This window comes from Thermobia domestica, chromosome 2 (genome assembly GCF_964235325.1).
Source record: "Thermobia domestica chromosome 2, izTheDome1.hap1.1, whole genome shotgun sequence".
Taxonomy (NCBI): domain Eukaryota; kingdom Metazoa; phylum Arthropoda; class Insecta; order Zygentoma; family Lepismatidae; genus Thermobia; species Thermobia domestica.
In genome coordinates this window covers 268,406,205-268,694,562 of record NC_137455.1, presented here as the reverse complement: position 1 = coordinate 268,694,562, position 288,358 = coordinate 268,406,205, and the positions used below count along the sequence as shown (strand labels likewise).

The following is a 288,358-nucleotide window of genomic DNA, read 5'->3' as shown; positions in this document are numbered from 1 at the left end:
ACACTATATTTGCTGTATCATCACTATTTCCCTTCTTCTCCTATCTTTCCATATGTGTATACTCCTTTTTTTTTAAGCCTCGGAGTCACTTCTGTAATAACACTATCCATGGCTTTGGATTGGGTATTGTAACAGAAGAAATACTGACCAAAGCTTCAGCACATACCTACCATATCCAATCCAAAGCCATGGATAGTGTTATTACAGAAGTGACTCCGAGGCTTAAAAAAAAATAATAAAAAAAAAAGTATACACGTATGGAAAGATAAGAGGAGAAGGGAGATATTGAAGATACAGCAAATATAGTGTCTGATGAAGAATGTGGTAGATATCCGAAACTGTAACACATTATAGTTTAAAATACAGTATGTGTTGAAACTTTGGTAAGTATTTCTTTTGTTACAGAAGCCTCTAAATGGGAATTTGGATTCCAAGAAAATAAAACAATGATCAAACTATAATATTCACAATACTTATAACAAAGGACTCTCAGAACTAAATAGTTTTGTTTTAAAGATGGTAAAATATATCACCATCTTTAATTGGTAACACTTGGGCACGAGTATTTTTAATTTCTGAAAATTCGGTATCAGGAAAAATCCTAGCGAAGTTTTGAGAACCACTAAATTTATAATTTTATCCAAACAAGCTACCTAATATTTTCTCTTGAGTATTTCATAGAAATAATGATAAAATGTACAGAATTATAAGAGAAAAACTTTACTTTTAACAATGAAGAAGTGTAGTTTTAATAATATTCTAGAATAATATATTAATTTCAAAATAAATGAATCATAAACCAGTAACAATAATAACAGTAAAAAATACTGAAGAATGTTATTTAAAAAAAAATGTTATATAGATATCTTCTTGCACCGACAAAAGACAGTTATGTTATGTATTTTATTATGGTTGTTTATTAATTCTATTGTCAAAAGATAGTAAAATATATATATTCACTATTTTCATAAATATAATGAGGCAATTCGATTTAGGCTCCATCAAGCACGTTACTATTTATTTATGCACATTATTTTTTGAAATGTATTGTTTTACTTTTTCCTAATTCCTATCCTATGAATCGGTAAATAAATGTAATGATTTCTGAATAGTAGAGAGATCATAATATATTCGATACTAAACTTACTTAATTCAAAATAAATCATCACATTCCGATATAAAATTTAATGTTGATGCCATATTCTCGGAAATATTGTTTTAGTTTTGTTCTCCAATGTTGTCTATTTTATAACGTCACGTGTAAATTCCGATTGACTTTTATTCTAAAATAATAAGCATAGTAGCTTAGTTGTTAATAAGCATAGTATATTGTTTGTGAAAAGCTGACTACTTCCCTGATCTAGAAACAAGATAAATTTTACCATCAGATTTTCTCTTTGTGAAGTAATTTCGAATATATAATACATCTCTGTAAGGCGATGGATGGCACTTTTCAAATGTGCCAAAAACTATTTTTCTGTACGTATTATACTATATGAAGTGAAGGCAATTATTATGTATGGCCAGTTATTAGTATATTCTATTAATCATTCAGTTAGTATAACAGAGTAGGATCTTCAGTTTCCGCTGTAAATCATACATCTGTAATTCCAAATCAACTGTTCAAATCTTTACATACACATCAGCTGTGTTTACCTTTAGCCTCTCAGCAACAATAAATTAATTTAACCTCAACAGTTCTGTAAGCACGTTTAGTAAAATTGCCTTTTAAACATTTTTAGCCTCTTCTATCTTAAAGGTTTATTGAGAAAATCACAAGAAAGTTATTTTTGCTACAGATTGTAATACTTTTCAAAATAGTTTTACAGTTAACTTTAAGCTTTTCTAAATAAAATGATACAGTAAATTGATGCTTTAGTAAATGAATAATGTTAAAAATAACTAAATTATGTTTAATAAATAGGAATAAAAATTTCCTCCCCTCTAAATGAAGAATTTTCATGGTTAATCAGGCATGCAGAAGAGAATGAAGAGCACTTGGACATTTAATTTTCCCTTTAATTGTAATTTTATTTTAATTGTCATTAAGAGATTTGGCCTTGTATGCTTCCCTTACCAGTTCAATTTAGTTTCAATAGTTACATGTGATTTATGCTATCAACGTTACTTCACCAATACATTTGTTACAGCAAAATACATAAATGATTACGCAATTCAATCTTTCCTTTATGTGTATATATTATCTGCTTGAAATCGTAAAGTTGAATCATTAATTCAGTCTATAAATTCCGAAAGTGTAATTAAACTCGAATAATTTCATAATTTCTAAATTTAAGAAAGGACTCTTAAGAAACAGAGTTGTGCAAGCCATTCCTCACCACTACGGAAGGTAAACCATAAAGTATCTGTTTTGGTTTCTAATAATTCTTTCAATCTTTCAATAATTCTTTAATATTTGTGAATTTATATTCCATATTAAGACATTTCAGATGCATTCTACTTTAACTTCAGTAATTATACCTCAATATTTATTTGTTACAGTTATTATTATCATTAAGTATTCTGCCTGGTAGCAGGTCCCGGGACTATTTTTTTTTTTTTTTTTTTTTTTTTTTTTTGTCTTCTTCTTCTTAGGTTTAGGCCTGAAAATGTTTCTTCCACGTTTCTTGATTTTCAGCTTCCTCTTTTAACTCCCAATATTTTCTTCTATTTTTCAAATCATTGATCAGTTGTGTTGTTCTTCTTCCTACACCTTGCTTTCCCTCCATCTTTCCCTCTTTAGTGGCATGAAGAAGACAATTTCTTCCAAGATGTATTCAATCAAATTGGCCTTCGTACGAAAAGCGTCCTATTTTCTCTTATCTGCTATAAAACATCTTCGTTTGTTACTCTCTCCGCCATTGTATATTTTCCATCTTTCCCCAGCACCACATTCCGAAGCTCTCTAAATATGTTTTCTCTAACTTCTGTAATGTTTAAGTCTCCAAACCATACAGTTCAATACTCCATATATAGCACTTGACTAGCTTCTTCCTTAGTTCAATATTGTCTGCTACTTAAGAGAAGTTGATTTTGTTGAATGGGTCTTTGGCAATGACAAGTTTTGACTTGATCTTGTTGGTTTAATAAACGTCTTTCGTCAAAATACTTCCCAGATACTTGAAGTTGTCGACCTCTTCTAGTTCTCTTTGTTCTACTCTGACCCGTAAGATGCGTTTCCACGGGATATTCTCATTACTTTCGACTTTTCAATGTTGATTTCCATTCCATAAAGTTTTCCAGTTTCATATATTTTGTCAATCACTTCTTGTAGTCCTTCTTCGGTTCTAGCTGTAATAACAGCATTATCTGCATACCTAATCTTGTTAATCTTGAAATCTCCGATTCCCATTAATGCTTCTTTCACTACACCTTTACCGTAAATGTTGAATAATTGGTGCAACATACTAGATCTTTGTCTGACTTTTCTTCCAATTTCCACCCTATTGGTTTCTCCTTCATGTAAGCGCAATTTCACTCGTTGCCCTATGTACAGGTTGCAAATGAGTCGTCGGTCTCTCCGATTTCTTTAAGTATTTTCAGAAGTTTGGTCCAATTGACCCGGTCGAAAGCTTTTCGCCAGTCGATGAAACACAAATACAATTCTTCCTTTTAGGGCAAGAACTCGTTTTGGTATAACTCTCATCAGTCCAATAATATCTCTGGTGCATTTTCCATTGCTGAATCCAAATGATATTCCTCCATCTCCTCTATCTTATTTTCCAGCCGGCTATTCAGTATGCGCACGATAATCTTTCCAATGTGAGAAATAAGACTAATGGTTCTGTGATCACTGCACTTCTTTGTTTGCTTTTTCTTCGGTAATGTAACCATTGTAACATCAACAACAAAATCCTTTGGCCGTTCTCCACTTAGGTATATCTTGTTAATAAATGAAGTCAGTACTTTTATTACATTGTCTCCTAATCCCTTAATCAAATCTGATGGTATGTCATTGTCTCCAGTGGCCTTCTTCCTTCACATATTTTTCATGGCGTGTACTATTTCACTTTTCAATATATAGTAGTGGGTCCTTTTCCTTCATCATCCACCTCTTCCTGTGCTTCGATAGTAATATCTTTGGGGAGGTTCTTCTGGTCCACCAACCAACTGACCTTGTTGATCTTTTATTCTAAACGTACATCTATTTTTTCCTTCTAATTCTTATGTTTTCCCTTCTAATTCTTATGCTTTCTGATACATCGGATCATATCTGTGGTGCGTTGAAGTTTTATTATTTCTTCACACATTTGTTCCATGTACTTCTCTTTGGCTTTGTCCATTTGTCTCTTCTCAATTCATTATTCAGCTTTCTGTATTATTTGATGTCCATCGTTTTTGTCCTTCTGCGTTTCTTCATCTTCTTAAGCATTGCTTCAGCTACCCATGGTTTTCTCGGTGCTCTTTCCATACTGCCAGTGTTGTTGTGGAGTGTGTCTAGTAGAATCTGTTTAACTTTTCCTCAGCTATTTTCTACACTGCCGCCAATTGCACAGAAATTTTCTTCAGTCTCTTTAAATCACTGTCCATACTTCTTAGTCCTCTAAGCCTCATTTGCAATTTTTCCTCCCATTTTTCGTAATTGACTAAAATCAGATTTGGACTTCCGCCACTAGGAGATTGTGATCTAAATCAATGTCCGCTCAAGATAGTGTCTTCACGTCTCGCACACTATTTCTGACACGGTGCTTGACAAGAATGTAATCGATTCGGTAGCATTTCTCATCTACTATACTTTTCCACATATAAAACTTGGCTTTCATTTTCTTAAACCACGTATTCGTCACCACCGTATCATGTTAAGTTGATATGCATCTGGCCCTATTCGTTTCTTCTACTTAAAGTCACTCCATCGTATTCACAGCTCCTTCTCCTATTACGCTGTTGAAGTTTCCCATTACTATGACGCTGACCTTACCTATTCTCTCCTGATGCAATATGTCACTTATCTCATCACATACTTTTTTCTATTTCATTGTCATTACGGTTTGTGTTGGCATATACACTTGTGTTGTCAGAATATCAACTTGTTATTCACTTAGTTTTACAAACATCAAGCAATACTCCACTTTGATTACGCTTTTTGCAATTTCGTTTTTCATTGCTATCGCGACACCATTCTTAGCCTTAGCGCCACCTGAATAGAATATTGTGTAATTTCCCGATACTATCTCACATTTTCTGACCATCACGCTTCACTCAAACCTACTATGTTTACTTTCCATTAATCCATTTCCACTTTATATTTTCAAGTTTATTCGCACGTCGAAAAGCTTGTACGTTCCCGGTTCCTATACTAAAATAAAAGTTATTATTACAGTTAATCACTCAAAAGTATCATACTTAGTTATTTTTAACAGTCTAATCAACAGTGATAGGTAACTATAGAAGAACAAAAACGAATAATTTCCTTTAAATTGTAAAGCATGATACTGTAAGTAATTATTATTACTATTTTTTTAGATTCTTAAAGAAATTTATGAGTTCAATAGGAAATAAAATCTAAATTAATCTACGATAATGTAACACTTTACAACATGATCACACAACTGAAAAAAAAAAAAAAAATACTATCTCATTAATCTTTTCTCGAAGTAGAGAAAACTGGAAATCTAGTAAAGGTGTTAATAAAATTAAAAATTTTGAAATTTATATTGTTATAGCTCATTTGTAAATACAAGCGAAGGTAAAGGACCTCCGAGAATAAAGGTAATCCATGTATTAACCTGGCCTATATTTGAAGAAGAAAATAAGATGTTTCTAATTACTGTGAATTTGCTGCGAAATACCCCAGCGATTTTAGGTATATACAAGCAACTTGCTAATATGTTAACATGAAAACAATTTTCCTGAGTTTGTTGTTAAATTAATTTTTGAGATGAATACGCAATTCCAGATTACGAATTTCATATAAATAATTTCTTGTACACAGTAAAAGTTTCATCATAGGGTTTATATTATTAAAATAAATTTCTAAGAATTCTCTTTATTAAACTTAAAAATCATTATTTCAGTTGTTCTTGTATATAAAGTATGAAGCATTAATTTAAAATAATGTGAAATAACTTAAGATGAGATCGTACAATTTCAATTTGAATGGTACTTCTAATATCGTCTAATATAATAATAATAATAATAATAATAATAATAATAATAATAATAATAATAATAATAATAATAATAATAATAATAATAATAATAATACAATGAATAAGTCTACAATAGAAGGATTTTACAAAATTTTCTTAATCTTCACAAATGAGTGATAATCGTTTTCGCATTTCATTTGATGACTGGAAACTTTCTAAGAGGAAACGAATAACAATTGACCTCTTTCGTGAATTATATTAAAGAATGGTGAGAGTACGCCATAGTTATATCAAGAATATAATGATAATAAAATCGGTAATCTTAGAGTAAAAATCTTACTCAATATTTAAGTTATACAGAAATTAATTAACAACAATAGGAAAAATAATAATTTAGACAAGATCCAATACATTTTTAATTTATTCAAATTATTATAGATATGCCATGTTTATAGGTATAACTATAGTACCGAATCATAAAGCAATTATTTTACAATTTGCTTATAAACACAAAATTAGAGGCAGGTTATATATTTATCTACCAGAAACAATAAAAACGTATGAAAAACAGAAACAGTAATTGTCATATCAAATTTACAGCTTTGTTGTCAAAACACTCAAAAACGAAGAGTGAGTTTTTGAAAAAACAAAGAATGAATGAAGTTATTCGGAAAAGTCACGTTTTTACCAACAACCAAAAGAACAGAATATTCCTAAATAAATTCATAGTGCAAACTCAAGTTATGGTAATCATAATAACAAATGTTATCAATTATTACATGACTGTAAAGAACTTTTTATTTTGGAAATGAAGATTGTTTAATTTACTTATGAATAATCTTGTATTGAACTTCATATAATTGTTTTCCTAATCTTTTTTTTTTGTCATGGAAGAATTTTTAATCCTAAGACTAATCGATTATTAAATAAATGAGCTGACTAAAGTGAAAAAGTTACAAGTAGTATAATACGCAGTTATTTCTAATGTTATAATTATTATTCCTTGCATGTATCGAATCCTTGAATACATACAGCGTAATACATACGTGTATGAAACTTTTCTTTAAATTGATGTAAGTTCAAAATGGTGGATTACATTCTTCATGGTGCAAGCAACTAATTCTAGTATTGCAACTATTCACTTGTACGTATTTTTTCATTCTATCGTGAGAGCATATTAAACACATCGGGTCTAAAATCAGCCAAAAGAGTTTTTCAAAACTTAAAACTACCTTTGAATTCTCATTTCTGAACCTTTTTCTCTTTTAGTTTCTTTTTTTTATTTGTGTTCTAATCCTAAAATATTCCTCACTAAATTCTATCTAGTTAGGCACTCTCGAGAAAAGAATTTTATAAATTGACTATGTGGTTTCTTTCATCTAAATTTATATGTGACAATTTCTTATAAAGCTTATTTTTACATTTATTTTAATCATCTCTTTATTGGCAAAAGAGAAGTTTATCTTAGTGTGAATGATTAAATTATTTATTTGAACACGTGCCCAGTAAAGTAATTAATTTCGTACTCATAACTATTATTAAATTACAGTATCTCTTAACATTTTGCTTACATTAATTTTATTACAAAATTCAAACAACACATAAACTACTTTCTTATTTTGTTACCAAACTTTTCACGTGAGCTATCATATTCTATTGCTGAAGAGATTATACAATAAAGAAAATTCTTTATGTCTCCACTACAACCGTAAATATTTGTATCTACGCTGCAACTGTAAAACTGTTTACAAGAGATTCTCTCTTTTTTTTTTAATTGATTGTTCAGATGAAGAGAAGTTCATTGCAGGAATATAGAACTACGTGCTGGAAAAAAATTAATACATGAAAATTATTTTAACAAAAGAGACACTGACCAAAGCTTAAAACTTTACTTTATTTTAAATTATAATTTTAAATTCTTTAACCGTCCTTTAAACTCTGTTATAACAACATTTATATATATGTCTGTATTTTCATTAATTTCGATCGTATCTGAAGAAGGAGAAAATTATGTGCAAAAATCGCTAAAATTTGTAAAATACATGCTATACCTCTTTAATTTGTAACAATATGGAAAATATTATTTGCATTTTTAAGGCTTTGTACAATGATGCGTGTGTCTTAATGCAATACAACTTATTTTTAGCTTAGTAAAACATATTTTTGTTGTTAGTAATTGAAATATTGCATTCAAATCGTTTTAAAATAATTTCAGTAGTGTATTGTCGGCACTATAAAATATATTCAGTATCAGAAATGAAAATTCAAAAGGTTTTAAAATTTTTGAAAAACCCTGTCAATTGATTTTAGACCTAACGTGATTAATACACTCTTACGGTAGAATAAAATAATGTTTACAAATGAATAGTTCTAATAGTAGAATTAGTTGCTTGCTCCATAAAGATTACAATCAACCGTCTTGATCTTATGTCAATTTAAACAAAATTATCATTCACTTACGCTTTGCGCTCTATGTGTTCAATGATTCGATATATGCAATGGGAGTAATAATTAAAACACTGAAAATAACTATGTATTACACTGCTTGTAACTTTTTTTTTAAACTACCCACCTCATTCAAATAATAATCGATTAGAGTCTTTGCAGATAATGTGTGTTGTGATACCCTTTATTTGAATATCTGTGTTTGCGGATGTAAAAAATTGAAAAGATTTTATACTTAACTATCATCATAATCAATTCCACATTTATTAACGTTTGCAGTATTTTTCTTATTACAATAACAGTAGACTAGCAGTTGTCTACCAATGGTCAAATTTTCATATACTTACATGTAATATATGTTTTTAAATCATTATTTTATAAAATTCACTCTGACATCAGCGTAAGTTGTAGCTTCAATTTCCAAAACTTCTAAGCGTACAAAGGACAAAGATAAATTGTTGTCTACCAGCGCTTTTGTTTTCCTATCCTACTTCACATGTACTAGTGATTCATTGTAAGTTAATCAAGTCTTCAGCTGGCGATGAAAGTTGCTATGTGTTTTAATTTCACTGGAAACAAAAGTACAATTTTGTTTCTTCGAATATCATTATTGGATTCATTGGATTAATTATTTACTTATTGGATTCATTCTATGACTGTTACTTTATCACTTATGCTCTTCTTGTCATATCAGTCTTCTATTTATACTTAATCTCAATCGAGTATCTATAGAGTTTGTACTCTTCTGGAAAATTAGTCCTTTATTCTTCGTTTCTCTCGTGTAATGTATTGTTTGTCTTCATTCACGTTGTTTCATATCTCCTTCTTCTGTCTGAGTCATCAAACAATATGCAAAGCAGGCTTCTTTTTTCAACATTGAAATATTTTAGTTCCTGTCATTTTTGTTTTTCTATTAGTTTCTTTTTTCTTTCACTTTTCACTAATTATTTTCGTCCTTATTTTTATCTTTCTTGATTACACTTACTATCACTTCCTGCTTTTAGGTCTTTCTTCAAATATTAGATACTAAATCTCAATAACGTTTTATTCACTTCATCCCATAACTTATATCTGATTAGACAGTATCCAACCATAATCAGTTTCGTACTTTTCATGTTAAATTTGTATCGCAACTTCCTTGATATAGCATGCGAGGAGAGTACAAGCTATATTTCCGAGTACCCTCATATTCATATTAGATATTTTGTTTATTTCCAAAGTTTTATTCTTGCTTGGTGTGGAACATAAACTGTTTCACGCCAGTATATACTTTTCATTTCGACCTCTATAAGAGAAACTACCTTGTCTATATAAATTTTGTATATTTCATCTACTCCTTCAAGTTCTGACTTGTCTGCCAATAAACATATTAAATATTTTTTATTTATTATTTTTCCATCATAAAATTATTTAGATTTCCTTGGAATATAATTTATTGTTCCTATTATTAGTTCTTTATTTAAAGAATATTCTTGTTAAAATATTAGGTTACATAGTTTAAATAATTATTCGTTGTTTATATACAACCTCATGGTTCTTAATTCCAGAATAACAAAATATGAGAACTTATCAATAAAACTGATAAGGTACGATTTCATATGTTGTAAGATTAAAAGATCCATTCCTATCACTGCACTGTGACTCTGATTCTCTATATACTTGTTTGTTCCTGTTTGTTGAGTGATTGTATTGTCTTTTTTCTTCCTATCCATTGCTCATATAAATATCTTGAATCTTACAATTTTTGATGTCATTCATTCTATAAACAAAATCTTTTTTATTCTATTATGTTTACGTTACTTATACTGAATGACTATAGCGCCTATTCTCAAATTTAATCATTATTGTTTCCTCTCTCTCAATAATTGTAATTATTTGGTACCACAACTTTCATGCTTACTGTGCAGTGATCCATTGTTGTTTCCAATCATTATTAATTTTCTTTTTATCATTTTTCTAAAAACTTCTACAGTTTCATCTGAAAAAATAATTCTCATCAATTGTTGTTCAGCTTGACACTCTTAACAGTTTCTTCTGAGCTTGGGGAAATGAAATGAATTTCAAATTCTGCAGTATTCAGTAGTGTCAATAATGTAACTTCTTACCTCTGCATTTCGTACTCTAATAGTCTCAAGCATAATACTATTATTTATTGCTTAAATTTCTTTAGGTTTCTTTAATGACTCAATAGTTCTTATTGTTTGTAAGATGATCGGAACATCTAGAATTGATGTACCGTTCTACGTTGGTCACACAGTTTTTACCTTTGTAAATTTTCATTAATCAATATATATTACTCTCCTTGTGTTCATGTCCTGATGCTTGTCCGTATGCCCTTATCCGTCCATGTTTCCATATACCTGATTGTTATATGACTAATAATGCTATCTATGATAGATGAATGTAATTGTTTGTCTATTTTAAGCTCTGATTCCGTGATGATTAAAACTTGTTCTATTATCGCTGAATTCTCACCACTGATATATGCCCTAGCTTTCCAAACCAACGAATTTTTACAAAATCATATAATAAATTTTCACTAGTTTCAAGCACTGTTACCACATATATTTAGAGTTTCGACATCGACAAAAGTACGGAATTAACCTATTTCTCTTTCATTTTTCAAAATTTCATTTTGTAAAACTGTGAAAACATTTCTCCCAACTGCACGAAATATTCCATCAGTTTATCCCGTTTGTTATACTTTATTTCCTGCTTTTTTTTTTTTTTTTTTTTTTTTTTTTTTTTTTTTTTTTAGAAATTTGCTTCAAAAACAATTCTTTTATTAAAAACTGTTATCTAAAGTTTTCGATATGGAATATTATCAGCGTCTTATTATCGACTATTAACAGCTAGATACCTCATAAAATGTGTATGTAGGCAAACATTTATTTCAGATAACATATGGCTACAATTTCTGTATGATTATTCATACCTATCCTAGTGATTTCTTTCAATAATACCCTCTTTTATGTATCTTCTATCCAGTGGCAACTGTTGAGAAAAGTCACACCTGTAAATATTCAAATATTTTCGGTACAAGCGAAGGGAAGAAAGTTTTATTAGCTTCAGATAGCTCTCCAAAAGAATTGGTATCTTAAGGAAACTTTCTATTCTTAACTTGTAACGATATTTTAATTTTTACCAACGAGACTTCCTTTAAGAACTACCACTGTTTCTGTCATGTATTTATTACTTTTGCTTTTCCATCAAATATGTGGTGTATTTCTTTTAACTTTAACTAGCTTTTTTTAAAAAAAATTATACAGAATAACTTTAATTCGACCAGTTGACTTTTTTCCAGGGTGGAAAAAATCATGATTTTTTTTAAAAAATCATTTTTTATTTTTTAAAAAAAATCATTTTTATTTTTTTTTTTATTTAAATCGATTTTTTTCATTGAAATCAAATCTTTCTCCTCGTATAATACAAGTTGCGAACTGAAGAAAAACATTAGGTAATAGTATTGAATGTTAATTATGCCATTTAAATGAAAATATTGGGGTTTAATTTTGAATTAATTCCCAATCGTTAACCTATTTTAATCCCAATGTTTCTTAAGCATTAAGGAAAAAAGTACACCACCAAGTTTATCAACATGACACTTCTTTTCACGAAAGTTACTGATGTTTCGCAGGGGCATATTTTTAAAAAATCGGAACTAGCTAGCGGCACGAAATACATATAAAGTACATAAATTTCGCCTAAAATTAACTAACTCTGTGGCCAATGGAACCCGGAGATTCAATGCCGCGTTTACAAAAGTTCTCCACTGACTTCTATCCTTAGCCAACTGGATCCAGTTTCTACTTTGTATTCTTATTTCTGCGACATCCATCTTAATATTTTTCTCCCATCTGCCCTAGGTCTTCCTAATGATCGTTTTCCGATTGATCTTTCAGTTAAGACTTTGAAAGCGCTCCTACTTTCTTCCATCCTAGCTGCATGACCTGCCCACCTGAGTCTCCTAGACTTGATGACCCTAACAATGTTTGGTAAACCGTATAAATTATGTAGTTCCTCGTTATGAAATTTCCACTATCCCCCATTTCTGTTCCTCTTGGGTAAGAATATTTGTCTCAGAATCTTGTTCTCAAATACTTTCAGTCTATGCTCTTTCCTCATAGTAAGCGACCATGTTTCGCAATCGTACAGAACAGTCGTGATTATCGTTTTATATATTTTAAGCTTCAAATTCCTCGACAGAATTCGCGACGAATAGAGATTTTGAATTGAATAATAACACGAATTCCCTGCTTTTAGTCGACGTTTGATTCCTTCGTGAATATCGTTTTCGTCTGTTAATAGTGATCGTAGATATTTGAAAGTACCCACTTTATCAAAAGTATTATTTGATATTTTAACGCATCCATAATTTGCCGTATTGGGATCCCGAGGAACTTCTATGTATTTAGTATATAAATTTCGCCTAGTTTTAAAATCTTTTTTTTTCTTTCTTTGTTTCGGAGAGGGGATCGGACCCCTCTAAATAAACCCCTATTATCTGGAAACAAACAAACAGACGTGGACATAAAAGAATTTTCGTCCTAAATGTCCATGGTGATTTCCCCGTTGGAATAGTTAACGATTTAAAAACCCTATGTTACGAAGAGAAAAAGCAGAATTCACCCGTTAGTCGTTCAAAACGGGATTTTCCCTAATCATCCTTTGCATGACACTCGCTTTCATACTGTGCTGTACATACATTTGAGTCTTACTATATTATGATTATTATCTTCCATAATCGAAATAGCAGAACAAAAACAGGATTTTACTTATTTTCACTTTAAATTAATTTATTTCGGAATTTGATTTAAATCAACGATTTTTATTTTAAAAAATCAAGTGATTTAAATCTTGGTTAAAATCGTGATTTAAATCAGACTGATTTAAATCAATCCACCCTGCTTTTTTCACATGATAGCCTTCACTACTGACTTAATATACAGATAAATAAAAGTTAATTAAATAAAAGCATAAAATGATTTCATGTTTGTTTTCTACGCACACAGAACACATTTTAATAATATTTTTTAATGTTTTAAGATGAGTTTAATTGCTTTCACACGTAACATCGTTTTCCTTTTTCTTTCTTTTCATTTTCCGCTATAAGCACAACTACAATACAGATAGATACTTTTTAACATAGTGACTTTAGTGGCTTTTTTATTTTTATAACTTGTCAAACTTTTGTTTTTCTTTCATTATTACCATTTTTACCTTAATATTTTTATATGCAACTTTTTGGCCTTTTTAAAAACGTTTTTTTTTTTTAGAATTCAATCTAATTAGGGCCGAAATCGAACTGCTTTTTTTCGTGAACATATTTTTTCATCAAAGTATAATTAAAGCAACAGTAGTTGCTTAAACAACTAAATATTATATCAATACCATACATATAAATGCACGACAAATTATTTAGATACATTAAACAAAAAGATAAACAAATGCTAAACAATTCAATATAACCATACAAAATCCTTAGTGGCTGTGACCTTTCTGTCAAAATACTTATTTATTTAACATTCCTCAAACATTTATTTTTAATCTTTTTCAGAGTCTTCAATTAAGACGTGGATATCTTTACTTCTACAGGCATTCGCGATCTCAGTTAATGTGTATAAAACTAAACAGGAAATGTGTATAACGGATTCGTATATTTATTTTTCAGCATCCATTATAATAAAATGGACATTTAATTATCATGGCATTTCAAATACTGATTATATTTTCGTTCTTATGATTTTACTTTATATTACATCTTCAAAAATAATAGTGCTTTACTATTTCTTAAAGATAACTGAGATCACGAATAGCAGTTATGGATAACTACTAGAAATGGAAATGTAGTTCTCGAAGTTAAATTACTATATTTGACTGTTTTGTTGGAGGCATTCTTACGTAACTTGCTACTTCTCATTTGTAACTAAGAATACTTATATCAAGCATTACTATTAATTTATTGATAATATTACTACGATAAGTTCTATATTCTTCTAGTAGGTTAAATTTATATTCACTTTAGTGATTTTCGGAGGTTATTGTTCTACAAATAATAGAATGATTGCGACTCAACATTTTAATTCAAGACTCGTGATTATAAATCGAAATCTTAGCAACTTCAATTGAGGTCTGTTTAGTTTATTTTCTCCAGACAAAGAGCACTAAGTTGTTTTAATTTGGTTCTATTTTCCTCATTTTATAAAACGAAAAAGACCTAATCGATTGAACCTAGTTTCTTGCGTGCAATAATCAGTAAGTTTTACTAAATTTCGGTTACATTTTTACAGCCTATTTCGTAATCTGAATATCAACTGTTGATAAAATTTATTGTGTTTATGTAAATTGTACCTGTTTGCTAAATAAACTAAACATGATGTGCTAACCTCAATTCTATGTGCTAAAGCAAAGTTACTTCTTATCATATTATAGTAACTGTTAAAACAAAATGATAAACTACTCTATTTAACAGTCCAAATAGTAAATGTTTCAAATTAGGTCTTGATAGGCCTTAAAATCTTAGGTAATTGTAAGAACTGTTAAACTGATCTTTGTTTTATAAGAATATGTAAAATGTTCTATTCTTTGTCACTACTTCCATTAACATTGACTTCTGCAATTTTCTAAAGTATATGCACGCAAATTCATTTGATTCTTTCCTTAGAATTTAATATCCAAAAAGCGTTTCATTAATTTGAAAGAAAATTTACATAGCAAACACTAGCTTTCCATTTTAGAAAAGATTAGCATTTATTTACTTGATGGACAAAACATTCTCTCTAATATACAATAATAAAGGGACTTAATGTAATTGGAACAATGTTAACTTAAAGCAAACAGCAATTTACTGAATTCAATTTTTTTATTTATTTTTGGAAACTCCTTAGTTTCTTTCCATTATACAACAGAATCATCCATTTTAGAGGCATTTAAAAACTATTCTTGATGAAAAGTCTCTCTTGCTATTACTTTACTCAAAAAACGTTATGTACATCAGCACATCAAATAAATTTGTGTTTGAATGAAAAGCATTACTTAGTGTGACATTGAAATGCATAAAATAAATTCGAAATAGACACACGTACGCACAAATTAAATATTTCTAATAAAGAAATTTTCAGAGCTCATTTCTTAATTCAAAGATCCAAAGGAACTCACAAAATATAGAAAATGTAATACATTTTTTTCTGATTAACGAATCTAGAACAAAAACTTTTGAAAATATTTTCTAAATAATGGTACATATATTATATTTTCCTAACTAAGTCTTGTAACATATTCCAAAATGTATTTCCTGTACGAATATGAGCGTCAGACGTACCGTAGAATACAGAGTAACATATAACAGTGAAGCTAGTAATATTTTAAAACGTACTTGAGATTTATTCCGATATAAAAATATAAATACATTTCTATATTTCAATTATTTTTTCCAACGAAGTTTCTATAAATAATAAGATTTCTCTACGAAGTTACTTTTCCCGTTCACTTGTAAGTAAGTTATTGTTGTTGCAATTGGTGTTCATTACATATTTAAATTATTTGCATAACTGAAAACTGTAATACCATCAATTGTTCATAAAATATTTTAAATTCAAGAATGCCTTAGAGAAGTTACAAAATCGTCTTTTAAAAGAAGAAAATAAAAATAATGTTTAACTTTCTATGGCTATGTTCAGTTTTAAAAGTGTTAATTTATTTTGTTATGATTATTCGCTAGAACGATAATCGCATTCAAATTATAAAATTTTAAAAATTAAAGAATTTTGTTTTTCTCTGTACAGAAAAAAGATAGTGAAGTTGGGAAATTTTAATCGTTCGTTTGCAATGCATCAGTCTCACTTATAAAATGACTTTGTGGTTGTTGTCAGGAGTATTGAAAATCGACAGAAACAAGTACAAATGAATTTGTATTATTATACAGACAAAATTACATCCTACTTTATTTTGTCTTTTTGTCAGTTTAATTGGTATCACACTAGAAGTATGATTTTCAACAACATAAATACAATAAGTTGAAATACATACATCAAATGAACTTGACGTCATCCAATCAGTTTATATGTTTCGGCATTATTGACAAACGAATACACTGTAAGAGGAAGAAAAACAAAAATATAGAGAATAAAAATATCAATACACACACTTCTAAAATATATTTAAAGAAAATTTATTTTGTATGTGACATGAAAACCAACTATCACAAGAGAGAAAAATGTTACTGTTGAATTTATTCATCATTATTTTTAACTGAGAAATTCTGATTTTTCTCATCTATGAAGATTAATAACGGCAGCACAAAAAATAATTTGCCTGTGGTTCAATGCAAAGATCTTATTTTAGATCGTTTTATCAGTTCATTGGGTGAAGAGGTTAAGCAATAATTTCTTCTGAATCATTTTATTACCTTGCTATTAGACTGTCCATAACAGTAATTTCTCTAAGATTTCTAGTTTATTAACGCTAAACATAAAACTAACTCTATGTTGCAGCACATTAATATTTGATATATGCTTAAAATGTTAATGAATAATTTATACAATTCATTTTTGTGAGAAAGTGTTATGTATATAATAATAATCAGAACAAGTAGTGCCTTGACTCGATTAACTTGTTTTTTCTCTTCGGGTGGATGCATATATAAAAGCGTAAACTAAACACATATTACGAACTACTTAAAGAAGAAAATGTTTTTATTAGCACTTTATATATTCATATATATAAAGAGACGTATCTATTTAATGGTGGTAAAATTATTTTCTTCTTCATGTAATTTGTACTATGTTTCTTTAATTCATGTTTAGAAAATAAGCAATAGCAATACAATTTATTATATATTTCCTCGTTTGACATCAACACTTTCTTACTTTCACTTTCCTCCATGTAATTTTCTAGTTTACTTATCGTAGTAAACTCATACTCTTATTAGTTCATGTTCAGAGAAGTGTTTGCAGTAAAATTTATTTTCTTATAATATATAATTGGGTTAATTTTAAGTATTTTAGTACACTTACAATGCAATTGAAGGACTTGAGTAAACCTTAACTTCTGCAGGTTTCATTTTTTTTAAATTTTGGAAATTCAAACTATACAGTTAACAAATATACAAATATTTTATTTTTAAGATCTCATTGAATCTCATTACTGTCTTCTGAGTGAATGCGTATCAGTTCTTGAAAATAAATAATGTGGTTATATATTACTTTACCAAGTCCTTCAATTCCTATTTTAACCTTACATTAATAGGATATGGGATGTCTATTTTATGTAGCATATTTGCTTTCTTTTTATTTTGCTATAACGCGATATGCATATTCTCAAAAGATTCTGATGCATTGACAAAAAAGCAGTGATTTAGAAGCACTGCTTTCTACTGTTTTTCTTTGATTTTATTTATTTATTATTTTATTGTTATAAACATATAATTAATAAACTTGATTTCTAGTATCATAACGCTTCACTTTCTTCTTTCATCAACATTCGTAATATTTTGATTCACGGTTCTCGGACTATATCTTTAATGAATTTATTGAGGAAGGTCAAAGTTAATTCAGGCGTTCTTAAAGAAGTTTATGTCTCTCAAGACATTGAAGATATAATCTGTGAAATGATTGTGTGTTAATCACGAAATGTCGATGAAAAAAGAAAATATACTAGAAACTATAAAGATGGTATTAAAAATCATGTTAGCAAAGAGTAATAAAAATTTAACGAAAACATTATTTCATTTAATTATAAATGAAAAGTACTAAATTTACAAAATTATGTAAAGAGAATGACGTTTCACGAAAGGATGTGCTAGATATCTTGTGACTTTTAATATTGGGTAATTCAGAAGTTAACATTTAAGACTCTAGTTCAAATATATTATTTTGTACAGTATGAAGTCAACTTCAGATTTATAAAGAAGCGTTATAGCAAAACATGGCGTGCTTAATATTTAGAGCATGTTAACTTGTGTTTAGTTGTCATATTGAGTACTATTTAGTTATTAATAAAATTCTATTAGGATAATAATTTCTTAAGAATAGTTTCGTTATCATATGCATTTCATTTCTTCTGTGATATTTTCTTCATTATCTATTCCTTTGTCGTGTTATATCTTCTCTTACCTTACTCTAATAATCAATTTCTTTGATCTCAACAAACAGGGAAGTTCCACTTCAACCCCCTCCCGTTCATATGATAGAACAGTCTCTCAAGTGCCCGTAAGTTCCTTTGAATTTAGCGATGATTCCGCAAGTTCACCCCCTTCAAGTTCAGGGGGCTCGCGTCCAATGCCCCATTTTCAGAGGCTCCTGGCTAAACTGCAGGTGAGACAGAATTCCCACTTGTATCTTTATTTACCTCCAAATTAAACTTCTTTTGCTTTTTACCGACCTTTTAAACCGACCTGAATGCATATCCCGCAATCATTAAGACTGTATTAGCAAACCTTGACAAAAACGGTTCGTATTAATGGCATTCATTCTTTAGTTATCAAATGTTTTGCAGGCTGTGTTTACCCTCAGTATGACAAATGTCTTTTCGGATACCAAATGTAGTTTATAGAAACATTAATGATCAATCGCAACTTGCATGACTGCATGATGTCGGTTGCTTCCCCATCATATCTAATGGATGTATTTATTATGTGGTAACTGTTGTTTTAAAACGTCAGTTTTACTGGTATGTACGTACATGTTACTTAGTGAACATGAAATAATATCTCTCTTTTGTTTCCAATGAATGCTTCTAGTTGTATGCTTTGAGAAAACATAATCCTATTATTTTAAAATATATATTCTTCATTCAAATGAAGCAACAAAATCCGATAGCTTACGTAGCATGCACCCTCCATATTCCCATTGTAATCGTGCAAATAATGCACGGTTAAAAAGTAAAATAAAGATTAATTTCTTGGGGTGGGGTTTGCACAATAATTTAGTACAAAAATAGTAAGTTTTCTGCTGCATCTTTTTTTATTATTTTTTTTCTCATAAGGTATGATTCAAAATCCAAAATCATGGAACAATTAAGATGTTGAAACTAAATTATACTTTCTGACATATGCTGTTATATATATATGCACATGCGGAAAAGAAATCTATCGACAAGAATTCTACAAGAAAGCCATCTACTATGTAAAAAGAATCCTTAGAATCCTTCATTAACGTTTTTATTGTACTAAATTCGTGTGCAACTTCGGCATGAGTATGCCCGCAGAACGAACCTATGCATCTCCCTGAAATAGTTCATAATGTTTCACCCCTTTCACTATGCATGTGATGGTATCACAGTACGTTTCACTGTTAGTAGCACTAATATGAAAATTTTAATGTCTAACGTTGCTTGGTAACAATGCGATCTCAATAACTTATGTAATTTGTAGTTAAAAACTAATATAATAATATACAGTTTTCTCACCGATCAAAATCTATGATAACAATGTTTTGATGTATAACTTTCAGAGAATCCGACGTGTAAATAACGTAGGACAATCGCACAGTGTTGATTAAGCCAAAATTTAATAATAGTTTTAAGTATTGAGTTACGATTTTTTCCTGTACGATATGTATACCTTTCGAAATTTTTATTATATTTAATTGTTAGAATTTATTTTTAATACATTTTAACCCCCATATATACCACTATTAATCTCCAAAACTTTGTAATGTGTACTGCTTGTCCTGTTATGCGTTCTAGTAATTATTAGAGCATATCACTTCTGTAATTTCGGGATGCGCACCAGTGAATACTTGTAATAATTAAGAAAGTTAAAAGATTTTTCTTGTTCAGAATATATCATGATATTTACTAGTTATAAAAGTTTCACCAAAATTTCCTTGTTATTTTTTCCTCACAGTACTTAAACTTTAATCCCTGGATGTGGATACCTTGGTATTCTTCATGGAATTTACGGGTATGTAGTGTTTCCATCTAGCGTCACCACCATTCTCTTACCCCCTGTTCCACCTCCAGTTTAAGTAGCAACTACACTGCGGATATTTGCACCTTTTAGTTCCTGCTATTTCTAAACGTTTAACACAAAACAAACTATTGACGTATGCAAGAAAAAATATAAATAAGATCACTTAGATAAATTTTAGGAATATTTGTGCTATACGATACTCTGCAATGTATTATTTACTGTAATACTGAAAGTCGAATCAGTCTTAAATGTTGAAACAGTGTTCCAAATTGCAATACATTCCTCCTCGTTACTTAATTCAGTGATCACAATCGACTAGTAAGGACATGAAAGTAAACAGAGAAAGCTGTAAATTCTTTAATAACTAATAAAGTCAGCGCAGTATCGGTGTCAAACCACGAGATGAAATAGTTATTGCTTTGGTTATATTCTATTAAATGACTAAACTTTTCTACTAAGTCTTGTAAGTAATGTTGCTTGTTCTTCTAACGGAAGAACTTTACGCTCCTGATAAACTCCCACGTTGTTAGATAATAATTCGCATTTGTTGTTCTGTTTTTGTTGTAGTTGAGAATATGAAAGTATCGCTAGAATGTGTGGCAGTAAAAGGCGTTATCACCGTACCGTCACACTTTCAACAACAAGCAACTAGAACAATAACTTCAGTATTACTATTTAACATTTTGATTATTCAAAAAAAAAAAAAAGAAAAAAAAGAAAAAAGAAAAGAAACATGTGAAACCCTATAATTCAAATTTCCGAATTTATCTTTCAAATTATTCTAGCCAGTTTATTTAACTGGAGATTTTCAATAGCAGAACTATTTTTTTATTCTGAGGATTAGAAACTCATTTACAGTGAGAAAGAAGTTAGATATACCACAGGGACGGCTCTTGAAGAACGTCACATCGGTAAAAATTTAAATGTTATTGCTATAATGTAAGATAAGAAAGCTTACCCAATGTATTACTTCTTGTGTATAGCTTTCTGAAGCTATATGAAACTTTTCTTCCTTAATTTGTAGCAACAAATTTAATTTTTTACTAATGTGACTTCTCTCAAGAACTGATACCAGGTACACGATATTTAAATTGATACTTTCGAAAACAACAATTGTTTCTTAAACTGAAATTAAGCACATAACGTATGAGAAATTATCTGTCATATATCTAGGTTCTCAATAATTTGATAATATTTTTCTACTATAACATCATAAGCTTAATTATAATGTTATTCTCGCTTGGCTTTAAAAATACCTTATTTCGTATTCCAAATTTTGTCTGAGATTTCTTAAAAATAAAACTCGTAAAAGATTTTTAATAATTTTCAAAACTTTTATCAAATATTCTGTTCAAATAGTCAGTTACTTATCATCAACCGCGTGTCTAATAAGAAGACAGAATAAAAAGATGTCAATTTTAATGTGTAGCCTCAATATCTAGTATTTCGTAGCGTCTCCATTTTTTTATGCTTTGACATATTTTTGTCATTAATCGAAGTAAGACTTTGGTATTCAATAGACATATCACCATTTTTTTTAAATATTTTTAGTTCTCTGTAACACGAAGCAATTTATAATTTAAGAAAATAATCTAATGATCCAAGGATATGGGAACATTTTCAGCAAACATTTTTCAACTGTTGTAATACCGATATTATCAGTGGCATATTAGTCAACAAGATATTTTGGAAAGTTAAATATTTTTAAAAATCAAGGAAACATGTAAGACAAATAAAAATTAGTAAAAACAATGTAAACTTTTCTATTTACAAAATGTTTCATCAATATTTCATCTTTCTATTTTAATTTTTCTCTTGTTATTTACAAAAGAAGATCCTTATTGATGAAGCAAAGAAAATATTAATTAAATGATTGATTTGAAATTTGTTATACCTTTTAATTACCGATGCGTAATGAGACGTGAGCCAATAGTTTAATCACACGAACTTCCAATTAGTCGAAAAGTATTTGAGTAGATATAAATTACTTATATTCATTCTTTAACCAGGTACCTAAATCAGTGTATAGTTTTGATTTTCGAAGATTTATACAGTCGTAAAAAACGGCTTTCAGTTGGAGATGTAGACTTTTCATTACTTTAACAAACAATATGAAATACTTGCTCAATCTCAGATGTTTAGATAATCCTAAAGCAAGAAGCATCTATGTCATTTTCTTTGATTCTGGTATGTATAATCTTTTTGCTATACCAACGTCATATCAGATAGTATATTTAATTCTGTTTATTCTAGATGAATTATTATTAGATCTTTTATTAGTAACGACGTTGTTGCGTCACTTTTCTCCGTCATTCTCTAAAGAAATAAAGGTAAGATCTTCCTAAATGAAAATTTGGACAAACTACAATAATAAAGGGAACGGGCAGTAACAAAAAAAGAGACCTTCTTACTATTATTGCTTAAGAGCAACTTTGTATCATAATTCAGATTCTGCTCCCTTATCTAATAAGGATTCTGTACAAATTAATAATGGGAATATTAAATAGTGCTCTAAACCCAAACATATATCCTATAATAGACCGTTTATATATAATGCTATACAATTGGACGAGAATTTCTCAAGACTTACCTATCCTCTTATTTGAAACACATAAACCAGCCTGTCGTTGTAAAACTGAGAAAGATGATTCATCGAACCATATTACTTTCTTCCTGCATTGACAGTCTATGTTTTATGTTTTAGGGATCATTTACCGCGTTAGTAGCGGTAATCGGAGGTTCTGAAATTGAAAGCAATTGCGTATGTTGAGGTTATGCAGCACTCATCGGATTATAATTAAAGAAACAGATCGTCGTTCCAGATACTAATTGAAGTCGTGATATATTCATATTCTCTGAAGGAAAATTCTCCTTTATTCTAAATTTCGTCTCCATATGTTAATGTTAGAAAGCCATACATACTCATAATAAAATTACGCATGAAATAACACGTTCTTTACACAGAGGCGTCATTACTTTAATAGATTGTCTACTAATACACTAGTACAAAACGTGAAAGTCTTACGTCGGTGGTGCTCTTGCCCCCCTCAAGCGAAGTCTGAAATGACGCTCCTGTCTCTACACATTTTGTTCCATATTTTGTGCTATTGATCAATTCCAAAACAAAAGCGCGCCGATAAGTAGCGTATAACTATTCTGAGATTGCAATGAAGATGCTGGTGAAAGTATCATTGCAACTAGTTCAGTACTTTCTGAGCCACTAATGACGGGCATACGTACGTACTACCATTGTGTACCTAGTAGAAGTCACTTAGTAGAGTTTAACATATTAGTATAAATATGAACTTATCAGAAATTAGCTAAGCAATATTAATAGTATTACAGTAAGTAAAAATTAACATTAAAAAAATAAAGACCTGCTGAACATTTCCTTCTCCTCCTAATTTATGGCGATCGAACTATGAATTTATCCCATTACTTTTATTCTACAGGATAGACAAGCAGAGAATTTCATATAGTGTGACTTCTGTATAGAAACAAGTTTTCTTTAGACACCCCGAGGAAGAGATGAGGAGTGCCTCAAAATTGTTCGCAGATTTTGTGTTTACAAGATATGAAAAATGTTATTTGCTGTTAACAGACATGTATTCCATTGTATCAGTTAGTAATTAGTGATAAAGACAATTATGTTGTAAATTCCTTTGCTGACGTGTTATCGGAAATGGAGGATAGAAAGGAGCAGTAACCAGTATTAACGGAAAGAACATTCACATGAAGCATGGCACCATATTGCATGAACTCTCTCGAGATAAGTTGCTAGGAAGAGTAACAGAGAAAAGAAATAATTCATGTAAAGAGTAATATATATGTATAACGCTAGAAATGAATAAAAAACAATAAAAAATGAAGAATAATAAATAAATAATGTTAGTGACGATAATTATATTAATATAAATAAATGGATAACAAAACTGAAATACTATAATAGTTAAAAATGAAAATGAATATAAAGATAAATCTAAAACAATGGTGAAAATCAAAATAAGTATATGAATAGCAGATGGAATAAAACGTAACAGGGTGGTTCTAAACGATTAAGTCAAGGAGTGTGAATTGAGGATTGAATTTTAGACTTAACATCTCTTTCTGAAGGACATAAAAAAGACTAGGAAAAAATTTCAAAAACAGTTACATGGTAAAATTTGAATTATGATGGTTTGTATGTTCTGGGACAGATAAGTGAGGAATCTGAGTACTGCAGGACTATTTTTGTGGATCCAAAGAGGAGTTACAGTTTGGCAACATGGAAGAATAGACAGTGAGGTGCATTTAAGGATGGAATGTAGCATGCGAAATCTAGGGGAATGGGAGAAAAATTTCACCGCCAAGAATATTATCCAGCAGAGTTTGTAAAGCACAGTTACACATTAACTTAGATCGCAGAACTCTCTCCACTACCATTTTCAAACAATTTCTCACCCTGATGGAAGGGGCCCTTAGAGAAAAGCAGATGAAATGTTAGATGCTGTGATGGATTTTTGTGTGTATTGTTGTTACTAGATGGACCAGTAGTATTTCTAGCATAGTTTGAACACAAAGAAAACAAGTCAGTGTTAGGTTATCCTTGACTGATTATGCAGGAGGGTGAGAAGGTTAGGTCATAATTAAGAATAGCAATTGAGTCGGGATTAGAGTAGATGATGAGAGACTGATAACTGTTGGAAGTTGACTGTATTGTGCTTGTAATGGAGTAAAGTTGTCGAGAGCTCCAGGTTGATTTTTTTTGTATTTTCCTGTGATTATTATGTTCAGTTTAAGTCTATTCAAAAGTACTGGAAGAGGAGATAAGGGAGAAGAGAGAATAAACTCGATATTCGTGAGAAGAAGACGTAATGAAAGAGCATAAGGGGTAACAATAGAGGTGAGACAAAGTTGAGAAAATTTAAATAGGCATTTATTCTGTAATTCGGGTAAGAGAGGAGATGCTTCCAAACGTGTAAACTAGTGATAAAAAATGATGAAAAGGATAGAAGTATTTGATAGGAGAACTGTCTTTTGGTGAAAGAGGTTCGGCATGAGATATGTAGAATTGTGTGCTTAATCCGGTAAGTTGAATATCAGTGAAAATCAACTGACTATCAACAAATAGAATATATCACAGAACGGATAGTGTTAGAAAACCAGAAAGAAGGGTAGTAGAGGTAATAATCAGTAACGGAACTAAAAAAATGCAATATGAACAAGGATATTATGGAATTTTAAGGTATTTGTATGATAGCAGGAAAACCAGAATTTTTCCGCGTTGACCATGTGTAAGATTAGTGCAAAAGATAAATGAATAGACAAATAAATAAAAATAAAAACAACAACAAACGAAAATTAAAAAGGAAGCAACTGAAATAGAACATAAAATAGTAAAGTTTAAATTAAGATAAAAAGTCAGAAAGAATAAACAAATTCTAACATCAGTAAAAAATGAAATTGGTAAAGGTGTATTACAGATGCTTTCAACCTGACTCCGCTGCCAATATGTGTCAGATCTGACGTGCCTAAGTTACTGATCTTTTCTTCTTATATCTTTCTATTCTGATGTAGTATTAGCTAAAGAGCTCACAACTTCTTTTTGTATTTTATTTTCCGTGCACTATCTACGGATTAAGAAAACAGGTAAAATAGCTTTCCTAATTTTGGGAGAATAACGAGAGCTAGATGCACTGAGATTTCTGTATGTTTAGTTATTGAATTTAGAAAAACTGAATATTATTTCAAGAGTGGCTTCTTTTCACGAGGTTATATTGAGTAGTTTAACCAATGCTTTCTACTTAATATAACCTCGTGAAAAGAAGCCACTCTTGAAATAATATTCAGTTTTTCTAAATTTAATAACTAAGCATACAGAAATCTCAGTGCGTCTAGCTCTCGTTATTCTCCCAAAATTAGGAAACAAGCTATTTTACCTGTTTTCGACTATATGTATGATCGATTTAAGCTCAACCAGTTAATAAACAGCGATAGATAATATCAAGGATATTATAAAACAGAGGATCTGCCTATATGCATCTTCATCCTATAACTCAATGAAGCCAAAATAGAACCGAGCATCGGCACGTCTACTCTCGTTGATTGGCTCTCTCTTCCGCCATGAACGTTAGCTCAAAACATTGTGATCTTATTGGGCGGAACGAGTGGAGTAGGAGTGGCGAAACTGAGACGTAGGGCTTCACGATTTTGTTGTATGGGCAGGTCCTTTATTTTACATCTTTCATAATATAATAGCTGCAATTGATTTTATAATACAAAACAATATTTGAAATTGCTGTTTGAGTTTTTGAGTTTTACGTTCCACGGTTATGCCGGCTAGGCTCAAAAAGGTTGAAATATCTGTTGTGTTCTCACGCTGTCAGGGATTCTATTGAATTATTCACTCTTTTATTATTCAAGACTTCTGATATTGAATTAGGAAGAATACAGCCGGATCTAAAGAGATTCAAGCAGATGTGTCAGGATACAACATACCCGAAGAGCGCAAAGTACCAGTTTTTCTTTCAGTTATAGACTGCAAGAATATGAGAAAGCGAGCAATTTATGCTCGCCAACATAATCATCTGCGAAGAACTTCGAGGAAACTAAAATGTTAATGTTTGCGTACAAACGAAATAGTTGAATTTCACCTATGAAGACAAACTTCATAGCAGACTGCGATGCAGTGCGTCATGACTCTTTGTACACAAGCCTCTATTGTGGTTACAATAAATTTCTGAACCATTCTTTGCGAGACCAACTGGTCTTCAGCATAAAGATTAAAGTGACCTGCCGTTAACTACTAACTGTTATCAAGCTGTCCTAAGAAATAATTGATATTGCCTTAGCAGTTAAACACCAAACGTTCATTGTATTTTGTCCAAATATGTTGCAACCAGACATGGGATTCAATGTAATGAGTAAGAGCAATCAAAAGAAGTCATTATAGTCATCAGGTGTAACAAGTAAATCTAACGTTTTCTTCTCATCTCATCATGGAAAGATTTCAATATCCAAGCATCATCATCTTCAGTTTGTTTAAGTTATCAATGTAGGTCAAAGATCAATAATTACAAATTTGAGAGATGTAATCAATTTCATATAAAATAGAAGTTGCTCAGCTGTTGGATAACAGTATTTTAGGTCAAAGTAGAAGCCTTTTTGCGATAACTTGTTACCCAAAATGTTATCAATAGAATCCCAGATCAATTTGTTAATCTATTACTTACAGAAGAAGTTGACACGGCAGCATATAATTAGGATGAGGTATTCCAACTAGAATATGTGCGTGATCAAGCATATATTCAGTGGGATCTATTTAACTCAAAAATGAGGTGACGTGATATCCCTCGTCATCTCCTACACAAACAATTTAGAGACTTTGAAGTTACCTTTCACTTTTAACCTAGATTTTAACACGATAAAACGATGCAAAACATATCACAGAATTCAGTGTACAAAACAGATGTTCAAGAGAAACAAATAGATTAGAAAAATAGAGAAAAACAAGTACGAGAGGACTAAACACTATTTTCACGATAAAAAGAGTCACCATGTTGAAGTTAAGGAAATATCAGAAACAAATAAAAGCAAAGGAATAAGGAAAGCTAAGATGTAAGGAGGAAAAAAAAACAAAAAGGAAGCAGAGAAAGCAAAGGGAAAAAAGGAAACTGGGAAGCTTAAATAATTGATTAAGAAGAAAGCAGGGAAGAAGTTAATGTTTTGGAGAAGATAGGCAGAAAATTGATGGATCATTTTTGTAAAATGTCTAAGACGAGACGAATAAGATAATTGAACATTTAGCTTAAAAAAAAACTGAAGAAGCAAAAGAAGTAGATTAAGAGAAAATGTGTTTCTGAGTGAACATAATTCATTTTGGTAAATGAGAAGAATATTGTGTGGTTGCAGAAAGAATTTATAAAGTGTATACATTCCTTACTGATTGTTTTATGGTTTGTCTGTTGCATCTTTCATTGTTTAATGTTTGACAAGATAGGTCAAATAGCTTAATAATTTTGAAATAATAAAGATAGCTAGGTGTTCTGGAAATTCTATAGGTTTAATTATTGATTTAAATGGTTTCATAAGTAGTGAAATAACTCTATGTTGTTTTAGAACGGCTTCTCTTCAATAAGGTTATCTATTAGATAGTTTAATCAGTGCCTTATATCTCTTAGGTAACTCTATTGGACTATTTGCGAGATACATAGTTATTGGGGCAATGAGTAATAACGCTTTTACTTGTATATGCAGATTGAATTAATCTCAATCAGTAAATAAACAGCGATATAGTTAACTTATTTCTTGCCAAAACGATTTGTAGTCTAATGCACAACAAAATACTGTTATGTAACTAATGATAAAAATAGTAACTGGTTCTTTCTCATAAAATACAAAAATTTTTAGTCATGTCAATGTTTAACTAATACTAAGCCTTATGACTATTAAATGGAAAGTATAACCTTCTGTAAAACAGAAAAACAAAAAACAAAATTTAGATGGATTGATTTCTCTTTTAACCAAACATGTTATTAGTAATCTTATGTAACAGTATAGCTTTTACATAATTGTTTAAATCCAAAGGCTGCCACAAAATTTGAGGAAAGTATTTTTCTTTATATTCTTATGCTCTTAAAAATTATTCTTGATTATTATACGAGATGTTTCTAGCTTAATTATAATTAGGATGTAGTTTCAGTTTAATGTAAAAACTATTACCGATACCTTTTATTTTCATACTTTATGTAAATGTTGAACTTGGAAACTATAAGATATTGCTTACTTATTGCCAAAAAATTTACTCTAATTAGTGGGATTTAAATACTTCATTTCTCTTTTACTTTATGATACATTAATAGTAAAAATTATTTTACTAATATTGTAACCAACGTAAAGATTATATAATTATAAATGAATATCTAGCAATATGCAACTTCTATAATTATTGCTAATTATTATACAAGTAATTGTTATTTTCGCGTGCGTAAAGAGATTCTTCGCTGTGCTTATTTAGTAACGTCCATTGCTTTTTTTTCTGATGGTGTACCGTTAGAAAGCGAGGCGGAATGTCATTTCTGGTCAAACATAATTCAAAAATAATGAAGAAAATACTCTGAAATAATAATAATATTCAGAGCACACCTTCGTGCTAAACCTTTTCAGATACCTTCTGAAATCTTTCTTCTATGTTGACTCTTCAATATGGAGTTATATTCTTTTTAGAAAATTCTATTTTAAAGTATTTTTAGTTTATAACATTATGAGAGATAAATATTTTGAGAAGATCTTAATCGCTGTATACCATAAAGATCTATGAATGTATTATCACACTTTCGAAAAAAATGTATCAAAAACTCAGATAATACTAAAATTAACATAATTATTTTTTGAAGAGCAACATCGTTGATCGTAAGCTTAACGAGAAAACGATGTGCCGTTTCAACTAGCCTACAATACTAAGAATCCTTAACAATTAGAATAAGTGGAATACGGAAAAGTAGACTTACAGAAGCATTTGCTCCAACATTCGGTGTGCTTTTAAAGTTAGATCATTCATTATATGCCATTTGCAAAATATATAGAAATCCACAGCAAAGGATTGTTTCCTTGAAGATTAATGTTTCTTTTTCGAATAGAGGAAGATAAAAACGTGTTACTTAAACTATGTACAAAGCCAATTGAAAATAAATTTGATTTATTGTGAATAAAATATTTTTTCCTAAGTACAAGAAAAAAGGCCATTTGTGGAGCAGTGCAATGCCAGTACCACCATACCTAACACAAACTCAGGCAACTGTATGTAGGTTATTGGAAGATAAAGATAGAAGAAATGAAAAATAAAAGAAAAATAAATCTGTTTACAGTTCAAATGAGCTGTTTTTCAAAATATTTCTACTTAAATAAATCAACACACTTCTAAAACTTTAAATTAAATGTTTGCTTTTAACGTTTAGATTTAATCAGAGAAGAATATTTTCCCTGACTTGTCATGAGTATCGCAAATGCAAATTTCATTATTTACCATGTCTGAAACAATTCAATGATATGCATTATGTGGATCAGTCTAAAACATTTTAGTTTAACTGATTATGTGTATTTTTGGTTGTAGTTGGGAATATATTTCTAACATATAAAATATTACTAAACATGTTCCCCAAAATCGGGCACTATTAAATATCAATGATAATTGCAAAAGATTAAACACTAGTTGAAGTAAATAAACATCTGCTAATATCTAAGTTAGCAGTTCAGTTAAATATGATATGGCAAGATATCATGAAATTTTAAAAAATCGAACATGTATCGTGTTCTTTCAATAGTGTTTATACTTTCAGAATCTTCCTGCCGCATTGGTGAAGATGAATGCTCACGGTTCTTCGTTTTTTGTAATCCTAGTCCTATCCGAATACAACGGATCATTTCACATGCTGAATTACTTGATAAATTTTCTTTAAGTTGGTGCAAAATACGGTCGGTTTTCTGTATCCATGAAGTCTTGTTCCTAGAAGCCAGTGTAATGCATATTGAATGCATATTGAGTTGTTTCCTCCAGTTCTTGTTTCTTTGACTCGCCTATTAAGAATATATAAATATTTCACCTAGATGTTTATGTAGCCCGTAACTCTTGAACGTTCTACAATTTATATAACATTTTAGAAGTTTGGGTGACAGAGAGACGCAAGTGATTTTGCATTACATATAGGTCACATACACTGCAAATAAATGCAATCTACTTCGAAGTGGATGTCATTCATACTCTCAAGGCAAAGATATTTCCATGTTTAGCTCCATCCCCTATACATACACATACAGAAATAAAAACCTATTTCCACGTAAATAGACAGTATTGTTAGTATACCATATTGTAGAATAACCCTCGTAGAATGTGTTGTTTCACTTCCTTTCATTTAGCTTAACATATTTCAGATAGATGTAGTCGTCTCTTTCTCATTTCTTCATAGAGGAGTGTGTCAATTAGAATTCATTTTATTTATTTTTGAAGTTTTCCTATTAAGTTTAAATTTAGTTTTTGCAGCAGAAAGTTAGTTTCAAGTGCCTTAATGTTCAACAAGCAAGTCCTAATTTTAAAAGTATGTTCGTCGTAGATTCGCTACTTTTTTCACAGCATCGATATTATATGAGACGTAGACCTGCTTTTTAAGTGGAATTGAACGACCGTAGTGCGTTCAAGAATGTTCTCCCACTGGGAATTGAACCCAAGACCATGTGTGCGAAAGGAGCGTTTGCTAGCTGCTAGACCAGCGGGAAAGAGTTTTAGAAGTGATCACTTATATTCGACATTGCGACGCCTTATACTTGGCAAGCTTTAAGCATGCTGGCATGTGATTCTGAGCAAACTAAAAATATACTAAGTGTTCTATTTGATTATGGAATCATTGTAGGATAAATTCAAGTTCGATATTTTATTCTTTGCATTGTCATTATCAAATTGTAGAGAATAAATTAAACCATCAGCAAAAGTACAATAATAGTGTATCTATGCTGAAAACAACATTATTTAAGTTTTTTCTTTGTCTTCATTAGGATGGCCTAGTTCACCTAATCTATAAAGTGAAAAAGTCATGAATATAAAAGTGACCATCTTTCCTGCGTTAACATACTTGTAATATACTTTCCAATAAATCTTCAAAAAACGAAACAGTTAAGGAATTCAACGTTTTTCTTAATTTCGGTTTTATAATGAAATTAATGGCCATTTATATTCTTGATTATAAACGTTTGCGTATTCTATACTCAGCAATCTTTCGTGGTTAGTTTTGTCCAGTAGAATAATAGTTTCAGAGTAAATAATTAAGATAGAAAATATTCTAGTAAGAACTTGAAAACTTTGGTTAATAGTACAAGTCACATATTTCTATTAACTTTGTAGGAGATTAGTTTGTAGATTTATCACGCATTGAAGCTTTCTTGATATTATTATCACCTCCCTTATACCTTACCACAACATAGGAAGAATATGGTTTATTATGTGCTTCATTCAGTTCTACATTCTTTGTTATGACAATGATATATTTTCACATGTTACTGTCTTCTCATTTGATTTACTATTGCATCAATGTGGAAGATGAAAAGCCTAAATAACACAGAGCACAGGATTTCTGGCCATTTCAGGCTTTTCAGTCAACTTCGCGAGGCCAACGGATGCTGACGACAGCCATGGAGGAAGCCCGAGACGATGTCACTACACAACGTGCTTCAGATCGTATAATATTAGGAAAAGGTAAATTGTATTATAGGGGTAACTATAACTGAATTCTTACTTGAAGATTTCATTGTTCAAAAATGGTTTTGTTATAATTTTAGCCTGAGATGCTAAATACTATCTCAAATAATCTTGCTATTACCTCGAATTCGTTTATTTCTTATTTCATTGTAGAGAAATTTGCACATCAATTTAAAATGAAAACTTTGTTATGATCTATCTACTTGTTTACTTTCGGTGGCTATATATATTACGTATGCATTTTCGTTGTTAATATTTCATCCAAATTGTTGTAATATCGTCTTGTTTATGGTTATGACTACATATTTTGTAGCTTTAATTTTCCGTTAGGAACTGGCTTGTTAAGTATTTTCTCCTGTATGAGTTTGCTCTTATTTTTGATGTACAGTATTATCTTGAGATATAAATTGGATTTTTGAATAATTTTTCTTATCTCATGATTATTTATTTTTAGGGAAAAGAGAAAACATAACATTTGAATGGGTAATTTCTAAGTGGTCCGATTGTACAACCACTTGTGGTGGTGGTGGAATTCAAGTAAGTTAATTTTTTCTCATCCATTTTGTTAATATACTTATTTATAGGAATGAGTTATATATTTGTTTCTCTCTCTTTTAATAATTATAATCGTTTCAGAAATATTGGGGTCCTCGTTTATCGTTTCGAAACCTTGTAAAATTCAATAGTGTTATGTAAGAGTTTAAAAATAATTCTTATAAAATTGTACGTTGCATTTTCATACTCAGAAGTTAATAAGCATTATTGAACGTAACTATTTAAGTATAATACGAACGAACTAGTACGATCTCTGAGTACAAATTCTTATGAGTAGATTCCTTAAAAGTACATGCCTTTTTATAGATGTAAATATTTAAATAATTAGAGTTGTAGTATTACTTTAAAACAATAATTATTATCAATGAACATTTATTTATTTCAAATATATAATATGTTGAATATAGTACAGTATCAGATGAAAGCTATCCTCACAATAGAAGAAGCGATTATTCTCATGCCTTCTATTTATATAAACAATATTGCCCAGGAGTTAAGTGTATACTTTGATTCAAAAATAAAAGTTGCTGCCAATTTTCCTTCAAGAAACATTTTCGTAGGTACCTTTGTGCCGAATAACAGCACTGCTTCAAATCTTTCTTGAAGGACTAAATATCAAATTCTCTTTCATGTGTTATGAGTAGAGAGCTTAAAACTAATATCCTGCGGTATTAGTGTCCAATTATGGATCATGTACAACTGAATAAATGTATTCTTTTTAATTACTGTCTCATAAATTTTAGTGAAAGTCTACCCCGCTGGTCTAGTGGCTAACTCATTTTTCGTTAGTGTACGTGGACCCGGGTTCGATTTCTGGTAGAAGAATACAAAACATTGATTTTACAATCATTAACTTCCATTAATTATCCATCTCCTTTATCCTAAGGGACATAATCGTTTGACTTTATACTTTAAAAAAACAGTGAAACAGTCAAACTTATTTTAAGCTAATAATTTTCAAGTTATAACAAGACCCATTATAATAGTGACTTTAATACGATATTGTTTCTTTCTCTAAAATAAAACAAATTTATTTTTCTTCAAATAACTTAAAGAAATCATAAAATATAATTGTTTTTAATTTCTGGTATATGGTGAAAATGTTTCGTATTTTATTGTGGGAGCAAGCGTACATACATTTTGTATGGAAGTGAAACGCACTAAAGTTTTCTGTCTCAAATTAGAAACATAGAGTCATACTGAATTTTTGAACAATATATATATAACATTTTAATAGTTAAATGTTTCTATTTCATTAATGTATATCTTTCTGATAACCTTGCAATATACAGCACACTTATTGTAATTGGGTAGAACAGGAATAAGTTTATAGAATATTTTTTCTATATGTTTATATTATGTTATTCTATTCTACAATATCTTCATTGTCGCCAACAAAAATGGATATCCAGCTACATAATCTCTTTTCTCAAGGACTTCAGTGTGTGAGAGTTAGTTTGAGTAGTTCGCTATATAATTTGAAGAAAACCATGTTCTCCTCAAATCACGGGCATATATACTCAAAAAGTTGTCTTTACTTGGAAGTTCTCAATAAAAGAAATTATGTAGATATTTTCTGAATTTTGCTAATGACTGTACATAGCATGTACCGCCTAATGCATAAAATAGTAAATTGATCTAAATTTAGACAATTATGAACTTTTTGACAAAAAAATCGACATTCTTTACGATGTAATGAACTATATAAAAGAAAATTAAGAAACCCAAGCTATACTAAAAACACAAGAAATAAAAGTAATTAGAGCAAAAGCGGCTCTTGAGGGAAGTCATCTTGGTAAATATTTAAATTTTATCCTAACAAGCTTAAGGGAAAAATAATTCATACAGCTTTAGAAAGTTGTAATAAAGAATTAGTACGTTAGGAAAAATTTCTTCTCTTAGCTTGTAGGAATAAAGTCTATTGCTTCTTTTCCGATGTGACTTCCTTCAAGAGCTGATACTAATTTAGAGTGATACTGATAATACTTAGATAAATCTCTGAACCTTGTTTTCAGAAATAAAATTTAACTATGCAACTCTATACTCAATATCAATTTAACTCTTGAGGCAGATACTCAAAATTTTTAAGTGGGTATAACTTAAAAGCAGGAGTTACAAATGTTTACGCTGACTCAATTAAGACTCACTGAAAAATAGCACATTAATATATTTCATTTTATTTGTAGATGCGAGGAGTGTATTGTGTCGTCATTGTCAATAATAATACAACCAAAGTAGAGAATCATTTCTGCATAGATAAAGGCATTCCAACACCAACCACCACTCAATCTTGTGGATTAATGCCTTGCCCATATTGGTCTGCAGGTCCATGGCCCAGTTGCGAAGAATCTCGATGTTTTAATTATAATGCAGGTAATATTGTTTTAAATATATAAATTAGTCAATATAGCTATTTTACTCACGGGGGACAATAAAAACAGATTCCCACAAGGAGCCAAACGAGAGATCATTAACATCATAGCTGAACATAGTAACGACTCGACTCCCCGGTAGTTCTAGATAGATCAATTTGCCAATGTTACTTCGAGGCGACACTTTTCTTGTACCTACAGTACAAGTTAATGGAATATGTTAATAGATGTTAATGTTAAATCTTAATAGAATTAATGAAATAGATTTGGAATACATGTTTACCTACAATCATTCTCCTTAAAATGTTGTACGAACTAATTCTTTGAAAGATATAGCATAGTGCTATTAATTTTTTTTTTTTTCAAATTATATTAACATATTTTGTCTCTTGTGTTCCGAGTATTAGTTCCAAAATAATTATTCGAACAATTGTGCGTTATCAGAATAATTATTCATTTATTAACATAATTATTCGAACATTAATTACTTTAGAACAAATTAAATAGAGACATTGAAGTTTGTTATTACTGATACTACTTACGAGAAGAGTTCAAAAACTTTCCGTATTCACCTAGTTCGGATAGTCAGAAAAAGTTGAAACTTGATAGAAATATTGTGTCTTTTCTATATAATCGACATCCGAAGTTATACACTTTTCTCGCAGTTGCAAACCCTTACGAATGCCATTTTTGTAAAGCTGTGTACATTGGAAATTGAGTCACGCCTAATGACATCATTGTCGTCTTAAAAGTCCTTACCTCGCAAAAATGTTTTCAGATTAGGGAAGAGGAAGAAGTTCAAGGGTGCAAACTCCAGGAAATATGAAGTATGCGCAGAATACTGTAGACACACTGACGTGCTGACATGTCATGGAGGATGAGCACACCAGTGGACAACGTTCCTTGTCTTAAATGTTTAATTTTGTCACACAATTTGGCCAAAAGATTTACGTAATATTTTCTAGTAATTATTTATCCTTTTGGTAAAATACCAACCATCCCCTACCATAATGAAAATGACATTTGTAAACATTTAGAATTTTGCCTTTCTAAGAGGCGGGGAGTCCAATTCTTGCATTGTTTTGAGCTTTCTTTGTTTTGTTTTCCGGATCAAAGTGGTAAATTCAAGTCCCGTCTAGTTTCTAGTCGGGGAAAAACAAATTTGTGTTCTGATTAGCAAGGTCCAACAATTGTCTTTAGTACTTCAGTCTTTGTTGTTGTTGTTGTGTCAGTAAACATGGGATCTAACATGGAGATATTTTTGACGCAGGTAATCATGTATGATCGTTTCCACGGAGCTTATTCTTGGATAAACGTTCCGGCATATTTTTATAATGAACATCCGGCAATCTTTATTTGTAAAGGTTTCAACTTTTCGGATCATATCATTCACTACTGTTCATGGTCTTTTATATCTTTCTTCAACCCTTATGTTCGTACGACTACATTTGAAGTATTTGTATACTCAGCACCACAATATACGAAGGAAATTCTTCACCAAATACTGCAAACATTTCCTCATAGATTGGTTTCAAAGCTTTGCCTTACAGAAAGAGGAATCAAATCACTGCTCCACTTTTCCATTCATGCACCCTCGTTCATAGCAATACGTGGAGAGACTAATTATTGCACTGTAGTCATATTTTGCACTTAACATACACAAGGTTATGTCTAATCAACTAACGTAAATTTATTACGTGAACGGTTTCTGCATGAATAAGGAAACATTTTGAACCTCCTAGTATTAGTGTCTAGTGATACTGAAGTCGAAGATGTCAAATAATATAGAAGTTACTTGGGAAATTTTAAAATGAAATTTGGGTATTGACTGAATATTTCGAAAAACTAAACAAGACTTTTCCAAATCCCTCAAATTACCCAATTTAATTCAGAATACACAAAAGTATAACAAAACTTGTATAAAGGGAAAATGTTTATTGATATAATTAAAAATAGTTGAAAATAATAGATTGGGATCACCTACATGAATTATATTTTAAAATGTAAACAAAGTAATTATTTGACGTGATAATTAGATTAATTTGTTGAAAGAGATGTCACAGAGAAATTTTACAAGGCTGCAAAATTATATTATGTGTCTAATTATTAATGTAATTGGCTTTAATTGTAGAAATTTTGGCACTGAACATGAAAGTTGAGTAAAATATGAAGCATTTTGTACAATATATCTTAATAGAACCCCATTCAAGATGGCACAGAACCAAATGTTAAAGTGGTAACGGACCACCATAGACTGAAAAAACAATGTAACAAGGTTTAACTAAATGCGAATAAAATGAACACTTAAATAACAGGGAATGAATGAAATGCAATATTCCACTGTTTGTTACTTTTATTAAAACAAATAAAGAAAAATTTAAACACTTCATCACAATGACGAATTTAAGATAATTGAAACAAATAATTTATTTCAATATACGATACTCATATGAGCATGAAGTTTCGAAAATTCTAGTAATACTGAAATTATAGTTGTTAATGATTTCCAAAAATTTACGTTATATTTACATTTGCAGAGATTAGTTTTTCGGATATCACTCAGTCCGGCAATGGATCTCTGTATTGTGCCGTTACTCTCATGCCTTCGTAAGTGTGGGAATTCTCCGTTCAATGTAGTAATATTTTCATTATTTGTAATTTCTACAATTAGTCCACTTCGCTGGTTCGCTGTGGCCAAATATCTAAAAGAGACAATCCTTCAAATTATTTCTCCATCGCGGAGAACTAAAAAAAAATATATATACCCCATACATTAATCATTTACACAATCTATTTTTAAAAATTCTGTATCTTTAATGATTTGAATTTTTTTTAAAAAAAAAAAGTATGGTTTACTTTCAACGACAAACTAAACATGAGAAAATAACAAGAATAATAAAATAAATTATTGTATTTGAAATTTTGAATCTAGATTTTACTGCAGTATTTGAACAATGTCATGTTTTTCATCTTTCTGTAGCAATACAACGTCGCGAAGTAACCTGCCAGTTACCCAATGGAACACAAGTTAGTCCACATATGTGTAATGAACGAGAAAAGCCGATACAAAGACAAGAGTGTTACAACGATAAGTGCAAAGGAACTTGGAAAGTAGGCGAATGGTCAGAGGTATGTTAAAACATATTTTCAGCTTGAAAATTTTCTGAACTCACTTTTCTCTTCGGTGTTTCTTTTCAGTTATCTTACTAACAATTTCTACCCTATTAAAAGATAAAAAAAAAAAAACACTGGCTTGCTTAACCCCTTCCATATTCCTATTCGCTTTCTGTGTTTTTTCTTCTACAATCAAGCTGCTTCTATAAGAACTACAAAGCATGTATTCTCTCCACTGCACTTTCTCAATATCTCTCAAGATTTTAGTTTATTATTAAAATAATAAATAAATTTAAAAATCTAACAATATCGATATACGTTTGTAAGTCTAATAAATGACCTAAGGTTTTAAAAAATGTAATTAAAGAGTGATTTCTTTTCTGTTTGTAACATAAGAATCTAGTATATTTCATAACATACATTCAAAATACACTCAAAATGTGATAGGGGAGAGAGGGGCATTGGTACACGGGGCACATAGGTACAAGGTAGATATTTTCCCACTGAAAAGGTAAATGGACAACAGTTTGGTGTTGACAACATTGGTGACAAACGAACATCGTGAAGCACAGTTGATGGATGGTCACAGCGTACTTTTCTCTGTGCAGAAGAAAAACTTGATTTCTTAGAGCAAAAGTAAGTTTTCACTTATGTCTTTATAAGCTTATATTTGTAATAAACACTGGATTTTTGAAAACTTATGTATGTTGCATGAAAGTATAATTCTTTACAAATAATTTTATTTATGTTGAATTGCCCTGCGTGAAGTAATATTTCAGTTATAGGAATTAATGATCCTGAAGTTCGGTTGGGGCACATTAGTACACAAGCATGTGAGGTAGATTAGTACGGACAATGTGCCCCCACTACTCTGTACCAATCTACCCCTTCCATTTGTAATTATACGGGTAGACTACTCTTTGTGCATTTCCCATGTATTACAGTTTTCATTGTGATTAATATCAAGTGAAAAAGTGAAAAAGTGATTAATATCAAATGACTAATAATATAAGCTATCTCTTGTGTAATTGCTTGATTTCCGTAATCAAAGCATAAAAACAAATTAACCAAAACAATATGAAAAACTTTTCTATTATTATATTTCCGACCTTCCGGAACTATAGGTAAAGCCGATATACAAAAACTTTCGAATGGAATATTGTTTAACCATTTAGGAGCCATGATAGCAAAAATGTGAAGATTCTTCCTCCCAGGTCATGACATGCGAGTGATTTTAATAAGCACATGTCTAACAAAATCAACCTCAAATATATATTTGTACATGGACGCTAAAAGCAAGCGTATAGTAAGCGTCAGATTTATTCGAATTTCAGTAACCTATTTGAAAGTCATTAAAAGAAGTTATTGAAACTTTAATATTATAAAGGTAACCAAGAAAGTTCTGTCGCTTTTTGTGGAGGTCTGTGTTCAATTGGCTCACACCGTAAGTGGAATGCGAATGGAGATAAGGCGGTCAGTTGTTGGTGTGGATATACCAACATACTACCTGATTGTGGCAGTTCAGTTACACAGTGAACTTGCGTAATGACAGAGTGAAAATGGGACCTCCACAGAGAGCCCTAAGGGCGAATATGGTGTATGAGTTCAAACTGGGGTGAAACGCTGCTGTAGCAAGGGAGAAGATATGCTATGCCTTTGGTGAGGATGTCGTGACTACGCGGATAGTGCAACGGCATTTTAACAAGTTTAAAGACGGTGACGAATCATTGGAAGACGCACCACGTGCCGGAAGACCAACACATGTACAAAATGAAGATCTTCAGGCAGCAATTAAGGCGAACAGTGGCCAGACATGTAAAGAACTGAGACTACAATTCAGTGTGAATGAAGAAACCGTTCGCCAGCACCTCCATCAACTTGGGAAGCCCTACAATTTGGATAGATGGGTTCCACATGATTAGATCCGGGCCAGAAGGCGACGCGAGCAGATACCTGTGTTTCTTTACTGTCTTGTCTGAGGAAGGAGTCATTTCTGGACAGGTTGTTGACATATGATGTGAAGTGGGTCCTGTACGAAGCTCCACGGAGCCGTCATCATTGGTTAGCATCACACGAACCGGTTCCAAAACAGCCGAAACCAGCACTGCACCAAAAGTAGGTCCTCCTTTGTGTTTGGTGCAATATTCGTGGATCCTGCATGGGGAACTGCTACGAGCTTGTCAGAGCATTAATGCAGCTGTCAGCAGTTGAACCGTGTTCAAGAACAACTTAAAACTCTGGAGCCAGCAAATCTGAATCGCAAAGTGGTCCTCCTCTTACAGGACAACGCTAAACTCCACGTGACTAGGATGACCAGGACACCATTCTAGGCCTTGGATGGGAAACACTACTGTATCCGTCATACTCCCGGACATTGCACCATCCGATTATCACCTGCTCTACCGCGATGGAATCCATGGCCTTCGAGAACGTTGGAAGAAGGTCGTCGATGCTGATGGAACTTTCTTTTTATCTTCCAGGTACGTCTTAGGTGATATATCGATGTTCGAAGGTTGTGGATAAAAAAGCGACAGAACTTTCTTGGTTACCTTTATAATAACAAAGCTCCGCCTTCTTTGGAAACAAGGGGTACGCTCAAACCAAAAGTATGACATCTTTTCCAGTTGGTAGTTGAGGTATGAAAGATTTCAAAATTTTGTAAACTGTAGGTAGCCGTTTGATTATTTACCTCTATTTTCCCTTATAGAGACAGAGCCTCATTTTTAGTACGTTTTTTATCTTTGTAAATAGCTTGCGGAATTTTTAAATTTTGATGAGAACACAAGCAAGCATTGGGCTTTATATTTTATTTTTATTTCATTTTTTTGTAACAGGTTGAAATAGATCTGTTGAATTACTAAAGTTTCTTACAAATCTTCACATTCTTTTTATGAAACATGTTTTTATTTTGCATTTTTGCTGCTGTAGGTTCTTAAATCTATTGTTAAAATAGTTGAGTTTGTGGAAGTTTAATAGAATATTATATCTCAAAATATTTCAAGAAAAAATTAAACAAAAAATCACGTTATTTCTATTATCAAAAAGTCTGTGTGATATTTCACTTTGCTCGTACCAATCTGCCCCAGCCAATACCAATCTGCCCCTACATGGGGAAGATTGGTACAGATTGCAGACCTTTCGTAAAATGTAATTTACTCCAGGTAGTACATTAGTAGAAACAATACTCTACACTGTAAATGTAACTAAAGAGTCACAGTTTAAGTAGGAAAAAAAATCATTTTTCTCAAACTGACGATATGCTCTAAAATCTCGGGTAAGTAAAAATCGTACCAATGCCAACCCTCTTCCCTATATGTATATTTCATTATTTACTTTAAAATATATATATATATACATACTCTATACATTCTCTGCACATGCTTACACCCCCATATATATATATATATATGAAAATAAATCATGGATTATACATATACCACATTTGGGAAAAATTGTATACAAGGTGAGCCTGAAAGATGTGTACAAACTCGTGACATCAAAAATAACAAAAAGTCTTCTTGTATGTTGTCGAATTCCGCGCCGTGTACGAGTGACAGGGGGGCCAACTTGGCTCGAATCTTAACAGTTGGAACGTAACAGAAAGATATGAACACCCCCCCATATATATATGCTACTTAGATTTTTCCTGTGGGAAATGATTCATGACATCAAAACTAGTTAAATGGGGCTATGAATATCAGCACAATGTTACACTAGGCAGTTGCGCAGATAAAGATAGTTTGTGCATATCTTTCTGTTCCGTCCCATTTGTCAGGATTAGACTGTCGATTCCAAATTGGCACCCTTGTCACTCGTACATGACACAGAATTCAACAACGTGAAAGAGGACTTTTTGTCTTCTTTTGATGTCAGGAATCGACCCCCAAAGTTTGTGCATGTTACAGGTTCACACTGAAAAAAAAAAAAAAAAAACTTAAATTACACATTGCTTGACTCTGGAATTTCTTTAACTCTCTCCAAACAAATATTGGCTGGTGGCAAGCCAATGTTTTATTTAAAATATAATTGCCCCATTATCATTTAACTGAAAATTAATTTTCAGGCTTAATTTATTGTTAGTTATGTGACGAAGTTTCTGTTTTCTGCTTTTCTTTTTTCATTAATTGAGTGTTAGTTATGTGACGAAGTTTTCGTTTTCTGCATTACTCTTTAGAGAGACAAACATATTCATTCTGTACATGACTTATAACTAGTCATCATTGCCAACAAAATTGATGATGATGGTTTCAGGAATCCATGAAAGAAAATTAAATAATCGAAAGTAGAAGTATGAAGTGAATCAGTATTAATGATTAAAATAACTTAAAATAACAGCAAAATTTGTCACCTGATATTCAAATCGAAAGTGCGTATAGAAATAAACAATTGAACACCTATAGGGCTTACAATTTTAGTATCTTCATTGCAGTTTGTTAAACGTTTCTTCACCTTTGTCTTCCCTAGCTTACAAATGTGTTTCAAGGTCTCTATATGATGATGATGATGATGATGATGATGATTATTATTATTATTATTATTATTATTATTATTATTATTATTATTATTATTATTATTATTATTATTATTATTATTATTATTATTATTATTATTGTAATAATAGAAACAGTAAAAACGTTTGTAAAAAGTTGTCAACCATAAGATTATTTTAAGTGTATGATGGAAATGGTAGAGCTAGATTCTGCTTACGAAAATACGAAACATAAAAATAGTTTAGTTCAGATGAATTAATCCTCAGAATGAAGTAGATCTAACCTCAGTCATTGCTAGCTTATTACTACTTATTACCCATTAAGTTATTATGACTATCCCGAATAGTCCAGGATATTATTCTGGATTGATTCCGTGCAATTGACAAAATATCTACGTTCACAACTCCAAATATAAGAAATAAGAAATAAAAAAAATAAAAATAAATAATAGCACCATGTTCTGACTGATCGTACATACACATATGAAAAGCTTTACAGGTGTTAAGCGTTATTAAAGTTTATGCACAACCATTTCATTCGTGATTTTCCTTGCTTTAGTTGTTATGACGTGGAGATGTTTTCGGAATAATAATTTGCTATCTAAAATAATTCCAATATCATTCACATCTTTAAGAAATTTAAAGGTAAAGAATTCGCCTCATATCAGCGTACAATTGTGTTAATGTTATTCTGAACAGTTAAATGATCATGAAGAGAACTAATAAGATGAAAGATCTTCATGTCATCAGCATACAATAAATATTTAATAGTTATATTCACTGATGTATCATTTACAATCAATAAAAACAATAAAGGAACCTAAATAGGATCCCTGAAGTAGCCCAGAGGTAATACCATAAATGGAGGACAAACTACCTTTATATTTCACCATACATTTCTCGTTAGATATGTATGAAGCAAGCCAATTAATAAAACAATCTGGTAGATCATATTTAACTAATTTATTTAACAATAAATGATGAGTAGCTTATTATAAGCTTTAGCAAAGTCAAAGTAAATTGTATCTGTTTGACCTCCATTATGAACAACAGGCAGTATACTGCGCATAAGACTTGACAAATTTGCTACTATAGATTTGCCATTCATAAAGCCATACTGATTAATTTCAATTTTCAAATGCGTCTGAGTATATAGGCATATATAAATTATTTTTCGAAGATCTTAGGAATAATATCAATGACTGATACCATCGATGCCACAAGTTAATTTGATCCTCAATGTTTTAATTGTTTCTAATATATGTTGAGTCATAATCAAAGATGATTTCATAGTATTTAGTACAAAAATTGTTAGATAATGATAAAACTTCAATATCCATATCAGAAAACACTTGAAAAACTTTTGCAAAGTACTCAACGAATGTGTCAGCTAATAATTTATTGTCAGTTATTACAGAGTTATCCTGGAGACTTACAATTGACACCATTGACATATTTCCAAAATTTGTCTGAAGAATTACTCAAATAATTTTGCACTCTACTGTAATAATTACCTTAGTTTTCTTTCAATTATGACTTAAGATCTCTACAACAACATGAAAAAAATAGTATAATTATCACAAGAAAGAGTAATTTTATATTTTTTTATGAGTAGAATTCTTCGCTTTTAATAACGAAATAAGTTAGAATACCATAAGGTATATTTTGCTTTTCTAGGTCTTGACAAAGGATACTATTTTTCATAGTTGATATTATAACTTCTATTTTACGAGCAACTGCATTAGATCATTACTTAATAAAATATTACGCCAGTCAATTTTAAGGAGACGAAAATACAAAGAATAATAATACCCTTTTGCAGATTTAAAATATTCAGAAACTTCATACAATTTATATCTCTCATAATGAAAAACCTCTACTTCAATAGGGTGATTATATGTATTGGGAGATACCACATATTCACAATTTTGTTAGAAACAGTGTCAGCATTTGATTTTACCTGGTTCAAATTAGAGACCGACGAGTCTATGCTTAAATTTGTATTGTCCAGGAAAGTTGACAGAATGTTGAATTCGACTGTGGAATAGCAATATATTCCAGGGAGTGGCTCATTGTTGGTCCTATCAATTTTGGAGATATTAAAATCTTCAATAATCAGTACATCATAATTGAGAAACTAAGTTTCGAGAAATGTAACGAAGATAGTTCTCAATATCGTGAAGAGAAGCCTGGATGAAGATAAACACCATATATAACACCATTTTCTTCTTATCATTTTAATTTGAAGTCATTTGATTTATGGTAAACATTTTCACAAATAAACTGATGTTAATAATTTTAGAAGAGTGTTTCGAAAGTACCCAAGATTTATCAGTACTTAGATTTTTTCTGTAGATTTACCTATATCTAGTGCATTTCAAATGTGCCTGTATCCTAGTACAAAAATGAAAGTATCTTTTTCAACACTGGAAAATTTCTTATAATCTATATTAAAACTTTTCTTCTTTCTCAAGAATTTTGATTTCTATTGTCTTCCTTTTAAATACGAAAAAATACTCAAAAATAACGCAACTTTTAATTTTACTCATAAACACTATTGTATGGAATCAGGTTGATATGTTGCTAATATATTTCTCTTATTTTATTTTTAACTTCTCTGAAAAGTCGATTGAAATCAGAAGTAAATTAACAACATAGAGCAATCTAGTTTCTAGAAGTATAAGTTATTGTACAGCATTTATTTTTTGTTTTTCATTAACTACTTCTTAGAGTATGTTTTCTAGAGGATTGTGTTTGCGATTAAATTTTCAGTGTTAGTAAGCCGTTTAACTCCAGAATATTGTTCTCATTCTTCAGGGAGATGGGCATATATATTCTGATGTTTCATATACGTATATGTTAAGAAGGTAATGATTTACAGAAGTATTAGTTTTTGTGTCATTCGTAAACCCTGCTAATATATTAACCTACAAACCTGCACTAGATCTCAGTTAGGCATGTGTGGTGGTAAATTAGTTTTCATGTTATTTAATTAAAGTAAAGAATTAAATCTGCAACGAATTATTACATTCACTTGCACAAACCCTCATCTGGCTGATTTGCCAAATATTATTGTTGCTTTGTAACATTCACAATGATCTTTTATATAAATGAACTAGCTGCTAGCCCTCTCAGAATATTATTTAGATACTATGCCTTTTGTATCGCTATTATTCAAGTTGCAAGTGCTATAGATATCTAGAACAGGGATTTCCAGCTCGTAGTTTTGAGGAAAGTAATAATGATAATAATAAAATGGGAGCTACAACATTTATAATTTATCTGCAAAGAGACAGGGAGCCTTAAAAAAGTTGGAAATCTCTGACCTAGTAAAATAGGAAATTTATTTATCCCTTAGTGCTAATGATATGATTTTAAACTAGCATGTGTGCTTTTTTCCCTTGCACTTTCTTCCCTGTAGTGTGTTGCCCCTTGCGACGCACAAGGCATCAAGTACCGCATACTTCAGTGTGTGTGGTACGGCACGAAGAAAGCAGCTGGAAATGCATGCCGGGATCAAACCAGACCAATTGTTATGAAGGATTGTAAAGGACCACCATGCTCCCAAAGTAAGTACTTATTTCTTCTTCAAGTTGCTATATATTTAAGGTAAACGTTAACATTTCACTACTTTTGACTTCTGTATTACATTTGTCTCTATGGTTTTACATATTCGAACTGACATAATAATTATCATGCGCGAAGGGTCCATGTTTGTTGTGTTAGCCCAGCTAACAGTTTCAGAAGTTAAAATAAAACATATACCACGCATTAAATTACTGTACGAAATTATAGACTGATTTTAAAATACACATGGTGTGTATTATTTCGTTTCGGCAGGATAACAGGGCTCTCTCGTACTGCCATATTAACACCTTTTCCTTGCGTCTACACTTGGCGCGAGATTTTGAGAATACAGGCATGCGCATTTCTGCCCATCGATACTGAATTGTCCTACAATTGCACCTCATTTATATCTTTGCCATGTTAGCCGTGGAGAAAGGATAACATGCAGCCCAATACAATAGTCAGAGCAAGTATAAGTTAAATTGAATTAGTTTAGATCCCTGATTGGTGGTGGAAAACTCAAAATCTCTTATGACTTGAAGTTAAGGTTATTTGAAAACGGAATTATTTGTAAACGGAAATTGGGGAAACAAAGAAGTAAACAGTGAGTGTATTTCATTTTTAAGATTCATTCATCATTAGCAGTGTAGTTTAATGAGATACTAACATATTTTGAAGGTAATATTTACTTTCTAGATGTAAAATAATTCTTTATATGTTTAATTATTTGTTAACAAGTGCTTTTGCTAGTACAATTTCACAAAAAGGTTGTGCTTATTCGACACACAATATTCTATTACAAACACACACACACAATATTCTATTACAAACACACATACACACACACACAATGGTTGTATATAAATGTAACAATGTTTGTTCTCTAACTTCTCATGAACCGCTGCACACCAATTTTGATGATTTTTTGGTACATGAGGGGAATCCGACCTAATTTAGGTTTCCAGCTCATTTTTGGCAAGGTGGAAAGAAGAGGGTGAGGGTGATAGCATGTAAAAATAATCGACAACTATCGATATTAGTGTTCAATTCATAATTCGGAGTCATTGAAATGAATACTGATACTATCGATATCGTTTGATTCTAAATTCATCCCCTATTGAAAGATGATGGGAGACATGTAAAGATAATCGAAAGTGACTGATATTACTGTTAATCCACAGTTTTCAGGGTCACTAAATAGTGACACCCCTGATGCCTTCGAAGTCCAAGTTCAGTCTCTACCAGCATGGGGTGGATACGGGTGGTTGGTAAGGAGTGATATGTAAAAATAATCGAAAACGACAGATATTAGTGTCCAATCCTTAGTTTTCGGGGTCGCTGATAAAAACAATGATACTCCTGATGGCAGTCTAGTCAAAATGCATTTCTCATGCGTATCATAAGGGAGGGAAGATGATGTATCCTTTCCATATCCTCTTCCCGGTCGAGGGACTGACATTTCAGCTAATATAAAGTGATCTAACACTTTAGAAAATGTTACACTCCACCACTGATAATTATCAAATTTCAACTGCGTAAATAAATAACTATCGCAAATAATTATTTTTCGCTATCGGATTTACTATTGCGCCAAATGGCTATCTTATTTAAATATAAACTTTTGTGTTTTATAGAAGCCAATAAAGACGGTTTGTAGATATCTAACGAGGAAACCGATTGAAGTGTGACACGAAATTGTGGACGAGTTTATGAGCTAACGAAGTGTTTTTGTGTACAATTAAACCAATTAGAGGGGAAAACCCTTGATCTCAACCGTTCTGGAGATGTAGAGGAATAAGGGGAAGGTTGGTGCTCGTTAGTTCATAGAAAATAAGAAAAAGGTGATATAAAATGTATTAATTACATTTCCAAAGGAACAGAGACGTTATTGTGTGAAAAAAAATCAATGTTATATTCTGTGCAAAAGTGCTATAGAAAAACAAATTAAATAATGTGAATCATAAACACATATTATTGCAAACGTAAGTACGACAGTGTGTAGTTGTGTGACATATATTAAAACGCAATGTATGGATCAATAAGCAAAACTTGTATGTTCAACTTAAAAAACGAAAGCCTGTACGCCTTATATACTGTATATCACATACGGTTCCGATCGGTTAATCATTGTAGAAATTATAAACGTTTAGAAAGTTCGGACGGTCACCATCTTTTACATTTTTCATCCTATTTGACTGATGATACTTTTATTCGATTCAGCGTACCAAGAAACCTGAACATAGATACCTGACACGCTTATTTCAGGCAACAATGGAACAATGAAACTTCGGTATTTTCTCCTTCCCAGTCCAAAACATTCTTCCCCTAGAATTTTTTATGGACTCTTCGGTTATGTAACCCGTACGTCTAAGGCGACGTATTACTACAGTTTCCTGGATGAAGAAATTGTTCATTTTAAAAGACTCTTTTACTTGTACTAATGCTACATATTCAAAAATTCGCAAAATATCGTAGCACCAGCCTTCCCCTTATTCCTCTATATTATCTCCGGAACGGTTGTGATCGAGTTTTTTTTTTTTTTTTTTTCTAATGACTTTAATTGTACACAAAAACACTTCGTTTGCGCATGAACTAGTCCACAATTTCGTGTCACACTTGAATCGGTTTCCTCGTAAGATCATCACTTTGCAAGATTAATGATAAAATATCTCCTCCTAAAACTTTAATGGAAATTATAGGCGTTTATATCCAACTGCGGTGAAACAAAAAGGACGTAAATTTTCTTCGAGTGCTCGTTTGCACATTCGAATTTTATTATTATCACTCGTACTACTATTTCCATGTATACTCTTAACGGCTGAATAGAATGCAATGAATGATGTGTCGATAATTCTCCATACTCTTAGAAGTGATATTGAGAGTGTGATATCACGAAAAAATCAATACGATGGATGTTTACCGCCAAATTTTTAAACCGAAAAATAAAATACCAATGAAACATTTTGAATGAATTATAAAATGAAAGGTGTTTCTGAGACAATTCCAAAAATATACTTTATGGATACCTTACTATGTATAAAAAAATAAATGAATGAGTATATCATTTCATTATTTTTATTTTTATTTATTGTTATTATTATTAGTTATAAAACTTCTTCCTTAATATTCTTCAGGTAATATAAGATGAGCTATAAGTCACTTGACACTAGCAGTTATTAAGTTCTAAATTGACTAGAATAACCGTAACTGATTGACGCAGACAATACTTTATGGTGTGGTTCATACGTGGTTTGTGAATAACACGTTGTAAGAAGTGATTTTATAAAAGCTTAAAATCTATAAACAATTCATTTCAAATGCACTTTTGTCAAGTGACTTATGGTGAACCCTTGTCTATTATTGAAATAAGTTCTTTCTAAACTATGGAACCAAAAGAACGATTTTATAATTAATAAACTCTGCTGAAGACAGCAAAGAGGACCACGCGACTCCATGTAAGAAATATGGGATATTCGCGGAAAAAGCTACATATCTTCTTTTTATTGCAGGCAATCTATTATATTTTTTTAAAGAAAGGAAAAGACTTTCGATTAGGGAGCATTTTTAAACTAATATGTATATACTACGAGCTTTATCAAATTGAAACTTCTAGTTTCTTTTTTATTAAACTCTCCCTACAAAAGTACCCCTCTTTTTCCCTACATTTCTGTCCTACGAGACTAAATCTCTTTAAGCGTCAATCTAGTTCTCACCAATATAACTATAATTAGCTTTTACCTTACTCTTAGGCTTCAACTACACTTGATTAACAATTTCTCTTTTATATGTGGGAATCTGACCTTTTCTTCGTTTAAGCAGAGTATCTCTGTCTACAATCACATCACTGTATGGTATATACAATCTTTCGTGGTACTCTGTCCATCTAATATTCCAACACAACCAACATTTCTTTGCTACTGTATAGGTTGCATAGAACCTAAAGCTAGGGAATGGTATAAATTTTGAGCGCGATATGAGTAACCACAGTTAAAGTCACAGTTATCCTCCATTAACGAATTTGATTCTTGCGCAGTCGAATTGATTATTACTTATTTACTATCTGAATCTTAGTACTGCACAATAATTATGATCATAGTATACTATGTTTTCACATTGCTGCATATTGCCTTAGGTTTGCTTTATACGTATGTTTAAGTTTAACTTCGATTTTTCGAAACAATAGTAATGATTTTGATATAATATACTTTATTCAATTTGAAACGTACTCACACTAAGATAATCAGATTTTTTTCATTTTATTGCTTTCTTTCAGTAATTTGTTTAGTAAAATAATTAGGACCAAGATATTAAATATCACAAAATCCAATTCATAATAATAATTTCTTATAAACATTCAATAAAACTACGGTATACGTAATAAGAACAAAATAATCATATTATATAAATAACACGTTTCTAAGCATGATAGAAATCCTTAATATCATCCTGACGTATATATTCTTGTACTATGTTTTCTTTCAATACTAATATATTATATATTTAAATTATTTAAAAGCAGTGAGACCATGTCCTTAGAGAGTTTATTTTTGAAAAGTTAAATTTCGACATTTATTGCAATTCTGAGATTATAAGGGATGATAGAGTGGTCAATCAAAAATTCCTTAGATTTCATATACTAAAAAAAAAAAAAAAAAAAAAAAAAAAAAAAAAAAAAAAAAAAAAAAAAAAAAAATCAGAATATTTCCGAAAAATTTACAGTTCTTAGAGGTGAATTCTTAGAGGAAAATACTCTCTTTAATTTCATCACCTATTTATGTTGGCCAACTTTTAATGGAATCGATGATGGTCATCATTGATAGATTTCGGTGTGCCAAATTTTGTACTTGTATATTTGTCCCATCCTCTGCTAACATCGTATTATACTCTGTTCTTTCCCATCCTCTTTAGCTGTAGAATTTTCAAAATTCGTTCAATTAGACGTTATGTGTATGAAGAAACACTATCCATATTTCACGCATGTATGTCCAGCGATTCCTCATCTTTCCTTTCCTACATCCTCCATATTGAATTGTTCCACTCCTATCATCCGTTTGAGGTGTAATTTCCAAAGTGCAAGTGAATGAGATACACATATAACAAAAGCCTCCTTACCTAAATTTTGTACCTGTATATCCAGCTGCTCAAAATATAGATAAAATAAAACAAAAAGTCGTATCCTGCCTTTATTGAATTAGGCATTAATACTTTTTTTTAACCTATTCAAAAACATCCTTTTATTTATACAACTGTGTACGTTTCGGCAAATAGTTATTGCCATCCTCAGCACACGTTCGTTTTAGAAAACTACTATTGGTTAACGAACTACACCACTATTGAGTACTATTTTTCTATATCCTATCTTCCAGTAGTTTTTAAATTGTACCTTTATGACTTTTCTTGCTTTGCCCAAAACATACCTTTGAAACTGATGATTTCCTATTTCATTCCACTCCATTAATAAACATAATGGATCGAAGCATACTGACAAAATTTTACTTTTAAAATGCTTGCTTGAATCATATTCCTTAAATAGACACAGAAACCACATGTCGTAACAAAATTGTTCCTTCTTCCCTCCTTTACGCATTTAAAAATCCTGTCTCAGTAAAAACTTTCAGTCCTTGCAATACAACTACTATTTGCTGTTCTGTTTTTTAATAACAACAAAGATAAATATATGCTCTGCTTACGATTATATCAATACTGTACTATTTAAATTTAAGTCGGGCCTCGGTGTCTCAGTGGTAGAGCGTTCATCTCTGGTGCATGGGGTCCCTGATTCGATCCTAGTTCGCGCCAAGGGGACTTTGTGGTAAACAAACACCGCGTGCGTGAATTTTCTCGGAATTGTACCTTTCTTCCCACTTTTTCATTTTACTCGTTCTCATCATCACAATCACCTTTAGCCTAAATGCCATAACCAAGGGACGTAAAACTAAAAGATTGTTAAATCTAAGTTTTCAGTTCTTAGACACACAAATTTAAGTTGCAATTCTTGTTGATCACTTTGTTCCTTGGATAATATGAAAGTAATCAGACGTAATTCAAATTAAAATTTAAATGCCTTTATTAAAGAGGTCGAAATTCAGCCAAGGTTGTTCTAACATTTAACCCTTGTCATCAAGAAAAGAAAAAAAAAAAATAAAATAAAACCAAGAGTAATAAAAAGAAAGTTCGAAGTAACGAGATCAAATAATGACATTAAATATAAGGAGTGAAAAAAAGGCACAAAAGTGAATACACGGTCCAAAAAATTAATTAAAAGTAACCTAAATTTAATATAGATTTCAAGTAAATATTTATTACATAGTACAAAATTCATTACATAGTGAGATGTAAGGAGGAAAATGCAAACACTTTGTAGTGCCACACCAAATTGCAATAAGATAATCAACGAGTATTAGAGGATCATCGCTGATCATTGCACAAGTAAATTTTTAAAGTGTTTCTAAAGTCGTTAAATGACAGCTGATCTTTATTTTAGCCAATGTATTCCACGCCCTTGGCTCTAATATAGAGAAACATTCTTCTACTTGTTTTAGTATATGTCTTGGTATGTATTTACTATTGGGTTTACCATATGGAAAATCACTTTTGGCTAAAGATCCTGCATTTTTCTTTTATTTAAACTCAATATTTTTTTGAGTAGGTAAAAATGTTAATAAGTATATAATATGCTTCCTATTGAATCAAGTAGAAATTTAAAGTGAATAATATATTCACATTCACTGAAATAAGAAGCTCCATGACAACGATATATACCAAATGTCATGCTTTTATGTGGCACATTCAAAAACAAAAGTAATAATACTAAAACTTCTTATGCAATGAACTTTTATATATCTTACTCCACTTTTTACTATATTGGTCGGTTCCATTGAGTCTAAGTGTAATAATAGGCAACCTATAACCATTTAGAAGTGTTGTTTTAAATTAAGAGGTGAAATGAAATGAACTCTTTGAGTTTTACGTCCCATGATTATGCCGGCTAGGCTAAAGGAGACGACGATGATGAGAAATGAATGAAATGGTGAAATGAAGAAAGTGGGAGGAAACGAGAGAACCCCGAGAAAAACCACGCACACGGTGTTTGTCCACCACAAAGTTTACTTGGCACGAGCTGGGATCGAGCCAGGGACCCCGTGTAAAATTAAGAAGTGTATGTAAAGTAAAACAGACTTCTTTATAAGTTTTTATTTAACTAGAGTTTTCGTTTCTATGGTAAACAAATTCACTAAAAGTGCTGATTTTTTCAGATTACCCCTTTTATTAATATACAGTGCCATACATCTGGACAGCTATCATCGAGCCTCTAGAGCCTGTCTGTCTCATCTACGCCAACGGAAAATATGCGAACTATACTTCAGCCACACCCCCGCCACCCTCTGACGGAGGAAATTCTCCCTTTGCTTACGGAAAAGAAGTGAATGACCTCAACTGTGTTGCCAATTTGTCATTCAATCGTTTGGTCTTGACGAGTGAAGATCGTAGGCTACTTAGAATGGCTAACAAGATGGAGGACAGCAAAGTCCGTGAAATAATTCATTTCGGCAAAGCTTCCGCATCTAATAATTGAAAGACCTCGGCCGCAGCAACTTCTCCCTACTCTTTTGAGGGAGGTACGGAAAAGCACACATCGACTGCAGCGCCAGAAGGGGCACAGATCAAATTGAAAGGCTCTAACTCATTACAGACTCATTAGCCCCTCCCTTTTACCACTACCACCAATATAATATAACTGTAATTAATCTCCTAAAATAAGATATCTCTCAATATCAGCTTACTCTATCACCAAATTAATGTAGAACAATGTAATAGGGCAAGCACAAAAAATAAACTTCTTCAGTCGTAGAGAGTTAACAATGCTTAAAGCATTTCTAATCGAACTTAACTATCAACAAGAAGAAATGTGCTTTCTAATGCAGAAAGGATTTTCGAAATCGACCCAGTGGTTCCGGAGATTACCACCAGCAAAACAAACGAATTCACAGGCTTTCTTTCTTTATTATAAGATTGATTATCAGTGCTTAGTATTATATCAAGTTTCGATCAATTGCTGTACTACTACAAACAAAGTCTTATCTGCAGAAAGCTGAGGATCAATATTTCACAGTAACACTAAATTATATTGAGATAGAAATCAGAATAACTACTTTTTTAACTTAACATACAGTAAAAAATGAAAGCAGTGTGTGAACAAATAATATGTATCTACTTCAATATAAAAACGTAAACCTACTGACTTCTCCATTCATCAATTGTTGAGCCTAGATACTTAAAATTGTGCATAAATGTTCTCAAAATTGTTCAAATGTTTGGAAATAAGACGGAGTTTCTTTTAAAACTTATTTATTTTAAATTTGCTTCTTAAGATGAAATAGTATTAAAAGTTTTCATTATTATTATTATTATTATTATTATTATTATTATTATTATTATTATTATTATTATTATTATTATTATTATTATTATTATTATTATTATCTGAACCACTGAGTGTTCAGGCACAAATTTGTTATATGGAAACTTTATATATATATGCAGAACGCAAATATCTCTTATACTTACATGAATATCGAACCTTTCACCCTAACAGGTTTGGAGAAGTGGTATATGTTATGGTTGCCCTTTTAAATAGTTTGATACAAAAGTATTGAGTTGAGATATGAAGCTTTGTTGCTTCAGATAGTATGAAAATATCACTTACTTGCCCAAATTCAATAGGAGTAACCAAAGTAGGACACCAGGAAGACGTTTGCACACTATTGATCGTTGCAGAGGCAAACAGGTGTATTACTAGTTAATGTTTTAAAGACAATTACTTAAATTGCACTTAATTCATTCTGTTAAACAATTCCAAGCACTTTATGGTTATCTTTTAATATGAAATATTAAAAGTGAGTTGAGACTTAATAATATGTCTTTCTATAAAAACCATCTTAAACAAACTAATTCAAAAAGCTTAAAAGTTCAACATAGAACTTTAAAACTGTTACAATTTCAGTATGTGTAGGAAGCCAGTAATCTTATTGTAAGATGTTTTAGAATAGTTTTAGAATATTAACTAAATTATATTATTTTTTGTTCTATTTTTCAGTGGGAGAATGTAAAGATCATTTAAAACGTTGCCAAACCGTCAAAGCCATGAATATGTGTAGATTATTGCACTATCAATACCAGTGCTGCCATTCCTGCCGACGTAAAGGCTAGAAAAAAATATCTACCACTCTCTTAACTTCTGAAACTTTTAGTTATTTATTTTACGGTGCTTTCATCATTTGCTAAATGACGGTCGTCCTCTCTTTCTATCTCGATCTCTGTCTCTGTTGACAATTATAGAACTTGGACGGTAGAGCCAAGAGAAGATAAATTGGTTGAAAGTGCGTTGTTGTTTCCTTGAGAAAAGAACTTCTCGTTTGAAAGAAGTGCTATGAAAATGTGTTCAGAAATACCTCTGTAAGACTCCATTAACAGTTATATTGATATATATATATATAAAAAGAAATATCACTGTGTGCGTACGAAATTGATAATCATTGTTAAACATAAATCATCAGACTCGCATAAGATGAAAAAAGACTAATTTTGCAAATTGAAGTTTTGCATCATTAAAGAACAAGATAAATTGTGTTTCAGATTGAAGTGCATCAAACGAAATGAATAAATAAAGTAATAATATGAAAAAGTGTAATGGGAAAGTGAAGTTTCCAGTATCGAATAGAAGTCGTATGTAAAAAGAAAATCGGAGATTCGTGTGACAGAACGAAGTTCTGCGTCAGAAACAAGAGTTTGACTTTAAGTGAAATAACGAATCGTATGTACATATACATTCTGCAAGAATAAGTTTGTTAAGTAGATTTATAAGTCGTCAGTTAGTGGTGCCATTTGTGTTAGAAAAAAAGTACGTATTGTAATAGTGTTTGAGAACCAATATGAAAACTTTCTTTTTTAATTTAAATTATTATTTGAACGTTGCTGATACGTTGATTTTACCTCAAAACGAACATATAATGTAATTGTTAACACTAAGTCAAGATGAAGCCCATCTCATAACACTCTAGCCCACATTTCTTTTGAAATAAAGGAAGATAAAAAGAAATAATAAATAAAAAAGAGAGAAAAACCTCCTAACATTGTTTGTATGTGTAGGTATATAAATAATATATATATCTCAAATATTCAATATGTAAATATTGTAGTATACATATATATATATATTGTTGCTCTACGTACATAGGAAGTGTCTCATCCCTACATCACATTGCACAACATTTTTGTATGGTAATTTTATTTATTCATGAAACGTAATCTCGAATATTAGAAGGTACATGCAAGAGTATTTTGATTGTGTTTGGTAGCACAAATAATACTTTTCTCTGCAGCCTATTTCATTTTAGGGAAAAACTTAAAGATTATAAATCTATCATGTAAGTTGGGACACTAGTGTGCATCAAGACTGAAGAACTATTTTTTGAATGAAAAGCATTCTTATTTCCTTGTGTGGTCCGAATCCACACACCTTGAAACATTCCTCTTTTTGCCATTATAGTATCGAAACTAATACCGAAATGAGGTTAAGAACGCTCGTTGCATCTCAATGCTAAATAATGGTTATACTTATTGGTAGTTTCACATGTAAAATCATTCGCAAAGGTAAATGATCTTTGAATACTCGTTTCTCTCTTCTCTCTTGTTCCTCTATATTATCTCTCCTTCCTTATTTTCTTTTGTATTTTTTATATCTTTGAGTACTGTTTTCTGAACTATAATAGTAACTAAATATATTTCACGAACGAAGTTCAATGGTCTTTGCTGTACCATGACAAATATTATCACTTGATCGTCGGCACCAATCAGTACCAATTGTGAAGGAAGCATGAAAAGAGGCAGTTGTCTTAATTTATCGGTATTACAGAGATCTTTTTGATCTATGTGAGTAATTATATCATAAAATTTGTATAATTGAGAAACAATCAACAAAATTTGTTAATAATAAAAAGAGGGAAATACTGTATAAACAAGCCAGAATTAGTTTTTCTTCTGTAAATATTTTTTAAAGATGAAGCAGAAAATTGAATTTCTATCGTTGTTCCTTTTCCTATTTTCCCATTTACCAAGTTTCGAGTTCATAGCACCAGGGCGTATGACTATATCAAATTAAATTTATAAAGCTATAATTTTCTGTATACTGTGACGATGTCAAAATATTTGGACTACCATGTAGTAGTTTGAATGTTCGTATTGAACAAGAATTTTGATTTAAGATACCAAAACCATCCTAGATGACTTCAAAGTTTTAATAATACTGGTGTAACGCACACTTACTTAAACCACAACTACTTTTTTCAACATCAGCATATAACGAACTTGAAGAAAGATCTCTGGTCGCATGCTATCGACAATAGATGCTAATCCATGGTGATATTTCAGTGAATGCTGTTGGTAACAATGTAACTACCGCATCCAGTCATCTATCTGTGCGGCCACTGAACTTCGTTTATGGTATGTATTGCAACGTGTACACAGAATTCATGCAATTACGTTTGTGAAAGAATATACAGAAATAATAAAAGCTAATAAAGAAGTCAATGTCATCTAAAGGGATCGATATGTTATAGAGGTTTATTTCGAGTGCTATATCGAATTGTTTTGTTTTCTATAATTAAGTCTTAAGCAAACAATGAAAATGCGTTTCAAGTATAAATAACAAAACTTAATTTTTCTGTCTGATAGAAACATTGAATATCAAATAATAGCTAATAGATGCACCAAACAATAAAATAAAGAGTTAAGACGATGCTTGTTGTTCGGTTCCGAGTAAATTTTTAAGGTTGATCTCCCTTTTAACTGTAATTTTGTATTATTTATTAAGTTTTATATTACATTGTCAATATACTTTGAAATAATTGTGTGTCGTTAGTGCCGCAATGGAAAAGTTTGTTGGTTTCGTTGATTTTATTATCTTGATGTGTGATAAAAATTTCGTGCAGCATTTTTTTTTTACTTGATAATAATATGAGTTTTCATTCGAGTAAATATTCTCAATGTAATTAACTGGATCACAAGTGATAAATTTTGTGAATCACAATAATATTAGTTTGTTAAAATCAATGGATAATCTGTAAACATTCTATGAGTCATTTTGGAGCCTTAAAACTGTAAGAATCTCAGTAAAATAATTGCTTAAACTATCATAGTTAAGGTTACCGTTCAAAACATTCAATTGAGTGAGATTAATACTTTATTACTTTAAATGGTGAAATGTTAATGAAAAAGAAAGAAAAGAAAACATGAATACTATCCCAAAAATACTAACCAGTAATCATGGTTATTTCAATGATGAATGGATAGATATTTTCCTGTTTCGTTTCAATAGTTATGTGCTAATTGTTGCAAAGAGTTTGTTTTACAGGTAATTTACTTGATTATGGCAGTTGACTTGGTCATCAATACAATAGGTTTAACTTCTATTTCTAAATTAAGTTTTAGTTAGACAGAATAGAATCCATGTACTTATCTAATAATTACTTTACTTAAATTGCAAGATCACTCTGTTTAAACACATCAGATTTAACTTTCCTAGATTTCTAGATGTAAAGAAACATCACGGGACTGTGTTTGGTGTTGTACGTGGGAATTGTGTACTCTCAGTAAAGGAAAGCGCAGCTGTCATATGTAATCCATTGGAAATTAGACTCTTGTCTAGGAATCTTGGGCTGCTGCAGTAGACAAGGATCTCGAAGTTTAATAGCAACATACTTTTCTAATGGTGTGGCTGGAACAATTGTTTGACAAGGAATACTTTTGATACTTTTAAACGAAGAATATTTTCACAGATCCTCAACTACCACAATGCTATAAACGATTATCATGTTCTTCCACTTAATACACAAAAATGACTTGTCTGTATTCTCTTTCTAAAAATCTCTAAATATAATAAATCTGTAGGTTACGAAATCTGCCCTCAATGAAAATATATAAATATATTTTTAAAAGTGTTCTTCAATTTTCATGTATAATTCCATCAATGAAACCTGTAAGAAACGAAACCTGTTCAATGCAGAAACTGAGAGCAATTTAAACTCGTATAACAATTTTGTTTGTTTGTTTGTCCATAATGCAATGTAGTGCACAACAAAATGAAAATTATTTTTAAGAAAGAAAGCTTATTTCTTTTTTACATTTGTCAGGTCTTATGAATTATTTTTTTCGGATAATACTGTTCTTCTTTCATGTTTATAATACTATGGATATGATCATTAATGATCTGTAATGTTTCGAGGTCTATTCTACCTTAGAATATACTTTATAAAGTTAACTTTTAAGACTTTAGGTTAGTACAGACGTTGAATAGTGACTAAGTGTATAAGTAATAAATAATTATATTATCTAAATAGTCTATTTGTAGAAACACAGTAGTTATTTTCTTCAAAACAATGTGACTTGTATTGAGTGAAAACAGCTCCAACGGAATTAAAATATCGATTATCGATTATAGGTATCACTAATTATGTATATTTATAGAACATGTCAATATACATTGACAATAGCCTCAACAGGAAGTGTAATTATTACTTCTCCCTGGACTACTTTAGATTAATATAACTTATCGGGTAGAACTGGAGTTGCTACCTCTAAAATACAATTGCGTACTGAAATAACCTAATTTACAAATATACAGCCTGTAACATTCAGATATCGATATGGCTATTCAAATACTGAAAGTGTGCACCAGTATCCACTGTACACTTCATGCGATATTTAATCATATATCACATAGTTATCTGTTCTTTGAAAATGTTCAGGTCTGTCAATTTGCTAACAAACACTCTGTCCTTCGAAATTCTTTACATAACGAAGGGAAAATGTTTCATCTGTTTCATTTTTTTTAGCCCATTGTCATTTCTTTCTTTATCTCACTTTTAACTCTTACTGACATTAACATAGTTTAACGTAGCATAAATTTGGACTGAAAAATTCAAATCTATTCACATCAGCTTCCGATCACTCAGGTTGGTGGTCTTTAATTGAATTGATGATTGCAGAAAGGACCTAAGTCAAATTTTATGTGAAATTTTATTTATGAACTTTTCCGTTTCTCTACGAGTGTACACAACTTTGTGTATAGGAAGGGCAAGTGTAGGTGTTACAATGGTGTAAACGCAACATTGTTGAGTCGTGGTCGAGTGCAAAAAAAAGTCTGCAGTCTTAGATTTAAATAGTTTTTCTTTAATATCTCAAATCTATATAAAATGGACTTAGGCCCTTTCTACAATCACCGATGCAATTGTAATTTCATTGATTTTAAGCGCTTCAACCAAATTTAAAAATTGGTTTTACTTTATAGAAAAGGATATTTTATAAATCTGAGGCTTGGATCTAAAAGAAATAATGTCAAAGTTTGACCAAAATAAGAATTAATTGCGTTTATATTCATGCACTATTTCCTTGAATTTAAAGATGTTAACCTTAAAAATAGAATATTAATTATACTGTTGATGTAATGGTAATGTCAAAGGAATCATGAAATTCAGTTCGAAGTGGAAAACCCAAACAGTATTTGGACCCTTAAAATTGCATTGACCCAAATCAAAGAATTAGATTTCAAACTATTTCTTTAAGTACATAGTATATTTCCAAGCCAATTTGAAATAAATAAGTTTTCCCATTAGCCAATTAGAGAATAAAGCATGCTTTTATGATCACTAGAGGTGCTTTAAGGATTTAGGTAAAATATAAGAAATAGTAGTAGGCTACTGGTAACCAAGTAAAAGTGAAGAAAATTGTTTTACCCATATAAACATCAGTCAACTGTCATAACTCAAGCATTTTAATATATAATTTTTAAACGTTCTATTAATTGTCTGTTATTCTGAGTGTGCAATTTGCACATAATCGTATTGTTTTAAATGAAAGAAAACTTTGATAAGTTTTTATATGAAGCAACACCATACATACAGCTCGAAGCAATTTGATAATATTTATGTGATTCTTGTTCTCGTATGCGAATGGTGTATTATATTTGGCTACTGCCATTATATCAAAGAATATAATTAAATAACCCGATATCACACATGAAAAGCATGTAATACTTAAAAAGGAAAATGAACAAACAAGAAATCGTTTATAGAGATCGATAAGTTTTTACTTATAAGAAATAAGATAAGAGCCATAAGTATTAGAACATGATCTTTATTGCAAAATGTGTAGATAAATATAATCCATCAATTCATAGATATACAACGTTGTTCCAAAATATAATAACTAACTTTTTACGGATATCACCATCTATTCTCATCTTTTAGTGAGACTGTATTATAGGAATGAGTTACTTATTTCTTAAACATTATGTATGTGTAAATACAATTATATAACATGGATACGTAGTGCAGCTCGTAAGAAAATAAGTAATATTAGTAAGTTGTTTATCAAGCACTGTCAGAACGCATCATAAATTTCAACTGTCTTAGACACGAAACATTTATCAGACATGAGTAGATACTCTTTATCTTCACCTATTTATTATTTTATTTTATTTTTATATTTCTGATAAAATAATTAAGAAAAGGTAGTACTAATAACAAAGATAACGAATTTGCTCTCTGTTATAGTAGTAAATCTGATCACCATCCAAAGTATATAGTATTTCAACATAATACTGACTAAAGTTATCTCTAAATAAAAAGAAAGGTCTGAAAGTTGTGGTACATTCTAATTTATTGTATGTATTGTATTTTATACTAACCTTTCAATTCATGACTCTTCAAACTCACTACTTAACTTCGGTTGATTCAATGAATACTATCATGATATAAGTAGTGCATAACTAGATTTAACCGTTGTATTCAAGTAGAGAAAGTTTCGAGAAATGGAAAAAGAAAGAAAAAGAAATTAGGTATTATCCTGTTTATTTACATTACAATACACACTATCGAACATACAAGCTATCCTTTTGTTCCTAAATCGAAACAATATTTGTTCTTTAATTCTTTTTTCCCGAATATTTGAGGAATTAATAATTTTGACCAAAAATAATCATAATCAAGCGAAAGAATTATGAGTACTTCGTTTAAACCAAACCATTTTTTGCACAAGAATTCTGTTTTTTCCTTTAATAATGTTCAACCATATACAATTCAAAAATAAATATTTCTTTTTAATTTCCTTCAAATCTATTACATCCTCTTCCACCTTCATATTTCTCAATAATTCTAAAAACATGTATACTCCACATTTCCACTGTTTTGCAAGAAGATTGACTATTGAAAACTAAGGAAACTACTTCCCGCTTCTCCTTCCTACGTACATGTATAATGAAAATTATTTCCTAGTTTAACTTATCCTTATATCTAGGACAGATGGCGAAGAATTCATTGTATATATATATGCTTTTATTTATTACTAGATATTGATTATTCTCTTTGATACTGCACAGCCATAACCACGAAATAAATAAAAACAAAATAATTGGTTAATGCAGCTTAGTTTTAAATTTATTCATAACCACTATTTAACACTCATTTGAGTTTCACTGCAAATATTTCTTCAGCATTTATTGCAATACATTTTCAGCAGCAACACATCATTCATGTTCTTTTCGTGATTTCTTTTAGTAGTATATTTTACTTTTATTTGAATTATTACAACTCATTACTTTTTAATGCCATGGTATGTATATATATATACACACACAGCACATATATGTTAATAATTAATGTTATAGATAGCTATTCTTGAATGTATGTGTTCAAGCGACAGAAATGATCTCATTTCATGGCAAACACTTTTTACTATATTTTTATTGTTTTTTTATTAAATTTTCTGTGTGTCGCAATGAAAACGAATCTAAATTTGGGAACAATGCAATGTTCAATATCTTGTTAGTGTTAAAATTTGGCATGATAGATAAATAAGGCAAATTTAGATGCATAATATACATGCACATATCATTTGATCTATGTAAAAATAAATAAATAAATAAATAATAATAATAATAATAAAAGCAGAGTAACACACATCCTCAATCTTTAGTATTTGTTTATAGAAATGGAGCACACAGGAAGATAAAACCAAGTACAGAGAAAAAGAATATGGCATGAATCTCAGAGCAGACAGAAAATATATGTTTTGGATGTGAAAGTTTAGTCTCTTCCCTTCAAAATTTAAAGAAATAATTTACGTACGATTTCCACAAAATAAATTCTGATGAAAAGTGGAAAAAGATGTCTGATATTTCTGTAGAAGGTTGTTTGTCAATTGTATTTGCATTTTGATTAACTGTTCTTTTATACATATTTATTTATTGAATAAAAAGAGCGTAGGTTTTTAATAAGAAGAATACATCCTATTTACAATGTATGAGTGAAGATCTAAAGAAAAGTCGATAATATAATTATACTTGTTACAAATAAACAAATTATAATTAATAATAACATAAAGTAGTAAAATTTTAAGAAAAAGAAAATGCACGTAGCGAGTTATAAGTTATATAAAATTTTGTTAAAATTTATAAGACGTGTGGAAGTATGAATGATCTGAGAAAGTGTAATGCAATGATTCACGGTAGACATTGAAATACAACATGTCAAGTGGTTAAATAAACATGTTTTCTCCAACATTTGAATATAAGCATAGACACTTTTAATTATTATTTATTGTCATACTACAGAAAAGTAAGTTGGATTACTGATTACATCTATCCTCGAACACGTTAAGGGTGCAGAATCACTAAACCATCCTTATTTTATAATCCTCTGTAATGTCCACTTGTACCTTTTTTTACTGCTAGGGGATATAAGATTACAAGGTTACCTGTTTTAATATATTATTAATATTGGGACTAATAGATTGGCTTGGATAACCATTTTAATCGTATAACTTAGTACTTATTTATAATGTGAAATAATAACCAGTACGTTTTATTTATCTTGATATGGTGAAAATATATATTTTGCTGAGCAACATTGTTGAGGAACACTTACTGTAAAATTTGAAATACAGTGTTCCTTTGTATAGTGTAACAATTTATTTAACGTCTGTTGATAAGTGATTTGATCTGATTTCTTTTCGTTTGTTACATTTTTGCTGTAATGTCAGGAATGCATAATCCGAATAAGATTATAGACTTATTCAACTACTCTGTTTTTTCGTAAATGAACTAAACATCATTTGTGTATCTTCTATGTTAGTCAATGTTTAATTTCAATTACTAATCACACTTTTTTGAGATTCCAAAATAACTTATTCGTATTTGAATTCATTATGGAACATTTCAAGTCTTACTCTTGTAACAGGGTTATAATTCTGCATATTTTCTCAGAAATATTTCCACCATATCCCACAGTGACCATTGCATAGTTTCATATAGAGAATTATCTATATTATGAAATGCATGATAACATATCTACATTGCAAAATAATCCATCGATATAACAGCTATCCTATATGTAGTATAACGTCGAACATAGATATATTAAATCTAAAAGCAATTACATGAATTGAAAGCGCATATACAGAGAATTGCGGTATATAGGAAGAAGCGCCTCAATAGGTATGGCATGTATTAAATTAGTGTATAGGTGAGGAGTTAAGATTTAGTTACATGATCTCTAAATAATAGGCAAATCAAAGCAGAGGAAACAACTATTATTTTAACTTCTCATACCTAAATGTATGTCCGTCTGTTACATGGGCTCTCTCTTTTGGTAAGATTAGAAATAAGGGAAATTATTGAGGATCCATTAGCAACAAAATTCACTTAAAGAACATATATTTCCGTTGAAATATTGAAAATGATAAAATACCTCCCTTGTTTTAAAATTAATTTAAACTACTACAACACAAAGATATAGAGTCCTTCCCACTGATCTAGTTGCTAGCACGGGCACGTTTGGTGCACCAGGTCCCGGGTGCAATTCCAGGTGAGACTGCCTTGAAATTTCAATGTATCACAATAGTATGCATTCCAACTTAAACTGTAGGTTTACGTCTCCTATAGCATCGATGTTGAAAAGAGACGCTAAACTCCAATCAACCGACAGAGATATAGAGTTATAGATTTAATTTGTAACATTATAAAAATCCACTTTTAAAAATGACGATAATCAAAATGTTTATGAAAAGCAAATAGATCGAATATTTATGACTATATAGAAATATTTATATCCTAAAACTGTTATCTTGGTTTAGTTGTTTGGAATTAATATTTATAATTCTTGCACATTTTTTTGTATTTCTCTTAAATAGCTCATTCTGCTTGACCATTTTGATGATTATTTAGCTTTCTGTTTACTGAATACCTCAGATCAAACTTAAGTATGGTTAATTCACCCTAATTGCATATACAGATCTTGAATATCTCAACATACTTCTTAGATTCATTAGTTTGTAGCGTGAGAGACTTATATGCTGCACAGAGAAGCATATACATAAAATACTATTTTGCCTTTACTTGGTAACAATTGTAAATATTTTTATTTCCTTCACAAATACAAACTTAGTTCAGAAACCTATAATAATGGAAGAAAACAGAAAACTCTAGCTAGGTACACTGGTGGGTATTCGAATCCCGATCTTTAGTTTGCAGGTAGCCCTTCTGTTTAACGGTAATATTTCTTCTGTTTCATTTTGTGCCTATCGGCTTTCCCCTGAAATCTTGTTCACAGAGAATACAAGAAAAAAAAAAAAAACATAAAGAAAATGAAAAGCAACGGACTCACTAGAGTAGAGCAGTGTTAACAATTTACTTAAGTAAGTGAAAATATTGTTGAAGTTCCTGAGCTTGTTACAAGTAATCTATAATCATTATTAATAGTACTGTGTTAGTAAATGCAACTTGCCTCGTTTATCCAGTCTTCCTATCGACTTTAAGATGACATGAACACTTTCACTATTACGCCTACGGTTATGCTATTTAGGCTAAAGGAGACTGTGATGATGAGAACAAATGAAACGATGAAATGAAGAAAGTAGGAGGAAACGGTAGAACACAGACAAAACCCACGCAGTTTCTGTCCACCAGAACAGGGACCCTAGGCACCAGAAGAGAACGCTCTACCTCTAAGTCACTGCGGCTTTAATATAACACTAAAGTTATATTTTCTTTATATCCGAACTCTTTATATAATATGTTTAAACTCTATGAAATGTAACACAAAACTGTGTATTATGTTTTCATCCTGACTTTTGGTCTTACTTTTTATTACCTTACTTCGATCTTCAATCATGTTGATTATTACAATGATTCATACTACTTTCCACAATCTTCTTTCAACAACTTAGTCCCATTTCGTATGTGTTTGGTAAGGCATTTCCATGTCACGCACTTTGGTGCACTAAAACGTTTTTCCTACCCTCAAAAAATTAATAATAAAATAAGGAAGTTCAAGCCAATCTATAAACCCAAATTAAATGCTCCGTATTAAATATTCGTCATAGTTCGTTCCTACAGTTTGAATAGTAAGCTGTTTTGTTACTGTCATTTCGAATTCCATTGATTAGTCTTTATTTGAAACGGATTTCTGATTATAAAGGGAAAAGAAATAAGAATATTTCTTTCAAATGTCTGCCGCTAGTTAAACAGCAAATCCAATCAAAAGCAGTATTAATACCATGTATGTACATAAATATATATATATATATATAAATATATGAAATACCAGAAATGTCTGTTCCTATGTGAATAAATGATATTGTATATCCTTCGGTAATTATATTTATCTCTAATACGTTGACAAGAAATGATGAAAAACTATCTGGATAAACATTCCTGCATTTTTTTCTAGCCAAGACAAGGTGTAATCTGCAATAATATATTTGTACGAGTGATTGTTTTCTAAAAATAATGAAAAAAATTGTTTTGTTTGACCAAACATTAAAGAAAAATGTATACTGAAAACTTGTATAAATGCAAATATGCCTGTATGTATGTCAGATGCTAATCTTGTTGACATGAATGCTATGTTTATTTTACAAATAAACTATAAATATCTATTGTACTTGTATTATTACTAAACTGTAACCCATCACCCGCTCACCTAACTAGGTTAATACTTTCATTCGCTAATACATACTTCAGTGGAAAATATTGAATCAATGTTAGCAAATGGTTGCCTGAAGAAAGAGGACGGCATTTTAGAAATCGAGGGAGCCACCTATGACTTACCAACTAGCTTCCAACGTTAATATAAGAACTATTCCACGTTAAGTTAACGTTAACCCTCATATAGTAAATTCATAGACTTACAGGTTAAGGCAAAATGAAATTTTGTCTATTTCTTTCTTACTTTTCATCAAGTTGTACAGGTCTCCTAACAGATAATGTTAAAGGCTCTACATATAGAAGATTGATCGGGTTATATCCGACAAATTTTTAAGATATATTTACCCTACGAAAAGCTGTGTCCTACCATCAGTTGTATTTTATCGGACTACAAGCATTATGAACTATCGATTGACGTCGCAACTTCCACTTTAACAAATTACACCGAAGCACAGGTATAGAAAATCCATCGTATTCATTCCTGTAGATTTGCCACATTTCAGTAAGGGCGATGTTGTAGACGCCGTTTGAACAATTCAAATGCGTAGATATCCATTGGGTTGGCATCAGAGCTTTCAACACGAATGTTGTGAAAGGGAGTAACATAGATTTCTGTTTTGTGCTTCATGCCATGATAAAACAAGAGAGTATGAGTAGACGCTTTGTCTATATGGTTCTTGTTAGCTACATGCAAACGAAGGATGTCTTTGTGATAGATTGGGGTCAGTCTTGGAATTAGGCAGCATTCACTTTCACGTTTTTGATCACCTTACGTACATCCAACTTATCTGTATCTGACTGCAATCACAATTCCTTGTGAAAAACTTTCTCGGCACTGGTGGTAAAACTTGGCAGGTCCCTACCAAAAGGTGTCACGGTACGTAATTGTCCAAATTTTATTATTATGCGTGAGATAAATCTAAGCATTACTCAATGTGACAACTCTCTCCAACTTTGATCTTGAAATTTGACACACCACACTGATTAAAATGCCGGTTTCATGTTTCTGGTGCTAGCAGTGTAGCCAAATCGATTGGATATATACCGAAAAGCAGTTTGTAGGCAAATGTTTGGTTTTCCAATACAGCTCAATGATTAGGTAATCTCTAATGATTGCCCAACAATCTTTGTTACTGAAGTAGTAAAGCATTTCATCTCGCGTCTCTGCAGTATTTTGAAAATAAGTATTAGGTAAGAACAAATTTGGACATGATGGTTAAGTTGAGAGATCTCATCAGTAAAAGGAAAAAGCCATGACAATAATTTTACGTAAATTGAATAGAGTACAGCTCTTAAAATCTAGATTTTTTTTTGAATATATTATTATATTCTTATGTCTGATAAACACTATATTACTTTATCAGTGTATATAATCTATTTTCCTTTCTTCTTCTTTTTCTTTTAAATTCTACGTCCTACGAGTATCACTTGCAGGGTAAAGGAGACGGATAATCAATACAAATGAATTATTATAAAATAATTAGTGGAATAAGTATGTTGAAGGAAGCTCGATTATTTAAAAAAAACACGTATATATTGCTGTATACCACAAATTCATATGGTTTTGGGTTGAACCAAGATTCTCCATACCAGAGATTAGAATTCCATCACTGAGTCACTGTGCCTCTATAATTAATTTTTAACTAAAAAACTTAGAAAGGTGCTTTCCTATGGGTTTCTCGGAAAAATTCTTGAAAACTGTTTCGACAATTTTATTCATTATTTGTAGGTAAATGTGTGTCAACAACCGTATGAATAATAAAAGAGATAAACTAGGGAACAAATATTTTCTTACTTTTCTAAGCGTTCGAATGACTGCATCAGTTATCAATATTTCAAACATAGGCGATTGTTTTTCCTCAAGTAGGGTGAGATGTTTAAGATGCGGTGTTAAGTGTCCTACTAACTGAAACTTAGCACGCTCTTATTAGAATGAAGAATGAATATAACTTATATATTTACGTTTCACTTTCGTCAATGTTACGTTGCCGACAACAACACTTTTTACATTTTTATAATAACAAAATACTATTCGTTTTTCTTATTTGTTGTACATGATTTGACAAGAATATGACTTTATGTATACAGACAGAAGGCAGATTAGATACTTAATTATAAACTATCAAAAACACGCATATGTAATGTAACATATTGATGCCACTGATTCTGTTCGTTATACAGGCGCTGCTGTGTCAAGTTTATTGAAACACAACCCACTAAACATAATACCGTATTGAAGAAATTCAAGTGTTACACAAAACGTTGTCACAGACTGAGAGAACTGTCCTGTCATTGAATTTTTTAATTAGAGAAAAAAAGAGATTTTTTGGTAACCAACTTTATTATTGAACATATACATACATAATTACAAAAAAAAAAATGAAGAAGTATTTATTCTATAATTCACAAAGAGTGAAAAAGTGCACTACTGGACCGAGACTCAAACCTAGGATCATCGGCGTACCAATGCATTAACTACTACGCTACCTAGTCCACTCCCAGAACAGCCACACATTCTTCCACTTTTCGGTGATCTTTCACGCAGACATGTCCGTCAAGTTGGCAGGGACATTTTAAGATGGCACATATTTAAAGGCATTAATCGTTTATACTTCGTTTGTGCTGAAATGTGCTCTAGTTTTAATGTTTTTGCAATTAAACTAACGACGTTATTTCTATTTCAAAAGTCCCCGCCAACTTGACGTCATGTTGGCTGGGACACTTTCCGAAAACAATGTTTTCAATATGTCAATCGATTCTTCAACGTTTGTGCTCGAAAGTGCTTAAATATTATTGTTTGTGCAGGGACATTGACGGTGTCATTAAATACATAACAAGAATGAAATGTTAACAGTCATAAGCTCACAGTCAGGTACGTAAACTTGGTCCTCCGACTCAAACACAAACATTCAAAGTAGTGTCATTGGTTTCTGAACAAAACCCCATTATTTTTGCTTTGAGAAATGGAAAAATGGAATGACATCTTTAACCTCTTCACGGATATGGCATCAAATGATGCCACATATTTATCGGGAAAATAATCCGAATTTTTTTCACGAAGAAGAGTGCGAACCGAAGGTAAGTAAAAACAAGTGCTTCAGAATATTATTTTTTCTTACGTCCAGTTCGCACTCTTCTTCGTGAAAAAAATTCGGACTATTTTCCCGATAAATATGTGGCATAATTTGATGCAATTTCAGTGAAGAGGTTAAGTTTTACGTAATATGGTTATATCGGTTAGGCTAAAGGAGACGGTGGTGATGAGAAATGAATGAAATGGTGGAATGAAGAAAGTGGGGGGAAACAGGAGAACACCGAGTAAACAAATGCACACGGTGTTTGTCCACCATAAAGTTCACTTGGCGCGAGCTGGGATCGAACCAGGGACCTCATGCACCAGAGATGAATACTCAACCACTGAGCACCGCGGCCCCAGTTTGTGCTTTATTAGTTCTACAGATATAAGGGAAAATCTGGTAAGGGACCAAGTTCACGCTGGCAACCAGATTTCAAGCACAAACGATCAAAGTATTGCCGTTCGTTAGTGCACGGAATACCATCGTTCGTGGTTCAACAGTTCCTGAGTTATAATCCACAAACTGAAAACAGAGTTGGGAACCGGATACGAATTTTAGCAACTTCTTTTGAAATAGAATGCTCACATTTCTCCCACATGTCAAGCACAAACGATGAGATCAGTGGCATTGGTTAGTACGTCTTTTGTGCACATTTATGTACGAAACCTCATCATTTATACTTTAATAGTTTGGGAGATATGAGCGAAAAACTGGTAGGGGGCCATGTTCACGCTAGCCCACCGACTTCAAGTACAAACTATTAAAATAGTGTCATTCTTTAGTGCATCATTTGTGCTCATTTGTGCACGAAACCCTGTCGTTTGTGCTCTATTAATTCCGAAGATATAAGTGAAAAAGTGGTAGGGGCCAGGTTTACGCTGGCCTCCCGACTTCAACAAACAATGGGATTAGTGTCATTAGTTAGTGCATCGTTTGTGATTCCTTGTGCACCAAACCCCATCGTTTGTGCTTGAACAGTTCCTGAGTTATAAGCCAAACTGAAAAGAGAGTTGGAAATCGGATACAAATTTTTGCTATTTCTTTGGAAATATTTTTTCATTTCTCTCACATGTGAAGCAGAAATGATATGATTAGTGTCATTGGTTAATGCATTGTTTGTGCTCATTTCTGCGCGAAACACCATCGTTTGTGCTTTAATTGTTTCTGAGATATGAGCGAAAAACTAGTGGGGTGCCAGCGTGAACTTAGCCCCTACTTCAAGTATAAAAGATTAAGATAGAGTCATTCGTTAGTGCGTTGCTTGTGCTCGTTTGTGAATAAAACCCCTTCATTTGTGCTTCAGTTGTTCCTGAGTTATAAGCCAAAATCTGAAATCAGAGTTGGAAACTGGGTATACATGTTTGGTATTTGTTTTGAAATAAAAAGCTTTTATTTCTCCCACTTGTGAAACACAAACGAAGCGTTTAATGTTATTGGTTATTGCATTGTTTGTGATCGTTTGTGCACGAAACCCCATCGTTAGTGCCTCATTAGTTCCAAAGATATAAGCGAAAAATTGGTAGGGGCTAAGTTCACGCTGACCCCCCGACTTAAAACACAAACGATCAAGTAGTGTCGTTCGTTAGTGATCATTTGTGCTCATTTGTGCACAAAAATCTCGTTTGTACTTCAACAGTTCTTGCTTTATAACCTTAAAGCTGAAAATAGAGTTCGAAACTGGTTAGAAATATTTGCAATTTCTTGTGAAATAAAATGCTTGCATTTCCCCACATGTGAAGCACAAGCGATGGGATTAGGGTCATTGGTTAGTGCATTGTTTTAACTCATTTGTGTTCGTGCTTTAATCGTTTGTGCTTTGGCATCTACTAGATTTTCGCTTATATCTCCGAAAATAAGAAAACACAAACGATGGGATTTCTTGCACAAACGATGTATTAACTGGTGATACTGTTTTCATCATTTATGCTTCACGTGGGTATTAATGTAAGAATTTTTTTTATAAACAAATAGCAAAATTTTGTATCCAGTTTTCAATTCTGTCTTCAGTTTCTGACTTACAACTCAAGTACCATTGATGCACAAACTATGGGATTTCATACACAAACGATGTACTAACGATTGAAATTATTTTCATCTTTTATACTTGAAGTCGGGGGCCAAGTTCACGCTGGCTACCAATATTTCGCTCATATCACCGAAACTAGTAAAACACAAACGATGGGGTTTCGTGCAAAAATGATCACAAACGATGCAGTAAGCAATGGTACTAATCCCATCGTTTGTGCTTTGCATATGCGAGAAATGAAAGCATTTTATTTCAAAAGAAACAGCAAAAATTGTTATCCAGTTTCCAACTCCGTTTTCAGTGTTTGGCTTATAACTTAGAAATTATTGAATCACAAACGATGGTTTCTCGTACATAGACGAGTACAAAAGATACACTAACCAATGACACTATTTTCATTATTTGTGCTTCACGTGGGTAAATAATAAAAGCGTTATTTATTATTCATTATAATAAAAGCATTTTATTTATGAAGAAATAGCAAAAAATTGTATAAAATTTCCAATTATATTTTCAGTTCTTGGCTTAACTCAGGAACTATTGAAGCACAAACAATGCAGTAACGAACAGCATTACTTTAATCACTTGTGCTTGAATTCCCGTTGCCAGCGTAAACTCGGCCCCGTACCGTCTCTCGCTTATATCTTTAGAACTAATACAGCGCAAATGATGGGGTTTTGTACACAAACGAGTGCAGACGATGCACTAACCAATGACAATAATAACATTGTTGGTTCTCCATGTCGTGGGGCCAAGTTTGCGCACTTCATCTTATGAATGTTACCATTTTGTTTCTCGTTATGTATCGAATAAAGCCGTTAGTTTCCCTGCACAAACGATAAAATTCAAGTACTTTCGAGCAAATAAGTTGAAGAATCGATTGACAAATTGAAAGTATTGTTTTTGGAAAGTGTTCCGGCCAACATGATGTCAAGTTGGCCGGAATATTTCAAAGTTTATTAACACCTTCTAATTCACTCCTATAGCAATGAAACGATCAATTTCTACACAAACGTAGTTCAAATGATCACGATATTAACATTTACTTATAAGAAAAATGTAAACAACGTCGTTAATTTCATTGCAAAAACATTACAGCTAGAGTACATTTCAGCACAAACGCTTAATGTCTTTAAATATGTGTCATCTTAAAATTTAGAAATATGTCCCGGCTAACTTGACGTCAAGTTGGCCGAGCTTTTTGAAATGTGAATAACGTCATTAATTTCATTGCACTAACGTTAAAACTAGAGCAGATTTCAGCACAAACGATTAATGTCTTTAAATATGTGCCATCTTAAAATTTAGAAATATGTCCCGGCTAACTTGACGTCAAGTTGGCCAGGATTTTTGAAATATGAATAACATCGTTAATTTCATTGCACAAACGTTAAAACTCGAGCACATTTCAGCACGAACGATTAATGTCTTTAAATATGTGCCATCTTAAAATGTCCCGGCCAACTTGATGGACATCACGCAGACCACGGGGCTGTACAACCTAGTTGTTGTGCTCGGACAAATCCAGTGTTTATGTTCAGAACACTGCTGACGATTGTATTATCATTATACTATAATAAAAGGAAGAAACAGCCGATTTAAACTTATTTTGAGACACCAAATCTTCTGTAGATGCGAATTCAACAATACACAAAGCGTGAAAAAGTACATGACTGGGCAAGACTACAACCCGGGATTTTCAGAATATTGTGCCGATGCATTAACCATTACGCTACCCAGTCCGATTCAAGAATAACGATTCAGTCTTCGACTTTTCGGTGCTCTTCCATGCAGACCACGTGGCTGTACCACATCCTAGCTGTTGTGCTTGGACAAATCTAGTATCTATATTCTGAACACCGATGATAGTTGTATTATCATATTAATGAAACGAAGAAACAATCGATTTAAACTTATTTTTACACACTATCAAATATTATCTAAAATGATCAAGGCAGCTGCTCATCAAGTAAGAAAAAGACCATAAGAATTTGCATCTGTTTCATTAGACGCGATGACTGTTATTTGAATATTTAAAATTTAGTGTTATTTATCGAGTCTCTTGTTTTAGAATGTTGGTACACATTCAGAATCGTACCAATTAAATTACAAGAGATAAATGGACATTATGAAAATTATATTTTATTTTTACACAGTATGTTAGCAGTTAGCAAATGTAAAATACAGAAAATCATAAATTACATTGGATAATAATATCTTCATAGCATTTCCTCATAGCAGTCTCTCTATTCCAGGCGAAGATGTTTGGCGTTCCGGGTATGTCCATGCATGTCTTCTCCCCTTTGCTGCAGCCATGTCCCAAGAAGTACCAAAGATATCTCAAGGATGAGCATTTTAAAATGATTTCAGAGATTCACGTTTAGCACAGTCGTCTAGGAAACAAGAGAGTAGGTCTTCTGGGACAACCATCTTCAAGATTTGATGTAAATCATCTCTCACTATCGCCACAAATAACTGTTCATTATTTTCCATTCCCAGGATAGTTTGTCAGTGGAACAAAGACTACCAGTAAAACCTCAAAATGTGTCTTTACTGATCAAGACTGCTTCAGATCCTTTTGGACCTCTGTAATAGCGTTGTCATAACCATCACATCAGCATCTACTTCATCCTGAAGTATCTTGCTTCCTACAGCTTGCGAATGACTGCTCATAAGGGAGATAAGTGTCATTTTGCTGTTGTTGTTGTTTGAGAGAATCTCAGTATATCTTAAAATGACGTAAATAGAATCTTTAATCCTATTTTCACGTAGTAAACTTTCCTTCATTAACGCAGATGGTTCTTCTTTTGTGCTTGGACCCCACGATACTCATCAAACATTACAAGGAAATGTTCATACTGCTCAAGATCGTATGGATAACATTGCTTACAAATTTTAGAAATGAGCTTCCTCGTGGCTAAGCAGTTAGCGTACGCGCCTTTGGCGTGGGAGACCCGGGTTCGATTCCCGACGGGAGATCATGTGGTTCGGATTCCACGTTAATCAGTAGGTTCACGTCTCATGTAGCCTCGCTGCTGAACGAGATGCTAAGCTAAAATCAACTCAACTCAACTCAAATTTTAGAAATGTCGCTATACGCTACTATATATCACTGTGGAGATGTTGACCATCAGCTATATCAGGCGAACGATGCTTCGACTCGACACACACACACACACACACAAATGCAAATATAGGCGATTTTGTCCTCTTCATTATTAGATGTCCTTCATCAAAATGAGAAAGGATACACTGAAATTCAAATTTCCTGTGTGAGATAAGCAGCTTAGAGAAGAATTACTTTCAACAATGCCAAAGTCAGGTTTTCTATCACTGTTTGGTTCAAAAAGGAACAGAAATTTGGACAACTTATGTTACCCACTTTATGTGAGGACAAGCCCTACACAATTCATAAATGTGCAATTCAAGCTGGCTTACTTCTTCCGATATCAAGAAGCCACTTATTAGCACTAACTACGAATCTTTCATCAGCAGACTTTCTTACAGAAATTTTATCAGGAAGGGCAAAATCACATTGTGAGGATACTGTACTCGGACACTATTTGTTAAATGTAGTGCTCTGTACAAAAGTGACATGTAAATCACAGGCTAATTTATCGTAGCTCCGGGAAGAAGAAGGGAGGAGGGGAGTAAAGTCCCTCCGGATGTATGCTTGCAGAAAACACTTCATCAGTGCACTAATATTGTGGTATTAAGATTGATATACTATGCCGGAATGGAAGATAGTAAATGGTTGTCTACAGCCATTATACACTTACTTGCAGAATCATTGGTCCAGAAGACGAGTTTCGTCTGTTGTTGCACAGACAACATTGTGAGTGTATGAAATCACTCTAAAATGCTCAACCTGCGGGCGTACTAAGCTGGCATGGCTGCAGTATTGGGGATGAAGAGAATGTGGATGGAGGACACGCACAAGAACAGGAAGATTCAAATGAAGAACATACACCCCAAAGCGCCACATATCCTTGCCTGGAATAAAGAGACTGTTATAAAGTATTTATTCTACAATATAATTTATTATTATTATTATTATTTTGTATTTTACACTTGCCAAGTAAAAATAAAATATAATAATCGTAATGTCCATTTGTCATTTAGAATTTTATTGTATACTATTCTCAAGGTACACAAACATACTAAAACAATAAATACGATAAATAACACTAAAGTTTACATGTTTCGAAATGACAGCCAAGGCGTCTAATGAATGAAAATGATGCAAAATCTTTGGGTCTTCTTCTTATTTGATGAACAGGCGACTTGATCATTTTAGAAAATATTTAGATATTAATTTTTGTGTCTAATCGAAACATAATGGTACTCTTTTTAGCAATGTTACATTTCAGTGTTTCTTTCATTTAAAAAATCTAGAGAATAAAGAAAATACACAAGATCGAGAGCAATGGATAGCCTTTAGTTCAAATATGTTTTAAGAAAGCATTAGTAAGGAAGCCATCCAACAAAACATATTTCATTTCAAAAAATTTAACATAATTTCCTTGTATTCAATATTGAAATGATCTTGATATCATTCTAAAGTTCTTTAAATGGCCTACAGTGTTAAAATGTGTAATAGTAGTTAATAATCATAGTAATAATTACACTTAAAGACTAAAACATAACTAAAATTGCCTTTTTCAAATTTTTGTTATCTCAAAAATCAGTATGAATAAAACACTCAATTTTCTATATTATGCAATAAATTCTCTCAAATTTAGTATAAGAATGACGTTTCTACACTTGTACTCTGAAGCTACACTCGTTTAAATATTACTCAACTAATTCTGACATCAGTCATATCTCTTAAATCTGTAACAGGAGTGTTTGGGATGTTTCATCGCATTGGGTCTCACGACAACTCATTGTACAACATCGCTACACGTGTATAGCCTGTTGCCTAGTTTCTTTGACTCAATACCGCAATGAATGGAAAACCTTCTTTGCCGTACTGTGACTCAAGATGAGAGCTTCATTTATCACTACACTCCAGAGTTCAAGAGGACGTCGATGAAATGGAAACGTCCCACATCCCCTGTGGGAAAAATGTTCAAGGTTCAACCATTTGCAGGTAAGGTTAGAGTTGCCAGATGTCCCGGTTTTCCGGGATAGTCCTGGTTTTCAATGAAAGAATTAACTGTTCCGAAAAAGACTTTCGGAACACCTGGTTGTCCCGGTTTTCGTTCTTCAGATTGAAAAAAATTCAACTAGTATGTCTCACATAAAAACGGAAGGGTTTCGAAGTTTCATTTGAAATCCTTCTTCAGCGATTATAGAACTGAGTTGTCTAATATACTTTCTCATGTGTAGATAAATATTTCCAAAGATGTTGTGCACCCATTCAATAATTTTTTATTTATATTTTCTCCTTTATCTGAGAAAATTTTCAGTAATTCTCAGGTTAAAATTCCGCAACAACTTACTCTAGTATAAGAAGTGGCAGTTAAACGCACAAAGGTATGACATGTTTAATTTTGATACCGGATTTCTTTTTTTCTGTCAAACTTTTGGAGAGCCTGCTTAAGTCTTTAAAGGCATTTATTTTATGTGTATCGTTACGAAATTAGCGTTTTTTTTTTTTTTTTTTTTGCTAAATACTAAATTTGTGTTTCTTTTAGGGTACTGTTTCTTACTCAGGTGATGCAACGAAGAAAAAAAAGTATCTCGTCAATCATAAATATGAGGAGGGTGTGTCGTAATTGGAGATATATTTACAATCTGTTAAAACATAAATCGAAATTCGGAATAAGGGCCAGGCAGCTCTTCTTCCGCTGTTACCTTTCACATTCCTTATACATCCATGTAATGCTTCATTTGTGTTAACTGTGTATACAATGAAGTGGAAAATTGTAAATAGTACATTGGAAAAGACAGGTAATTAATTAATTCAGACCAAGTGAGTAGGAACCCTGACCTTATATATAGTGAGAGATTGGTGTCCCAGTTTTTAGTTTACAAAATCTGGCAACCCTAGGTAAGGTTCTTGTGACTGTCTTTTGGGATTCCAAGGGAATACTGTTCACAGAGTTTTTGAAGAAAGGGCATGTCATTCCTATAGCAACGGTCTCCGTAGAAGCCATAGTAAATATACTAACTGAGTGTTAAATAAGGCGGCCACTTCAACGAAGAGAAAAAAAAAAAACATTCCAGAGGACATGAAGATAGAAAGGACATGAGACGGAAGTTAGACTGTGAGAAGAAAGAAAGGAAAGAAAGAAGAAGAGAAGTAAATAGAAAGAGAAGGAAGAGAAGATATCAAACTTATCCACATTAAAAAAAATAACCTAGAAAGAAAACATTCCCAATTCAAATCTATAAAAAGAATTATTTCACTATTCTAACTATTAACGGTTTCAATGATTGCGCTATCTTCCTCTGTGCTATGCAGCACTGAATATAGCTATAGGTCAATTCCGCGGTAAGTGACCCTACGAAGGGAAAATTTGAAGTTTCACCTTGGCCTGGATAAGTATTAAAATTCATTTTTAAGAATGCTGAATTTTTCATACATGAACAAGATGATACCAACGTTGATTTGTAGATGGCTCTGCAGGAGGTAAAATATGACCACTTTCATGTCGCAGAATATCGTACCTAAATTTGGATTTTAACATAAAGTTTTTTAATGCTAATTCCTGTACGTAAGTGAAGATCGCGTATGGAATTTATTAAGATAATGTTTGTGTTTACATCAGTGACATTGTTTTGCACATAACTTAATAATAGCAAGAAAATTATAATAATTGATTTATTCAAGTAGGCTGTCGTGTAAGTCACAAGAAAACATGAATAAGTTTATGTATTTATATGTATAATTAAACAGTAAAGCTGTAATTCTAAATTTTCTTCATTTGGACAGACGGTAATCAAAAGCCGTGCAGAAAGTCCCGAAATAATATGTGTAATTCTTTTAAATACATAATATAATATGTCGTGTAAGTCACATTTCTTTCCCTGTCGTGTAAGTCACATTATGCGTGTCGTATAAGTCACATTTTGTTGCATTGTTACCACATTGCCAATAGTGGCTAACTGCAGTAAAACGTATAAATAGTGAATTGATAACTCAATTAATGTATTAAGTGCCATGTCAAGTGTAAGAGAATGAAAGATAAGGAGGATAAAAGCAATATTATGAAGTATGGGTGTAAAGTGTACTTGACTGGAATATAAATGTAACAAATGAATGATAAGTTAAACAATATGAATCAATGTGATCTAGAAAGAAGTTTTAAAAAACGTGACAGGAAGTATCTATTGTCTCTCGAACAATGCCGGCAAATGTGGTTCCGAAGTTTCCAGCTTCAGCTACTTTTAATACTATTATTGGTTTTCTCGTACTCTTTCGTTGTTTTGGAAACATGCTTGTAAATTGGTATTTATTGCCTTTAGGCATCTAAAGCTCAGTCCGGTATAGGACGGAGGTAGGCATGTGGGAAAGGATTCGTTCAGATCTATTGAAAGAATATCATCTCGACATTTGCCTGGTGGGAATGAGGAACACCTCAGACAGGATTGCCAGCTATATGTTTTAAACCTGCAACCTACCGAGTCAAATCTAGCACGCTACTACCTGTACTTTGTCACGCTTCCTTGGTAGAAACCATGCTTATTCCAACAAAAATATGTCACAACAAAGTTTACTTTAAGATTATGAGATTAGAACATGTCAAATATGTAACACTCGTCTTTTCTATTGCATTTTCAGATATGCCTAGTTCAGAAGCTGAATGAAAGCGAAAATAGATAGAGAAGTTGAAAAGAATGATATTGCATCTAATGGATTTTAGTGGAAATTACTGTTTTACGTACCAAGAAAAGATACAAACCACTCACTGGATATCACACAGTTGTACAATGTAAATTCCGATAATATATTTTCCTGAAGAAAATGAAACCATAGAACATGATTCGTGCGTAATTATATCTGATTGTATGCATCAAGATATGTTTGCAGTTGCTTGTTTCAATTCTACACTTATGGAAGATTTTGAAGGTCGTCATCTGGGTTTTCCGATCAACTGCACAACATTATTCACTTTGCAGAAAGTTGAAATGTCTTGGCATTTTTCAGCTACGAAGTATGGGAAAGGCTCTCAAAGACAAATTCATCCTCAATCTGCTTTAGAATTTAGTGAGAGAACACGCAAGTTATGTCCGAACATTAATGTAATATACTGTAGTAATTTTTTGAGTTGATGCGCCAAAAATGGAAACATCATAAGAAAGAAATATGTAATATTCCAAAAACACGAAACTAGCACTATCATTGTGTTTCAGCGTATACTATTGAATGTTCTCTCTTCTAAGGTATTTCTTCACAACGAAGGAAGTTTGACTTCATTCCAGAACAGTTCATTGGCGCATACGAAGGAAATAAACGCAGAGAAGTGATGAAAATACTCTACTGGAGACAGGGTATTAGTACCCTTCGCCGGAAAAAGAACTATTAAATATTTGTTAGATGTGGAGAAAAGAATCAGAAGAATTGTATGTAACATTTCTTCGCCATTACCATGAAAGTAAAGAATTTTATTGACCGCAACAGAAAGATTAGGCCTATGTTGCATTAATAGACGTCGATCACAGACATAAATTAGAATTTGACAAATTTTGCTCTAATAAAAGAACTGTTAACTTCTTGTTTTGTCTGTTAACTTCTTTTTATCTCTCTAAATCATTAGTGCCACTCTATCCGCCAATAGATTTTGAAAGTGTATTTAAACGAAGACATGATGTTAGACTTGTCGTGTAAGTCACAAATTTAGTCGTGTACGTCACGTTATATTTGTAGCATATATTTTAATATAAATACAGAAAATATAATAATTTTCTTTTGGTCTTGTAGCTTGGTAGCTACTTAATATATGTAAAAAGTTTTAGTTTCCTTGTAGCAATAGAAGAACAGAATTTTCAGATAGTTAACCGTTATTCAAAACACGATGTCTCCTACTGTCGTGTAAGTCACGTATATATTTAGAGACTTGTTTCAGCCATTTTGTTTACATATTTAAATGCTGCAAATAAAAATGAATGAAGGACTTATTGCCCCTTATTTATAACCTAAAACTTGCCCATGAAAATATCTTATAACTTTTCAAATACATAATATTTACTGCCGTCTGGCGTCTGTTGTTGTGTAAGTCACAAATGGGATTAGCCTATATCATATTTAAATGAGATGATAATAATAATCAGATATTACTTCATAAGTTCGATTGACATTGTTTTCAGTGCATGCCTAACCGGGTATTGATTCTACTTTCATATATAAAAGGGAGGGCTGCTAAGCTGTGGGTTTAAATCATTCACTATTGAAATACTCTGTATGAACAAAACATAGAAAATCCACACCACTATATCAACCTGAAATTTTACACATAAATAAATTAAAAATCTTACTAAACTACCATCATTTGCTAAGATGCATTCTTCTACAATTTATAGGAAATAAACATTTTTCCAGCTGGAATTTTATTTACAATTAATAATTCGATATATTCAAATTAAAAAAAAAAATAGAAAACTTTACAAAACAAACACATTAATATTTTTGTGAAACCACTTTCAAAAAATGCGTTTCCGTGAAAGAAGATAAAACACATTTCATAACTGACCATAAGTCAACGAAGTTCTTCCCATTTCCTGAGATTAAGTAAAAAAAAAAAACTCATCAAGTCCAATACCATCTCTGTCATTGGCTATGAATTCATTCGGGTTTTCCTTAAATTCTTCAGTCTGAGCTTTCACTGTGAGCTGGAGATACTATTTATTCCCGTTCTCAGCCACTTGTCCAAATATCCTCTTGGCACCATGCAATTCTTCTAGAACAGCCTTTACCCTTTTGAGCAAATATGGTAGGATGCAGTTAGATGTGTTTCTCGCAGAAAATTAGTTTCAACAACTATATCAGAGAACACTGACTCCTTCAATATCATCATTAAGAACACCCCATTTTACATAGTAACAGTAAAGAAATCAACCCTATTTCATAAATTCAGTAATTGAACAATGGTCCTAAATCGATTTTTCACTGACTTTCCTTGACCAATCTGCCATTTCCCTGACTTTACCTGATACATTTTTACTTACCTGACTTTGACTTATTTTCCAGAATGTGGACACTCTGGTAATGGTTTTGAATGTATTATTGTTTCATAGAAAGCAATGGTGCCATATGATATTTGCCGTTGCGTGAGTACGTATTGGTTATTCTTCTTCCCGTGGAGTTAAGAAAGCTACAGAATTGTGTTTTAATTGCAATTCAAAGCAATTAATATTGTAATTGCATATTTCTTTAAATGTCATAGCATATGCTTGCAGTACATACTATATTTCATTTTCTAAAAGTAAAAACATTCATTTAATGGCATGTGTGGAATTAAAAGTATAAGTTCTTCATTAATTCCCAGTTTCAATATAACTTCTTCAAAATAAGCGTCATTATTCATTACTATGATTAATATTATCCCTTCTATTTATTTGTTTTGTAAATTTATTAAATAATCTGTCACACAATTTTGCAGACAGAATTTTAAGATGTTCATAAGCAAGAACTCAAGTCTCTTATTACACTTTCGTTGTTTAAGAGTATAAAGAGCTAGTACCTACCTGTATTGCTCTTATGAATTTACTTAATAAAACAGAAATACGATATACAATATTTTAAGTGAAAAAAGATAGTATCCTTTTACTTATCCAACCTTTCATCAGTGTTAGAAACAACCAGGAAATCTAACACTGATATACAATTGTTCAGATCATGTCTTGCCCCCCCCCCCCCACTTTTAACTTCTAACCGCCGCCACTGACTCTGTACATATATCAGGTTGTTTGAAAAAATAGTGAATCTTTGGAGATCAAATTTGTGGTTTACTGTAGCTTAAACCATTTTGAGATCACGATGACCTGCTATTTTTCCTGGAACATAATAATCCTGTCGTTATAGAACTTCTCTAGTTTCTAGTTAAAAAAAATGTGACATGTGGTTTTATCAAGCCTCTTTTGAAACTAACTGAATATTATTCAGAGAGTTCTGCAGAAACTGATACAAATGATAGTCTGACGGTGACAGGACTGGACTATACGGTGAGTATAGTAAAGATTCAGAGTATATGAACCATTTGCACACGAGGTGGCGTTAGAGACCCAAATCTCAGGATATGTGGGTAGCAGTGGGTTAGACCTAGGGTCATTTGACACCTGACAGTTAAACCAAGTAGATGTAGAAAATATGCTGATTTTTTTACAATCAGACTTAAGATATTACTTCGGGAAGATGAGCAAACTTACGGCAAAACTACGGTACATTTTGCAATTTTATTTTGATAAAGGCACAAATACTGAACAGGCTTGTGAAGATATTTGTACTGTTTATGGGCAAAATATGTTATCAAAAAAGCAACAGCTAAAAGATAATTCAGTCGCTCTAGTTCTGAAATTGTCGATGTTCAAGGTGCTTCTCACAGTAGGCAACCAATTACAACGAAAGTGAAAGATATTCTAGCAAAAATCAAGCAAAAGAGGCATGTAAACAGTCATAACAACGCCAATGATCTAAACATCCATCACCAAACAGTGTCAAACAGTTTGGAGAAAGCTGGCTACATAAAGAATCTCGACGTTTAGGTGCCATATGATCTGACTCAGAAACAATCACTACTCGATCGAATTTCTGTCTGTGAATCTCTACTGAAGTATAACGAACTCGAGCCATTTCTGAAATGGTTGATCACGAGTGATAAAAACTGGATAAAGTACGACAACAATCTGCAAAGATTGTAAATATATATGCACAAAGAGAAATTTTAAATAGGAAGCAAACGACGGAATCCTCTCATTGACGCTGGCGCCAAGTTTCAAGAGAATTCATGTACTTAGGTTAAGACCACACATATTATTTTACTCGAACAAATTCTTTATTTTATCAACAGGACTTTACATAAAATCTTACATCATGTAAGTCATAATGATCACTAAATATAAAAATACTTACAAAAACAGCCAAAATCACGAATAATTGATTAATTCAACATATCTAGAAGAGATTCATCTACCTTCTTTATTCTTCGAAACTAGCAATATATACTAAATATTTATTTCAAATCCAGCAACTTCAACTGATTTTCTACGCCTACAGGGTATAGTGATTTTGCAATGAAAACTATTAAAGGGTTGAAGGATATAGGGCTCTATTAAAATGTATTTAAAATTAATTTTAAAAATAAGAAATCAGTTTGCTTGAATAATGAAGTTTCAGTTCGATATCGTGATCACTTATTATGATTACGATGATGCGATAAATTTCAGTAGAAATGTTTCGACCATAAATGAACTCTATCATTATCAGTGATTAACTAATAGAAATTAGATTTTCGTCACTCTTTGTAACAACCACTTGGAATGGTAACTTGCTATATAATTAGGTCATATGCTAAAACTTTCAGTTGAAGATATGTTATTAACATTAGCCGTAAACGATGTTTTAACGTACAGTGGCTCTACTCAATCCACTGCCTTACAATTCGGCTTCCTTCTGTGGATTCGTCACTGATACAACATTCATTCAAATACAACAAGCAGCTTATTTCACCCGGTAGAATCAAACACGCTTGCCTGTCAGGATGGAAACAGGTTTAAAATATTGTTTATATGACATAATCCTGGTTACCCAGACAGTGGTGCTATTCTAATTTTTTTTAACAACCAGTTCTATATATATCGGGTGTCCACCGAGAAAGGGTGATATTTTGAGGAATGATAGTATGGGTCATGATCAGTGGCGAAGGGTGGTAAGAGGCTTTGAGGCCCAGCCTACCCACTTACTTTCCGAAATTATAATTTATAATTAATTCATTTTCCTTGCACAGAATGTATGATAATTTTCTAAGTTGAAAAAACAAATTTTATTGTTCGATAAAGAATCGTCGTTAGCACCACTGCGGGGAGGCTCACCCAGCAGTGTCTCAGGCAGCAGTAAAACTACCGCCAAGCTACTCAGAAAATCCCGCGAGAGAACGTGTTGGTAATAACCTACGAAAGAGACCGGCCTCAGCGCTTATCGATTTTCGTTTCTACATAAAGCGTTTCCCTCGAGACCTTCGATTTCGATTCGATATGTGAAACAAATAAAGAGCATGAGAACGTGGGCCTTATTCAGTACCAACTTTGCTTAATTTTACGGACTAACGCAACGCAAAAGCTAGAACAAGCAATTTTAAATGTGCTACGCGTATTATTTCAATAATTCCCATTTATTCCGTTACGTTGACACAAACCCGTACGAAATCAGACTGTTGTGTCCATTAGAATTGAGTAGAGTGTGTATTTGTGAGATACTGTGAGTGACATATTTTTCTTACATTTACAAAAGTGAATGAGAGAAAATGCCAGTAAGTGAAGAATATGAACATAATATATTTCCTATTAAAGAATCCTCCATGTCCCACCCGATCACGCACAATTGAAAGAATTAAATTGCATTACGGCGAATTAAGATCAGCTTTGAGTCACATACGTGAAATTCGTTATGAAAATTGAGATCCGGATCAAATAAGAGCTGTCGATGGTCTACAATTACTGTGAACAGTTTTAGGATTACAATAGTGATTTTCTTAGAAGAAACTAGAGAATCTTCTTAAACTACATCCCACTTTCGACGGTAATCAGCTGCGAAATGTACTGACAGTCATCTTTTACGACGAAAATCAGTATCTTAGATCTATTAATGTACTTCAATACATCTCATCAAACGGCCTGCAAGAATTATACCTAGAATGTCTTCGCTTGTTACATGTATGCTTAAGTATTCCAGTTACTACAACATCATGTGAGACAAGCGCATGGGTGCCCTGAAGAAAATTAAAACATTCCGGAGTAATATAATGAGTAACGACAGACTTAGTGCGTTAGGTTCAATCGCTACAGAAATGAACTTTGAAGGATATTAGCCAAGGATACAGCTTTCAAGAAGAAAGTGATAGACACATTTGATAAGAAGAAAAACTGACGTTTGGAATTAATTTACAAGATAGATAATAATAATAATAATAATAATAATAATAATAATAATAATAATAATAATAATAATAATAATAATTATTATTATTATTATTATTATTATTATTATTATTATTATTACATTGGGCCTACCCTCTTGAAACTATCACCCTTCGCCCCTGATCATGACAAGCAATCGATCGAGATTTCGAGGAAAAATATTATATTTCGCACACATTGCTTTGAAGGTGCATATCTCTGAAACTAATGAAAATATTGGAGTAACTCAAACACAGGTAGCTAACACCCGTGATAGACATTATATAAGCATCACATTCTTACACTCACAGATTCCAGTATCCCGGAATTCATATTCAAATTTCTATCTGCCAACTGAATTGAAACAATTCAAAGTTGTTTGTTTTCACAACAATACACGCGAGCGGGGAAAAGTGCAGAGGTGTTTTCACAAGTTTGTTTGGCTTCTTTCTTTCACTCTTGGCTAGGTTATTTGTGTGTGTGTATTTATGTCTGGTATAACAAACGGTTCTGCAAACTCAAAATATTTTAAGAACCGATTCTAGCGAACCGGTACGAACCGAATGAATAACACCACTGGTTACAGATGATGAAGTGATACGGGCGAATAACACACAAAATAACGTAAACTACATGGCCCTCTACACCAAATTTCTTTCTTACATTTTTTTGTAAGAATGACACAGAACATAAAATTGATACCAATACTCAATTACATTAATTTACAGTAAAATAGTAGAAGACAGAAAACAACAAGAATATTATATGTATCTATATGTAAATTTCTAGTTATTGCTTATTCTTATTGCTGCAGACGAAATTAGCTTATACGTTTATACGTATGATTCCCGTGATAATATATTGCTTTGTTATTGTTGCGAGCGTTTGGATTTAGATACAATGAAGCTTACTAATTAAGAGAACAACTACCATTGTGCTTCATTTCATAGAAAATTATGCCTTTAATTTTTAATGATTCTTTTATTTATTTATTACGTGTATTAAATATCTTTGCATATTCTTTACCCTAAGCTTAATATGATATTAAAGAGATACAAATTTTTGACAGTTAATGCAGGATAACAGTTCAGTAAATCTTCCTGGAAACAATATAGCTATTCATTGTTGTGACTAACGTTATCATAACTGTAGTCACTCTTTATAGTCTAGGCTCTGTCCATAAGAGCTGTAGAAAAGTCGGGGATGACAGCAGATCTCTTCAGAACCTGTTAGAGGGTGATCAATTAATGAAAAAAATCGAAGGTAACACTTCCGCAACCGGGACCTTCATTGTGAAATTCAATATTCAAAATGGCGCCCGCGCGCAAGCACCAAATTATATTTGAACTGAAATATCTTCTCACAGAAACAAGTTAGAAACTTCGTTTTTGTACCAAATTAAAGATAATTGATAGTAGAAGTAAGAAAACTGGATATATTGTTTACATGTTGCCGCCATATTTAAAATAACGATTATTTGAGCCAAAAATTAGTTTTTCTCGTTTCTCTTTTTTTCATTTCATGACAAATAACTATGAAGTTATTAAAAATATGAAAACGCAGTCCAAACTGATTAAAGGAACATATTCTTAGCTTTCTATCGTTACCAATATCTTTAGTAGATCTTAAAAAATGACGGAGCTATTTAAATTTAAGTGGCGCAGGGTGTAGCGTTTTTTGGACTGTTTAATAAATTACCGGAAAAACACTCACTACGCGCAAAACTTTCAAAGCTATTACTTTTCAACAAATTAAAATAGTCCATTCATTTTATCGATAAATTAAAGGTAATAGGTTGCTGTGTCGTAGGAAGTGAAATAATAATGTTATTGCATTTGTCAAATATTATTATTAACATGTTTGTTCATATAATATGTAGCTAATGTTGCAGACTCTAATGTGTGCAGTGGAATAATAAAAATCCATAGTTTTCTCCAATATCCTAGACAATGACTATAGAAAACACGTTTAACATCTACATCTACCTATCACGAAACACCTCTTCCTCTGCATCCGTATTAGACGTAAATGCCTGCATCATTTGTCAGAAATGTGACAAATCTTCAGATAAAACAATGTCGTCTTTCGGAGGGAGAGAAGATGTTATAGCTGCGGCTGAAATTCGCAAGGATCGTGTTCTGAAAAGACTTAAGGTTCTTGAGCGAGGTGCAGAATTTGTGTATCATTGTAATGGCGCATTCTATGTGTTATATTCAAACAAGAATGTGTTGTTACGGAAGAAAAAGAAAAGAGAATGTAGTGAAACTGAGGAGCTTTATCAACGTTCAATGAAATATCAATCTGAGCCAATGACAAAGAGAATGAGAGTAGATATTGCAGTTTGACAATCACCAGCTTCAAACAAGAAAGCAAGAAACGTTTTATGTGTGGTATGTGGGAAAGAGAAACACAACGGAATTAAACAAAAGTACAGAATATGTGAATCAAACCGTGCAACTACATTTTTATCCGCAACCATATTCTTTAAAGATGAAGAATTTACGAGAACTTGTGACTTGGAGGATGAATTACCTGTTTTCGGTGCAAATCTCTATTATCATAAGGCCTGTCTTGAGCACTATCTTCTGAAGTTCAATAAATATTCTCAGAAATCAGATAGCACAACTACCGAGTCTAAGAAAACTAATAAAAGTGCAATGCTTAATAAAGTGTGCCAATTATGGAGAAAGTATTGGATGAGGGTGTGGATTGACATTGTCGGAAATTCGAGACTTCATTAATGGAAACAGTGAACTGACTTTTAATAACAACGAAGTTAAACTTTGGAGAAAAAGGAAGGTTATCGAAGCCTTCGAAAAGAACTAAACCGATTCTAGGTTTCAACTCATTATTTAGTGCCGAAGAAGTAGATGACAAACTGAGATCGATTAACATACATACCAGTGCAGCGAAAGAAGTACGAACGGCTCTCCTTCACACAGATTTCGGTATTGAAGAAGAATTTGGAAACAGTCAGCAACTTCATAAGTCCTGCCAGCAACTAGAATTCCTCAACCTCTTTTGGATTTCTAGCAGAAGTGCTACAAGTGGTCAAGCTGAACATCATATCTGGGACGCAAGCGAAGATCTACATATCACTGACGAAGACAATGAAAATGATCTTGAAGAATTTTAAGACCAACAAAATCTAAATTTTCAGAATCTATTGAAGTCAATCTTCCACACTTTATTCTATAATATAGGAAAGCAACCCCCATGCATTTGATGGTGGCACATTCAATTCATGAAAAATGCAAAATCAGACAACTGATCTCAACTATGAATAAATTAGGTGTGTCAGTTGGCTATAAAGATAATATGCAAGCACGAAGCAACCTTGCACAATATACACTAAAGACCTGTTCCTCCACCTTGTCTATTTCAAGCCACTTTCAGGGTGATAGTTTCACGCTAGGAGCTATGGACAATTTCGACCGTGAAGAGGCTACTCTGTCAGGAATCCATGATAGCCACGATACAGTCATGGTGCTTTTCCAGAAATTGCCAACAGAAGTCTCATCGAAACCGAAATTGTCGAAGTCGGTATTAGCAAGACCTCCAGTCATCTTTGATCCTTGCTTCCATCTAAGTAACTGAAGAAATAAGAAAGGAAGGTACAATCTATATCGATTCAAAACACGCTGACAATTTCTCCGGAACTGTATGATTTGGACATCGATAATCTGCGTTAGAAGGAGTTTACTCAAGACAATGCATGCTGCATGCAAGCTAGAAACTAAAGAATCCACCCTAACGCGGGGTACTGTGAATGTGAAAATAACGGATTCAGATGTTTCCAAGAAACAAGTTGGCTTTCTTCCAGTACTACCTTATCCAGTAACGGAATATACTCAGCAATGAAAAAAAACTTCCAGAGCCTACTTATACACTTAAACGAATCTTCAATGTCTGTAGTATGTGACGAAGGGGTGTATCACATTGCTGCCGAAATTCAACTTAGGAGCAATGAATTTTCAAACATTGTCCTCATGCTAGGATCACTCCACATGACCTTCTTGTCTGTACAGGAAAGTACATTTCTGGTAGTGGTTTGGAGTCTCTTTTCATAGAAAATTTTTGGGTCCAAAGTAACCGAGAGTATTCTAAAGGGAACTGTCTACGTTAGAGCAGTGAGAGGTATGTTTATGATTGCAGATGTGTTTATGCTAAAGGGAAGCCTTTCCTGGAAGAAGAAGGTGAATATTATACGTCTGTCATCCAGCAGTTCGTTGACACTATGACTATTATGAAAGAAAGACAAGCTTAACGTGCTCTTATCAGTTCGTGGAGTTGGTCATTAATTCAGATGAAATATCGAAGCTTTGCAGAACTTTTTAGAGAAACTCAGTTCAATCTCAGAACAGTGCTACTGCCTTGAACAGTTTTTACATTTTTTATTTCTGCTAAAAAGCCTTATAAGAGCTGAGCGAGAAGGATACTGGCTGCTGCATCTGTATATTGTACAGCAGTTGCTTCCGGTATTCGTGGCACTCAATCGAATCAATTTCGTGTGGTGCACATCCCTCTATCTTAAACAAATTAGAAATTTGGATACTCAACACCCGGAAATTAATGCTCAGTTCATGAATGGTCACTTCGTAGTCGGAAGAACGAACAATGTATTTAGCGCAGTTGGTGTTGATATAATACTTGAACAGATTATAAATAGATCTAAGAAATCATCGGAAGGAATTATGTGTCAGACGCGCAGAAAGAATTATATAACGGAGTGGGTACTGTCGTACCACGAAGTTCTTTCGACATGCCAAATCTTCAGTCAGATTCTTGGTATATCACAAACAGACCATGAGTTCTCTGGCAATGTACTTGATGAAGTTCGTAACTCTTAGCAGAATGGTAGAATTTTATGGAGCGCAGGGAAATCCGTACAAAGTTCACAGTCCTGAGAAGTTGTACCATTTCATGTCGCATTAAGTTGTACCAGATTCTAAAGCAGAAAAAATCCTGAATTACCTGACACGTAGCCATGAAGCTTATGTGGCATTCCGAAACGAGCGATTTTTCTACAAAACAACTTCGTTGTCGAAGACCATTCACAGACGAGAACTTACACAGTTTTGTCAAGCAAATAAAGTAGTCTTCTTAGTCTACTTGCGAAAGTTGTTGGGACCGTCTGAGTACGTTTTCGAAGGACATTCATCAATGAATACAGCAATTATTGCTGATGTTATGAACTAACTTCGTAAAACTCGAGTGAAAGGTTCACAAACATTTGCTGATCTGTTTGATGTATTCATCAGGAGCTGCAGCAATGTTTAAACTCGCACCCGCAGGGATTAAACTCGCACCCGCACTATCTAATCAAATTGGTCATAAAATGTGGAAAGAGAGCAAAGGGTAACCGCCTCACCTATAATACTAACTAATCTGTATGTACACATTCCGGCCGGTGCAAATGGGGAGATTTTTGGCTTTCTCGGAAAACAAAATTGAAATTCAAGATGTCTTAAGACTACCTCTGCACAAAAGCAAAATTTATAAGTCTTTGAAATCTGTCTGAGTGAATTACTGCTTGAGAATGGTGCAACTCCTGTTATATCTATCAGTACCTCTTCAAATGTTCCAAAAATTACATGAGTGTTTCATGTTGGGTGTCAGTAATTTTACATTATGCTCTGAAAAGAAATATGTAAATATTCTCTAAAGCACATCTAAATTCATATATTCGTTTGTCATATATAAAGTCATATATAAAGCAAATTTTGAAACTATAGAAAACCTTAGTTAAACATTACTAGCTCTCACAAGTACACATGATATTACCATCAAATTGAAGTAAATTCTCATGACATCAAAGTCTGCAAAATAAAACAATATAATAATTACATTAGCTACATATTATATGAACAAACATGTTAATAATAATATTTGACAAATGTAATAACATTATTGTTTCACTTCCTACGACACAGCAACCTATTACCTTTAATTTATCGATAAAATGAATGGACTATTTTAATTTGTTGAAAAGTAATAGCTTTGAAAGTTTTGCGCGTAGTGAGTGTTTTTCCGGTAATTTATTAAACAGTCCAAAAAACGCTACACCCTGCGCCACTTAAATTTAAATAGCTCCGTCATTTTTTAAGATCTACTAAAGATATTGGTAACGATAGAAAGCTAAGAATATGTTCCTTTAATCAGTTTGGACTGCGTTTTCATATTTTTAATAACTTCATAGTTATTTGTCATGAAATGAAAAAAAGAGAAACGAGAAAAACTAATTTTTGGCTCAAATAATCGTTATTTTAAATATGGCGGCAACATGTAAACAATATATCCAGTTTTCTTACTTCTACTATCAATTATCTTTAATTTGGTACAAAAACGAAGTTTCTAACTTGTTTCTGTGAGAAGATATTTCAGTTCAAATATAATTTGGTGCTTGCGCGCGGGCGCCATTTTGAATATTGAATTTCACAATGAAGGCCCCGGTTGCGGAAGTGTTACCTTCGATTTTTTTCATTAATTGATCACCCTCTAACAGGTTCTGAAGAGATCTGCTGTCATCCCCGACTTTTCTACAGCTCTTATGGACAGAGCCTGGATTATTACACCTATGTTTAGATATCAACATATAATTACTGAAATCTCAACCAAAGATTCAGTCAGAAAGAAACCAGAAAAGTTTGTTACGAAACAACTGAAATGAGTATTCTCTCAGAACAAATGTGTGCTATCCTTTAATGAGTATCGTTGTAGGCAGTTTCAAAAAAATGAATGAAATCTTTCAATTTTATGTCTCACATTATACCCTGTAGACTAAAAGAGGCGGAGATTATTGGGAGTGAGTGATTAGGAAAGAAGAGGTGAAATGAGAATATGGGAGGAAAATATCTCCAAGAAAACCCATGGACACGAAATTTTACACCACAAATTCACTCAACCTGGGATTCAATCAGGGACCCTTAGCACTACACTGAGGCCCCATAGCATCAAATATGGCAAACTGAATAGATTACTGCACTAAAGTTAAAACTAAGTTAAATAATACGTCTACATGCAGGAAGCTTAAAACTCACTAGATTTATCGACAAATTCTATGATAAGAATTGTGTGTACGTATTTATTATTTCAATTATACGAATATGTAGAAAGCTAAAGAAATAAAGAAAAAAATACGCCAAATCCCCTGAATATGGTCACCTCTTGGTTTTTCTGCTAGCGTCATGAATCCAAATATAGTTCATGCCATTTACAGGGCCGGATTTCCCAATAGACCCCGGCCTATGGGCGCAAGCTCCTAGGGGGCGCACGGCCGAGAGAAAAAAATAAAATAAAAAAATATCTAGAAATAAAAATAAATAACCATAACTTAACATGTTTTTTGAATTGATTTTTAAAAAATCAGGCTAATAAAGCGTTCTGATTTTGAAGTTCATTGGAACAAATAATTGTTGGTAAAGTTAAACTATTTTTCAACATTATGCATCAACTTCGTTACAATACTGATCTCAAACATGGGAGAACTGGCTGTAATTTTTTAATAAAGGTTTTTAGGAAAGTAACTTTAACCAGACTAGGGGGCGGAAAAAATATTGGGCCTAGGGGCGCCAAAATGCTAAATCCGGCCCTGGCCATTTACAATCTTCTCCCTGAGAATTATCGATGAGGATGGTGGCAATTTTACTCTTTTTTAGGGGGAGGGAGGGGACAATGGAATATTTTCTTTAAATTCAACTCTAATGAGGATGTTTATAGTCCGCATTGCATGAATATCTTAGGCTCGCACCAGGAATCGAACCCAAGTCTCCCGCCCCGATGGTGCGAGAGATAATCATACAACCAAGATGGAGCTCTTTTATTTATTTTCTTCATTTTTTTTATTGTTTTAACATCCTAAAGGTAGTTTCTGCTGGCAATCCATTTATTGAACTATAAGGGTATTATGTTGAATTAAAGTATGTACGTTCTTTCTTAATTTTCTCAATAAATCGCAATATTGTATCATTTTTCCATTTATTTTCTGACGACTTTCTGTACACAAGAAACAATGGTTATATCTTTTCTGTGAATTACGCTTTGATCTTTATCTTTTGAATCTTTGTTTTACTGCGCTTTTGAATTGATTGGCCATCAAAATAACTTTAAATTGCAACAATTAGAGGTCTAAAACTACAAGGATACTTTAGTCACTAATGCACACAAACTACAACAAACTACTACCTTAGGCTTTGACAGTTTGGTTCTTGGCATGGAAAAGTCTCCATTGTTATAAAATAAATGAAAACGGAAAAACAATCACACTAGGTGTTAGTTGAAATTACCATTGTCCACTACACACCAACAAAAGCATTCTATTTTATCTTAATGCTTTCCCTATAAATGAACTATTTATCTAACACTTTAAATCAATGGTTTCCACCCTTCTTTCCCTTGCGCTCTCTCCGAAAACCCTGCATACTTCAAGGCCCTTTTCTTCTGTCTTTTTGGTCATACATTTTTTATCTGACCCTTTCTACGATTGCAGATGCAGCATGAAATTCTCAAATTTCCAATAATAATAATAATAATAATAATAATAATAATAATAATAATAATAATAATAATAATCCAGTAGCATTTTTAGTGCAATATTATTATTTTACCAACTTTGCTCTTAACAAAACCACAGCTCTCACACAATAGTTACTTTGTGTTTCTATGGTATTTAAATTAACGCCTCTTTGTTACAACATACGTAATATTTGTAATTACGCATGTAGTTTATTTCTGTCAGTAACTTGCGGCCCCATGCTCACACCTCGTGCCTCCAGATTGGGAACCATCGCTCTAAATGACTACATAAATTACATAAGCAGCGCAAGTCTTTAAGTTACATGAATTTACAAATGTTTGACAACTCACATTTACATAGATAATGAACGCGTTTTCTTAAATATTCTCTCGTAATGGTAAACTTTTCAATGCATTTACCTGACTATAACTCATAATCATTCAAATGGGAAACCAAACCAGAGAAACTCTCCTTTGTATTTCTATTGTGTCAGTCAAAAATCTGCAATTCTTTAGTATTTTTAACAGTCATGATCTTCCGAGTTGATAAGGAAGACTTACAAATGAAATATCCACATGAAAACTAAAAAGCGAACGAAATTTCAATCATTCTTAAATTTATTTCTTGAAATGGTAACAAAAGTAAGACATAAATATTTTGTAACAATCAGTTTTTATTATGGTTGTGAAAGATAGGAAAATAAGATTAAAGAAAAAATAATAAAAGCAATATGTAAAGATCTGGTCATGGAATATTGTACAAATTTGGTAGAAACATGATATATTGAAATAACTTTGCATTTGGGTATGGCAACATTGCTATAAAGAGCTTTCAAACTCGTGCTGGTCCCGAGCGATCGGCAATTAAAGCCTTGCCTCAACGTGTGATGCCTCTGACTTGTCTATCCATAACGTGAAGTTTGACAGTTCGTAGAACGAAGAATATGTGATATTACGTTCCACTACGTATTCAAGAAATTGATCCTTAATGAGAAAGGGTTTAAGTGGTCGAAAGATACTAATACGAAACGGAAGCATTATATAATATATATATAATATGGTTCTGTTACAGCGATTTCTTTATAAAAAGAAAAGTCATGCTTTTCTTCGAGTTGTTAGTTGACCTTCGGTCAAGCGTTATTTTAAATGTGCTTTGTGTGGGAGTTATTGCTAGTGTTAACGGAGAACAGATAATTCATTTTTTATGTTTCTGCTACGTCAATTTATTATTTTTCCCTTTTCTTTCGCTGAATAAAGTGGTGTGGTTTCTCAATAAGGCAATGTTGGTCCAGTGAGTGTGGGGCTGAACAGACGAATTATATATATATTACTTTTTTTTTAAGTATATTTGTTAATGTATAGATATGTTCTGCAGAAATGTATGATCGTTAAATTTGTTTCCCACATGTTATCCAGTTCTTTGTCAACATTATTGGGAGCCTCGATGTAACTTATTGGGAGCCTCGATGTAACTTTCAGTTTGAAAATTAAAGAGTGCAGTTCGATTTCCAGCAATGTTTGTATTATTCCTAGAAATAGGCCTTGCCAGATCCATTGTGATAAATTACTTCAATACACATATTCCTAGTTAACTATTACATGGTTTCTTATTAAACAGGGTCCCGGGTTCGATGCCAGCCCCCGCCAAGTGAACTTTGTGGTGGACAAACACCGTGTGCGTGGGTTTTCTCGGGGTTCTCCTGTTTCCTCCCACTTTCTTCATTCCACCATTTCATTCATTACTCATCATCACCGTCTCCTTTAGCCTAACCGGCATAACCGTGGGACGTAAAACTCAAAGATTTCATTTCATTTTTCTTATTAAACAATTCAGGCTTTTTTGCGCATGAAAATTTTCAATTTGAGTCGAATTTTCTAAAAATAACAAGAAAATTATGGTGGATCACTACCCGGAAGTCAGTACATATTTTAGCTCATTCCCTTAACTACTGCGCAATGAAACGTTACATGTTATTTACAACACAACACACTGATTCATTTGGTTGTATCTTTTGATATCGAAAAAGGGAACAAATAAAAGAAAATACTTGATTCGTTTCATAATGAGCACACAAGATGGCACTTGCTCTTAGATCTTACTAGAATTGCTCAATTTTATGAAATGTTTATTTGTATGTAAAGTATTTTAAAGTGACGATCTTATTACGAAATAGATATATTGTTTGACCGTTTTTCGTGTTATGTTTCACATTTTATTTAAATATTAATTTACATTTAAGGAAATAGATTTTGAGACGAAACTTGCGCAGAACGCCATAATGCGTTGGTGCCAAATTTGAACGTTTAATTTCTGGATTTTAGCGTTGCAGTTCGAGAAGCAGAACTTGGCCGTGAATTGCGGTAAGGGTCGAAAACTAATTTCTCCAGTAAGTATCCAAACAGAATTCCACGATTACTTCTTTTATTATCTGGCACCAGTAAGCACTCGAAAATACCTGGCAATGCAGCACTAATCACGCAGCGTTTAGCATAGCATCGAGAACATCTAGTGATCCACCTTAAAACTGTCATTACATTCGGGAAGTGTCTTATGGAGGAAGTTTAATGGGTCTTTAACCCCCCCCCCCCCCTTGATGAAAAAAGATCGGTTAGTGTCAATGTTGATGTTGTTCATCTGTTTAATACATTTTGAGGTAGAAAAGTTCTTTGGATAGTAATTTAGGAGTCAGTTGGTTGATTCTAATAGATATGTACAGGTTATTTTAAAAAATAATGAAGTTTGAATTGATTTGATATAATTAACGTTATTGGACTGAAAGAACTTGTTCTCATGTAGCTTATTTAATTTACTATTTCTTTTTATTTTAACATTCTTTGTTATTATGGGAACATTGTAAATAATTGATTTGCGTCTGAATAAGAAAGAAATAAAAAAAAAACATTGTTTAGTGGAACAAATTGCTTCATAAACTACTATTAATCAGATTTCTAATGTAATGTTTTAGTGGAGATTTTTCTGTTTTTTACCGAACTTTGGAAATGTGTATGACCAAATAGTTCGAAGCTTATGGTAATTAAAAAGAAAAATAGTTAAAAATATATATTTTTTGAAAATACACATTCAGGTGAGGTGTGTGTATTAAAGATCAATGCAGAAGATTGATTTGTCTATATGTGTCCAATTTGACATCTCACCTTCCTTAGGAAACAGCATGGGACCACCGTCGGTTGCCCTCGGTGTGAGCACAATGTGTCTTGGCAATAGCCTTGCACCGTAACTTCCATTGTAGGAGGCTGCGTTGAAGTGCAAGAATGGAATCTTGAGCCACTCCTCCTGACAGGTTCTCCAGAGGCCACGGACAATGATAAGACGACGAGATGCAAATGCTCTTTTCAATAGATCAAATCCGCAACAATCCATGGGACTGGCATCAGGAGAAAAAATCTTTAAGTTTTACGTCCCACGGTTATGCCGGTTAGGCTAAAGGAGACGGTGATGATGAGTAATGAATGAAATGGTGGAATGAAGAAAGTGGGAGGAAACGGGAGAACCCCGAGAAAACCCACGCACACGGTGTTTGTCCACCACAAAGTTCACTTGGCGGGGGCTGGGATCGAACCCGGGACCCCAAGCACCAGAGGTGAACGCTCTACCACTGAGCCACCGCGGCCCCTGGCATCAGGAGACTTCACAGGTATGTCGTGGAAGGGAATAGTCAGGATGCCGATGTTATGCAGAAATCTCTGTGTAGAACGGGATCTATGTCACGAGGTCTTATCCATATGTACACGTGTAACGTTATTTTAATATTTTATTGAAAAAACTGGAAAAAGTTTTAACAAAATCTCTTCTAATATTTCACTTCTGGTAGAGTATATTTATTCAGCCTTCTTAGAATAGAATGGCCTCTTTTAGAAGAGAAAGACGGATGTCCCATTTTGGGCACAAGCCTACGTGACCAGCATAAAGATGAAAAGTGAGACAAACACAGGGAGAAACAGTATATAATCTTAGATTTTTTTAACGGGTTACCTTAGATCTTATTTCTTGTTTCTTACTAAGAAATGTGGTTACGAGCTTGATAATCTTTGTTCTTATTAACTTACGACTCACCAGAGGATCCTATTGTTTGCTTGGTCACTAAACTAGAGACGACATATCTGGTATTACATAGAGAATGTGAGGAACAAGGCAGATATTGAGAATGGAAAAATCTTTGAATACAAAAACTTTACTTCCCAAAAAAGGTGCAACATTATATTTTACAATAAGAGAATGTTTATGTCCAATAACAGAATGTTGTATATAACAGGCCATTTTTCATGTTTCATACACTAAAATTTGATTTTACAATTTCTTATTGTAATTTCAGTTACCAAGAATGTAAATTTGTTTTAGTTATCATATATTTGAAATATACATTGAATTTTGATGTAGAGTATATTTCTTGTTTTTCTAATCACTATAACTACTGGTGTCCCCCCTTTCACGAAATTCAATCTGATTTTATATCATACATTCACGTAATGACCCCCTTCACATTAACATATACGGAACATATTTGCTTCAAAAAATTAAATTAATAATTCTTATTAAGAGAAGAGGAGGAGGACGTCACACACGGACTTGATTTATTACATTTACATTTAAACAGGCCAGGTATTTTGTATAAGTTGGTGTGAGGATACGTTACTGATAAAATGTGGAGTTGATTTTGCAGTTTTTAGGTACCTGAGGAATCGTTAATTTGCATTCATAGTAGTATCTCGCGACAACCAGAAATTTCTTCGAGAAACTTGCTTTGCACTGACAGACGAAGTCAGAGCGGTTTCTTGCGTCTCGTGGGGTGTACGTTACAGCGAGAAGTTTGCCATGTTTCATCGATTGTGGCAACAAACTTTCACTTTTCCCTGAATAGATGGTTTTTATAACGGCACCTGCAATGTGTCTTTCTTTCTCTTCGATGGGCCGCAATAAGGACATGTCCACGACTTTTAAACACCATCCGGAGTTTTAATTTTCCACGTAGGTTGTGGTTCACAATTGAATGTGGCACGTACTATCGTCTTGCCATTACCCGTTGTGTAGATGGGTCTTCCTGCTAGGCTATTCAATCCAACTTCCGAGCTACAGGTGGAGTCAACGCAGTACGAGATCGATTTCTACTCCCCTTACTGGGTGAATGAAACGATGGAACGTCGTGATGTTCATGCCGATTAATTATGTTCTTGATGGTTGTTGACTTCAATGCATATCCATTTTCCCTGCACTGGTTTTTGAGTCTATGTCACGGAAAACTTGACATGAAAAAGTGCTACGACGTAGCCTTTCCGAAACCAGTTCACCTTGGGCGCCATAATTCACACAAGACACACACATGCGAACTTAGCGCGATATATCTTTGGTTTTCTCTTGCTGTTTGAATCATTCGGATAGGTCGATTCTGTCAGCAGGAGTGAAGGTTTGAATTCGGACATACATAGACGGATGAATCTTCTGTAATACAACATTTAGTGCCTCTGAGTTGCACAATAGGCGTCGAATACATGATTTGCAGAATGTCTTCAGATATCTTTTGGAATCTAAATATTTGTTTCGTAAGCGATCTACCTACTTGAAAGTTGTCACTAAAGGGTTGTGGTACGTGTATGTTTGTTCACAATTTTCATTTTGACAAGTCTCATTGCCTGATTACTGGAGGACGTTGAATATTATTTGAATATGATCAACATGAACAATGATTAATACGGGTATAACCTTAAGAGAATGCTGGAATGAAAATTTCTTTGGTTCGTATTATTAAACCGAAGGCTCTTTTCATGTCTCACCATTCCCTTAAAACCTGGCCAAAACCGAGAAAATGAAGTTTGTACCAGAGAGCCGAAACCCATGTGGTTTAAAAAATAGAAGACCACTGTATTCAAAACAACGTGGGATAAGGAGGGTTTTACCTATGGAAGTCTGAAATGAGCTTTTGCTGATTGTGGTGATAAGTTGTTGTCTTTAGATGTCAGCATGCATAATATTCATAGATATGTAGAACCAGAATTTTGTTCTTGAGAAAAAGTTATGTGTCGTTTTGTATAGCTATGTACATTGTTCTTTCCAAACATGATGTTAGATGTGGTTGATTATTGAGTAAACGTGACAGAAGATGGTAAAACCAAAATGGTTTGGAACTCCATATATTTTGATGGTTCCTTTCAGTTCCATTGGAGTTTTAATGTGCTTCAAGCCGTTTCAAATTACGCTTTCTTTTTCAGAGAACAGCTCAATACGTCCTCTTTCGGAGACAAGAAGCCAATGTTGCCCGTTTTTGACGATTTTGTAACAGGCAGACAAGTTGCTGGTTAAGTAAGAATTATGTGTAAACCAGTGTGTATCGCTGCACACTTAATTAGATTATTTTCTATTTCTTGTAACGATGTCTTAACAAACTACGAGAAGCCTTTTTCGTGTGATTTGGTATACAAAAGGCAACAAGGACGCAAAAAGACGATGCTTGACTACATCTGTTGAGCGCGAAATATCAGCATCGTTAACGAAAGAAGGGAAGCTCCAACTGGCGCAAGTATGTCACCAAGTTTTCTACAAACTACACAAGTGTAACTGGGACTATAAACGGTTTGAGGAGGAGAACTAGGAATGGCTAGACCATGAGATTGTTTTCCAAACCGACTTGCCTAGGTCAACACCTGCGACATCGGTAGGCGGGAGACCGGAGAAAACATTTGCAAGTAGCAACACACGCTTAAAACGTAGGAAGACAGAAGATCTACGTGCTTCGGGAGTGGAACAATAATCAGTTATGCCGCAGGCGTAACATTCCGAGAAGAAGGAGACCATGACAAGGCATATCTGACGAAGAAAATGGAGAAGACGCCAAGATGAAAGCCTATGGTAAGCCTAGAAGATGGCCCACAAACAACCTCCGATGCCAACTAACACTCCTGACGATGCTTTGACCTTATTATTGGAGGCTGACCTAACTAGACATCAGTACAAGAACCCATCTTTGACTAGAAATATTGGAAGCAGCTGACGTTAGTATCGAAATGTGGGTGCGATGGAACTACTGGCCAAGCACAGTATAAACAGAGTGTTCATGAGGCAGGATTTCAAGATACGGACATCTTCACTTCTGTGGTAACACTACACCTCTACTACGTGTCAGACAAGAGAAGAAAGCCATCGTGTAGCAAAATTTACGACCATCTGTAAGGTTAGGTAGACCAATTAGAATCCAGTTCAAAAAGGAAACGACAGACTCAGTGACACAGGAGGTGCACCACATTCTGTAACAAGTGATGAACTTGATCACTACAGTAACAGCAAACAAAAAGTGCCATGTCCAGCATTTGTTGCAATTAACTATTGTTGATGGTGAAGTGTGTAATGTGTTCACTAGTAATACGTCAGCACAGAAGTGCCATGTCTGCGGAATCACACCTAAGAAACTGAAAAATACCAGCGATGTTAAACACGAAAATCCAAAATCATTTCAGTTCGGGTTGTCAACTCTTCATGCATGGATACGTTTCATGGAATGACTTAAATGTATAATACAAATCAAACTTTGAAGAATGGCAGATCCGGAAGGAAAACAAATCATTAGCAGACTCAAAGTAGAAACTTGTGAAAAAAAAAAAAAAAAAGTTAAGAACAGAACTGGGACTCAGAGTGGACGAGCCGAGGCAGGGTGGAAGTGGAACGTCCAACGATGGTAACACAGCCAGACGCTTTTTTCAAAATCCGGAACAAATATTAACAATAACAATTAACAGACAGTTCATAGAGAAATGTGCTGTTCTTCAAATTTGAGAAGTTGGTCACTGAAATACGTGACATCATGTATGTATCACTGACATTTACCTCAATCTCTACCGTATTCTTGGCACTATATGCCCGCTTCGGTGCATAAAATTCTGATACAGGGCTAATCATCATTTCATGGTTCTTCTGCCCATTGGCCAAATGTCGAAGGAGGTGCAGGAAGCCATGCATAGAAATATCAAGCAGTACCGGAAACATCATGCACGAACAAGTTCAAGAGAGAAAACAATGATGGATGGATGATTCGACTTCTCATCATGTCGGATCCGCTCATGTCAACTCTTCGTCAGAGAATATAATCCAGTGTGAGGAAAGTTCTGCCGTTTTAAACGTGTTGCAAACCCCATCACAACCCTCAACGAGAGCTGGAAACGACTCACAATGAACTATGCTAACTGAGTGTTAAAATGTGTTAACTGAGTGTTAAAATATATTGTGTTAAAATGTTCACTTTGGTGGTCTTTATATTTCTTTTGTTTAATCATCTCAGTGTATTATGGAATGCAATAATTTGCTTTTTACATATCGTTTGTATTGTTGAGAGTTATCAGAAACCGAAAATATACCATATACTCCTTCTCGGAAAAATGAGTTTTGGCCAGGTTTTAGGGGTATCTGAACCACTGTGCATTGGTGTTAGATTCCAGTAGATCTTTCGGGTTCATTTTTTCTTTGCTTATTACGTAAACTGAACTGAACTTCAGGAGTCTTGCTCGGATGTGGGTGTATACATGTTGCAAACAATCAAGGCACTGATATAAAATATTAATTCAAAACAAGTACACTTGATTTTGCCACAGCCTGCCAGTATGCATGGTCGTGAGTTCATTTTCAATGTAATACATTTTCAAAAGGTATACAAATTAGAAACTTTGCATTATATTTACTAAACAAGCAAAATACTACAACAGAAACCCTCTATATGGATTTTGTATATCCCACAATTATTGTTCTACATCGGTGGTATAAGGTCTCGTCATTAATGCTTCACAGCGGCTGTAATTGTTCCTAATCTCTCTTACCTGTTGATTTAATAAATATTAATTTTGAGGATCTTAAAGATAATAGTAGACTCCAAGAAAATCCCTCCGACAATACATAACTTGTTGCAATACATATCGCAAAGCCATAAAACAAATTATTGTAATCTTACAGATTTTCTAAACGTAATTTTTTTTTTTTCAATCGTATGGAATCAAATCCACAAAGTCCATTTTAGTATCCTTGGTTAATTTTCCTTAACTATCATATATCTAAGGATTCATTAAAATTATGAAAATTCATCATCTAAACTGATTAACGAATTAACTATCAATTCTATAAAATTGAGAGAGAGATTAAGATCTTATACTAAGGTAAGTGATCACATTAATTTAATTGATAACAGACGTTGATGGAACATGTATTATTTAACAATAATACAACTTTAACGATCATTGATAAAACCCGTGATTATTATTAAGCTAACCGTATTTCTTTACGATCAGTACTAACAATTGTAAAGAACTAACAATTGGTGATAAATTTTACATTGGACAAAGTATAAGTTTATAAATTTATTTACACATATTAGCTATCAATTGTAATTGCTTTTATGGCAATCTCATCCAGAGCCCTTATATAATGAAGCTTGGACTTCGGAATAATTATGAAGGCACGATAACCGCGTTCATAAATCACTCTGAAAATTCGCCAGGGAACATTGAAGTTCAAGCTTCACTTAACGACATGTTGATTTTAATTATCGTTGGTGAAATAAGATGAATACTATGTTTTAAGGTTTTATAAAGTTTTTCCATATTTATTCATTATTGTTTTCCATCGCCGGTACAAATCTTCGTCGTCAGTGTTCCACAGTAGGTGTAGTTGTTCCCAACCATTCTTAACTGTTGTTAAAACGTATTTATTTTCAGGATCTTGAAGGTGGGAGTAGGCTCCGAGAACAAGACTCTGGCAGTATCTTGCTGCGATACACACCTACGAAGAAATAACATATTGTAAATTAATGCATTAATTTATCGTCTTTTACATCGTTAGTAAGATTTGTTATACCGAATTTATGATATAAGACTTTCAGGAAACACATACAAGAAATAAATAAAATAATAGTGAAAGTAAAAATATTTTAAACAAGATCCGGCAGTTTTCGATACTACTGGTGTTTCACAGATAAAATTTCAGCTCTTCTTCGAAATTAGAGGAGTGATCAGAAAGTAAGGTTACAAAGCCTGCAGTGAAACGTGTATATATTATTTCATACAATCAATACAGCCAGCAAACAGTACATACATCAGGTTATTTTTCGAGATAGTCTCCATATCGGTCGAAGCACCTGTCGCATCGTGGAATGAGCTTACAGATTCTCTCCTGGTAAAAAACCTGCCCTTGCGTGTTCAGCCACAGTCACGAAATGCTTCACCTTCTCGTCTGAAGCTGAACGCTTCCGAACGATATTCCCAATTCTGCTATTACACCTCTGATGCTGTAACGTGATCCTCCTCTTGTCCTGTATTATCATCTCCACGCGGAGCTGGTTCAAATCTGTTGATGCCCTGAAGTCAGTCGTTGCGCTCCTCATCTGTAACGTTTTCTCTACCATCTGCAAACTTTTGACTCCATTCTGCGACATGCTGACGAAGACATTACAGTTCTCCGTAAAACTCTACCAGCTGCCGGTGAATTTCAGCCGCGGTTACATATTTCGCCCACAGAAATCGAATAACTGAGCGGACCTCTTTGCGAGACGAGTTTTGCAAACGAGTCGCCATTAATGTTTACATACAACCAGCGCAGTAGATGGTAGGTGGTAGGTGCACAGTTGCCAACTCCATGTATTAAAATAACTGCACACGCCTCATTCCTCTATAACAGATAACACTCTAGAAATATCGCCCTTGAAACCTTAGTTTCTGATCCTCCCTCGTGAAAAGAGAAATTTCAATATTTGAAACATCTATATAAATCAGGCATATGCATCCACAAAAAATCAAATTTGATTTAATTTAAATTGTAAAAAATAATGAAATTATTAATGGTTATATAACAAGTCACAGTTATAAGCCGATAAAACTGACTAAGTTCGACCTCAAAACTGTTAACAGATTCTTTAAAAGTTGGCAACGCCAAACTTAGCAGTAAATTGTTCAATGCACTCATATGCAAGACCAAACCAGAAAGAGGAACGCTCTACAACTAATTTAATCCTTTGTACTTCTACAGTGTGTTCGTACGTCCATAAATATCCCCGAAACAGAACACTGAAACGTGGGAACTATAGTCACTTTACTAACAAAATTATAATACGGTAGCACAACTCTCTTGACCACAAAAGTAATGCAACTGCCTAATATTCAGCAATAATCCTAATTGATACTTCAGACAACATTTTGTGTTTGGTCTTAAAACTTGTGAATGACTACGACAAAACTGAAAACAAAGTTATGAATTGTAAACATGTTAATTTCATAAAGTGTTAATTTCTCTTAACATCAATTATATATATTTAAACAGAGAACGGTCTAATCACTACTATCATTAATATGAAGCCATGAACGATATATTTTAACAACTATTTCATGTTACATGCAGATTAACAAAATGAGAAAAATTAATTCACAAACGTATATTTATCAAACACCTACTGAGTAACTAATACACACACACACGCACACACATATCTATCTATCTATCTATCTATCTATCTATCTATCTATCTATCTATCTATCTATATATATATATATATATATATATATATATATATATATATATATATATATAAGGAAAAAAGTACAAACGTAGAGTTCTATTACATTTCCTCATTAGCTTAAATATTGAAATGATTGATAAATAAATTAAGTAAGATCTTCATCACTCCACGGTTTGTTCTGCAAAGTAAAGACGGTGATAGATATGAGTTATGGTCGAAAAAGCAAACAAACAAAAAACTGAAAAAAAAAAAAAAAAAAAAAAAACATGAATATGATGTCCGTTTAAATCCAAATGGCTTGGAACTGAGCAAATAAATCTTCGTATTAGAATTGTGTGCTCTATCATTTAGCCACTATGTATATATTGAATTGAGGAAAAAACAAGAAGTGACTGAACAAACTGCACTTAAACTTTTTCTGTTCACCATAAAGTCTGTGTATAACTGAGGTTTGACTATGTTCTACTTGTATATTTTACTATGAATAATTTACTTACCTTCAACATATTAAATTCATAGCTTGGTAATTTTCTCTCTTCCAAGTAGCCTGCAAGTACGTATCCTCCTGCGTCCAAAGGAGATACTTTCTTACACTGCATCATCATATAGCATATTGTAATGGCAAGCTCAAACAAGTAACAAGAATACTGACTGTCGCCGAAATCCAAAACAGCAATCACGTCAGTTTCACCATTACACTCAGTCACCAGTATATTTTGCTCATTATAGTCTCCATGAATCATACCTTTTAAATTAATAATATGATATATTAGCATTTATTTGAGACAAATAAACCATCACACATAGGAAATAAATTTATCGCAATGTTTCGTAATACAGCTTTGAATTAGTAGGCACATTTTTATTTTATACTTCCATAATTATTCCATTTTTCGCATTTTTACAACCATATCATTAAAAATTGTTTGTTGTGTGCTATGATATATATATATATATATATATATATATATATATATATATATATATATATATATATTGGTCGTGCATCAATGACGGAAAATACGGGAGGTGAATTTACAGGCGAAAACAAGCAAAAAATGTCATATGAACATTGGGTGAATGCGGCTTCGTTTGGACGCTAAAGGCGTCTGAAATGTAACCTTCTGAGGCGGTAATTTGCAATATCGCAAGAACGGAGAGAAATACGAATGTCGGGTCAAAAGATATCAAAGGAAACCCCATCCGAACAATCCAATTATGCATAAGTGATGGCGAAACATTGGCGGCCCTAGAGGGGGGGGGGCACAAAGAAAGTGAATGAAACATGGAGAAAAGTGAACAATTTACACTGAAAAATTGTATGTTCACTTTTCCCCTCGTTTGTGCCCCTGGCGCCGCCACTGTTTCGTCATCACTTATGCATGTTTGAATTCTTCGGACGGCGTTTCCTTTGATATCTTTTGACCCGACATTCCTATTTCCTTTCGTTACAAATATACTGTATTCCTACATTCCGCCTCCCATAGTGTTCCTACAGCGTAACCATTGTTGCCTTTGTTCATTAACATTTGTTGCTGCATGTTCCAAGTAACATCCCCTCCTACAATTTTTCAGTGTAAATTGTTCACTTTTCTCCATGTTTCATTCACTTTCTTTGTGCCCCTCTCTAGCGCCACCACCGTTTCGCCATCACTTATGCATAATTGGATTGTTCGGATGGGGTTTCCTTTGATATCTTTTGACCCAACATTCGTATTTCTCTCCGTTCTTGCGATATTGCAAATTGCCGCCTCGGAAGGTGATATTTCAGACGTCTCTAGCGTCCAAACGAAGCTGCATCACCCAATGTTCATATGACATTTTTTGCTTGATTTTACCTGTAGATTAATTTCCCGAATTTGCCGTCATTGATGCACGACCATCCTGTATATATGATTCAATTTTTACCTTATTGGAATTATCGTAGTTGATTCTGAAACAGGAAGCCATATATATAACTACGATAATTCCAATAAGGTAAAAATTGAATTATAATGAAACCTCTTTTAAAATCTGAAGTTAGAACGTGAATCCTGGAGTTGTACAAAGTAGAGGAGGATAAGACAAAATAACAATAACTATAAAGAGAATTAACTGATCAATTTTAAATCCAAATCGGTTAGGCTAATGAATTTAAGATTCAGAAAGAAAGACTAACAGTATCTTGAAAATTAATTTAATTATGTTTCTGATATCTAAAAAAGAAACGATGAGCTTTTTTTTAAATGAATCAAATAATAAATTTGTTACAGCTAAATTCGCTCCTGATGAAACAACTAATCGAATTTTCTAAGCCGGAAACTTGTAGCGCTTGGTCAATCAATGAAATTACAGCAATCCTCTTGATCACATATATAGCTCTACAGTTTTATCTACAAAAACTCAAGGAGACTGGGTAAGAAGAAATGAAATCAGAGATGAGAGTTAAAAAAAAAAAAAAAAGAAAAAAATCCGGATCACTTTCGACTAGAATTTCAGAAGTAGACAAAGTAGACAAGTAAACGAAGAATCACAAGGGAGTTGTTTTATCAAAATTTGTGGACGGATTCAAGAGTTAGACAAAGAGAAAAGAAATGTTACCACTACAGACGAATAATATACATGGAAGCTGAAGGAAGATTTTTTTCGCAAATATCAGAATAGAAATGGATCGAATAAAAACAAAAGATACCTGTATGATACAAATGAGTATTAAGAAATCAAAGGGACTACAGAAATGGTTTTTGAACCTTCTACAACAATCCACAGTACGTTAAGATTTTAGTAGAGATTGAGATTAATATCAAGGAGTAGTAAACGCTTGTATAAATAAAGATACACCAAGGTTACTACATGTATTTTGTTGTTTTTGTTTTTGATTAATTATTTTGTAGATGTTCTGGCTCAAATAGAATAAAGGTCATGTGTATACATAGAGTTCAGGACCAAAGAGTGTCCTAAATTCTATGTTAAGTTTATACTTGAGACCGTTACAGATTAGAAACTAATGAATATGGAAGAGAGAAGAATGAAGTTTAGTGGAAGAACAACTTACGGATGATTTTTGTATTAAGCGTTTCTGTATTAATTTTAGCAAAGGTTCCATCTTCCATGACAATCTTATTCGAACAGCTTCTTTTCGTATTAGAGAAATCATTACTTCCAACGTTATTACGCTGTTGTACTTTAATCAATAGATTTTTAAATATTCATATGGGTTTATATTCAATTACTGCAGTAAAAGTTTACTATTTTGTAAAACAATTGCACATAATGAATTAGTATTCTAAAATAATTGTACAAAAGCAAGCTATTGTTTCATAATTCTCAAAGCTTGTTCTGATTTATTTATTTATCTATTTATTTATTTTTCGTCGCAAAGAGGTTACATTACCACTTACATTTAAAACAGTTTCTCAACGTTAATAAGGTTTCGAATATCTACCACACCTTATATTAAATGTAAACATTCCGTAAAAATAACAATATGAATAACACAGAGTTCCCACTTATTTGGAAAGCACAAATTCACTGAGTTTTCCAGGTTTTCCAGGTCTAGCTTAACAAATTTTCAGGCCTATCTATCTATTAAAAAGCTACAGTACCAACTAAGAGCGACCGAGCTCTAACCTATAACCTTAGCTTTCAAACATTTGATTTACGGTTATTTGTGATTTCACGTTTATAACAAAGACAAATATTTTTAAAAGAGTGTACTTTAAATAAATTACCTAAAGAAATATTTTTCAGAAAATTTTTATCCTTTTAAATTATTGTTCGAAGGCCATTGCCTTTAATAAGCCTTCTCCGAAATAAATGCAAATGAAATGTACTGCAATCTTTGGAGCTCTTTTAAAATACGCGTATATGTATGTGTCCTATCCTTTCGACAATGAGATCTCGGAAACTACAGGCTCTAGAAAGATGACGTTTTCACTGATCAATTGCAAATTTCATGTAGATTGTCCAGTTCTAATTGAATATTTAAAAAACATTGGCACTATTGCTTTATTTTTATTTTTTTCGCCCGACTTTTTGCTCATAATTGCCGACTTTTACTTTGATTTTTTCGCACTTGCTCATAATTGCCGACTTTTGCTTTGCTTTTTTCTCACTTGCTCATAATTGCCGACTTTTACTTTACTTTTTTCGCATTCACTCACACTTGTCCATCTTTACTTGACTTTTTCCCCATGTATAAATGGGTTAGTAAGGGGGGACCATGTCCCCCTCTCCGGCCTTGAAATGCATAGAAGAAACTCGGTAAGAAATTCGGTGCGGAGTGATCATGCGACAACTCATTCTTACACCATCCAACCCATTACGTCGGCAAGTGGATACGTGTTTTCAAAGATGCTGATAATTTATGAGGAACCTCTAGGTCAGTTTGGAGTGCGAGTAGTGCAACACATACTGAGTGCAGAATCTGGTTTAAGTTGCCTCGAAGTCCAACCTAATTACGAAACAAATCCTGACACAATTCTTTGAAGATGTCTACTTCCTATATGCGACGGAGGAGTCTCTTCTCCTGGTTGATTCGCTCAGGACATATCATGACAGGACTCATATCGATGCTATTCGACCACAAAACATGGTGTATACATTCAGCCACTTGATGTGCTATTCTTCCGACTGTTTAAGGCGGTGCTGAAGCGGATTGAAGATCACATTATCCTTCACGACTATCAGTTCACACCATCGTTGAGGGATTCAGTTTCGTCGATCATGTGTATTCTACATAATCAGTTCTGTTGTTCAATCTCCGCAGACTTTGTTCTGTACTACTGTACAGTAGCTGGATATGATGACTTCCGAACAGAGGTGTTTCAAACACCACCCGAATGTATTTTTTATGTTCAAACTCAGTGTGACTCGGAAGACAGCTTAATACAGGCATTCATGACATGCTTCTACTGTGATAAGCAACTTTGTTTCCGACACTTCATATTCTGTCGTCATATTCATCCTCCTAATATTTTGCCCAGAGCTACCAACAACCCATTTTTTGAACTCGGTGACTGAACATGCGCATGATTGTAAAGTGTGGTATATTTATCGATGGCAAATATTGTGCATATATTTGTAATGTACATGTAACCCTCTTACAGGCAAACCAAAAACATTGTTGCAATTGCAATCACAACTTCCGCTAACTCCCTTGTAAGTTTCAGCTATTATATATACCAAATTTCACCTCTTTACGACGATTGTAACTCCAAAACCGGAAGTAGAATCATATCTCACAAACGGTGTGAGATATCGAAAAAATAATCGAAAAAATCTCCCCTTTACCATACCCCTTGCCGACTTTTATGAAGATAAAAACATATGCCAAATTTTACCTCCCTACAACAATTCTAACTTCAAAACCGGAAGTAAGCTGATATCTCGCAAATGGAGCGAGATATTGAAAAAAAATTGAAAAAACTTCTTGGCAATTGGCATTACGATACATATATACATATACCAAATCTCACCTCCCTCAACATTTCTAACTCTTTAACCGGAAGTAGGCTCATATTTTGAAAACGTTGAGAAATATTAGAAAAATAATCTAAGAAATCTCCGCTGTATGATACCCTTGCCAATCAAGGTACATGTATATACGAAATTTCACCTTCTACGACAATTGTAATTCCAAAACCGGAAGTAGGATAATATCTCACAAACGGTTTGAGACAACGTAAAAATAATCGAAAAAATCTCCCCTTTACCATACCCCTTGCCGACTTTTACGAAGATAAAAATATATACCAAATTTTAACTCCCTACGCCAATTCTAACTCTAAAACCGGAAGTAGGTTCACAACTCTCAAACGAGAAGTAGGTCACATGTGCAAACTCACAAGCTTTACACGTACTATTTTTGCTGGTGGATTAAAATTTTGCTTAGATATTTGCCTGACAATCTTTTGTTTTTCTGAGTGCTTTCCTTTCCGAGATACGAATAACAGATATTACAACTCAGTCTACACAGTACATCATTCTAATGTGAGCATAAATTTCCTTGGCACTTCCTCATAATATTTGTACATGTCTCTTTCCAGACGCAAGCAAAGTACGGGTGGAGTTACAAAGGGAGTGAATTACTATAGATGCAAGAAACTCAGTGCGCGTGAGCAAGGTTCCAGTTGCAATGTTGGCACTTCTTGACGTTTATATGAGACAGAATTGTGCTTATTTCTATTTATTCACACAATTCTTACTTTGTTTCTTTATTGCATGTTATAATGCTTTGACCATAAAAATATAAGGCGTAAGTTTGAACACTATCGTATGACATTATAATATTATGACCTAATATTCGAGTTACTTTTCTTCAATCTCAAAAGAACTCGGCAGAACAAGTGTAGATGGTAGCAGTGTCTCTTTATTCACAAAATAATAAAGAAACTTATTGAAAAGTATTATTTCGTGTTCTCTTATCTTTAGTTACAGTCGTTTTGGTAAAACAGAATATTTCATTTGTTTGTTGTGTCTCATTTCATGTTCTCCATCTTGGCATATCGAGCCGCGACCATATTTATAAACGAGTAGTTACAGTAAACGCCACTAGATGGCTGTACTACGTCGCGGAAATTTTGTTTTGGAGTTCAGTATATATGTAGTATTTGCTTCATGTTGATTTCGACGAGAGAAGGTGCTATCGTAGTAATTGTTATTGTAGAATTGAGAAGAACATAAGAAGAACACTTCTTTGAGGTAAGTAAAAGATACATATTTTATTTGTTCAATACTCTTTAATACTCAAGGAAAAAATAGGTAAGTGCCATAGTTAAGGCAAGACGAGAAAATCGGACCTTAACAGGTAAACCAGAATTCTACAATTATATGGACGGGATTAAGGTACAGTGATGTAAGTCACGTTTCAAAAAGAAGGCGGCATACACAAAAATCAGATTTAAATAGGGTCTAAGCCAGAGCTTTACTCAATTACCAACAGTTGAATGACACACTGACTCTTTTTTTTTTTTTTTTTTTTTTACTTTGCTTTTGCCATAAGTGAAAACATTATCGAAAAACAATGCAAAACTTTATGCGCATGCAAGGTATCGTTCATAACAACTTTTAACAAATACAGCCCTATTCAGAAACGTTTTCAATTCTGTTAGCAACGTACTAATGGTTGTACTACTGAACGACTAAAATTTTGATATGTTGTTTAAGTTAGCAACGCAAATATTAGCCACGACTTTCTGCAGGGTTTTCCAAACATTAACGTAAACTAATTAATTAAACCCTTATATATGGTTAGTACAATCTGTAACAATATTCACTTCGTATGTGTTTGGACAACCCTGTGGAAGTGACGTAGCTTATCTCTTGCGGTATAAGGAGAAGCTATAATCTAGAACAAATCGAAAAATATCGAAATTAGTCAACGCATAGTCAAACCACGCTAATATAGCGATAAACAAGACAAAACGTTTATAAATAACAGCCATAGTGTCAATAAGCTTTTCTACCTTGTTATACAGAAAGCTGTCGTGGTGGAGAACATTGCTGGATCATTGATCCATATGTTAGAAAAAATTATGGTGTCGGAAATGGTGTGTGAGTAAAATTATATTTCAGTAATTCTGTAATATTCCGATCAAGGGTAAAAGGCGGAGGGATGTATCTCTTCAAGTTACTCTTAAAGTTTCGAATACTGTTACGTATAATACACAAACAGGAGAACACAGATTGTCGGATTAATTGAACCGTAAAATATGATTATGTTAATTGAACACGATTATGATTATGAATATTTGTACATGTCTCTTTCCAGACGCAAGCAAAGTACGGGTGGAGTTACAAAGGGAGTGAATTACTATAGATGCAAGAAACTCAGTGCGCGTGAGCAAGGTTCCAGTTGCAATGTTGGCTTGGTGATAAAATTTTACACAATCACGGTGTTACTTCAATCCCATTACACTTTGAAATATGTTGTTAATATGTTAGTGATTATATCAACACCCTGACTAGATAAATCCTCATTTTGATAACACACTATTAGTGTTGTTTTATAGCGTCGTTAGCGGTAACGGAGACGATAGGTGTAAATGGATTCTTCGTTTCCGTTCCAGAACCAAAACCAAAATTCTTAGAAAAAATAACTTCATTTCCAGAACCGAAACCCATATATATTGTTTCCGAAATCGAAACCCATATACAGGGGCGTCATTTAGGGGGAAAGGAGGGGGCAATTGCCCCCCCCAAGAGTTTGAGGAATACATATACTTTAATCGATTGTCTACTAATATACTAGTACAAAACGCGAAATTCTTACGTGGATGGTGCTCTTGCCCCCCCCCCCCCCCCCGAGCGAAGTCCGAAATGACGCCCCTGCCCATATATAAAGTTTCGGTTCAAGATCCAAAATCAATTTTGCAAGCGAATTCGACAATAGAAACAAACCAATTTGCCCCTCATTCCATATCGGTAGATTTGGTGTTTAGTCTGCGATGATCGGCTTTGTTTTCTCATTTTTCCGTTGCTTCCCTGTATGGAAATTTTACAGAAACTGTTACAGAATGTGGCCCATTATCAAATAAAATAAACTCTGAATTATTTTTCGAGAAACCCAGTAAAAGTCATTTACGGCTATCACGATACATTAACGTAACAACACCCTTATTACGTGTTAGTCTTCACATATTTGCGTAACGCAACGCAACGCAAAAATTGCAGAAAGCACTTATGATGTTGATTAGCGAAACCTAAACACAAATTTTGCGTTACGTTAACGCAAACCTCTAGGAAATAACACTTCAAGTCTCAAACTCTAGAGACAGCAATTTTGAATTTTCTAAACCGGAAGCAGGGTAATAAATCACAAACGGTACTAAATGTTGAAAAATTTCGAAAACAATCTCCTCTTTATGAAACTCCTTGCCTTTACTTTTATCAATATACATACAAATACAAAATTTCATCTGCACATGACAGTTCTAACCCACAGACAGGAATTATTCTTAGATCTCGCAAACGATGCAAGGAATCTTAAAAAAAAAAAAAAAAAAAAAAAAAAAAAAAAAAAAAAAAAAAAAATTCGAAATAATACCAATTTTATGATGCTTTCTCTCGATATTTATCAAGATACATACATGTATCAAGTGTTATCCCACTCTTTACAACTCTAACTAGGGTAGTTGGGGTTAGGATTGTCGTAGGAAGGTAGAATTTGGTATATTTACGTATCTTGATAAAAATCGGTATGTGTTGTTTTCTAAACAGGACAATTTTTTTCGATCAAATTTTAAATAGTCAAAGGTGACATGAGAGGTTAAGATTTAATTCAAATATGTATCTTAATGGGTTTCACTGCCCACTGAAGAATAACATAGTCACTTATATTAGTAATCAATAGTTCATTAGAGCTGTACCTCTGGTGTGTTGAGTTACTGTGTCTATATCGACTCTCGGCAAGTGAGCTTTGTGGAAGACAAACAGCATGTGAGTGGGATTATTAAGTATTCTCTCGTTTCCTCCCACTTTCCTTTTTCACCATTTCATTCATTCCCATCATCATTGTCTCCTTCAGTGTACAGGGCATAATTGTGGAACATAATACTGAATTATTTCCAATAGTTCATGTTCACCTTCAGCAACCATCTCCACAAGATTAGCGTATAACAACACAATGCCAGAAAAGTAAGTTAATGCTATGTTAATTACCGCAAACTGAAACGCATATACTTCCGCTGAACTTCATGTCTGTGTTAAATTGTTAACACTAAACCTTTCTTAAATCGCTACATTGGACCCTTGTTGAAATAACACGAGCAAACTGGTAGTCAAGCAGGGACGCCAAAATGGTGTTGATTTAACACATTGTTTGCTGTGTGAGACAGTATCCAACCCGGATAATCAAAAATCCGGATAAGGGGAAAAGGGCAAAAAGGAAAAAAAGAGTTATGGTACGCTATACTGTGGTAAAGTAGTAATGCAATAAAGTGCTGTACTTTAATATATAGGGGGCTTAGGTGATTGTACAGATCACACAAAATAGTAAGCGATATAAAAAGACAGTTGTTTGGTATGCAAGTATACTTGAACATACCCAAAAGAATCGACTTCTCGGTGCCTAGGATCACTTTCACTTTCTCAATTGCTTCATTATGAGCAGTTGAAGGTATTCGCATTTGTGCTATTTCTCTATTCACTTTTACAGTATTCTAAGCGATATCATTATTTTTCGCAACAACATTTTTTTAATCGATGCGAATAAGTGACAATCCAGATAATCATCTTGACTGTATATATTTTAGTTTAACGTCCTACGATTATGGACTGATACTAACAAGATGGTGATGTTTAGATGGATGATAGCTTGGAGAAAAGAATGGGGGAAGAAATGGAAGTACCACAAGAAAACTCACGCACAGTGTGTTCGTCTACCACAAAACCTACGGAAAAAATCACTTCATTTCTTTTGATACATCTCTATTAACGTTATACAATTTCACTTCCCACTGAATTAATGTTTTCTTCTGTGTGCTTTCAGAGAGATTTAAAACTACCGTATCTTGAGTTTGAATCTGTGTGTGCTGAACATTCGTAGTAGAAGTACGGTGAAGATTCTAATTTCTTTCCTACTGCCCTTCATTATTGTAAGTACAGGAGACAATTTCTATCACATACTTATATAACTACTGTTTAATACTTCTAATAGTCAAAAAGAAAATAGCCAATAGTTATGGCAAGACGAAGGAAAAGGACATTAACAGGTAAAAAGGAGGCAGTAAAGCGAAAAGAAACTTACAAGAAAAGTAAAGGTGTGAACATAGAACTTCAGACAATAAAATTAGGAAGTAACATTTATGAAATTACCCCAATGATAGGTGACGGTAATTGTTTATTTTGGTGTTTATCCCTACTGCTATTGGGGTCCGTCGAAAGTTTCATGGAAATTCGAAGGGAAGCAGTAGATACAGTTTTGAGAAATTGGGACGAGTATGTACTCTTTTTAGAAGCTTACAATTTTTTATCCGAAAGTGTGTCGAAGGACGCTTACAGTAGTTACATGAACCGTAATGGTGTATATGGTGGCGAAGTAGAAATTGGAGCGATTGCCGTCAAATATAATGTAACTATAAGAGTTTTCCTCAAAAATCTTCCTGAACAAAGTCCAAGAGTGTATGGGAACAATTTACAAAAGTGTATAAATGTTTTATTCAGTGGAGAATATGACAGGGGTCATTATGACGTGTTACATTGCTTGAAAAAAACGGAAATATTGTATGAGACTGAAAATAAGAACGCGGATTCGTTGCCTATGGCCGTCACAAAGCGACGGAAGAAAACAGAACAGGAGCGTAAGAGAAGAGATAATGAAACCGAATCAAGAAGACTCGACCGCCTAAGTAAAATGTCGCAGAAAATGCGTCAGAAGAGAGAAAAGGAGACAGACATCGAGAGAATGCAGCGACTTACATCTATGTCTCAAAGGCAAAAAAGAAAAATTGAAAATGAGAGTGAATTTGATAGGTGGTGTAGAAATGCCAATAAAAAGAGAAGATTCAAAAGTAGAGATACACGCTCAAAACTTCAGACAATAACATTAGGAAGTAACATTTATGAAATTATCCCAATGATAGGTGACGGTAATTGTTTATTTAGGTGTTTATCCCTACTGCTATTGGGGTCCGTCGAAAGTTTCATGGAAATTCGAAGGGAAGCAGTAGATACAGTTTTGAGAAATTGGGACGAGTATGTACTCTTTTTAGAAGCATACAATTTTTTATCCGAAAGTGTGTCGAAGGACGCTTACAGTAGTTACATGAACCGTAATGGTGTATATGGTGGCGAAGTAGAAATTGGAGCGATTGCCGTCAAATATAATGTAACTATAAGAGTTTTCCTCAAAAATCTTCCTGAACAAAGTCCGAGAGTGTATGGGAACAATTTACAAAAGTGTATAAATGTTTTATTCAGTGGAGAATATGACAGGGGTCATTATGACGTGTTACATTGCTTGGAAAAATCGGAAATATTGTATGAGACTGAAAATAAGAACGCGGATTCGTTGCCCACGGCCCTCAAAAAGGGACGGAAGAAGGTAGAGCACGAGTGGAAGATGAGAGATAATGAAACCGATTCAAAAAGACTCGATTGCGTAAGTAAAATGTCGGAGAAAATGAGTCAAAAGAGAGAAAAGGAGAAAGATATCGAGAAAATGCAGCCACTTACAAGGCAAAAAAGAAAAATTGAAAATGAAAGTGAATTTGATAGAAGGTGTAGATTATCCAGTATCAGTAACACAAAAAAACAGAAACACCTCAAATATTGTGCTGCGTATATACAAAATGAAAAAAACGATCATGAAATATTTATATATGACTGTGGTGATCTAGATAGAAAATGCAAGCACTGTCATTCTTTAAACTTCTCTGCAGAGTATCCAAAGCACATGTCTGTTTTCTCAAAATGTTGTCACAATGGAAAAGTATCACTCGATCCATTGGTTCCATATCCTGTCTATCTACAAGATTTATTAAGTGAGTGTAATCATACATGTTGTGAATTTAGAAAAAATATTAGGTCATACAATAGTGCTTTCGCATTTGCTTCTCTTGGTGCATCCATTGAAACGTTGACTGGTAAAGGCCCATATTGTTTTAAAATTCACGGTCAAATTTATCATAACACATCATCATTGTTCCCTGCAGAAAATAAAACTGCAAAGTATGCCCAATTATATTTTCTTGATTCAGAACAGGCTTTGAATGAACGATTTAAAAACAATGAAGGTAAAGGTCTAGATAAGCGTATTCTGAGAAATTTGGATAAGCTCATACGGTCCGTAAATGTTTATGCTCAGTCTCTAAAAATGTTGAAAGATGTTTATGAAAGTCAAAGAGAAAACATGGTAGGAAATTATCCAAAACTGACTTTGTGGATTACAGGAAACCGTGATACATTTCAAACAAGACGGTATAATGTACCAAGTGCAAATGAGGTTGCTGTAATTTTTTGTGGAGATGATGGTGAACCACCTACTAATAGAGATATTTGTATACACACAGAACCTGGGAAGCTTGAACGTATTAATCCATTGAGTGAAAATGTCGATCCCATGACATACCCTCTACTCTTTCCTCACGGAGAGAAGGGTTGGAACACAGATATAAAACATTGCGTTGGTAATAGAAATGTGACTCTGCTACAGTTCTATTCCTATCGATTATCAGTTAGAGAAGGTTTTAATCAGGTGTTGTGTGCCGGAAAATTAACACAACAATATATTGTTGATGCGTATGTGAAAGTTGAAGGTAACCGACTGGAGTTCATCAGAAAGAATCAGGAGAAGCTACGTGTTGAATTATACAGTGGCTTGATGGATTACATTAGTAATGAATGTAACATGAGGGGTGTACCTGCAGGACGAATTTTCATTCTACCTTCTACATTCCAAGGAAGCAAACGCTTATACCAAGCGCGATATCAGGATGCCATGGCTGCTGTGCGAAAGTTTGGAAAACCAGATCTTTTCATTACCATGACATGTAACCCATTGTGGGATGATATTCAAAGGAACATAGAGAAATTTCAAAAAGCTCATGATCGTCCTGATATGGTTGCACGAGTCTTTCACATGAAAGTTAAAGAATTATTGGATGATCTTCTGAATAAACACGTTCTTGGTACTATTATAACAATGGTAATGGTTATCGAATTTCAGAAAAGAGGACTACCACATGCACACATACTATTGACATTGGCAGATGAGGACAAACTTCATGATGGAGATGATATTGATAAAGTTGTTTGTGCAGAAATACCAGACCCTGTAAATCAACCCAGATTGCATAGAATAGTAAGATCAAATATGATTCATGGACCGTGTGGTACATTGAATGAAGCATCCCCATGTATGACTGAGGGACATTGCGAATATGAGTATCCCAAACAGTTCAGTAATGACAGTGTAGTTAATGTTGATGGTTATCCATTGTATAGGAGGAGAGATGATAATAGACACATAGATATTCTAAAGAAAGATGGTTCTTTGAAATACAGAGTGGACAATACATGGGTCGTTCCTTACAATCCTTATTTACTTCTGAAATACAATTGCCATATCAACGTTGAGATTTGTTCAACAGTGAAATGTGTGAAGTATTTGTACAAATATGTATACAAGGGGCATGATTGTGCAAATGTAGAAATTACACGAGAGGGAAATAGAGTCATGGATTGGGATGAAATTAAAATGTTTCTTGACACTAGGTATGTTAGTGCTCCTGAGGCTGTTTGGAGGCTTTTTCAATTTAAAATGCACGATCAATCTCACCATGTCATCACATTACCTGTTCATCTTCCAGAAATGCAACCTGTGTATTTTCAAGCTGGCAATGAAGAAGTAGCACTTGAGAGAGCCGCTCGAAGAAATACTACTCTGACCGCTTTCTTTAAATTGAATGTAAGAGATGAAAATGCAAGGAAGTACCTTTATACAGAGATTCCTGAATATTACGTGTTTTACAATGGTGAATGGAAGCAAAGACAAAGAGGTGAAAATAGAATTGTGACTCGTATGTACACAGTGAGTCCAATGGAAAGTGAAAAATTTCACCTACGGCTTTTGCTGCTGCATGTAAAAGGACCTCGTAATTTCAATGAGCTGAAGACTGTGGATGGAGTTGTTTGTGAAACATTTAAAGAAGCAGCAAGGAGACGAAATCTCTTAAAAGATGATGAAGAATGGGATAGATGTATGACTGAAGCAGTGTCGTTTAGGATGCCAAAGCAGTTACGACAATTGTTAGCATTGATATTTGTATTCTGCAATCCAGTATATCCAGAGAATTTATGGAATAAGTACAAAAGTGAACTGATGGAAGACTTTTTGAAAACCTATGTAGGTGATGAAGTAGAAAATTTTGCTCTACTCGATATTCAGGACACATTGAGTTTGTATGGGAAATCATGTGCTGAATTTGGTCTAAGATGTCCACGTTCTGAAGAGTGTACTTTGAATAAATTAACGAAAATAGTGGACGAAGAGCAAAATAGAATTGCTACATTAAATGATGAGCAGAGGCATGTTTTTGAAACCATTATGAATGCTGTGGAAAATGAATCGGAGTCAAAGCGATATATCTATATTGATGGGGTGGGAGGCAGTGGTAAATCATATTTGTTTTCCACACTCATTTCTCATTTAAGGTGTATTGGCAAATCAGTTATAGCTATTGCATGGACTGGAATTGCTGCTGCATTATTAGAAGGAGGTCGCACTGTTCATTCTACTTTCAAGTTACCAGTTCCAATTGAACCATGGTCAACACCTGATCTGCGACTTTCGAGTCCACAAGCACAGCGAATTAAGGAAGCAGCTCTTATTATTTGGGACGAAGTAACTATGGCATCAAGGTTCGCTCTAGATGTAGTTGATAGATTTCTTAAAGATTTAATGAACTCACAAAGTCCCTTTGGTGGAAAGGTAATGATCCTTGGAGGTGATTTTCGACAATGTTTGCCTGTAGTGAAACATGGTTCGAAATTACAAATTATTGAGCAGTGTATTAAGAGAAGTACTTTGTGGTCTTCATTTATATGCATGAAGTTGAATGTAAACCAGAGATTGTCCTTAGAAGAATATGAATTTTCAGAATGGCTTCTTAGGTTAGGTAATGGTGAACTCAATGAGACCACTATATTTGGAAATGAAAGTGTTAATATTCCTGAAGATTTCATTTCTCATTCTAACATTATTGATGACATTTTCGGAACTTCAATCTCGTTACAAGATTTAAAAAAAATGAGATCTCGAGTGATTTTGGCACCAACTAATGAAAATGTTGATGCTGTGAATGAGCAAATTGTAAAACGAATTGAAGGACATGAATGTGTATATTTGAGCGTGGATAGTGTTGAATGTGATGACCCACAGGAGCAATTAAACTATCCACTAGAATTTATCAACACTTTAACTCCATCAGGATTGCCGCCTCATCGCCTTATTCTGAAAGTAGGAACAATAGTTATGCTTCTGAGGAATTTGAATACATCTCGAGGTCTTTGCAACGGCACAAGACTAGTGATAGAGAAGTTGGAAAAGAATGTTTTATTAGCTAGAATTATTACTGGCAAAAATACAGGAGACGTAGCCATTGTACCAAGAATAACACTCACATCTTCATCAGCAGATTTGCCGTTTGTATTTAGCAGACATCAGTTTCCTGTGAAAATAGCCTTTGCACTTACCATAAATAAAGCACAGGGACAGACGTTAGATCGTGTGGGAATTTTGTTGGCAAGACCTGTATTCACTCATGGTCAATTATATGTAGCTTTCTCTAGATGTAAGAAGAAAGAGACATCAGGGTCTACATTTCAAGTACTAAAAATCAAGGTTTCTTAGAAACAGGATGTTATACAAAAAATGTTGTCTACAGAGAAGTTTTGTCATAACAAAGAAATTCCCACAGTGAATGTTATTAACATCGGAGAATGAATCTCAAATTTATGTGTCAAATTTACCTTTCAAGGAACTACATGAGGAATATACGAAGGATTTTTGTCGAATAAATGTATACAACACTGAGCAAAATGTCACTGACAGATGAGTGCATCTTTGGGGAGATTGAGAGCTTCATAATAGAAATCCAGGACCAAGTCATACGAATTAAAAATTGTAAGTACACATTAACGGTCAGGACGTCTTTGCCCATGGATTGTTGTATATGACAATGTGGTGTGCTTGCAACTAAATTGTACCCGAGTAATTGTGATAGCAGAAGCGCAAGACATTAGTCATTCGGGATATTTTTGTAATACTTCTATATTTTGGGTTTCATTGACATCGCCTTATTCATCAACAACACCCGAGTTTCACATTTACCCAACTGTGAGTGATTGTTTTGTTTATTATGTGAGGAAAAGTGCATAATATTAAATAGCATAATTCTTTAATGTAAATAAATTTTTATTAATCTTGCATTTCTTTGTTTTTGGCATCTTTGAAAACCTTTCCCAAAAGTGTGTTTGCTTGCAGTTATATGGTGTCTGTAATAATGTTAATACTTTACATAAGTTTGTGAGATAAGTGTTTGATTGTTTCATAACATATTTCGGTTTGAAATCAATACTTCAATGAAAGGTCAATTTTCAAATACTGACAAAAAAATAATGACATAGTACATGTATGAGTTGAGAAAGGTATATGAAAGGAACAAGTATATTTGTAATGGTTCTTTGATTTGGAAAGTGATGGAAATAATAATTTTATAGTGTTAAGATAAAAATCCTCTATAGGAATATTCCTTTTGTAAGTCCATTCGTCCTTCACTTCTTTCTGTAAAGGGACATGTACCGGTGTTTTAGGGAATGACAAGGAGATTCATGCCGAGATGTAAATGATGCGCTGTGTAGACAGCGCAGGTTCAGCTAGTATATAATATAAAAAAATAAATAAATAATAATCATATTTTTCCGACCAGAAGGTTCCTATCCTGTTATAAATGTACATGTATATATAATGTGTGTGCGTATGTGTATGTGTGTAGGTAGAGAAGTTTTGCACAAAAAACTAATTTATTTTATAAAATACTCCCTACCATATAGTCGGGTAAGGCAAAAAGAGAAATCCAGCAGGCTTACAATTCTCAAGTATTCTGAAAAAACAAAGAATTGGAAACCGGTAAAAATTCGTACTTAAAATTCCCAGACTTCTCCAGGTTTTTTTCAGCTTTTCATGAAATTTCCTTTTTACAAGTAAGCTGAATTCCCTGACTTTTCCAGGATTTCCAGGTCCATGGAAATCCTGTAATATGAATATACTTATATAGGAAAGAATAAATATCCAGATCGATATTCAGTTTTGTCTGAAGTAAATTACTAAATTAGATTGATATTTTTTAAATGATATAAGCGACAAAAAAATTCGATTTACGTATAAATTAACTTGGCATTTGCAAACGTATGAAGCATTTAAAACATGGTTTCTTCCATCCTAAGAACATTTCAAACACAACTGCACATAAAACTATACCTTTAACATTTTACGGTTATGTGCTGATGGGTGAAAACATCATGATCTGGCAAGAATTTGTGTATATAAGATATTCAAAAATTACAACATTCCAGAGGTAAGAATTTACTATTCTTTTTCTAAATTATCGCAACGAAAACAATCATCTTTGTTCCATGAACACGAGATCGGAAACATATGTTTAAAGTAAAGGTTAGAAGCTACCTTAAAATTATCTCTTTAAAAAAAAGTTAAATATATTTTATTTAAAGGAGTGTTATTAAGGAAACATTATCAATATATCTAATTTCAGTATAAGTACTTCACAGTTACGTTGGCAGTATTAATATTTCGGAACACGAATTAACTTTAAGATGTGTGATATTTTCTGCAATATATTAATGGGAGCAAAATAAATAGAACGTGGAATGTGACTTCAGAAGACATCAAGTGATCTGTTAACACACTCGAAACACACTGATTTCTTTGCTCTTTTTAAAATATGCAATTATTATTAATTTATGTATAGGCTATATAACATTCATATATACAATTAAAAATGCAATGACTGAACACTATAATTGAAATACATTAACATGTAATTTTGAAGTTTTCTTTCTCGTGTTTAGTTAAAAACAATAGCATTATAAACAAGAATTTTAGGAATGATAAAAAAAAAAAAAAATGCATCAAAAGATTACGATCTTGGCCAATAATTAGTTTTTGGATCTGGGTCCCAAAATTTTTGAACAACCCCTAAATCAAGTTTTCGAAATTTTGTTTTTGGTTTGGTTACACTATATGTAGTTCTCCAGATATAAGACCTGCAAGAAAATTTTTGAATAAAATATATTGGATTTTTTATCCAATAAACTTTAAAATGCAACGATTGAACACCATAACTGAAATACGACAAATAATTTTGGAGTTTTCTTTCTCGTATTTAGTTAAAAAAAATCACGATAGAATTACAAAAGTACGCCAGGGCAACTTCCTTTCCCATCTCTCAATTTTAATATCTGAGATATAAGGAATTTTGTACAAATAAACAAGTTTGGGTTTATAACGCCGTAATATATATAAATGTAACGATAAAAATATGTAACAGGAATTAATTTAAATTAGTTGTCAAGTTTCATAAGATACAGATAAAATTACACATGCATAACACTCAATACCATAGTTAGTAATTACATTTTGGAATGCGCACGAAATTCATATCAAAAATAGCAATTATTCACGCTCACTAGCTCCATCTAGGGTTTTGTAAAATATGTATTCTTCCTTTACTGGAATATCCTTATCTTAGAACCCAAAGTTGATTCTAGGTAAAGGACTAAATACATATTTTACGAAATTAAGAGGATAGAATCAGTGAGTGTAAGTAATTGCTATTCATAGTTTAGTTAGTTTCAACATAAAGCCACATAAATTCTGATTAGTTCGCATGACACCACCACGAAGTTAAATAGCACACAAATACATAAAACATTGGAAAATACCATTTTAGTTTTCACTGCTTCCCCAGCCACCAGATCCTTTTTTTCCAGTAAGCATTGATAAGAAAACTCTACCTTTCTCCAAATCATCGTATTTCGCTAACACTTGTTCCTTGAAACATTTGATAACTTCAGACACCAATTGATGTTTGTCTCTGTCATTTACTACGAAGAGAAACTTCTCAAGAGATGGTATAGACCCCAACATCCAAATACTTTTGTAAGTATCATAAGCTGGATGAGAGAAGCCCTGTAAAATAAACAAATAGAAGAAAAAAAATAGAATCACGAGAGGTAATTGTGAAACACGAAAAAAGTGGGGCTAGTGTGAAACATTCCTGTTTTTTCAGAACTCTGTGACTTTGAAGTCAAAAAAATATGACAAGGCAGTAAATTTGTTGCTATATCTATTGCATATATCTCAAATATCTTAAGTATGACAGTTTTTGAGAAAAAAAAATGTAATCTGAAAGCATCCATTTTTCGACGAAAAAACTTTTTTATTTTTTCTTACAAAACTTTTGTTATATCTCTATATCAAATGTCTTACTAAGTATATCTCTATATCAAATGCCTCACTAAGTAAACAAACACATATATTTTTGTAGAGGATGTTTTGGACTTTTCAGACCATGTAAGTAATGTCTGAAATGATGCATGGTGGGGGGCGCGGGCAATATGGGTCAAAAGTCAAGAGGCTATTATGAAACACTGTGTGGGGCTATTATGAAACGTGATTACATTTAAATATATGAAGAACTGCATGCTTACTATGATGTTTCAATGCCAATATGTTGTAGAACATCCAAGAATAAACAATAGAAGGTTTGTGGCTCTTCGAGCAGCGACGAAGAATGTCTTGCTGAAGCTTGCTGAAGAATGTTTGCTCGTCTGACAGCATCTTCTGATGATGATAATTTAGATGAACAATAACTTGACGATTTCGTCGAAACAGAGGATCCTGAAACAGAGTGCATTAGACCAGGAAACTTTGTTCTTGCAAATTATAAAGGAAGTCGCCGAAATAGTACTACATATCGTTATATTGTGACAGTATTAAGAGTCCTACCTCATGATGAATTTGAAGTCACGGGTTTTAAATCAGATGTGAACAAGAAAATATTTAAACCTGTCGAAACTAAGATTTCATTCATTAAAGAGTCATATATTATTGACATTTTGCCTACTCCCTCAATGGTATTGTCTGGTGATAGATAGTGATGTTTTGAAAAGATTGTTGATGTGTTTGAAGTATAAAAGTTAGAACTGTTTGTAGGTACTCCAATGATAATCTTGGAACTTTTCATGTAATTCAACACAAGTGTGTGTCTACGTTTATTGTTCAGTATAAGATGTGAAAGATTCATCTTCTGTTTTATTTTACGGCGTTTAATGGGATCATGTTCAATCACGAAAACAGCATGATATTTTATAATCGATATTTTCTGCATGATATGCTGCTTTTCAAGGAAACAAAGGAATTTTTGGTGAAGACAGAACACGAAAGCATTTTTTTCTTAACTCGAAGCCTGCTCTCTACCATTACTTGCAAAGTTATTACTGATAAAGTAAGTACCAAAAAAATGAGTTATTATTCATTTAATTTTTGACAGGAAATAACTGAGTAACTATCACAGATAATTACACCAAATGTTGTCATGTGATACATTACATCCAAAGCATTTTATTATAGCCCCCAGTATTCTTTAGAGTCTTCAATCCTGTAAGTTATGTGGGTGTTTCAGAATAATCCCATTGTTGTTTCAAAATAGTCCCAAATGCAGGAGCTATTTTGAAACACATGTTTTATTTTTTTCCAGCAAAACTAAATGTGCTAACTAAAAGCACCTGAGTTATTTTCAAAGATGCTTGTGTAACGTAGCGAAGGAATCGGTTTGTAGTAATACAAATAATATTGTAGCTATTTTATCAATGCTTACATGATACTGTGTGTCAAAAACTTAAAACAAAATAAATAAAATAAAAGGCTTCACAGAATTTGTGAGAAAATCTACACGCTTATAGTTGTTTGATGTATTTTCTTTTTCAAACTCATGAACTGAAGAGGAACATACACTATATAAAAATGAAAAGGATGTTGTTTATGAATGAATCACGGGAAAACAGTTAAATCGTTTAAAATCAATTTTTGGTTTTAGTTATCACATATCTCTAGTTAGCCTTTTATTGTGTTACTTTGATTAAAAAACGCATTCTAAGCGCGAAGCGGGGAGACAAAATTCATGCGAAAAACTGAGTATTTCATGATTCTGTCACGTTAAAAAAAAAATGTATACAAACTCCTTATTAAAAATAAATGGACTTATGTCCCAGAGACATTTCCTATAATTCCTTTCTTCATATTAAAATCGACGTTAATGACTCTTAGCGTTTAAAAGTGGTTTAAGAATTACCTTGCTTGAAAAAAAACCTCTATAAAAACTTGGCGAATTTCATTTAACCCTTAGAATAGTTTAACTAATCTAAACTAAGAATGAATTTACTATCGACTGCAGGATTGCAATAATAACGGAAGGAACTTAGCCTTCTGGAAAGATATATAATAAAGAAAAGCATCCAAATATAAACAGAATCCCTAACAGTGCATCGACATCAATATTAAAAATAACTCTGCACATAAGTGCCTGCAACTTGATGGAAGTACACAAAAGCAGAAATTTGTACATTGTGGTTTTGAAATGCTTCGTACATTCTACAGAGACCTGGGGGTGCGGTGGCTCAGTGGTAGAGCGTTCACCTCCGGTGCTTGGGGTCCCTGGTCGATCCCAGCTTGAGCCGTGTGGACTTTATGGTGGACAAACACCGTGCTCGTGAGTTTTCTCGGGGTTCTCCCGTTTTCTCCCACTTTCTTCATTCCCCCATTTCACTCATCTCTCATCATCACCGTCTCCTTTAACCTAACCGGCATAACCGTGGGACGTAAAACTTAAAGATTTCATTTCATTTCACAAGGCCTGTCACAGTGTGTATCGGATATGAGTGGTCTTACAATGATTACAAAAATTGATAATGTTAAAAAGTGTGACAGTTCAGTGGTGCCAAATACTATATATATATATCTGGCATTACTGAACAGCCTAAAGAGCCTACGAACAGTCTAAGCAAAGAGCTCATGACCTTTTGTTAAGGACACATATGAAAGTTTCCAATCATCTCACCCTGAGAACTTCTTTTTTCTTTTTTTTTCTTTTTTTTATTATATGGAAAACATTGAAAGATCGCCGATTCTCAACTATGTTATTATGAGAAGGATATTATTCACACTGCCTAAAGCAGAGGAATAAATAGTTCTCCGGATCACCAACAGCAACACATCAACAAATTACATCAGCTACCAGCTACGTATGACTTACTTGCATTCTGAAATTTTGTAGTAACATTGAGGGTCAATTTTGGGCATTCTATACTTGTCGTTTCTCCCTCCTCGTAAAAGTACAAAGAAAATTGTGCTTAAATCTTTGCATTTAGAACTACTTCATTTCCTCTCAATTAGAAAACATTGCAATCTTACAATTACAACAAATAATCTTACAAATACTCTTCGTAATTATCAGACAATTACAAAAGGGTATTTAATACAGTGATAAATAATATTGTTGAGATGTGTTTCCATGGTCAAGAAATAAATCCTCAACTCAATATTGTCGTACGCTTTGGTGGCGAATAGTTCAACAATAAAAATCTCACAAATATTCATTATTACTAGTTTATTTATTTTTAATTATTAGAAAATGCATATAAACTGTTAATATTGTTTAAGTTTCCAAAATAATTTTAAGATTGCGAAAAAAGAATACATATTGATAAATATTCCCAAGTCTTTTATCCGTTGTTACGACTATTTTCTCATATTTTATAATTCTAATTCTTTCACTGATGCTTAATAACTTTTAAAAAAGTAAAAACAAAATAGTTCACCCACAAGTTTATAAGTGTGTTATAAATGTGTACTAATAGCTTTTGTTTTAGTACACGTAGAATCTACACAGAGAGAGAGAGTATATCAAACAACAGTAAAAAATGTATAGGGCAAAACAAGTTAAAGTTTAAAGTTCATATAAAGAGCTGAATAAAAAGTTTTGTATACTCTAGGTTTCTTTTTTTGTATATACACACACACAATATATATATATATATATATATATATATATATATATACTCGTATATATAAATATTAATAATTGCTAAATTATTAATTTATAATTGCTAATATTATACAAGCAATCGTTAATATTAGCAAACTATAATATTTGCTAAATTATTAACACATAAATACTATACCCTTAAAATGTTATCAAGATGTCCAACATACTTCCCAGCTTTATAAAGTATATCTTCTGTGCAGGTAACGTCAATCAACAATTTTCCTGGTATATACGTTAACAATCTGACAATGTGCTCTCCCGTAGGATGCTCTCCAACTACAAATATAAACATTTCACAGAAAATTCACAAAAGACTTGATGCAATGGTAACAACGAAATTCTTCATAATAATCTTCACACTAAAGTGGTAACACAATATGTTACATATACTGCTTTTCCCATATTTATTCTATGTGAAACTGAATAATAAACCCTCTATTTAATCTCAACATATGCGTTTAGATATCTATCTATAAAAGGATAAACTTATCACTCACTGACTCATTCAATTTGAAATTTTGTACATGTCAGAATGTAAAAGTCTGAGCGTGTTAATTGAGGAAGATAAAACTAACGGGATAAGTTGGTCTCGCTAGGAATACACAGAGAAAATGGGATAACTAATGAAGAAAGAAAATATGTATGTACCAGGAGCCCCAGCTAAATGTAGTTCGGGTCTAAAAGTATCCATATGAAACAAAGACTACATCATTTCATCCGTAACAGTCATCGTAATTTGGTATTGTTATGAAATATAGGTATATGGCAAGGAGAGTCATAATTGGATACTGCCGGTTTACGTAAGTAACTTTTTTTTCTGCTATGTTTTCGTTCCTGTGCTGACGATCCGTTATAATAAAGCAAAGGTGACTGAAGTGCAACTATACTTTATTTATAGAACAGAGGATTGCCATTGTGTGTATGTACGATCCATTACATTAAACGAACACACGACACCTCTGCAGACATGTTTCCTGTAGAAATGTGCTAGGCACCAGTTGATGCGAAAACGGCGCGCAATAGGTAGGTTCTTGATCAAGTAATGAGATTCAGAACAAATAGCATTTGTAATCCAGCTGTAGTTATCGACATTCAACATAGAATCTTAGGACAGGTCCGAGGAAATAGAAATGGAAATAAAGTCTGAATGTCCTGCAGCGTATACCACGATCTCTCAAACTGAAGCTGTATTTTGTACGAGTATTCGGGGGACTATAGAAACTGACAAAACTGTGAATTACTGCACATGGTCACGATCTCTCAAACTGAAGCCGTATTTTGTACGAGTATTCGGGGGACTATAGAAACTGACAAAACTGTGAATTACTGCACATGGTTGCTTGACATGTTTTCAGAAGAACTGATGGAATTACTTCACTACTGACAGGGCTTGCTTCAATCTTAGCGGGGACGTGACTTACAAACTGAGAAACTGGTACACAGATAATTCTTATCTGATTCACCAAGAACCACTCTATGATCTTAAAGTTAGTGTTTGGTATGCAGTTTCAGGTTTCGATACAATCATCAACTCTGAAGGTTATCTTCATGTCTTTGAACACCTTTGCAACTTACTCGGAAGCGTATGTACGCATTCTTTCATGCCACACATTGAGAGTGTCTCTCAAGAGAACCGATAACCGAACAAATAATAGTAAGACACTCAATCGTCTTATTGCCACAATAACAGCAAGCAAGAGTTTGTGGCCCCCATCGTTCCCTAGACTTATCAACTTAATGAACACTCAAGGGAAAGGTGCATGTCAACCACCTATATATGTTGGATGAATTCAAGGGAAACTTATGTATTGCCATTAGAGCGATCGAAGTATTCAAATTGTAAAGTGTGCATCAGAACATGTTAAACTGTACGCAGAAGTGTGTTGACTGTCAAGGATCTCCTACGATCAGTGAATAAACACTACATAATTACTTTGTATCTTTCTTTGCATATTTCAAGTACATGGACGTCGGCTACTTTTAAATGCAACAGCCAGGATAATTCTACTTTGAAAGCAGAAGCGAAAATTAAACTTTATTTTCTTTTCTGAAGCCTATATATAACAATTAATGTGAATAAGTTAGTGCTAAATACTGTTGAATTGAAACTCCAAAGCATTAAGAAAATGAAGAGTACCTTCAAATTAACCATTCACCCTTTTAAAAATTATTTGCGAAAGAAAATTTTATCTGGAAACTGCATATCTATATCACATGAGTTTCCACTTGAATCAAAAATGGATCTAACTTGCCAAATACCTTCATTTTCCCGTCCACGAAATTGATCTGATTCAACTGTACCTATTTATTTCAGGAATATTTACGTAACTATAACCTGACCAAAGTGTCTCTTAGCAAAATGGATAATATATGTTCATCTTATTATTTTCCAACTAATGACAATGATTGTTGAAAACGTTGAGGAACTCCGTAAATATGTTTGCAACTATAATTTACTTTAACAATTATTCCTGATATGAGAGTGTGAGACCAATACAAAAGCAGTGCACATACAAAATCATAGTATTAAAATGCCTTTTCCATAGTTGTAGTAAGCAAATTTGTTCCCCCCTCCCCCATATTTGTGAAACAGGTTCTTTCTATGCACAACAAAAGTTATAAATTTGTTACTGTTATGAATATCTTATGTATTTTTATTTTATTATGACATATAAATTTCAATCATCGGGATTTCTGCGGAGCAAGAAACAGTTCATGCTTACAATGCAAAGACTAGTCCACTCACTCACTAAAATAACGATATAAGAGGAGAAGCCACTTTAAATACACAAAATGATATGATATCTTGATGTGTAGTTCAGCATTTTCTCAAATTAGATTTTTTCTGTATTACATAACAAATATTGATTACACAAACATATATATATATATATAGTAGATATTTTGTGTCGTAGGTATGAAATACAGGGTGTTTCCGTGGCCTTGGGTAAGCAATTTATGATACGGAACAAGTGTCCGGAAATGCATCGGTTCTCAGCTATAACTCGCCGAAAATTTGTCGCAATGATACAAAAATGTCCATAACTGGAACGGAGCAAGAGTACCCTCACAAAACTTCCGCATACCTTATAAAATATATATATATATGGCATGATAGCATAAACTTTAATTACTACAATTGTTTCAAGAAGAAGGAAGTACATCGTACGCAAAAATAATAAATGCGGAACTGGAAAAAAATGGAACCGTTGACGGTACTGTTCTCGGACACATCTTTCAAGAATAATGAACAATGGAAAAAGAAGCACTTTGAGTTGCACATCCACTTCCCTAAAATCCCCTAATAAAGCGTTATAACCTACTAAAGATTCAGAAATAATGTACAATTGTTTTGTTAATATTAAAATTGCAAGTATCAAGACATGTGTCTCGCAGTATGCCTAAGTCTGGAATTCTGTTTCGAACTACGTATAAATCTTGGACATAGAAGAATACGACTTCTTCTACACGATCCACCTTACCATATTTCTCCACTATCAGCATTACACACCGGAAAAAAGAGGGAAAGATAAAAGTGTTATGTTACCTATTTAATAATAATAATAATAATAATAATAATAATAATAATAATAATAATAATAATAATAATAATAATAATAATAATAACACAGTATTCTCTCACACACACAAAATGAAAGTTATGCGATCAATCCTCACTCACTACGTCATACAATTCTCGATAAATTACGTGATCATAAGCAATATTCCAAAGGAACTGATTACTTCCTATCATGGAAGTTTATAAATATTAGACCGCTACAAAGCCAAAATGTTGTCGTCTTGTTTATCCTTTGTTTTTCAAGTTAGGAGAAAAGAAAGGAAAATGTTCACAGACTTCCTCAAAAGTAATTATTATTCTTTTAATTGTTTATAATTATCAGAGTACTTACCATTATTTTGGGTCCATTCATCATCAGCTTCACTCCGAATTTTCTCTAGCGAATAATACTGTTTCCTTAAATTGAGAATAGGTTGAGAACATGTTATTCCGGATTTACCTTTGAAAATAAAATAAACTATCTTGTAACACTTTCTAGTTTGATTACATTATAAATACAGAGAAAGAATCAATGTAAAAGAAATTTTGAGTCAAATTTTCAATTAGAAGTTAAATTTGCACATTTATAACCATATACTCTTATCTTTTCGTACTTCGAGGAGGTACGGTGGTTCAGTGGTAGAGCGCTTTATCTCTAGTGCATGGAGTCTATGGTCAGTTCCCCAGACAAGTTAGTTTGGGTGGACAACATCGTACCCGAAGACTTTCTCGGAGTACTCTCGTTTTCTCCCAGATTCTCATTCCACCGATTCTTCCATTATTATTTGCTTGCCTTAATCATCCATCTCCCTTAGGCTAACGGGCATAAATGTGGGACCCTAAGCTGAAAGGTTTCATTTCATTTCATTTTCGTATTTCGATAAGTGGTTGCAGTTATTTAATAACCGCCAAGGCTACTTCCACAAGTTACGAACTGCTCCACTAAAGAGCGCTTACATTTTTTAAAAAAATATTTATGGGCAAGAAATGGAAGGGTGGGAAAAAAGAGGAGGATGGTTGGTTGATAAAACACAAACATGCTTTACAAAACAAAGAGCGTTGACTTGAGTTAATAATTCATGGAATCACATCTAAAAACGGTGAAACCCTTCCCTAGACAGACATCTCTCAATAGATGACATCTCAATAATACGAACATAAGTTGTTTCCCAGCAAAAATTTATGCATTTTGTATATCGAACCTTTTAGTAACCTCTTCCTAATGGACAGAAATTATTATCAGCTCATACATATTTAGCACAGAAAACACAATTGAAAATAAACCTGCAATTGAGCCCTTCAACTGATCTAGCAGTTACAAACAAATTTCAATCAGAAACTAGTGTCGATAGGATTACGGCAGACAATCACTGTAGATTTTCCCCTTTCCCCCAAGGAATTCATAAACCATCATGACTGGTATAATTTTTATCATCATTTTTAGTATTTAGTAATAATGTTGCATATTCTTATTGAATTACTTTTATATGCAATATACCGTTAGTACGCGAATTAAGGGACTTTTACGCAGGTACAATTTGTATCTGAGAAGAAAATTATCGATTCCACACTAGCATTTTCCAATAAATACCCATATAAACACATTCTCTAGCGATAATTTTGTTTTCTTACAGACGGGAATTTCCCCCCTTATCTCCCAGTAATTCGACCACTGAATACAGTATTTCGATATTACACTATATTTCCACTTGTAACAAATGTATTTTATTGTATACTGCTTACAATTGCCAATAATGTGTGAATAACCTAAATCTGTAAAACCTCTCTGTAGCGGACACTTCTCATTCACGGTCAAATAATCATGACCCATCGGTGTCTGTTATTGAGAGGTTTCGCTGTATAATACTTTGCATACCCATTAGTTCCAACACTTCGTTTAAAATTCATAACCTTAAAGTTTTATTGAACAGATTAATTTCGTATCGAAACCTACGGGTATGACTTATATGAATACTGCAACTATCAATACAAGATCTTGTATCTACAAGTTCGATCAATCAATACAGTCATCGAAAGCATGTACAAAATGAACATGGTAGATATGTAGCATACCAAACTAATAAACGAAATACAATAAATAAATAGCAACAAAAGAATTGTTCTTGCTTCGTTCCCCTACTTTCAATTGTTATGCATCATCTCGATAGTTGAGCATGCGACTAGCAATACCAAACCTATTAAATATATTCATCAGATCCGACATCTTGACACCACAAAAAATCAAATTCATACATAAGGAACTAGGTAATGCGAAAACATATTAAGTAAAATATGATCATTGATCATCAGGCATTATTCCATTCAGGGTGCGAATCATCATAGTCGAAGCGAGAAGATAAAAAGATAAATAAATAAATAATAAAACCTCTTCGCACAAGAATGCTACGACAAACAAAGTTCACATATTTGAACATCAGCAATTATTGAACTATGTGGAATTACGGGCCTGCAAACCACTAGTTCAGCCGTTAATCACACATGAATTATACAATTAACTTAGGAACTTCTGAAAATAATGTCACTTTATCCACCCCAGTAACGTAAGTGAAGGAAATTTTATTTAAAAAATATCAAGAAGCAAGAAAATTATCCTCATCCCTTCAGGATTTAACTACCTGATCATACTACTACGGAACATTTTGTTGTTTTAGAGTACAATGTTGCGTTATTATTTATTCATAATATTAATCGTACTGTTGCCCTTTGTGTTCACATATTTTAACAAAACGTGATGTAGTAACAAAGCAAAATCCAATCACAAGACATAAAAAGAACGAATATAAAATAATGATACAGAAGTAATTGTAACAATGATATTTGCCGTTAGTTAATTATGGCAGTCTATGGTGTAAACGCTTGTTCTCAGACGAGGTGAAATTCTCAATACAGATCGTTATAGTTCTAAACTCCATGAAATGCACCGCAAACTTATCAGTAAACATCTAGTAATGATCACCAAACATGCTGTTTACATGTTTCACGACAATGCTCGCCCGCATGTTGCGCAAAGGACGATGCAGGTTCTCCATGGCTTGCAGAATAAAGCTCTTCCTCACCAAGCATATTCTCCCAACATATCTCCGACTGACTATCACCTCTTCCGGCATCTCGATTACCGTTTCAGAGAAAATTTTCCCTGATGACCAAGTACTGTAGTTCTTTTTTCCTTTGAACATGACGCAGCTGGGGAGGACATTTCATTCGAAGCAATCTCATATAAAATAATATGTCCACACCTTCAATTGTCTTCAGACAATGAGTTAATTCTTCCTGGTGAATTCCAGTGGCGGCTCGTGCTTGAATTTTAGGTGGTGCACAATAGATTACTTCTCTTTTTCATCATCATCATTATTATTATTATTATTATTATTATTATTATTATTATTATTATTATTATTAATAATAATAATAATAGTTAGTATAAATAATAACAGCGATTTCTTCGTGGTATGCTTCAAGCATGCAATGGAAAAGCTCATTTTGTATGATTTTTTGACGTACTCTTGAAAATTGTGCTTTCTAAATGACTCTTGAGAGCGCTGTCAAGTTCTGCACTGAAATTAATTAATCTACGAAATACGCCTCGATTTGAATAAGAGTCTGTATTTCATCATGTCCTCTTAAAGCCAATTCGAAGGTGCCACGAAACCAAATGCAATTGATTATTATATTGAGCACGTACCTGTTTTGCGTCACTTTTTGATTGTGATTCTCAACGGATCGCCTATAACCAGCATCTAGTTGAGCAGCAATATTCACATTTCCCAACACAGTGAGATTAGAACGTGTCTTATATGAGCTGAAGAACTTTCATGTTTTTTTTTTTTTTTTTTTTTTTTTAATTTATTTATTTTGTCGTGATATCAGCACCTTTAATTACTCCATGCATCTCCGCCCCCTCAACAACAAACAGGGAAAACAAAACAAAGCATTTTTAATTTCACATTCACATAACCACTTATTCTGTTCGTACCAAGTTGAGATTAAACTTCCTTGTAAATGTTCGTTTCTGGCTTCTAATTACTTGCGTTATATTGAGAGTCGGAATCGGTCTTTCATAAGTAGGTTTGCTTCTGAAGTTCTTTTCGAAAACGGCTAATTCAACAGAGACATTACAGAATTCATTGCTACTGCACTGCTAGTTTACGTATATCAGGGGCAGACACGTAATTATTCAATTACAGCAACAATATTCCAATGAACAACAAAGACCGACACACATACACACACACAAACATACAACACTACAAAGTCTGCTACCCGCTTTAAAATCTCACCCCTTACCCAATTAACGCTCTTTTTATAAAAACTGCTCTCCAACTTTCTCATTCACCCATACACACATGAAAAGGAAAACATTGTATCTATGCTGCCACATTTCTACTCATTCAGATACGAGTGTATTAAATATAGACACCCTCAATTTGTCTTCGCTCTTCACGGGGTCGCCTTTACTGTCTCCATAGCTGCCTTGACCTTATTTGATTGACAGAATCAATAGTTATGACCATTTGGCAATCTCGCGTTTAGGCAAGGCGTAAGTTTTTTTTCTCTCTCTCTCTCTCTGTAGCGACTTGGTTCCGGTACGCAACATTGTGACAAGGGAGCAGGCCATTCCCCTTCAGGCGTAAACCGTGTCAACTAATACTGCAGGGGGAGAGACGGTGGGGAAGGTTTTTTTTTTTTTTTTTTTTTTTTTTTTTTTTTTTTTTTTTTTTTGAAAAGCTGTTTATTTGGCAGACTTGTTTTTAAAAGATCTGCAAGCATATGGATCTATGGATCCTTATGAGGCAGTGCACGGCGTGATAGCCCTCCTTCCTGCGCAACCCCCGCAGTGGCCCAGAAGCTCTTAAGATGGGAAGTTTCACAAACTCTCAAGCAGAAAGCAATAGCCAGCCCCGTTTCAAACGCAATTATTTAAGAAAAGATAATGCTGACAATAAAACGAAAAGTGATTTAACACAAAAATTGAAAATATTGGAAGGAGGTTTGTAGCTCTGGAAAATCATTCAATGAATGATATCCAATTCTTATCCAAATTGCCCATGTCACAAATTCCGAACTTTTACTTATAATGTTGAAGATCTTTATGTTAATTATGATCATGAATGCATACCTTTGTAAACTGTAATCTTTACTAAAGTAAAGATTAGGTAGTTTCTGAAAGTAGATATTAACGTTTTCTTGAGCACGTTTTCTTAAAAACAATTGTACTTTTGTTTTTAAACGAAAGTCTGAAAAAAAATTCCATGCATAGAACAAAATGCTATGACTTCAATAACACACCGTACTGAAAAGTAATATGTTATAAGTATATATAGCTTAAGTTAGAAAATCAAATTTTATTATTACGTGTTATCTAAGTAACGGCAAATTGTATAATGAAGGAGTCACAGAAGCAATAACTAACATTGAAATCATTCATAACCTTCGTAAAATCTTTAATACTTGATATGATTATTAACGTGTAGAAATAATTGAAAACGACTGATATTAGTGTCCAAACATCATACTTTTCGGAGTCGCTGAAATGAATAGTACACTCCCAATGCCGTTTAAAATCAAATTCATCCCCCATCCAGCAGGGGATAAGTGTAGAGGGTGGCATGTAAAAATAATCGAAAACAACTGATATTAGTGTCCAATCCATAGTTTCTGGGGTTGCTGAGAAGAACAGTGACACTTTCGATGCCCTTTAAGTCAAAATTTATCTCCCATCGCCATGGAAAGTGAGGAGGGTATAAAGGGGTAAGGATGGAAAAGGGTGGTATTACGGATTTTTATCATTACACTATCATTATAATGCGTATTCTAATCCGGGAAGGAACTTATTCTATAAAATAAAAGACAAATTCTAACCAAAGTACATACTATTTAATAAATAACATCGTTACAGTTTCGGCAAAGTACCTTTGTCTTCATCATCTTTGTCTCGATAATGTGTCTGAATTTTATACAAGAAGTTCCAAAACTAGAATGAGTGATATTCAAACATTCTCCCCGTTCGACGAAGAAGCATTTCAGCTATTCCTTCATTCTTCGAACTTTCAAGAACGGACAACTTTATACTTCGTAATATATATATATAGCGAGAGAGAGAGAGAGAGACTGAAAGAGTAAATCCACTGATTCACTCATCTTCTAAACTATTAAGCATAGGACCTTGTAGTTTTGTATAAATATTCTTGCACCACAGGCTATAGATAAGATGGGGTTTTACAAAATACGGCCCCTAAGGAAGAGAGGTAGGGGAACTTGAGATTTTTTTCACTGTTCTCCAGATCTCCGAAACTATTAGGCATAGAACTTTGAAATTTCGTATATTCTCCTTGTATCCTACGCTGCAGATAAGACAGGGTTTTGCGAAATAACTTCTAAGTGAATCTTGAATAATTTTCTATACGCTATATCTACAAAATTGTCAAGTGGAGAACATTGAACATTTGTATAAGTGTTCTTTATGCGTTTCAGCCTCTCGCAAATGCAAGCCATAAAAGAGCAGTAAAGTTTTTTTTTTTTTTTTTTCCGTTTGTCTGCTTTGATGATGTCCGAAACTATTGACCACACGTTGAATCTGTGTTTGTGCTATTCATCTGTATTCAATATTGAAAATGAAGAGACGTAAAATATTGTCCGTGGTAATGCAACGGAGCATACGCTAGTTTACGAATAAATACTGACAGTTAGGGAGCACTGCCTTAGACAACAATGCATTAAAAATACATTAAATACTATATTCATATATAAAAGTATATTTTCATTTAGTGTGACAAATTAATACTTGGTGATTGTAAAAATGATAACATTTTATATTGAAAATGAATTGCCGAATTTTACCTACCTAAAAATAACATTAACGCAATTTGACCTTCAACCAATAGAGAATTCTTTGAATCCAAGGAATTCATAATTTTCAGAACAAATCCATGTGGCCAAAGTTCTGAAATGTGACAGTTGTTATGGGCATCTGAAACCTGTTTAAGAAAGAAAGAATTTTATAAATACATACCCTATTTAAAATAAACTGGATTATCCATATAAATTCCGTATGTCTGCTATTATTTAAAGTATTGAAAACGTTACTTTTAAACGTGTCATTAAAACGGCTACAATAATCATTATTCTAGTACATTCAGTTACTTTTAAATCAAATGTCAAATATTAAAATCAACGAATAATCAGTTTTTTTTTTTTTTTTTTTTAAATACGTCTCAATATTTTAAATATGTCTTGAAACTGAAAAGCCTATTAAAACTAGTTTGGACGTAAAAGCAGTTTTTTTTTTTTTTTTTTTTTTTTTTTTTTTTTTTTTTTTAAAGGGAGAATTAACGCTGATATACCAGGTTATCATAAAATAGTATCGCTGTTCAGAAAATTCTGGAGACGTAACCACTTGACAGAATGGAATCAAACGTGGTAGGAGTATATTTGGGAACATGCAGAAGCAATTGGTGTAGAAAATAAATTAGTTCCAATTTTCGCCACCAGAGGTAATTGTGGCGTTGTACAACATCAAGTAAGTGCAGCGTGGAAGAAAACGACGCTAGTGATGCTAAATGATAAGAAAGACTGTAATTACCTCTCCTGTGGATCTTGTGGCATTGATTACCAATGCTATTAATACCCCGTGGTCAGTGGCGAATTCACGGGGAGAGGGGTTTTTAAGTTGAATCGTCCCTTTAAAATTATTGGATATCTTACAAAAACAAAGTTAAATGTTAGTGTTTCCTGTGCTTATAAAATGCAAGCTCCCTCCAAAATTCCAGGAAAAGATTAGTGTCAAATCTCTCCTCCAGAGGTTATTGTGTGTCTGTTCAGTGTTAAATACGGTAAGTGTGGTATGGAAGACAAATTATATTACTGATATTCCATGAAAGGCCGTAATTATGCCCTCATGAAACGGTGGCATTGATTTGTACTCCTAATAATAACGCCAAGATGTAGTGATGTGTTATGGACGATGATGGTGATGTGGAGTTCTGCCTAAAGGCAGGTCTTTGACGCAAAAGTCCCTGGGCAAGGAAACACCCACGGTCACTAGTACCGCATGGGATGATGATGACGTTCTAAGAACGGGACTTACAATTTGACATGGGATGCGACTCACGTGTGTTTTCACCGGAAATCGAACCCGGGACGCTTTGATCACAAAGCAAAGAGTGTGGGAAGAAATGGAGCAAACATTGCATTACCATCAATTCACTTCTAGCACATAATGGCACTCAAACCCGTATCACTAAAACACATGCAGGCACTTGGAGAGGTAATTATAACCTCTCTTATCATTTAGCATCAATAGTGTCGTTTTTCTTCCACGCTGCACTTACTTGGCGTCGTACAGCGTCACAATTACCTCTGGTGGCGAAAATTAGAACTAATTTTGTTTCCTATACTAATCGCTTCTGCATGTTCCCAAATACATTCCTACCAAGTTTGGTTGCGTTTTGTAGAGTCGTTATGTCTCCGGAGTTCTCTGAACATCGATACTTATTTTATGATAACCTGGTATGTACAGAGTGGATCATTTATCTTGATACACCCTTGTAACTTAAGATAAAAAACGTTGAAATTTCGTACCATGCTAATATCGACAAGAAACAGTATTTGACGCATTCTACCATACCACAAGACTGACAGTGTTGCCAACCCAACATAAAGTTATATTTTTCCAAATGGCACTACATCAAGTTATTACGCGTACATATTTTATCTGAATACCACTCATTCTAGCTTTGGAACGTCTTGTGTACAATAATAGACAAATTTGACCAAACCGTGCATTATCTAATAAATAATAGCGTTACGGCTTCAATAAAGTGTCTTTCTCTTCATCAGACACATTATGAAAATGTGTGTCTGTGTCTGATGTGTCTTTTCATAATGTGCCTAATGAACGCAAAGATACTTTGACGAAACTGTAACCCTATTATTTATTAGATTATATACGCTTTGGTCAGAATTTGTCTTTTATTATACACACATTTTAAATCTGCATGTTAAACTTATCACAATCATTATTCAGTGTTACAATTTAAGAAAACTATAGTATCATAAACATCGAAAAATAACCAAACTTTGGAGGCTTCTACAATAGTAATAGTGCAAGCGACACGAACGGGACAATGCAAATTCAAAGTACCTTAATACCTAATACTACGCTCATCATATGACGTATTTAGAACAGGTAGCAGGAAAGTTGCCAGAATTCAAAAAATTTCCTTGTTTTTTTAAACGGAATTTATTTCGAAAACATCCTTATATAAGTATCACATCTAATTACGTACAGTGATTTCAATAGACCTGAAGATCATAATGCTGTCTACAGCAAATTGATATCTAAAATCATTCTAAAGATATGAAAAACATTGGTACAGACTGCTATACTGCATAAAATGGTGTATTTGAGGAAAAGTTTATTGTTTTCCTTTGTTTCTGTAACATTACAATAGTTTTCGGTGAGTGTAGTTACAGTACGTTCTCGGAATTACATAACTCTACGCAGTGTTGCAAACTTTACCAATATTTACTATATCTCCAGAATGGTTTGAGATATTAAATTTCTGTTAACGGCCTTATAATCATTACATCTATTGAAAATCATCTGGGTGATTGGATGTGGAACTTATAAGCAATTTTTCGAAATAGTCTTGTGAAAAAAATTAAATTTTCAATCCTCTGTAACCTTATCTCTATTCTTTCGAAATACGTCATGTCCTAACCATAGTATTAGGCAGGTACTCTGGATGTGCATTGCCCGTTGCCCGTCTACAACACTTTTTTTATTACTTCTGTAGAGACCTTCAATTTAGGGTATTTGTGACACTGTAAAGTTCTTAGTTTGAAATACTGAATAATAAATATAATATTGTTAGTTTTCGTTTAACGTGTAGATTTGAAATATGTAATAGCTTGACGTAGTGCCATTCGAAAAAAAATATACAGGATTATTATAAATGATTGAAGCGATTTCATAAACTCACTGTAGCTCTAGTAATTGAGATATTGTAACAAAACTCAACAGCAATGTAGAAAAAACGAAAATGTTTTGTTTGTTGCAGGTGTATTTCAGATTTCTCCCACGAAATCGCAGCAGTGAGAAGTGAGACAAGATGGCGACAGGTCCCGAGAAAGCATTTCATGTCATGGACTCCAATGCTGACCTACCCCATGCGTAGACTTTTTTTTTTTTTTTTTTTTTTTTTTTTTTTGTATGGGGTTATATGAAAGATTCAGTGTTCACACCTCTTCTACCAGCAAACCTGCCAGAACTGCGAGACCGCCTGCGAGTCCCCATCAACAATGCTTTTGAACTCATTGATAGGGACATGCTGCGCCGAGTGTGGGAAGAACTTGATTTTGGGCTTGATGTCTGTCGAATCACTAGGGGCGCACATATCAAACATTTGTAATTGTTAACAAAACTTTTTTTTCTTTTTTTAGTTTTTTTATGTGTGTGAAAAATAATCGCAATATATACAGTAATACAGTTATTATCAAGCTGTAAAATCGCTCCAATCATTTATAATAACCCTGTATCTTTATGTTGGGTTGTACGCGCTGTTACGTTGGTAGTGTTAAACAATGTCCCTCTGTCGATATTTGCATGGTACAAAATTTAAGCGTTCTTTATCTATCAGTTGAAAAGTTAGAAGGACGTATCAAGCAAAATAGTCCATTCTATATAATTATATATACACGCGAAACTAGGAGATTCTATTTTCAACTTTTGAGCCTTTAAATGGCTCACTTATGGCGATGAACCTCCAACAGTACTATAATACAAACTCTACAGTTGACAACGCTGACCTGAAGAAGCTGCTTTCTTTAAAGACACAGTATCAATGAACATAAAAAGAAAATGATTAAAAGCATCAAGAGAATAATTGTTAAAATTATACTTTAAACCAGTTACTAACTTTTAACAAACGTATATAAACTGTAAAATTTATACAAGAACAGAAAAGAAGTCCTAATAAACGCGGTATGCAAGGAAAGAGGGAACATACTGGAGATCAAAACCATTAAGCAATTTTTTAGACAGTTCTGATTTTGGGGTAAATCTATCAATAGCAGATTTTGGGCAGGGATTTCGTTATAGACCATAAAGTAGAAAAGACATTCCTGGATATTGAGAGTGCCTCCAAAAGTACATGGGAATCGATATAGTATCTTGGACAAATATCTGAGTTACTTTCTGTAATCCTTCGAGATGTTCGATCTCTATTGAAATTTCACAGAACTGGACTTCAAACTCTGACTTCCTAATGAAATCTGATTACCATAAGAAAAGGAATCAAGTCTATCAAATGCACTACATACACGGCACAATGCTGATGTGCCTTGTCGGAACAGTACAGTTGATACCAGGACATACAATTAAAACATCCAGAGTGAAGAGGAAAACCCATTTCTCTGCCAGTGATCAAAAGAAGGAAGGAAGGAAAGAAATAGTTGTCAATAATAGTAATAATATTCCAGTTATCATCAATACTTACGTTTAAGTATGTTGGGTTTGTGGCAGAGATATGATATCAATCTCATTGAAGGTATTTGTGTTAAATTACATTAAGAACCTCGTCCTTAATACTTCACTAAAAATATTCAATTCCTGCTTTTATTTAAAATATAAATAACAGACTGTCGACTTGCACCTTGTAAAATAATCTTTTGGAGGTAATATTTCATTACAACATAAAATAACGGCAAGTTTCGCCATATGTGATAAGTAGACTTCGGATCGATATACACTAAAAAATGGCAAAATATGCATGCAAATATGCGCTAAAAATCACGAAAATATGCACTGAAAATATGCAAATATGCACTGAAAAGGATAAATATGCACCAATCAAAAACTAAAGTTAAATGAGAAATTTGATTATCTTTAAAGAAAATGTTGTATTACTTGAACTACATATACTTGGTGCACAACTATGATGCATTCATGCTACAATAGACAAGTATGTAGTTTTCGGTATTTTCTGGCAAAAACCTGCATTTGCCAGTCAAAACATCACTGTACATCGAAAATGTTCCTTCTATGTCACAGGTCGTTAAGGGACAGTATTTTAAAGAAGCAATGTTACTTGCCGATAAATCTGTAATTCGTGCGTCGTTGTTCCCAGGAACACTTTATTTCCATTAGACAAGAATTTTATGCCAGGATTTTTCTCGTCTATTGACTGTGCTTTTCGAAAAAATGTTTGTCCGATTGGTCTTGGCGGAGCCTGTTTCGTTATTGAATCAAACAGCTCAAATGCACTACAAAGTCCTAGTCATCGCTCCTCTCATCTATGATTTTTGAAATTGAACTGAAATTAGTATTGATAAACACAAGTTCGCTTTTAATGTTTTCAGCTCCGCAAGTATCCATGGCTTCTTGAATATATTTGGTTTCTTCGGGTTGAAACAGCTTAGTATGTGAAATTAAAATGCATATACCCCCATATATATATATATATATATATATATATATATATATATATATATAATGCGCCAAGTATATGTGAATAAAAAATAAATATACTCAGAGAAGTAAATAAACCTGACTAGTGAAATTGAACAGGATTCGTAAAATTTTCCTGAAAGGTTTTAAAGTTAACGGAGACAGATCTATGCAAAAAAAAAATAAAAAATAAATAAATAAATAAATAAAAAATAAAAATAAATAAATAATGGACGTAGTGAGATAAAATAAAATGTTATACATACTGTACTAAATTACAGTATTTAGTTATGCTACAAATTAATACACATAAAACTTACAGTGAACAAAATAAATAAATAAATAAATAAATAAATAAATAAATAAAATAAAATAAAATAAATGAAAAGCCTATACGTTTTCCAAGGCCAAGACAAAAAGTAGATGCTATGCCCTTTTTAGCGCTCCTCCCTCTACTTTTGGCTCCCTTTGATCTATTGTGTATGCTTCTTGTTCCATGTCTCTAGACCAGCTAGAGAAATAGTTATTGGTTTGGAAATTACTATATAAATTGCACTTCGTTCAAAAAGTTGCACTGTATCTAGGACCTTATATGGCGGTGGGCTAAAGGTTAAATATGTAGTGTAACAAATAAACGAAGACCTTTACAGACAACGTAGTTCATATACCTAACCTCTCACAGAATGTCTAAAACTTTTGTAAACGCTGCTGCATTCCGGAAATTGAAAATTTCCGTTAAAAGGGATATTTTAACATGCGTTGTTCGCAACAAAGGTTCCGACTAATCAAAAGAATTTAACACTTTTTTGGGGGGAGGGGGGCGTGAAATATTTCCGCTTAATAAGGGGCCTGTTGAAGGCAATTTTTACTGTATTAAAAGCCTGTATTCAAAACTTTATGTCCTTGTTTAAAAGAAAATAAATCTACTTGAAATTATTTTCTTTATCCAATTGTGTTAATCCTAGAATATTTTCTTCTAACGTAACATTCTCCGTTTCAAACAGCAATAATTTACAATGTATAATATTGATACTTTAAATGGAATAAATGATTTGAGCGAGACATGGAGCATGAATGGGAAGAAGGTTAAGTTATCGAGAACATAACAGAAGACTTAGTAGGTAAGTTACGTTTCGAGAGACTGAGGTGCATATCAAAGCAGCACAAGCTTATATTTAAATAATCTCATAAACTCCTTAAAGGAAAACTCGGAAACTTATCTCAAAAAATAACTGCTGCGACAAGTTCTAGATTTTGTAAAGCAAATATTTAAATTAATTGTAGTTTATTTTCAAAAGGGTTGTTCATTTCGTCCCGAAATACATTTTAAAGGATTTCTTTAGGATGAACTCTGTCAAGTATTAAAAAAAAAAAAAAAAAAAAAAAAAAAAAAAGTCCACACCTGGGTTGTTTCATACTTGTAGAACTTCTTACCAGACTTGAAACTGCTATATGAGAAGGCCAAAAAATAGGGCGCTGCTGAAATTTAAGCTTTTGCTATCGAACAAAATGGAAATGTCCTCTTCTAAAAACAATCATACTTACTTTGAAAATATTACTTGTTTAGCATACACTTTGCAAAATATATTTTCTCCTTGAATTGTTAACGTCTCTCGACTTCAATCCATTGTTTCTGAAGGTCCATTAATTGTAGTGCTACACTTTCAAATTTCAATTTTAACTAGAGCAGAATTTTGTCCATTTTTTCCATCCACGAAAAATTTTTCACCATTTAAATAAACGACGGAAGGCCATTTCAAAATTTGGGCCACTTCGATCATCTGTCGTGCGACATCTCCAAATTCGAATTTTAACTAGCTCAGAATTTGTCCAATTACTGTCCATTTTTTTCAATCCAAGAAAAAAACTTGCACCATTCAAATTAACAAAGTAGGCCTATTTCAAAATTTGGCCATTTCGATCACCTTTAGTGCATCTTCAAATTCGAATTTTAACAAGCTTAGAATTTTTTCCAGTTTTTCACATTCTTGAACCACCAATAAAAAGATATATATTATCCAAATGAACAAGGGAGGTTCATTTCAAAATTTGGTCACTTCGATCACCTGTAGTGAGACTTCAAATTCGAATTTTAATTAGCTAGAATTTTTGAATATTTGCACATTTTTACCACCAGGAAAAAAATTCGTATCATTCAAATAAACCAGGGACAGACATTTAAAAATTTGGCCCCTTCGTTCACCTGAAGTGAGACACTTCAAGTTTGAATTTTAACTAATTTGGTTGTACAAAACTCTACAATAAACAGTGAAAATTCTAAGCTAGTTAGAATTCGAATTTAAAGATGTTACACTACTGGTGAACGAAGTGGCCAAAATTTTGAAATGACCCTCCTTTGTTAATTTGAGTGCTGATTTTTTTTTTTTTTTTTTTTTTGGTGGTACAAAAATGTACAAAAAATGACAAAATCTCCAATTAAAATTCGAATTTGAAAATGTCACACTACAGGTGATCGAATTAGTCAAATTTTGAAATGATCTTCCTTGTTTATTTGGATGGTACAAAATGTTTTGTATGTGGTACAAAGATTGGACAAAATTCTAAGCTTGTTAAAATGCGAATTTGAGCATGTCACACTAATCGATGTGGCCAAAATTTCAAATGGCCCTCCTTCGTTTATTTCAATGGTACATAATTTTTCTTGGTGGTACAAAAATCGGACAAAATTATGAGCTATTTAAAATTCAGATTTTGAACATGTCGCATTACACGTGATTGAAGTGGGAAATCTGGAAGTGGTCTTCCCTCGTTTATTTGAATGGTACAAAATGTTTTTCTTCTGGGAACAAAAATGGACGAAAATTGGACAAAATTGTGAGCTAGTTAAATTTCGAAGATCTGTCACTACAGGTGATCGAAGTGGCCAAATTTTGAAATGGCCCTCCCTGTTTTACTTGAATTTTTATTAAAAGAATTTCTTGGGTGGACAAAAATGGACAAAAATTGGACAAAATTCTGAGGTAGTTAAAATTCAATTTGAAGATGTCACACTACAACTAAATGGACTCTGTTTCAGGAGATAACTTCTAGAAGATTTTTCTCTCGGTATTTTTATACTGCCATAGGACCACACAATTTCAAATCTACACACACACACACACAACAGTAGCAACTTTAACTTCCGAAATGGGTGACGTGGAAATTTAGTTCTAGGTGATTTGACAACGTTATATATATATATATAAAGGTGACAATCATCATTGCCGAAAGGATGAATCATTCATTCCTTTCTTATTCTCCTTTTATACGACCTTGGAAGATATTCGAAGCCGATAACAAAGAACCATTTCAAGACCTTGAGTCTATTTATTTTAGAAACTTGGAATTCCATTTATGACGAAAGTTATTGCACGTTAAAAATTATCAATTTGGTCGTTTCTTTAAATATGCATTTATGTGCAATAACGACATAAACATGCACTAACTTCCGAAATATGCAAACATATGCACTATAAAACTCTACTATTTTACTCCAAAACAGCTGAAACGAATTTCTGTTTAAAGAGCATATCAATATCACATCAGGAAAAAAAAATTAAAAAAAATGCAAATATGCAAAAATCTGAAGTCTAGTGATAAGGCATACTTATTGTTACTGAATTGACTCCCTCTTTAAAAAAATAAAAAAATAAAAAATAAAAAATAAATTGTAATTAGAAATTAGAAAACAAAGAAATTAAATATGCGAAGAGCCCAATAATCGTTCCTACCTGAACGTAGAAGTTTTTATCATCATATCCGTTTAATTGTTTCAGTTTCACAGCTTTCAATCCATATAGTTTCTTTACCAATTCGCCTGCAATTTGTTCATTAACAAAAGGTCTTATCTGAATGCCAGGCTGGAGAACATTCTCGTCACTTTTTTCATTGGAGCCATGTTGTTCATTCATTTTAATTTCTCTGCAATTATAAGAGCATTATTTTATGTGCAACCCACACATATTATATTACATTACATTTACATTACAGAAGGCAGTTTCAGTTTAATGATAACGAATTTGGCTACCTTGCCAGCTTAAGATATATCGTGATCTCATAGCGTTGTGCTTGATATACAAACTCTATCTGCTAACTACTCTGCATCTCAGTTTCTAATGAAGCATACTGAGAAATGGCACAGTTTGATCAAGTCTATTCTATTCGTTTTGATACATTTTCCAAAGACCGTCAATGTGTCCGGCAGTCGACGGTGTAACGCTCGTCTCAACAACGGGAACCCATATAAATCCATGGGACTGCATCAGGGAATTCCACAGTAATGTGTATAAAAGGACTGAATGAATTTCCATTTCATATGCCATCTACTCCATGCACATCAACGTTGTCTGTACAAGATAACTGGGCGACTTCTCCTGGTGACGTGAGATGTATCGTTATGATGTAGGAATGGAATATTATAACAGTACAGTGGCTCCAAAATGATAAGTCTGGTAAGAAGCTGCATTGCCCATTCTGAGTAGCGGAAGTTTGCCATTATAGCAATAAATACCAGCAAACATAAGGATGTGTGGTAAGTATTCAGCACATTTATGTACCTATTCAGAATGAGTTCTGGAATTACGAGGACGATAGAAGATTTCCCTCTTTATACTACATTCCGACAGATACGTCCACGACTGGTCCGGAGTCACTACAAAGTTCCTCCTGTCCCCTGCAAGATGGCGTTTGTACTGATTTCCAATGTGTTTTCCTCTCTATGATATAGGAGGGATGGAACATATGAACTTGAGCCCTGTGCTTCTTTACCAGATGTAAATATTGAGCAATTATGCGATTTAGGTCGCTGCGAAACGTTGTGCTGCTCTTGAGACGGTACGATCTCACGTCGCACCAAGAAACGTACTTTTTGCACCACACTGAAATACGTCCGGATTTCAAATATCTAAGACAATCCATATTGGAGGGGGGCAGCAACAGTAGGAGACCGGGCATCAATTTTCGACATGAGCTCATATGGTTCGGATTTTATTAGGGATGTACCGATATATCGGTATCGATATCGATAATATCGGCTACTTTGGGAGTATCGGTATCGGCAAATGGACACCGATATTTACCAATACATTTTCCGAACTCCTTTCAATTTGTTTAGTATTAACAGTGACATTTATATTTCATCGATTTCTTTCAAAATTGACCTAAATTATTATCAATTATACAATCGATTTCTTTATGTGTGTACGACTTTGATTTACACTACTCGTACTCAACTGATATTTTTAGTTCCTCCATGACAAAATATTGGTGAAGAAAAGCCAAAGGTCCTCAGTCAAAATCATGGGCGCCCGAAGAAAATTTTCTAGGAAGGTCCCATTCCATGGTTATTTCAGTACGTCTGGTATTTAATATACGTGGTTTGCTATATTACGTATACATTTTCGTGAGCCAAGGAGGGCTGGGCCCAACTCTGGCCTTCCCCTTCGGGCGCCCATGGCCAGGATAGCAGACCCGTCATTTGAATCTCAAACCAGACAGAGGTTACGATTCAGAACAAAATGCTATGGAAGAAACCCACGAAACGCTCACTTTGTCATTATTTTCTCCTATTTACTGCTTAAAAACAATTAGTTCTCAAGTTAATAAATAGTTTTATCGTTTTCGACTTCGCTTAAATCAGGGCGCAACACTTCAACTCGCTAATCCAAAAGTGATGGTCGCCAATATCTCTCACATACAAATTATGAGAGTCCCCCCCCCCCCACAAACACACACACAGCCTTTGCTTTGACAAAGAAAGATATTACATCAGGGTGTAAAATTTTAAAAACAGACAATTAAATTCAGGATAATCAATTTGAAGTGGACAACTCATATACATGTTAAAAAATATCTTACCTTAAAACTTCACGTTTGTGTAACGCTCTCTCTCTCTGCACAGAAGTACCAGTTGTCGATTGCAGTTTTCGGATCAACGTTCTTAAATGAAGGGCCACTGATGGAAATTGTGAGTAAATTATCCAGTGTGTCAGTCTTAAGTGGATTCCTGCAGGCAGTCTTAATTCTGTTGAGATTGCTGAAGCCTTTCTCACACGAAATAGTACTGACAGGTAAAACTGCACAAAATGTGACAATTGGAAGCAAATTTGGGAATCTCGTAATGAAGTTTTCGATTGAGAGTGGGAAAGGAGGGACGAATTGCAACGTTGTGAAGACTTTGCTTTCCATGTCCGTTGTGAAGATTGCACACTCCATGTTTTCTCCCACTCAGTGACAATTATTTTTGTGCGAAACATAAACTGCGCAGCCCTATGAGTGTAGGCAGAAATCATTCCTACTGAACCTGGTCACCAGCTCAAAATTTCTAGTCCCCAATGGCAACCTAGCGACCGGAAATTTTGCGCTCTGGCTTAACTACATGAGAAAAATCCATTATCTGGACAACGGTATATTGTTCAAAAATACGGAAGCCTCTTGCTTACTACAGAAATCAGTACGGAGCATACGTTATCCATATGCTACATACGCACTGTCCGTAGATGTTACTTCAAGCCGTTGCAGGAAGTCTGACATCAAACAGTCTTCCGTATATTACATACATATACGTATGTTACATTCGTCAGTTGTATGTGATTACGTCAATTTGTATGTGAGATTCTGACCGCCTATATTCTTTCATATGGAAAATACATACAAATGGAACACTTATACGGAAGGTATTATAAACATACGTTTTCAGTTATACGTTTGCTGTACAAGTCCAAAAACTACAGGATTTATACATGTAACATACGTTTTTATGTACGCAAAATAAGATTTTTTTTCTCAGTGTAACCCTCTTATTTTTTTAAGGTATACACGGCAACACCTGGTTCACCACGCATAATTTTTTAAACAATAAACATTTGTAACGGTTGTATCCGTTTGCATTATATATACGTAGGGGCAGCGATTACGAGGGCAGGAGGGGGCAGTTGCCCAACACTTTTTGGAAGTGACCCCTTAATGTATATAGTTTCATATGGAAATGTGAAGTTTTTGTACGTAGGCTATTACTGGTCCATAGAAAAAACTAGTGTCATATAGGCCTAATATTTGCCGTGGCATGAGTACGTAGACCCTATTAGTTATTTGTCTTCCCGTGGAGTTGAGAAAGCTACATGAATTGCGTTTTAATTGCGACGGAAAATGACCCAAAAATTATCCTTTTGGAGGACAATAAAGTATTTCACAAGTTATTCTTTAATTGCACAGAAATCGAGTTCCTAAAATAGACTATCATTTCTTCTTTCTAATAGTAAGAAATATTGATTAAAAAGAGAGTATAAGAATCAACTTCTACATTTTTCATTGTTTTGCCTACAGTATTTATATTCCGCAATTACAAGTTAGTGATGAAAGGAAAAAAATGTTTCTATTTTTTACTAGCAGAAACAACAATGCTCTTTTCGCAGAAGCAGCAAAGCCCTTTTTGTTGTGTTTTTTTTCCTTTCAACAGAAAAGAAGAAAGAAACAGTTGAGAATGCTCGAAGGGCATTGCCAGAACGAACTTTAAAAGAATTATTTTTTTTGAAACTTATATGAAATTGTATATTAAATGTATTTGATTAAATTCAATAGATAATACATTTACATATTTGAAACCTGCGTATTAGGAGATCTGTTGAATTAGCTATATTGAGCTGTCACCGTATATATATATATATATTTTTTTTTTTGAAAATGATATAACCAGTGGCCACCGGTTACTATTTGTTGACAAAATATTCACCATCCTCTTAGGTATTGATCAACACCAATATCACTTATATATGACTTACGGTTCCCGAGATTTGGCTTCTTAAATCTCCCGAAATCGGAAATTTTCGGTCCAATATCTTGAGAACGGTAAGTCATAGAGAGACGATATTGGTGTTCATCAATACCTAAGAGGATGGTGAACATTTTGGTACCGGTACCAAATAGTGACCGGTTGCCACTGACTAACTGCCCACTGGCCAAATCACACAATTTTCCAGACAGAATTTTAAGATGTTCATGAGCAAGGAATCAAATCAATTCCTAGATTTTCGTTGTTTAAGAGTACAAAGGGCTAGGACTTACTTGCGTTGCTCTTGTCAATTTACTTAATAAAATATGAAATACAATATACGGTATTTTATACAGTGTCCTAGTAATTATACAACCTTTTGTCAAACAAACTGTTAGAAACAATTCGGAAATCTAACATTAATATACAAATATTCAGATCATATCTTGCACACCCGCTCCACTTTTAACATTCAATCGCTGCCACTGCATGCATATAATAGAGACTAGTAAATACAATGCAACTATTAAAGTACATTATCACTCTAAATATCATTCACTGACTCTTAGAATTAAGTTTAAACTATATAAGTATTTGCTGTTTTTTTAGTTCATTTTATGTAAGCTGGATTAAATTTAGAGGAAATATATTTTTTTTTGTGTGGAAGTAATATGAAATTCCGCTTTTTGTCTTTGTATGTCAAATTTTGACCATATATCTAATATACCCTATTAGAATGTTGATCATTTCAGTATGCTGAAAATTTCTGATAATATATAAGAAATGTGTCCAAAAGTATCGATATCGACAGTATCGGCCTCCTCAGTATCGGTATCGGTGAAAAAGTGGTATTGGTACATCCCTAGATCTTATACTAAGATGTATATGTTCACGTCTCATATAGTCTCGGTGCTTAAAAGGAAGCTAACTTCCAATGCAACCAATAAACAGCAGGGGTGCCCATTTCGTTGCGATTCAACACAGCGTTCATCTCTTTCTTAAACACACGGAAACCTTTTGTTTGATTTGATTTAATTTTGAGTTTAGCGTGCCCTTTAGCAGCGAAGCTATATGAGACATGGACCTACAGTTTAACGTATGAGATCCGAACCACATGAGCTCCCGCCAGAATTGAACTCGGGTCTCCCATACCAAAGGCGCGTATGCTAATCGCTTAGCGCTGAGGGAGTTCGGGAACACATTATTTACTTCACTTAGCTATGACTATAACCAATGCCGGAGAGGGCACAAATGTAAACTTCCTAAAAAGACCGTAATTTTCGGAATCATATGACTACCCACACAACAATAGTCATCTTCTCTAAAGTCAACAACAACTCTTTCAAACTATCTGCAATGACTTCTCGGACTTGTTCACGAGTGCTACTATCTAGCGATCGAACTCGTCACCATAAACCACAAAACGATCTTCTATATTCCTTTTCTCCTCAAGTCAAAAATAAGATTACATTTATAACAAGAAAGAAAAATGGATAGTGGATGGATGGATGGCCAGATTTCAGAGAAGAATATGTCGGTCCTCAAGAAATGGTTTTCATATTGTCGCCTACGATATATGAGATATCCAGGTTTGTTTAGATACAAAAGAAACACATTAGGTAAAAGGTTTTCTGCTGAGCTATTGAAAGACAGTTGTCTCTTATATATATATATATATATATATATATATATATATATATATATATATATCGACATGTAAATGCTTAATAGGCTTTCGTCGAATCACTTGTGTTTTTATTTTTTGAACTAAATATATAGTAATATGAATAAATACTATTTTTTAACCTGATTTTATTTTGATATATATATATATATATATATATATATATATATATATATATATATATATATGAGCATATTGAAATTATGAAAAATTCAGTCATCTACGGGAACTTTCTGACCTTCAGTTTTCCGTCCTGCGCTAGGACTGTCTCGACTAGCAATATTTAAAATCGAGTTCTTATTTCAGTGATATGCTATATTGCGGAGCGAGCATAGAAACCATAGTTTCACAACTAAATGTAGAATGTTGAATGCTTGCTCTTTGAATATTTTGGATGAAAGTTCTGTCAATAGTGACCCTGCAAATACTGGGAAGAGAAGAGTTAACACATTGCTAGATGCTAAGACAGGAAATTACAGAATTGGATACAAATAGAGAAACGACGAAAATTACATTACAAAAATTCTAGAGATATCCCGACAAAGGAAAAAAAAAAAAAAAAACTAGAAGCAGCTTTAGAAAGAAAGTGGTAGGAAGAATGTTAGAACACAACGAAAGGAATACATCCCAATAATTAAAATAAAAAGGGAGACAAGGGAATTAAATACGAGGACCACGGAAATATTATAGGCCCATGGTCCTTTCAAGAAATACCTAATATGACTAAATATAGAAGAGTATCAGGTATGTAACTGTGGACCACTACAAACACCAGAAAACGTTATTTGAAATTGTATACAGTATGTGACTAGCGAGGAGATAATAAGCATTAGAAATAATTTTATGAGTGATATATGGGACACTGTAAGATTGTACAAAATTGACGGGCTTCAAACATTTAGTGAAACATATAAGAAACACGTGGCAAAGATGAGAAAGAAGATAAGACATGAATCGGAGGCACTAAACAATCACAGTTTTTCCAAACATCAAATAATGGATTTTGTTATAGACTAGATAAATTTCTGGAAAACACCAAAAATTTTGGAACTTCAAGTTTTGCTTGTTTGATGTGTTCAGTGTTTATTGTATGAATCTTATTACCTGTGTGTAATTGTGTCTAGTGTAACAACAAAGAATGAAGAGAAATGGAAGAATCAATGAGATACAGAAGAATAATAAAGATTAAGGACAAGCGTAAAGTTCCTGTAGTTGAACTGTGTCCTTTGTTTTCTGTTTCAATTTTATTCTTATTTACTTTTCAAGGGTGATGAACGAAACACCATGAGAAATCCAGCAAAAGAATAAGAAATTTATTGTAATAAATGACAAAAACGAAAAAGAAAAGAATAATTGAACTATTCCTACTATTCTATGAATTAATTTCTTATTTTTCTTACAGATATTATTATATATTATTAAAATAAATACAGAAAAAATAGAAAAACGGTATGGTTTTAACATAAAGTACCATGCTTATAGTATTGTGCCTCACCTCAATCTGCTGAGGTTATGATAGCCAAATAAAAAGAGAGAAAAGAAATGAAATAACGAAGTAAAGAAGAAAGAAAAAAAGGAAAGAGGCAAGTTGCATCTGCTCTAAGTAAGTCCAAATCAATCGGCTAAGGCAGAGGTCTGTTAAAAACAAAAAAAGGAAAATCCTATAGAGTCGAAAAGTAGAATCACAGCTATGATGTCAGAATGTATTCAAATTTTACTATCATTTATCTTAAGATAAATGGTTATTTGGTTTTCTTTTCAGCAATAATCAGGAGAGCTCACATTCCCTTTTCTTATGGGTTACTTTTTGCAAAAAACTTAAGTACGTTCTAAGGATCTTTTCTAAGATGGCATGTTACATGTCAAATTAAAAAGCAATAAGTAATAAGCAGTTATCTATGTTGTGTCGCGAGAAGTTAATTCCATACTATTAACTTGAAACTAGGTTTTCAAGAGTATTCGGTCTTGCACCATAAAAGTGAAAGATGATTTCCTAGAAGTGAATCGATGTACTCTGTGCCCGTGAGTAACCTGGCACTCTCAGCAAAGGTAGAAAGAAAAAATATTAAAGTAGTACAGAATAAACTTATAGCGCAATGCTGCCCCTTACAAGAAGATAGCATTCGGCTCATTCCACGTCAAATCACTCAGAAAAAATACGAAATGTCACCCACCGATTCAGATTTTAATGGAACTTCGTGTAGGCTTACTTGTTAACACTACTATTGTATGAAGACCTGTAAAATTATTCTTCCGAAATCCTAATAGTTTGTGAGAAATACGAGACCAAAGTTTCAGAATTTCAGGCATCCCGGTCGTTCTCGAGGCCATCTAATATTTCGTAGAGCTTAATACAAAAGTTCATATATCAGTATCTAAGCAATGTATGTATCACTTGGAAATTTCTACCCGAAGTTTATATATGTCTGTAGAGTTAATTTTAAAAAAAAAAAATCAAGATTGTTGTACATTAAGGGTAAAAAATGCACCCTTGCACTTCAAAATAGTTATTATTTGTGTAAATTTCTAATTTTACATAATGCGCATTATCGCTGTGAGGCGGACCAATTACCTTGCCGCTCTTTTTTTAAAATTGAACCTTAAGGTATGTTCTAAGAGACTGTAGAATAAAATTAGTGGTTTTTTGAATGCTTCGGTTAGTAATTCTCGTTTAACCCTTCAAGGCCAACGCGCCAGCTTTTCGTGTCATTTGTAAAGTTTTATTTCCATTGATGCACGCAAGGAGTAAACTTTACAAGACACGCTCCAGCTGCGCATCGATAAGTAGGGCCCTTTTAAAAAGCATAGAGTAGAGTAGAGTACGATATAAATAAGTAGGGTAGAAATTAGGAACGGGTTAGCTTAAGGTTAAGTAAGTATTGATCCATTTCCATAAAATTATTAGTGTGTAATTTCTCGTTTCTGAGTGAGTATACCTGCTGGAGCGGGCGTTGTAAAGTTAACACCAAGCAAGGTATTGGCACATCATTGCTCGATTCACTCACACAGGTCCCAAGTAATTACTAAGTATGTGTACTGTTTGTGTTGAAATGTGTTGGGGTTCAGAGAAGCGGGATAAGCAGGCTAGAAACATTCACTTTCGAAATTTTATAGAAAAAAATCTGTGCGCCGAACTATTAACATAATCAAAGTGAATTTAATGTTAAAATTGAATTAATTTTCCAAATCTACAGTCCAAATCTATCTTTCAAATAACGTAGAAATGAAGGCTATATGACAGTCCGAGAGGAAGGGGGGGGGGGCAGTACCGAATTATTTTTCGATTGGGAAGACGTACTTTCATAAACGTAATTTACAAATAGGAACAGCAGGACCAAACAAAGTACAGAACAAAACTCAATTTCGTACTTCTTTTTATCAACATTTACGACGCTTACATTTTAGTCTTCAAAACGAAATAAAAATAATGATTGAACTTTTCCACTACATTAAATTGAAAATTTGTAACCAAAGAAATATGCAAAACTCCTTGTGCATGCAATCAATTTCTTACCTCAGCATATGCCAATCACAGTGATTGGATTTCACTATTTGAGACTGAAGGAACTTGCTACTTCGTTTAAGCAAAACGCAGCCTGTATTGTTACTCCACAAACTGAACCTCCTTATCTGAGAAATAATATACTCTTCCAGTACCTTTAGTAAAGGAGACGCACACAGAACAAATAATATTGGATATCGGAACATGGCACACATCGTCTTTTCCTGCAGAAGGCCGTAAAAGGATGGAGCCGGTCCAAAAGGGTGCATAAACTTGACTTCAACATCATTTTCCTCTTCATCTTTACCTAATGCTAACCCAAAAAACCAATGGTTATCGTAAACACATGCAAGATACGATTTAGTGATGATGGCCGCGATGTTCATTCGAGAAGATGTCTTCTCTTCAGGAAAATGAAAAATGGAACTAAAATCTGGATCAGCACTGATTCGCTTTGTCCCAATCGAGGTTTGGCTTAGAGGAGAGAACTGATATGATCGTGTTCCAAGAATTTATTTTTGCACAAGAAAAACGATTTTGTAGTTTTTTGCGTGTATCTATGAGAGTTTCTTTTTTCAGCAAGCTGAAATTTATATGTTCAATACGAGATCTACAGAAGATAAAAACTTTTTCTGGCGTATTTAAAAAAAATAGAACATCTTTGAAGGCTTTCCTTAGTAAGTAGACGTTTAACTGTCCGACCAATACCATTATATGGGGATTTACCATGGCTTATAGCAAAAAATGACCACGATGCACTTAAGGAGAAATCCTCATAATGGTAACACAAGTTCATGAAGTTTTTACAATTCTTGTACTGCGCAGCGCATCCATCACTAAAGTAATTTACATTTTTGACATATGGAAATTGTTCATTCAGAAAAGAAGTTATTTGTTTCTGAGTCTCATAAACAAATGCGACATCGTGTTCCAAGTTATCTGATATCACACCCAAACTAGAAACAGTCAGGTCTGCAGATCCAGGAAGACGTACTTTTCACCAATTCTGTTCTGTCCGTTGATACCCACTGTTAATATGTTACTTCCTCCCCAGGATCAAAATCCTCGAATTTTGCAATCAGAAGCTGCCTCAAATTTTCACTGGAGGGACACTTGGAACAATGCCTCAGCATGCAATCCCGACTGTACACAGAACAAACCAGATGACGGATCAAGTCTTGATATGTCTCTTCTATATGATATGCATGCAGTAGGAGAATAACGTTTTGATGTGTTGTACACACGCACACGGAATGTGTCCCAGCAGAACCTGCTAATACACACCACTTAGGACGTAGTGTGCAAAATTTAGAAAATCCAATTTTAATGTTGGGATGTTGATCTTTAAATGAAGAGTTTAATTCTTTTAAATTCCCAAGTAATAATCGCTTCTCCATGTGTACATTTTTTTTAAATACTCACTGTTTTTCCAGGTAGAATTCTGGAATATTCATAATCAACGTAGAAATTCTTTACTATTTGAATTGTATCTTCACTCACTGTTTTCCCTTTCTCAGTTCAGGAATAGCTAAAATTCCTTTATTCTTCAGAACTTTCCTTCCTCGCCGGACGGCATATTCACTCACATTAAATTCATCGACAATCTGTTTCCTGCTCCAAGATGAGGGTACTAAAATTAACAGTTGTACTTTTTCTCTTCTAGTGACTTTACCTTGGAGTTTGGCCTTTATTAAATCAAGAAGTTTATCCATATCATGAGCCTTTTGTTTCACATCTTTTGAAATTTTACAAAAATCTTGTTTAGAGACAAGCTCTTTTCCCACAACTTTGCTTATTTTACTTTTCAGAACAGAACTTGCTGAGTCAAGCTTTCTTTTAGTGTATGCAGGCTTGCTGTGTGACGTAATGGCATGGAATTTTAGAGGTGACTCCCCTAATACTGTAAGTGAAACATTAAGATGCTCTACAGTTTCGTTTTTTGCGACAGATTCTTCTAAAACAGATACATCATTAAATCCGCCCACGTCTTTGCATTCAAAGGAAATCCCAAGTTTGTTTCTGCAATTATCGCATATTTTTTGTCCAGGAATAGACTTTACTGAGTCAATATTTTTATTAATTTCATTAGCAAAATCAACACTTACTTTTCGCAAAGCCTTAGTGATTGGTTTATTGTGGCAATCAAATGGATCAAAACAACTTGTCTGATAATGTTCATACTTCTTCAAGTAATATGTTTTATGATGTTCACAAACACTAGTTAACAAATCAGAACTGATGCCACTCCTTTGAGATAACAATTCTTTCTCGGATGCACTGATAATACAATGCAATTTGACCACCCGTGTATAGCTGTTTTTGTGGCATTCACTTTTATTTTCCTTTCCTATCACTGATGCCAACCTGAAACATTATGAAATCCCATGTCGAGAGGCAAAAAATCCCATTTCAAGTATGAATTTCCCACGTTATAATAATTAAAAGTATGCTACATTATTAAAAATTAAATTCCTCTGTGTTAGTCACTTTTTCACAATATCTAAATGAATAAGCTGTAAATTTCGATCTTCTCGAAAAATCCCATATATGCTGCTTTTTATCCCTTTCCAAGAAAATAAGGTCAAAACTCCCATGATATTGGATTTTTCCCACAGGTTGGCATCATTGTTTCCTACACTCCACTGTTCTAATTCACTTCGCAACATCGTTGTAAGCCTTGATGGGATCAACAACACTATCTTGCAGCAACCCCAAGAAGTATTTAGTCTTAAGCACTCAAAAAGACATAAACATCTGCACAGAAACACAGCTGAAACCGAAACAGCGTTGCCAACTAATTCACGGAATATAATGCTAGTTGTTGCTCAGAATTATGCTATTTGCTAGAAAATTATGCTAGGCTTAATATTTTCAAATAATAATAATAATAATAATAATAATAATAATAATAATAATAATAATAATAATAATAATAATAATAATAATAATAATAATAATTATTATTATTATTATTATTATTATTATTATTATTATTATTATTATTATTATTATTATTATTATTATTATTATTATTATTATTATTCAAAACTTATTTTGTAAAATAAATTCATTTAATGTACCTAAACAAAATATTTTACTTACCTAAAAATAAGAACCTTCATTGGAGTCCTTGATATATATGTTGAAAACCAGATAAGAAACTTGCTTAGTCTATAGTCTATACAACACATAACATAGGTTTACATATATAGTATATATACACACACGTTCACATACACAAATATTTACACAACAGTTCAGATTTTCAAAACTCGACTTCAAATTCAATATCTTCCACTTTCTCCTCCTGAATTGTAGATGTAGTCGAAGGGGCATACAATGAAGATGTTGTCATTGAGGCAAGCATTCGCTCTGTTGGTTGGAATTTATTACAACCAGTTTGTTTTACGCACTCCGATGCCACAAGAAGACCGTTTATTGTCGTCGTGATTAGTTTGTTTCTTGTTTTCGTCTTCATCAAATTTATTTTCGAAAACATTCGTTAACATGACGCACTGGAATGGGGAAACACAAGTACGTCAAGAGCAAATTTTCCTAATTCTTCAAATTCACGCTCTCCAAGCAAATCCTCACTATTTCGAATGGTTAGCCAAAAATTATCCACATCAGAAAAAAACATGTCTGGGGAAAGATTAGAATACGGCAGCTTTCGCCATTGATCATCTAGTTTTTGCTGCAGATCAAGATCGTTAGCATCAATTAGACGAGGAAGTTTAGATATAAGAAGAGGCGTAATAGATAATGATCGTGACTGACATATTTTCAGCGCGATACCGGGAGTTAGCCATGATAATTTTGACAGAATTCCGCCCCCAAAATCGAATCTCTTTTTAATTTCTAAGCAGGCTGTAATGTAGAAATCCCTGAACCTACGCTTGAAATCATTAATATTTTCATGACTTTTGAGCACGGTCCCTAATTGATTGTGCACTTCCACCCCAACATAAACGTTCATTAAGGGTTGAAAAAATCTTTCAGCCATAGGATCAATTTGTTGAAGATCGAGTCACTTCAATTTAATGGAATCCATATACATCGAAGGTATCGATAAATATAAATCGGACAGTTTAGTATGAAGAGCAGTCGCAACAACTTTTTCGCTTTGAAAGAGCTTGTTAGCATTAGTAAACTTGGGCAATATAAATTTCAAAAACAACAGAAAGAGTTTTGTTTCAGGAGAGTTCATTTGAAGTACAATAAAGTCCGCCTTTTCATCTCCTTCGAATGAGCATTCAATAAAAAATGACCAAAGTGCTTCCCACTGCTTCAGAAGTCTTTTTATTACTTGAATTTCATTTCATTTATTTGCCTGCTTCATTAGCTTACAAAGCATGAGAAATTCTCATGTAAACATTAGAGTTGACAAAAAAAAAAAAAAAAAAATATTGTTAAGTATCAGAGGTATACATCATGCATCTTTCTAAAATACAAACCACATAATAGGATATATTAAGTATAAAAACATGACAATTTACATCGTAATTAGGTAACTGTTTGTACCACACCAGGCATGTACTCACGAGTATCTGTTACCAACTCTTCACTAAATGAATCATTTAAATATTCTTTAATGCTGTAATAGCACTTTTCAGCGAGTAAATTATATAACGTCTTACCAAGAATGGAAACATTGGTCATATTTTTCAAGTACAGAGGAAGTTTCTTATACAATCTGACACAATTCATGTACACGGTTTTGCTTATATTAGCATATTTTTGATGCATTACAAATATGCCACTACTTGCCTTGTATTATGGCAATGAATATTTTTGTTAAAGATAAAAAGATGCTTGTTTTTGCTTCTATGAAAACCTTTTTACATGTCGATTTTGTGGGTAATCCAAAAATTATTCTAATCGCTTTCTTTTGCAATCGGAAAGTGCTTAAACTATTTTCATCAGATCCCCAGTGTATTATGCCGAAGTTAATTAAGGAATTAAACTTGGCGTAGTAAAAGCTATGAAGTGCTTCTCGTGACTCAGTACCTTGAAGTTTGTATAAGGCAAAACACACGTTACTTAGTTTCTTGTTTAAAGTGGAGATATGAGCAGACCATGAAAGATTGTCACTTATGATTACACCTAAAAGCTTTGTCATGCAAGAATATTAGAGTAAGTTAGAAGATATTTTTATTCTAGGTGATATACGCGGTTTTCCTGGAAAATGAAAATGTAAGAGAATCGATTTATCATGATTTATAATTAACCAATTCGCTGTTAACCATTTTACTAATTTGTCCGTAAAACTGTCAGCTTTCCTCTCAACTTCTTCTATTGATATTCCTGCTATTATCATACTGATGTCATCAGCATATAGAATACATTTTGCTGGATACATATATTCTAACAAGTCATTTATATATATCAGGAAGAGAATAGGACCCAAAATGGAACCTTGAGGAACACCTCTGATTACAGTTGATAAAGACGAACAAGTTGTTTGAAATCCATCTGCAGCTAATTTAGATATTTGTACCGCTTGTTGTCTACTGGATAAATCAGGGATAGCCATCTTGTTTGAGATGGCCTTAAAATTTTCTGCGGGTCTAAATTTAAAAATTCTTGAAATTCTTGAAGTTGAGCTTGCCGTTTACTACTATGTTTAAAATAATCGCAAACGTCACGAAATGATAATAGCCGGAAACAGCTTTCTAACAATAAAATTCCAAGGTCTTGTTTTCATGAATTTTATTGTTAGAAAGCTGTTTCCGGCTATTATCATTTCATAGTTGTTTGTTATGTTGTGACTCATCAATTTTGCCAGGTGAAAGACAGTTACGCTCGCACCCGTGGGGGAGGTAGTGCTATTGAAAGAAAAGTGAACTTTTAATGAGTAGTTATTCCTGATTGGTGGAAAGAACTAATGATCTCCTTTCTTTATTATATATAATTTTATTTCTGATTTCAGTTGTAGAGTGTAGTCTGAGGAAGTGCTATACTTCCGAAACCGTTACATTTCTAGTTTATTTTTTATAATAAATATCCTAGCCAGCCTTGTAAGAAAGCTGTGTTTTTCTTTATTCAAGATGGACACAACGCCATATTGTCATAATATCAATAAGCTGTACGAAATATTAGATGATCTCGAGAACGACCGGGATGCCTGAAATTCTGAAACTTTGGTCTCGTATTTCTCACAAACTGTTAGGATTTCGGAAGAAAATTTTTACAGGTCTTCATACCTTACTAGTGTTAACAAGTACTCGTAGTTTCATTAAAATCTGAATTGGTGGGTGACATGGCCTGGGTGATTTGACGTGGAATGAGCCATTAACAAAATATTTAACGCCGTTTTAAAAGTCACCGTTTTAGAAGTCACTAATTACGAAAATACTTAGTAAAAAAATCTTTAGCTTTAATATAAGTACTGGGATATTTCTAGTCTGAAGGTATTTTTTCTTAGTTCTTTTAGCAGCTGTATGTGAAATAAGACATTACTCAAAACAATTCTGCCAGTGCCGTTTAAATTTTTGTTTCGAGAAGAGAACCTTGAGAGGAGTTTTTCTTAACTTTTCCAGTTTTGAACAGAGCAAGCACTGCTTCTTCCAGGTACATTTTCGAGAGAAGGCGGTATCTTTCGTTCTACGGAATTGGGTCACCTTCCTTCCCAGAGCAAAGATCAATTCAGAGTACATATCACATGGGGTAAATAATTTAAGATTTATAGGAATTCATGCTAACTAGGGTTGTCAACTGGCCGGTTTTTCACCGACCTGGCCGAATATTGCTCTTACTTTGATTAAAGCGGTGACCGGTACAAACTTCTTACCAGCCCCTTTATGACTTTTTTTTTTTTTTTTTTTTTTTTTTTCAAATTTGTATCTAATTCGAGGTATAGATTTAAAAATGTAAGTTTCATTCGCAAATCCAAAACTGTCACCCTTCACCATCTACCAACGATTAATATTTTTTGTTCATCGGTTTAGATAATTCTAAGGACATGACAGGGACTATATCAGGGAAAATTTAAAATTTACTTAAGTTTTTTATATAACGAGCGATCAACTGAAACCGGTTCGTACCATGTATTATTAGTATAGTGCATAGGAGGATATTGTTTGTTTAATAGTGTGTAATTGCTAATATCCCTGTGTTGGGTGTAGGAATGTTCATACGTGTTTCCGTTTTGCAGGTATAACGAGTGAAAGATGGCGTTCAAGATCCCCAATCTATTCAAACAGGATCAGCGTGCTGTCATCCAGTTTCTGAGTGCCAAAGGTTGTCAACCAGCTGAAGTGTTCCGGCGTATGAAAGACATGTATGGTGATGCATGCGTCTCCAAAACAACAGTAGTGGACTGGGCCAAAATGTTTCGGAAGGGGCGTAAACAAACCATTGATTATCCCCGTACTGGTCAAGCCCATGTTGTTGCCACAGAAGACACGTGTGAAAAGGTGAATGCGGCTATAGCTGCGGATAGACGCATTAGTATTCAATCCATAGCGAACGGGTTAAACATGAGTTATGGTACAACGAGTGGTTGCTGAGAAAATTGCGAAAGGTCTGGGGTATCATAAAGTGTGGGCGCAGTGGAACCCTAGGGTGTTGACAGAAGACCAAAAGTTGGAGCATACGGGTTGCGCCATTGAACATTTGTCACGTTACCATTTGGAAGGTAACGACTTCTTGCTGCGCATTGTTGCTGAGGATGAAACTTGGTGCCATCATTTTGAACCGAGTTTAGTCTTCCAGTATGCAGTGGAAACACCTCTCATCTCCACGTCCCAATAAGTTCAAGACGCAACCGTCTGTGGGGAAAGTTATGGTGTGTGAGTTCTTTGATTGCCATGGACCATTATTTCTCGACTTCAAAGAACAAGGACAGTCCATCAACGCCGCACGCTTCTGTCAGACCTTGACACATTTACGGAGAGCCATCAAAAACAAAAGGCCTGGTTTATTGACCGCTGAAGTCATTGTGTTGCATGACAACGCGCGTCCACACGTTGCAAACCAAGTGCAGGATGTGCTTCAACGATTCAAGTGGGAAATGTTGCGACACCCGCCCTACAGCACTGACCTTTCACCTTGTGACTTTCACATCTTTGGGCCTCTAAAGAAGGCATTGAAATTCAGAGATTTTGTGGTAAATAAGAATTCTTAATTTCGTTATAAAAATATGCATTAAGCGGGATAAAATCGGTGAATAAAAATTCAATGTAAGAACACTATTTTCCCTGGCAATTACAATTAGTTACCTTTTAATTTAACTTAATTTCCACTCATCAATCAACATGACAAGCTCATGCATGGCTATACTAAACATTATTTAATTTTTTTTAAAAAATAACACTAAGCATCCTCATTGAATAAAAGTAAAAAAAAAACAATAATAATAATAACACTAAGCATCCTCATTGAAAAATAAATACAGACACAGACACAGAGAGAATATTAATAGAAAAACTAGCTTAAGTGTTCACAGTTTACTTATGCAAATAACACATAAGCATTGTTTCAATGTTTTCTGGTGTTAAATTTGTTCTTTTGTCGGGCATTGTAAGAAAGCTTTCTCCATATCAACATTCGAAACTGATATATATATATATATATATATATATATATATATATATATATATATATATATATATATATATATATATATATATATATATATATATATATATATATACATTAGTTGGAGATACTTCCCAGCGATTTCTGAATGCTCATCTAACTGGGGATAAAAGCGAGTGGGACACTGAAGGACGCCGTTCCTCCTTCCACAAAATATCTATGATGTATCTCCACTTCCTAAAAAATACAATGGGGAAAGATAAGCACGAAGGACGGCGTGACATCGAACGTCACCCTACCTTTTTAGATACACTTTTACTCCTGCATCTAAGGCGCGCTATACACTACGAGATCAATCCTAGGATCAATCTTAGGATTTATCTTCGGAAAATTGTTATGATATATGTTGTAGAAAATCCTACCCTTTTTGTGCTACACACGTGATGAGTTTTTCTGTCCCACCGAATGACGTTTATCGACATTGTGAAATAGTTCTATTTAATAAAAGTACAAAGTTGAAGAATTACTATGCTAACCACACTGTACATCCAACTGATATTAATAGCAGGCGCTATATTCTTAAATTGGATACCTCTAAAAAAATAATAAAAAAAAATTAAAAAATAAAAGTTAGAAGGGTACTGGTATATTTTTGGCGCACCACATTTTAGAAGATGGGGTATGTTTAGTACAAAAGGTCCAGAAGCACGTAAAAAAACACAAAATTTACAGGAGAAATGAGTGATGCAAGTACTTAGACGTAATATAACGTAACCAAATCTAACCTAACATAAACTAACGTAAACTAACCTGAATTAACCTAAACTAACGTAATATTAGTAGAAATAAGCGAAATCATTTTTTTAGAAAATTATGCGGGACTCCTACACTAATATAACATAAACTAAACTAACCTAACGTAACCTAAACTACCCTAACCTAACTTAAACTAACCAACCCTACCCTAAACTAACCAAATGTGAACAGAAATTATCAAATTTGTAACATTTTTTAGAGAAAAGAGCTGGACCCCTTCTGCTAAACATAGGCCTACACAAGTAAAATTTAATACTTTGCATGGAAAGACACATTTATAAGGAACAAATATCTGCAAGCAACAGAATTAAATACAAAGTAATTCACCTCCATTTTATGTTTACATCTGTAGGGCTACTAGTGTAAAATCATTATAAATGTTTTAACGACGGATAAAATAGATGAGAGACAATGTTTAGCAGAAAGGGTCCAGCTATTTTTTCTAAGAAATGTTACAATTTCGGTACTTTCTATACACATTAGTTTAGTTTAGGTTGGTTCAGGTTTGTTACGCTTATGTTACGTTAGATTATATTAGTATATGGGTCCAGCACACTTTTCGAAAAGTGATAGAATTTCGTATACTTCTATTAATATTAGGTTAGTTAATTTCATTAGCTTAGATTTGGTTACGTTGTGTTAGATCAAAGCACTTGCATCTTCACTTTCTCCTGTAAATTTTGTATGTTTTGCCTACCGGTACTTCTGGACCCCTTCTGCGAAACATTTACCTAAGTGAGTGCATATGAAAGATGACCGGTGATACTATTTTCCACCACCGGTGTATTTGTGCATAGTTTACAGAAGCTATAATTTATGTTTACAAGTGGAGTGCTACTACCACAATACCATGACAAGTGCTATTCAAACTCGTATCATTACGAAAACCCACTAGTTTTCATTACATTCACTGACGCACCTGCTTCCTTCGCTCGCACCCTCTGGCTGGCGCTCGGTCCCCCGCTTCACCCTGCGCTGACTCGGTTCGGTAGCATTCGTACTTTCCAGAGACCACCTAGCACAACTTGCTTTGCGTTTCTTGCATTATAGTTTTTATACTATATATCCTTACCCCGTATTTGTACGCAAATCGTAAAAGAACTGTAGTTTATCAACAATAACTCTTGATGCTCAATGAATGATGGTCTCCTTGAGGGATTTTATCTACGCTATGTGAGATATTTTCATGTCGGTCAACGCAAATCATTTAGGAAACAGTGACAAATTATAATTTTTGAAAAATTATATCGAGTGGTACACCTAAAGTAAACCTGCGCGATCAGAAGATAAGGTAAAGCGAGGCATTAAGGACCACGGGGCATTAGGGACCGCGTGATAAATTGTTGTAAAAACGGCACGAAATGCGAAACCGGCACACTAAGATTATGGACGGTCGGTGATGCTCTTTTGTTTTTGTAAGTCGTATTTGACACACAGATGTACTTCCAAGGTAAGACCGGGAAACGGATTCAGTCAAAACGCGGACGCGCGAAAACGCCATAAAAAGTTGCTACGGTGTTGTACGAAGCTACAGAAAAACTTGCTGAAGGTTTTATTTGGAGCAGAAAGTGGAAAGAAGGTAAGTAACCATGAAAACAATCACTGGTAAAATAGTTCGACTAACTGTAGTAGTATTAAACAAGTGTGTCTTTATGGAAATCAGTAATGAAATGAGAGGAACTTTGGTAGCAATATTTGAGGGGTTTGTGAGGGCCATGAGAATTTATTTAGAAATATCATATTGCTTGTACGCAAAAAGTAAAAATATTTCCGAGAATGTGAAAACTGTTTCTGTAGAATACGTAGGTGTATGCATTTAGGTAAAACTAAATAAGTTATTAGTAGCATGAGAAATAAATAGTTATTGTCCCTAATACCCCAAATAGTGGTCCTTAAGACCCCAAAGGACAAAAAGGAGCAGTTCTAATTGTAATAGTCATAATGTGAAATCACGTATGTGTCCCTAAAAGTTAATGGACATATGTTAAAAATAGGGTGAATGTGCCACTAGTCAGCCCCTCACCGGTAGTCAGCCACTTAAGCATTTTCGAAACAAAAATAAGAAAACGTAAGCTTAGCTTTTAGACATTCATCCTCTACACAGCCGATCACATGTCACACCGAAATGTCACCTAGTGTCGCAGTAATAGGTGGACAAAGAAGACGCTATGTTGTAATGCGTGGATCTGCTACGTAAAAAATAACAGACGAGACTTTTTGTTACAAGTGTGTATTTGTTATCTAATGTAAAAATAATAACTATTCTTTTTATTTTTTTTAATTTGTATATATTAAGGAAATGAAAACAGAAAAAATATTTTTCTAGATTTTGAGCATTTCGTTTGTATAGGAGGGGCCGAGTACTGGAATTGAAAAATGAGTGATTTTCTAATAGTCAGCCCCCGGGGCTGAGCACTGGAATTATCGCATGTATGCGCAATTTCGTCCATCACATGCCCAGACCAAGTATTCACTTCCCTTGTTAATAATATACAGCATGACTCACAAATTTTTGTTTTTTCAATAGTCAGCCCCGGTAGAAATGCAAAGGCCGAGTACTGGTGCCTCGAAAGCCAAAAGTCAGCCCTGTTGGTAATTTTACTGCAATTTTAAATATCAACCTCCAAATTTGCTAAAACCAGGTTCCCACTTACTCATTTCATGTAAGTAAATATAAATGAATGAAAAAGGAAGAAAAATGGAAGTTCAGAAATGAAAACGGTGGTCAATTCACCAGTACTTAAAAGAGTCCCTCTACAATGCACTGAGGGCTGTAGAAAATGGAATGTTTATACGTGAAGCTAGCAGAATATTCAATGTTTCTCGCAACACACTGCAAGATAGGATTCATGGTCCAGTACATGAAAAGAAAAGGAAAATAGGACCAGACCCAGTGTTAACACTACCAGAAGAAAATAAGCTCGTTCAATGAATTACTGAAATAGCCGGAGTTGTATTTGGGTAAAATAAAATGGATATATTGGATACAGGGGCGTCATTTAGAGGGGCAGGGAGGGCCATTTGCCCCCTGAGTTTGAGATTTGTATAGATTTTATCAATAGAATAGTAGTAAGTCAGTTAAAACGCGAAATTTTACTTATATCAAGGGGTCTTTTGCTCCCCCAAGCTAAATCTGAAATGACGCTACTGATTGAATACAATATTGTAAAAAGTGACAATAGAAAGAAACCTTTCAAAGAGAGCTAACTAGGAGAGAAATGGTATAAATTGTACTTACGAGGAAACCCAGAATTAGTTTGCAGAGTTCCCGAAGGCAAGAGCAACAGTCACCGAAGAATTTAGTCGGAAGTGGTTTAAAGAACTTGAAGAGTACCTCCAAAGCATTAACGCATCCGATTTTCTTCAAGATTCCACCCGAATCTTTAATGGTGATGAAACTAGTTTTAACCTTTGCCCCAAAACTGGTAAAGTCGCATCAAAAGGTTTGAAAAATGTTTATGAAGTCCGACGTGCAATTGACAAAGAAACAATCACTGTTCTTCTAGTTTTCTCTGCAAACGGCGAAACTGTATTTGCAATAATTATTTTCCCGTATGTTAGACCACCGCGTGAGTATGCCAAAGGTCTGATTTTGGGGAAGATCAGAAACAGACCTGGATGAGGATTGATACTTTTTATGAATATATTGTAAATTGTATAAACAAATGGCTGGAAGAAATAACGTTAAAATACCAATAATTTTATTTGCTGAAGGGCATAGCACACATCCAACTATGGAACTTAATGTGTTTTGCATTGAAAACTGAATAATTCTATATGCCTTACCACCTAATACAATACACATTCTTCAGCCAGCAGATGTTAATGTCTTCAAACCCCTAAAGATAGAATGGAAGAAGACAGTTCATGACTGGCAAAGCCAACCCCAAAACATAAATAAGTGTGTAAAAGATCTCACTTCTCTTCACTCTTGTCAACGATAGTAAACCGTTCTTCTCCCTCCGATTCAATTAGAAATGGTTTCAGGAAATGTGGCTTGTGTCCTTTCAATGCAAAGGCTGTAGACTACTCTAAATACATTCAAAAGAGTCTATTAAAAAGACGTTTGGAAAAAGATTGCAGTATATTGGCTGACATTAATTCACAACACTTTCAATCAGCTCAGTCAGTGATTTCATATGTAAGAGAAAAACTGGAAGAGAAAGGTGTAGATATTGAAACAGTGTTAAGTGATATCGAGGAGGAAGCTTTGATTCATAATAATTCTATTGAAAGAATGGGGAATTTATCAACTGTTAGTAACATCAAAGGAAAGCAGCACCGAATTTCAACTCTTGCTCATCTGCGAGTTGATTTCCTCGCAGATTCCTTCTCTATTTCATTGTCAAGCAGATCGTACTGAAATATTGGTCCATAATGTAATGGAAGATGGAACAATATTTTGAAAGATGGTACATTACTTCAAGTTCAAAGCGCCAACGTTAATATTGAGAACACAGTCATAGATAAAACTCCCGAAAAGAGTTCAAATAACAGTAGACAAGTCTCACCAAATTTTGAAAATATTTTGGCCAGGACCAATTGCGAAGACTTCAAAGAGGAAACGAACCAAAATAAATTACCAAGTGTCATATCGTCAGATGAATGGAGAAATAATGATAGCCAAGATCTTAGAACGGAAGAAAGCAATTGAAGCCAAACAAAAAAAGAAAGAGCAAAGAAGAAAATTCCAACTTCGTGCATTTTTTGCGAAAAGACAACTACTACAATTTTATTATTATTATTATTTGTGAGAAGTAAATGTTTTATTTGCGTTTTCTAACTTAATAAAGGTGTTCAAACATGGTGATAAACTGATGGCTGTGACATATTTCTACTCTAGTTCTATGTGAAATATTCCTAACTTCGTAGAATTTTTATGAAGACATAATTCAATTTTATTTCATATTTTTGTGTTTTTTTTTTCTTTTTGCGTTTTCCAACTTTTAATTAGAGTGATCAAATGATATTGTGATATACTGGTCATAAAATTTGGCTATGATCTAACAGCTTTAGTTCTATTTGAAATGTTTTAGTTTCATGGTTGCTTATATTTTTACGAAGGGTCCGCTCAATACAATTTTGTTCCTGTTTTTCCAAGAAATAAATAATGTGATTTTTTGTTAGACAATTATAATGTAATCTGTTAAATTTTTAGTGTTGTGTAGCAAAATAAGAAACGCTCCATGATATTACATCTGTTTTTATCATTAGTTTAAAATTTTGTTGGCTGACTTTAGGTTCGTTAATGGCTGAGTTCTAGAATGTAGTGGCTGAGTACAGGTATTTTTCGGCCTTTTTAGGAAATTTAAAATTTTTTTAAAATCCTAAAAATTACATTAAAAACACTCTTTTTATTGTAAACTAGACTAAATAATGAATGCATATATCATGAAGAAGTCTCATTCTGTTCAAAATTAAAATAAAAAATGACATTCAAACTTAAAATTTGAGTTAGGAGGCTGAGTACTGGCACATTCACCCTACATGAGTACAAAATATGACAGAAATAGGTTTTTATTTTCATATGTTTTGCACTGCTTTTGCAACTATGCTATGTGGTCCTAATTACCCCCTTTTTCTCTTTCTCGTAGGAAATGGTGCGCCATTACAAAAAAAAAAAAAAAAAAGGACCCAGGGAGAAGAAATTACACCACCCAAGAAGATGCTGCTGCCATGGAACAAGTATTTGATGCTGTAACAAGTGGCAGATTGGGTATCCGAGCAGCAGCACGGACCTACAAGGTGAGTAAAACGTCACTACTACGGAGGTTACACACTACGTGTCCACTAAAAGCGCGTCCTGGAACGGCTACTGCATTAACATCTGAGGAAGAATCACAATTAGAGGAGTGCTTGATTCTATTTGCCGAATGGGGTTTTGGAATGAACAAACAAAAATTGTGTGACGTAGTTCAAGAATATTGTGTGTCGCAAGAAAAAAAAATGTACCCTTCAAAAACGGACGACCAGGTCCTGACTGGGTGAATGGGTTTCTTCGCCGTCATCCGAAACTTTCAGTGAGAAAGACTGAACAGTGTGGAAGGAATAGACTGCAAGCAACAAACGAAGACGTCATAAAACATTGGTTCGACTTGCTAGAGAGTACTCTGGATAAGTATGGTATTAAAGATTGCCCAGAGTACATTTTCAACTCTGATGAAACTGGTTTCGTGACTGATCCAAAGAGCAACCTGATAATTGCCAGAAAAGGGGTGAAACAGGTGAATCAAGTTATTGAGGGGAGTGGTCGTGAGCAAATAACTGTCAATGTTTGTGCATCAGCTAGTGGTACTATTCTTCCTCCATATATAATATACAAAACCAAGCACTTCTGTGATAAACGGACCTTGCGAGGGCCTCCTGCAGCGCGATACACAACAAGCCCTAATGTTGGATGGGAAGGAGCAATTTATGGATTGGTTTGAGAAATTGTTTTTGCCGTCTACGAGGGATTTATCTCAGAAAACACGACTACTTATTTTTGATGGACACTTGTCATACCTTAGCTATGAACTATCTGTCCTTGCAGTTGAACACAATATCCAATTACTGCGTCTACCTTCTCATTTGACTCATTTATTACAGCCTTTGGACAAAAAGTGTGTTTCGTGGTCTGAAGGCGCAATGGTAAAAGAAGTTACGTCTTCACGCTAGAGTCAGCTCCGGACAGGTAAAGAAAATTATGTTTCCCAAGCTCTTAGCAGATGTACTGGACAGCACCGCAGAACAGTTTCACCGCAGAACGTTCGAAGTGGGTTCGCTGCATGTGGGATATATCCATTCAACTCATCAGTGATAACGGAAGTGGAGTACTCCTCTGCTGAACCATATGCTGGGCAAACACCAACCAATAATCCGTCCTCTGTGTTTCCTGTTATGTCGTCTGTTGGAACAAACAATAGTTTGTCTTCAGCCTCACCAGCTTCTGGTCGCTCTTCTCCAAGTGTCAGTGATACATCACAACTCTCCGGCTCCCATAAGTTGAAACACTTTTTCTTGTCTGCATTACAGCAATCTTCAACATCCTTCTCGCCGCCACCAGAAAGATCGCAACGAGTGCGTCGTTTTCGGTATGGTGAAAGTCTGACATCGAAGGAGGCACTGCAACGACTACAGGAAGATTCTGCAAAGTGTGGTAAACGTCCCGCCAAACGTGCAAAGGCAAATGTGCATACACCGATGCAAGCAACAACATCTCAGGCATCTCAACAGCAGTATTCAGCAACATCTGAATCATCTCAGCACCGTGAGGATTCCACTCTTGACGTTTGTGGTCTGTGCCATATGCCCGAGGGATCAGACGAGAACTGGGTACAGTGTAACTCCTGTGATACATGGCATCACCTTGAATGTACTGCCTTGACAGGACAGGAGAACCTTGACACTCTAATCTACAGATGCGAGGGGTACCAGTAAGGTGCAGAGTAGCATTATTGCCCTTCGTTTGGTGATGGTCCTCATTCCCCTTACTGGTCCTTGATACCCCATTCGCTGGTCCTTATTACCCCGAGCGTGGGGCTTTTCGGACCTAGTATCATACCTTTCAATAATGTTTATTTTTTACTTTGCATTATATTCCTTCTAGTCTGGGTTGTCTAAAATGTAAACTAGAAAATATATGTTCTAAAATGCACAACGGCTCTGTTTTTTTAACAGCTCCTGATACTTTTTTCTTCGAAAATATAGATATGGTGGTCCTTATTACCCCGGTTTACCTTACCTAATCAATTGTTTTCACTTGTTTTGTTTTCACTTTCTCTCACCTGATGTCGCTTAAATCGAAATCTTACGAATTTTCTTTCCGAGCGTGCTATAAAGATAAATCTCATAGGATCGTTCAGAACACAGGAAATGGCATGCGACCTGATGCTATACACGTTGAGATTTTCACTCTAGGACAAATCGTAAGAGATTTCCTAGGATCTATCTTATAGTGTATAACGGCCTAACATGCACGGCAACACTCCTTCCACATTATCTACTTCAGTAGTAGATATCGTTTGGAGCTCATTTTGTAACTGCATGTAAAATTTCAAATATTCATGGTGGTCTATTTGCTCAAAAATGGGAATTTTCATCACGTTGCTAGTAACTGCCAAATAATGGTAATGAATAAATCGTAAAGCGTCAAAAAAAATAAAAAATAAATAAAATAAATAAAATAAAAACTGTCACTGCGTAAATTTCGTGGAATGTTGCAAATTTCGTTAATTTGACAGAATTTCGGGTTTAATCGCGAGAGTTATATGACCTAACAAATAGTGAAAAAATATATATTTTAGATACACAACATTTTCATACAATACTGATACTTTTCGCGTGTCACCAAAAAATCGTGTCTCTAATTATCATGATTAGAAAAAATAATAATAGTTTTCTTCCAATTCTGTTCCAGTGGGGGTCGAACTCAGGGGGCATATACTTAATATTTAAGGAAGATTTAAATTATTCTAAATCCTGCATTTTCTAGGGAAGAAAGTCGCTTCGCTACCTTATTGTGTACAAGCGCCACATGTCAGTTCTGCATCCAGTTGTTAATACTGCCTCCAGCCATAAGACCCTTAGGAACGGCGTGTCTGACGGCTGTTCTCTTCCAATTTGAAGTTTATGCTTAAAAACTAATCAAAAAAATCGTAGATATTTTGAAAACAAGCGGTTTGGTTGCAGTGTTGCCATCTCTTATCTCGTATCTTTCCTCCTTGTCGGATATTACAGAATGAAGTTTTCTTGCTATGTTCATGAATATTCTCTTCTAATCTGGAATTTGCGCTTCAAACCAATAAAAATAACTATGAGTAAACATTTTGAGAAAGCAGTTAGTTTGTTTGCAGTGTTGTCATCTCTCGTATCACGTTTTTTACTCATCAGATGCAGCCGGGAAAATGTTCCTTGTTTTATACCTTACTGTGCTCTTCTGATCTAAAGTTTATGCCTCAAAACTAATGAAAGAATCGTGAATAAACATTTGGAGTATTTATAGTTTGTTTGTAGGCTTGCCACTCTCTTCTCGCATTTTAACTTCTTGTCAGATGCTGTACAATGAAATTTCCTTGCTTTGCACATTGAATCTCTCCTGATCTGGAATTCGTGCTTTAAAACTAATGATATAACCATGGATAAATATTTTGAGTAAATGGTTAGTTTGTTTGCAGAGTTGCCACCCCTTTTATCACGCTTTTTACTCATCATATACTGCACAAAATAATTTTCCTGGTCTTGTACTGTTCTCTTCTGAATTGAAGTTTATGCTTCAAAACTAATAAAAGAAATTCTGATTAAACATTCGGGAAATCGATGGTTTGTTTGCGGGGTTGCCACCTTTCATCTTACATTTCTTCTTGCTGGATGCTGAAAGTTCCTTGTTTGTGCATAGACACGATCTTCTGAACTGGAATTCGTGCTTCGAAACTAATGAGATTAACATTGATTAAATTATTGAGATAACAGTGGTTTGTTTTCAGTGTTGTCATTTTTCATGATACGTTTTTTACTCATCAGATGCTGCCGCGAAAGTTTTCTTTGTTTAGTACCTGGCTGTTCATATGTTCAGTACGGCTCAGATGTATAAGGGTTGTATTTTAAATAATGTACAATAAAACAATAAACAGATCTCAGAAGTCTCCAGGATTCATAGTTGGACAAACAAGACAGAAGCGTTACGCAGCTGAATGGGAATTTATCATGAAGTTCTTGCTATTACCAACACGTTCAAGGAAATGTTCGGAGTGTCGATGAAGATTATGAGCTCCAATTACATCACGATTTACATGGTTCCCATGCAAGGAAGTTTGGAAAAATGTTGAACGCATATACCACTGCATATCCATACAGTGATAGTTCAGAAACAATGCTTCACAATGTCTTGATTAATGAACGCTTGCCAGAGGGATGCGCACAAAAGCTACTCAATTACGTCACTGATGCAAACGCAGAGTACTTAAAATTCAGGGAAGAAAGATTCATCACTGGAAAGAAGCCACTCTCAGCTGTGATACATAAGCAGAAGCTTTCAATATTTTCAACAGCTCGGACATCAGTAGCTCAGAAACCAAAGAACATTGTTAGGGAGGTAACTCGCCTAGAAATGTCTATTTCCATTGCTAAAGAGAGAGGTCTGTCAATAGTTTTTCATATGACTTGATACCCTACACTATTCTCATCAACAGTAACGGAACGACTACTAATCCTGTGAAATCAGCTCTGATGATCGAATTACGAAAGATGCTTCCGAAGATTGAGACACGTCAAGTACTTTCTGCATCTACTTCCACTGCTGTTGTGATAGATGTTTGAGATAGGACGAACGTAAACATAATCTCTTCAGACATTGTCTGACATGTTTGCAGTTCTCATAAATCGTGTAAGAAATGTCTGTCCACATTGAACGTGAAGAGCTTCATTTCCATCGAATGTATGGTCTGCCCGAGTCATACTGCAAGTGTGACTCTTCCTGCGGAAATAAGTAGTGTCCCATAGTTGCATCTATGGGCTCAAATGGAATACTAATAGAAATTTTCCCACCACTATGTGCGTTTTGTTATATGCAGTAATAGGATCTACGTGTAGGTTTTCTAATGTTACTATTCTCTATCTGGAACAGATTATTAGGTGAGTGTCACATAAGTTATATATTATTTCTTTGGGTAGGTACTGTAAGTGTAACACTTTTACCACTGTTATTTTGTTTTCTGAATTTTCTCAAGTCCCACATATAAAAGTTTAAAAAAAAAATAAATTTTACGTCTCTACAATTTCATTGTGTTATAAATTAATTATAGCATAGAGATTACTATTATATTGGTTATTATTATTATTATTATTATTATTATTATTATTATTATTATTATTATTATTATTATTATTATTATTATATCTTAATTAATTTAAATTACATGTAAATGTCAGAATTGTTACATCTACAGTTTTCCAGTTTTCAATAACGTGTAAAATGTGACAAAGTGCCAAATTTTCTTACTGTAGAATTCAAATTCTATTGTGGACACATACAAGAAACGAAAAATTTAAATGAGCATAAATAATTATTTTCATCTTGATAATAATTTTAGCTTAGTACAGCATATACAGGGTGAGCATTAAGTCTTGCCCTGATTACAAAAATTTATTACAGAAGAACTGTTTGACATAATAATGTAAATACTGGTCAGTTACAAGGTTAGTATTACAAGTAATAAGTTAGTATTACAAGTTTTTTTAAAGACCACTTACGTTAGAAAATTTCAACGTGTGCCCCCTTGGTAGCTCGGAGAATGTCTAAGTGGTATTCCAGTTCCCGCCAGGTGTTTGGTAACATGTCTTCTGTTACAGTTCCCACAACTGCTTGTATCCTAGCCTTCAGTTCCTCGACGTCAGCAACAGCTGTGGCATAGACTCTGTCCTTGATATAGCCCCATAAAAAAAAAGTCCAGTGAAGTAATTTCTGTGGCGGGGAGAGCGTGATACCACAGCACGCATTGCGCTTTCTCCTGCTTCGATGCTATTTCGCCAACTAACCCCTGCGCGCCACGTAACGTACTGCGTCACTCTTGGGTAGCAGTAGTGCCATCTATTGGTCTTAAAAAACTTGTAATACTAACCTATGTAATGGACCAGAATTTACATTATTCTGTCCAACGGTTATTCCGTAATACATTTTTATAATCTGGGCAGGACTTTATGCTCACGGTGTACTTTTCAACCGCTCAACCTACTAAGAACATGTTAGAAGTTTTTCAACAGAATAATAGATTCACAAAGAAATTACGCTACCTAACATCAGCAATGCATAAAATGATGAAAAATTTTCGTGCAGCATCCGACAAGGAGAAAATGCGAGATGGGAGATGGCAACCCTACAAACAAACCATCTGTTCCGCAAGTGTATACCCATGTTATGTTTCTTTCATTAATTTTGAAGTATAAGCTTTAGATCAGATGAGTTTCCTGGCAGCATCTGATGAGTAAAAAATTTGATATGAGATATGGTAACACTGCAAACAAACTACACTGCTTCCTCAAAATGTTTACCCATAGTTATTTTTATAGGTTTTGAAGCGCAAATTTCAGATTAGAAGAGAGTATTCATGAACATAGCAAGGGAATTTCATTCTGTAATATCCGACAAGGAGGGAAAATGCGAGATAAGAGAAGGCAACACTGCAACCAAACCGCCTGTTTTAAAAATGTCTACCCACGATTTTTTGGTTAATTTTTAAGCACAAACTTCAAGTTAGAAGAGAACAGCCGTCAGACACACCGTTCCTACGAATCTTATGGCTGGAGCCTAGAGTATGTTGTCAGTCATACGAGTGGGAGGAATGTTTTCTTCCTAATAAACCAGAGCAGGCACGAATATAGCGAGGAACGAAGGAAGCCAGAGGAAGCTGTGCGTTTGACCTGTATCATCAACTGTATTAACGATATTGGAATTTAACACTTCATACACTTCAGTTTGTTTATGTTATTTTAATTTGGTAAGGAATAAAGTAATTTGTTCATCCTTTGGTATAACATTGTATCTAATATTTTATCACTTTTTTGAGAAAATCGTAAAGGTTTAGGTTTCACATTCCTAGTTAAATTTGTACAAATAAGATGACAGGGAAACAGGTGAGTTCCATATTTGAAATTCGGGAATTCTCTTATACAGAAATGAACCAGCCATGAAATTGATGATAACCAATGAAATTGAATCCTCTTGGTACACTGAATTTTATGATAATATAAGGTTACATATTATACAATTTCTCACTTTCCAGAACTTGAAACGAAAACAAAATCTTACAGTAGGCATTCCCAAAGTAGTCACCATAATTCTAGGAATCGATTAATTGTGGGTGTTAAATAAATGATAAATGGCCATATTAGACATGTTTATTTTGTTACTGAAAAGGAGTGCAATGTCTCAGAAATCAGTGATATAATTATTTTTTATGCATCATGGATAATCCTAAGGTTATCTCCATTCAACTACTGCGTTAAAGACATGCGATTACACAAGGCTTGACACTCAAGTGAATTAGCAACATCAATATGACATAAGTAGTTGAACATAATGAAGATGTAAAAACGAAGTGAAAAAGAACGACCTTTTAAGGTCAGAGGTTCTCTTTTAGCAAACCAGGAATTGGAAAAACAGAAACAACTACATTGAACTTTTGAATTTGCAAAATAAGAAATGAAATTTAGGAACTAACTTCGTTTGCTAATAAAATGGCATGTAAATTACGTCAAAATAATAGACATAACAACTCTGAATATTGTCACGGCAGGGGCGTTAGTTTCTGTATAACTTTCGGGGGAGAGGTTAAGGTTTTTTGTGTGTTTCTTTGTCATAAGAGAATTGTGGGGAACTCCGACATGGTAAGTGGTTTCTTGGCAAAAACAGAAAAGTGCAATTATTTACAACAGTGTTTTGTACTTCCAGTTGAAGTGCATTACTTAACAAGTGGATGACAGGGTAACCGTACATGTAGCACACCCACAACTGTGGGGAAAAAATGTAAAAGTAAACCACGCAACATGTCGAAGTTACCCACAATGTGTGGGCAACTTCGACAGCTTCTCTGGGGAACACCGACAGCTTAGAAAGTTTAGTTTTATGTAATACAGGCAGCATATGAAATAATCTTAATGTATGTGAAAAAGCAACAGTTTATAGTAAAATAATACAAGTATGCTATAATGCCACTTCTACGGTTTTTTTTTTTTTTTTTTAATCAGAAGGATACAAATGAAAGTCAAACAAAAGTTCGTTCTTTCTGGATCTGTTCTAATCACTTGACATACAATCGTCACATGTAAAATAAGGGTTATCGGCATTAGAAACACATAGTTCATGATACCAGGTACTGCGACCGACACACTGTACCCAGTCCCCACCGTTAGGGCTCCCGTTGTATTGAACCTTCCATATGGGACAAACATAGTCGTCATTGCGTTTGCACAAGGATTGGGGTCTTCGAATATTCGTTGGCTTCGTCTAGAAAATAAAACCTTTCGGGTGCTCCTCTGGTTAGCCTTAGGGCGCGATTGTATTTTTCGAAGACCATCCATATACTCTGGAGACATGACTATTGTTTCACCTTCATTTAATCCTGTATTTGCTCCCTTTTCCTTTGAGACGGACCACTGTTTTTTGTAGGTGTACGGGTCAAGTAATGAAAAGTAATAGACGGAGTTGCCTGTGAAGTTGAAGGAACACTGCTTTCGTTTCCTTCAACGGTGTCTCTTTGAAGACTGTCATTTAATGGATGAGGTACCGATGGCAAAAGGTCACTATCTGTAATTTTGAATGGATCTAGTGGGTAAATTTCTGTTGATTCGAATCCACTAACACCAGTACCAACACACACAGCTTTGGACAAAGCTTTGTTGAGAAGACGTCCAAATTGTATTTTTGAAATTAGTTTTCCTGGATGAGCATGTACGAACAACTTACATGTATCTTTGTAATACTGCTTAAGGGGTTTTAAAAATGCAACGTCAAGGGACTGATTTTTGTGCGTAGGATGTGGAAGAAAGCAAATAATATAAATATCAATATTTTTTTAGATTCGTTGATTCCCTTATACATGTCCCGGATGTTTTTATTTTTACTATTATCTTCAAGTTCCTTAATTTTAGCTTTCAGAAAATTGCGTTTCTTTGTTCTAAAAGTTTTGGAACTTTCCCGTCTGATATCTGCGAAATTTTGTGCAGTTATTTCATTCGGATTTTGTAGCCAGCGTAATTTTGCCTGTTTTCTCTTCTCTGCTAGTTTTATGCATTCCTGGTCGAACCATGGTTTTTTCCTACGTATTTCTGCATGTCCCAATTTTTCTTTTGCTGAAATTTTAATGCTATCTCTAATTTCAATCCAGGTATCCACAACACTAGTGCACTCCGAATCTTCTAAAGCCAAGAATCTATTCGAAACTTCAATCTGGTATTTCTCTCTTACCTGGCTCTCTTCTAATTTCTTTAAATCTCTTCGTTTTCGGATAATGAATATTACCTTTATTCAACGATAACCTCTCTCGTATTATCGCTGCTACCAGGTAGTGGTCAGTGTCACAATCAGCCCCTCTAAACGACCGGACATCAATTATGCTAGATTGCCTTCTTCTATCTACTAAAACGTGATCAATTTGATTATGTGTTTTCCCGTCTGGTGATGTCCAAGTGTATTTATGAATGTCGCGATGTGGGAATTTTGTACTCTTCACGATTAGGTTTTTGGATGTTGTCAAGTTCACGAGTCTAACACCGTTGTCATTACTTTCCTTATGCAGACTTTCGTTCCCTATAATCGGTTTGAAAATATCCTCTGGTCCTACCTTCGCGTTGAAATCCCCTAATAGAATTTTCATATGGTATCGCGGGAGTTGGTCAAATATCCGTTCCACTTCTTCGTAAAAACTGTCTTTTATATCGTCATCCTTATCTTCAGTTGGGGCATGTATACACGACTCCAAAAGTGCATTACCACCTGCAATTCTCGTTTTCCTACAATAGCAGGCAACCCAAAAAACTCGGCGGTTAGGTTTGTTCCGAATTCGAAAGGCGTTGGACCAAACCTCAATTTTGCTAAAAATATATCAGTGTGGCAAACTGAAAAATAAGGAAATAAAACAAATTGTTAACAATGACAATTTTATTATCGTGACGGAGTTGGATGACATCAAAAGTTACAAAATGATCTTACTTAAGCAGTTCAAAAAAGATGAATGGCAAAAGACACATATCAGAAAAAACATTTCTCTCCTTCTCCCCCCCCCCCCAAAAAAAAAAGAATTTTAAAAAAGAAAAAGTTACATAAAGTAAAGGTTTAATATAAAAGACTCACCCAAAATTTGAAAATTGACACGCGAAAGGCAAGAATAACTGAACCCAAGTGAATAAAATTGTGCACAGATATTGCAGACGTAAAATGTGGAAATACAGGCTTCATATTTTCCTGGAAAAAAACGGTAGGGTGGGGCACGGACCCCTCCAAACCCTTGATCACGAGATATCAAAAATGCTTGTAACAGTATGTCAGATGTGTGTAAAGGACATGAAGAATTGTAACGAAACTTTTTCTATGGACAACACGTAAAAAATAAAGGAATACGAGGTTTTAATGTTCTGCAGAAAACAGTTTTAGGGGGCAAAAGCCCCCACGAAAAATTTTGAAATTTGACGTCCGAAAGGTAAGAAGAAGTGAACCGAACTGAATGAAATTCTGCACAGATATTATAAACGTAAAATGAGGGAATACGGGTTTCTTATTTTCCTTTAAAAAACGGCTGGGTAGGGCGTGGACTCTTCCAAATATTTGATCATGAAATATCAAAAGTACTAGTAACAAATGTCAGATGGGTGTAAAGGACACGAAGAATTACAACGAAACTTTTTGTATGGACAATACGCAGAAAATAAAGGAATACGTTTTTTTTTTATTTTCTGCGGAAAGACAGTTTTATAGGGTAAAAGAACCCACCCCAAAATTTTAAAGTTGACGCGAGAAAGATAAGAAGAAATGAACCGAAGTGAGTGAAATATTGCAAAGATGTCGTAGGTTTAAAATGAGGAAATACGGGTTTCGTATTTTCCTGCAGAAAAAAGGTTCGGTGAGGCACGGACCCCTCCAAACATTTGATCACGAAATATCAAAAGTGCTAGTAACAGTATGTGAGATGTGTCTAAAGAACATGAAGAATTGCAACGAAACTTAATGTATGGATAATATGCGAAAAACATACGAATACTGTTTTTTTATTATTTTCTGCGTAAAAATGGTTTTCCGGGGAAAAGCACCCACCTAAAATTTTGAAAGTTGACGAACGAAAAGCAAGGACAAGTGAATCGAAATGAATGAACTTGTGCACACATATTGTAAACGTAAAATGAGTGAATACGGGTTTCGTATTTTCCTGGAAAAAACTGTTGGAAAGGGCACGAACCCTTCCAAAGTTTTGATCACGAAATATCAAAAGTACTAGTAACAGTGAAATGTGTGTAAAGGAAATGAAGAATTGCAACGAAACATTTTGTATGGAAAATAACCATAAAATAAATCAATACGAGTTTCTTATTTCCTGCGGAAAAACTGTTTTAGGGGTCAAAGGCTCCTACCCAAAATTTTGAAAGTTGACACCCGAAAGACAAGAAGAAATGAGCCGAAGTGACTGAAATTTGTACAAGTACTGCAGACGTAAAATGAGGATAAGGGTTTTATATTTTCTTAGAGAAAACAGTTAGGTGGGGCGCCTACCATCCCAAACGTTTGATAATAAAAAATCAAAAATAATATTAATAGTATGTGAGATGTGTGTAAAGGAAATGAAGACTTTCAACGAAACTTTTTGTGTGGGAAATGTGCTGAAAACAAAAAAATACGGGTTTTTCATTTTTGCAGAAAAATGGTTTTATGGGGCGAAAGGCCCCACCCCAAAATTTTGAAATTTGGCACCGAAAGGGAAGAAAAAGTGAACCGAAGTGAATAAAATTTTGCGCAGATATTGTAGACATAAAACGAGGGTATACGATTTACCTAAAAAAAAAAAACCGGTTAAGTGTGGCACGGACTCCTCCGAATCTTTGATCACGAAATTTCATAAGCGCTAGTAACAGTATGTCAGATGTCTGTAAAGGACATGAAGAATTGCAACGAAACATTGTGTATGGAGAATACGCAAAAAGAAAATGAATACTTGTTTCTTATTTTATGCGGAAAAATTATTTTGTGGGCAAAAGAACCCACCCCAAAATTTTGAAAGTTGATGCCCGAAAGGTAAGAAGAATTGAGCCGAAGTGAACGAAATTGTGCACAGATATTGTAGGCATAAAATGGGGAGTATGGGTTTCGTATTTTCCTTGAGAAAACGGAAGCGTGGGGTGCCGACCCCTCCAAACCTTTGATCACGAAATATCGAAAGTACTATTAATAGTATGTCAGATGTGTGTAAAGGACATGAAGAATTCCAAAGAAACATTTCGTATCGACAATACGCAAAAAATAAAGGAATACGGGTTTTTTATGTTCTGCGGGAAAACGGTTTTAAAGGCTATAGCCCCACCCAAACTTTTGAAAGTTGAAGCCCGAAAGGCAAGAAGAAGTGAGCCGAAGTGAATTAAATTGTGCACAGATACTGCAGACGTAAAATGAGGATACGGGTTTCGTATTGTCCTGGGGAAAACGGTTCCGTAGTGCGCCAACCCCTCCAAACCTTTGATCACCAAATATCAAAAGTACTAGTAACAGCATCTGAGAAGTGTGTAAAGGACTTGAAGAATTGCAACATATCTTTTTGTATGGACAATACGCAAAAAATAAAGGAATACGGGTTTATTATTTTCTGCGGAAAGACTGTTTTATGGGGCAAAACAACCCACCTCAAAATTTTAAATTTGAAGCTGGAAAGGTCAGAACAAGTGAACCGAAGTGTGTGAAATATTGCACAGATATTGAAGGCTTAAAACGAGGGAATACGGGTTTCGTATTTTCCTGGAAAAAGGGGTTGGGTGAGGCACGGACTCCTTCAAACATTTTGATCACGAAATATCAAAAGTACTAGTAACAGTATTTGAGATATGTGTAAAGGACACGAAGAATTGCAACATAACTTTTTGTATGGACAATACGCAAAAAATAAAGGAATATGAGTTTCTAATGTTCTGCGAGAAACGGTTTTAGGGGGCAAAAGACCCCATCCAAAATTTTAAAAGTTGACGCCCGAAAGGTAAAAAGACATTAGTCGAGGTAAATGAAATTCTGCACAGATATTACAGACGTAAAATGAGGATATGAGTTTCGTATTTTGCTGAAGAAAAAGGTTGGGTGAGGCAACGACCCCTCCAAACCTTTGATCACGAAATATCAAAAGCGCTAGTAACAGTATGTCAAATGTGTGTATAGGACATAAAGAATTGCACCGAAACTTTTGTATTGACAATGCACTGAAAACAAAGGAATACGGGTTATTTATTTTTTGCGGAAAAACGGTTTTATGGGGCAAAAGACCCCATCCCAAAATTTTGAAATTTGACCCAAAAAGTAAGAAAAAGTAAACGGAAGTGAATGAAATTTTGCACAAATATTGTAGACATAAAACGAGGGAATACGAGTTTCGTATTTACCTAAAAAAAAAAAACGGTTAGTTGGGGCCCGGACTCTTCTGAACCTTTGATCACGAAATATCAAGAGTGCTAGTAACAGATTGTCAGGTGTGTGTGAAGCCCACCAAGAATTCGAAAGAAACTTTCTATATGGACAATACGCAAAAAATAAAGGAATACGTTTTTTTTTATTTTCTGCGGAGAAACAGTTGTAGGGGGCAAAAGAACCCACCCAAAGTTTTGAAAGTTGATGCCCGAAAGGCAAGAAGAAGTGAGGCGAAGTGAATTAAATTGTGCACAGATATTGTAGACATAAAATGAGGGAATACAGTTTCGTATTTTCCTGGGGAAAACGGAAGCGTGGGGCGCCGACCCCTCCAAACCTTTGATCACGAAATATGAAAAGTGCTAGTATGTCAGATGTGTGTAAAGGACATGAAGAATTGCAACACAACCTTTTGTATGGACAATACGCAAAAAATAAAGGAATACGGGTTTTTTATGATCTGCGGGAAAACGGTTTTAGGCGGCAAGAGACTCACCCAAAATTTTAAAAGTTGACGCCCGAAAGACGCGAAGAAGTGAACCAAATTGAATCAAATATTGCACAGATATTGTAGGTTTAAATTGAGGGCAAACGGGTTTCGTATTTTTCTGAGAAAAACGGTTAGGGGGCTCGGACCCCCCCAAACCTTTGATCACGAAATATAAAAAATGCTGGTAACAGTATGTCATACGTGTGTAAAGGCCACGAAGAATTCCAACGAAACTTTTTGTATGGACAAATACGCAAAAAAATAAAGGAATGCTTTTTTATTTTCTGCAGAAAAACAGTTTTATGGGGCAAAGAACCCACACCAAACTTTTGAAAGTTGACTCCCGAAAGGTACATGTTGTCTCAAAGGTCGAGGGCATTCTTTATTGCTATTTTAAGGAAAAAAATTTCTAAGTCCAGCTTCGGGTATCTTCGGGAAAAAGTAAACCAGGTTCGAACCTCGAAGTCAACCTTTTCAATCGGGAGAAATTTTGCAGATGTGTTTTTCTTCTTTTAAATATAATAAGACTTGTTATTAATTGTATAAAAAAGCAACATTGATTGAAATACTTAATAATTCAATATTTCGAAACTTTGTATTAATATCAGCACATGCCTATTTGTCATTTAGCTCTCCATACGTAATGAAACATTTAGATACGTAAACGAATCTTTCCATATGTGAAAGAATGCAGAAAATTAAGACATAGAACACAATTCTCGTCTGAGTACTAAAATAAAAGTCAAAATGGAACAAAAACAGCGTATGCAGTGGATATGAATCAGAGCCCTGCACCAGAGCCCTGCACGGGCCGGGCGCGTCCGATTCGGCCCGGTGCCCGGCTCGGCCCGACTCGTTTCAAGTAATATTAAACTGGACCGGGCCCGAACCGGGCCGAGCACATATCGGCCCGATAATCTGAAAGACGGTTCGGAAACTAATGTTGTCAGCCTACTTGTTTTTCTAATGTCCTCCACTACCTCTTTTTTTGCCGTGTTTGTACGGTCTTACTGTCAGCCTATGTTAATCGTAATGTGTTTGGGAAACTGACTCTTTATTCAAGACTGTGATGTACTGGTAATACTATTACTATTACTACTTCTACTACTACTATTACTACTTCTACTATTACTACTACGACCACTGCTAATACTACTACAAGTGCTACGACTTCGCGTCAGAGTTGGCATGTCTGATGGTACCGAATTTACCTTCTAAGTACAGAATAAAATTGAGAAATGCTAGTTATTATGGCCGGTCTGCGTAGAATGTGAACCGATGCTTGATCTACGAGGGAGAATAGTGGCTCAATAGAAAAAACACTCACATCTGGTGCTAGAGGTCGTCGGATCAATCCCTGCTCATGCTATGTGAGCTTTGTTGTGGACAAACATCGTGTGCATGGGAGTTTCTGGGGTGGTCCCGCTTCCTCCCACTGTTTTCTTTCCACCAATTCATCCCATCATCATCCATTCAGCCTGAGCCGTAGTTACCTAAAGAACGTATGGTAAAGTCAAGTACTTGACCTAGTAAGTAGAATTTGGTACGCTACCATTGGACCACGGAGGGCAAAACCATAAACTGGCGTGCTCATAAGATCAGTGCAATTTGTAGTAATGTTCAATTAGCAAGGCAAATATCGAATGGTGTTACATGTTCATGTATTGTTTATAGTATGATGCTACAAATATAACAAAATATAATGATCAAATAAATCACCAAATCGCCAGGGTCGATTAGGTGTTCCTGGAACGGTGGCTCAGCGGTTGAGCGTTCACCTCTGGTGTATGGGGTCCCTGGTTTGATCCGAGCTCTCGCCAAGTGAACTTTGTGGTGGACAAACACCCTGTGGGGGGTTCGCGGCGTTCTGTTTCCTTCCACTTTATTTACTCCACTATTTCATTTATTTCTCACCATCGTCTCCTTTAGGCTAGTTGGCATAACTCGGAACCACCTACCAAGAAGAATAAACTAATGGATTGGGAAGGTAGACATTCAGTCTCTGGTGAATTTGATGATGAAGTAGACATCTACCTCAACATGTCATCATGTGTAAGAGAACTAGATATACTGCAGTGGTGGAAGCAACAAGAACAAACATTACCAAAATTGTGTAAATTAACGCGTCAGTATCTCGTCATCCCTGCTTCTAGTGCGTCTACTGAAAGAGACTTTAGTACTCAGGAACGGAGAAACGCTCTAAAGCCTGAAACTGTTGAATCTGTTTCCGTGCTATTCGATGTGTACAAGGACATACAGTAAAGCGATGTTCATTTTGCACTATTGGTTCTTAGGAAACCTTATATTTCATTTTCTTAATATCAACTATCCCTTCTATTATATGTGATGTTAAGAGGCATTTTTGATAGCTGATATCTATACATTTTTCATTCAGGGGACTTTTGAGGTATTTTTTAATCAACAATAATATGTGTGGATTTTGTTTTGATTTACTGCCTCGCATTCCGTCATATAGCTCTGTTATTTACTTGTTACGCACCGTTCCAGGAACACTTCATCGATCCTGGGGTCTGAGTGATTTATTTGATCATTGTTTTTTGTTATTATTATTGTAGCATCGAATTATAAAGAATACAGGAACATGTAATATGATTTGGAATCTGCCGTGCTAATTGAACATTACTACAAATTGCGCTAATCTTATGAACACGCCAGTTCATGGTTTCGGCCTCCGTGGTCTAATGGTAGCGTACCAAATTCTACTTACTAGGTCAAGTACTTGAGTTTACCATACGTTCTTTAGGTAACTACGGCTCAGGCTGAATGGATGATGATGGGATGAATTGGTGGAAGAAAACAGTGGAGGAAGCGGGACCACCCAGAAACTCCCATGCACACGATGTTTGTCCACAACAAAGCTCACATAGCATGAGCAGGGATTGATCCGACGACCTCTAGCACCAGATGTGAATGCATTCTACTGGCCAGACTACGCAGACTGGCCATAATAACTAGTATTTCTTCGATTTTTTCTGTACTTACATTGTAAGTATGTACCACCAGACATGTCAACTCTGACGCTCGTAGCAGTTGTATTAGTAGAAGTAATAATAATAATAATAATAATAATAATAGCAGTAGCAGTAGTAGTAGTAATAAGAGTAGTAGAAGTACAGTACTTTACAGTCTTGAATAAAGAGTTAATTTCCCAAACACCAGTGGCGGCGGTTGGACGTTAAAAGTGAGGGGCAAGACATGATCTGAATATTTGTATATAAATGTTAGTTTTTCTGGTTGTTTCTAACATTTTGTTGACGAAAGGTTGTATAACTAATTAGGATACTATATTTTCAGTTAAAATACCGTATATCGTATATAATAGTTTATTAAGTAAATTGAAAAGAACAACGCAAGTAGATACTAGCCCTTTGTACTCTTAAACAACGAAAGTGTAAGAAGAGATTTGATTCCTTGCTCATGAACATCTTAAAATTCTGTCTGGAAATTGTGTGATCAGATTATTTAATAAATTTGCAAAGCAAATAAATAGAAAGGATAATATTAATCATAGTAATGAATAATGATGCTTGTTTTGCAAAAGTTATATTGAAACTGAGGATTAATGAAAAACTTAATATTAATTCCAAACATGATATTAAATGTATGTTATTACTCTTAGAAATGAAAGACAGTAAATACTACAAGCATATGCTACGACATTTAAAGAAATATTTGCTTTTGCAACTTCTTGAAATATGTTCGTTGCCATTAGGTGCAGATTTCACTTTCTTGGAACACATCAAAACACAACAATACTTACAATCCACACTTCAGTTATACAAATAAACTTAAAACCTAGAATTATGTTCAATTTACTAAATTTTATTGTATATACACTCGTACATCCTTAAACACAACACTTCACTCGTATATTACACTACAAAACAATGGAAAAGGTAGAAGTTGTTTCTTATCACGCTCTTTTTAATCGATATTCCTTACTTTAGAAAGAAGAAAAGACATTTTAGGAACTGTCAATTTTTGTGCAATTAAAGAATAACTTGTGAAATAGGCCCTACTTTTTGCATAATGTTCTTTCGATTAGCTTCAAAGCGGCTCAATAACATATCGAGCCCTTGTAAGAAGAAATGAAAGTATGCTGAAATTGTGATCCAATAGGTTATTTTGGGGGTTATTTTCTGTGGCGATTAAACGCAATTACTGTAGCTTTCTTTACTCCACGGGAAGACAACCAATACGTATTCACGCAACAGCAAATATTATATGGCAGCATTTTTTCCTATTAATCCGTAACACATACAAAATCGTTACATTTCCAAATGAAACTATATACATTAATTGGTTACTTCAAAAAAGTGCGGGGGCAACTGCCCCCCTTTGCCCCCTCTAATCGCCGGACATTGCCAAACACATTACGATTAACACAGGCTGCCAACATTAGTTTCCGATCCGTCTTTCACAGTGTTCGGCCCGATTTGTGCTCGGCCCGTTTCGGCCCGATTTGTGCCCGGCCCGTTTCGGCCCGGCTCGGCCCGAAATGTGCCCGGCCCGGTTAGAGGCCGGCTCGAGATTCGGGCTGGGCCGGGCCGGGTCGAGCCGGGCACAGAATTCAGATCCATTCGGGTCGGCCGGGCCGTCTTCGGGGCCTGGGTTTGCAGGGCTCTGCCCTGCACGGGCTGGGCGTGTCGTGTTCGGCCCGGACACAAATGCTATAGGGGCCGAACCGGGCGCACGTATTTCCGGGTTGGAACCGGGCACTCAAGGACGGATTGGAAACTAATGTTGTCATTTTTTCCTTTAAATGTCCTCCACTACCCCTGCCTTCGCCGTGTTCGTACGGTCTTACTGTCAGTCTATGTTAATCGTAGTGTGTTTGGAAACTGACTCTTTATTCAAGACTGCAAAGCAGGGGCGGATCCAGGATCGACTTCTGGGGGGGGCGGTGGGTTGTCATAATGCTACTTTTAAGGGCTTCAAACTCTAGGATGGATTTTATTTATATATATAAAACAAGAAAGTTTCCTCTTCTGGGGGGGGGGGGGGGCGATCGCCCCGATCGCCCCCCCCTGGATCCGCCCCTGCTGCAAAGTACTGTAATACCATTTTTGACCATAAATCGACTTTTGCGAGGTGAGAAAGGAAGATACGACAGAAGGAAAACAAAGATATTGTAGAAGCATTATCATCAATATTTTGCATTCCAAAATACGGAATGTTACTTAAAAAACATAACTTTAAAAGAAATATCTACTAAAATGAAAGAACAATCATGGCATTTTAGGCGTGTGCGTAACAGTAATATACAAAATAAATATTACAATACTTTTGAGGGTCTAGATCATTTAGATTAGATATTGGTATTCCAAAGGTAAAAAAATGAAATTTTTTTTTCTTTTGACTGAAAACGTGATTTTGAATTATATATATATATATATATATATATATATATATATATATATATATATATATATATATATATATATATATATATATATATATACAGATTGTTATACAATTCGTGTAATTTTCTACAGCACTGGGAGAAGATGAAGTTTTCACACCATTAATATAAAATTTGGCACTCTTATTGAGAAATATCTGAATTTTTCGAATTTCTAAAGGAAATAGAAGAAAATTAATTGTTTAGCCCCCCTTTTGGAAGTGTAAACACAGAAGTTCATTTTCCTTATGGGAGGTTCAATGTTAAATTTTGGAAGCAGTTTTCTCCAATAATTATTCGTAAAGATTTTGGGGCAAATGAGTTGTATTTGTTACGAAATGCAAAAACACTCATTCACAAAGCTAGTAAAGCCGTCTCAAACATTATTTTGGGAAGGCCCCCCTTCGGGGGGCAAGGGCCGTAAAAAGCTGGTGGGTGATGTGTTACCAAATCTCAAAATTTATTTTCGGAGTGCCAGTAAACGTCAGATTAATCACGAATGTCACATAATTAATGCTCCAATGCTCCTTTCATGTAAGAGTGACTGATAATGGGGCTACAGCCCCCTTTCAAAAGTAACAAAATCACCAGAAATATCCTTAGTAGGGACATACGAGAAGAAGGTGTTTTTGTTAATTAGTGTGAAATTTGGCGTCATTGTAGCAAAAGAGTATGCATTTTTGAAATATGGAATGCTATTTTGGTAACGCACCGCCTTAGGGGGGCACAGGGGACGAAGCATTAGATGATGTACCTTTATAAAAATTCAAAATTGTTCCGGAAATGCCAGTGAGCGTCAGATTTTTCACAAATGTCAGAATTAATATTCTAATGCTCCTTGCATGTGCCAGTAACTCGTGTGGGGCTATAACCCCCTTTCATAAAATATCCCCATAATTCTTCAATTTATTTGAGGTGACCTTTGTGCTGCCTCTGTACCATATCGGGTTGTGCATTAATGGAAGCCATGGCTAAAAATAATATACATTTCCTTTCCCCCGACTTCGATCCGACATTTTGTTCTCGAGTTACGGCTGTTTTGGACATTTTTCCGACTGGTTTTTGGCTGGTCATAGCGCCAAAAGGAAGCATTGTGCACCCAGGTTGTCTTATCACGGTGTCAGGAATGAGCTCTCAAACGTTGTAAGTGTTGTTTTGAAACACCCTCTATATTTCTATCCTGTTTCTGATTAGCTTCTCTTTGCCAATCAATTTCCAGTATTCCCAAAATAAACCAAAAGTGAACTAAATTCACTAAATCGCCTTCCCCCTATGCTTTCTTCTTGTATAGTACTTATTATATATTTATATTGTAATTGACAGAGATTGCCAATATTGATTGAAATATCTGGTTAAAATTCTATTAGAGGAATTCCCTCTTCAGTACAGAAATTCCCTCCTTGCATCCTACCGCCATTTTAGGGGAGATGGGATTAAGTAAGATGGAAATTCCCATCTCGCCTAAAATGGTAGACATTCTTATTTTGGAGATATAAGTGGCTGATAAATCGTTAGGCGAGGTGGGATTAGGCTAGATGGGATGGAATCATCTGAAAAGGTAGGGGTACGGTAGGTAGCGGCATGACGTCACGCCGTCCCCCATGCCTATCTTTGCCCATTGTAATTACTTAGGAAGTGGGAGGACGCCGTACACAGTTTTTTGGAGGTGGGGATAGGGTCCCCCGCGTTCCCACGCGCTTTAACCCCTGCTGCTAAGTATAAACTGCTGTGAGGACTAACGAAAAATATTATGTGATAATAATAATAATAGTAATAATAATAATAATAATAATAATAATAATAATAATAATAATAATAATAATAATAAAGTATCTGAATGATACAGATATTTTTTCAACTTTTATTACAATTGCTGTGGGTTCCCATGAATCTGGTTATATTGTTTTTGAAAGGAATAAAGAGGCTTCAAACAACAATATGATTTGTATAAAGAAAAAAGCCTTATCAGTTGCAAGAACTGACAAGTGGCCTTGTGTCTTTTTTTAAACACAATGTTACGAGGCACGGAAGCCACCACGCCTGCGGTGTGCTTGCTTTTTTGCCTCAGGCAGCTTCAGTACTAAAATTAAGACTTTGCTTTAGGCAGACAGTACTAAAATTCTGTCAATTTATGTGTAGCTATCAGCAACCACACAGGTTCTTTGAAACGCTGAATTTTACCAGAAAGGGTTTTGTCCATCGGATAGGAAGCGAACGAAGCCCATCGTACGTTGTAATCCCTCCCCTCTTTTGCACACTGTGTGAAATTTAACTTGTATACTGTAGTAAGTTACAGAGAAGAGAATGTTTTTTTAAAATGACATTATCGAATAAGATTGACCATTATTACAATATATTCAAGATGAAAAATATTCTTTTAACAGTCGTCGTACTTAGTTGTCTGCACTGAAATTCCCATAATGTTGCTTCTTCTTCTTTTCTAATATGAGGCTCTTGGCAACCGGAAATCGATACGGCCTGGTGCCTTTGGCGTGAGAGACCCGGGTTCGATTCCGGTGAGAGCTCATGTAGTTCGGGTTTGTCAATTAATCAGTAGGTCCCGTCTTATATAGCCTCGCTGCTGAAAGGGACGACAAAATCAACTCAACTCATATTGAGCACCATAGGAGATATAACTCCGAGGTGAATTTTGTCCCTGGAAAACCTCCCAAAATCATCAACGGTACGAAATATGTCTGCAATGCAACATGTCCATCATTTCCAACTCTATGCTCTGTGATCTAGTTTGCTTTTCATGTTTTCAGTAAACTAGAGAGACAAAAGGAAGAATAGAGGCTTTCTTCCAGAAAATTGTGTTCGAGGGTAGGGGGTCACACAGGCTCGTATCCACGGGGAGTCTAGGGGGCCGGGCTCACCAAAACTTTTTACATTATAATGACTTATGAGCATTAAAGTAGTCAGCCATTAGGATTTTTTTTGTTTTAGGATGATACCAGATTCGACTCCTGGTGTAAGCTCAACTTTCAGTATTGTGTCATTTGCAGGTCTCGTCTCATACAGATTCGTTGAAAAACCTCTAAACATGTGCTATGACTAGTATGCGAACTAAAGTTTTTTTAGCAAAAGAGAGAGAAATTTCTTGCTTTAGACTCTGCCCTGTAATCCAGTTTTTCTGGAGGCGAGATAGTATGGTTGGGAACGACCTATCAGATTCAAGTTCCGAACCCACATATAAAAGACCTTCCTTTATAACCTTGGTGTTGTATAAAGACGAAAAGAAAAATATACTGATAGCTCCAGTAATAGATATTATAGCAAAGAGATTTAAAAAATAGGTGGTTTTGAAATAGAGAAAGGACAGTACCTGAGCTTTATTAGTATTACTAGCATATATTACCCGCTTTGCTAAGTTAAAATGAAAATTTTAAAGCACAACTCCGTATTTCATGTGTTTAGTACCCGTGAAATTTGCTGTTTTCGTTTTTAATGGCGTCGATTTAAACAGCATCGGAAAGATCATTGATCAACTCGGCGACCCCAAAAATCATGGATTCGACACCAATAATGGTCATTTTCGGTCATTTATATATATATTTCCTCCTCCCCTATGTTGCGGGCCATGGCAACGAAAGTGTCACTGTTCATCTCAGCGACCCCCCCACACATGTGGATTCAGCACTAATTAACGGTCATTTTCCATTATCTTTAAATATCTCTTCCTCCCTTTCCCCCAAGTTGTGGGGTTGAATTTGAATTTAAACATGATCGAAAGTACCACTGCTCATCTAAGCGACCCAGAAAACTATAAATTTGACACTGATAGTGGCCATTATCGATCATTTTATATATCACTTTCTCCCCTTCCCGCAAGTGGCGGAGCTGATTTTGCATTTAAACCGGATCGAAGATGTCACAGTTCATCAGAATGATCCCGAAAACTATGGATTAGGCACTAATATTGGTTATTTTCGATTATTATTATTATATATAGCTCCCCCTCCCCCGTGCTGCGGCACACGAAATCAGAATTGTCATTGTTAATCTCAACTACTCCTAAAACTATTGATTCGACACTAATATTACTCAGTTTCGATCATTTTTAAACGTTTATCCCCCTCTCCTTCATTGTACCCTCCACCTTCCCAACTATTAGGGCTGAACTTGGATTGAAACAGCATCAGAAGTGTTACTGTTTGTCTCATCGGGCCCGAAAACTATGGATTTAACAGTAATATCGGTCATTTTTGATCATTTTTAAATTTCTCTCTCTCTCTCCTTCCCCTACGTTGCTTCGTCAAAGTGAATAGCCTAAAGTAATCCCTGCCCCTATACTCATGTATATTGAAAATTTGATTTAGATCGGTCGGGTGGTTCAAGAGTGATGAAGTCACAGAGACAGGCATTTTTATTTTTATTTTTTACATATATCTGCCCCCTCTCCCTCCCCTACGTTGGCTCGTCAAAGTGAAATGATAAAAAACACCCAAGGTTCGACCCTCATATTTGTTGAAAATTAGATCGAGATTGGTTGGGTGGTTCAAAAGTTATTAGGTTTTATTAGTTTGTATTTATACGTTCCCCCCTCCCCCCTAGGATGTACCGTTAAAGTAAAATTACAAAAATGTTTCCAGATCCAAACCTCATACATCTTGAAAATTTGATTGCGATCGGTCGGATATTCAAGATATAGTTCAAGAGTTATTAAGTTACAAAAATAGTGGCTTTCAGTCTTATATAAATTGATTTTTATATATATCTCTCCTCCTTCTCCGCCCCCACGTTACTTCGTCAAATTTAAATAACACGATCCCAGGCCTGAGCCTCATCTATGTTGAAAATTTGATCAAGATTGGCCGAGTGGTTCAGGAATTATTAAATTTTATTTATTTTTACACCCCCCTAAGTTGTACCATCAAAGTGAATAGCCTAAAACCAGCCCAGCCGTAAAACTCATCCATGTTTCAAATTTGATTAAGATCAGTGGGGCGGTTCGGGAGATTTATAGTCACAAACATAGTGTTTCTCAATTATATATATATTAGTAGTGTCGAATCTAGATTTTTTCCTATGGGGGCAACGTAAAATTTTACGGCACATTCCACCAGCCCCCCTTCCAACAGAACGGCGAATATGCATCGTTTTTACCACTACCACTCTACATTGAGACTTTTCCCAAATAGGCAGTACTGGCTTCGATAGAAGGAAAAAAAAAGTTTGAAGGGCCGGATCGGGACAGTGAAGAGAAGAGTGGCAGTGTTGGGCAAATTTCAATTGAATTGACAATTAACAATTAATCTGTAAATTTAATTGTTAATTGCAATTGACAACGGAAGTAAGTAATGGTTAATTGTTAATTGCAGTTGCCCATTAATAAAGGAGAATCAATTGCAATTAATCAATCGATTGAAAGTAATTGCAATTGAAATTAATTAGCAATTAATTCAATTGCAATTTTTGATTTCCACAGCAATTACTTTCAATTGATTGATCAATTGCAATTGATTTTCACTGATTAATTTTCAACACTGTAGTTCAGAGAGAGTGTGGGGCAATGAAAACTTTAGCCACGACCAACTGACCCACCACCCATCGTGACCCATGACCCACCGTGACCCACTCTGTCCCACCACCCACCATGAACTACTGTCACACACTGTGACCCAAGACCCACCGAAACCCATTGTCATCAACTCTGACCCACGAATCATGCCCTTTTCTCTACTGACTAAAGATTTTAAACTTGTAATAAAACAAGGCTATGAAATTATCACTCATTGGATTTTAAATTTCTACGATCAATCACTCAAGCACCGCTCTATTACAATAACGGTGGATCTGACCTTTCTAATATAAATAAAATAGAGTTTGCTTGAGTGTCTGTCTCTCTATCTGTGTGCGGCCCGTGGACCAGACGAGTGGACGAAAGTTTTTAAAATTTGGTCACGGGTAGCTTGGTCTAGGCCACAGATCAAGACGAAGAGTTTTTTTTTTCAACCGGCACCGGCCTGGGAACCAGACAAGTTGGCCGAGAGTTACCAAATTTTGACACGGATACCTTGGTTCAGGTCCCAGACCGTTTTTGACTAAATTCGAACCAGGGGGGTCTCAGGAGGGCGTTAACCCAGACATGTAAAAGTAGTAGAAAATGACCGATATTAGTGTCGATTTCATAGTTTTCGCGGTCGCTGAGATCAATGGTGATACTTTCATTAGCGATGATTTTCTAATTCAGCCACCATTGTATGTGGGCCGGGAGTCACCGGGGTGGAGAATTGCGAGACATGTAAAAATAATGGAAAATTACCTATATTAGTCTCAAATCAATAGTTTTCACTGTCGCTGAGATGAATGGTGATACTCACACAGGCGTTGACTTCCAAATACTGCCCCCATCGGCTGCTGGCCAGAGGCATGGTTTTTTTTCAAAATTAAAACCAGAGGATCATAGGGGCTTTTATCGGAATATGTAAAAGTAGTAGAAAATGGCAGATTTTAGTGTCACATTCAAAGTTTTCGCGGTATCGGCTGGAGGCCAGAGGCGATATTTTCACAATTCGAACCAAAGGGGTCTCAGGGGGCGTTTACCGTGACATGCAAAAGTAGTAGAAAATGACCAATATTTGTGTCGAATCCATATTTATCGGGATTGCTCAGATGTATAGTGACAACCCCGATAGTGTTTACATTCAAATTCAGCCCCCATCGGCCTTCCCAATGAAAACACATGTATATATATTATTTTGTTTTCCATGTAGTTAACATTAATGTCATAGTAGATTAAATGATAAAATTCGAATTAGTAATTCTGTTTTACATTGCTCCATACATACACTGGAGCAAATCCCGGGGGGATGAAGTGGACATGTCCCCTCCAATCTTGGAACTGGGGAGATTGTCCTCCCCAATAATCCAATTTGAAATTTGTTTTTTGGGAGAGAAATTTGATTATTTGTGTCCGATCGCTAGAAAGGAAAGTGAGATGAAATTAATGTCCACTCAGAATAAGCCTCAAATCTGCCCGCCTCCCAATGTTGAAGACAATTCTGCTCCCCTGATCCTCTACAGCATTGTTTCTCGGCTACAGAAATATTTTGAACATCGCTATATATGTATATATATAACATGGGAACGATCTTACCCGTCCCCCCCTCCCCTAATGTTGAAGACAGATTTGCGCTGTTGCATACATACCTGTCGTTTCTCGTTTCTTTGTCCATGAACTCAAAATCCTGGACAAGGCTTGCATAAATTTCTCGCCGTGCTTTTTGCTTTTCAATCCTGTCCTTGAAAGAGTCTGTTATCTTATCCCATATGCAAGGTCTACATACCACAAGTTCAATAACGGTTAAAATATCGAATGGAAAAATTCCTGACATCTCTAAAAATCTAAGCAAAACTAGAAAGGTAAGAATGCAATAATACACAACCTTTTGATCCAGTCACTGTAGCTAAAATGCAGAACTCTATCAGCTGGTCGATCCCGGTACAAAGGGGAGAGGGAAAACTTGGATACATAGCTTTGGTCTTTGTTTTCAATTGCCATTCTACACATTATTTTTTAAAATGGGAGATTTGGGATAGTTTTGGAAGTGAGAGAAAAAATCTGTAACAAGTGAAGCATGAAGTCACATCCCTATTGTTGAGATCACAATCAAGAAAATGCCAAGTGAGTAACTTGTCCTTGGAGCTTGGGAAAGAGTGTTTGATTGTGTTGGTTTCGTTTCAAAATAATAATTCTACTTTGACTTGTCAAAAAATATTGTATTCAATCACTGCTTATTGAGTGGAACCGGGAAAAGTGATCTGCACACAATTCTAATGAAAATAAAAGGAAGTAATAATAATTAGGATTTTTTCCATATGCTTATGTTCACAGTGTATCAAAATTTGAAAATTACGCTTAAATTAATTTCCAGAATGTATTGAAATTTAAATGCATTAATAGATTAAAAAATATACCATCAAAGAGTGTGTGTGTGTGAGAGAGAGAGAGACAGAGAGAGAAAGAACAAAAATTAAAAATTAGTGGAAAATAATCAAGAACTTGGTTATCTAAATTTTCTATATTCTATTTGGTAATAGCTATTTAGAGGGAAATCAGTACTCTTCAAACTTCCCACATTTTATACTTATTTAATAAAGGGAATTAGCTACTCCAAAACAGAGACTGTAAAAAAAATAATAAGCTGTTCCGAAGTTGTTTATAGGACAAGATAATAATAATATTATTATACAATTATAATAGAAAAAAATGGAAACAACAAAATTCCAAAGACAAGAAACGAAACAAAAATATACAGCGCCTTGTCACTCACTCTCTTCATCTAACCCACTGGCCGGCCGACATTATCGGCCACATGTGCATCCAGTCATAAGGAAACATTGCCACCGACAAAATCGGTGTCCGCGATACCGCCGACATTATCTGGGGCTTGGCCGACAGCATCTGCGTGTCGGAGGATCGGCCGATAATATCGGTGACGTGTGTAAGCTACGATTTGAGTACATTGAAGTCGATTTCACCGCCGACATTATCGATGCTTCCACCGATATTATCGTTGCCGTGTGTAAACGCACTAAGACTTCTCTTTGATCTGTATGTAAACTTTTGTCAGTTGATGCAAAAAATAAGTGAGTTTGTTCTACGCTCTACATTTCGAAACTGATTTTAAAAGATGAACAGACTCCCCACACTTGAAAACAACATAGACAGATTTTCTGAAACTTTCTTACGTTGTTAGCTGCAATATTCCTGTACAAGTAATTATTCGCGGAGATGTTTACATAGAATCAAGGAAATCTTTACGATCTATGAAGAGAAAGAAAACAGACTTTGTTCGTATTTGCTGTCAATCTACATTCTATCGGTTTCTTTTTCTCCGCGGACAATCCTAAGTTCACGCACGTGATCTAGCGAGGGAAGAGAGAGAAAGAAATCTACCTGGTTAGATTCCTATCTGCTGTTCTGCACTGTTGCAAAATGCAGCCAATATCTTAAACAGCTTTTAAATGGAAGAAAATTAATTTTTAATTAGCGTGCTATTATATTATCTTAGTAAGAAAAAGTAAAAGTGAACATGCAATATTAATACTAATAAACATTTGGCCGAATTTTGAACTCTATAAAATAAATAGTTTTTATAAAATTTTGGAAAGAAATATGATATGTTATTATATATATTAGGGATGGCCAAAAATTTTCGGATCCGGATATCCCGAATCCAGTGAGATCCGGATCCGGATCTCGGATCTGGGTCCGGATCTCGGATCTGGATCCGAAATTCGAATCCCAGACCTTGATTCGTATCCAAACCTACATCTGAAATTGTGATCTTATAAAATTGATTATCTAAAATTCGTTAAAACTTTTTTCTGATTCACTGATATAGTAGGTTGCTGTGCTTTTAAATGTTTCCGTAACACGTTTGTGCTACCTTTGTTCTTTATTTTATTTTAACCTTGCAATATTTACATGTTGCACTTTCTGTCGAAGTCGCTTTAGTAAAATGTTTCCAAGTTTGATTTCTTCCCATTTCAGAGTATAGTGAACTGTCTGAAAACTGATGTAAATGGTAACAAATTCTTCTGTTTAGCTCCTCTTCGAAACTTAATGTTAGCTTCACATTGATAATATTTATTTTATTCTTAGAAAATAAACTTTCTCCTTTTCTCAGATAAAAATGAAATATCTTTTAGATAAGGCCCTTTTAATCGCAGGAATACTAGACAAAACAAATTCTTTATTAATAGTAGTTTCTGACTCACTAGAGTCCAACCATCAACAAATGTAATAATGAATATCTTTCACTTCGAAGGTATATACAACAAAAAATATAGACTGGTTGGCGTGAGAATTTCAGGAGAGCGATATGGTTGTGTTCGTTGTATGACTTTATTGCCTAACTTATGGCTTGCCCTTCTGAGGTCGGTCGTTTGTTGAAGGAGTAAATATAAAAGAGATTTCTATTATTTTTTCTTCACCCTCCATGTTTCTTTAAACATGCATTGCAGGAGGTAACCAAAACATATCCATGCGTCGTATCATTGAAGCGTTTTGTGTTTTGTATATTAAAGGGTTCAAAAATATTTAACATATTCGCATTTGTTCATGTGATCTCAGGTTCCATTCTCGGTGGGAACATACGTGAGAAAATTGAAAGCTGAAACAATATGAAAATAGTATTTAAAAGTCAGGAATTTGATATTAAAACTTTAGCTATATATTGGGACTGTAAGGCTGTAGTTAAATTAACCCACACGTTTCGTGAAGATATATTACGTCGTTATTGTTTTTTCACTATAAGCTACCAGATACATCCTCAGAGGCTACTTTACACTGTAGTAATCAACAGATGAAAACATTGGAAAAGGAATGGAAGGAAGGTCTCCAGAGCCTTAGATCAAGGTACTAACCTAGCATTTGCCCAGTATAACTGAGAAACAACCCTGGAAAATCTTCAGTCAGGATGGCTGGTCTCCGAATTCGAATCCGGTATAATCCATTGCGAAGCAAGAATCATAACAAGTAGCCTGAGCTCTCTCCGTATTATTATTATTATTATTATTTAATTAATGTAATGTTTTAAAATTAGTGCAAATTAAACCGTACTTTATTTATTGTTGATGTTATAGTTAATAAGTCTACATGAGACATCAGTCCGCTATCAAGAAAGAATACTAGAACTGGAATTCAGGAAGCGGGGGTAAAGAGATTAATGAGGATGAGGAAACTATGTACGATGCAAAAACTGAGTAATTATGACTTCGTCACAGATATATTCACTTACATACGTCAATTAAAATTTCTCTGATACAGTGCACTCTTACTTTCTATAGTGGCAGGAAAATGGCCCGCTTTTGTAAACGAACACACTAAGCACGTGGGTATAGGTGCAATGTCCGTGCAAAGAAATATAGGTAAAACTAGAAAAAAATAGGGAAAGCGAAGGGAAATGATAAACCGCCCTTCAACTTAAAAAAAAAACTAAAAATAACTAAACTTGGAGCTACGAAAGACGCGAGACGAATTTTATTGAAAAGATTGTTTTTCCTTAGTGATTAGTTCTTCTAACTATGAACATGAATTAAAAAGGAAACAAGTAGCTAGCTCCGAGTTTTGCAAACTAGTTGAAAATAAAATATTGGATAAAATTTAATAATAAAGAAGGCATTTATGATAATTAAAACAAACTAAATTCTTGGCACGACAGTCCTTTGGTTCCTACCAGCGGCCTTACGTTCAAAGTGGGGATGTGTAGTCAACGCATCGACACCCGAAGTCCTTATGCCGGCTTTCTAGACTGGAGTCCGCTACCTCTTACTTAAGATAACTCCCCCACGATGCTGGGTCAACATCGAAATTGTTGAGTGCCTCTCCGTAAATTGAACCCATGACCACGGGCACCGAAGGCAGGCTTTCAGTCTTCTATAGACGAAAAGCTATAGTTACCCACATTATCTAATACAGAAATAAGTTCTGATTCTCTAATAGCTGCTGATGGTGATAGTCAAGGTTCACCGAAGCATGAACCCAGACCCAAACTGAGATATTGATGTCACTGGAACGCCTGAAAAGTCATTGTGGGTAAGTGAATTGCCCGGATGTCCGGAATTGTCAGGATGAAGGGCGATGGTGATGTGAAATGCGGGGCTGTCAGAGGTACTAGTTATGATAATTGGATTTATAATCTATGTTGCCATAAACCCTCTTCAAGAACATAACTGTTAATCTTAGCTTTGAAAATGTTACATAAGGAGTTTTATTGCTATTATTAGGTTGCATTAGGAATTATCGGATTTATTTTAACGCTTAATTTTTACATCTCTTCTAATTTACGAATATTTAAATCGCAATTATACCCTTAAGGTCAATTAGTGATATTTTAAATCATGAAATGAAATGAAATCTTTAAGTTTAACGTCCCGCGGTTATGCCGGTTAGGCTAAAGGAGACGGTGATAATGAGAAATGAGTGAAATGGGGGAATGAAGGAAGTGGGAGGAAACGGGAGAACCCCGAGAATACCCACGAGCACGATGTTTGTCCACCACAAAGTCCACACGGCGCGTGCTGTGATCGAACCAGGAACCCCAATCATCGGAGGTGAACGCTCTACCACGGAGCCACCGCACCCTTCATTTTAAATCATTTCGAACCAACTTTATATACGGTTAGTCTTACTATATTTGAATAATTGAGACCAGAAGCAGTCTACACGCTAAGTCCAAAAGAATCTTGGCCGACCTTCTGATAAACCACGTCTTTCAGGAAGGTGAATTGTGGCAATCCGATACCCACATGAGGAAATCTTCGGTTCAGTGTGAAAGCTTCCATAAGAACCAGCACTCTCATCAGTGAAATGTGCTTTGGTAATTTTTAATCAATGTGAAAGAACCTAACTTTATTGCTAAAAAAATGGCATTTATTTCAAACAAGTCGCCATTACAGTTTTCGTATTTAAACACAACACTCATGAAAAGTCATGTTAAAGCGCGACTTGACCCTGAAAAAGAATATATATCTGTTTTTAGTTTCTCGTGTTCCCCAAAGTACACCCGGACTTAGTGCAAGTGCCTTCCGCTCGCACTACATAGGTACAAACGGCTACGATCTTGGTACTAGCACTTGTTTCGGTTTCCAGATCTCAAATATTTATCTTTCAGCCTGATTCTATGTATAAATCCGAAATTTCAAATCTAGATAAGGGGTACCAAAATTCATAGTTTATTCTCGGTGCTCATATTGTGATTTATTAAATAATTATTAAATCTAATTGTAAGTTAAACATTTGATATTTTGAGCAGACTGAGCAAGATAAATATACGTAAAAACTAGTCAATACTTATCTTAACTGTTTATGTTTACTTAACTGTCAATGAAATAGGTGTATTGAGGAATTTTAAATATTCGTGTTTTGTATTCCGGTTTCAAATATAAATATGTATGTATTTCATCTCGGTCCTGCAACCGGGTGGACTTAGATTCGACATTCGAACTCTCATCCAGATCAAATCAGATTATTTTTTAGTTAGGCAAGCATTTAATCGTTAGTGTAGATTGAAGGAGACAAATAAACTTGCCAGTATTCTTCTTAATTTTCTGTTTTCTTCTTCACTGTCAGGACTTCAGGAAATTTCTTTCGGCGAATTTTTGATATTCAAGTTTATCACAATTTGGGTGGGATGTGGGTTTGGATAAGAATCAAGATCTGAGATCCGAATTTCGAACCCAGATCCGAATTTCGAATCCAGATCCGAGATTCGAGATCCGGACCCAGATCCGAGATCCGGATCCAGATCCGGATCTTCGAATCCGACCAGATCCGGATCCGGCCATCGCTAATATATATAACGTTACCCTCGCGTTCCCCCTCAGTTTTACCCCTACTATATATGAGAATTAACATTTCCCTTTATACTTATTATGGACATAACAAAATGGATACTCAGAACAGTTTTAGTTTTCAAACAATAATGCCAAGAAGCAAGCATATCTCCATGAAACAAGCATATCGTTTTGTTTTTTCTTTCTTTCTTGACTTTTCGATCTAGTCGATCGCCTGAAGGCAAAACATCGCACAGCAAACAAGCTGCTTCGTCACGTGCCAACGACAGAACGAAAGTCTTGATTTTAGTACTGAAACTACACTCAGGCAAAAAAAAGCAAAATGCCCGCACGCTTCTGTGCCTTGTAACATTGTGTTAAAAAAAACAAACACAAGGTCAGCTGTCAGACACCTGATAAGACTTTTATACAAATCGTCGTTGTTTGAAGCCTCTTTATTCCTCTTAAAAACAATATATCCATATTCGCGAAAGCCCACAGAGATTGTATTAGAAAGTTAAAAAAATATCTTTATCATTCAGATCATTTATTATTATTATTATTATTATTATTATTATTATTATTATTATTATTATTAGTAGTAGTAGTAGTAGTAGTAGTAGTAGTAGTAGTAGTAGTAGTAGAATTACCACATAATATTTTTCGTTAGTCCTTACAGCAATTAATACTTAGCAGCAGAGGTAAAAGTGCTTGGGAATGCAGGGGACGCCGTCCCCCACCTCCAAAAAATGTGTACGGTGTCCCCCCAGTTCCTAAGAAATTACAATGAGCAAAGATAGGCATGGGGGACGGCATGATGTCATGCCGCTACCTACCGTTCCCCTACCTTTTCAGATTCACTTTATCTTTGCTTAGCGGGAAATCGATACAAGAGTTAGTAGGACAGCCACTCTTTATTGATAAAAATCGTAATTTGGCGTTATTAAAAACAAAATTTCTGTGTCTAGAGGTAGAAAAGAGGGGACCATGGAAGTTACTATTGCCACGTACAAAAATGAAACCTGTATTCAACACAGACTACGTATAATTCAAGGATTTTTTTAAAGCAAAATGCTTACACCTTTTCAAAAGTAGAATTAAAATAATTACTAAGAAATACATTCATTGAAAAACTCAGGGGTGGCAAGTCCGCCGTTTTAAATCTGCTGCAGAGCGTTTGAGTCCAAATTCTAGTAAAGTTAACGCATGGAAGACCGAGGTTCGATTCCCGGTGGGAGTTCATGTGATTCGGATTCGACGTTAATTAGTAGGTCCACGTTTTATATAGCTTCGCTGCTGAAAGGGACGTTAAGTTCAAAATCAACTCAAGAAAAGTTAAAACAATGAGAATGTTTTCTACTGTTTTGTCGTATGCAATTCTATGTTAAATAAAACTACATACACTATTTGATAATGAAAGCATCGTCAGAAATACAGTATCCAGTAAATAAAACTTTTCACGGAGGGTTTATCTGAAGATACATACAAATATTGAAAATAGTTTAAAAAGGTGCATAATGCGGAAATACTATTTTATCGCGTATGAACTTAAGGCTTCTAGAACAGCAAGTTCTGACCAGATATTAACACCGCAGAACCAGAATATGATCAAGGGATGGACTAAACCAGCGTTTCCCAACCGGTGTGCCGCGGCACAGTGGTGTGCCGCGAATGGGTCGCTGGTGTGCCGCGAGGAAATCGGAACAAAATTATTAATTTTATAGCAATCAAATTACAAGACATACAGAAAAAGGTATATTTGTATTTCAAATTATTACTATGAATCTAAAATTTAAAGTTTCATACTGTGTTAGTTTTCTGTAGAACATTTTTCTGTACATTTCTAATTTTGAAAAAAAAAGTATTTGTTATCATTGTTATGACCATTATTGCTTCTTTATTGTTGCAGACTATTTCGTAACTTGAAATTTTAAAATATTATTCAATCCTTCCGGCAAAGTAAACATGCATACGAATTACCTATATTTGTGTTTTAAAAGTAAAAGAGATTCGTTTGTTCGTTCGTTATTTAGTGATCCTCCTTCTTAATGAAAGGTTGAATACAGTTTTCGAAAAAAAAGTGTATTTTTAACAACTTGAGCCCTATATCTGATTGTAATTGTTTTCTATTTTTAAATTAAAATGAAAAATAAGCATTTACCATGATTTACCACGGGGAAAAAACAGTGGTCTAGCTTTCTTCTCTGTGAGAAGGATGTCAGTAATCAGACAAAAATACTACAGTATTTTATATTTTCAAATAATAACAATAATAATAATAATAATAATAATAATAATAATAATAATAATAATAATAATAATAATAATAATAATAATAATAATAATAATAATAATATGTGTGCCGCGAAAATTCAAGTTACCCTGAAGTGTGCCGCAAGTTGAAAAAGGTTGGGAAACGCTGGACTAAACCATAGTTTCCAACTTTACCCAGTGTAAATAAAGTAGGATTGAAACCCACTCTATCCAGTGTACACCTGAGCGTCATGGGGGGGGGGCTGTATCCCTATCCCCTATAAAATTCCTCTTGGATCCGCGCCTGTTGAAACCAATTCATATTTCATAACTTCATACATGGCACGATCAAGCACTGAATCTATTGAAATCTTACTACATAAAATAATTATCGAGTGTCTACACTTTTTCTATTAAAGCTCATAGTATATTCTATCATAATATAAATTGTCACTCATTTAGTGTGTGCTAATATAACTAGGAATGCGCACGAGACAAGATTTGTGGCTGTCTCGTCTCGAAAATGTGCTGTAAAAGTGATGTCTCGACTCGAAAAATGTATATTTCTCTATTGGAAGTGCCATGTCTCTACTCGAATTTTGTCAGGAAAATCCTGTCTCGATTCGTCTCGTGCGCATCCCTAAATGTAACTCATGACAAAAATGTTTTGTTTTAAAACAAAATTAAACGGTTGAAGTGGACTCTGCCGAGTAGAAGACATCCAATTTATTAAACCGCCTCGCAACTCACTTGGCAGCACACTTAGATTACACTCTTCACCTTTTTCCCATGCTATCTAAAGTATCGGCTAATCTTAAATTCGCATTGCCGATTCGGGTTTTCTAACAAGAATTATTATGTTGCAACTTAATTTGGATGTGAAATCCTGACTTAATTAGCATTTAAGAACTTCGAAGTCTGCATTAAAATCATGACAGAAATATAGTTAAATCTCAGTTCTAAATTTTATGTCTACCTTGCATCTAAATATTTGTGCTGTCATTTCTTTCAATGTTGGTAGGAGCCGAAGTTCCAATTGATCCCAATTTTTCGCTTTAATTCCCTCTATTTGTTCATAAAATTTTAGAGAAATATTATTATTAACAAGCAACACTTCTGAAGTGTAACACTCTGATCTTGATAAAATTTGGAAGGTAGATACTATACATGAAATAAACGAATACGTGTTTCTTATTTTCTGCGGAGAAAAGGGTTTTAAGGGGCAAGAGACCCCACCCACAATTTTGAAAGTTGACGCCCCAAAGGCAAAACCCAAGGAAACCAAAGTAAACGAAATTTTACACACATATTGCAAATATAAAATGAGGGAACACGTGTTTCGTATTTTCCTGGAAAAAACGGTTAGGTGGGGACCGGATCCCTCCAAAACTTTCATCACGAAATATCGAAAGTGATAATAGCAATATGACAAATGTGTGTAAAGGACACAAAGAATTGCAACGAAACTTTGTGTATGAACAACATACCAAAAAATAAAGGCACACTATTTTTTTTTATTTTGTGCTGAGAAACGATTTCAGGGGGCAAAAGCTATCACCCAAAATTTTGAAAGTTAAGGCCCGGAAGGCCAGAGGAAGTGAACCGAACTGAATAAAATTGTGCACAGATATTGTCGACATAAAATGAGGGAATACGTTTTTCTCATTTTCCTGAGAAAAAAAAGAAAACCGTTTAGGTGGGACACACACACCTCCAGAACTTTGATCATGAAATATCAAAACTGCTAATAACAGAAGTGTTTGAAGGACATGACGAATTGGAACGACACATTGTGTAGGGACAATACGCAAAAAATAAACGAATACGGTTTTTCTTTTATTTTCTGCGGAAAAACTGTTTTAGGGGGCAAAAGCCCCCATCCCAAATTTTGAAATTTGAAGCCCAAAATGCAAGAAGAAGTGCACCGAATTAAATGAAATTGTGCGCAGATATTGTAGACGAAAAACGAGATAATTGGGTTTCGTATTTTCCTGGGAAAAGCGGTTGAGTGAGGCACGGACCTTCTAAACCGTTGATTACGGAATATCAAAAGTGCAAATAATTTACGCAAATGTTCCTAAAGAATATGGAGAATTGCAACGAAACTTCGTAAAGGGACTATTTGCAAAACAGTATATGGAACGTGTTTTAATTTTTGCGGAAAAACAGTGTTGGGGCCTAGGTCCCATCCCCCCAAAAAAAGGAAATATTACCGTAATAGGTCAGAAAGGAGTGGACCCAAGCAAATCAAATTGTGTGTAGACATTATATGTAAAATAAGGGCTCTCGTGTTTCTCAAGTGTTCCTATCCGTTTTGCTTCAAATTGGCATACCAATAGCAAACTGGAAATAAATCGACACGTGTTTTTCTTTATGCTGAAAAAACATTGCAAGGGTTAAAGGTGCCTCCTGAAATACTATAAAATACGCTATACTGTTTGTGTTTGCTGTTACTTGATCTGCCAAATTTGAAGAAATCGGATGGAGACACGACACTTGTGAAACACGAGAGGCCATATTTTACATATCTAATATCTACATACAATTGCTTTCGTTTCGGTCCACTTCTCCCGCCACTCAACGCCTCGGTTCACTCACATTTTTTTTTCTTTCAGGAAAATACGAAACACGTATTCCCTCACCTTACCTCTACAATATTAGTGGACATTTCATTCACTTCTTTCCACTTCTTCTTGTCTTTTGGGGTCAAATTCCAAAATTGTAGACGGGGGCTTTTGCCAACCAAAACCGTTTTTAACCAAAATTAAAAAATGTATTCGTTCATTTTTTGCGTATTGTCCATACTCGCAGAGCTCCTCCGTGGCTAAGCGGTTAGCGTACGCGCCTTTGGCGTGGGAGACCCGGGTTCGATTCCCGGCGGGAGCTCATGTGGTTCGGATTCCACGTTAATCAGTAGGTCCACGTCTCATACAGTCTCGCTGCTGAAAGGGACGCTAAACTAAAATCAACTCAACTCAACCCATACCCGCAGTTTGATGCAATTCTTCATGTCCGTTACACGCATCTGATATACTGTTACTGGATATTTTGATATTTCGTGATGAAGGGTTTGGAGGGATCCATGCTCCACCTGGCCGTTTTTTCCAGGAAAATAAGGAAACTTATTCCCTAATTTTGTGTCTACAATATCTGTCCAAATTTCATTCACTTCAGTTCACTTCTTCTTACCTTTCGCGCGTCAACTTTCAAAATTTTGGTTTTGGGTTCTTTTGCCCCTAAAACCGTCTTTCCGCAAAAAAGAAAAACATATTCTTTATTTTTTGTCCACACAGAAAGTTTTGTTGCAATTCTTCATGTCTTTTACACACATCTAACATATTGTTACTAGCATTTTTCATTTTTTGTGATCAAAGCTTTGGAGGGGTCGGTGCCCCACCCAACCGATTTCTAAAGGAAAATACGAAACCCGTATTCACTCTCTTTATGTCTACAAAATCTTTTCACAAATTCACTCCCTTCGGTTCACTTCTTTTTGCCTTTTGGGAGTCAACATTCAAAATTTTGTTTGGGAGGTTTTGCCCCTCAAAAACCGTTTTCCCGCAGAGCATAACAAAACCCGTATTCATTTACTTTCTGCGTATTGTCCATACACAAAGTTATGTTGCAATTGTTTATTTCCTTTACACACATCTGACATACTGTTATTATTACTTTTGATTTTTCGGGATCAAAGGTTTGGAGGGGTCTGTGCACCACCCTACTGTTTTTCCCAGGAAAGTACGAAACTCGTACCCTCATTTTACGTCTGCAATATCTGTGCACAATTTCATTCACTTCGGCCCACTTCTTCTTGCCTTTCGGACGTCAACTTTCAAAATTTCGGGTGGTGGCTTTTTCCCCTGAAACCGTTTTTCCGCAGAACAAAAAAAAAAGTATTCATTTTTCTGCGTATTGTTAATACACAAAGTTATGTTGGAATTCTTCAAGTTGTTTCCACACATCTGACATACTGTTGGTAGCACTTTTAATATTTCGTGATCACAGGTTTGGAGGGGTCCATGCAGCACCCAACCCTGTTTTCCAGGAAAATAGAAAACCGTATTCCCTCATTTTACGTCTACAATATCTGTGTAGAAATTCATTCACTTCGGTTCACTTCTTTTTGCCTTTCGGGCGTCAATTTTCAAAATTTTGTGTGGGAGCTTTTGCCCCCTAATACCATTTTTCAACAGAACATAAAAGAACCCGTATTGCTTTATTTCTGGCGTATTATCTATACAAAAAGTTTCATTGCAATTCTTCATGTCCCTTATACACTTTCTACATACTGTTATTAGCATTTTAATTTTTTGTGATCAAAGGTTTGGAGGGGTCCGTGCCCCACACGACTATTTTCTCCAGGAAAATATGAAACCCGTATCCTCATTTTATGTCTACAATATATGTTCACATTTGCACTCACTTCGATTCACTTCTTGGGGCCGCGGTGGCTCAGTGGTACAGCGTTCACCTCTGGTGCTTGAGGTCCCGGGTTCGATCCCAGCCCCCGCCAAGTGAACTTTGTGGTGGACAAACACCGTGTGCGTGGGTTTTCTCGGGGTTCTCCCGTTTCCTCCCACTTTCTTCATTCCACCATTTCATTCATTACTCATCATCACCGTCTCCTTTAGCCTAACCGGCATAACCGTAGGACGTAAAACTTAAAGATTTCATTTCATTTTTTTTCGATTCACTTCTGTTTGCCTTTCGAGTTCAACTTTCAAAATTTAGGGTGGGAGCTTTTGCCCCCTAAAATCGTTTTCCCGCAGAACTTAGAAAAACCCGTATTCGTTTACTTTTTGCGTATTGTCCATACACAAAGTTATGTTGCAATTTTTCATGTCCTTGACACACATCTGACATACTAGCACTTTTGATATTTTGTAATCAAACGTTAGGGAGGGTCCGTGCCGCACCCACTCCTTTTTTCCAGGAAAATAGCAAACCCATATTCCCTCATTTTATGTCTACAATGTCCGTGCACAATTTGATTCACTTCGGTTCACTTCTTTTTGCCTTCCCGGCGTCAACTTTCATAATTTTGTGTGAGAGCTTTTGCCCCTAAAACCGTTTTTCCGCAGAAAAACCCTTCTCCATTTTTTTTTTTTTTTTTTTTTGCGTATTGCCCGTACATAAAGTTTCATTGGAATTCTTCATGTCCTTTACACAAATCTGATATACTGTTACTAGCACTTTTGATATTTCCTGAGCAAATGTTTGGAGTGGTCCGTGCCCCACCTAACAGTTTTTTCAGGAAATACGGAACTAGAATTCCCACATTTTATTTTCACAATATGTGTGAAAAATTTCATTCACTTCGGTTCACTTCTTCTTGCTTTTTCGGCGTCAAATTTCAAACTTTTGGGGTGGGTTCATTTGCCCCCCTAAAACCGTTTTCCTGCAAAACATTAAGAAAACGTATTCTTTCATTTTTTGCCTATTGTTCATACACAAAGTTTCATTGCAATTCTTCATGTCCTATACACACATTTGAGATATTGTTACAAGAACTTTTATTTTTCGTGGTCAAATGTTTGGAGGGGTCCGTGCCCCACGCGGCCGTTTTTTCCAGGGAAATACGACATTCGTATCCTCATTTTACGTATTCAATATCTGTGAAAATTTTTATTCACTTCGGTTTACTTCTGCTTTTCAGGGGCCGCCGTGGCTCAGTGGTAGAGCATTCACCTCTGGTGCTTGGGGTCCTGGGTTCGATCCCAGCCCCGGCCAAGTGAACTTTGTGGTGGACAAACACCGTGTGTGTGGGTTTTCTAGGGATTCTCCGTTTCCTCCCACTTTCTTCATTCCACCATTTCATTCATTACTCATCATCAACGTCTGTCTCCTTTAGCCTAACCGGTAGTGTTGCCACGAGACGAGACATTTCTCGTGTCTCGTCTCGTCTCGTCTCGTTTACGAGACGAGACACGAGACGGGACAGAGCCCTCTTAGACGAGACACGAGACGAGACAGACTACTTGTCCCGTCTCGAAAACGAGACGAGACACGACACGAGACGGGACGTCTCGTGAAATGTCTCGTCTCGTCTCGTGTCTCGAAAATGAAAACGCTGGCGGGAATGGCCAAGATTGAAATTGCCAGTGGTCATATAGATTGCAAAAGGAAAATTCCCTTTGTGAGAAAACATGTTGAAAAGCCTTCATAGAAAAGTGTCCTCTGTCTATTGAATGAAACAATCGTGATACATGAGCTTCCAGGAATATCATCCTTAATGTCTTGTCCCCAATTCCCCTTGCTGTAAACTGAGCAATTCTCATTTTTTTTATTTCTGGCTGGAATGATGACAAACAAAATCAAAGACAAGGAAGATTTTTACAAGGTCAAGAAACCGAACTACCACCACCATCTATTCAATTTCAAAACTGGGTAAGGTCTACACTTGTCTTTATTCTCTGGTGGCGGTATTCTTTTTGCTATATGAACCGAAAACGGCAATTGAAGTATGTCATCTTGCAACTAAAATGTTGTCTTCTCTCTCTCTCTCTCTCTCACACACACACACACATACACATAAAAACACACTTTTACCATTTTACCAATCGCTCGCTTATTATACAGCAGTCATGTTGTAAAATTCACCTCTTTGCTTGGAAGGCTGGCGGAGGACAAAGAAAACAAAGATATTATCGACGAACCCTTCAAATTGTTTGCTTTCAGCAAATTTATGATACTAATAATAACACTTTAGGTAAAGAAGTTTTACAGGGGGACCTTCGTTTTGTTACGCGGAAATGTTTGATCTGACTAGAGTGCGAAATTGCCCTCTGCTTCCATGTTGAGAGGAGGGGAATACTTCCCTTTCCTAGTGAATAATATTCATTAGGACCTGAATTATCTTCAGAAATTGTTTATTACAGGCATATAAAACCTCTCGAACTTAATAAGTTTAAAGAACATTTGGTATAATATTCATGGAACTCCGTTGAAAACAGAAAATATCATGAGAATGGTCAAAATTCGAACATTGAAGAACATAATTAACAGAAAAGAAATAGGATACCCAAACCATATTTTTAAACCTGCTATAAAATGTATATCCTATATTTTTACTAATTCTCTCTCTGGGGAGGATATTCTCTCCATTTTTTTCAGACTGAAATCCTTTTATCCCGTACGATTTCCCCCCTGACACAATGACAAAAAACAAATGTTGTTAAAATCCATACACATGACCCTTCCGGGACTCAACCCGGGGCCTTCAAGCCGATGGTCTATCGCCGCAGACCGCTCGGCTTGGTATGAAGATGTACGTCGGGACTCAACCCGGGGCCTTCAAGCCGATGGTCTATCGCCGCAGACCGCTCGGCTTGGTATGAAGATGTACGTTGTATGATTGCGAATAGATCCCGACAATATAAGAAACTTTAATCCAAAATGGCCACCCAAAAATCAACTTTTTTTTTCTAGCCATTAGCTAATCTGGGTGTACTGTCATGAGTTTGTTACACAAACGGGGCAACCACCACATAGTAGCACACACCCCGCGGTTATGGGAACAGATTTTAACCATGGAGGTGAAGACTGGCCCCAAGCATTCTTTCGTCCGATGTGTCGTTCAGCTCCCATTACTATGGCACTTTAAGTAGAGCTTAGTGGCTTAGTGTACAGTAACATATAAAATTTCAATCAAATACTTTCCATTACTCAATAAAATTATTTGGTTCCGAGTTTTTTTTTTAAAAAAAAGTAATTGCAACAAATCTAAATATGCTAAAATGGAAAGTAGTTTTTGGATTGTTATGGGTTAACTTTGTGAAACCTAAAGGCTGGAATATATGAAATCAAAGTGAGCACACATATCTATCTCTCTATTTATCTATGTATCTTTCCATCTCTCTCTCTCTCTCTCTCTCTCTCTATATATATATATATATATATATATATATATATATATATATATATATATATATATATATATATATGCAGACACTATAAAGCAAGTGGGCTGATAGTATACGATAGTGTCGGGGATGATGACACCTTTACATCGAACTTTGCTTTTCGTGTAAACATTATTTAACATTAGTGTCTTCATCTTCGACGTACCTATGAGCAATTTACTGTATATTCGTATATTGAAACTGGTGAAACAAATTTCAATGTTTTAGAATGTAAAAAAAAAAGAAGGTAGGGTCGAGAAGCCTCAGACAACTAACAGCAGAGATATATTATCTTGTAAATTGCCTTGTGAGCTTATTTGAATTTATTTTTAAGACCTTTGGGCAACTTTGGCCCACCCCGAATGGATGATGATGGGAAAATTAGTGGAATGAAGAAAGTGGTAGGATACTAGACAACTTCGAGGAAACACACACATTCGAAAAATGAAATGAAATTAAATGAAATCTTTGAGTTTTATGTCCCACGGTTATGCCGATTAGGCTAAAGGAGACAGTGATGATGAGTAATGAATGAAATGGTGGAATGAAGAAAGTGGGAGGAAACGGGAGAACCCTGAGAAAACCCATTTTGTCCACCACAAAGTTCACTTGGCGGGGCTGGGATCGAACCCGAAACCCCAAGCACCAGAGGTGAACGCTCTACCACTGAGCCACCGCGGTCCCACACACATTCAATGTTTGTCCACCACAAAGTTCACATGGCACTAACCGAGATCGAACCGACTACCACATACATCAGAGGTGAAGGCTTCACGGTGTAGCTACCGTGACATTTCTTGTCTTGTGTGTTCTGGGTAATACTTGTAAATACCAATCGAAAGCACTAATGACGCCTATTACAAAACTGTAATAAAAATTTTCTGAATGCATATTCTATGCGAGTTATATGAATATATAGAGTGTCCAGATAATCCGTTTCCACCCCTTGAAATCGCAAACGATAAGACAGATGCCAAAACTGGAAAACACGTGTTTGATCATTTTAAAAGTACAACGTATCAAAGCCACAAGGCCACCCGCAGTGTACTGGGCGGGGTCCAACTCAAAAATTACAAAAGGTAAGGGGGTCAAGTAGCATATCGTTCGAAACTTCTTGGGAAATGAAAGAAGACGGAACAAGTCTCAATACTCTAAAATTACCTTGTGCAGAATAGCGGCCGGTCAAACTGTCAGCAAAAACGTCATTGCAAAGTCGGTGGCCACCCCCAAAAAAATCCTGAAACGGTGAGGCAGATGTCAAAACAGGAAAACATGTGTGTCATCATTTCAAAAGTACAATGATTGGATGTAAAAATATTTGTCTCAGGGTCCTCCACAATGTCCCAGGCGGGGTCATGCTCAAATTGTTCAAATGGCAAGGGAGGTCAAGTAGCACATCGTTTAAAGCTGTTATTAAATGAAAGCAGAAAGAACAAGTATGGACGCTCTACGATAATACTGTGCAAACATCTTGCATTTTAGTTGTTCTTTCTGTAACCGGGTTTTAGTTTATTTTCACTTTAATTCTTGTACTCAACGGAAAGAAAGGAAATGCCCCTACTGTGAGATTCTGCTCTTTGAGCCCAGTAATGTCTAAATAAATAAAAAAATAAAATAAAATAAAAGCAAATTAAGACATAAAGAAAAGAAATGACAACATTTGACATCTTTGAGTATAGAACTGACTAGTTAACATATAATGTACTTCCACGAACATAAATAAGTAGAGGTTGGAGCCATCAGAAGTAAAGACTCTTACCTCTACTTATTTATGTTTATGACTTCACAACAGTGGTACTTATGCTCGTTATCTGGTTTATCAATTATAAAATGATTCAAACGAAAGAATTCCTTGCACCAGGAAGAGTAAACACGTACAAATGTTTCAGAATGAAAACAAGTGCCGATTGCAAAATGGAAAGTGAACGTGCTCAGAAAATCGAAATGAAGATGTACATTTTGACCGGCCGCCATTTTACACAGGGTAATTTTAGAGGATCGAGACTTGTTCGGTGTTCTTTTATTTCTCAACAGCTTTATTTGACCATATTTGCCATTTGAAAATTTTGAGTAGGACTCCGTCTGAAACCTTGTGGAGGATCCTGGGACAAACATTTTTACATCCAATCATTGTACTTTTGAAAAGATGACACACATGTTTTTCTTTTTTGACATCTGTCTTACCGTTTCAGTTTTTTTTTCTTTCTTTGGAGGGTGGCCATAAACTCTACAGTGACGTTTTTGCTTACAGTTTGACCGGCCGCCATTTTGCACAGGGTAATTTTAGAGAGTTGGGACTTGTTCGTCTTCTTTCATTTCTCAAGAAGTTTCGAACGATATACTACTTGACCCCCTTACCTTTTGTAATTTTTGATTGGACCCCGCCTGGGACTCTGTGGGTGGCCCTGGGACAACAATGTTTGCTTTGATACATTGTACTTTTATAATGATCAAAAACGTGTTTTCCAGTTTTGGCATCTGTCTTATCGTTTGCGATTTCAAGGGGTGGAAATGGATTTTCAGGACACCCTGTACATTCATATAACTCGCACAGTATATGCATTCGGAAAATTTTTATTACAGTTTTGTAATAGGCGTCATTAGTGCTTTCGATTGGTATATAAACCATCTTCCACTTCGATATATAATCTCCCTCTCTTCCCTTGTTAGTTGCATCTTGATTAGCATGGTGCAGCCTGCTACATTTTACTTTCGTTCCCATCGTATGCTGCTATATTTTTACGAGACAAGACGAGACAAACGAGACGAGACGGGACAGGACCTCTCGAGACGAGACACGAGACGAGACATGCTTTGCACGAGACGAGACGAGACAGCCTGAAGTCTCGTCTCGTCTCGTCTCGTGGCAACACTACTAACCGGCATAACCGTGAGACGTAAAACTGAAAGATTTCATTTTTTCTTCTGCTTTTCGGACGTCAACTTCCAAAATTTTGTGTTAGAATTTTTCCCTCTAAAACCGTTTTTCCGCGGAAAATAAAAAACAACAATATTCATTTATTTTTTTGTCCACACATAAAGTTTCGTTGCAATTCTTCATGTCCTTTACACACATCTCAGATACGGTTACTAGCACTTTTGATATTTCGTGATCAAAGGTTTGGAGGGGTTAGTGCCCCACCGAACCGTTACTTGCAGAAAAATACTAAAACCGTATTCCCCCATTTTATATCTACAATATCTGTGCACAATTTCATTCACTTCGGTTCACTTCCTTTTGCCTTTCGGGCATCAACTTTCAAAATTTTGGGTTTGAGCTTTTTTCCCTTAAAACTGTTTTTTTTTTCACAGAAAATTTAAATAAATGTTTTCCTTTATTTTTGGGTATTGTCCATAGACGCAGTTTGATTAAATTCTACATGTCCTTTACACACATCTGACATGCTGTTACCAGCACATTAGATTTTCCGTGCCACGTTCCGTGCCCCACCTAACCGTTTTTTCGAGGAAAATACGAAACTCGTATCCTCATGTTACGTTTGCAATATCTGCGCTTAATTTCGTTCACTTCGGTTCACTTCTTGCCTTTCGGACATCAAGTTTCAAAATTTTGGGTGGGAGCTTTTGCCCCTAAATCCGTTTTTCCGCAGAAAATTTAAAAAGGCCGTATTCCTTTAGTTTTTGCGTATTTTCAATACAAAATGTTCCGTTGCAATTATTCCTGTCTTTTACACACTTCTGACATACTGTTACTAGCAGTTTTGATATTTCGTGATAAAAGGTTTGGAGGGGTCCGTGCCCCACCCAACCGTTTTTTCCAGGAAAATACGAAACTCGTATTCCCTCCTTTTACGTCTACAATATCTGTGCACAATTTTATTGACTTTGGTTCAGTTGTTCTTGCCTTTCGGGTGTCAACTTTCACAATATAGAGTGGGGATTTTATATTAAAACTTACGTAACTTTATGTAACTTTTTCTTTTTTATGAGATTCTTTTTTTGGGAGGTGAGGAGAGAAATGTTTTCCTCTGATATGTGTCTTTTGTCATTCATCTTTTTTGAACTGCTTAAGTAAGATCATTTTGTAACTTTGATGTCATCCATCTCCGTCATGATAATATTATTGTCATTTTTAACAATTTGTTTTATTCCCTCATTTGCAGTCTGCCACACTGATATATTTATTACAAAATTGAGGTTTGGTCCAGCGCCTTTCGAATTCGGAACCAACCCAACCGCCGAGCTTTTTGGGTTGCCTGCTATTGCAGGAAAATGAGAATTGCAGGTGGTAATGCACTTTTGGAGTCGTGTATACATTTAAAACAATAATATCACACCACCGTCCCTTAATAGTAATAATAGAAAGTCTGTCAGTAACAAATTCAATCCGTTTAATTGCTGGTAATATACGTTTATGAACGAAAAACCCTGTTCCTAACTGGTGATTTTTATTTCCTTCCCCGTAAAAGAACGTAAAATTTCTGGAATTCACAGATCCATTTCCATCCCACCTAACTTCCCGAACTCCTACTACGTCCACCCTGTATTTCTCTAACTCACTCGTTACGGATTTTAACGCGCCTGCCCTATAAAGACTCCAATTATTCCATGTTCCAAATCTCATGTCCATTTTCTTTTGCTGAGGTCGTGCCAAGTTATCAGTCCTTGTCCGAGGCTTTTGTGAATATTTCTGAACAAGTGCTTTTTTTAAAAAACGAGTTTCAAAATCAATATTTTCCTTTCGACGCTCCTGAATCCTTAAATCTCGACTAGTGGTAGAATAAGTCATGAGGTGCTTTCACGAACAGTGCAGTATTTTGGAGGAAAGTTTCTTCCTTTTTTTTTTTTATACCAGGCTGCCTACATGTAAGATTTGAATTGTTCTTCTTGGAGAGCAGCTTATACAAATTTCATTGATATAATAAGAAAATAATTAATAGAAAATACACTTTGACACTGCAACAATCTTAAAACACCTAAGGGGCGCGGTGGCTCAGTGGTAGAGAGTTCACCTCCGGTGCTTCGGGTCACTGGTTCGATTCCAGCTCGTGCCGTGTTGATTTTGTGGTAGACAAACACCGTGCTCGTGGGTTTTCTCAGGGCTGTCCCGTTTCCTCCAACTTTCTTCATTCATCCATTACTTTCATTTCTCATAATCACCGACTCCTCTACCCTAACAGGCATGACTGTGGGACGTAAAACTGAAAGATTTCATTTAATTTTTTTCTTAAGACACCCTCGTCAGTCAGCAAATCACGTGCAAAACTGAAAAAGCAGTTATTTCTTAGGAAAACATTACCAACTATCAAGTTCAGGGTTATGAAGCCAAATTTTCGAACATAAAGCGACCTTGGCCAGAGTGATTCGTCTGTTAAGAAATAACACGTAGTAGCTTCAATTTATAATATAAAAACATTTGATATTGTTTTTGCAGTAACCAAGAACCGACAGGGGATATAAATTTCTTAGGAAAATATTACCCACTATCAAATTTTCGGACATAAAGTCATCTTGACCAAAGTGAGTGCCTCCGTTCACAGATACCACAGAATGGTACCAATTTATAATGTAACATTTGAGTTTCTCTTTGAAGTAACCAATAACCGACAGGGGGTAATAATATCCTAGAAACTTTTTACTCCCTACCAAATCTTCGGATTTAAAGCCATTTTGCTCAAAGTGACTGTGTCTGTTAAGAGATACTAGGGAGTGGTATCAATTTATAATGTTACATTTCAGTTTCTCTTTAAAGTAACCAATAACCGACAAGGGGTAATAATTTCCTAGGAAATTTTTAACCCCCTACCAAGCCTTCGGATTTAAAGTCATCTTGCCCAAAGTGACTCTGTCTGTTAAGAGATACTACTGAGTGGTATGAATTTATAAGGCAACATTTGAATTTGTCTTTGAAGTACCCAATAACCGACAGGGGGATAATAATTTCCTAGGAAATTATTACCCCCTATCAAATCTTCGGATTTAAAGCCATCTTGCCCAAAGTGAGTGCATACACTGAAAGATCACATTCAATAAAATGAATTTTTAGTGTGACTTCTGACTTTTCCTTTGAAATTACCAGAAACCGACAAGGTGGGTAAAGATTTCCAGAGGGTAAAACTTTCCTGGGGGTAAAAGTTTCCAGGGTTAAAAAATTCCTGTCACCAGCTTTTTTATTTTGCAGAGTTGCAACCCTAGTTCCTCTTAAAATGTAATATTAACCCTGATATGTTATTCAGAAGATGATAGGAAAAAGGATTTAGAGTATATAAAGCCTATCTAGGAAACCTACAAAAAATATCTCAAATTTACACTGTATATAATATTTTAAGTCAGTTTCAACAACTTTTTCTTCTTTAAAAAACCTTTCCTTCGGAATTTAGGCCTACTTTCAGATTTGATTTTGGATGGCTTCAGGTAAAATGCTTAATTTACAATTTAAAGTAGATACATGATTATTGCAGGTGTCATACAATATTAAAACATAACATGTAAGCTACCGAAAAATGCTGTTGTATTATAAACATTTTATCCAATTTAAACTGCGGTAAACACATTCAGATTTTCAGGATACGTCACTGCTTTCCTAACTATTTTGGAAGTAGCAACATAAGCCTCAAGTGTCAGGGCAACGTTCTTGTTCCAAGTCGTAGAGAAAGGCAACCAGTATCATTGGCGTCTCTGGCATGTAAAATTTGGGGGGGACATCAAAGGAAATGATCTAACTGCTAGTATCTCAGTGGAATTTTAGATTGTGTCACTTCAAAATATTGGGGGGACGCGTCCCCCCCTTCCCCCCCGCCAGAGACGCCCATGACCAGTATAATTCAACCTTGAAAGAGACGAAGATACGGTTAGCCTTTCATATTACTCCTATTATTTTCAGATGAAAACAATTTCAACGCTTTTGTATCTAATGTCTGCTACTACCAATATAGGCTAAAATAAAATTTTGTTATATTTCCCTTTTCTTATATTCATGAACAGCAATATAAATATTTTAATTAGATTAGTAAGCTTTCTTATAAAACATACAACAGAAACAGTTTTTCTCATTCTTACTTACATTTTTTGTCCTTGGACTGTGAGCTGTGTTCTTTAGATTCGCTAACGATCTCTGAGAAGTCCTAACAAGAGATAAATCATGTGATGTCATCGTACGCGTAATCAGGGAGCACGTGTACTGCGTGCGTATCATAAGTCCGTGATTAAGAAGAACGAAAAACAACCATATGTTTTGATTGGCACATCCCTCTTGAGAGGTTGTCGTCCTCTTGTTTTCACAGGAGAGTGTGCTTTATCTCCGCCAACTGATTCTTCATACGTGTGTACAAGAACAAAATTGAAACAAATAAAATTAAATATACTCTAGCTACGTTTGTGATAATTTATTTTCTATTTAACAAATTGCAACTCAATCAACGGATAATTATCTATCCATATTTAATTAAAATTATATATGGGCAGAATTACGCCGAAAGTTTACTAATTAAGTCTCTTTGGAGGACCGAGGCTATATGAATAAAGTTACTAGATGACCTGATCAATGATGCCAACCTTAAACCTTATAAAATCTCGTCTTGAAAGGCAGAAATTCCCATTTTGCTCTTAAACTTCCAAAATCTATACAAAATTTCCAAAATAAAAAAAAATATATGAAAATTGAAATTGCTATATCACTTATTTTTTCTTACATTTGAGTGAATTATTCTAAAATTCCTAATAAGTATTTTCTTGATTAAAATACTATCGACATTGTTCGATATTAAATCGATAATCATGTCTGTTGTTATGTATGGTTGCGAAACATGGTCGCTTACACTGAGGGAAGAACATAGACTGAAAGTATTTGAGAACAAGATCCTGAGACGAATATTCGGACCCAAGAGGAACGGGAATGGTGAATGGCGGAAACTTCATAACGAGGAACTACATAATTTATACGGTTTACCCAACATTGTTAGGGTCGTCAAGCCTAGGAGGCTTAGGTGGGCAGGTCATGTAGCTAGAATGGAAGAAAGTAGAAACGCTTTCAAAGTCTTGACTGGAAGACCAATTGGAAAATGACCATTAGGAAGACCTAGGCGCAGATGGGAGGATAATATTAAGATGGATCTTACAGAGATTGGAACACAAAGTAGAAACTGGATGCACTTAGCTAAGGATAGAAGTCAGTGAAGAGCTTTTGTGAACGCGGCATTGAACCTCCGGGTTCCATAAGCCATAGAGTTAGTTAATTTTATTGACATTGTTGGTGAAAACAAGCAAATTTTTATGCCATAACGTTCTGCTGAACGTAATGGAGCTAGACAAACTTTATTCTCCAATTATTTTGTGTGGGACGTTTCAGAAATTGACTATTCTTTCTTTGGTAATTTAATTTCTTTCATTCATGGTTAAAAGAAAGTACAATTTATGTTCCTTGTTGCTTGTGTTTTCAGATAAATCACTTTCACGCTAACATATAATTCCCAATAACAAAATTTGACAATTAGCCCTGATTTCACGTTTATTCAAGTGTCATTAGCTTACTTCCTGCTTATAGAGAACTCTGTTGAGGCCAACGAAATAAATATATGGAAAATGCCGTATATGCTGCCAAATTTTTACGAAAATTTCCTTTATCCCTATTTGAAAAATTAATGTCATAAAAATAGCATAAAATGGGATTTTTCCCATCGGTTGACATCATTGGTCCTATTTAGTACGGAAAGTGTTTTATTTTTGGTAACTGTCCCGTCTTATCTTCAACTGAAGTCAGGGCCACTGTTCGTAATTAAAGGGAAATTTCGTAGGTAAATTTAGGAAAAAGGGAAAAGTTTGGATAAAAGGTGAAAATCCAGAGTAATTCTCGGGCTGACTAATTGACTAATACAAATGCTTAAATTTTTCTTTGTTCTTCAAAAATAAACCAACACAATAACAATAGTTCGTGTGTGTGTGTGTTCAAAGTAGCACCCATTGCCGGTTGGGAGTATTTGTGTATATTTTTGTAAAGAAAATAATGGAAAAAGTAAAAAGGATAAAAGCAAATGAATAAAAATATGGTTGATACTTCCTTTATTATAGCTAAATTAATCTTATTACATAACTTCTGTCGTAGGAATTGGACATTTAACAAACTAGGGAAAATTTATAATAATAAAAGGGAATTTTTTGTATCAGTCGAGGGATATTTTCTTAACGAATCCTACGAACACTGGTGGAAGCAGGAAAATGTCCCTATTTTTTTAAAAAAAAATACCCTAGTTATTTTACTGTGTGTTACACAGTCATTACTACCTTTTTTGTCTTATAAAACTTTACAAGATTGATTGTGAACACTAAAGATTTAACTAATTAATAATACATATTCTATTTGAAAGTATTATTTTTTAAAAAAGAAACACAATAACTATTTTGTGATGATGGTAAAGAAAATCAAAAGAAACTAGAAAGTAAATCACTCTTCACTATTACTTATTTGACGGGTAACTGGGTTTATTTTATGGAATTGCTGTTGTGTTTATATAGTGTTATTGGTTGAAGGAGTTGTCGGGAGGGGAAGTATGGATGAGTGTGTTTCTTTACAGGATATCTAGAATATAATAGCACTAAAAGTCCATACACACAGTCAATTTGTTGGTTTGTAGTGTTATAGTATTACTTGAGTGGTTGTTGCGATTAAAGTAGAAAATTGAAAAAAAAAAGTCGCCACACAAAGTACTGCATTTTGATATATAGTGTTAAAACTTTGAAGATAAGATGCACCCAAGGTCACTCTTTCTTAGTATAGCTATATCAAAAATGTATTCCGCTAAATGCAATACATTTAATTCGTAATCCTGATAATTTTTTATTATTTATCACAATGTACGGTCATGTTTTCAAAAACCTACTATCCACAAGCTTCCTTTAAGCCCAGTGGTTCTATTCACGCGGTTCACACCGGTTCGTCAAAACCGGTTGTTAGAATATTTCGAGTTCGCAGAACCGTTTGCTGTACCAAGTTATAAATTCACACACCGGCCATTCCATTCTTACGGACGGGACATTTTAGCTCACGATTGTAACAAAAAAAAAAAAAAAAAAAATCTAAAAAATTTACAGGATTGTTTATATATTTTAAGATTGGTAGCTGGGCTCTATTTACTTAACCTTATTTTTTAATAACAATAATCGATTTTACCGTCTTTATGATGATCAGTAACTAAACTTACGGACGGGACATTTTTTGGACACATGTTGTTGTAGACGCCAACTTGGGCGTCATTTTCTGCGAATTGCAAAATTTTAGCAAGCTTTTTTTTTTGTTTTTTTTTGTTTTTTTTTTTTTTTTGTTGGGTTTAAAGTATTTACCTACATGTTGCCTCACATTTCATCTGAGAATATTTATATTTCACTCAATAAAAAAAGAGTCAGTAATCTTACGGACGGGACCAAGAATTATCTTACGGACGGGACAAAAAATAATTACTAAAAAAGGCTTCTTGGAACACTCTTTACTGTCTGAACTAAGTTATTACCCACAAAAGAACTAAAACTAAACATAATGTTTACAGATCCGAGAAACAGAAAGGAATTATGCACTTGAACTCTTTTAAAAATTAACTCAACTACATGTAACAAGTACATGGCCTATTACTCTTTTAAATTTGCAATATTACTAGAAAACTACAAATATTCCGTCTGGCCTACGATATTAAGACAAGGAGATTGGATGAGACTTGTAACTTCACAGATTTTTTCACTTGAATGTAAACAGTTGAATTCACATTTTAAAATATTTAGCAAACTCTGACTCATGTATGATACAAAAATTCAATAACATCATCCTTCTCAACACCGCCTTAAGTGACAACAATTGTTTGTATGTGTGTTTAATTTCTCCAAACACTTTAACCACTTTAGCTACTTTTAATGTCACTTTCCTTAACTTATTAGGGGTTTTCACATTATTAACCGGAATCCGAGTAAATATAACTGAATTTCACTCGCGCTGCTTTCGGACGGTCTTCAATCTCTTCACTTGGATCTAAATCTGAAGATTCTAGCTCAGCGTGCTTCCACACTTCGTAACAACTTGTCTCAGATGGAACAGTTCTTCCGGTTTCGATCTGACGCTCATCAACAAGGCGAAAATAATGTCGAGACTGAACTTGCAGGATTAGAACAAACATAGGTCCACCTTTTTTCGAGAATATCCCTGTGTTCACTCACAATTTCTTCACTAACGAAGAATAACTGAATTCCGTCGGGCTTACAAAGCTCATTGGAGTATTTAAAAAAAATCCCTTGCTGTAGAAACTAGTGCTGTCGAAATCGGTTTTTGAAAAAATCGAAAACCGGTTTTTGAAAAAGTGAAATTTCATAAAACCGAAATGTCGGTTTTGAAAACCGCTTTTGCGGTTTCGGTTTTGAAAACCGTTTTTGCAGTTTCGGTCTTGAAAATCGTTTTGCGGTTTCGGTTTTGAAAACCGTTTTTGCGGTTTCGGTTTTCAGAAAACGGTTTTCTTAAAAACTGAAAACCGCAAATGTCACAATAATTCGACAGCACTAATATCAAGTAACGACGAGAAAACAGCTAAGAATCTTTCCCCACTTCGTCTCACAGTTGCCAGATGGAGGGAAACTTCCCTCGGCGTAGTGAAAAAATGCTCAAAATTTGCAGAGGGGAAAGATTTTTTTTCTTAAAATGTCTTAAAGTGTAGGGAAATTCTTTTTAGTATACTTTTACAATTGGCAGAATAAAAAAATAAGTTGCAATTTCTCACAAAGAGGCACGGCTATCATTATTGGGAAGTAAAAAGATACAGAATAAAACATGATCGGTGTTCCTTTCACATATAAACTATTGCAGGTGTCTGGGACTTGCGATAAGAAAACAGTCACCACATGCAAAACCACAACATTCACATTTATCGGAGTGGCAACAAGTCAACAATAAAATTGTGTATTGCGATCAAAATTTTCCTTCTTTCTTTTCTTTTTTTTAAGAAAGGGAAGTGGTTTTTTTTGTTAAGAAAAGAAAGAGTGGCAGTACTATTTTTAAAAACAAGGTGAAAAAGTAATGATAATATAAAAGATCTCAGTCTAAGTGGATGAGATTTCAAATTGAATTTTATGAGTTGCATGTAGAGTGATCTTTAATAGGGATATACCTTATTTTCTATTTAGCTTAGTGTTGTCATATTACCCAATTTTAACGGGTACCACCCGATTTTCAGGTTCTATATTCGCCCCCGCTTAAACATATCTTAATCACGAAAAACCACCCGATTTTTGGGATTGGAGAAAAATCTAAGACGACTTAGTTGATAAAGTGGTGGTATATTCAACGTAAACCACCACACCTCTGACAATCTCAATCGCGATTGAGTTAAATTTGGACTCGCGCTCAAGCTCAGGCTGTGGGTAGGGGTGTTCGATAAGGCTGAGGACCTATCGAACTTCGGGAGTGAAAATTTATCGAGTTGTCATCGGTTACTCGAAACCGTTCGAGTATTTGAAATTATCGAAGTTTCGGGCATTATCGAAATTTCGAGTATTATCGAAGTTTCGGGTATTATCGAAAGCTCGAGTATTATCGAAGTTTCGGGTATTATCGACATTTCGAGTATTGTCGAAGTTTCGGGTATTATCGACATTTCGAGTATTAAAGTAGTTTCGGGTATTATAAACATTTCGAGCATTATCGAAGTTTCGGGTATTACATATCAAAAGTAGTGATGGAGAGCGGTTCCTTCACCTTTCCAATGATTCCTTCTTGCAGCCAAACTAGTCAAACAACTTTTTTCATCTGATAAGTTATTGCAAAGTTGTATTTGACGAAATCGTACGTAAAATTATTTTTCTGCCTGCAATCGGCAAAGTGACTATTAGTAGACTAATGGTATTGGGTTCCAATTCCATTCGGGTGATGCATGTTTTCTCTTCCTCTTTCTCTCTTCTGACAGACTGCTTAAACCTTGTACAGTTCTGTGGGGAAAAATCTTTTCCTTCACTTCATTGCTAAGGAGAGAAGTTTTAATATGAACACCCTGCATATATGTAATACATATTATATACAACTATGATAACCTCGAATGCATTGTTTCTTCCGAACAGTACTTTTCAAAATATTCAAGCGACTCGACAAATGCGATCATATTGATATATTTCTGTATTTGCTGCTTTCAAACAATTCGAGACTCTCGAACAGTTCGAGTGTCTCGAAGTTGTCTAATGTTTCTTACATTTTGAGTGCCTCAAACACCTCGAGAGTCCCGAACACTTCGAGAGTCCCGAACATTTCGAGAGTCTCAAACATTTCTTGATTCTCGATCATTTCGAGAGTCTCGAACATTTCGGGAGTCTCGATCAATTCGAGAGTCTCAAACATTTCGGGAGTCTCGAAAGTTCGATAATTCGATAAAATTAAAATTCTTTATCGATGAAACGGTTTTGAAATTTTATCGAATTGTTATCGATTACTCGATTATCGGAACAGCCCTAGCTGTGGGCTGAGCAGTGCGCGTGTGCAGGTACATTTATTAATAAGAGATCTGCTCTAATGCACGATGGTTTTCTTTGTGTAGTTCATGTGTTTTTAATGTAATGTATTGGAAGTTTTATACGATTGTAGATGTTGTGACATTGAATTATTCATGCCTTCATAAGCTACAAGAATGCCGAACGACAATTTGAAGTGTAACTTTAAAGACTTATAAATGCGAATTTACGTATGTTAGCCAAGGCAGAACTCAGTTTGAAGCAAAATGTACACTCTGGAAAACTCAGTTTCGTTTGAAAAGTAGGCTGCAGGGAAACAAAATGGTCCCCACCTGATTTTTATATATTTTGTAAAGTAGACCACGAGGAACACGAATCTGAAGGAATTTTGATATTCCGAATTTTGAAACTCGAGATATTCGAACATAAAGTGACCACGGAAGTAAACCGGCCCCATCTGATTTTTATATATTTTGTAAACTAGATCACGAGGAACACGAATCTGAAGGGGTTTTGACATTCCGACTTCTGGAACTCGAGATATTAAAACTTAAAGTTTAATATAGACCATGGGCGCCCACAGAGGTGGGGGCAAGAGGGGACAATTGCCTCCCTTGGATTTTCGAAAAAGTTTAACTTTTATAGGCTCTTCTGGTGACAAAAGTTTGAGTTTAATTGCTTTCGGAAGCTGAAGATGTTCTCTTTTTTTTTTAAATTTCTGTTAATGGTGTAGTGTTCAGAGTGGATATGACTTTTTTTACTAAGAGGAAAAAAGGTCAGAATAACGTTATCCGAATTCCGGAATTAAGCAAGTTAAAAGTAACAGAAAGAAAGCTAGGTCCTATATTATTTTCCATCTTTTTCTGCACAACACATGATATATCTCTTCGAGGTGATAAATCAAATTCGGGTGTGTTCCTTGATGTGTTAGACTTTCTTGTCGAGCCTGGAGACACTCCGCCTTGAGCAGAGTAGTTTTGACGTATGATTAGCGTCATACAAAAGGCCTCACTACTGCAGGAAACATATGTTAGTTAAAATCTTCACTGAGTTCACTGTGTTCAAAGAACACATTAAATGACGATCGGCAATGCGAAATATACTTCACAATGAATTCAAAATGAATTGATTTCAGTTTGTGAAAAGGAATTGCTTTAGTTAAGAAAGCACATGAAGAAAATCATTCTGAGTAATTGCTGATGAAAGTGTGGACATTTCTGGTGTAGAACAGTTGTCAGTAGGAATTAAATATTTAGACTCAACTCTAAATCAACCCAAAATAGAAGAATTCCTTGGTTTTGTGGCTCTACAGGAACTTAATGCAAAGGTAATTGTAACTGAAGTTTTATCATTTTTGTCAAAATGTGACCTTGATATTTCGAAATTATGTGGACAGAGTTATGACGGATGCGACACAATGGTAGGAGCGGAAGGTGGTGTGAACAGAATAATACGAAAACAATACCTTAAGGCGTTATTTCTTCACTGTACTAGCCATAAATTAAATTTGGTTATTAATGACAATAATGAAGTTAAACACATTCGAAATTCAGTTGCAACTATGCAAAATATAATCATTTTTTTTCGTGAAAGGTCTGTCAGGTCTGTCTTGTTCATAATGTGCCTCTCTTCTGTGAAACAGGGTGGTCTGCAAAGAACAAAAACATCACAATATTTTTGGAAAAGTCTCAGAAATAGTGAATTGCCTAAAACAGCTGCCTGGTGGAAACAGAAGCTCGCAAAAAAGAACTCATTACGTACTTACATTCTTCAGCGTCATCTGGTACAGCGGGGGACACTTCTAAATGGTACACCTTAGCCGTAAATCTCCATATGGCTGTACCATTTAGAAGTGTCCCCCGCTGTACATTAATATCAATGCATATAATGGCCAAATACAGTGCTATTTTAGAGCCAACTACAAATGCTCTACAGGGAGAAGCAAACAGAATGCTTTTATTTATGCTTGTGTGTGTGAGCTCCCTCAAAGAGTTTCTGGCCACGCCACTGGACATACTATGTACCGTATTTATGATGAAGATTAATAGTTTGCCTTTAATTACGATTACAATTACGATGCATTTAATTACGATTAAAGCATAATTATTTTTATACTATTATTTACATAACGGACATGCTTCAAAAAGGCATTGAACTAGCCATTTCTGTTTTGTTCTCTTTCCTTGACGTTAGCGCTCGTACGTTCTGTACAGAAACTATAGCTTAGTTCAAAGCAGAGTTGGAAATACTTGAAGACATGCCAGCGTATATCTAAAGCAAAATGTAGAGTTGAAAGGGGTGAAGGAAGTTAAGAAAGCAAGTAATTGCGCATGCGCACTCCACAGACAGCAGACGAAAACCACGTTGCTTGCAGTAGGCCTGGATGCCCAAGGAACATAGCATACGACAAGAGGAAAGATAGAAAATGTGCATCTGAGTGACGCGCATGCGTAGGTTCCGCTTATCAAAATAAGGCGAGAGAGCACATCCAGAAGATTGCAGTGGAAATAATTATGATAATTACAAGCAAACAATTTATATACAATGAAATACGTATTTTTTTTTTTATTAATAGGGGATGCCGGGCATACCGGCGTTCCCTTACGCTACGCCGCTGAAATACACAGAGAGCAAGAATGCATGGATAGAACTCAATACTTCACGCACCAAAATTTTAACTCAACTAAATTAATGCAGTCGTTGCCAGACTCAATGGCGTATATATCGTATAAATGAATGCAAAGTTTTTGTTTACATATTTTGAAAGAAAATTACTTCGCAGCATAAGGGGAGTTGGGAATCGTCTGCTGGGGGGGGCGGCAGATTTTTGGTCGGTCTCGGAGCTGTCATTTCAGGAATAAATATGATCATGAAGTCAGAAATAAAGATGGTGAAGTTGTCAAAAAGTTGGGGGGAGAATGGCCCCCATAGCTCCGCCCATGCCTCGGAGTTAAAGGATTAGAAAACCCTGGGTGGAGCCACAAAAAAGCCCAAAGACGTTTCGAACTTACTTCGGAAAATAAGACTGCCTGTATGGTTTACCGACTGTATGAATCAATGGAAGAGGATACATTTCTGCCGTTCTTTTTCTTCCCACGACCAACTTCTTTCTCATCTCCAGGTTTTACGGCTTTTTGATAAACTTGCTGAAATTGTGCTAGATTTGGGCAGGATGCTAAAAGCAAGCTGCTAGATGCTAGAGACATGCAAATTATGCTAGATCTAGCATCATTATGCTAGATCTGGCAACGCTGTTTCCCACAGTAGGCGTGTCGTGCAAGTAACCAATCACACGTCAGGTACTAGCTTTTACCTATTGCTTCCTTCTCACAGCTCAGAACATTGGTAACTATGGATAGACGTACAGCAGTAATTACTTTATGGGAGTTGGAAGGTTATTCTGCAACTGCAGCTAGCAGGCGAGTAGGTGTCCCGGCCTCTACAGGAAGGCGATGGATTCGGAAATATGGTGCTACAGGTCAGACTGATAATTTACGATCTCCTGGTCGTCCGCATGTGTCAACCGAAGCCCAAGATGCGAGATTAGTAAACGAAGCCCGGTTAGACCCACTAAGGACGTCTAGACAGCTAAGGGAAGTTTCTCTCTATCCTGGTAGTAAGCATACAGCTCTGCGAAGGCTTCGTCATGCTGGGTTACGTGGCCGTGTTGCTGCCGTGAAGGGAAAACTCTCAGACGACCACAAAATTTACCGTCTCGCGTTTGCACAGGTGAATGTGGGTCTCAATTGGGAAAACGTAGTTTTCTCAGATGAATCCATATTCACAACATCAAAGGAGGGACGCCGTTTTGTGTATCGTCCGAGAGGCACCCGATATGACCATGGATATGTGGCTGATTGCAATCGCAGTGGCCATGTATCTATTTTATGTTGGGGTTGGATTTCCAGTCGCGGAGCAGGACAGTTTCATAGAATTGAAGGACATCTGGACAATGCTCAGTACTTAGACATTATCAGTAATATCATGGTGCTATCTGTACGAGTATTTCAGCCTGATGGTGTAATTCAGTTCCAGCAATACCAGTCGCCAATACATACTTCCCGTGTGATTCAGGAATGGTTCGCAGGGCACCCTGAGATTGATTTAATCGACTGGCCGCTCGTGGAGCAGACCTCAATCTCATGGAAAATATGTGGGCAGAAGTGAAGCGTACTCTAAGGGAAAGTTGGCCTGAGGCAGATCCACCAAGAACTCAGGATGACCTGTGACATCTTGTTTCCGAAGCATGGCTGAAGGTAGGGGAAGGAGATAGATTTGTCACCCATGTAATAGATTCCATGCCCAGAAGAATGGAGCGTGTAATAAATTCAGAAGGGTCTTGGACACAATATTAATGTCCCCGCCTTAACTCCCGAAAACAGCCCTTTTCAGGGCTACCTAAACGCTTCTGAAAATATTTCTAGAAGTAAACCACTCCTTGTATCCGATTTCTGTGCAATCCTACTAACAAAAGAATGATAATTAGCTGTAGGCTTTGAACTCAAGACCTCTTTATTGGCAAGTCCGTACTCTATCAGTGAGCTAACATGAACACGCAAACCCAACCTGAAAAAACACGACTTTCTATTTCTGGTATTCGATGACAATGATGCTCATATACTTGGCAAATGTATTCAACTTGGGATATTCCGCAACACACACACACACACACACATAAACAAAGCGAAAGAGAGAGAGAGAGAGATGAATATACAAAAGCATATTCAACGTATTCGAATGAGACTCTAAGTAACGACATTCCGTTCTAAAGAGAGTTTGTGTTTCTTCCCGTGACATTAAGGGGATCGGGAAAAGTTATGTGTCTTGAAGCAGGATACGACTTTGGATACTCTGTTATACACTTTCTATATCCGTAGGAATATATTGTATTTCACGAATGTAAATGACATGCTGTAATGAGAATATTGAGAAGTTACATCTGTATGACAAATAGATGCAAATAAATACACTACATAACTTATTTATTGCTATTAAATGATTTTCCTAACTTGTATTTACATCCTCATATATAATACCGATCTACTGTGAAAATTATCTCAGATGTTATATTTTAAACATAATAATTACTATGTTCTGCAATGATTATGTTATATATACACAACTTATGTATTCTAATGTAATTATTTTATATAATTTTTCATGCATTGCAGAAAATATAATTTTAAAAAAATGATTAACCTAGACGGGATTCGAACTCTCAACCTTATGATTTGAAATCCGAAAGCTTACCAATGAGCTAACTCAAGGACTTCTAGAACTATGCTTCTAGCGATGTATAACAGATCTCAAGATAATTATGACATTCATATCCATTACAAACGCTGTTTCTGTTCTACTTTGACTTTCATTTTAGTACTCAGGCGATAATTATGTTCTATTTCTTAACTTTGAGCATTCTTTTATATATGGAAAGATTCTTTAACGTATTTAAATGTTCCATTACGTATGGAGAGCTAAATGACAAACAAGCATGTGCTGACATTAAAAAAAAAAAAGGTTTCGAAATATTGTATCCTTAAGTATTTCAATCAATGTTGCTTTTTTAAACACTTGGTAACAAGTCTTATTATATTTAAAAGAAGAAAAACACATCTGCAAACTTTTTCCCGATTGCAAAGGCTGGCTTGGAGGTTCGAACCTGGCTTACTTTTTCCCGAAGATACCCGAAGCTGGACTTAGAAAATTATTGCCTCAAAACACCAATAAAGAATGCGCTCAACCTTTTTGAGACAAGGTGTACCTGTAAGGCGCACACAAATGATAGAAAAAATTTATTCGAGCAAAGCACATCTCTTTACAATGAATTAAGTAGAAAGTTCATTAAATATGAGAGAAACTAGTTGCAAAAAAAATCAATAAATAGATCAAGATATTTAGAATATTTGATGTATAATAAATATACATTATACACGATTAATGTAAAATAATCATTGAAATTAACAATAAAGCATAATTTAAAAAAGCATAATTAAACAAGAAATAAAGCATAATGTGGGTTGCTCTAACAATTAAGTTGTATGAAGACGAGAAGAAAACGAAAGCTGATTCCTTAACGAATTTCGTTGATCTTCTTTGTGTCTACAAAAACGCATTCCTAGAAACCTACAAGCTAGGTATCATCTCTGTGATTATATCAGTTCCTAGTGCTACATGTGAAAGGTCATTCTCTTCTTTGAAAAGATTAAAGACTTGTATACGCAAGTCAATAACTCATGATAGGTTGAAAAACTTAGTGTTACTTTATATTGAGAAGAAAATTGCTAAATCGTTAGATCTTTAACAAGTTGTGGATATGTTTGCTGCTGCCCACACGAATAGAAAGATCCTCTTCAAGTAGAGGCATGAACCTATAAGTTATTTTCTTTACCTGTAAAAGTGTATTTGCTTCCACTTAAGTCAACCAGCTACACATATTTTAAACGCCATGATTAAATAACTATTTACTTATATTAGAAATCAATTGCATTAATGAATCCTAGTTGTTTGAGGTACTAAATTCTTATATTTTCACTGTTTCCAAAGAGTAAAATCATGAACAATAAAGATGGAAACATTCACCTTGAATATATATATATATATATATATATATATATATATATATATACACAGACACACACACACACACACACACACACACACATATATATATATATATATATATATATATATATATATATATATATATATATATATATATATATATATATATTGGAGATGTCCCCCTCAAAATCCGTTTGGGCCCTTCATTGGCCCACCCCTTGAAAAAATCTCTCTTTTGGCGTTGCTTAAACAACTTCTAGTTTTGTTCTAAATCCAGACTCCATATTGGCGTAGATATTAATATTACAGTCGATTGGTAAAATCAATCTTCCACATTTAAAAATTAAAGTACATACAAGTAGAAAAATAAGCATTTATCATAAAAACACTAGCTGCAAGTGTTCAAAATAGATTTATGGTTTCTATAAAATCAATTGAAAATTGCTATTTTTAATTAGGCAGCTAGTGAAAAACAGCAGCTTTCGACTCCAGCCGAGTTTAAACTCAACCTAAACTCAGTTGACCAAAGTGAACTGACCCGACCCGACAACCCGACCCGATAACCCGACCCGACAACCCGACCCGAGTTGACCCGATTGACCCGACCCGACAACCCGACCCGAGCTGACCCGAGAACCCGACCCGATTAGCCTGACCCAACAACCCGACCCGAGCTGACCCGACCCGATAACCCGACCCGAGTTGACCTGACCCGACCCGACCCGTAACTCGACCCGTTTGAGAGCACTAGTTTCCAGTATAGTTCCCTTTATTTCTTTCTCGTGGGCAGCTTTTTTTTCCGCATGCCATACTTCAATCTCGTTCTTTAAAAAGTCACCATTAGAAATTTGTCATCTTGAGTCCGAAATTGAGACGCCCATTCGTGAATATGGGCCTGAGTGTATACATGTATCATTTGAAGATGTACATACAAAACACTTAAACCAACTCTGGGAGCCTGTTTCTGAGTACCGGTATGTATTTCGTTGTCAGATTTCCAGATACTGAAGGCAGGGGCGCAAATCTGTCTTCAACATTCGGGGAACCGATCCCATTTTTTAAAGCGATGTTCAAAATATTTATGAAGTTGAAAAACAATGCTGTGGAAGATCAGAGTTGTCTTCAACATTGGGAGGAGGGCATATTTGAGGCTTACTCTGGGGGGAGGGGTGATGAAACTCATATTACGGTAGATGAATCTGATTTCTGAGGTGAACCTGTTGTATATTATATACCAGGCGATGTAGATAAAATTGTGATACGTATCAAGTGTCGTGAACACATTCTGAAATCTGAATACATGCATATTTATAATTGATATGCTTCTATTTACGCATCCACAATGATCCACATTAAAATTTTAGGACACATGTTTTGTAATAATATAAATAATGACTTCCCCAAAACTATGAAAGAAAATCAACTATGTATGGCGCAACAATACTCTTATTTGAGCAAAATTATGATGATCACAATAGCATTATAGGAATCGTTCGTTACAGGAATTAAACAAATAGTTGAAAATAGACTAACAATAATAAATGATAATGAAATATTAAAAACACGATTCTTTTTTTAAAATGAAAAAAGTCAAGGGAAACAATTTCATCCCACTTTCCTTTGTGACATTCGGATACAAATCGTCACAATTTCAAATCGGGTGGATGTGACACGTCCCCCTCATCTCCTCGGGATATGTGCTAATGACTGAAGGGCCCAAGCAATCTTTGCGAGGGGCGAGAATGCTGGCTCTCTTGGTCTACCAGATCGGTGACCGTGATTCTACAGAATGCTTTTATTTATGCTTGTGTGTGTGAGCTCCCTCAAAGAGTTTCTGGCCACGCCACTGGACATACTATGTACCGTATTTATGATGAAGATTAATAGTTTGCCTTTAATTGCGATTACAATTACGATGCATTTAATTACGATTAAAGCATAATTATTTTTATACTATTATTTACATAACGGGCATGCTTCAAAAAGGCATTGAACTAGCCATTTCTGTTTTGTTCTCTTTCCTTGACGTTAGCGCTCGTACGTTCTGTACAGAAACTATAGCTTAGTTCAAAACAGATAGAGTTGGAAATACTTGAAGATATGCCAGCGTATATCTAAAGCAAAATGTAGAGTTGAAAGGGGTGAAGGAAATTAAGAAAGCAAGTAGTTGCGCATGCGCACTCCACAGACAGCAGACGAAAACCACGTTGCTTGCAGTAGGCCTGGATGTCCAAGGAACATAGCATACGACAAGAGGAAAGATAGAAAATGTGCTTCTAAGTGACGCGCATGCGTAGGTTCCGCTTATCAAAATAAGGCGAGAGAGCACATCCAGAAGATTGCAGTGGAAATAATTGTGATAATTACAAGCAAACAATTTATATACAATGAAATACGTATTTTTTTTTTATTAATAGGGGATGCCGGGCATACTGGCGTTCCCTTACGCTACGCCGCTGGTGTATTTTAAGTTACGTTATCGTATCTCAACTTCGTTTTTTTAAACTCCTGAATTAGTAATTATGAGGATCTAGCAAAATTTGACCGAATCTAGCATAAGTTCGATCAGGTTTTGGAATAATTCCGAGCTGTGAGTCTGGCAACGCTGGTGGGGAACGACTTGGTCAACGACTCGCGAAAGAAATCTGAAAATGGTGCGCCGTAATAATAATATCAAAAACAGTTTTTATAAAGGAATATTAATACATACGAAAAGCTGTTTAAAGAATGAATTGTTATACTGACTTTACGCGTATAAAAACATATACCATATACCAAACAGATTGAGCGATATGATGATAGCTGTTTTGAGACAAACTCTTTCGAAGTCCAACTTCGGGTATCTTGGGAAAACAGTAAACTAAAGCTGCTGGTTCGAACCTCCAAAGCCAACCTTAGTAATCGGGAAACGATGTACAGATATGTTTTTCCTTCTGTTAAATATAATAAGACATGTTGAAATGGTATTAAGTGTAGAAAAAAGTAACATTGAAATACTTAATGATACAATATTTCGAGACTATGTATTCACACTCTCGTTTCGTCATTGTGATTTCCATACGGAAAAGAGCATTTACGTATGAGCTCAGTTATATTTCAGAAGCAGCTTCCGAAAAGCGGTCATGTTAGCTCAGTGGTACACCACCGAGCGTTTAAATCGTGAGTTCGATACCCGTTCAGGTGAAATTCTTTTATGATATTCTACTTTTCCTCAATGCATGAAAATTATGTAAAATAGTTACATTACAATTCATCAGTTGTATATATCAGTTGAATGTATATATTCATATTATCAGTTGTATATATCAGTTGAATATATATATTCATATCATTTCACGACATAAGTAATTCTTATCTTTAAAATATAACATCTGAGGTATTGACAGAACGTCGGTGTGTTATGTGTGAATATTGAATACAAATTTAAAAAATCGTGTAATAGCAATAAATAAGTTATGTAATGTATTTATTTGCAGCTACTTTCATCGCAGATAACTTCTTAATATTCGCATTACAGCATTTAGGTAGAGCATATCGAAAATCGGATCGTGGTCCAAGACAAAAGCTAGCTAGCCCCAAACTGTCACGTAAGAAATTCGCGAATCGCAAAAGTAAAGTGAAGAGATTGAGAGCGGTAATTCCTTAATCGCTCTCTCTCAACTCTCTCTTATCTGCATTTATACACATAAAAGTGTATGTATGTATGTTCCAACATAACTCATGTATGCCTAGAGCAGGGTTTCTCAACCTGGGAGTCGCGGCCCCTAGGGGATCGCGAAGATAGGCGGAAGAGATAAATATAGTTAGACCTACCAGAAATTATTTTTAAATATTATTTTTAATTTTGTTCTGATAGGCATACTTTTATTTTTTATACACACTGTAAAGAACAATAAAAAATAAGTCTACTGAACATTTTCAAAGGGTGTAGAATTCGTGTTACTATTCGGTTGAAAGTCTCTTGTCGTCGCGAATTCTGTCGAGAAATTTGAAGCTTAAAATATACAAAACGATAATCATGCCTGTTGTTCTGTATGGTTGCGAAACATGGTCGCTTACTTTGAGGGAAGAACATAGACTGAAAGTATTTGAGAACAAGATCCTTAGACGAATATTCGGACCCAAGAGGAACGGGAATGGGGAATGGCGGAAACTTCATAACGAGGAACTACATAATTTATACGGTTTACCCAACATTGTTAGGGTCGTCAAGTCTAGAAGGCTTAGGTGGGCAGGTCATGTAGCTAGAATGGAAGAAAGTAGAAACGCTTTCAAAGTCTTGACTGGAAGACCAATTGGAAAATGACCATTAGGAAGACCTAGGCGCAGATGGGAGGATAATATTAAGATGGATCTTACAGAGATTGGAACACAAAGTAGAAACTGGATGCACTTAGCTAAGGATAGAAGTCAGTGAAGAGCTTTTGTGAACGCGGCATTGAACCTCCGGGTTCCATAAGCCATAGAGTTAGTTAATTTTATTGACATTGTTGGTGAAAACAAGCAAATTTTTATGCCATAACGTTCTGCTGAACGTAATGGAGCTAGACAAACTTTATTCTCCAATTATTTTGTGTGGGACGTTTCAGAAATTGACTATTCTTTCTTTGGTAATTTAATTTCTTTCATTCATGGTTAAAAGAAAGTACAATTTATGTTCCTTGTTGCTTGTGTTTTCAGATAAATCACTTTCACGCTAACATATAATTCCCAATAACAAAATTTGACAATTAGCCCTGATTTCACGTTTATTCAAGTGTCATTAGCTTACTTCCTGCTTATAGAGAACTCTGTTGAGGCCAACGAAATAAATATATGGAAAATGCCGTATATGCTGCCAAATTTTTACGAAAATTTCCTTTATCCCTATTTGAAAAATTAATGTCATAAAAATAGCATAAAATGGGATTTTTCCCATCGGTTGACATCATTGGTCCTATTTAGTACGGAAAGTGTTTTATTTTTGGTAACTGTCCCGTCTTATCTTCAACTGAAGTCAGGGCCACTGTTCGTAATTAAAGGGAAATTTCGTAGGTAAATTTAGGAAAAAGGGAAAAGTTTGGATAAAAGGTGAAAATCCAGAGTAATTCTCGGGCTGACTAATTGACTAATACAAATGCTTAAATTTTTCTTTGTTCTTCAAAAATAAACCAACACAATAACAATAGTTCGTGTGTGTGTGTGTTCAAAGTAGCACCCATTGCCGGTTGGGAGTATTTGTGTATATTTTTGTAAAGAAAATAATGGAAAAAGTAAAAAGGATAAAAGCAAATGAATAAAAATATGGTTGATACTTCCTTTATTATAGCTAAATTAATCTTATTACATAACTTCTGTCGTAGGAATTGGACATTCAACAAACTAGGGAAAATTTATAATAATAAAAGGGAATTTTTTGTATCAGTCGAGGGATATTTTCTTAACGAATCCTACGAACACTGGTGGAAGCAGGAAAATGTCCCTATTTTTTTTAAAAAAAAATACCCTAGTTATTTTACTGTGTGTTACACAGTCATTACTACCTTTTTTGTCTTATAAAACTTTACAAGATTGATTGTGAACACTAAAGATTTAACTAATTAATAATACATATTCTATTTGAAAGTATTATTTTTTAAAAAAGAAACACAATAACTATTTTGTGATGATGGTAAAGAAAATCAAAAGAAACTAGAAAGTAAATCACTCTTCACTATTACTTATTTGACGGGTAACTGGGTTTATTTTATGGAATTGCTGTTGTGTTTATATAGTGTTATTGGTTGAAGGAGTTGTCGGGAGGGGAAGTATGGATGAGTGTGTTTCTTTACAGGATATCTAGAATATAATAGCACTAAAAGTCCATACACACAGTCAATTTGTTGGTTTGTAGTGTTATAGTATTACTTGAGTGGTTGTTGCGATTAAAGTAGAAAATTGAAAAAAAAAAAGTCGCCACACAAAGTACTGCATTTTGATATATAGTGTTAAAACTTTGAAGATAAGATGCACCCAAGGTCACTCTTTCTTAGTATAGCTATATCAAAAATGTATTCCGCTAAATGCAATACATTTAATTCGTGATCCTGATAATTTTTTATTATTTATCACAATGTACGGTCATGTTTTCAAAAACCTACTATCCACAAGCTTCCTTTAAGCCCAGTGGTTCTATTCACGCGGTTCACACCGGTTCGTCAAAACCGGTTGTTAGAATATTTCGAGTTCGCAGAACCGTTTGCTGTACCAAGTTATAAATTCACACACCGGCCATTCCATTCTTACGGACGGGACATTTTAGCTCACGATTGTAACAAAAAAAAAAAATCTAAAAAATTTACAGGATTGTTTATATATTTTAAGATTGGTAGCTGGGCTCTATTTACTTAACCTTATTTTTTAATAACAATAATCGATTTTACCGTCTTTATGATGATCAGTAACTAAACTTACGGACGGGACATTTTTTGGACACATGTTGTTGTAGACGCCAACTTGGGCGTCATTTTCTGCGAATTGCAAAATCTTAGCAAGCTTTTTTTTTTTTGTTTTTTTTTTTTTTTTTTTTGTTGGGTTTAAAGTATTTACCTACATGTTGCCTCACATTTCATCTGAGAATATTTATATTTCACTCAATAAAAAAAGAGTCAGTAATCTTACGGACGGGACCAAGAATTATCTTACGGACGGGACAAAAAATAATTACTAAAAAAGGCTTCTTGGAACACTCTTTACTGTCTGAACTAAGTTATTACCCACAAAAGAACTAAAACTAAACATAATGTTTACAGATCCGAGAAACAGAAAGGAATTATGCACTTGAACTCTTTTAAAAATTAACTCAACTACATGTAACAAGTACATGGCCTATTACTCTTTTAAATTTGCAATATTACTAGAAAACTACAAATATTCCGTCTGGCCTACGATATTAAGACAAGGAGATTGGATGAGACTTGTAACTTCACAGATTTTTTCACTTGAATGTAAACAGTTGAATTCACATTTTAAAATATTTAGCAAACTCTGACTCATGTATGATACAAAAATTCAATAACATCATCCTTCTCAACACCGCCTTAAGTGACAACAATTGTTTGTATGTGTGTTTAATTTCTCCAAACACTTTAACCACTTTAGCTACTTTTAATGTCACTTTCCTTAACTTATTAGGGGTTTTCACATTATTAACCGGAATCCGAGTAAATATAACTGAATTTCACTCGCGCTGCTTTCGGACGGTCTTCAATCTCTTCACTTGGATCTAAATCTGAAGATTCTAGCTCAGCGTGCTTCCACACTTCGTAACAACTTGTCTCAGATGGAACAGTTCTTCCGGTTTCGATCTGACGCTCATCAACAAGGCGAAAATAATGTCGAGACTGAACTTGCAGGATTAGAACAAACATAGGTCCACCTTTTTTCGAGAATATCCCTGTGTTCACTCACAATTTCTTCACTAACGAAGAATAACTGAATTCCGTCGGGCTTACAAAGCTCATTGGAGTATTTAAAAAAAATCCCTTGCTGTAGAAACTAGTGCTGTCGAAATCGGTTTTTGAAAAAATCGAAAACCGGTTTTTGAAAAAGTGAAATTTCATAAAACCGAAATGTCGGTTTTGAAAACCGCTTTTGCGGTTTCGGTTTTGAAAACCGTTTTTGCAGTTTCGGTCTTGAAAATCGTTTTGCGGTTTCGGTTTTGAAAACCGTTTTTGCGGTTTCGGTTTTCAGAAAACGGTTTTCTTAAAAACTGAAAACCGCAAATGTCACAATAATTCGACAGCACTAATATCAAGTAACGACGAGAAAACAGCTAAGAATCTTTCCCCACTTCGTCTCACAGTTGCCAGATGGAGGGAAACTTCCCTCGGCGTAGTGAAAAAATGCTCAAAATTTGCAGAGGGGAAAGATTTTTTTTCTTAAAATGTCTTAAAGTGTAGGGAAATTCTTTTTAGTATACTTTTACAATTGGCAGAATAAAAAAATAAGTTGCAATTTCTCACAAAGAGGCACGGCTATCATTATTGGGAAGTAAAAAGATACAGAATAAAACATGATCGGTGTTCCTTTCACATATAAACTATTGCAGGTGTCTGGGACTTGCGATAAGAAAACAGTCACCACATGCAAAACCACAACATTCACATTTATCGGAGTGGCAACAAGTCAACAATAAAATTGTGTATTGCGATCAAAATTTTCCTTCTTTCTTTTCTTTTTTTTAAGAAAGGGAAGTGGTTTTTTTTGTTAAGAAAAGAAAGAGTGGCAGTACTATTTTTAAAAACAAGGTGAAAAAGTAATGATAATATAAAAGATCTCAGTCTAAGTGGATGAGATTTCAAATTGAATTTTATGAGTTGCATGTAGAGTGATCTTTAATAGGGATATACCTTATTTTCTATTTAGCTTAGTGTTGTCATATTACCCAATTTTAACGGGTACCACCCGATTTTCAGGTTCTATATTCGCCCCCGCTTAAACATATCTTAATCACGAAAAACCACCCGATTTTTGGGATTGGAGAAAAATCTAAGACGACTTAGTTGATAAAGTGGTGGTATATTCAACGTAAACCACCACACCTCTGACAATCTCAATCGCGATTGAGTTAAATTTGGACTCGCGCTCAAGCTCAGGCTGTGGGTAGGGGTGTTCGATAAGGCTGAGGACCTATCGAACTTCGGGAGTGAAAATTTATCGAGTTGTCATCGGTTACTCGAAACCGTTCGAGTATTTGAAATTATCGAAGTTTCGGGCATTATCGAAATTTCGAGTATTATCGAAGTTTCGGGTATTATCGAAAGCTCGAGTATTATCGAAGTTTCGGGTATTATCGACATTTCGAGTATTGTCGAAGTTTCGGGTATTATCGACATTTCGAGTATTAAAGTAGTTTCGGGTATTATAAACATTTCGAGCATTATCGAAGTTTCGGGTATTACATATCAAAAGTAGTGATGGAGAGCGGTTCCTTCACCTTTCCAATGATTCCTTCTTGCAGCCAAACTAGTCAAACAACTTTTTTCATCTGATAAGTTATTGCAAAGTTGTATTTGACGAAATCGTACGTAAAATTATTTTTCTGCCTGCAATCGGCAAAGTGACTATTAGTAGACTAATGGTATTGGGTTCCAATTCCATTCGGGTGATGCATGTTTTCTCTTCCTCTTTCTCTCTTCTGACAGACTGCTTAAACCTTGTACAGTTCTGTGGGGAAAAATCTTTTCCTTCACTTCATTGCTAAGGAGAGAAGTTTTAATATGAACACCCTGCATATATGTAATACATATTATATACAACTATGATAACCTCGAATGCATTGTTTCTTCCGAACAGTACTTTTCAAAATATTCAAGCGACTCGACAAATGCGATCATATTGATATATTTCTGTATTTGCTGCTTTCAAACAATTCGAGACTCTCGAACAGTTCGAGTGTCTCGAAGTTGTCTAATGTTTCTTACATTTTGAGTGCCTCAAACACCTCGAGAGTCCCGAACACTTCGAGAGTCCCGAACATTTCGAGAGTCTCAAACATTTCTTGATTCTCGATCATTTCGAGAGTCTCGAACATTTCGGGAGTCTCGATCAATTCGAGAGTCTCAAACATTTCGGGAGTCTCGAAAGTTCGATAATTCGATAAAATTAAAATTCTTTATCGATGAAACGGTTTTGAAATTTTATCGAATTGTTATCGATTACTCGATTATCGGAACAGCCCTAGCTGTGGGCTGAGCAGTGCGCGTGTGCAGGTACATTTATTAATAAGAGATCTGCTCTAATGCACGATGGTTTTCTTTGTGTAGTTCATGTGTTTTTAATGTAATGTATTGGAAGTTTTATACGATTGTAGATGTTGTGACATTGAATTATTCATGCCTTCATAAGCTACAAGAATGCCGAACGACAATTTGAAGTGTAACTTTAAAGACTTATAAATGCGAATTTACGTATGTTAGCCAAGGCAGAACTCAGTTTGAAGCAAAATGTACACTCTGGAAAACTCAGTTTCGTTTGAAAAGTAGGCTGCAGGGAAACAAAATGGTCCCCACATGATTTTTATATATTTTGTAAAGTAGACCACGAGGAACACGAATCTGAAGGAATTTTGATATTCCGAATTTTGAAACTCGAGATATTCGAACATAAAGTGACCACGGAAGTAAACCGGCCCCATCTGATTTTTATATATTTTGTAAACTAGATCACGAGGAACACGAATCTGAAGGGGTTTTGACATTCCGACTTCTGGAACTCGAGATATTAAAACTTAAAGTTTAATATAGACCATGGGCGCCCACAGAGGTGGGGGCAAGAGGGGACAATTGCCTCCCTTGGATTTTCGAAAAAGTTTAACTTTTATAGGCTCTTCTGGTGACAAAAGTTTGAGTTTAATTGCTTTCGGAAGCTGAAGATGTTCTCTTTTTTTTTTTAATTTCTGTTAATGGTGTAGTGTTCAGAGTGGATATGACTTTTTTTACTAAGAGGAAAAAAGGTCAGAATAACGTTATCCGAATTCCGGAATTAAGCAAGTTAAAAGTAACAGAAAGAAAGCTAGGTCCTATATTATTTTCCATCTTTTTCTGCACAACACATGATATATCTCTTCGAGGTGATAAATCAAATTCGGGTGTGTTCCTTGATGTGTTAGACTTTCTTGTCGAGCCTGGAGACACTCCGCCTTGAGCAGAGTAGTTTTGACGTATGATTAGCGTCATACAAAAGGCCTCACTACTGCAGGAAACATATGTTAGTTAAAATCTTCACTGAGTTCACTGTGTTCAAAGAACACATTAAATGACGATCGGCAATGCGAAATATACTTCACAATGAATTCAAAATGAATTGATTTCAGTTTGTGAAAAGGAATTGCTTTAGTTAAGAAAGCACATGAAGAAAATCATTCTGAGTAATTGCTGATGAAAGTGTGGACATTTCTGGTGTAGAACAGTTGTCAGTAGGAATTAAATATTTAGACTCAACTCTAAATCAACCCAAAATAGAAGAATTCCTTGGTTTTGTGGCTCTACAGGAACTTAATGCAAAGGTAATTGTAACTGAAGTTTTATCATTTTTGTCAAAATGTGACCTTGATATTTCGAAATTATGTGGACAGAGTTATGACGGATGCGACACAATGGTAGGAGCGGAAGGTGGTGTGAACAGAATAATACGAAAACAATACCTTAAGGCGTTATTTCTTCACTGTACTAGCCATAAATTAAATTTGGTTATTAATGACAATAATGAAGTTAAACACATTCGAAATTCAGTTGCAACTATGCAAAATATAATCATTTTTTTTCGTGAAAGGTCTGTCAGGTCTGTCTTGTTCATAATGTGCCTCTCTTCTGTGAAACAGGGTGGTCTGCAAAGAACAAAAACATCACAATATTTTTGGAAAAGTCTCAGAAATAGTGAATTGCCTAAAACAGCTGCCTGGTGGAAACAGAAGCTCGCAAAAAAGAACTCATTACGTACTTACATTCTTCAGCGTCATCTGGTACAGCGGGGGACACTTCTAAATGGTACACCTTAGCCGTAAATCTCCATATGGCTGTACCATTTAGAAGTGTCCCCCGCTGTACATTAATATCAATGCATATAATGGCCAAATACAGTGCTATTTTAGAGCCAACTACAAATGCTCTACAGGGAGAAGCAAACAGAATGCTTTTATTTATGCTTGTGTGTGTGAGCTCCCTCAAAGAGTTTCTGGCCACGCCACTGGACATACTATGTACCGTATTTATGATGAAGATTAATAGTTTGCCTTTAATTACGATTACAATTACGATGCATTTAATTACGATTAAAGCATAATTATTTTTATACTATTATTTACATAACGGACATGCTTCAAAAAGGCATTGAACTAGCCATTTCTGTTTTGTTCTCTTTCCTTGACGTTAGCGCTCGTACGTTCTGTACAGAAACTATAGCTTAGTTCAAAGCAGAGTTGGAAATACTTGAAGACATGCCAGCGTATATCTAAAGCAAAATGTAGAGTTGAAAGGGGTGAAGGAAGTTAAGAAAGCAAGTAATTGCGCATGCGCACTCCACAGACAGCAGACGAAAACCACGTTGCTTGCAGTAGGCCTGGATGCCCAAGGAACATAGCATACGACAAGAGGAAAGATAGAAAATGTGCATCTGAGTGACGCGCATGCGTAGGTTCCGCTTATCAAAATAAGGCGAGAGAGCACATCCAGAAGATTGCAGTGGAAATAATTATGATAATTACAAGCAAACAATTTATATACAATGAAATACGTATTTTTTTTTTATTAATAGGGGATGCCGGGCATACCGGCGTTCCCTTACGCTACGCCGCTGAAATACACAGAGAGCAAGAATGCATGGATAGAACTCAATACTTCACGCACCAAAATTTTAACTCAACTAAATTAATGCAGTCGTTGCCAGACTCAATGGCGTATATATCGTATAAATGAATGCAAAGTTTTTGTTTACATATTTTGAAAGAAAATTACTTCGTAGCATAAGGGGAGTTGGGAATCGTCTGCTGGGGGGGGCGGCAGATTTTTGGTCGGTCTCGGAGCTGTCATTTCAGGAATAAATATGATCATGAAGTCAGAAATAAAGATGGTGAAGTTGTCAAAAAGTTGGGGGGAGAATGGCCCCCATAGCTCCGCCCATGCCTCGGAGTTAAAGGATTAGAAAACCCTGGGTGGAGCCACAAAAAAGCCCAAAGACGTTTCGAACTTACTTCGGAAAATAAGACTGTCTGTATGGTTTACCGACTGTATGAATCAATGGAAGAGGATACATTTCTGCCGTTCTTTTTCTTCCCACGACCAACTTCTTTCTCATCTCCAGGTTTTACGGCTTTTTGATAAACTTGCTGAAATTGTGCTAGATTTGGGCAGGATGCTAAAAGCAAGCTGCTAGATGCTAGAGACATGCAAATTATGCTAGATCTAGCATCATTATTCTAGATCTGGCAACGCTGTTTCCCACAGTAGGCGTGTCGTGCAAGTAACCAATCACACGTCAGGTACTAGCTTTTACCTATTGCTTCCTTCTCACAGCTCAGAACATTGGTAACTATGGATAGACGTACAGCAGTAATTACTTTATGGGAGTTGGAAGGTTATTCTGCAACTGCAGCTAGCAGGCGAGTAGGTGTCCCGGCCTCTACAGGAAGGCGATGGATTCGGAAATATGGTGCTACAGGTCAGACTGATAATTTACGATCTCCTGGTCGTCCGCATGTGTCAACCGAAGCCCAAGATGCGAGATTAGTAAACGAAGCCCGGTTAGACCCACTAAGGACGTCTAGACAGCTAAGGGAAGTTTCTCTCTATCCTGGTAGTAAGCATACAGCTCTGCGAAGGCTTCGTCATGCTGGGTTACGTGGCCGTGTTGCTGCCGTGAAGGGAAAACTCTCAGACGACCACAAATTTTACCGTCTCGCGTTTGCACAGGTGAATGTGGGTCTCAATTGGGAAAACGTAGTTTTCTCAGATGAATCCATATTCACAACATCAAAGGAGGGACGCCGTTTTGTGTATCGTCCGAGAGGCACCCGATATGACCATGGATATGTGGCTGATTGCAATCGCAGTGGCCATGTATCTATTTTATGTTGGGGTTGGATTTCCAGTCGCGGAGCAGGACAGTTTCATAGAATTGAAGGACATCTGGACAATGCTCAGTACTTAGACATTATCAGTAATATCATGGTGCTATCTGTACGAGTATTTCAGCCTGATGGTGTAATTCAGTTCCAGCAATACCAGTCGCCAATACATACTTCCCGTGTGATTCAGGAATGGTTCGCAGGGCACCCTGAGATTGATTTAATCGACTGGCCGCTCGTGGAGCAGACCTCAATCTCATGGAAAATATGTGGGCAGAAGTGAAGCGTACTCTAAGGGAAAGTTGGCCTGAGGCAGATCCACCAAGAACTCAGGATGACCTGTGACATCTTGTTTCCGAAGCATGGCTGAAGGTAGGGGAAGGAGATAGATTTGTCACCCATGTAATAGATTCCATGCCCAGAAGAATGGAGCGTGTAATAAATTCAGAAGGGTCTTGGACACAATATTAATGTCCCCGCCTTAACTCCCGAAAACAGCCCTTTTCAGGGCTACCTAAACGCTTCTGAAAATATTTCTAGAAGTAAACCACTCCTTGTATCCGATTTCTGTGCAATCCTACTAACAAAAGAATGATAATTAGCTGTAGGCTTTGAACTCAAGACCTCTTTATTGGCAAGTCCGTACTCTATCAGTGAGCTAACATGAACACGCAAACCCAACCTGAAAAAACACGACTTTCTATTTCTGGTATTCGATGACAATGATGCTCATATACTTGGCAAATGTATTCAACTTGGGATATTCCGCAACACACACACACACACACACATAAACAAAGCGAAAGAGAGAGAGAGAGAGATGAATATACAAAAGCATATTCAACGTATTCGAATGAGACTCTAAGTAACGACATTCCGTTCTAAAGAGAGTTTGTGTTTCTTCCCGTGACATTAAGGGGATCGGGAAAAGTTATGTGTCTTGAAGCAGGATACGACTTTGGATACTCTGTTATACACTTTCTATATCCGTAGGAATATATTGTATTTCACGAATGTAAATGACATGCTGTAATGAGAATATTGAGAAGTTACATCTGTATGACAAATAGATGCAAATAAATACACTACATAACTTATTTATTGCTATTAAATGATTTTCCTAACTTGTATTTACATCCTCATATATAATACCGACCTACTGTGAAAATTATCTCAGATGTTATATTTTAAACATAATAATTACTATGTTCTGCAATGATTATGTTATATATACACAACTTATGTATTCTAATGTAATTATTTTATATAATTTTTCATGCATTGCAGAAAATATAATTTAAAAAAAATGATTAACCTAGACGGGATTCGAACTCTCAACCTTATGATTTGAAATCCGAAAGCTTACCAATGAGCTAACTCAAGGACTTCTAGAACTATGCTTCTAGCGATGTATAACAGATCTCAAGATAATTATGACATTCATATCCATTACAAACGCTGTTTCTGTTCTACTTTGACTTTCATTTTAGTACTCAGGCGATAATTATGTTCTATTTCTTAACTTTGAGCATTCTTTTATATATGGAAAGATTCTTTAACGTATTTAAATGTTCCATTACGTATGGAGAGCTAAATGACAAACAAGCATGTGCTGACATTAAAAAAAAAAAAGGTTTCGAAATATTGTATCCTTAAGTATTTCAATCAATGTTGCTTTTTTAAACACTTGGTAACAAGTCTTATTATATTTAAAAGAAGAAAAACACATCTGCAAACTTTTTCCCGATTGCAAAGGCTGGCTTGGAGGTTCGAACCTGGCTTACTTTTTCCCGAAGATACCCGAAGCTGGACTTAGAAAATTATTGCCTCAAAACACCAATAAAGAATGCGCTCAACCTTTTTGAGACAAGGTGTACCTGTAAGGCGCACACAAATGATAGAAAAAATTTATTCGAGCAAAGCACATCTCTTTACAATGAATTAAGTAGAAAGTTCATTAAATATGAGAGAAACTAGTTGCAAAAAAAAATCAATAAATAGATCAAGATATTTAGAATATTTGATGTATAATAAATATACATTATACACGATTAATGTAAAATAATCATTGAAATTAACAATAAAGCATAATTTAAAAAAGCATAATTAAACAAGAAATAAAGCATAATGTGGGTTGCTCTAACAATTAAGTTGTATGAAGACGAGAAGAAAACGAAAGCTGATTCCTTAACGAATTTCGTTGATCTTCTTTGTGTCTACAAAAACGCATTCCTAGAAACCTACAAGCTAGGTATCATCTCTGTGATTATATCAGTTCCTAGTGCTACATGTGAAAGGTCATTCTCTTCTTTGAAAAGATTAAAGACTTGTATACGCAAGTCAATAACTCATGATAGGTTGAAAAACTTAGTGTTACTTTATATTGAGAAGAAAATTGCTAAATCGTTAGATCTTTAACAAGTTGTGGATATGTTTGCTGCTGCCCACACGAATAGAAAGATCCTCTTCAAGTAGAGGCATGAACCTATAAGTTATTTTCTTTACCTGTAAAAGTGTATTTGCTTCCACTTAAGTCAACCAGCTACACATATTTTAAACGCCATGATTAAATAACTATTTACTTATATTAGAAATCAATTGCATTAATGAATCCTAGTTGTTTGAGGTACTAAATTCTTATATTTTCACTGTTTCCAAAGAGTAAAATCATGAACAATAAAGATGGAAACATTCACCTTGAATATATATGTAATATAACCTTTTTGAGACAAGGTGTACCTGTAAGGCGCACACAAATGATAGAAAAAATTTATTCGAGCAAAGCACATCTCTTTACAATGAATTAAGTAGAAAGTTCATTAAATATGAGAGAAACTAGTTGCAAAAAAAAATCAATAAATAGATCAAGATATTTAGAATATTTGATGTATAATAAATATACATTATACACGATTAATGTAAAATAATCATTGAAATTAACAATAAAGCATAATTTAAAAAAGCATAATTAAACAAGAAATAAAGCATAATGTGGGTTGCAGATGTCCCCCTCAAAATCCGTTTGGGCCCTTCATTGGCCCACCCCTTGAAAAAATCTCTCTTTTGGCGTTGCTTAAACAACTTCTAGTTTTGTTCTAAATCCAGACTCCATATTGGCGTAGATATTAATATTACAGTCGATTGGTAAAATCAATCTTCCACATTTAAAAATTAAAGTACATACAAGTAGAAAAATAAGCATTTATCATAAAAACACTAGCTGCAAGTGTTCAAAATAGATTTATGGTTTCTATAAAATCAATTGAAAATTGCTATTTTTAATTAGGCAGCTAGTGAAAAACAGCAGCTTTCGACTCCAGCCGAGTTTAAACTCAACCTAAACTCAGTTGACCAAAGTGAACTGACCCGACCCGACAACCCGACCCGATAACCCGACAACCCGACCCAATAACCCGACCCGACAACCCGACCCGAGTTGACCCGATTGACCCGACCCGACAACCCGACCCGAGCTGACCCGAGAACCCGACCCGATTAGCCTGACCCAACAACCCGACCCGAGCTGACCCGACCCGATAACCCGACCCGAGTTGACCTGACCCGACCCGACCCGTAACTCGACCCGTTTGAGAGCACTAGTTTCCAGTATAGTTCCCTTTATTTCTTTCTCGTGGGCAGCTTTTTTTTCCGCATGCCATACTTCAATCTCGTTCTTTAAAAAGTCACCATTAGAAATTTGTCATCTTGAGTCCGAAATTGAGACGCCCATTCGTGAATATGGGCCTGAGTGTATACGTGTATCATTTGAAGATGTACATACAAAACACTTAAACCAACTCTGGGAGCCTGTTTCTGAGTACCGGTATGTATTTCGTTGTCAGATTTCCAGATACTGAAGGCAGGGGCGCAAATCTGTCTTCAACATTCGGGGAACCGATCCCATTTTTTAAAGCGATGTTCAAAATATTTATGAAGTTGAAAAACAATGCTGTGGAAGATCAGAGTTGTCTTCAACATTGGGAGGAGGGCATATTTGAGGCTTACTCTGGGGGGAGGGGTGATGAAACTCATATTACGGTAGATGAATCTGATTTCTCAGGTGAACCTGTTGTATATTATATACCAGGCGATGTAGATAAAATTGTGATACGTATCAAGTGTCGTGAACACATTCTGAAATCTGAATACATGCATATTTATAATTGATATGCTTCTATTTACGCATCCACAATGATCCACATTAAAATTTTAGGACACATGTTTTGTAATAATATAAATAATGACTTCCCCAAAACTATGAAAGAAAATCAACTATGTATGGCGCAACAATACTCTTATTTGAGCAAAATTATGATGATCACAATAGCATTATAGGAATCGTTCGTTACAGGAATTAAACAAATAGTTGAAAATAGACTAACAATAATAAATGATAATGAAATATTAAAAACACGATTCTTTTTTTAAAATGAAAAAAGTCAAGGGAAACAATTTCATCCCACTTCCCTTTGTGACATTCGGATACAAATCGTCACAATTTCAAATCGGGTGGATGTGACACGTCCCCCTCATCTCCTCGGGATATGTGCTAATGACTGAAGGGCCCAAGCAATCTTTGCGAGGGGCGAGAATGCTGGCTCTCTTGGTCTACCAGATCGGTGACCGTGATTCTACAGAATGCTTTTATTTATGCTTGTGTGTGTGAGCTCCCTCAAAGAGTTTCTGGCCACGCCACTGGACATACTATGTACCGTATTTATGATGAAGATTAATAGTTTGCCTTTAATTGCGATTACAATTACGATGCATTTAATTACGATTAAAGCATAATTATTTTTATACTATTATTTACATAACGGGCATGCTTCAAAAAGGCATTGAACTAGCCATTTCTGTTTTGTTCTCTTTCCTTGACGTTAGCGCTCGTACGTTCTGTACAGAAACTATAGCTTAGTTCAAAACAGATAGAGTTGGAAATACTTGAAGATATGCCAGCGTATATCTAAAGCAAAATGTAGAGTTGAAAGGGGTGAAGGAAATTAAGAAAGCAAGTAGTTGCGCATGCGCACTCCACAGACAGCAGACGAAAACCACGTTGCTTGCAGTAGGCCTGGATGTCCAAGGAACATAGCATACGACAAGAGGAAAGATAGAAAATGTGCATCTGAGTGACGCGCATGCGTAGGTTCCGCTTATCAAAATAAGGCGAGAGAGCACATCCAGAAGATTGCAGTGGAAATAATTGTGATAATTACAAGCAAACAATTTATATACAATGAAATACGTATTTTTTTTTTATTAATAGGGGATGCCGGGCATACTGGCGTTCCCTTACGCTACGCCGCTGGTGTATTTTAAGTTACGTTATCGTATCTCAACTTCGTTTTTTTAAACTCCTGAATTAGTAATTATGAGGATCTAGCAAAATTTGACCGAATCTAGCATAAGTTCGATCAGGTTTTGGAATAATTCCGAGCTGTGAGTCTGGCAACGCTGGTGGGGAACGACTTGGTCAACGACTCGCGAAAGAAATCTGAAAATGGTGCGCCGTAATAATAATATCAAAAACAGTTTTTATAAAGGAATATTAATACATACGAAAAGCTGTTTAAAGAATGAATTGTTATACTGACTTTACGCGTATAAAAACATATACCATATACCAAACAGATTGAGCGATATGATGATAGCTGTTTTGAGACAAACTCTTTCGAAGTCCAACTTCGGGTATCTTGGGAAAACAGTAAACTAAAGCTGCTGGTTCGAACCTCCAAAGCCAACCTTAGTAATCGGGAAACGATGTACAGATATGTTTTTCCTTCTGTTAAATATAATAAGACATGTTGAAATGGTATTAAGTGTAGAAAAAAGTAACATTGAAATACTTAATGATACAATATTTCGAGACTATGTATTCACACTCTCGTTTCGTCATTGTGATTTCCATACGGAAAAGAGCATTTACGTATGAGCTCAGTTATATTTCAGAAGCAGCTTCCGAAAAGCGGTCATGTTAGCTCAGTGGTACACCACCGAGCGTTTAAATCGTGAGTTCGATACCCGTTCAGGTGAAATTCTTTTATGATATTCTACTTTTCCTCAATGCATGAAAATTATGTAAAATAGTTACATTACAATTCATCAGTTGTATATATCAGTTGAATGTATATATTCATATTATCAGTTGTATATATCAGTTGAATATATATATTCATATCATTTCACGACATAAGTAATTCTTATCTTTAAAATATAACATCTGAGGTATTGACAGAACGTCGGTGTGTTATGTGTGAATATTGAATACAAATTTAAAAAATCGTGTAATAGCAATAAATAAGTTATGTAATGTATTTATTTGCAGCTACTTTCATCGCAGATAACTTCTTAATATTCGCATTACAGCATTTAGGTAGAGCATATCGAAAATCGGATCGTGGTCCAAGACAAAAGCTAGCTAGCCCCAAACTGTCACGTAAGAAATTCGCGAATCGCAAAAGTAAAGTGAAGAGATTGAGAGCGGTAATTCCTTAATCGCTCTCTCTCAACTCTCTCTTATCTGCATTTATACACATAAAAGTGTATGTATGTATGTTCCAACATAACTCATGTATGCCTAGAGCAGGGTTTCTCAACCTGGGAGTCGCGGCCCCTAGGGGATCGCGAAGATAGGCGGAAGAGATAAATATAGTTAGACCTACCAGAAATTATTTTTAAATATTATTTTTAATTTTGTTCTGATAGGCATACTTTTATTTTTTATACACACTGTAAAGAACAATAAAAAATAAGTCTACTGAACATTTTCAAAGGGTGTAGAATTCGTGTTACTATTCGGTTGAAAGTCTCTTGTCGTCGCGAATTCTGTCGAGAAATTTGAAGCTTAAAATATACAAAACGATAATCATGCCTGTTGTTCTGTATGGTTGCGAAACATGGTCGCTTACTTTGAGGGAAGAACATAGACTGAAAGTATTTGAGAACAAGATCCTTAGACGAATATTCGGACCCAAGAGGAACGGGAATGGGGAATGGCGGAAACTTCATAACGAGGAACTACATAATTTATACGGTTTACCCAACATTGTTAGGGTCGTCAAGTCTAGAAGGCTTAGGTGGGCAGGTCATGTAGCTAGAATGGAAGAAAGTAGAAACGCTTTCAAAATCTTGACCAATCGGAAGACCAATCGGAAAACGACCATTAGGAAGACCTAGGCGCAGATGGAAGGACAATATTAAGATGGATCGCGCAGAGATTGGAATACAAAGTAGAAACTGGATCCAATTGGCTAAGGATAGAAGTCAGTGTAGAGCTTTTGTGAACGCGGCATTGAACCTCCGGGTTCCATAGGCCATAGAGTTAGTTAGTTAGTAGAGTTGTTTAAAAATGAATTTAAATCAAAGAGGTATGATATAAAACTAATGAGAACTGTATATAGAAATACTAGAAAAATACACATGCAACAAAACCTGCACATTGAAATACAATTAGAATTAAAACCTAATATGACACCTAAGCATGGTGTAATTTCACTAGTTCAGCAATGTCCGGTTCAATCTTCATGACGAACATTATCAAGCCATTTTCAACTGATAAGCGATTTCTTATCTTTGTTTTAATGTTTACCATAAAAACACACTTTCGCACAAGTACGATATAGCAAATGGAATTATTACTTTTAAAGCAGCAATCCCCAGACCAGGATATTCTTCTCTCCTCATCAGGCAGAACTTGTCCAAGTCTTCGTTACAAAAAAAAAAAAAAAAAAAAAAAAAACCAGTTGCAAAGACTTGTCGCATGATCGTTCTATTATTTGGTCAAGAAGTTGTGGGAAGTTGTGGGTCGCTGGCAAGAGCGTGTGATAAAAGGAGATCGTGATAGGGATTAGATTGAGAACCACTGGCCTAGAGTAATTTTAACCACATTTCTTATAGTTTCGAAAAGAGTGCTGTCGGGTTACCTATGGTGAATGGGAGGGGGATACATATAAAAGATTGCTAGAAAATGATCGATATTAGATTCATAGTTTTCGGGGTCGCTTAGATAAATAGTGAGACTTTCAATTTCGCTTAACTCCGATTAAGCTCTCATTAATAGGGATGGGCACGAACGACTTTTCTTTGAAACTCGACTCGACTCGAAACAGACATCTTTGAGGTCTACTCTTGGACTCGGCGCGAAAAATATCTTCCAACTCGACTCGGATTAGAGTCAAGTCGAACCAAAACGAGCAAAATCTTGTGTGTAGCCCTACCTAGACAATACATAGACAATAATTATTCTATCATCAATTATACTACTATTACTACAAATAATAATAATAATAATAATAATAATAATAATAATAATAATAATTATAATAATAATAATAATAATAATAATTAGGCAATGGGACTAATGTGAAATGTGGACTAATGTGGACTAATGGGAAATGCTGCACTGTTAGCGGCGCTGAAAACTTACGATTCGATTCTAATATCGAAGGATTTCGATATCTTTATGTCGCTACGTAACCACCCTGGGTGCTAATGGGAGCTTAATTGGACTTGAATTGAAAGTAGAACTATTCACCTAAGCGACCACGAAACTATGGATTCGATACTAATATCAACCCGTTTCTAGCATTTTTGATATGTATCCCGACAGTACTCTTTTTCCAGACTGTAAGAAATATAGTTAAAATTGCTCTAGATATATCAGAATTATGTTGAAATACACACATAAATCCACTTTTATATTCTGTATAAATAGAGAGTGAGCGAGCGAGCGAGCGAGAGAGGGCGACTCAAGGCATCACCACTTCCACATTGCAAAAGCATATATCAGGAATTGAATTGAAAATCTATGTAAAGACTTTCTGCTGTGGCATGCTTCATAAGGACAATTCCAGTCTGCTCACGTGACCTTTGAGGTTCATGAATTTTTTTGCGAGCGTTCCGACTTTGGATTCTCTGTTTATACCTTCTGTTTATGCATCGAATAACTTTTCAAGAACATAAATGACATTCTGTATTATGAATGTTGAGAATTACCCTCTATATTACAAATAGCTGCAAATAAATACACTACATGATTTATTTATTGCTATTGAACGAGTTTCTTAACTTGTATTTACATTCTTATATATAATACCGATCAACTGTGAAAATTATCTCAGATGTTATATTTTAAACATAATAATTACTATGTTCTGCAATGATTATGTTATATATACACAACTTATGTATTCTAATGTAATTATTTTATATAATTTTTCATGCATTGAAGAAAATATAATTTTAAAAAAATGATTAATCTAAACGGGATTCGAACTCTCAACCTTATGATTTGAAATCCGAAAGCTTACCAATGAGCTAACACAAGGACTTCTAGAACTATGCTTCTAGCGATGTATAACGGATCTCAAGATAATTATGACATTCATATCCATTACAAACGCTGTTTCTGTTCTACTTTGACTTTCATTTTAGTACTCAGGCGATAATTATGTTCTATTTCTTAACTTTGAGCATTCTTTTATATATGGAAAGATTCTTTAACGTATTTAAATGTTCCATTACGTATGGAGAGCTAAATGACAAACAAGCATGTGCTGACATTAAAAGAAAAAAAAGGTTTCGAAATATTGTATTCTTAAGTATTTCAATCAATGTTGCTTTTTTAAACACTTGGTAACAAGTCTTATTATATTTAAAAGAAGAAAAACACATCTGCAAACTTTTTCCCGATTGCAAAGGCTGGCTTGGAGGTTCGAACTTGGCTTACTTTTTCCCGAAGATACCCGAAGCTGAACTTAGAAAATTATTGCCTCAAAACACCAGTAAAGAATGCGCTCAACCTTTTTGAGACAAGGTGTACATATATACAGAAAGGGAAAGTAAAAGATGCCACCAAAAAGTACAGAAAGTGCTTAAGTTCAAAAAGTAAACATAACAATACAGTGACGACGCCAGAGGGGGGCAAGGGGGCGAGCGCCCCCCAAGTAGCTACTTCTGCCCCCTGACTGCCACCTAGACTGCCTCCCCAGACTCGTACAATCTTTAAACATTCTTCATGTAGTATTATATATCAGTATCATAACCAATCTCATTGACAAATTGTAGTCTACTTTCCATGAATTTACTATGTGGCAGATTAATCCTCAAGCTTTCTTCTTTGAGCGTCTGGGTATGCACGCATATTTCTGTTTTCTAATTTAGCCCCTTTTTTAGGTAAATTTTAGTTATACTTCTTTCTTATGATTTTTAATAATTGTGCCTAGCGAACAATAGTAGATTTGGTCGACTTGTTTTCCTCTCATTGGATCAACTTCGATTGGAAACAAAAGAAAGGTAAAACCAGTTACGTAACTTGTTTGTATTTGTCCAGGTTTGAAGTTTTCAGTTTCATATTTTGTTTTATTTAAAACTTCTTTTTTCTGAAACATTATTCTCGGCTTCCAATATTCAGAGGATGTGCTTATAACAGCTTAGTTTGTAACTACCAGAGCTTAATTTTTTGAAGGAGATAAAAAGAGTTGTGTTTTGCCTTCCTGCAAATGATAATAATAAAATTATGGAATGAAATTGATTCCCAATAAAATGTATTGTCATTGTGCTGATTTTTAGTTAGTAATTGGTTTATACTAGTGCTCCTTTACTTATTTTGTTTCAAAGTACTGACGTGACGTCTACCATATTGACTAGGAACTGCTGAAAAATTCGTAGCCCAACCCAGAAGGAGTGCACGTGGATTGGTGAAGTTTTATTTCTTCTTCTCTTCCCCCGAGAGTCAATATACTACCTTGTACAGTGCTCCAGCTTTTGCAGAAAAGTTAAAAAAAATCTAGATTTCCTCGCACCACTGTTCGTAGCACTACCCCTATCAGATCTAAAATGGCGTCTTTCAAGTGTTATTTAAGTTTGGGAAATAAGTACACGTAATAGTTAGACGGAGCTAAATCTGCGGAATAAGAATGATGATCTAGACATTGAAATCCTAGATTATGCAATGTCAGTTATGTTCGCAGGGGCTTGATGGACAGGTGTATTCTCCTGAAGGAACAGAATTCCTTTCTTTTCATTTTCCGCAGCGTTGAACTTTGAATTTTTCTTTCAGTTTTGTAAGTAATGTAGAGATTCTGGATTAAATATCTGACCGTTGCGGAGGTAGTCTATGAGTACGACTCCATACTTATCCCAGAAGAATGTTCCAAACAGTTTCTCAACCTACTTCTGTGTCTTGAACTTCTTGGGGCGATGGAGAAATGAGTGCTACTACTCCATTGACTGTTGTTCCGATTCAGGATCATAGTGGTATAACCATATTTCATCTATGGTTACTATTCGTCAGCGAAATTGATCAGCATTACGGTCAAATTGGAAGAATACTTCTCTTAATGCCGTTACCCTTTTATTCTCCTGACATATATTTTGGGAACCCATTATGCCGAGAACTTGCGCATACCCAAGCTATTCTGAATTATGCTACCGACGAGTTCCAAAGAAATGCCCAGAATCCCTGACACAAGTTTTGCTGAGAAGGTAAAAACTGAGAAAGCGGGATGCAGACCTCAGACTATAATAAATATAAATAGCTTAAATTATTTTTGTCACACAAAAACTGGGGTGGCCTAGGCCCTCCGGCCCCGGGCTATATCCACCACTGGCTGAAATGCTGCAATTTTCAAGAATAATGTCACAAATTGCATCCATGATTCCAGGAAGAGTCATTGCTTTTAATCATCCTGGATGTAAAGCATAATTTGTTGAAAATTTGCTACGTTTATACTAAGCCACTTACTTCTTCACCACTATATAAAACGGAGGAGTGTCCCGTGGTGTTTCACTGATTTCCTAATTAATTTACTTCGGTGACTTTCCTTGGTGGAACAAAAATGTTATAACAGTAAGGATCTGGATGTTCGTGAAATTATCTGTTTGGGCACACATAATTACTTCAGAGGCCTGAGAAACAATAAGAATTTTATTATTAATATGAAAATTTATATTTGTACATACAGAGATATGTTTTTCTAAACTACGGTTTCATTTTTCTACCTAGTACCTACACTCCTTCTGGATTGGACTACGACATTTTCAGCAGCTCCTCGTAAATTCTCTGTCTGGCTCTCTCTCTCTCTACATATATATATATATATATATAGAGAGAGAGAGAGAGAGAGAGAAGTAGCATATAGACGAATGTGTTACTTGTAGCATACGCGAAAGTAATTCAATTTATGTTTAGGCTTCAAAAGTTTCATTGAAAAATATTTCATGTGCAGACGTTACTTATTTGTTAGTTACAAATTTTATTTGAAATAAGTTTAATTTATAATCATATAGATCTAACATAAAAACAGCAACGAAATACACAATGTAATGTAAAATAAGTCAAACGTAATAAATATGTCATTTTTGGTATGGCAAATAGCCGCCCCCCAAAAATGTATCTGCCCCTCCTTTGCCCCCTAAGAACTTAAAGCTGGCGTAACAATATAGTATGGAGTTCTTGCATACTATTCATTGTTGGCGGAAAAATTTCTTCTTTTACTTTCTTTTCTCCACATCAAAGGATTACACCGAAAAGTTTACAGAAATGAAAATAAGCTTTTCATTTTTGCATTGTTATGTTCTCAATGATTTTGCATTGTAAATATTGGCTTTAAAAAATATTAACACAGTATGTTAAACTTTCAGTTAAAGAGAATTTTCCAAGAATTGTGCTATATATTTTAAATTATGCTTTATGCTTTATTTTCTAAAATTATGCTTTTAAAACTAGTTTCCCAATGTGAGTGCATTTTGGCGTTCACGCACTGTCGTGACCATAGTGCTCTCAAACGGGTCGGGTCAGTCGGGTCAGTTCGGGTCGGGTTGTCGGGTCAGCTCGGGTCGGGTTATCGGGTCAGGTCAATCAGATCGGATCACGGTTCGGGTCAGTCGGGTCGGGTCGGGTCGGGTCGGTCTTCAACCCGACCCGACCCGTTGAGAGCACTACTGGAAAATATGTTCATACAACAGCGGAGCCGAGTTTTCTTGTCACATGGTAGTGGTAAGAAGAAGCTGAGACAATTGCTTACGGGCTTCTGACGTAATCCACGCATTTGCTTCTGTATGCCCCACTAGGCCACCAATTAGGGGGCCTCCTCCCTAAATTTTTTACAACCCTATATTTCCCATCGGTATTGCTGATTTTAGTAGTATTGTATCGCACAAGTGACTAACTTTGGCATCCCCATTTCGGAATACCACGCTACGCTACTGTGCAGAATCACGGTCACCGATCTGGTAGACCAAGAGAGCCAGCATTCTCGCCCCTCGCAAAGATTGCTTGGGCCCTTCAGTCATTAGCACATATCCCGAGGAGATGAGGGGGACATGTCACCTCCACCCGATTTGAAATTGTGACGATTTGTATCCGAATGTCACAAAGGAAAGTGGGATGAAATTGTTTCCCTTGACTTCTTTCATTTTAAAAAGATTCGTGTTTTTAATATTTCATTATCATTTATTATTGTTAGTCTATTTTCAACTATTTGTTTAATTCCTGTAACGAACGATTCCTATAATGCTATTGTGATCATCATAATTTTGCTCAAATAAGAGTATTGTTGCGCCATACATAGTTGATTTTCTTTCATAGTTTTGGGGAAGTCATTATTTATATTATTACAAAACATGTGTCCTAAAATTTTAATGTGGATCATTGTGGATGCGTAAATAGAAGCATATCAATTATAAATATGCATGTATTCAGATTTCAGAATGTGTTCACGACACTTGATACGTATCATAATTTTATCTACATCGCCTGGTATATAATATACAACAGGTTCACCTGAGAAATCAGATTCATCTACCGTAATATGAGTTTCATCACCCCTCCCCCCAGAGTAAGCCTCAAATATGCCCTCCTCCCAACGTTGAAGACTACTCTGATCTTCCACAGCATTGTTTTTCAACTTCATAAATATTTTGAACATTGCTTTAAAAAATGGGATCGGTTCCCCGAATGTTGAAGACAGATTTGCGCCCCTGCCTTCAGTATCTGGAAATCTGACAACGAAATACATACTCAGAAACAGGCTCCCAGAGTTGGTTTAAGTGTTTTGTATGTACATCTTCAAATGATACACGTATACACTCAGGCCCATATTCACGAATGGGCGTCTGAATTTCGGACTCAAGATGACAAATTTCTAATGGTGACTTTTTAAAGAACGAGATTGAAGTATGGTATGCGGGAAAAAAAGCTGCCCACGAGAAAGAAATAAAGGGAACTATACTGGAAACAATGTTCATACAACAGCGGGGCCGAGTTTTCTTGTCACATGGTAGTGGTAAGAAGAAGCTGAGACAATTGCTTATGGGCTTCTGACGTAATCCACGCATTTGCTTCTGTATGCCCCACTAGGCCACCAATTAGGGGGCCTCCCCCCTAAATTTTTTACAACCCTATATTTTCCATCGGTATAGCTATGTATTGCTGATTTTAGTAGTATTGTATCGCACAAGTGACTAACTTTGGCATCCCCATTTCGGAATACCACGCTACGCTATTGGAAGCAATAGATCTTTCCAAGTTACAAGAATACATTAAAGTTATTTTGGACATGTTTGAAAATCATTCAGATGTCACCGACTGCTTTCACCAACTTTAACATCTGGTACATGGGGTCCTCGGTTCGATCCCAACTCGCGCCAAGTGAACTTTGTTTTGGACAAACACCGTGTGCGTGGGTTTTATCGGGATTCTCCCGGTCTCTCCCACTTTCTTCATTCCACCATTTTCATTCATTACTCATCATCACCGTCTCCTTTAGCCTCTCCGGCATAATCGTGGGACGTAAAACTTAAAGATTTCATTTCATTTGCTTTCACCAACTATACACAGCTACCGAAGCCTCGGGTGTCGCTATTGGGAATGTAACAGAAATATTCCTTCCCCTCCCAGCGACTAGTTGCACAGTAGAACGTTCATTTAGTATTTTAATGAGAGTAAAAGCATGGTTACGCTTAAAAATGGAGGAAAAAAGACCCAGTGGACTGTGTATATTGTATCCACCGAAAATATGTGCTTGTAAACAAGAAAGTGTTCATACATCAAGTAATTATAAGATTCGCTAAGGAGGGTCCTCGTCGACTAGAATTTCTGTTCAACGAACACCAATGAATGAAATGTAGGCTAACATGCAAAGGGGCGCGATATCGAGACTCGAATTGCGCAATAGGAGTTACATATACTGAAAGAGTGTCAGGTTGTTAGTAAGTTACCAAATTATTAGCTGCAGTCCGCGAGTAGGGAAAAAGTTATGGGACTGTGAAGTTCAGAGCCTGGCGTACGAGAACCACACAAAACTTAGCATTTGGCTTTTTCCTCTTTGTATTGACAAGAGATAATGAACTCTAACGTATTCCCATCACAGAGCATGATGTTTGATATAAGAAAATCTGTATGAGAAGAATTGTCATTGTTGCCATCAATAGAAATTACAGTGTTACCCGAATAAGAATACAGCGAAAAGCTTGGTTTGCAGCGAATGAAAGGGTGAACACAACAGTGTTTTTTGACATCATTTTTTCATGGTTCGCATGGAACTACGTTTTACATAATACCTTATTTAATTTGTAAGAATCAAAGTAGTTATAATATACTTGTATTAACATTACAGACTATTATTTAAACAGAAATACAAAAGCTAACAAGAGAACACAAGTATGAAGGTGCTTCGGAAAGTAGACCTCATGATAAACCTGTGAAAATGTCATTCAGGTTCGAATCGGTTTGTTCGTTGGACATTTATCGTGAGGCACACCGACAGACAGACAACAGAAATGCCGAACATCGCGAATCGTAAAAATTCGGTTCGTGTTGTCAGTGATATATCATCCAACGCCATTGAATTCATTCTTCTAGTCCGTGCCTTAACGAAGAGTGTAGGGTATTCTAGCAACACAGTAATGTCTATAGATGACACCAATGGCAAGTCTCCCGGAGCGCCTTCGTGGTCCTAAAGGGATAGTATTCCCAACAACAGGCAGAACATCTATCTCTTGCTGGACTCGTGGACCACAAAGACAACGAGCTTTCCGATAAATTTGTTCCTGCAAGTGTCACATTCAGGAAGCAATTGATCCCGGCTGGATGTACAGGACTGGTGCAGCCCTTGAACGTGTACTTTTTCCGTCCTTACAAGAACTATGTCAAGTTCGTCACTGACACAATTGTCTTGTCGCAGGAAACGAACATCTGGCACCGTGACAATTTCCTGCGTCTCCAGTCATTCACGCTGTACCAGTTCTGCTCTCCCCTGTTCTGCAACATTATTCGTTTTGCTTTCTATAAAGCGGGATACCTGGACATCGTACCGGAAGCATTCCAGACACAATTCAGTACTGTTTTGACTCCCTTACCACAGAAATGAGTTATCACTGCGCGTCGCTGGCTATCGTCCGATGTGCATATTGTACTAACTCGACTTAAGTAAGGATCACTCGATACTTTCTGCTCTTCATAGCAATTATGTGGCTTAACACTGTCATTTACATAGCTATCTCCCCTTCCCAAACAAATACCATTTGCTATTGCACACACAAACAGGTTATTCCTTCTGTTTGCCATAGTCTTTCATGTTCACTTTGCAGCCCCATATTTTTGCCCTACTGGCGGACTGCAGCTAATAACGTGGTCACTTCATGATTGATGCTCTTTCAGAATATACTTTATAACCCGTATTGTGCAACGCAAGTCCCGATCATGTACTATTTGGTTGCAAGCTTTTCGAGGTATTCTTATTCTGGACACACAGTAATTTCTATGGATGGCAACACTGACAATTCTTCTCATACAGATTTTATGTCAAACATCATGTTCTGTGATGGGAATACGTTAGAGTTCATTATCTCTTGTCAATACAAAGAGGAAAAAGCCAAATGCTAAGTTTTGTGTGGTTTTCGTACGCCAGGCTCTGAACTTTACAGTCCCATAACTTTTTCCCTACTGGTGGACTGCAGCTAATAATTTGGTAACTTACTAACTACCTGATGCTCTTTCAGTATATGTAATTCTTCCTGCGCAATTCGAGTCTCGATATCGCGCCCCTTGCTTGTAAGTAGATTATTTGTGTTGTGTCTTTTTCCTGTCAATGCTATCCTAATTCTAATCTGTTGATTTTTTTATATATGTTTACTATATAGATTAGTTAATGAAGATATACTAGGCTATGTGCTAAAATAATTGATCAGTTCGCCATGAAGGATTACGTGCATACGTCTTTTGATGTGAGAGTGGGATATGATATATATATATACAGTGGCGGATCCAGGATATGATCAAGGGAGGGGCTAAACCATAATTTGCTGTTTTATCCAGTGTAAAGTAGAATTGAAGCCCATTTTATCCAGTGTAAACCTGAGCGTCAAGGAGGGGGCTATAGACCCTTAGCCCCCCTTGGATCCGCCCTTATATATATATATATATATATATATATATATATATATATATATATATATATATATATATATATATATATATATATATATATATATATATAATATGTATGTATGTGTGTGTGTGTCTTGCCCCTCCTTGGAAAAAATCCTGCAGGCGCCCATGATATAAACGCTATGTATTTATATGAAAAAAACACTATATTCTCTATAAGAAACATATTATGTCCTGTGAGATATATAAAGGTAACCAAGAAAGTTCTGTCGCTTTTTGTGGAGGTCTGTGTTCAATAGGTCCTCACACCGTGAGTTGAATGCGAATGGAGAAAAGGCGAAGGTCAGATGTTGGTGTGGGTAAATCCAGCATTCTACCTACTTGTGGCAGTTCAGTTACAACGTGAACTTGTGTAAGGACAAAGTGAATATGGAACCTCCACAGATCATCATAAGGGAGTGTATGCTGTACGAGTTAAAACTTGGATCAAACGCCACTGCAGCGGGGTGGAAGATATCTCAGGCCTTTCGTGAGGGTGTCGTGATTACGCAGACAGTGGAAGGGTGGTTTAGAAAGTTTAAAAACGGTGAGAAAACACTCACGAAAGACGCACCACGTGCCGGAAGACCAACATATATACAAAATTAAGATCTTCAGGTAGTGAGTGTGAGTGCGTGAATTTTCTGTTAGGACAGTGTACAAACATGCGTGAATTTAGTACCATTTGTCTAAATCGAAGTATATTAAACAAGAGTAAATATTATAGTTCTGATTAATAAGTGTAAGGGTAAAATTTAGTACACAGTAAATTATTTCTCTACCACAGCGCCATCGTGTTCGTTTTCGGTAATCAATTGTTTGTTGACATTACGTCATTGCATGAGTTAGTGAGCTAGATTGTTTGATTTTAGCCCTTTATTCTTAAATTACATCCCGTGGACATGGTTTTCGGTTCTTATGAGTGTACATTTCAATAAAATAGCATGAGATCTCGTAGTTCTGAAAATTACAGCTTGCTATGTCAATTAGAAACCGAAATATCCACTGAAATCAAGAATGCCTATTTTCTTAATAGAAGTAAAGCCCACATGATGTTACTGTTTGTTTCAAAATGTAATATTAAATTCTCTTTTCCCGTGGCTGTAGAAAAATTCAATTGTTGCTTTAGTTTTATCAGCAAATCAGAAATAAAATAATCGTAGACAATTTAACTTTCAGTGAATACACATATGGATTTTTTTTTCAAAACTGCGAAGTAAATATAATTTGGGTGCTTCGGAACAAAGAGTCCGTGGTTCGATGAATGTTATCGTGTAGTAGTTTAAGCGTGACGGATTGTGATAATTATAGATTTATTAGTACATAATGTAAAATGTGTATGGCCTGCGTGTAAAATCTATAAAATAGGGTGTCTGTAAAATATTACTTCGTGTGGAAATGAGTAAATAATAAATAAATGTAGCGATATAATAATAATACGATTATAATATGAAATGAATGAGATGATATGACACCTATATTTAAATGGATAGGCCTAGTGTATATTATATATTGAGAATATGAATATGTTTTACTGAAAATCTCTCGCGTTTTGACTTCTACACCAATACATTCATCCAACCGCGTTTGCTATTGGATAGTAATGTGTAGTTGGGAATTGTATGTTGCTTCGCATTTAAGTACCTCATATTAACAGCCTCGGATCTTAAGCATTTCATCAGATGGGGTAGCATCATGTGGGAATTACTTTTAAAGGTTGACAGAAATGATAATTAAGAAAAATAACTGCTATATCCTGTGATCATCGAAAAGTACAGGTTTGGTCATTTGTACCTTTAACATTCATTGACTCTCCGAGATTTTTTTCTTCGTTGCTTACCTTATTTACTGTGCAGTGTTCATATAGTTAACAGCTCAGATCGGGCTATCCGATTAAATCAACCGCTACTAAGTTAATATTTATGTCCATTGCGTACCCGGACGTCGACCTCTAATCCTCTTAAGTATTTTCGTTTCTTTTCTTAGTTTAATTAGATGATCATGGAAATTAACGACGTCCCAGACTTTGGCATGTCTGCACAGGGTAGCCATCGGTGATGTTTGGTCACTGAAATCACCGATCCAAAATTCATTTTATTTAATTTATTTATTTTGGCAAATTACTAGTTAGGGATATCTTAGCTATTATTTTACTCTAGTTTCATTACTACTCTGGACTTTCTTAGTTTCTGAGAGGTCGGATGATTTTTTTTTCTTTTTGAAATTCTAAATTATAGCCTTCTCTAACCTTCTGGTGGATTCCGGGGTCTTCAATGGCGTTGACCGGATACGGTGAGTGGTGGGATTTCCCTAAAGCCTTTGTCTTTCCGAAAATCCCATCGAGGGCATAGACTCGTCTCGTCGTTGAAGATATTTGTTTTTCGGCTATTTATTTGGTAAACCGAACCCCTTTTGGCTTAAAAGAAAATATTTGGTTATAGTATGTTGTATACATAAATTCGACCACTTATCTTTCGTAGTTGTAGTGTTCTGTCTCCTCCCTTTTTACCTATTCTTTCTTCTACTCCTTCTCTAAAGTTTTTTTTTAAATTTTAACCTTCCCCCCTCCGGTTTCTGAAACTCATGAAAGCATACATTGTTCGTATCACTTATTTTGATTGTATGTACTAACTGAGACATCGAGGGATACAATTCGTGAAGGTATTTTCGGTATTTCAGAACAACTTAATACTGTTTTTCACGATACTCAATCCACCATGAGGGAGACTGACGAGAAGGTACACTACGATTTCAGATTCCCAGAAATTTGATTATTGTTCATCGATCGTACAAACTATACCCATTGATTACTAATTTCTGTTTTTTTTCTATTGATTGGTTATATGGTGTGTATGTATTAGTAGTTTGGGCCCATTAATTTCAAATAATCTTGATTTTTTCTTTCTTTCTCTGTATATACACATATATATGTGTGCTTACATAGTTGGAAACTTACATGCCTGCTATATAATGCTGTATTTCCACTTTTGTGTCGACTTATTAAATAATATCAACCATTTCTCTATACGCGGATCTTAATAAAATTGAATTATTATTGATTATCGGGTTTATATATACATTTCAATGTTGCAACCTTATTAAAAGAAAAGAATTTTGTTAGTCAGGGTTTTTTGTTTTGTTTTCAGCCAAGAAAATGTGAATACATATTAAATATGAAAAGGTTATGTAGATAATTAAGTGTCGATGAAATACTAAGATTGATATTAGAATAAAATTTATGATATTGAGTAATATGAATATATATATATATATATATATATATATATATATATATATATATATATATATATATATATATATATATAAGCGAATATGTATGTAAAAGGCTCGGTATTTACCCTGGTTATTTTAGGTTGCCATAGATTTTGACACCCGATATTTAACCAACTATTTGTGTTTGGAAAGTATTAGCGCGTAATTTGTGATAAATGACACCTTACTGATTTGTTATTAATGTTCGTCACTATTAAAGTTTAATACTATGTTAAATATTGCATGTAAATAGAACAAGTAGCACGTCGTAAGAAAAACCCCTAATCTGTATCTAAAGTTATTTTGTAAAACAATAGTGAAATCAGAAAACTATGAAACAGTGCGCCCCAAATCCTTCCCCTACGATCGAAAACCTAACTATTTGTCGTTCGTCAGTTCAGTGGCTAGAATCTTTTGACTACACGATCTAGACCAAGAAAAAATTCGATGAACTGATTTTGGTTAATAATTTAGTAATGTGAATACAGGACCTAGATAGGTCCAGAGAACTAGCTCCATTGAGATATCGTATAGTATTATGGAAATATGTTCCCAATGTCTGAGACTGGATTCGATATTTTTTTAAATCTTAATAAATTTTGAATTTTTGTACCAAGTGCGTCAAGTGACGAACTGAAAAATATATATAATATGAAGAAACTATTTTTTTCGTCTGTAGTTAAAACAAACGATTAAATACTATTATGGACGCCAATCACAGTGTATAAAGACAGTTGATAAAGGAGTTATTATTGACGTGAGAAAAGGACTCATAAAATTGTCGAAATTTCTCCTCTTGGGACAGAGACTCAATAAAAATACTACCAAAGTTTTTTTTAAAATGATTAACCAATTATATTTTTTTCTTTCCTCTTTCACATTGATATGTAACGATTTCAGATTCCCAGAAATTTGATTATTGTTCATCGATCGTACAAACTATACCCATTGATTACTAATTTCTGTTTTTTTTTCTATTGATTGGTTATATGGTGTGTATGTATTAGTAGTTTGGGCCCATTAATTTCAAATAATCTTGATTTTTTCTTTCTTTCTCTGTATATACACATATATATGTGTGCTTACATAGTTGGAAACTTACATGCCTGCTATATAATGCTGTATTTCCACTTTTGTGTCGACTTATTAAATAATATCAACCATTTCTCTATACGCGGATCTTAATAAAATTGAATTATTATTGATTATCGGGTTTATATATACATTTCAATGTTGCAACCTTATTAAAAGAAAAGAATTTTGTTAGTCAGGGTTTGTACTGAACCTCGAAACATTTATTCTTTGTACTGAACCTTAAATATGTTCAATGTTGACATTTGATTTTTTTTCTCTTCGTCTTTCGTTTTGTCGATTTCTTTTACGTAATCCAACTTTTAATATATCTACAAAGAGAAATGTGTTATTAGATATTGAAAAGTAACAAATTTCTATGCATGTCTATAAACCATATTGTTATTACTAGTATTATTTTCTTTTCATGTATCGAAATTTCTCCTGTGCTGTCGAATTAAGTTTTCTTGAAATGTAATAAATATCTATAGAAATGTAGTTAGGTTAATTCAACTAAATGCAACCTGAAGTATACATTGTCTTGTATGAATGTGAGTGTGAGTGAAATGTAGGTTTAGTATTAAGTGCACCAATTCTTTTGAGATATATGTGTGACTTACTATAATTAATGGTAGTTGGCAATTAAAGTCGTTGAAAGTCAATACTAACTCAATTTAAGTTGGCTCTATAAAGGAAGCAAAAAGGCCGGAAAACCTGAACGAATGATCATTATGGGAGAACTTCGAGAGTCAAAATCTTCGACAAATATATGTGTTACTCTGACTTTTTTCTGTGGTCGATTCTAACATGCCATCAACTTCATCATTTATCCTTCAAGTATTGGATACTAGTCGAGAACTTTCTGAAATATTGAATAAACTGTTAAATTAAACTTTTTCATCAATCTCAGAGCTAGATTGGTATAATTCGGTAGTTGGGGTTAAATGGATCTAAGTCTGGGAGGTATGGGTTAACATGTGTCTACCTTTGATCACCTTAATACCAAATATTCACCCAATAGCTATTGGAAATGATCCCAATTCGATAATTATTCACTTTCCTTTACCATATTTCTCAAAAATATCCAGTAGCAGTTTCCCTCTTTTCTCATCTTCTTACTTTCCCTCTTTTTCCTCTCTTCCTATCCCAACTTCCTCTTCTCTTCTTTACTTCTTCTATTTTAATAAAACTGAAAAGGGGGTCGTGACTGGGAATTCCATATATAATAAACACGGTCATGTATTTATTCTATTTTATTTTTCTTCGGAAGTCCGATATAAAAGTTTTTTTTCATTTTGGTTGAACCTTGTAGGTTCGAAAGTAAGAAATGAATTATATATATATAATTAGACATAAGCTGATAGCTTCATGAATATTCCCCCACCAGGGGTGAAGGGTTCCCACTCACGACTTACTCCATGCATCTCATTTGCACGATACAGGGTTTCCCACCCTTCTTCTGTTACGGAGCTTTCTCTTTCTTTCTTTTTCTTTTTCTTCTTCGCCCTTTTCATTAAATTTTAACAAGCTTTCTCGTATCACATTTACTGCATCTGGAACAGTCTCATGGACAGTACAACGAGTTGGGTGTCCCTTCGCATCAACCCACTGCTTGCAAATTCCTTCACTTAAATCACAATCACTACCAATGAAAGCTGAAAGATCTGTTGTATATACAAAGCTGGCAGTTTCAAGTCATGCAATTTTCGTCTCAAAGGCCTTTAAGAAGATCTTTGGCGGTTTTAGGAAAACCATGTATTGCGTTGGTCAGTTCACTCACAATGAAATTGAAGTTCGCGTGAAGCTTACAGACACAAACATTATGTGGCATATTAGAACTATTGTAAGCATAATGTGTGTTGGTCTCAATTCGTAGAACTTACTTTTCTTTACTTTAATTTCAGGATACTCTGTACGAAACAAAGTAAATGTTTCTTTTACTGTCATACTGTTATACTTTTCTTTCACTGTCAAAAGGTCTCTCTTTTGTTTTTTAATTTTTCCATTATCAGTTTTAACGCTCTTGAAATCGCGCTTTCCAGGAGCTTGCCTACTTATGTCGTCACGGCTGTAGAAATCTTGAACCTTTTGTATAGTTTCATTGCTGAAGATTGTAGCCCCCCTTTCAGTGATGACAACAAATAGTAACTGTATCGAGTACCTCTTACGGACGGGACATATTTTCTTAATTCTTTTATTTGTTAAATATGAATCACTGGTTGATCACACTTTGAAATTAAATTGATATTACATTTTTTCCTTTACGTGTGTGTTTTCAGAACGTTATTATTATTCTACAGAACATAAAAAGAACTTCTTCATCTTTTTTCTTGCGGACGGGACATCCGAAACACTTTTAAGTGCTGAGCTATTTCTAGGAGAACCAGAAGTGATAATCCACTGCCGAACACTGCATCATATACACAACAGACAATGAGTTTTTCCCTCCAAGCGTTGCTTTCTCAAGGTCAGTCACATGGATAAATAAGTGTTGCAAACAAACGCCTGAAATATTTCCTGGCAATGCACACGCAGTTCAGTAAATTCAAACTGCCAAAACTGGACCAAATAAATTTTAATTGAGTTTATTTTTCTTTTCACTCAATGATACACAAACTTCGCTAACTTAAGGCATATTTTCAGTTAAATAGCAACAACATGAAAATTTCACTACAATATTTACTTTTCCATGGAATTGCCGACACACAGCAGCTGGAAGGAAGAGCTCTGTTAAATACAAATTTTTCACAGCCGAAAACAATTGACCTATTTAAAGAACCTTGCTTCGATCTGTGCATACCAGAAGACTAATGGTGGAGTAAGGAAACAATAAAGTTTAAGTGTAAGCTAATTGTTCCTAGAAATCATTATATCTATAGGGTTAAACGTATGATCTCTCACAATTTATACACCTTTATTCCTTAATCTCAAATGCTGAGATATCAAGAATGAGAACTGCGGTTATATGTGAAGTAGTGAGCGTTATTTTTATTTGAAATACATAATACAATTATCAAAAATTGTCGATCCATTGTTGGATGAAAAACTATCATACTTTCCAATATACTGTAGTTATCGCGAATTTCTCAGATTAATTATTTTCTTATTTTTCTTTTTTTGCGTTTTTTATTGCAACAGAATTAGTATTTCAATTTTTCTTTTTAAATGCAAATTCTTGTTGAATATTTTTGTTCTGTTAGAACGAAGGATTGGTTGTCTTCTTGGTTATAGACTTTTATCTCCCTTCGCGTTGACCTCGAGTTAAAACTTTCTTTTCGATAACGACATCCGTTCAGTTAACAAGGTAATATCTATGTTTCACAATTCAATGTATACTGTATGTGTAATCTTAGTATTAGTAATATTATTGGTGTTTAACAGAATAATTAAAGTCCCATATAATGTGTGTGTTTTGAAAACCTTTTCATTCTTGTTTTTAAAAGCCAGATAAGGAAGTATCTTTTTCTGTCCTCAAACTGCATATGTTATATGTGTTTTACAAGTGTGTGTTACATAAATAAATTACAGGAAGAGGATCTGTGGTGCAAATATATATAAAATCTTTTATGTTCAATACTTTGAATAATACTATGTATGATTATTGTACATTTCGATGTAAAAGGCTTCTCCAGAGTTTGGGGGCAACACACACAAAAGTACGGAGTACAGAATACACCCTCATACACGCATGCGCACAAACAGGACTCTTCTTCTCACTTAGTGCCTCCTAGGCACTTTTGTGTAAGCCAATCTTGATGTTAAATTGTGTTATCAGCATGACGTGTCCAATCACTACATTCTCCGTCCTCGGAGAAGAGCTTTTCTTAGTAAGACTGCCTCTAGTGTCGTGCGCAAACCAATTAGCTTTTTAGGCTGCTGACTACTATTTGGTTCCTCCCCAGGGAACTTTCAGACTACCATGCACGACCAACCTTTGACTTGACAGTCTTACTGAAACGTCTGTATACATTACACCTATCAGCACGACCTCTAAATTGGTACCGACTGCATGTCCTCTCAAGCCCTTTAAAAACTCATGTTTTTGGCTCATTCTACGGAATTGGTCCCTATTTCTGAAACCCCTCAAGGTCGTACTGTCTAGACGGAGTCCGCAATGTTTTAGGTACGACCTAGCCCAGAAATTCACAGTGGTTCCTAGTAATCCCTGCCGTCTCTCTCTGCCTCATTCTGCCGGCTTCTCCGGAAGCCATCCATACCTTATCCTCTTGGCTTACTTGCCACTCTGTTTCTGAAAGCTTAACGACAGCCCAGGGGTATGCCAATAATTGCTGGTCGGCTTAAGAAACTGACATGGGTTTGGATAGACTCTATGTTCATTGCCTAGCTAGGCTAAACTCACTGGTAGATCAAATAGTCACACCTGGTAAACCTCCCCTATTTAATGTTGGTTTGAATAGACTAGGTTCGTTGCCTAGCTAGCCCAAACTCACCAATACTGGTACACCTAAACCTTATACTAGGACTGACTCGTGCCCTTCCAATCTAGTGAAGTTTTGTTTTGTTAGTGAGTTTTTCTTGTAAGAATCATTACAGATTGGAAATTGTCACGTAAGTTATATATATATATATATATATATATATATATATATATATATATATATATATATATATATATATATATATATATATATAGTAGACACTTATTTACACTCGAAGCCAAGGCTCGTGGACTCGTAATATCAGTAGGACCAATAAATGCAGATGTACTGCAAGGAACAGTTCTTTGAGTTTTTGTTCATAGTGATATACCAAAGGGTTGCTAGCTATAAAGTTTTTATCACGATAACAAACTACATCCTTTTCTCAGAAGGTTAGTCTCGGCCGGTAGTGAAACTGAAAGAGACGGTGCTTATGCACTCATTGATCATTTGACAAAAACATCTTTGTCCAGGGAATTACCGATCCTCGCATTCAAACAGTAATTCGTGGTAGAAGTACAGATGAAGATAAATTCGGTTATCTAGTTGATTTCGCTCTTGTTGAAGAGTAGCACATTTTTTTGGAGGAGACGAAAGCCAGTAGAATCTAGAAATGAATATTCTTCTTGTAAGTAAACCCAGAGATTCCCATAACTCTTCTCGTCCTCGTAACGATAAATTTAAGAAAAATGGTCATTGATGAGAAGATTGTGAACATACAGTACATTCTCATGATGATGATCACGATAAACATTGTAATCAAACTAGTAATATAATTAACGATTCCATTTCTTGTGCTTTACGCTGTGTACACACTTATCGTTGTCGTGAAAAGTTTGTGCTAACGAACACACACATGTTTGTACTAAAGCAAACCGCAGCCGTTCTTCGTGTCGTTCTCAGCGTCGCCTATTCGGATAGTCCTCCGCACCATCCTCAGTGTTATCGTCCAACGTGTAGTCGTTCTCAGCATCGCCTAACGCGTAGTCCTTCTCCGCGACGCCAACCAAAAGATGTTGATGATTTTCCTTAAAATGATTTTCCTTTGTTTCTCAGAACAAACAAATAATAGTTGTAATAAAGGATTAAAGATAACACGCAAATTAAATGTCCAATCTCCACAGCTGACGTCATCAAGGGCGAGCGGACAGGTACAAAACGGAATTGAATTAAATTTAATTACAGCATATTGGCATTTGGCATGTCCGTGAACCTGGCCCCACCCACATCGGCACTAATTTTAAAACATGTGCCAAAAATTAGTGCCCAATTAATGCTGACGACCTGTAATGTTAAAAAATTTGTGCCGTTACACAGACTTCAAAAAACAAAAAAGATTCTGGGTGGGGCTAGGTTCACGCTAGCCCCACCCACTCAACCGATCGAGATGAAACCTATACCCAAGGTTAGTGTTAAATTAGTGCTGTCGATACCACATAAAAAGAAAATTAGTGCTATTATCAGAAGGCCAAAATATATTCGAAAATGTTCAATGGCGGCATCATCAAAGAAAACCAAAGATCCTCATTTTTATGATAAGATATATAGCACGAATCTTCTTTCTATGCAGTATCGTCAGCACTAATTTTTGGCATAGTTTACAAAATTACTGTTCCATTATTCAAAGTGGGTGGGGCTGTCTTCACGTGAACCTGGCCCCACCCACAGCGGCACTAATTTTAAAACATATGACAAAAGTTAGGGCCGAATTAGTGCTGACGACCTGTAATGTTAAAAAAATTAGTGCTGTTACACAAACGTCAAGAAACAAAATCTAATATGGCGGCATCATCAAAGAAAACAATCGATCCTCATTTTTATCATACTATACATAGCACTAATTTTATACCTATGTGGTATCGTTAGCACTAGTATAGCACTAATTTTTGGCATAGCTTTCAAAATTAGTGCTGTTGCACAAACGTCAAAAAACTAAAAAGAAGTGGGTGGGGCTAGCGTGAACCTGACCCACCCACTCAACCGATTGAGATGAAACCTATACACAATGTTAGTGTTAAATTATTGCTGTCGATACCACATAAAAAGAAAATTATTGCCATTATCACTAGGCCAAATATATTCGAAAATCTAATATGGCGGCATCATCAAAGAAAACAATCGATTCTCATTTTTATCATACTATACATAGCACTAATTTTCTACCTATGTGGTATCGTCAGCACTAATATACCACTAATTTTTGGCATAGCTTTCAAAATTAGTGCTGTTGCACAAACGTCAAAAAACTAAAAAGAAGTGGGTGGGGCTAGCGTGAACCTGACCCCACCCACTCAACCGATTGAGATGAAACCTATACACAATGTTAGTGTTAAATTAGTGCTGTCGATACCGCATAAAAAGAAAATTAGTGCCATTATCACTAGGCCAAATATATTCGAAAATCTAATATGGCGGCATCATCAAAGAAAACAATCGATCCTCATTTTAATCATACTATACATAGCACTAATTTTCTTTCTATGCGGCATCGTCAGCACTAATTTAGCACTAATTTTTGGCATAGTTTTCAAAATTAGTGCTGTTGCACATACGTCAAAAACGGCACTAATATTTTCGTTATTTCTGCCAAGTTAACGCTGTTTTCAAAGGTTTTGTATTTACTTGTAGCACCTACATTAATAAATCAGGAACGGTAGGTTGTTGTGCATTAAGAAGCACTAGCGATGCACTAACAAATTGCGCTGGAAGGGATCATCAGTGCTTTTGATTTTGGTGGAAATTTAACGGAATGAAAATTTCCCCATGGATTTCTTATGGAGTTTCGTGACATGTAATAGCCATATCTACATCAATAGTTATGCATTTACGAAACAATGTGTGTTTTGTAGAAGCACAAACGATGCATGAACGAATGAAACTTACTTTCCGTTAGTGCTTAAAATGGGAGCCAAATTTACGCTGGTCCCAAATGGTTTTCTACTTGTAGAGCTTACACTAATGGAGCACTAACGTTAGTTGTCGGTGCTCTAGGAAGCACTAAGGAATGACACTAAGTTTTTCATTAGTACTTGAAATTTCAGGTGCAGCGTCAACTTGGCGCCACAAAAGGTTTTTATTTGTAGCTCCTATAGTAATAAAGCATTAACGATAGGCGTTAATGCACTAAGAATCATTAACGATGCACTAGCGATTGACACTAAATTTATCTTTAGTGCGTGATGTGGAGGTTATGTTCAGGGACGTCGTTAGTTCTTCTTAATGAAGGTGTTAGAAGGAAAACCCTTCGTGGGACAATTTCTCGCTGCTACAGATACTTCAACCACTAACGGAAAAATTAGAGCCATTCGTTAGCGCATCGTTAGTGCTTCTTAATGCACCAACACGTAACGTTAGTGCTTCATTAGTATAGGTGCAACATGTAAAATACTTTGGAAAATAGTATGAACTTAGGCCCTACTATAAGCACTTAGGAAATAATTAGTGCGATTCGTTAGTGCATCGTTAGTGCTTCTAGAAAAAGTTTCGTTAGTGTTTATAAGAAATTTATGAGGAATTTCTCAGTATATCAAAGTTCCACCACAGTTAAAAGCACTCATGACCTCTTCTAGTGCAATCGTTAGTGCAGTGTTAGTGCTTGTTAGTGTAACAACCCCTAACGTTAGTGCTTCATTAGTGTAGATGCTAAAACTAAAATATATTTGGAAGTTGGTTTGAACTTTCCCTACTTTAAGAACTAACGAGAAAGTTAGTGTCATTCATTAGTTGTAGAAGACACTAACAGCTTGTATACAATTTGATATGTCTGTAGTTTGTCCCCACCGAAAGCCTTGAAGAAATACCAAAATATGGTAGCAATGACGTTAGTGCCTAGTGCGTTTAAGTATTCTAACAATGCACTAACGATTTGTCATTAAGCCCATGTTTCTACGTCAATTTGTATAGATTTGGATATTTCTGAAGTTGCCCTCACCAAAAATCTTGAATAAATTCCAATATGTGGTAGCACTAACGTTATTGCTTAGTGCGTTTAAGGGCACAACGATGCATTAGTGATTACCGTTGACCCTATGGCTGTACGTCAATTTATATGGAATTTGATATTTCTGAAGTTGCCTCCCCCAAAAATCTTGAATAAATCCCAAAATATGATAGCACTAACGTTAGTGTTTAGTGCGTTTAAGTGATCTGCTATCGATGTACTAACAATTGCCGTTAACTCCATGTTTCTACGTCAATTTGTATAGATTTGGATATTTCTGAAGTTGCCCCCACCAAAAATCTCCAGTAACTCGTAAACGCTGATAGCATTAACGTTAGTGCTTAGTGCGTTTAAGTGCACTTTCCATGCATTAACGATGTGCGACGTTTGGTATAATTTGGGAGTGGTGGGGTGCCAACTTCAAGCACGTGTATACATAGCAATATTTTTACTTCTATGCGACGTGTTTGAAGTTGCCCTCTCCCTACCTCTACCAAATTACAACAAACCTCGTACATCGTTAGTGCATCGTTAGTACACGTTAGTGCAATCACAATTTACGAGATATTGAAGATTTTTGGTAGGGGCTAACTTCATATGTAGTTATTCTCCCCACTAAAGATGGATTAGTGATTGTCGTTAACCCCATGTTTCTACGTCCATTTGTACGGATTTTGATATTTCTGAAGCAGCCCCAATACCAAAAGTATTCAATAAATCACAAAATATGATGGCACTAACGTTAGTGCTTAGTGCGTTTAAGTGCACTAACGATGCACTAACGACTGCCGTTAACTCCATGTTTCTACATAAATTTGTATGGAATCTGATATTTCTGAAGTTCGCCCCTCACCAAAAATCTTGAATTACTCGTAAACTCAGATAGCACTACCCTTTGTGCTTAGTGCGTTTAAGTGCACTAACAATGCACTAACGATGTGTGACGTTTGGTGTAATTTGGAAGAGATGGGTGCCAACTACAAGCACGTTTATACATAGCACTAATATTCTTTCTATGCGACGTGTCTGAAGTTTGGCTCCCACCTTCCAAATTACAACAAACGTAGCAATTGTTAGTGCATCAATATCCACTAAACGCACTAAGCACTAACGTTAGCGATATCAGAGTTTACGACTTAGTGAAGATTTTTGGTGGGGGCCAACTTCAAAAATATCAAATTCCATATAAATTGACGTAGAAATTTGGGGTTAATGGCAATCCTTAGTGCATCGTTAGTGCGCGTAAACGCATTAAGCACTAACGTTAGTGGTATCAGAGTTTACGAGTTATTGGAGATTTTTGGTTGGGGGACAACTCCAGAAATATCCATATCTATACAAATTGATGTAGAAACATGGGGTTAACGTGAATCGTTATAGCATTGTTAGTGCATTTAAACATACTAAGCATTAACGTTAGTGCTACCATATATTGTGATTTATTGAAGATTTTTATTGAAGGGCCAACTTCAGAAACATCAAATTCCATACAAGCTGTTAGTGTTTATTGGAAGCACTATCGATATACCAATGAATATCACTATTTTTTTCGGGGGGAAGTTCAAGCAAACCTCGAAAGATATTTTACTTTTAGCACCTACACGAATGAAGCACTAGCGTTAGTGGTTGCTGCACTAAGAAGTACTAATGATGCACTTACGATTGCACTAGAGGAGATCATTAGTGCTTTTGAATTTGGCGGAAATTTGACGCAATGAAAAATTCAACATACATTTCTTATCTGTGTTCTCTGACATGTAATTGGACATAAATACACTAACAGTGAAGCACTAACGAAATTGTTAGTGTTTCATACAACCACTAAAGATGTACTAAGGAATGGTACTAATATTTACGTTAGTACTTGAAGTGGGGGCGCAAGGTTCACGCACGGCCTATACTAACGAAACACTAACATTAGGTGTTGGTGCACAAAGAAGAACTAAAAATGCATTAACGATTTCCTTAGAAGAGATTATTAGTGCATATAAATTTGGCGGGAATCAATGCAATGAAAAATTCCCCATACATTTCTTATGTGAATTTCGTGACATGTAATTGGCCATAACTAAACTAATAGTCCAACATTATTGCAACTATTAGTTTTTTGAAGCACTAATGATGTACTAACGAATGCCACTCATTTTTTAGTAAGTACTTGAAGTGGGACAACTAACTTCACCCTAACGTTTGAATACCTATTTTATTTGTAGCATCTATACTAATAAAACATTAACTTCAGTTGTTGGTGCACTACGAAGCACTTACGAAGCACTAAAAATTGCACTATTAGAGGTAATTAAAGCTTTCGAATGTGATCGGATTTGGAACAATAAAATATCCCCATGTATTTCATATGGGAGATTCATGACATATAACTCACCACCTCCAGATAAGCAATAAAGGAAACATTAGTGCGGTTTTAGCAGTTTGTGTAATAGCACTGATTTTGTAAACTATGCCAAAAATTAGTGCTGACGATACCGGATAGAAAGAAAATTAGTGCTATGTATAGTATGGTAAAAATGAGGATCGATTGTTTTCTTTGATGATGCCGCCATATTAGATTTTCGAATATATTTGGCCTACTGACAATGGCACTAATTGTCTTTTCATGCGGTATCGACAGCACTAATGTAACACTAACATTGTGCATAGATTTCGTCTCAATCGGTTGAGTGGGTGGGGCTAGGTTCACGCTAGCCCCACCCATTTCTTTTCAGTTTTTTGACGTTTGTGTAACAGCACTAATTTTGAAAACCATGCCAAAAATTAGTGCTATATTAGTGCTGACGATACCGCATAGAAAGAAAATTAGTGCTATGTATAGTATGATAAAAATGAGGATCGATAGTTTCCTTTGATGATGCCGCCATATTAGATTTTCGAATTATTTGGCCTACTGATAGTGGCACTAATTTTCTTTTTATGCGGTATCGACAGCACTAATTTAACACTAACATTGTGTATAGGTTTCATCTCAATCGGTTGAGTGGGTGGGGCTAGGTTCACGCTAGCCCCACCCACTTCTTTTTAGTTTTTTGACGTTTGTGCAACAGCACTAATTTTGAAAACTATGCCAAAAATTAGTGCTATATTAGTGCTGACGATACCACATAGGAAGAAAATTAGTACTATGTATAGTATGATAAAAATGAGGATCGATTGTTTTCTTTGATGATGCCGCCATATTAGATTTTCGAATATATTTGGCCTAGTGATAATGGCACTAATTTTCTTTTTATGCGGTATCGACAGCACTAATTTAACACTAACATTGTGTATAGGTTTCATCTCAATCGGTTGAGTGGGTGGGGCCAGGTTCACGCTAGCCCCACCCACATATTCTTGGTTTTTTGACGTTTGTGTAACAGCACTAATTTTGAAAACTATGCCAAAAATTAGTGCTAAATTAGTGCTGACGATGCCGCATAGGAAGAAAATTAGTACTATGTATAGTATGATAAAAATGAGGATCGATTGTTTTCTTTGATGATGCCGCCATATTAGATTTTCGAATATATTTGGCCTAGTGATAATGGCACTAATTTTCTTTTTATGCGGTATCGACAGCACTAATTTAACACTAACATTGTGTATAGGTTTCATCTCAATCGGTTGAGTGGGTGGGGCTAGGTTCACGCTAGCCCCACCCACTTCTTTTTAGTTTTTTGACGTTTGTGCAACAGCACTAATTTTGAAAACTATGCCAAAAATTAGTGCTATATTAGTGCTGACGATACCACATAGGTATAAAATTAGTGCTATGTATAGTATGATAAAAATGAGGATCGATTGTTTTCTTTGATGATGCCGCCATATTAGATTTTCGAATATTTTTGGCCTACTGATAGTGGCACTAATTTTTTTTATGCGGAATCGACAGCACTAATTTACCACTAACATTGTGCATAGGTTTCATCTCACTCGGTTGAGTGGGTGGGGCTAGCGTGAACCACTTTGAATAATGGAACAGTAATTTTGTAAACTATGCCAAAAATTAGTGCTAAATTAGTGCTGACGATACTGCATAGAAAGAAGATTCGTGCTATATATCTTATCATAAAAATGAGGGATCTTTGGTTTTCTTTGATGATGCCGCCATTGAACATTTTCGAATATATTTTGGCCTTCTGATAATAGCACTAATTTTCTTTTTATGTGGTATCGACAGCACTAATTTAACACTAACCTTGGGTATAGGTTTCATCTCGATCGGTTGAGTGGGTGGGGCTAGCGTGAACCTAGCCCCACCCAGAATCTTTTTTGTTTTTTGAAGTCTGTGTAACGGCACAAATTTTTTTAACATTATAGGTCGTCAGCACTAATTGGGCACTAATTTTTGGCATATGTTCTAAAATTAGTGCCGATGTGGGTGGGGCCAGGTTCACGGACATGCATTTGGCTTATACCGTGGAAAAGAGATGGGGGAAGTTAGCTGCCAGACCAGGGCTATTTTAATATAGGTTCCGTCCCGACATCCCATCGTAGATAAAAACAGCGCACTATTGTTTTTCCTATGTCAAATGAATGGTATCAGACAAAATACTGCAACGCTCACAAAAAGATGCCGAACCAAACCGAACGTTATGACAGCGTTGCCATGTCAGAAAGATAAAATATTTGTACACATGGTGTAAAATATCTGTAAAAATTCATATTAAAAACCTGGGAAAAAACCCAGCACTGATGGAGCTATAGGAGACCTTGCCCCTACTCGAAAGCTCACCCCAATCCTCAGTAGCCCCCTTTTTAATAGTAGCATGTTCCTAATAAAATATTGAAAAGCGTAGTACAGGTTTAATAAATAATTTGTGTATCTCTTGTGATTCTTTAGAATCATATGGTAGAAAAAAAAAATATATATATATCCTATATAAGAAGTAGTCCAGGCTGACTGATTGGTAGAGGCCTTAGGCCCAAGTGTGTAAGTTAGAAAATTGAAATTTAGATACAGCATAGAATTTGTGACATTAAAGGTCACCACTAAAGAAAGTACCACCATAGGATTTTTGGAAATTCGACGTGGAAAGGTGTGATGGGGGTAGTAATTATTATAATAAAATATTCATGTCTGGGAATCACTTAAAGTTGGATACGTAAAATTTTTCATTTGAAACAAGTAAACACATCTTTCAGTGTTTTTTCATATTCAGTCTGCAACGGAAGGAAATTTGTGGGGATGATTTATAAAGAACCTTATACGATGCATTCAAATTTCGTGCAAGACTTCGAATTCAGACGAATCGTTTATGAAAAGTGAAGAAAGAAAAACATAAAATATTGTTCGCAGTAACAGTACGGGGGGAGATTCTCTTGTATGTATATAGAGTGTAAACTTCAGTAATTTCTCTTTTCTAAGTAAGTGTGTTCTCAAAATTTTTGTTGTTCCCTCACTAGTTCCCCAATATGAAAAAAAAACTCTAGCTACTCTACTGCATATCTGTAATGATTTTTTTTACTTAGTTTCCTGATAATTCATCAACACACTAAGCTTATTTAATAGACAATATGCAAATGAAACAAGCGGAAAGATTGTTTCTAGCATTCAAAGACATCAGAAAACTCACTAGCACAAATCGATGCTTTTATATATCTGATAATTTAAGTTTATATGGTTGTTTGTGGCATACAGCGATACAATACTCATACGAATATATATATATATATATATATATATATATATATATATATATATATATATATATTACGGAAACGTAAAGGACTTGATCGAAATGTTTTATAATTCCGAGAATTTGACTCCATATCATTTTAGCGCATGAAAACGAGTCACCTTGGAAAAACCGAATAACACAAATAAGTTATTATTGGAATAGTATCACACTTGGAGAAGAACACCAGGAACCAAAAACGATTATATAACAAAAACATTTTTGTTTTGTGAAGAATGTGAAAGCAAGTGTTTTCCCGCAAACGTCACTAAAACTATTATTTTATAGTCTAAAATGCACTGGTTCTGGAGGACACGAGAAAGAAAAATAGCAAATGAGGCATAGATAAAAACAACTGGTTTCTAAACCAAGGTATTCAGTTTTTCAGTCATTCAATCGCGTTCAGTCAGTTGAATTCTCGACTCGATTCGTCTCGCACGTATTGTTAAGTCGGAGATTATCGGGAAGATGGTGCAATTGCAATTGACCACCGTAGCATTGCGAATATATTGTAGCCGTTAGTGACTGTAACACTAGTTAACAAATTTAAACTTTTTGTTTGTTACATGAGAAAAATCACCTGATCTTAAAGGAACTTTTTGCGCTGAATTCGAATATGCACTCGGTTTCTCTTCATCACGTACAGTTTTCCCGTAACAGAGGGATTTTCGGGAAATTCCCTCAAAAATTTCCCTTTTTCAGATATTTTATTCCCCTAGCTCCTGTCCCCTTACATATAGTAACATAGAAATTATACCTAAGTATACCTTGATTTATATTTAATAAACCCTAAAAGTTTCGTAAAAATCGCTTTGTTCTTTCTAGAGAAATAAATATATTTGTATGTATACTGTGTGCACTGTTTATTGCACCTGATAGTAATGCTTTCAGATCTCCTGAGTTGGGGTAAAAACGATTTGCTTTATTACTACAAACACACACATAAAAATGAATATTTACAATAGTCAACAACACACTTGTATTGCTCTCTGTAAATTAGAAACGTGTATAAAAATAGAATGTACTTCCAACGTATATTTTTTTTAAACGTACAGTATATGTATATCTTAATACATATATATACAATTCTCCAAGTTTTTTCGTTTTGTTCATGAAATGGTTATCAATATTTGTTATCAAATGTAACAGAATGCAAAAGAAAGAAAGAATGGAATACAGACTCATTGTTGACAACAATGAACTAATGCAGTCTGAATTTTCCACTACGGTATCGTTTCCCCCCTCCCCCCGCGCATTTCTTTCTTTCTTGTGTTCTTGACACCTGGTGAGGGAGTTTTGTACATTTTTATATTGACGTGTGGTTTAACGCTACTTCACTTTCAAAGTTGTCTTTGCTGCTAAGAGTGCTTTCATGTTTGATCTTAACGGCATTATACCCAACTAAGACCAGAAGTTTAGTTTGTGATCAGTACAATGGCGTCAAGAGGACGGCGTTCGTGTGTTAACTCACCAAATAGTTTTTGTTATGTGTGTGGCCAGTTTGTAGTTAAAGGACAGTGTAGATCCATTACGCCATCGGTGAAACAAGCATATTATATATATTTCG

At 34.7% G+C, this 288,358-nt stretch overlaps 2 protein-coding genes across 14 annotated transcripts in view; one reads left to right on the top strand and one right to left on the bottom strand.

The window, feature by feature from the left end:
• nolo (ADAMTS-like no long nerve cord) overlaps positions 1-66,473 on the top strand; it is a 1,299,980-nt gene extending 1,233,507 nt beyond the window's left edge. For 2 of the 5 annotated variants that reach the window (XM_081748697.1, XM_081748695.1), the window contains exons 19-24: positions 32,542-32,668; positions 33,126-33,208; positions 35,413-35,599; positions 38,579-38,727; positions 46,623-46,770; positions 55,866-66,473. In XM_081748697.1, coding sequence (XP_081604823.1) covers positions 32,542-32,668; positions 33,126-33,208; positions 35,413-35,599; positions 38,579-38,727; positions 46,623-46,770; positions 55,866-55,978 — 807 coding nt within the window. In that variant the 3' untranslated portion in view covers positions 55,979-66,473. Of the gene's footprint in view, positions 1-18,685; positions 18,848-20,379; positions 20,437-32,541; positions 32,669-33,125; positions 33,209-35,412; positions 35,600-38,578; positions 38,728-46,622; positions 46,771-55,865 lie in introns of all 5 variants that reach the window. The other 3 variants (XM_081748691.1, XM_081748692.1, XM_081748696.1) reach the window with 3 other exon arrangements.
• A 33,185-nt stretch (positions 66,474-99,658) lies between these two features.
• On the bottom strand, positions 99,659-224,567 carry LOC145678491 (hydroxylysine kinase). 9 transcript variants are annotated; one of them, XM_081748688.1, is made up of 8 exons: positions 224,422-224,567; positions 150,345-150,534; positions 141,010-141,142; positions 134,500-134,607; positions 130,725-130,864; positions 126,498-126,672; positions 107,483-107,730; positions 99,659-105,255 (listed from the first exon to the last, which is right to left on the bottom strand). In XM_081748688.1, exons 2-8 carry the CDS (start codon positions 150,522-150,524, stop codon positions 105,061-105,063), a joined length of 1,179 nt encoding a protein of 392 aa, XP_081604814.1. In that variant the 5' UTR covers positions 150,525-150,534; positions 224,422-224,567; the 3' UTR covers positions 99,659-105,060. The 9 variants fall into 9 exon arrangements, 8 of the variants coding, with proteins under 8 accessions (XP_081604814.1, XP_081604815.1, XP_081604813.1 ...); XM_081748689.1 differs by lacking the exon at positions 224,422-224,567 and adding an exon at positions 169,994-170,261; XM_081748687.1 differs by lacking the exon at positions 224,422-224,567 and adding an exon at positions 169,841-170,260.
• Between the last annotated feature and the right edge of the window lie 63,791 nt (positions 224,568-288,358).

Excerpts from the sequence above, each read along its gene's own strand:
- LOC145678491 (XM_081748683.1), bottom strand. The coding sequence starts at position 152,903 with ATGATTTCTGCCTACACTCATAGGGCTGCGCAGTTTATGTTTCGCACA. Across the intron at positions 150,535-152,469 it reads CACAAACGTGAAGTTTTAAG|AGAAATTAAAATGAATGAAC; the intron begins GTAAGATATTTT and ends TTATAATTGCAG. Across the intron at positions 141,143-150,344 it reads ATAAAAACTTCTACGTTCAG|GTTTCAGATGCCCATAACAA; the intron begins GTAGGAACGATT and ends TTTCTTAAACAG.